Here is a 218738-nt window from a genome sequence, read left to right on the forward strand (position 1 = left end):
TTGGGTACTGATCTTCTTTGTAAGTTAAGTTCTTGTGTGGGGTTGAGACAGGCATAACCCCTGAGTATCAACAGATGTGGCCACATAACAATACAGAAAAAAAAAAACAAAAAAAAGTAATTGTGGGGGCTGCAGAGATAGCACAGCGGGTAGGGTGTTTGTCTTCCTTGTGGCTGACCCAGGTTCGATTCCCAGCATCCCATATGGTCCCCTGAGCACTGCCAGGAGTTATTCCTGAGCGCATGAGCCAGAAGTAATCCCCATGCATCACTGGGTGTGACCCAAGAAGAAAAAAATCGTGGCAGTGATAAGAGGGTTGAACTGAACTTGTATTTTGATTGGGCTTTGATTATTTTTTGGGCTTCATCCAGTGGTGTTCAAGACTTACTCCTGGCTCGGCACTCAAGGATCACTTCAGAAACCATATTGTCACTAATCTAATACCTGTCAAGCTAGCAAGCAAAGCACCTGACACTCTGCATAGTGTCTTTAGCCCCTGGAAGTGCTTCCTTGTTAATCAAAAGGTATTATAAGATACCAAAATGTATTCAAAAGGTATAACAAAAGTTTTACCAAAGTGTATTCCTAAAGTTTTTCCTGAAAAAAAGCTCAAGCATCATCAGAAAAGTCCCCCATTTTGGAGTCCCTGTGAGTTGCCTTCCCTCCTGCTCTGCCGAGATTGAGTGTTTGTCAGGTGGTGTCTCTGGGTCAGGAGAGTGCTGTGATCAACCTGCAGGCGTATTGTTCAGAGGCTCTTTCCTGTCTGGTGAAAATATCATCATGTAGTGAAAGCGGGTATTTGTGCCACCTTGTCCTAAACCATAGTGTCCACGGTGGGTTGAGGGACTTCAGGTACTCTGGTCTCTGAGGCCCAGCTGACCACCACCACCGTGATTCTCGGAGGAAGCATCCCCTCGCTTACAGAAGAACAGGACACACTTTGGGCAGGATGTGATGTATAAGGAAGGAAGGGACCAGGATAACTTTTCCCAGTGAGATGAAGGCCAAGCTGACACAGCCCCGCAGGTCTAATCTGGCACTCGCACCACCAACAAAGGACAGCGGGATGCAGTGCAGAGCTCCCAGAGCATCAGCGTAGCAGTGCCCAAGGGACTGTGGGCATGAGGGGTAGGACAGGGCGGGGGTGGGGCACAAACTTGGTCCAGCCACAAGGTCCATCTTTCCCCCTCCCTGGTTTTCTCACTGTCCCTCACACCCCTGGGAATCTTGCCCTTTCCTCTGTGTGAATTCACCCTAGGACCAGGTGACTGTCTGCTCACCTCTCCTGCTCAGCTCATCAGCTAAGCGCTCCTGTCCTGAAGTTAGGTAACACCCCTGAGGACCAACCTGGGCAAAATATCACTTGCTAAGGAGCCTTTGTCATGGATCCTGAGTCCATCAGTGTGCAGTTAAAAGGATGTTTTCCAGCACAGAAGGCAGCTTCTCTGGGTGAGGGTCCTGACTCCAAGCCAATTGGGGTCCCCTCCCCACCCAATTCAGATTCCACTAAGACCCCCAGTCAGGGTCCTTTCCCTCACCCAGGTCATGGTCCCCAACCCCCCTAATATCAAGGTCCCCTCCCCACCCAATTCAGAGTCCCACCCAACCAGGTCAGGGTCCCATGGCCTGAGGCAGCCGTTCCCCCTCCATATGGGCCCCCGTTTAGGCTTCACCCCCAGTGTCATCCTCCGATCATTGGCCTCTAAATAGAGATCAAGGAGGCCACTCTTCACAACTATTCAACTGAGAAGTATCGGAGACATTGTCTTCATGGACCTGCCCTGTACCTTGAGTAGTGAGAAAATGTCCAAGTCGGGGGGAGGGGGGCTGTTTGGATTTTTTGAGGACATGAAGTTGTCCCAAGGCTCTTCCCAGGGGAGCAGCAGGGACAGGTGGCACATAATTCTTCCTAATGCCCATGAGCTCTGGGAATGGCTTTTAAGAACTGAACTCCTTCCTTTCCCTGAGATCCGCCTCCCAGTAACTCCGACCCTAACTGCCAACACAGCAGACAGATCACTTCTTGAGAATTTAACATTATTTAATGGGGGAGAGTCAGGGATTAGGGTGGGTGTCGGCCTGTTTTTGTGCCTCTGTGGGCCAGTGGTGCCCAATAGTTCTTTACGTTGGGCATGGGACCTGTGAGGGGCAGGGGTGGGAAGAGGGACTTTTGTCCCTGGGGGGATTCACTGTACGTCCCCCTAAGGGCTGGGCCTGTTATAGATGCAGGGCAGGCAAAACCTCAGGGCTCTATTGAGAGGGCCTGCACGGGGCGTCTGTCCCCTTGTGCCTGAGCGCCGGGACCTCCTAATCCTGTGCCAGCAGCGTGCAATGATACTTGTCTGATTGGTACGGTTTTTCTGGCAAGCAGTTAGTGGCTCACAGCTGTTACTCAGGGTCCTGTGCTCTGAGAGCTGCTCCCCGCTTACATCCCTCATTTCTGAAGAGTGGGGAACAGAGGGAGGTGGAGCGGTGTACGTATTGGTCGTTAGGAATGTGGTCAGTGACACCCTATCACATTTGGAGCTAGAGGCCAGGGGTGTGGGTCCGTCTCGGTCTCTCCTTATTTCCTCCTCCCCAGAATGCTCCTGGTTTAGGGTGGTGTTGTTGTTCTGGGTCCCTCGCCTCATGTGGGGTTTGGGGGGGGGGGGCACCACTTAAAGTTCATTGGTGGTGGAGGACTGGAATTGTGTGTTCCCGGAGGACAGGGATCTGGGGAGGGGTTGGGAGGCTCGGAGGGAGGGAGGGAGGGACAGTGGTCTGGCTGGCACTGGAGGGGCCGGCTCCAGGAAGCTAGTCCTTGTGTGCACTGTTAGACTCCTGGATGCGAAAGGGTAGAACAAAGTATCACAGCCTGAGAGCATCATGTGCAAGGCTGAGGAGCCAAAAGATGTTACAACAGCCATTGGTGAGAAGGAGCCACCCGGGGGGATCTACAGACTGTACCCCACATGGGGGTGAGAGTACAGAGGAAGGAGCGACTGGCGGGGGAGGCTGAGCCAGAGGAACGGGAGCGGGATCTCCGGGGAAGGCTGAAAATCGAACAGGAATAAGGAGGGAAAAAAAGTCAAATGTTAAGGCTATAAATGATCTACTAGAAAGTCCGTGGTCTAGAGTTGCAGGGTCCCGCTGAACTGGGGCTTGATGTTGGTCTTGTAACTCAACGCAACAGTTCTCATTAAATGTGAGGTTATCCTCCTCTTGGGTACGGGTTCTGCAAAAAACAGGAAGGACAGAGATGGAGAGGGGCAAACAGGGACTGGAAGGGCTGCTAGCCTAGGGGGTGGGGAGGGCTGGGGAGGGAGGACTAGGGAGGGAGGGCCCCGGAAGCCTGCCCCCCTTCCCACTGTCTCCAGCTCTGATTTCCCAACCTGCCCCCAGCCTTGCCCCCAGGCCTGCCCTCCCATTCCTGTCCCTGTGCCTCCTCCTCAGACAGGGTAGGAAAGAGACGCAGACACAGTCACCTGTCCAGATTCAGGCTCGTCCGTAGTTTCCTCAGTTTTGCAGCGGTGAGGTCGCACCTCGCACCTAGGAATCCAAGAGAGTGGCGTCAGTTCATGAACGTCGCACCTGTTCCCTGGGAGAGCTGCAGGAGATCCAAGGGATTCTGATCCCTGCCAACTCCCCATATTCTGACCATCTCAGAGCAGGAGTCTGTCTTCTCTCATCTCCCACGGCCACCTAGTGGGGAGCACCCATCGCCTCGTGCCTCCCTGCCTCAGTGCCCAGGGTTGGGCAGAGCAGGATCTGACTAGGCTTGTGCCTGCCTTCCCTTCAGCAGTTCCTCTGAGGGTCCTGCTTTCAGGAAGGGTCTGTGGGAGCAATGGCCACCCTCAGAGACCAGGGCCCTGGGACTGCAGGAATGGGGTGAGGGTGGGAGTGGAGGGGGCTCACCCCGGGAGGGCGCAGGTGGGAAAGGCAGAAACTCACCCCTGAGGGACACATTCCTTTTCCTTTTTCTGGCTCTTTTCTGGCGCTGAGAAGACAAATATCAATGAGCGTTTTGGACCAGTTTTTCCCTCTCTCAAACTCAGACACCATGACCCCAAACCAACAGAAATTCTGCCACAAACAGCTGGGTGTGTGCCTCCTATTCATCGTTAGATGTGACCAAATGCTTTGCTTTGATTCTGCTTTTTCGGTTTCCATCTAGAAACAACTATGGCCCCTGACCACGGGCAGCCTGGCAGGGCAGGCCCTGTGTTCCTTGTAATCCCTGTCTCAGGACGCAAATTCCTGGGCCCCGATCCCTACTCTGCTCTCCTCACAGCTGACACGGAAGAAGACTTGATGCCGTCCTCCCACCCCCCGAGGTCCCTCTGGGGGATTTCTTTTCTCTGGAGAACTTAAAAGTCTTCAGAGTGGGAAGTCGGCTCTGGGTCATTGTAGGAGTTGGGGGTTCTGAGTTGGAACCTGCCACCTCTCCAAATAGTCTGTGAAATTTAGGGGATCCCTGTCTTGCCTGAATACCCTCCCCGCAGTCTGCCTTCCTAGGAGAGTGAGGTGCTACCTTCTCCTCAGACGACCCAACCAAGGTGTTCCTCTGAAGCAAGCAAGCTCATTCTGTGATGTGCGAGCAGAACCAGCCCTCTGCGCCACCACCCGAACTTGCTCAGGCTCTGGTGTTGGCTCCTACCTTTTTGTCCTCTTTCTTTTTGCAGAAGGTATAAAAGGATTTTATTGCCAGGTAGAAAAATAGACAGAAACCCAATCCAACCACTTCAAGGAAAAAGGGAATGGTGTCTATAAACACCGACTCAGAGTTCAACATTTTCTCACTCCAATAACCCAACCAAACGATCAGAGTCCATATGAGGAATCTCATCGTGCTGGCAAGCTGCCTGAGGCAACTGAGGTATGAGCAAGCGGCTCTGGCTTATATAGCATCGCCTACATCACAAAGGATGGGAGAACCCCACAGGGTTCCACAGGGCCGGGTGCCCACTGCCCCTCCCCCACCATGCCCCCCAACTGATTCTCCCCTCTCTGGGGCCCTTGCCTTAGGTTCCTCTGCTCTAACAGCCATCTTGTTTTCCAAACCCCCCCCCCCCCCCGCCCTTCCTCCTGTCATGGGCTCTATCCCCAGGTAGGGTCCTGTTGGCTCTGTCTAGAACCCGGCTCTTTCCTGGGTTCTCTTGACTCTCTGAAGCCTTGACTTGGTTCTGACCAACTCATTTTTTGTTGATACACTGCTGGAGGGTTTGGCGATAACACAGCGGTAGGGCGTTTGCCTTGCATGCAGCCAACATGGCCAACCCGAGTTCGATTCCTTTGCCCCTCTCGGAGAGCCCAGCAAGCTACCGAGAGTATCTCGCCCGCATGGCAGAGCCTGGCAAGCTCCCCGTGACGTATTCAATATGCCAAAGACAGTGACAAGACTCACGAAGGAGACGTTACTGGACCCGCTCGAGCAAATCAATGAACAATGGGAGGACTGTGAAGTAACACTGCTGGAATTTGGGCAAACTTGACACTCAGGGATGTGACTGTTTCCATACCATTATTTCCTAGAATACGCTTCCTGGCGAACATGAACCCACATCTGATTTAATGTTCTTCTATCAGACTTGATTGTGTGAGTGGGAGAGTCCATTTTAGTTTTTGTTCTGTCTGTCTTGACCATTGGTGTTAAGTCCATTGAAATAGCCAGGTTTTTTTCAGCATTCACAAATTCAAAAGAGAAGTACTGATAAGATGAAATGATAAGACAGTGTGTACCTGACCAGGGCTCAAATCCCTAGCACTCTATATGAGGTCCCAGCCCGAGAGAGGTAGGTTATATTTTTAACAATAATGTGTTTCCAATATCCTTGATCATTATAAAAACTGGACCAAATTCCAAGAGAATCAAACAACTTTAAATTTGACACTGTAAAAGACTGGTCATTCAAGATACAAAACTCCTTAGGAACACTTTCAACCATAGTCAAGAAACATAACCAAATTCATCTGAAGTAAACTCTGGCAGCATCTCAGTTACTCCAATCTGCATCTCCGATTCAGAGCAGTCATCCAGTGCTTGCCTTTACGACCAGGCCAGCCTGAGTTAGATCTCAGGCATCCCATAGGATCCCCCAAGCGCTGTCAGGAGTGATTCCTGAGAGCAGAGGCAGGAGGGAAGCTCTGAGCACAGCCAGGTGTGGCCCCCAAATAAAGAAATAAACTGCAGCTCATATAAACACTGGAGAATAAAGAAAGGTGCACTAATCAGGAGGAATAGCTCCAGGCTAATCCTCTGCTTTCCATACATGCGCTTCTGCTTCCACTTCCAGCACCACATGAAGTGTTGGAGTCCAATCTAGAGACCCAGGCTCATTCCCTGGCACTTCAAGGTCCCCAAAGCGTTGCTAGATAAGCCCATGAAAGCACAAAAGGACACACTGGATTATTTCTTAAAACCTTTCTCTTATTCTACACTCATAATTTTCAAATTCTTGTAGAGATCTGCAACATTTCAAGAACAAGACCAGCTTCTCTTGGTTACTCCACTCTTCCTGGACAGTAATAAATAGTATGCTTGAGGAAAACGAAAAATTAACTGTTCCCTTTAACCAATATTTCAAGTTGTAAACACTTAAACATGAACCTTCCATAGTCACTGCAAACGAGTCACTTTTTCATTTTATTTCTCAAATCAGATTCACTGAGCTTTAAATGACACTCTTGCTTCAGATCCGTAAGGCCTAGGGTCCATCCTCAGCACCACACACACCAACTCACCTTCAAGAATAGAGGCACTCCCCCTTGCCTCGGCCCCACCTGCCTGGCAGAAAGCACAGTCCCTCCAGTCACTTTCTGGGGCTTCATGGGACCTCCGTCCGGAGCCAGGCCCCGATGGCTCAGTCATCAAGAGCATCAAGGGGAGGCAGGCCCCCTAGGGACTGGAGAAGTCAGAGCTGTGAACTGGGTCAGAGCCTTTCTCCAAAACAGCCAGTCACTGGGCGCAGGCACACGTCAGGCCCTGGGAGACAGCCCGCTCTCTTGCCTTTACATGCTTCCCATCACTCTCCATCCCCTTCCTCAATGGATGGAAGGGGAAAGACCTTTTACAGCATGAGGGGGAAAATGAAGGGAGACAATCCAAGGGAGGTCATGTGGTTCCTCCTCTGCAAGTAGCCATCACCCTCTGTCTTGTCACTGGGGATTCGGGCCAGGCGATGTTCCTTCAGATTGCAGTCACACTCACTCTGGCTCTGAGAAGCAGTTATCAAAGACCACCACTTGGGCCAAGGCCTGGCAGGATTTGAGGGTCTTTTTCACAGGGCTTGACATGCAGTGTTGAATCTCAAGAGGGCTGGGACGGCAGATCCCTCGCGGTGTTTTCTGAGCAGGACTCGGGGAACAAAGGCACCATTTCCGGATTACTCTGAGCAACCAGCCCCTCCAAGTTTCCCATGTCTACGTCCACCCCTACTTGGTTGATTATCATGAACCTTTGAAAACAGACAGTTCAGGGCAGTTTCAGTAGTCCCTAAGTGAGGTCAAAGAACAGCAGGGGACATGCCTTTGGCAAAAAAGGACACGTTCTTGTCCTGTATCTTGTACTGGTAAGTGAGGCTCCGATCCCGCTGGGCTGTGGTCTGTGTTGGTCTCCACAGGATCCTCAGCTAGAGTAACAGAGAGAAGAATGAGGGTGGTGTACCCCAAATCCCACACCCCCGTCACACACACACCCTCAGAAACCTGCTCCACATAAACGCCACATGCCCATTTGCACCTTCCCCGAGACCTCTGTGAGTTCAGTACACGGGAAGGGGACAACGTCCCAAACACAGCTGACCGCCAAAGTGAAAGGTGCCAGGAGGGGATGGCTGAGAGGCAGAGCACAGCCAAGCGTGTGAGAGGCTCGGATCCAATCCACAGCACCGCAGGGTCCCCAGAGCAGTCAGGTGTGGTCCCCACAGGAACGAAAGGAAACAAAGGACCCCCTGCACCCTCACAGTGGCACTGACCCTGGACAGAAGATGTGCGGAAAGGAAAGGAGATCTGTAAACTCAGCATCTGTAGATGTCTTTTTAATCCTTTCCAATATCTTAGTTGCTCTGTGTACTTTGGCTATGCGTGCTTTGTTCTTGTGGACTAATTTTGAAAACATATAAGAAACTTGTTTCTGGGGCCGAAAGAGATAGTATAGTGGGCAGAGCGTTTGCCTTGCACAAGATAGACCTCCTGGGTTCAATCCTCAGCAACTCATATGGTTCCCCAAGCACTGCCAGGAGTAATTCCTGTGTGAAAAGACAGGAGTAACCCTTGAGCAGCACTGGGTGTGATCCAGAAAGCCAAAAAGAAAAAAGAAAAAAATATATACCACAACCCCAAATCAAATAAACAAAAGAAACTGTTGCTTTAGTTCCGAGAGTCAGAAAGGCTGATGTTCATCACGATGACGGATCTCTCTGATTGACTGAAATGTTTGCGGGGAAGTGGCCCCAGGCCACACAATGCCCAGCGGGACCTTCCCGGGCTATGTCCAGAGGCACCACACGCAGCACCCTTGGCTTGTGGATGTGCTTGACCAGGCACCCTCAACTCTGAACGGCTCTGGGCTAGGCACTCATCCACCACGATGGGTCTGGAGTGTGGGCTAGGAAGCTAACTGGGCGCCTCGGGGAGGCATTGAAGAGGGTTTCAGGAGACGTTTCCAAAGGCAGAGCGCCATGGCAGGCGTGGGAAGGCGAGAACTTGACCTCACTCCCAGGCAGGATCTCAGCTTCTGCCGGGGGCCTGACCTTCTCAGCAGAGGCGCTAGCAACCCTCATTCCGGGTACAGCTTCCCGAACTTTACCGGGGTCGTGGGTGGGCCACACCACAGGTGCTCAGAGCTCCCTCCTGGGCTCTGCTCAGGCCGGGCTCTGCAAAGGGCAGCCATGTGCAGGCAGGCACCTGTGTCCCTGCATTCACACTCAGGCCCCTGTGTCTCTCAGTAAATCCTGCCCTCGTATAGTGGCGTCCTCTGCTGTGGAGACAGGGTACTGCATCCTACTCCCGCCTATCTCCTCTTCAGTCACTAAAGGAAGGAGGCAAACAACCTGCTCAGAGACCTGAGTGCTTGCATCCATGCAGGCAGGCAGGAGGCCTAGGAACTCCGTGATGCCCCAATCACTAGCTGGAGTGATCTCTGAGCACTTGGTGAGAATAGGCCCTGAGCACGGGAGGGTGTGGCCCGAAAAAGACAATAAACCCAGGAGACGTGCTCCGGTATCTGGGTCAGGCTGAAGCCAACCTGGCCCGCATCATCAGAGAGCCCCAGTGTTCCCCACCAACTGAGGAACACCTCAAGCAGGCCCGGCATCATCCCAGTGACCTCTCGGCAGCCCACTGGGCCCCGATCTGGCCCCACGCACCTGCCCGTGCACATCCCTGCAGAAGCCAGTGGCCAGACCCTCAGCTCGCAGGACCAGGTGGCTCTGGTGACAGAGGCCATTCAGCAGGAGGTTGTTCTCCTCATCCTCAGCGTCACCACGGTCATGCACAAGGGCCACGACGTTTCCCTGTGGCAGCAGGAGAGAAGGACAGAAGCTCTGAATGGGAGGAGCACAGGGTGCAAGGAGCACGGAGCTCTCGGCACTTCCCCCCCTGCACAGGGTCTCCCCACAGAGACTCCCAATCTGCCACAAACATCACCCCCTGGACGGAACACTGCAGGCTCCAGAACCTTAGTTCCAAACAGCCCCAGGACAGTATCGATAGTATTTCCAACCTTGCTCTCTTGGGCTCCTCGAACTTGGAATCCTGTGAGGTTGGCAGCAAAACCATTCCTATTGCACAGGCTGAACTCTTACTGGTGAAATATTGGGAGCCTGGGAAATGGCTGAAAGGGTTGGAGTAGACTCTCTGCATGCAGGAACCCCAAGCTCAATTCCTGGCACCATAGGATCCCCCAAACACCATCAGGAGGTCACCAAGCATGAAATTGGAGTGGCCTCTGTGCCCCAGAATTTGATTTTATTCAACTTTTCCAGGTTACCATCTGTATTTGTGATGAACCTTGCAGGTTTTAAAGCCATTGATACCATTAGCTCCACTGAGCTATAAAACACACTCAGAGAGATGCTGACCTGCCCGGAAACCTGGCAATGTGCCCCACACAGCCCAGTCCCAAACAAATACATGCGGCCCCAATGCGCGAGGGCTGGAGGGCCCACCTGGGCACCCAGGTCTCATGTGGGAGCAGGGGTACCTTCAGCTGCCAGCACACGGTGGCTCTGCAGTAGTGGACAAAGTCCAGCACAGATACGGCCCCCATGCCCAGACTCAGCAGCACACTGAGGTCATCCACCAGCAGCACCGGCCACCTCCACGCAGTGTCCGCGTCGGCCTCTGGCTTCAGTGACTTCTGCACAAACTCATACAGTGGCTGCAGGCTCCCAGCGGTGCCCTCCCTGGGACACAGGTAAAAGGGATGTGAGAGTTGCCCCCTCTCTACAGTCATTTCTAGAGCAGCACTGGGAAGGGGCTGTGGGGCAAAAGACTGCAGCTGTGGGCAGTCCTGGTGCTGAGGGGTCACGATCTGGCTGGAAAGGTCAGGCAGGCTCAGGCACACGGACCTAAGTGGTTCTTCAGTCAGCTATTCCCTGAGGCTGTCCAGGTGCCAAGCACTGTGCGAGAGACTCAGGAAACCCAAACAGACCCTGAGCTCCTACGCGCTGCCAGCCAGTCTTGCGTCTAACGTGTTTAAGGCACCTGGAAGCGTCTGGACTGGGAAGGCAGGAGAAGCCTCCCCAAGGGGTCCTAGCGGTATAAAAGGCTACCCGGGGGCCAGAGAGAGAGTACAGGGGGTAGGGCGATGGCCTTGTACATAGATGACCTGGGTTTGTTCCCTGGCATCCCCTATGGTCCCCTGAGTGCTGCCAGAAGTAACAGCTAAGCACAGAGCTAGGAGTGGCCCCCGAGAATCTCTGGGTATGGTCCAAAAACAAAAAAGCTGCCCAGTCACTCTTAGGCCTCACGTGCAGAGGGCCATAACAGCGTCTCCTCCAGCTGCCCAGTGAAACCCTTGCTGTTGTGTCCTGCAAGAGGTGAGGGGCCCAGAAGATCAGAGCCACACTCCAGGGTGCAGCTCCATGAATAAGGATGACAGTGAAGACTTGAGGGGTAGAGATGTCAGGGCCCCATGCAGGATGAGCAGAGTGGGGACAGAGGGCACAGCTTGTGCCAGGCCGCCCTGGCACTGGAGGAAGGAGAGGTCTGCTCCGATGCCCAGCAGGACACCAGAGTCAGCAGCTGACAAGTGTTCTCCAAGTCAGGCACAAATATTTCAGGCTCGAAGGGATGCGGGTTTTGGCTTCTAACTTGGCTTCTGTGCTACAAAACCACTCAGGGATGAGAAGCCAAGAATGCAGGTGCCTATATTCCAGTACAACATATTGATGACAACATGTTGTTGTCAATATGTTATTACTGACAACTCTGTGTATGCTGTAATTGCAACTCTGTTTGCTAAGCCCTGGTGCCCTTGGTGAGCTGGCCTTGGAGGGAGCCAAGAACAGAACAGAGGTGGGTGCTCGTGCACTGCGCTAGGGCTGGAGAGAACAGGAAAGCATGTCATTCTCCTCGCCTTGCACAGCAAAGCAGAGCTTGGAGAAGCGAGCACTCGCACGCACACTGACCTGAGAAACTGCAGGGGCTGTGGCTCTCCCTGCGGAGCCCGGAAGATGACATCCACCGCTGCCTTGAGTCCCTCGAAGAAGACGAGCTGTCCGCGTTCCCGCGCCGTGGTCAGGCTGATACCCTAAAGATGACACAGGGTCACTGCGTGCTGCAGGGTGAGCCCAGCAAAGAAGGTGATCGTAGTGCACAGAGTATGTGGGGCTCCCCACACCTACAGACGGGAGCCTCCCCACTGGACTCACGGTTTCTCGTGGGGGGCCCCCACCCACAACCCCATTCTGTTTGCAGATCCGCTATTACATCTGTCATTTGATTTAAAAACCGACCTCCTTTTGCTTAAATATTTACTTTTATTATTATCCAGTACTGGTTTTGCATTTTAGGGGGTTGGGGGGAGTGGGTTGGTTTGGGCTATGCCCAGTTGTGCTCAGAGCTCGCTCCTGCTCTACGCTCAGGAGTGGACCCCGGGTGTTTGAAGGAACCATATATAGTACCTGAAATCAAACTGGGTCAGGCACATAGAAGTCAAGTGTCTTAATCCCTATGCTATTTTTACCATTCCCAGTACTGGTTCTTAGTATTATTTCGTACATATTTCTTTATGCATTACTTTAAAATGCATGTATTTATGGCAGCCAGCTCACGGGAACCAAGTACAAACTCTGCATGTGAGAGCCCCCGGTTCAATCCCCAGGAGGCCACGGTTCTTCACGGCCCGCAGCAAACAACCTAGAGCACCGAACTGGAGTAGACCCTAAGAAACTGAGTGCATTGCTTGGCCACCACCCCCCTGCGCCCTGCCACACACACACACACACACACAACTCTAACAAACTGGTGTTAGATTATAGCTTAACACCTGCTCTACATCACAAGAAACTATATATGGTTTTGCATGAACCACGCAACTAAGAATCTCTTGAGGGGCCGAGAGGTAGTACAATAGGTAGGGTACTGCAGCCAACTCAGATTTAATCCCTGACATCCCATATGGTCCCTGGACCGCTGCCAAGTGATCCCTGAATTCAAAACCAGGAGCAAGTCCTAATACTGCCAGGTATGGCCCCAAACCACCAAAACAAACAGATACATAAATAAATGCAGACCCACGGACCCACTCCAGAACCAGAACCAGTTGCATGGGCCATGAAAAACCATCTATAATTGCTTGTGATGCACAGCAGGGGTTAACAAACTCTCATCTAACCCAGGTTGGTTTGTTTGAGGCACTGGGCCCAGGAGCATGAATTCCCATGGGAAGAGTCTACAATCTGTGCAGAAACAGCCCCAGGGAGCTTTAGAGTCATGGATGAGACCTGATCTGACTTGCCTGTCCATGCTCCAAAGTACATGAGCTGCAGCTCCCTGACGAAGACTCCCGATCACCTTTGCTCTTGCTCGTTTCCCTTCTATTACTATTAGTACAGAGGTACAACAGGAGGAGGATTACTCTTCTACTGCAAGTATCACATTCCAGAGTGTGTTACCCAGAGTGGGTGATATCACCACTCCTCTGAGGTACTAGAACAGTTCAGGGGAGCAGTATGACTAGCTACAATGGAACTGGGCAAATAAATTTTTACTTGCTTAAAAGAACGCCAATCTGGGACTAGAACAATAATATATTGGGTAGGACACTTACCTTGCATGCAGCCAACCCAGGGTTGATCCTGCACCCCATTTGGTTCCTTCTGCTAATAGGAACGATTCCTGAGTGCACAGCCAAGAGTAACCCTGTGAGTAACCCTATCACAGGGTGTGACCCCTGATTCTCACCCCCTAAAAGAAGGCAGATTTGAGGGATATTTTTCGAATAAGAAGGAGACAGGCCAAATAAGTCTGGGAGCCTTTGCTTGAGTACTTTGCATGCCCAGTCCTCCCCACATCTTTTCTCAAAGTTCACAGAAGGAGGAGCCAATGGGGACCTGAGGGTCTACAGCTTTCGATACAGAAACAGTGACACCTGACAGAGATATCTCCCCATGGACCTGGAATGCAACTTTTTTTTGCTTTTTGGGTCACACCAGGCGATGCACAGGGGTTACTCCTGGCTCATGCACTCAGGAATTATTCCTGGCGGTGTCTTGAGGACCATAAGGGATGCTGGGAATCAAACCCAGGTCAGCTGCGTGCAAGTCAAACATCCTACCCACTGTGCTATCGTTCCAGCCCCACAACATGTGTTCTTGACATGATCGTGCTCTCTGAGCTCACGTGCTGCCTTTTTGTACAGGAACGTCCTGCATCTCTACAAAGGCAGGGAAGGAGATTCTACTCTTCTCTCACCCTTGGAATCATATTTTCCCCTCTGTGACCCCAACCAGAATGCATTTACTGCTGATGGTTTCCTCTCCCTTCCCGGCCAAGTGATAGAAAGAAAATCCCAGAAAGTCCAACTGGTCCCAGATCATGGGAAATGGCCCAGACTAGGCCAGGAGGTTGGCCAGGCTCTCAGCCATCTTATCCCCATCTGCCTGCATTTAATGAGCCATACAGACACACCACAACAAGGGGAGGATGACAAAAGCATCTCTCCTCTATCTCAGTCCTGAAACCTTACGTGAAAACTCCTACCTGATCCAGATTGAGTAGAGATGGGTTAGGGATGTGGCTCAAGTAATAAAAACTCAAGTAATAAAAAAGGCAGAGAAGCAGTCATACAGGGAAGGGGTTCGGGTGCTCCAGATTTGTGTAAAGCCTCTATTATTAAGCTATCTACAATCCAGCAGGGAAGCCCAAGTCTCAGGCCTCATGCACAAGCACTCACACCTACACATGCATGCACGCACACACACACACACACACACACACACACACACACACACGGAAACTTCCCCAAGGACATGGGAAATAGTTACCAACTTCTGTCCCACAATATTGTAGTGACTGAAGGACTGGGCGAGGGCCACAAAGCAGACTTTACAACGAGCTGGAAGACAAAATTAATATATGTGTTATTAAAGGCCCTGCTGACAATTCATAGCCCTGAGCATCAAAGAACTTCAGGAAGTCTCGCGATCCAGAGCCCTGCAGCCTCACTTGGCCAATCTGATGATTTCTTCCGCTTCCCTCTCCTCAGCCTGCAGCCCAGCTGCCATGTTCTGAGCTGCACTGCTTGCACCAGAGCTTGCCAGGGGCCGCCTGTGGCATTCCTGGGGGCTGCCTACTTTCGCTGCAGGGCCTGCCATCTCCAGAAGACAGACTCTGTTGCAGCACAGGGGTCCTAGAGAGCAAAGTTCCCAGGACCATGCTCAGCCCATGTGAGTGGTACCAGGGACCGAATTCCTGGCACCACATTTAAGACGAGTGTTTTCATTTTATTTTTTGCTTTTCTTTTGGGTTTTGGCCCACACCTGGCCATGTTCACAGGACCCCCACGGTTCCAGACATCGAACCAGGATTGGCTGCATGCAAGGCAAGTGTTTTAACCCCTAAACTATCTCTCTCTCCCCCAAACTGGGACCTTCTGTCTCATAACCATCCTCCAAAACTATGCCAAATTTGATTCTAAGATGTTCTTTAGGGTGTGGGGAGTTGGGTCAGCCCTGGCAGCGCTCAGGGCTTATTCCTGGCTCTGCACTCAGGAATCACTCCTGGCAGGGCTTGGGAACCATATGCAGTGTTGGGGATTGAACTTCGGCCCTTTAAAATATTAATAAGTGTACCTATTTCACTGACACTACAATGTATTTCTATTAGATGGGTTATCAATGCCTTATTTTGATTGATTGTAAAGAAACAGTTGAATTTCTCAAAATTAGATTTCTCTTACTTGTATTTTCTATTGCTGGCGTACAGTGAATTGCTTTATAAACTAGTCTCAGATCCAAGAGGCTATAAAGGGAACACAATGATACCTTACTGAGCATAATTAATTCTAATAATTTACTGAGAGATTCTCTTGCCCTCTCTAAGCCTAAAATGACAGCACCTGAAAATAGAAGGAAAAAACACTTTCAAAGCTGTCAAATAAGATGACAGTTAAGGATAGCGCCTGAAGTCCACCCAATCTCCTGGCCTGGATCGCCGGGCACAGAAGAAGAATCGATGAAGAGTATCTCTGTTCATTTGGCCATTTTCTCCTTGTAACCTATTTCTGTATGTAAACTGCAGTGGCCATGCTGTTTTCTTCCTTGGAGTCTTTCTGGAACATTTACTGCCAGGGCAAAGCTTCAGTATTTCAGGGACCTCAAGATACACAAGAAACGGGCCAGAGAGGTAGCTAAAGAACTGGAGCCCTTGCCTGCATGCAGGAAGCCTGGCTTCACTCCTTCCCCAGCAGCCAGGGACTGCCCCCACCCCAAGCTGGCTATGACTCAAATAACAACAACAAATACCAAAGGAGGGCGAGGAAATGGCCCAAAACCTTAGAGTAATGGCTGGCATATGCGAGGAGCCAGGTCAAGCCCAGCCTCGCATGGCCCCCAGCCCTGGCCTTAGCCTTGGTGACCCCCAGCAGTCCGAGGCCTGAGCAGCACTGCACTGCTGGGACAAGCCCTGAACTGGCCTGGCTGGCGGTATACTGCCAACATCGCGCCCTGAGCAAGTGCGTGGAAGACCTTCAAATACAAATAAACAAATTAATTAATGAATAAAACAAGAACTGAGGAGCAACTCATTACTCATTATTAGGGTAAGGAGGCCACACTGGGGTGTCAGGGATGAGGCTGCCCGCTTGGCGGGTAGGAGGGGAAGACAGGAGACACACACACACACACGCACGCACGCACGCACGCACGCACGCACGCACTCAGGGAGCACCTGCCCACAGGGCTGGCAAGGAAGGAGCCAGCCCAAAAGTCTCTCGCCGCATCCAGAACCCTGTGGCTCCCAAACACCAAAGCTCTAACAGCTTAACATCGTTCCCCTGGCTTCCTGGAACAGGGCCTTCCTGCATATTCTTCTCCCACAGCTTCAGTATTCCCTTACCTTTGAGGTAGAAGGAGAGGAAGTGGTGCACGAGGAAACTGCCATCTGTCCTGGCATCACAGAGGAGAGTCAGCCGCCCCTTCAAGTGAAGAGGAATTTTTAAAAGTGAGGCAGGTACTTTGCTAAGAGATCAGCTGAATGGAAATCTAGCAGATGAGGTCCAACCCAAACTTCTGCACTTGGTGAAGATAGAGTTTTAATTAGATGTATGCTGTCTTACCTCTCCTCCACCCAAAAAACAAAGAATCTTAGAAAAATTCACACTTGAAATGTGATTATTATTATGTCACTCAGACAGGCCAAAAAAAAAAAAAAAACCCTCAGCTGCCGTTTCAAAGCAAACAAAGAATAAGAGGCCAGAGATATAGCTTAAGTGGAAGAACATATGAGCTAAGCCCCAGGTTTGATCCATGGATCCATCGGACCAAAGAATTACCTGGAGTGTCCCCTGGCTATACGACTACCATCAGTGGTACCTTCCTCTGCCACCCACAAAAAAAAAGTGTGTGTGGCCGGGAAAGGGCAGGAAAGACTGTTCAGTAGTTGGAGTGTAGGCTTTACATGTGGGAGGTCCAGGTTCAATCCCCGGCATCACATGGTCACTCAAGCACAGCTGTAAAAAACTGAGCACTGCTCAAAAGACAATAAAAATAAAACAATCAAAAAACAACCTAGACACTAAAATCTCTTCTCTTGGGGGCCGAAGAGAGAGCACAGTGGGTAAGGTGCTTGCCTTGCATGCATCACCAGTACCACATGATCACCATGAGCACCACCACAAGGAGTGATCCCTGAGCACAGAGCCAGGAGTAAGCCCTGAGCACTGCTGGGTGTGGCCCCAACCCTCCCACCAAAAACAGAAATGAAAAAAAGATAGTCTCCATGTGCCTGGCTTCACTGACCTTTGATGAATGGTCCCTAAGAGTGGCATGACAATTCAGGATCAAGGAGGGCCAGACGTGCCACCTGTGTTGTTGCAATTTCCTTCCATTTATAAAACATCATATTGGAGGGTCATCCTCCAGGGCTGTCATTTCCCAGTGCCCACTTCCAGCTTCCTACTTTGCAGCCAAGATGAAGGCGCCAAGTTTGGAAGCACAGTAGTTGGCAAGGTAAGTGGCATCATCTGAGACCTGGGCAGAGGAGAACTGCTGGACCGCTAAACTCCACTAAGAATGTACTGAAACCTACAGTTTGCCTGGCTGGTGGGGGTACAGGGATTGGGTTGGGACATTACAGAGTATCTTCCTGGCAGCTTGGAGGAACTGCATCTCCATAAGGAACACAAAGGTTATAAAATGCGCTAGGTAAAGCACCCTGGCTTAAGAGCGAAAAGTTCGGAGATGTCCCTGTTGTGCTGGATGGAGGATGGAGCGAACAGACTGTGTCCCCAACACAGTCCTGAGAATGATAAAACACACAGAAACACACACAGACACACAACCAAAAAACTCAACTCCCTTTGCCAACCACCTCCTGGAGGGCCAGGAACCCAATCACTACCAACCCACCCCACTCCCGCCACACACAACACACTCCTGTGGGTGAGCACACATGGGGCTCGAGTCCTCTTGTCTGTGACCATAAGCCAAGCCAAGAGTGGGACCGGATTCCTGGGGATTTATTTCCTTTTGCGCCAATCCCGGCGGTGCTGGGATTCCAACCCGGGCCTCCTGCATGCAATGCAATGCGCTCTAGCCCGCTAGGCTAGGCCGGAGAGCTGGGGATTTTTCAGGGCACACAGGGCCCAGGAGACCCAGCACGCCCCCGGACTACAATTCCCAGGCGCCCGAGAGTGCCCTGTCGGCTCCACGGGGCTGCGCGTGTTCCGTCCCCACGCTCCGGAAGCCGCCCTCTGCCGGCCGTGCCACGGCTCACCTGCTCCGGCCTGTCGGGAGCGGTGTCGAGGAGGTTATTGAGTTCCGGGAACATTCTGAGCTTCGGGAACAGAAGCGGGAAGCAGCGGCGCTGGCGGAGGCTGGAAAGCCAGCAGTTACAGCCCTGGAGCGCGCAGGCGCAGCCCCGCTCACCCGCAGCCAATCAGGAGGACGCTTGAACGGGCCGCTGCGCACGCACGCGCAGAAGCCCGGGTGATGGGGAGCGACGCTCGTGGGCGGTCCCGAGATGTTGTTTCCGTTCCCAGACTCGGAACGGAAGGTTGTGCGCTACTTTTGCCTCCCTCCTTCCCTTCTCTGTGCCTCCTCGGGCCTGCCAGAACAGTCCATCCTGTGCACGTAACAGGTCAAGCGCTCGCTGTGTCTAAAGCGACTAGAAGCTCATGCTGCAGAGGTTAAGGAGACAACCTGGATGGGCCGAAAAGAAGAAACCAAGTGCAATAAACACAGGATCGCACGTTAAAACGTACGGTGGAGAAAAACCAAAGCAAGACAAGAGTGCCTAGGAGGCAGCTGGAGGGTCTGGCGTGCATAGTTGGTATTTGGAGATCTTGAGCTCCACAGGCCGGTGCTTCCAAGTTCTCGCCTGAGTAGCCCTGGTGCCTCCCAGCACAGCCGAAGAAGCCGCAGAGCATAGCCAGGCCGAAACGTCAGTGGTCTCAAGCTTCTGAGCACCGCTTGGGAGCCCCCTAGTCACTCCCACATCAAATACAATGTGTTTGTGTATTTTTGTAAAGCAAGATAAGGGAACAATGGGGCCAAAGAGATAGTACAGTGGCTAGAGCGTTTTGCTGCTCGCTTAAACCCGGATTCCATTCCTGGCATCCTATATGATCCCCCGAGCATTACCAGGCAGTAGTCCTCGAGTTCTGAGCTGTAAAAACATATCTCGCTCTCTCGTGGGTTGTGTAAACCCCTTGTGCCCGGGGATTACAAGTGAAAGGATGTTCATGGGCCCTCTGGGCAGCTCTCTCACTGCCCACTTTCTCCACCCTGGAGGGCTGTTGCCCTGGACGTACAAAGGAAGAGCGAGGGCCAAACTGAAACTGGTTGCTGATTAGTTGCCATTTATTCAATCTCATCTCTCCCAGCTCTCTCCACTCCTCTGTGCATGTGTCTCTCTCTAACTGCACAATTCTTTCTTCCCACTGTATCCATTTCTATCTCTGCTGTCTCTCCTTTTTCTTCTCTCCTTCAAACCCCTCTCCTTCAATCAATCCATTAATCAATCCATCCAAGAATCCATTTCAACTATCCAACTCTTTCTCCCGCAGCCCCTCTTTTTATCCTTCACCAGGACACCCCAACAATGCCTCCCCATGTGATAAAAAATGTTTTCCAATCTTCCCGACCAACTGCAGCCCACACAAGCAAAACAGCCCTTAAGGTGTGTTCTCATCTCCTTAGATCTGCAACTTAATTCACAGATCACGGTCCTCCCGTTGTTCATCGATTTGGTCGAGCGGGCCCAGTAACGTCTCTTTCATGAGACTTGTTGTTACTGTGTTTGGCATATTGAATACATCACGGGTAGCTTGCCAGGCTCTGCCGTCAGGGTGAGATACTCTCGGTAGCTTGCCGGGCTCTCTGAGAGGGGCAGAGGAATCGAACTCGCATCAGCCATGTTGGCTGCGTGCAAGGCAAACGTCCTACCCGCTGTGCTATTGCTCCAGCCTGCAACTTAATTAGCAACTTTAATTCTCCTTCCTAATATTTATCATTCTATATGGACATAGTAATAGTCACTTTTAGGCTTGTAGGGTGACTCTCCTGGGGACATCTTACCACAGACTCAGACTATAGTGCTCAGGCCAGATCAATCATTCCTAACCCCAGCAGGGTCCAAATCTAGTTATTGCTTTTTGGATCATGACAGAATTTGTTCATGACCAAGCACTTAACTTAGAGTTAAGCATTAGGGCACTTTGGCCAGGCCCGTTTCGATGGCCAGGGTAGCTCATAGCTCACCATTTGCCCTGGGTCCATCCAGTCCCTCATCAAGACCTTGCTTTTGGGGATCTGGGAAGTAAGGGCAACTGAGGCTTAAGTCGAGAGATCAGATGTCCAGGAGGTAATATTATCTGGAGTCAATCAACTCCCAAGCCACAGGCTTGTCTTTTTTTTTTTTCTTTTTGGGTCACACCCGGCTTTGCACAGGGGTTACTCCTGGCTCTGCACTCAGGAATCACTCCTGGCGGTGCTCAGGGAACCATATGGGATGCTGGGAATCGAACCTGGGTCGGCAACATGCAAGGCAAACCCCCTACCCACTGTTCTATCGCTCCAGCCCCCACAGGCTTGTCTTTTTAACTAACTTCCTATATCCATACAAAAAGCAATTGCTCTGAAATAACTAACCATGCAAAAAAAATTAAGGAGAAGAGAAAGACAATATTTACAAATCAGAGTCTGATCAGAAGACAAAGGTAATTGACAGGTTGGGGGGTAGTCAACCAACACAAGTTCCCAGCGGCCAGGGAGGAAGGGCAAACCAACATTATCCTACACTAAGCCAGGTGCAACCTTGAGCATCACTGGATGTGGCCACTTCAAAAAAAAACCCAAAATTAAAATGAGGGAGGAACTTCTGGGTGGTTTTCGGATGAAAAAGGTGGTCACTGTGTGCTCAGTAGGAAAAAAGCATGCTCCCTCCAGGATCTTTGCACTAACTGTACCCTACTTTGTGCAGTGTTCTTTTCCCAAGCACTCAGCCTACTGTAAAGTCTCCCAACCTTTAGGTAAGAGAGATGATAGTACCTCAGGTAATTGTTTGTCTGGCATGTGCTGAGTCCAGTTTCATCCCAGGACCTATATAGTCTCCTGTGCACCTCTAAGAGTCATTCCTGAAAAAGATCCAGGGGATAGTCCCGGAGTACTGCAGGGTCTGGCCCAAATCTATAAGCCCTACTCCCACACACACCCCCCAAAAAGAGAAAATCCCCTGCCTTCTTCTACAGGACTTTGCTCAGATGTTACTTTATCAGGGAGACCTTCCCCAGCACCGCTAGAAGCAAACTGCTGCTTCCCCAACATTTCTTACTCTTTTTCCTGCGTTTTGTTTGTTTTTAATAGCATTTATAACTCATTTACCATATGTAGTTTTGTTCTAGCTCAATAATCAGCTGCAGACTCCCTAGGGACAAAACTGTAATTCAACAAAGGTGAGTTCATTGATTGACTTCAGTAAAGGAGACAGCTCTCCAGTGGGACTCTGGGGACCGTCACCAAGGAAAGGTTTGGGCGGTGGAGGAGAAGTTCAAGTGAAAGTTAAATTAAGCAGTGCTTTGATAGGTTCAGTGTAAGAATAGAATGTGACAAAAGAATATGTGTAGCATCCACTTGGCACTGCCAAATGGATCCACGTTTCCATGGAAACTTAACCTGCCACAGTTAAGACAGAATCGGATGTGATCAGTAATCTGAAGCTCTGTACGTGGCTGGGAATCAGCCATCTTCTCTGAACAAAGTTACTTTGATCCTCCAGTTAAGAATGGGATGTTTCGGGGTCACCTATATCGATAAAAGGAAAGAAACAGGGGCCAGAGATACAATACAAGGGATAAAGTAAACCCCAGTTCAATCCTCAGCACCCCATGGGCCCTCAAGCATCATCAGGAGTAATTTCTGAGCGCAAATCCAAGAGTAAGACCTGAGTACCTCCAGGTATGCCTCCTCCTCCCCCCTCTCCCCCCAAAAAAGGAAAGAAGGGGCTGGAAATTTAGGGAAGAAGATAAGGCACTTGTTTTACATGTGGCTACTTAGACTGATGGTGGTCCAGTTCCCAGCACTGCATATAGACCCCTGAGTATTTCCAGTGGTCACTCCTGAGCAGAGCCAGAGTGGCTACTGAACCCAGTGGTCACTGGGTCAGGTGTGACCCAGCCCTGCCCCTAATTAATGAAAAAATTTAAAAAACTGCCTCTGACATCCAGGAGCACTGGATACTCACAGCTAGGCCTTCACCAAGCTGACCATTCTATTGAACATAATTTCACAAAATATCCGCATCAGTGACGCAGCAAGACAAAACCAGGCCACTCTAAGGATGCTGAACACCAAGCACACTCGGTGCTCTACAGCTCCCATCCTCAGAGTCTGCGTCTGGGTCTCCTCCTGGGAACATCAGGCGCCGCTCCCAGTCCTTAGCCCTCAGCCTTCCTGCCAATCCTTCACTCTGCTTTGCTGGTCTCCATGCTGCAGGCACCAACCCGGGCCCAGCCCCAGCCTCACTCCACACGCCGGTGTAGCTCCCCTCAGCGTCTCTCGCCTTGCAGTCTCTAAGCTGATCAGTCCTTTCCTCCCACCTCTGCCATCCGTGACCAGAGAGCTATTATAACCCAGTTTTAAAAGTGAGCCCGCAGAACTCACAACACTTGGAGCAAAAGAACTGAAGAAAAGCTGGAACCCGCTTTGGGGTGATCCCCTATACACCCAGCAGAGGGCAGCCAAGATTAACCAGCGCCGCGCGTGCCCAAATTCTCTGCCTCTGCCTGTGACTTCTGCGAGTTCTCAGCTTCTGCAGCGCCTCTACGCAGCCTCCCCTCCCCACCACGGCAGCCCCGGGCCCCCTTAGCTCCCTTTTCTGGACGCCCAGCAGTGGACTCCTCAGGAATCCGCAGGAGTAACCGCATCCCTGGCTCAGGGCTGGAATCGGAAGGGCAATTCCCCAGATTCGCCTCCAGCTCTCAGTTCCGCCAGGGGCCAGTGCTAGGCAGAGAGTCTCCTGGGGCCCGGCTCTTCCAGGAAACCCACGTCTGGGAACCGCCTGAAGCCTGGTGGTCCCGGACCGTGCCCCCTCCAGCAGGCGGCCACACTGCGCCAGGACTTCCCAGCAAGGCGGGTGAGGGCTGAGAACCCACCGCTTCAGCCTGCATTGCCCCCCTGCCCTCCCCAAGCCCTGAGCTCAAACTCCCTGTCAGCAAGTGTCTCTGCAGAAACTCACCAGGGGACCGTCCCCTGGAACCTCCCTGCCCCTCCCTCGCCTCCCCCCCCCCCCTCCCCGCCGGGGGTTTTGTGTTGTTTGTGTGCTTCTCTCACCATTCACCGCCTCACAAGTCTCCCTTCTCACCAGAATGTCCCCTGGGCAGAAGCCGGGATTTTTGTCTTTAATGTTCATTACTGTGTCTTTGGCGTCCCCAAGAGTACCTTGATATATAGTAGGTGGTGCCAGGGACATGTGAGGACTGAGTGATGGGAATGAGAATTTGTAGTGACTTTGGTACAGCTGGAGCAAGACAGGGTTTTGAGAAGGTGGAGAAACTGAGGAACCAAGGGCCAAGGGTCCCTGAAAGGCAGAGCTGAGATCACACCCTGGGAAAGGAGTGTGGGAACATGGAGTCATGGCATGGAGAAGTGGGCGTCTCTGAATCCAACATGTTTGAAGGTGCATAAGCTGAAGTCTGGGGACAAGAGACTAAAACCATTTTCTATAGATTCCTGCAATATAAGTTCACTGTGGCTGGCCTGACCCCTGAGCTCTTTGCTGAGCTGAGGGCTCCTCACAAGGCCTAGAGGCTCAGTGCACAGGGGCTAACGCTGACGTCAGGTGCTACTGGGAGGTGGCATTAGTGTGTCAGTGTGAGACCAGGCGTGGAAGCCCCTCACTGTCTGTGTTCAAAGGGTTGGCATGGGAGTCCATGAGGGGTTTTGTTTGAATTTTCTTTTGTTTGGGGGTCACACCCATTGATGCTCAAGGCTTATCCTGACTCTGTGGTCAGTGATCACTCCTGGTGGGGCTCAAGGGACCATATGTGATGCCAGGGATCAAACCCAGGTTGACTATGTGCAAGGCAAGTGCCTTACCTGCTGTTCTCTCTGCCCCCCCATTTGAATATTTATTTGGGAGGACCACACCTAGCAGTACTCAGGAGTCACACCTGGCTCCATGCTTCATGGACCATATGCTGCACTGGTATTCGAACCATTGTCATTGCCTCAGCCGCTTGCAAGGCAAATGACTTAACCTCTACAGGTCTGTACTCTTTCCCCAGCTCAGGTCATGAGGGTTTGAACCCAAGCTGGCAACAGAAAATGAGAGGGGGAAAAAATCTTTTCTTTCTTCTGTATTTTTCTCCCATTTTGAGGGGGCCACACTGTGAGTATTTGGGGGCTATTCTTGGCTCTAGGATAGGCTGGGGGATAGAACTTGGCCTCCTCATGAGAAGGGGGTGCCTCACTCATTGAACTATCTCTCCAGCCAGAGGGAGAATCTCTGAGAGGACAGAGAAGTGATGCTTCTCTGAGCCAGGGGTGCAGGGCAGAAAGTAGGAGGGAGGGCTCCCCAAGAGCATACGGAGAGGTGTGATCAGGAAGTTTGTTTTGTTTTGGAGTTTGGGGGAGGGGGACACATGCTTTGTGTTCAGGGGTTGCTCCTGGGACCATGTGGTGGAGGGAATCAAATTGGGGCACATTTAATCCTTGTCCTATCTGTGCAGCCTTTCATGTCGTTTGGTTTGGGGGCTGCCCAAAGTGCCTGGGGGCTGCTCCTAGCAGAGCCTCCAGCATGCACAGACGGGGGCACTTTGAGCCATGGCCTAGGTTCTGGATTTCTTTTTAATCATGGAGCATTCCCACTCCAACCCCATATTACATTCATTTCTAATCAGATGCTCTACCACTGAGCCACATCCCCAGTCTTGAGTTACAGTTTCTTCATTTTTTTAAAGAGTGTGTGTGTGTGTGTGTGTGTGTGTGTGTGTGTGTGTGTGTGTTAATTTGGGCCACACCCAGGGGTGTCTTAACTCTGTGCTCAGGAGTCACTCCTGGCTATGCTGGGGAACCATACAGGGTTTTGGAGGTCCAGCCCAGTTGGTACTGTGCAAGGCAAATGCCTTACCGCTAGACCATCTCTCCCAGTCCCTCAAAATAGCTTTCTTCATGATTAGACAAAGTTAGGACGAATAAAATGCCCATCGGTTGGTAAACAGATAAACTCAGGAATATGCTTAGCCATGATAAGGAACAAAACACTGTGTTTTCAACACCCCAAATCATTATGCAAAAGATGACATAGTGTATGCTCCTGGGAAGAACTTCCAGAGCAGTAAGTGAAACCGGAGGTGGGACAGCATCTCCTGGAGGAAGCGTTTCAGGCTCACAGCCCTCCCTCCCAGCGCTCTCTCTGGGCCTCATTTTCCCTGCATGTAACTCCCTCCCCCACCGCAGACCCTGCCTGGAGTCGTCCCTCTCTGAGGTAGTCAGGGTCTGGGACTCCCTTGCCAGCCTCTCTGGCCTGGGCAACCCCGCAGGCAGCAAGGGGAGGACGTGTCCTGCGCCCGCGGGCGCCCCCCTCAGGCTGACCAGGGTGGAGCTGGATGTCGCCCACCCCCAGGACACTGGGGCTCCGCACGCTCCCCCAAAACCCAGGCGTGGAGGTCAAAGGATCTGGCGGTCTCGCCTCCACTTTTGTTCCCGAAGTCTGTGGCTTTGCAAGCCAACGAGGCTGCAGCCCCGAGCATAAAAGCCCCTTGTCCCTTGTTCCGAGCCCTAATCCTCTTACGTGTCACCAGCGGAAAGCCCAGAGCTCTGATTTTCCGGCCAGCTGTCCCGGGTGCCAGGCCGGTGCCCTCACAAAGGCTGGCACGGCAGCCAGCTCGCCACAGCTGAGGGTGATGCGGTTCGGGGCGTGCCTGGGTCTTTCGGCGCTGCAGGCCGCTGCTCCCGGGGCTTCGGGGCTGCCCCTCCAGGGGGCTCGCATCCCAAGTGGTGCCCTGAGTCCCACCAGGAGCGATGCCTGAGCGCAGAGCCAGGAGGAAGCCCTGCGCACTTCTGGGGGTGGCCCTAAAGCAAAACCAGAAAAAGCAGGGAACCTTGTAATTTTTTAAGGAGCTGACAACATGGGGAACAAAAGTGGAGGCGAGACCGCCAGATCCTTTGACCTCCACGCCTGGGTTTTGGGGGAGCGTGCGGAGCCCCAGTGTCCTGGGGGTGGGCGACATGCAGCTCCACCCTGGTCAGCCTGAGGGGGGCGCCCGCGGGCGCAGGACACGTCCTCCCCTTGCTGCCTGCGGGGTTGCCCAGGCCAGAGAGGCTGGCAAGGGAGTGCCAGACCCTGACTACCTCAGAGAGGGACGACTCCAGGCAGGGTCTGCGGTGGGGGAGGGAGTTACGTGCAGGGAAAATGAGGCCCAGAGAGAGCGCTGGGAGGGAGGGCTGTGAGCCTGAAACGCTTCCTCCAGGAGATGCTGTCCCACCTCCGGTTTCACTTACTGCTCTGGAAGTTCTTCCGAGGGGCTAAATGAGGCCCAGGTCCTGGAAATGGGGGTGTGGGCACCTCGGGGTAGGATGGGAGGATCCGTTTTACTTGACTGTTTTGTGGGGAGAGATGTAAAAAACATGCAGCTGGGTCTGCAGGCCCAAGCACAAGCTTTGCATGGAGAATCCTGGGTTCAATTCCTGGCACCCCACAGGCCTTGGCATCCCATATGGTCCCCCAAGCACCGCCAGGAATATTTTCTGAGTGCGGAGCAAGGAGGAACCCCTGAGTATCACCGGATGTGAGCATTGCTGGATGTGACCCAAAAAGGAAAAAAAAGAAGAGAGAGAACGAGAGAGAGAGAGAGAGAGAGAGAGAGAGAGAGAAAGAGAGAGAGAGACTAAAATACCTGAAAGGAAAATCACATAGAGATGTGTGTGCATGCGTGCATACATGTACGTGTGTGTATGTGACACAAAGCAAGTGCTCTAACACTGGGCTACATCTCTCCATACCTTTTTATTTTTCCCCATGGTAGAATTTGTTATTGGTTAAAAAGTTGACAGCAACATGAAATCTTCTTGACAAAATTTAGACGAACAAAATTTGATCTAGGAAAACTGAGCTTTGTGAATGAGAGTCCCACACCATTTTTATTCTACAAAAATCGGTCCTTTTTATAAACCCAATCAACTCCAAAAGCAGTGGAAGAAGAAACAAAGAGAAGTTTGGCTGAAGAGGGAGGTGTAGAAGGAATCATCAGTAGGAGCCCCAGGGTGCCTCCTGGTCAGCTTCAGTGTGGGCTTCCTCCCTGCGGGCTGGTATGAGAAGGAAAGGAAAAGGCTGGCGGGAAGGTGCGGAAGGAGACAGCTGCCACCTACTCCCTTGACTGATGACGGTCCCACTGATCACAGCTCAACCCACTTGGGGAGTCAGTGTGACTGCAAAGGAACACCCTGGCCACCCAAGGGTCCAAAAGAATCATCCACGTGCCCCCACCTCTCCCACCATCAGTCCACCCTCCTGCCTGCAAATATGCCAGGAGGTCAAGATGAGATACAGGCCCTGCCCAACCGGGCAGTCTGTGGTGACAGAGAGCCTGGCTGAAATGCAGATGGCACACTCAGCAAAGGTGCGGATGGCCCTAGTCAGTGCCTCCCTAGTTCTGCGGGACAGACTTGGAGCTTGAAACAGGTCAGAAAAAAAGAAATTCGGTTTTCACAAAGGTCAAATTAGCACAGAGCCTTCAATTTCTGTTCAACAAGGGTTTCCCTCAGAAAAATTCTTCAAGGACTGTGGACTGAGATGATACAACCTCGGGGTGACTAGGGCTGGGTTTCGTGGCTGAAGATTCCGAATTATAACCCCAGCACCTCTGATAAGCATCTGTGCAAGGGATCTCCAGCAAGAAAGGAAGGACCCAGCTCAGTGGTTCAGAAAGTGCTGAAGGCAAGTTAATGCCCCTGGCTGCATATGCCTGAGGGGATCCTGACTGCCCCACAATCTATAAGGCGACCCCTCAAGGAGTAAAATAAAAACAAGCAACAAGCAGAAACTCACCAGGACACATGAGGTCAGTAATGGAAAGGTGAGGCAATGAGGTCCTCAGATGTAGGCCAGAGGAGCACTCTAGTCATCCCCATGGGCCGTGAACCCTCGCTACCAAGGGACATGACTGCTCAGAGGTACTGCTTGCCCCAGGATCCCAGGCTTCCTTTCCTGTATGGCCCCCTTGGGATGGAGTGTGTGAAGTCCATGAGCTGAAAGCTGGAGAGAGAATGCTGAGGGCTGGTCCACAGGCTTTGCATGCAGGACCCCCAATCCACATCTGTGTGAACCACATTCCCCAGCATACCTCAGAACAACACCCAAGAGTACTCCAGGAGTAGTCCCCAGCACCACTGAATGTGACTCCTCCCCCTTCAACTTACAACAATAACAATAAAATAATAAGGTACAAGAGGTGGAAACAAAATTGGGACATGAGGACTCGGGTGTATCCTGAGGTAGCACTGATGGTTAGGGCTAATGGGGTCAAAAAGAATCAGGTGAATCAGCAGGCCCTCCCAACCCCACTCTGCGAGTCAGAGGATTCTCAATTCATGATTAGCCCCCCAGAATTTGGAAAGTCAGAATTGAGGTTTGCTAGTCCAATGGTTTGTTTTGAATTATAACTTGTGAGCTTTTAGACATGGGTCTGCTTCTGTCCTTCAGCATCCTGGATGGACCTGAGGCCTATCTGGGTTCAATCCTGGAAGACACAGACCCTTCTTGTTCATAGCCTGAATGTCCTGAGTAGAGCCCCATGAACCTTATTGGGTGGGAAGAATTGTCATAGGAGGGACAATTAAGGGACTGAGGTACCACCAGTTGTAGTTACTGGTTTTGGCATATCGAATACACAGCGGATAGCTTGCCAGGCTCTTCCGTGCGGGCAGAATACTCTCGGTAGCTTGCCAGTCTTTCCGAGAGGTATAGAGACTTTTGGGGTGACCTCTAATCCCCCTTGTAGGTGTTACCATATTTGAACCCTATCAAATATGGTACGACAATTCCAGAAGACAGGTATTTAGTGTCTTATGATGTGCCGCGCGGCCGCTTGCGGCCGCGCGGGTCCGGAAAGCATCCTGGAGTGTGGCGACGGCTGGGTAGTGGAAGTAGTGTCGAGAGTGGAAGTCTGCCAGTGGGGTATTTATCTGGGTAGGGTGGGTCTCCTGTGCACAATTCGATCCCTGGGTGGTTGATGGAAGCAGACAGGGCAGGGTAGGGTGGGGCTCCTGATTAGAATCCCTTTGTCACCTGTGGTGGTGGGAGCAAGCAGAGAAGCTCTGTCCCTGGGTCCGGCGAGCCTGGAGTCCAAGGTCTCAGAGAGTTCACATGAAGGACAACCATGTGAGCAAGCAGGGTTCCGCAAAGGATTCAGCACCATCGACCATATCCACACGATAACCAAGCTCATTGAGGTTTCTCGGGAGTTCAAGATGCCGCTCTGCTTAACGTTCATTGATTTAAAGAAGGCCTTTGATTCTGTTGAGACGGAAGCGGTCATTGAAGCCCTAGCCAATCAGGGCATTCAAGCCCAATACATCAGGATCCTCCGTGAGCTGTATTGCGGATTCACTACCAGGATCTCACCATTCTACAAAGAAGTGATCGTTGATGTCAAGAGAGGGGTGCGGCAGGGTGATACCATTTCACCAAAACTCTTCAGTGCCACCCTCGAGAACATCATGCGACGACTGGAATGGGAAGGAATGGGAGTGAAGATAGATGGTCGGCAACTACACCACCTCCGCTTTGCTGATGACATTGTTTTAATAACACCAAACATCAGCCAAGCGGCACAAATGCTGGCCGACTTTGACCGTGAGTGTGGAAAGGTAGGACTACAGCTGAATCTTACGAAGACAATGTTTATGAGAAACAGCCTTGTTCCTGACGCCCCATTCGCTCTCAATGGAACGACCATCTCCGAATGCAACAGCTATGTGTACCTAGGTCGAGAGGTCAACATGACAAATGACCTGGCACCCGAGCTGCGCAGGAGGAAGAGAGCGGCTTGGAACGCCTTCAAGAACGTCGAAGAAATAGCTAAGAGGACGAAGAACCTCCGGCTCCGGGCACATCTCTTTGATTCCACTGTTCTTCCTGCATTAACATATGCCTCAGAGACCTGGGCCCTACGCAAACAAGATGAGAACGCCATTCAGGTCTCCCAAAGAAGAATAGAAAGAGCTATGCTTGGAATATCACGTTTCACTCAAATGAGAGAACGAATCCGGAGTTCTGACATCCGTCGACGATCAAGGATCAGGGACGCTGTCTCATTTGCCAAGGTGTCGAAAATCAGATGGGCTGGTCACGTAATGAGATTTAAAGACGACCGTTGGACTAGAGCTGTTACTGATTGGATTCCACGGGATGTCAAGAGACCGCGTGGCCGCCCACCTACCAGATGGTCAGACTTCTTTGTCAAGATCATGAACGATCGGTTTGAGGCCCTCCATGTTCCCGGAGCGAAGAGATGCCATTGGGCTACACTAGCACGCGACAGGGACAAATGGAGACGTTACTGGCGCCCGCTCGAGCAAATCGACGACTAACGGGAAGTTAAGTGATTAAGTGATTAAGTGAGGTACCACACGAAAGGGCAGGCACGGCGTCCTGGCTATCCTGAAAAAACCAAGGAGAAGAAAGATTCGAGGATTCATTTGAAGAGCTCAGGGAGTAGAACAGGAGTGCCTGAGGGGCTCATCTACCAATAAGGTGGGGAAGGTGATAGAGCTGGGAGGAGGAAGAGAGTACCATTTGCTGAAGGAAGCCACAGAGACATGACCAAGATCAGTCAATAAGAGATCTGAGACAGGTCTGAGAAAGGCAAACTGTAAACCTCTCTCACACACAAGGGTTCCCTGGTTCTGCCATCCAAGAACACTGTTTTCCAGGAATGATGACCTGAGACTTGGAACCGAGGAGCCAAAGCAATAGTCTGTACCCAGTTCCATGGGTCCTGGACTCATCCTTAGGCAGGGCAAAGGTGTGTGTGTGTGCGTGCGTGCGTGCGTGTGTGTGTGTGTGTGTGTGTGTGTGTAACACATTTCTTACATGGCCACATCTTCATGAAAGCTAACACAAAGTCTGTGCCAGGTGCTTGGCAGGGCCTGGGAAGCCATAGGAGGGAGCTGAACCGAGGTCATTTTTCCTGTGGGAACTCATTCTAGTTGCCAGCGCCGTGAGGGACCGAGCTGTGCCATTGGGCTTTCTGCTAGTCACTCCTGGCAACCTTGCTCGGCCTTGCTGTGGCCTTGGGCAGGGACCCAGTCTACCCTAGGGTTTCTGTTGCTCCATCTGGGGAACAAGGGTGAGCTTCTGCCCTGGCCGGCTGCAGAGCTAGCTGGACCAGGAAGCGTGCTGTCCCCCTGAGAGGGCAGAGCAGCAGCCAGAGTAAAGACAAGTGAGAAGCAGGACCTGTCGGCTCCCGGGAGAGGCCCAATTAGGGCAGCGAGCAGTTCCCACCAGAGGCCCTGGCCAGCCCTCAAAGCCGGCCGCGTGGGCAGGCAGCGGCGGGCTGGGTGATTAGCCCTGGCAGCCTGCGCTGCCCACTGGGATGGCACCAGGAACTTCAAATGAGCACCAGCGGCGCCAAGAGGAAAGCAGGCCAGCTTCCTTTCTGCCGGGCAGGGTGAGAGGGAGCCAACCCAAGAGCACCCAGCAACGAGAGGGCAAGACCTAACAAAGGGCCACACTTTGGAGGCCGCCGGGGACCTCAGCAAATCCTGCCCCTGGGGGTCCCAGAGAGAGGCTCATTCCACAGGCCCTCTTCAGAGCACCTGAAGATTGTTTTCAAGGAACTGTAGACCACCACCCATTCACCCACTCATTCATTCATCCATTCATTCATTCAACAAATACTGAAAATCAAAGGGACAGTCACAGAATGATTCTTTTTCATATGTGAGACTAAAGATACATAGCCAGGTAGCAAAAAAGATCTAAGGCACCATAACTAGACGACTAACCAAAAAATCCTTCTAAGTAGCTAGTAAAGTGGGAGATTCAAATCTAGTCTACCAGTCATTGTAAATTGACTAAATGTTTCAGTTAAAACAAGAGCAATATTTACAGATTGGTAAAATCACCAACATCTGTTTTCAAGATAGACTTCTAAATGAAAAAGGTCTGTTGAAAGCAAAAGAATGTGGGTCCAGAGAAATAGTGTAGGGATTAAAGCTCTTGCTTTGTAGCTACCAAGAGTATCTCACCTGCACGGCAAAGCCTGGCAAACTCCCTGTGACGTATTCGATATGCCAAAAACAGTAACAACAAGTCTCACAATGGAGACATTACTGGTGCCCACTCAAACAAATCGATGAACAATGGGAGGACAGTGCTACAGTGCTACAATATCCCTATCCTACTTAGTTCTATAGCCTAGGAATGAAGGTAGTCAAGAGGGGGGAGTAAGAAGAAGTGATCAGGAGGTATCAGGAGCAGGGGACAGGGACCTTGGACACATTGATGGTGTGAAAGTGTGCCTGTCTAGGAGGCAGGCTAGACAGCAGGAGAGAAACTGGGGGTGTTGATGAAGGGAAGTTGACATGGTGGTAGAATCTTTCGGAAAATTGCATGCCTGAAATTCAACTATTTAACTTTGTAAATCATAGTGCCTCAAAACAAAAAATTTTAATGTGACCATCAATCAATCAATCAATCAATCAATGAAACACTTGCTTTTCAATGCAGCTGACACCAGTGTGATTCCCAGCCCCACACCCCAAGCACTGCCAGGAGTGGCCGCTGAGTAAAGAGCCAAGAGTAAGCCCTATTCCTAGCCAGGCATGGCCCCCAAACCAAAAGCCAAATGTAAAACTGTGCATTCCATTATAGGTCTTTGCATTTTGTAAAACAAAATTAGTATAAGGAGAACTAGACAAATTCATGACTAATGGATTTTTAATTAATTGCTCTCATAATCAATGACAAAATTAGATAGAAATAATTAAGATAGAAGATTCAAATAATTTGATTAGTTAACTGACCTGATCGACAAGCATAGAATACTGATTGCCAAACTGCAGATATTCTTTGAAGCATACAGAGAATGTGGACCAAAATAAAGACCATTTATGTGATCAATAAAGCAAATGTCAGCAAGTTTTACATAATTTCCTTTTACTGAAATTATGCAAAGTATGATCTTTAATTACAATACAGTTTAGCTATAATTCAATAATAATTTCAAAGTCAGAAAATTCCTATAGGCTTGAAAAGAAGAAAACACATAATCTAATAAGCGAAAGGTTGAAGAAAGAGATTGAATAACAAAAATACTACACAACAAAAGCAGGTAGGGTGCTTGTCTTGCATGAAGTCGACCCAGGTTTGATCCCCAGCATCCCATTTGGTCTCCAGAGCTAAGCCAGTGATCCTTGAGGAGGGAACCTGGGGACATTGGTGGTGGGAAATGTACACTGGTGAAGGGATGGGTATCAGAACATTGTATGACTGAAACCCAATCGTGAACAACTTTGTAACTCTGTATCTCATTGGGATTCAAGAAAAGAAGAGAGGAAGAAAGAAAGAAGAGAGGAAGAAAGAAGAAAGAAAGAAAATAGAAAAGAAAGACAAGATTAGGAAAAGAAAAAAATCTATGTATTGGGGTCAGAGCACGACTGTAGGCATTTGTCTTGCATGCAGCTGACCTGGGTTCTAACCTCCAGCATCCCATATGGTCTTCTAGCATCACCAGGAGTTATTCCTGAGCTCAGAGCCAGGAGAACCCTTGAGTACTGCTGGATGTGGTTTAAAAAAAAAAGGAATAAAATCTGTTATATATTGCTGATGAGAATGTAAAATGGTGAAACAGCCTGGCAGTTTCTCAAAAGGTTTAACGTGCAGTTGCCATGTGATTCAATACTTCCAAAGGAATAGCAGATGGCTCCGCACTACAGTATCTGCCTTGTAAGCATGAGGCCATGAGTTGAATCTCTGGTGCTACCACAAGTGACTAGTGAAAATCTGGCAGCTCTGCTCTCTGCGAGTCCCACACCAAGGAAGTCTCCAACTACACCAGCCAGGCACAAAAGCTCCATATTAAAGGATACAGTCCTACAACGTAGCCAGGTGTGGAACCCCTAGCACACACATATATGAGCTCTGCAACTATTCCTGGTGAGTGCTCCAGTCAGATGGTGGAGAGTTTCACAGCAAAAGCCTGCTTTGGGAAGCATATGCAGAAACAAGACTGAAGGGAGTGTGAGCCAGAGAGCTGAGGCCAAGTGTGTGTGAGCCCCGCAACCAGAGTATAGTGACCCTGACACCACAATAACAACTTCAACAGAAGGAAGGGAAAGGCAGAAAATAAAAATCTATGTTGGGGAGTCAGGGAGGTGGCTCAATGGACTGAGTAATGCTTTGCATGTGAGAAGCCCCGGTTTGATGCTTGGCACTGAAAAGTCTCACAGCTGATGAGACCTTCAAGCACTGAGCCAGGAGTAGCCCCGAAGCACTGCTAGATGTGAACGTAAAAAATTTAATAATAATTATTAATAATATTTATTTGACTCCTAGAAATCTATTCAAGAGAAATAAACAATCTGTGTGCCAAATTTTAAACATGAATATTCATGGTAGTATTATTCACAATAGGCAGAAATTGGAAAATAATAAACATCTGCCAAACAATGAATGGATTAATGCACAGTAATGAAATATTGTGTACCATAAAAAGAATGAAGTACTGGGCTAGGAGACATAGCAGAGGGATTAGGACACTTGCCTGTATGTGGCCCACCTGGGTTCAATCCCCAGCACCACATATGGTGTCCTGAGCACTGTAAGGAATGACCCAGAATGAAGTGATACATGTTGCAATGTGGCCAAGCCTTGAAAACATCATGTGAACTGAATGAAGTCAGATGCAAAAAGTACAAAAAAAGAGATATGGTTTTATTTAAATGAGAGATTCAAGAATAGTTAAATGTATAGAGAGAAAACAAATAAGTGACTGCTAGGGGGAAGTGCAAAAGAGGATTGGCAGGAGTTATTTTTAGGGATCAGGGAAATGTTCTAAAATTGAAAGTGTGATGGTTGCACAATTCTGAATATAGTAAGAGTGATTACATTTTACACTTTGAAGCATGAATTATATGGCATGTGAATTTTATAATCCACTAAAGCTGTTATAAACATACCAAGAGAAGAAGAAAGTGGTACAGATAAAAATCACATTTTAAAAAGACAGAGATCAAGTGCTGTTGAAATTTATATGGAGAAATAATCACCACCATCTCCAAGTAGCCAAAGAAATTCTAGGAAAAAAGGAAAAAAGAAGTGGGAGGCTTCTCTTTTCCTAACTTAATATATAAAACTTTTGTGTTCACTTTCAGGGACCTTAACAACCTCAATGCTGTTAAGGCTCACAGCATGGCTTTGCTATTGCCAGCTATTTCTAAATTTCTGGCAACACATTCAAGTAAGCAGATTTATTTGTTGTCTTTTCCCAACTTTAAATTATACTGCAAAGCCATAGTAATCAAAACCGTGTGGCCCTAGACTAAAGACAGACTCTCAGACCAGTGGAATAGAGTGAGAGCCCAGAGACAGATTCTCGGATAGATGACCAGTTAATCTTCAACAGTGAAGAGTAAGAGGAGGAACAAAGAAAGTGTCTTCAACAAATGATAATGAGGAAACTGGTTGGTCACATGTAAAACTAAAATGAACTTAGGCCCCTGACTCATACCATCAGGTGATGCACAAAAGTAAATTCAAAATTAATTAAAGACCTTTATATTGACCCAAATCCATAAATCATTGAGGAAAACAGAATTTTTTTTCTTTTTGGGTCACACCCGGCGATGCTCAGGGGTTACTCCTGGTTCTGCACTCAGGAATTACTCCTGGTGGTGCTCAGGGGATGCTGGGAATCGAACCTGGGTTGGCCGCGTGCAAGGCAAACGCCCTACCAGCTGTGCTATCACTCCAGCCCCCAAAACAGAATTCTTTATGACATTGAATCTAAAGAATCTGCAATGATTCAATGCCATTGACCAAACCAATGAAAGCAAGGGTTAGCAAATGGAACAATGGAACAATCAAGTTAAGATGCTTGTACACTGCAAAAGGAAAAATGTGGCTGACCCCGGTTCAATCCTCAGCATTCCACATGGTTTCCCTGAGCCCCTCCAGGAGCAATTCCTAAGTGCGAAGCTAGGAATAAGCCCTGAGCATCTAAGAGTGTGACATAAAAACAAAAAAGTCCTGTTTGATTCTCCCACTTCTTATTTTCTGGGTTTCAGACATGGTTAAAGTGATATTTTTGTTAGTTTGTTTTTGGGCCACCCCAGCATAGCTCAGGGGTTACTCCTGGCTCTAGATTACAAAGCAACATAGTACACAAAGCATAAGGCTTCTAAGAAAATTCTTTATCCAACCATTACTATTAAAACTTAGCAAGCATGTGAAGTACTTCACTGTATTTCTGCAGTACAGCTACAGATACCCACACATATCAGGGTCATACCGAGTTTTTATGGTCCTCTAGCCCTTCCAGAATGAGGGACTGTTGGATAAGCAGTTGTCCATTGTCGTCATTTGAGGGATCTTGTTGTTGGATTTTGGTGTTGGTGTTTGTGGGTATCTCTCTTGTTCCATCACTGAGTGTTGCAGGTAGAAAGATGTGTCTTAAAATTTCATTCTAAGATTTCTTACAGTTAAAAAATTGGTTTGCAGCAGTAAGTCACGCTTTTCCAGTAAAGAAGAGGAAAGATCGTAAATCATAGATAGGGCCAGCTAACATTCAGTTATAGGAATTCTGGTGGAATATTTTAGCTTTATATTTTGTTGTTTCACGATCACGATCATCCTGTTGTTCGTCGATTGCCTCGAGCAGGCACCAGTAATGGCTCCTTCACCCTAGCCCTGAGATTTTAAAAAGTGCCATATTCAAGGCTCTTTCAGGGTTAGGAGAATGAGACCCATCGTTGTTACTGGTATTTGGCATATTGGGTACACCACAGGGAGTTTGCCAGACTCTGCCATGTGGGCAGGTTACATTCGGTAGCCTGCCAGGTTGTCCAAAGTAAGAATGAGATCATAAGATGTTGTGCGGGCCCCGAATGAGGCCGCACACTTCCGGGAGCTGGGTTTCATAGTCTCTGGGTCTTGGCCGTTGATGGGATTACATGGCACGGGGGGGGGGGGGGGGAGGGCAGTTGGTGGGTGTGACCCCTGCCTACTGGAAGATGGAGGATCTGAGTGGAGGATGCTCAGCCCCGATCCGAGCAGGCTTGGAGATCTCAGCCCCAGGACCCGCATGCCTTTGTTCCTCTGCCGGTACCTTCATGCGTATGGAGAGTTGTCTCAGCATAGTTGTGGCTGGTTCTGGAGGTTTGTTGTTTATTTACTGAAAATAATCTGGTTATGCTCCTGATCTGTCCATTTACTGTTGTGATTCCTTGAATACTGCCGCCCATCTTTCATTTCCAGAAAAGAAAAAAAGAAAAACAACATCGCCATTGAGAACTCTGTCTTTTTTTTTTTTTTTTTGCATTTTGGGTCACACTCGGCAATGCACAGGGGTTACTCCTGGTTCTGCACTCAGGAATTACTCCTGGCAGTGCTCAAGGGACCATATGGGATGCTGGAAATCAAACCTAGGTCGGCCGCATGCAAGGCAAACGCCCTACCCGCTGTTCTATCACTCTAGTCCAAGGACTCTGTCTTTTTGCAGCTGCCTTTTTGGAAGAACTTTTCTCAAATAAAACAATTTAAAAACAAAATAGAAGCCCACCTTTGATATATAGACATAGATGACAATTAAACGGAAGGAGAAAAAGATACCACACTGACATGAATCAAAAGAAAATGAAAATGAGGCCAAGCAATAGCTCAGTAGGTAGGGGTCTTGCCTTGCACATGGCTGACTTGGGTTAGATCCCCAACTTCACATGATCTCTTCCGAGCACCATCAGGTGTGTTCCCTGAGTGCAAAGCCAGGAGGAAGCCCTGAGAACCCCAGAGCTTGATTTAAAAACAAACAAAGGGCTGGAGCAATAGTACAGCAGGTAGGGTATTTGCCTTGCACGCGACCAACCCGGGTTCGACTCGCAGCATCCCATATGGTCCCCTGAGCACCACCAGGAGTAATTCCTGAGTGCATGAGCCAGGAGTAACTCCTGTGCAATGCCGGGTGTGACCCAAAAAGAAAAAAAGCAATCAAACAAACAAAAGGGTGAGAGAAATGAAAATGGTTAAATTAATTTCAGACAACGCAGACTTCAGAATCAGGAAAGTTATTATGTGTAAATTAGAGCATTTCTCATGATAAATGTGCCAATTCTCTAAGAAAACATAAAAATTCTTAATGTGTATCCTTCTAACAACAGATTGTTAGACCACATGAAGAGAAAACTGAGAACTGAAATGAGAAATAGATTTATCTACCAGCCTATCTGGAGACTTCCACGCTCCCCAGTCTGAAATGCAGAGACCCAAGGCCCAGGGAAAGCACAAGAACCCAAGTTCTGGATCCCAGCTGCAGGCCCCACCTAGCACCAGCAGAGTGACCCCAGGAACCCTCTAGATAGATGAGAAGAAACTGTCTCTCTGAATCGGCCTCTATCTACTAAACTAGTTGAATCAAAAGTGAATGACCTTCCAAAACAGAAAACCCCAGGGCCAGATGGAATTGCTGAATTCTACAACATGCTTAAGGAAGAAATTCTTTTTTTTGTTTTTGGGCCACACATGACCATGCTCAGAGGTGACTCATGGCTGGGCACTCAGGAATTACTCCTGGCAGTTTCAGGGAACCATATTGGATTCTGGGGATTGAACCCAGGTTCACTACGTGCAAGGCAAGTGCCCTACCTGCTCCAGCCTTCAGGAAGGAGACATTATACCAATTCCTTTTTTTTTTAATGTAGGAGTACTACTATTTATTCAGTCACTGATTAGCTGATTGAATTGAGCATGAACTCCACCTTACTTTTTTTTATTTTTCATAATTTTATTTATTGAATCACCATGACAGCAGTTACAAAGCTTTTGGGTTTAAGTCTGGGTCATACAATGAAACACCCGTACCTTCACCAGTGCCCATTCTTCACCACCAAAAACCCCAGTATACTTCCATCACACACCCTCCCCCGACCTGTGGGACAGATGATTTCCACATTATTCTCTCTATACTTTGATTACATTCATTATTTTGACACCAGACTCACCATTATTACTTGGGATTTTACCCCAACACTCAGATCTGCTGAAAAGGCAACAGTACACAATTTGTTTTCTATTGCTGCTTATGAATAACATATGATGTCACGTGGCTGCAGTAGTGGCCACGCGTTTTTGAAATTCCAAAATTTTAACACTTAAATCTGGAGTCATTTCTGCCAAAACCTGCTGGGCTCTGAGATTTGTTCCTGAGTCTCTGGGATCATGGCCATTAAGCAGCTTGATCAGGAGCCAGAAAGGCCATTTATGGGCGGCAACTCGGGGTCTTGTTGGGACGGTGAGGAAAGGGACAGCTCCACCTCCATCCCGTGAGGCCCCTTATATCTCGTCTCTGAGGGCCCAAACTTGACTGTCCAGTGGCCTCTGGAGGATGGCAGCCACCGAACCGCCTAGGGGGAGCAGGTGGAGGGACAACACCCTTTCCCACCTGGGGTGGCCCGGTGACAGTAACCTATTGTGGGGTCCGAACGAATTCCTGCCAAAAGCCACTGGGTTCCAAGATTTGTTTCTGAGTCTCTTGGATCATGGCCATTAAGCAGCTTGATCGGGAGCCAGAGAGGCCGTTCATAGGCGGCGACTCGGGGTCTTGTTGGGGTGGGGAGGAAAGGGCCAGCTCCACCCCATCCCGTGAGGCCCGCATGTCTTGTCACTGTGGGCCCAAACCTGATTGTCCAGTGACCTCTGGAGGATGGCGGTCACCTGGCCGCCAAGGGGAACAGGCCAAGGCATGAAACCTAGTCCCACCTGGGGTGGCCCAGCGCCAGTAACCTACTGCAGGAACAGGATGCATTTCTGCCAAAAGCCGTTGGGTTCTGAGATTCGTTTCTGAGACTCTGGGATCATGGCCATTAAGCAGCTTGATTGGGAGCCAGAGAGGCCGTTCATAGGCGGCGACTTGGGATCTTGTTGGGGTGGGGAGGAAAGCGCCAGCTCTACCCCCATCCCCTGAGGCCCCACATATCTCATCACTGTGGACCCAAACCTGACTGTCCAGTGGCCTCTGGAGGATGATGGCCACTGGGCCGCCAGGGGGAACAGGCCAAGGCACGAAACCTAGTCCCACCTGGGGTGGTCCAGCACCGGTAACCTACTGCAGGGACCAGACGCATTTCTGCCAAAAGCTGTTGGGTTTCGAGATTTGTTTCTGAGTCTCTGGGATCATGACCGTTAAGCAGTTCGATCAGGAACCAGAGAGGCCATTCCTCCAATTATATAGCTGAGCCGGAGGTGGTTTGTGGGTGTGTCTCCCACATACCTAACTTTTGACCGTTGACTTTCTTGGGAAACTTTGCCACAAGTTTTTGGGGTCTGGCCAAAGACACAGCAGCAATTTTGGGATATCTGGAGGTCTGAAGGCGCCATCAGGCTGCTGATGCACTTGCCTCACAGGTACAGATTGACCTGCTGGTGGCACCATACCCCCTATGCCAATTCTTTACATTCTTACAGACAGAAGAATTCCATCCCCGTATCTATCAACCCCATGTCTTAACTCATTCTGTGAGGCCAGTATTACCAAAATACCAAATAACTGATACCAAAAATGGACATAGGCATTCTAAGAAAACTACTCCTATCCTAAAACAGATGGAAGAATCCTCAACAAAAGATTAGAAAATGGAATTTTTAAGAGTATCAGAGGGGAGCTCGGGGACAGTTCTGTGGCAGCCCAGCTGCCTAGCAAGAGAGAGGTTGCCAAGATGGAGGGGTGGGCCCCAGCAATACCCCACAGGCTCAAGTGTAATCCCAGTCACTTGCTGTATGGACTCTTGTTGGTCACAACAAAATGTGGAAAAGCATGCTTTGCATGTAGGAAGCCCAAGTTCTATCCTCAGCACTGCATAGTCCCATGGGCACTACTTGGAGTAACCCCTAAGCCAGAACTGGAAGCAGATCCTAAGCACCAGGCCCCAAAACAAAATTATATACACATATATATGTATGTGTGTGTGTGTTTCTTTGCTTTGGGGCCACACCTGATAGTGTTCAGGGCTTATTCCTGAATCTTTAGTCCCCGCAAAGGCAAACATTATTTTAAAATGATAGAATGGGGGCCGGAGTGATAGTACAGTGGATAGGACATTTTCCTTGCACCCAGCTGACTGGGTTCGAACCCTGGCACCTCATATGACTCCTGAGTACCGGGGTGATCCCGTAGTGCAGACTCAGGAGTAAACCCTGAGCACTGCCCCCAAAAGTAACAATTTGGAGGGCTAAACACAGCATAGATGCTTTAAGGAACTTGCATTGCACGTATCCAACCCTCCATTGATCCCCAGCACCACATATGGTACCCCAACAACCACCGGGAATGACACTTGAGCACAGAGCTAGGAGTTGCCCTTAAACACTGCTGGATGTGGCTCCAAAACCAAAAGTCTAAAGAAAAGTTACTTCCAAGGATTTGAGATGTGACTCAGTATTAGAACACATGCTTCACATGTGTGAGGCCCTGGCACTGTCAAAAAAGGAAAAAGAAAAAGAACTAAACAGAGAGTACACGAGCTCTGAATGGAAGACTTATGTTCTCGAAGGGCCAGTTCTTCCCGTATTGGCCCACCAGTTGAATGTAATCTCAATCAAAATCACAGCAAGTTATTTTATGGATATTGACAAAGTGATTCTAACGCTCATATGATGCAGTCTATACAATATTGCACAGAAAATACAAGTTGGATCTGATCCCAACTCACTTCAAGATTAACTATAAACTAACATTACTGAGATGGGAGGGCTGGAGTGATAGCACAGCTGGTAAGGCATTTGCCTTGCATGTGGCCAACACGGCTGACCTGGGTTCAATTCCTCCACCCCTCTCGAAGAGCCCGGCAAGCTACCGAGAGTATCTCGCCTGCACAGCAAAGCCTGGCAAGCTACCCGTGATGTATTTGATATGCCAAACACAGTAACAACAAGTCTCACAATGGAGATGTTACTGGGCCCGCTCGAGCAAATCGATGAATGATGGGAAGACAGTGCTACTGAGATGGAAGAACATGGGCAACAGAACAAATAAAAAAATCAAAGGACGCACAAATGAATCTCAGAAGAGAGCAGCACATCACAAAGATGTCTCACCACCCCACAACAGGCCGATAACACTGGGACACCCCGGAGGGGAGCAGGTGTATCTCTCCATCTGCCGCAAAAGAACCCCAGCAGCCGCAAACTTCCAGAACCCAAGTGCCGCCACACTCATGGCTGACTTTCACAGGCTTGCTCTGAGCCCCAACACATGAAATTGAATATGCATTAAAAAAAAAAACACCCAGATATGCGGGACTTGTGACTGAAATATTCAGGCTTTCAGAGTCAGGAATGGGTCCCCCTTCCCATCTCCCTGCGTTTCTGCTTTTCTGGCAGTCACATCCATGAACTGCCTCTGCATGCAATTTAAGCGCAATAACGGCCATAATCCAGACACACAGATAAATCTCAGAAGAGAATAGCATGCTGCAGAGATGTCTCCGGACCCCAAAGTCACCTTCCAGTTAAAAAAATTTTAACTCCCACTGCCCCACAGGAACTGGGAGGGGTGGGGGGTGGGGTTTTATTGGGGTTCTTCATGGTAAAAAATAAGTTTTGGTAAAGGGAAATGTGCTTGATATTTGCATGACTGAGACCTAAATCTGAAAGCTTTGTAACCTTTCCCATGGTGATTCAATAAATAAATAAATAAATAAAAGGTAAAGGTAAAGGCCCTCCCGTTGATCGTCGATTTGCTCGAGCGGGCCCAGTAACGTCTCCATTGGAGACTTTGTTGTTACTGTGTCTGGCATATCGAGTACTCTCGGTAGCTTGCTGGGATCTCCGAGAGGGGCGGAGGAATCGAACTCGGGTCGACCATGTTGGCCGCTTGTAAGGCAAACGCCCTACCCGCTGTGCTATCGCTCCAGCCCGCGGGTAGGGCGTTCGCCTTACAAGCGGCCAACATGGCCGACCCGAGTTCGATTCCTCCGCCCCTCTCGGAGAGCCCGGCAAGCTACCGAGAGTATTCGATATGCCAGACACAGTAACAACAAAGTCTCCAATGGAGACGTTACTGGGCCCGCTCGAGCAAATAAAGAAATAAATTAAAAAAAAAAAGGTTATAAAAAAAAATTTTAACTCCCATTCTAATACCCTGTGAAAAAATTTTAGAATTCCAAGGCGCAACATCTTATACAATTATGCCACTGATAAACCAAGAGCAGCACACCACATTTGTTAGGGTGTAAAGTAGAAGACAACCAATCTTGATTATATGTGTATATATATATTTATATTTATATTTTGTTGTTGTTGTTGTTAATGATCTCTAATACAGGGGTTTAATGACTCTAAGATGAGATAAAACAATTTTCACACACTTTCCTCTAAGGAAAGCTTTTTTGGATCATTTCTAGTCAATTATTCATAGCAAGCAATAGAAAATAAATTATTTATCATCTGACTTTTGGACAGGCTTGGATGGTGGTGGGAAAACTCGAAATAATGGCAGTGGGAGAGTGTAATGGTAGTGGGATTGGTGTTGAAATATTGAATGTAATTAATTACTGTGAACGACTCTTTAAAAGAAAAAAGAAATCAAAGAAACAGAGACCCCAGAAATAGACCCACATAAATATAGTCAACAAATCTTTGATAAAGGAGTCATAGATACTCTTTTCAACAAATGGTGCTTAAAACAAACAAATAAACAAAAACTCCAAAATGAAAAACTAGTTCATCAGATGGGGAAAAAAGTTCATCTAGACACAGATTTTAATGTTTCACAAAAATTTACTTAAACAGTGCATCATAGGGGACCAGAGTGATAGTATAGCAGCGAGAGCACTTGCTCTGCATGTGGCTGACCAAGGTTCTATCCCCGGCATCCCATATGGTCCCCTGAGCACAACCTGGAGTAATTACTGAGCATAGAGCCAGGAGTAACACTTAAGTATCTATCCATTGCTGGGTGTGACCCAAAAAGCCAAAATAAATAAAAACATAAAAAAAGTATCATAGGCCCAAATGTAAAATGCCAAGCTACGAGACTCCTAAAAGACAATATAAGCAAAAGTCTAGCTACCCTTGATGACAGGGGTGCCTTTTTAGACACAACACTAACGAAAGTTATATGAAAGAAATAATAGCTGTTGGGGCCAGAGTGATAGTACATAGGAGAGGGTGTTTGCCTTGCATGCAGCCGACTGGGTTTGATCCTTGGCAGCCCATATGTTCCCCTGAGTACTACGAGCAGTAATTTCTGAGTGCAGAGCCAGGAGTAAACCCTGAGCATTGCCAGGTGTGACCAAGAAGAAAGAAAGAAAGAAAGAAAGAAAGAAAGAAAGAAAGGAAGGAAGGAAGGAAGGAAGGAAGGAAGGAAGGAAGGAAGGAAGGAAGGAAGAGAAGGAGAAATTAAAGAAATAATAGCAACTCTTGACTAAAATGAGCCACATCCCTGTGCCCAGGGGTGACTCCAGAGGCCGAGTATAACCATGCATGCATGAGGTTCTAGCCTCAAAACAGGCACCCAGTACTACCCAGCACACGAGGTGTAGTTCTAGTCCTCAAACAACACCAGGAAGATCCCACCCAACAACAGCAATGATAACACAAATAAAAATCCCCTAGTCATTTAAAAAGACAATTTAAAGAGATCTAGAGGGCAAGTCATAGACTGGGAACAACTATTAGCACAAAGGCAGAGCTGGTTAAGGATCACTATCTAAAACACACAAAGAACTCTTAAAACTTAACCACAGGGGCCACAGGATAGTACAGTGGGGGTAGGGTGCTTGCTTTTGATCCCCGGCATCCCCTATGATACCCTGAGCACCTTCGGGAGTGATCTCTGAGTGTAGTGCCAGGAGTAAGCCCTAAGCACAGCTGGGTGTGGCCCCAAAACAGAAACAAACAAACAAAAAAAAACCCCTTAACAACAACAGAAACACCCAATCTTTAAAATGGGCCAGAGGTCTGGAGCAATAGTACAGCTGGGAGGGCATTTACCTTGCACGAGGCTAACCTGGGTTTGATCCTCAGCATCCCATATTGTCTCCCGAGCACCACCAGGACTAATTCCTAAGTGCAGATCCAAGAGTAACTAACCCCCTTTGGGTCGCTGGCTGTGACCAAAAAACCAAATCAAATAAAATAAAAATTAATAAAATGGGCCAGAGAGATAGTGCCAAAGTTTCAAGGCACTCACCTAACATGTGGCTGTGCTGAGACGCTGGTTTTAATCCAGGCACTGCTTATGGTCCCCTGAGCACTGCCAGTTGTGACCAAATATACAAACAGCAACAAAAGCCCAAAGACTCTTAACAAACATCAAAGATACACAGATAGAGGGGGAAATAGTATAAAAAGATGCTTCATATCATGTGTCACTAGGGAAATTAAAAATAAAACAGCAGGGGCTGGAGCGATAGCACAGCGGGTAGGGTGTTTGCCTTGCAAATGGTCAACCCGGGTTCGATTCCCAGCATCCCATATGGTCCCCTGAGCACCGCCAGGAGTAATTCCCGAGTGCAGAGCCAGGAATAACCCCTGTGCACTGCTGGGTGTGACCCAAAAAGCCAAATTAATTAATTAATTAATTAAAAAAATAAAATAGGGGCTGGAGCAATAGCACAGCAGGTAGGGTGCTTGCCTTGCATGTGACCAACCCCGGTTCGATTCCCAGCATCCCATATGTTCCCCCGAGCACCGCCAGGAGTAATTCCCGAGTGCAGAGCCAGGAATAACCCCTGTGCACTGCTGGGTGTGACCCAAAAAGCAAAAATAAATAAATAAATAAATAAATAAAAATAAAACAGCAGTGAGACCCGAGCATACACCTATTAGAATAGTTCAAATCTGAGCATTGAGGGGCCAGAGAGATGGGACAGAAGGTTGCTTGCCTGCATGCAGCTGACACAGGTTCAATCACCTGCAGCCCATATGGTCTCCAAAGCGCCGCCAGGAGTAATCTCTGAGGGCAGAGCCAGGAGCAAACTCTGAGCACTGCTGGGTGTACCTGCAACCAAAAATATCTGAGCACTGACCACACCAAATACCAGTGAGAATGGAAAGCAACAGGAAGAATCATTCAAGCTGGTAGGAATGCAAACTAGTGCACTTACTTTGAAGACAGTTTGATGATTTCTTACAAAGTTAATATATTCTATGGTTGGAGAGATAGTACAAGGCACATATCTTGCATGTAGCCAGTTCTGGTTGAGTCCCTGGCACAGTATGAACCCCCAAGCAAAGTTTGGTCCAGCCTTGGAGGCCCCCAACCACCACAGCCCCAAGCTGTATCACATCTCCGGGCCTTGAACTGAATCGCCAGCTTAGATGGCCTACACTAGCTGGGAGGAGTGTCCAGTTTCCTGAGCACTGGTTGGGAAACCTGAGAAGCAAAATAAAACTAGGCTAAATCAACTATATTCTTGTAATATGATCCAGTACCACGCTCTTGAGATTTAACCAAAGGAGTTACAGCTTTCTATCCACATGAAGTTAGCATGCAGACTGTTACTGTAGCTCTACTCAACTTTGGAAGTAACCAAGACTTGCTTCCAAAGGCAACTGGATAAATTATGGTACATCGAGGCCAAGAGTGATTTATTGACTTATTTATCAATGGGTTTGGGGTCATACCTGTGCTTGGGGTTTGTCCCTGCAGTGATTGGGGACTATAAAGAGCTCGTGGATGAAAGCTCTATGTTCTAGTCCTTGGAGCTCTCTCCTGAGCCAAATAAAAGATTATTATTTAAAGCTAAAAATAAATAAGCTACTGAGCCCGAGTAGACATGGAGTTGCCTTCCTTATATGCATATTGCTGATGGAGAAAAGCCAATCAGAAAAGGTTACAGATGATATAATTTCAACTCTATGACATTCCAAAAAAGGTAAAACTAGGGAGTCAATAGAAAGTGAATGGTTTTCAGTGACTAGAACAACACAGTGAGTTTTTAGGGCAGTGAAACCAATCTTTACAATCTTATGATAGCGAGTATATGTCCAAACCCATTGAATGCAGAACACTAAAAGTGAGCCCCCCCCCAAAAAAAAGTGACCCCCAGTGTAAACTACAGGTTTTGATTATGCCGTGTCTGTGTCTTAATGTGTCCTGGTAAGAAAAAAAATACCATTATGCTTAGTGATACAGATCATGGAGGAGGCACATGGATATGGATCAAAGTGAGGGCAAGAGGTATATAGAAATTGTCGCTTCCGGGGCTGGAGCGATAGCACAGCAGGTAGGGCACTTGCCTTGCACCAGCCGACCCTGGTTTGATTCCCAGCATCCCATATGGTCCCCTGAGCACCGCCAGGAGTAATTCTTGAGTGCATGAGCCAGGAGTAACTCCTGTGCATTGCCAGGTGTGACCCCCCCCCCCCCAAAAAAAAAGAAAAGAAATTGTCGCTTCCTCCTCTTAATTTTGTTGTAAGTCAAAAACTGTTCTTACAGGGTTGAATACACTGACATCTCTCCTCAATCATATGCTCATCTAATCTTTGATAAAGGTGCAAGTAATGTGAAGTGGAGTAAGGAAAGCCTCTTTAATAAATTGTGTTGGCATCACTGGACGGCTACATGCAAAAAAATAGGCTCAGAACTCTGCCTAACACCATGTACAAAAGTAAGATCAAAATGGATTAAAGACCTCAACATCAGATCAGAAACCATAAGGTACATTGAAGATAAAGTTGGCAAAACCCTCCATGACATTGAAGCTAATGGTATCTTCAAAGATGCCACGCCACTGGCCGAGCAAGTGAAAACAGAGATAGATAAATGGGACTATCTTAAACTAAGAAGCTTCTGCACCTCCAAAGAAACAGTGACCAAAATACAAAGACAGTCTACAGAATGGGAAAGGATATTCACCGAATACACATCTGACAAGGGGTTGATATCCAGGATATACAAAATACTGGTTAAACTCCACAAGAAGAAAACATCCAACCCCATCCAAAAATGGGGCAATGAAATGAACAGAAACTTTCTCAAAGAAGAAATCCGAATGGCAAAAAAGCACATGAGAAAATGCTCTACATCATTAATCATCAGGGAGATGCAGATCAAAACCACAATGAGATACCATCTCACACCTCAGAGACTGGCCCACATTCAAAAGAACAAAAGCAGCCGATGCTGGCGTGGATGTGGCGAGAAAGGGACACTCCTTCACTGTTGGTGGGAATGTCCACTGGTTCAGCCCTTCTGGAAAACAGTATGGACGATTCTCAAAAAATTAGAAATTGAGCTCCCATTTGACCCAGCAATACCACTCCTGGGAATATATCCCAGAGAGGCAAAAATGTATAGTCGAAGTGACATCTGCACTTGTTTGTTTATTGCAGCACTCTTTACAATAGCCAGAAACTGGAAGAAACCTGAATGCCCAAGAACAGATGACTGGTTAAAGAAACTTTGGTACATCTACACAATGGAGTACTATGTAGCTGTTAGAAAAGATGAAGTCATGAAATTTACATACAAGTGGTACAATATGGAAAGTATCATGCTAAGCGAAATGAGTCAGAAAGAGAGGGATAGACATAGAAAGATTGCATTCATCTGGGGGATATAAAATAACAAAATATGAGATTAATACCCAAGAATAGCTGAGATCAACACCAGGAGGATTACTCCATAGCTTAGAGGCCAGCCGGGTATTCTAGGGGAAAGGACAGTTCAGATAGAGAAGGGAGCACCAAATGGAGGGTATTTGGAGGATCCTCCCAGGAGGGGAGATGCAGGTTGAAAGTAGACTATGGACTGAACATGTTTGCCACTCAATGCCTCTTTTGCAGACCACAACACCCAAAAGGAGAGAGAGAACACAGGGGATTGCCCTGCCACAGAGACAGGGGGGATGGGGGGATGGGGGTGGGAGGGATATTATCCATGGTGGTGGAAAATGGGCACTGGTGGAGGGATGGGTATCTGATCATTGTATAATTGAAACCAAAGCACAAAAATTGTAAATCTACAACTTTAAAAAAAATAAAATAAAATAAAGGGAAAAAAAAACTGTTCTTAAAAAGTAGTCTTAGGGGCTGGAGAGATAGCACAGTTCGGTTCCCAGCATCCCATGTGGTCCCCTGAGCACCGCCAGGAGTAACTCTTGAGTGCAGAGCCAGGAATAACCCCTGTGCATCGCCAGGTGTGACCCAGAAAGCCAAAAAAAAAAGTAGTGTTAAAAATATAAAAATATAATGTAGAGGGGCTCGAGAGATAGCACAGCGGGTAGGGTGTTTGCCTTGCACGCGGCTGACCCGGGTTCGATTCCCAGCATCCCATGGTCCCTTGAGTACCGCCAAGAGAAACTCCTGAGTGCAGAGCCAGGAGTAACCCCTGTATATTGCCGGGTGTGACCCAAAATGCAAAATAATAATAATAATAATAATAATAATAATAATAATGTAGAAGCACTGGAGGTACAGCAGGTAGGGTGCTTGTCTCGCATGTGGGTGAACTTGGGCTCCATCCCCAATACTTAATATAGTTTCTTGAGTGTCACCCATAGTGATCCCTGAGCACAGAACCATGAATGAGCCTTGAGGGGGTTGGGCTACATTAGGTGCAGCCCCTCCAAATTAAAATACTTAGTGGGGCCAGAGAGATAGTACAGGGTGTAAGGTGCTCACCTTGCACACAGCTGACCGGGCTTGATCCCTGATCCTGCACACAGTTGCCTGAGCACTGCCAGGGGTCATTCCTGAGCAAAGAGCCTGGAATAATCCCTGCTCACTGCTGTATGTGGCCCAGAAACCAAAAAAAGAAAAAGAAAAGGAAAACATCCTGCAAAGAAAACTCCAGGCCCAGATGGTTTTCCCGGTATGTTCTACCAAGCATCCAAGGAAGAAGTGGTGCCAAAATTGCATATTCTTTCAGAGAATATAAAAGGGGCTTCCTAATGCATAGTATGTTGTTAACATAACCTTGATATCAAATACTTATCACAGATAGTATGAGAAAATGAAAGCTATAGGCCAATCTAATTCATATGAATGCATATGCAAAAAAATCTAAAAATATATGTTAGCAAGTTTAGCCTAGCAATAAATTGAAAGGTTAATGCATCCAACCAAGTTATACTTATTCTAAAATTGCAAGTTTGGCTTAACAGTTGAAAATTATTGTAGCTTTATGTATTAAGAGATTAAAAGAGGAAAATCACATGAATATCTCAATAGGCGCAAAACAGTTTTTGGTAAAATTTAACATCCACTTGAAGTAAAAATCTTAGCAAGCTATGAGAAGCAAGATACAATTTGATAAATGGCAACTTCAAAACACCTACAACACTGGAATGATAGTACAGTGGGTAGACCGTTTGCCTTGCACGCAGCTGACCTGGGTTCAGTCCCCGGCATCCCATATGGTCCCTTGAGCCCTCCATGAGTGATTTCTGAGTGCAGAGCCAGGAGTAAACCCTGAGGATTACTGAGTGTGGCCCCCAAACAAAACCTACAACAAACATTGTAGTCTCGGGGGGACCTTCCCAAATGTGCTTGGGATCCTCACTCCATTCGTAGCAATACTAGGCTCTGCAAGGTGCCACCAAGGCCAGACACAAAAAAATTTCCCAGTTGAGTGAAGAGTGTGGGGTATGCAGCTTCACTTCCTGCTATCTCTTTGGCCCTGCACACATTACGGTTTTGCAAAAAATGTTTTTGGGTGATGAGAGGGCCTCTCCAGTGTGGGTCTCCCTGGCCATGTGGTGCCGGGTATAAGACTCAGGACCTCTCACATGCAAGGCATGTACTCCAGTGCACTGAGCTAGAATAATCATCTTTCTGAGATATAACTATGATAATAATTTTTAAGAATTATTGTGGAGGAGTACCACCATCTCCTTCATGCAGAATTCTACTTCACAGAGTGGGGAAAAAGGCTGCAAAGTTTATAAGAAGAGAACTCCCAAAACGACCACCACCAACTGGGAGCTCTTTGGGACTATTGGACAACATGGGAAGATGCCATCATTGACGACAATGACAAAGAATATGATCGACTGGCTCAGCACCTTCATGATTGTGCAAGGAATGCCAAAAGAGATAGCCACAAAAAGACGCCTGTCTATAGCCTACTCTCAGCACACATCTCCCATCCTGGGAGGATCCTCCCAACACCCTTTATTTGGTGCTCCCTTCTCTATCTGAGCTACCTTTCCCCTTAGCGTGTGTGGCTGGCCTCCAAGCTATGGAGTAAACCTCCTGGTACTTATCTCGGCTATTCTTGGGTGTTAGTCTCCCAATTTGTTACTTCATGTTCCCCAGATGAATGCAATCTTTCTATGTCTGTCCCTCTCTTTCTGACTCATTTTGCTTACTTTCCATATAGTACCACTTGTATGTAAATTTCATGACTTCGTCTTTTCTAAGAGCTACATAGTACTCCACTGTGTAGATGTACCAAAGTTTCTTTAACCAGTCATCTGTTCTTAGGCACTCAGGTTTTTTCCAGATTCTGGCTATTGTAAAGAGTGCTGCAATGAACAAACAAGTGCAGACGTCATTTCGACTATAGTTTTTTGCCTCTCTGGGATATATTCCTAGGAGTGGTATTGCTGGGTCAAATGGGAGCTCAATTTCTAATTTTTTGAGAATTGTCCATACTGTTTTCCAAAAGGGCTGAACCATTTGGCATTCCCACCAGCAATGAAGGAGGGTCCCTTTCTCGCCACATCCATGCCAGCACTGGTTGCTTTTGTTCTTTTGAATGTGGGCTAATGTGTTTCACTAATAAAAATTAAAAAAAAAAAAAGACGCCTGTCTACGAAAACTCTCAAGCTCATTCGCCAACACCAACATGGCTGGGCGCGAGCCTCAGACAACCACAAGCTAAAGTCTGAGCTCGCAAAGCAGTGCAGAGAAGCGATAAAGGAAGACCTTAAGGAGAGAAGATCAGCTGGCCAGTGCGGCAGAAGCTGGGAAAAGCATTTGCAATGCCCGCCTGTCCTTTGCCAATTACAAGACTAAGATGACTGCCCTCAAACGTCCTGATGGATCTATCACATCTTCCAGAAGGGCAATGGAGAAAATTATCCATGACTTCTACTCGGATCTCTTCGATAGCCACAACCACCTGTCCACATACCAAATTCTGCAGGATGAGTATGTCGTTCCCAATGTTCTCCCTTCCGAAATCCAACATGCCATTTCGTCTGTAAAGAAGTGAACAGCACCCAGCCCAGACATGGTCAGACCTGAACACCTGAAGAACCTGCCGTCAGTACTCATCAATACACTGTATAAGAAGGGAGACATCCACAACATTGGCAACTATCACCCCATATCCCTGTTGTCTCTTATCTACAAGCTGTTCGCTCGAGTCATCCTGAATAGGATTGGCAGAACACTAGATGAAGGACAACCATGCAAGCAAGTAGGGTTCCAAAAAGGATTCAGCACGATTGACCATATCCACATGGTAACCAAGCTCATTGAGGTTTCTCGGGAGTTCAAGATGCCGTTCTGTCTAATAGTCATTGATTTAAAGAAGGCTGTTGAGACTGAAGTAGTCATCAAAGTCCTAGCCAAATAGGGCGTTCAAACTCAATACATCAGGATCCTTCGTGAGCTGTATTATGGATTCACCACCAGGATCTCACCGTTCTACAAGGAAGTCATCATCAACGTAAAGAGAGAGGTTCGGCAGGGTGATACCATTTCACCAAAACTCTTCAGTGTCACCCTCAAGAACATCATGCAATGACTGGAATGGGAAGGAATGGAAGTGAAGGTAGATGGTCGGCAACTACACCACCTCCGCTTCACTGATGACATCGTTCTAATAACACCAAATATTGGCATAAATGCTGACTGACTTCGACCAGTGAGTGTGGAAAAGTCAGACTGCAGCTGAATCTCATGAAGACAATGTTCATGAGAAATGGACTCGTTCCTGACATTCCATTCACTCTCAATGGAATGAACATCTCTGAATGCAGCAGTTTTGTGTACCTAGGTCGAGAACTCAACATGACAAACAACCTGGCACCTGAGATGCACAGGAGGAAGAGAGTGGCACAGAACACCTTCAAGAGCGTCGAAGAAATAGCCTTAGCTATTTAGGATGAAGATAAGGCTAAAGCTAAGCACATCTCTTCGACTTCACTGTTCTTCCTGCATTAATATATGCCTCAGAGACCTGGGCCCTATGAAAACAGGATGAGAACGCTATTTAGGTCCCAAAGAGGAATCGAAAGAGCTATGCTTGGAGTATCACGCTTCACTCAAGTGAGAGAAGGAATCCAGAGTTCCAACCTCCATCGACGATCGAGAATCAGGGATGCTGTCTTGTTTGCCAAGGCATCGAAAATCAGATGGGCTGGACATGTAACGAGATTTGGAAATGACCGCTGGACTAGAGCCGTTACCAACTGGATTCCACGGGACATCAAAAGATTGCATGGCTGCCCACCTACAAAATGGTCAGACTTCTTCGTCAAGACTGAACCATCGCTTTGAGGCTCTTCATGTTCCTGGAGCGAGCAGATGCCATTGGGCTACACTAGCACGCGACAGGGACGAATGGAGACCTTACTGGTGCCTGCTCAAGCAAATTGATGAGTAACGGAATGTCAAGTGATCAAGTGATCAAGTGAGCAAGTGATTGTGGAGGAGCATGTCTTCAGATGGTAATCCTTGCTCTGTGCTCGGTAGGAATCCCTGGCAGTGCTCAGGGGACTGTCTGTGATGCCAGGCATGGATCAGAGCTGCTGCAATTGCAGTCACATGCAAGCCTGTGCTTGTCCTCCTGTCCTACCTTGTCTCTCCAATTATTATTTTATTTTTTGGGTTTTAGGGCTACACATGTGCTTAGGGGCGCTTCCAGTTGTGCTTGGAAGTGCAAAGAGTATTACCCAAGGCCCCATATAAGGCAAGTGCTCTACCACTGAACCACACCCCTGACCCCAAAGTTATTTTCAATGAATAAAGATGAAAGGTTTTTCCCTCTGAGACTTGCAAGCATGCAAAGATGCATGCTTTCATATCTATACATGATGGAATGAAAGGTGTGGGCTAGAAGAAAGCACCAAGAAAGAATTAAAACATAAAAGGTTTGTAAACAAGATTACAAACAGGACCTGAGAGATAGCACAGGGGCTAAGGTGCTTGCCTTGCATGTAGTTGACTTCAGTTCTGTCCCTTGCATCACATATGGTCCCCTGAGCAACTCCGGGAGTGATCTCTGAGCACAGAGTCAGGAGTAAACTCTGAGCACAGCTGAGTATGGCCCCAAAACCAAACAACAATAAAACTTCCATTATTTGCAGATTAGATGATGGTGTGTGTAGAAATTTCAAAATAATCTACATGTAAATTAATATAATTATGAGTATTTATCAAGCTTGTTGAATAGCAAATCAATGCTAAAAACAATTATGTATGAATATAAAATGCAACAGAAACTACAAAGATTGTACTGAAAATATATCACCTACAATTCTATTGGAAAAAAAAAAGGCGGGGGCAGAGCAATAGTACAGCGGGTAAGGCACTTGCCTTGCATACAGCTGATCTGGGTTCAGTCCCCAGCATTCCATATGGTCCCCTGAGCTCCATCAGAAATAATTCCTGGGTATAGAGCCATAAGGAAGCCCCTGAGCATCATTGGATGTGGCCCCAAAACAAACAAAAAATACCCAGGAGGCTAGGAGATAGGTACAACCAAACTAGGCATGTGCCCAACCTGGGTTTGGTTCCTGGTGTCACATGGACCCCTGAGAACCACCAGGTGCAGCCCTGGAGGCCCTCAGGCACTCCCAGGGGGCCCAGGGGCCTCGGGTCATTGAAGCACTGTAGGGCCCAAGCAGCACCACATCCTCCAGCCCTTACATTGAATCCCTGCCTAATGGGCTGAGAATACCGGGTATGCTGAGCATTGCTTGTCAGTATGTGGAAAACCTCCAACAGATGTGTTTTCTGCAATTGCAGTCACATGCAAGCCTGTGCTTGTCCTCCTGTCCTACCTTGTCTCTCCAACTGCACTGCACTGTCCTCTCATTGTTCATTAATTTGCTCGAGTGGGCACCAGTAACGTCTCACAACAAATTGTGAGACTTGCTGTTACTGTTTTTGGCATATAGAATACATCTTGGGGAGCTTGCCAGGCTTTGCCGTGCGGGCGAGATACTCTTGGTAACTTGCCGGGCTCTCTGAGAGGGGCAGAGGAATCGAACCTTGGTCAACCGCATGCAAGTCAAATGCCCTACCCGCTGCGCTATTGCTCCAGCAGAATAGCATGGAATAATATTTAGAGAAATTCTAGAAGACCCAAGTAAATTGAGACGAGCATGTTCATTGATCAAACAACTCAATGTTTTTAACATCAGTTCTCTCCAGATAAACACATAAATTCTATCCATTTTCAATCAGAAGTTAAAGGATTTTTAAATGTGTTCATTTCTTTGGGTGTAATGTGACAAGCTGGTGTCAAAATTTACATGGAAATGAAAATTACTCAAAATTGCCAAGATGCTTCCCCCTGCCCCCGTCCCCCACCCCTTGGGGTTTTAGGCCATACCTAGAGGAGCTAAGAGATTACTCCTGATTCTGTGCTCAAGCATTGCTCCTGGGGGCTTTTAGGGAACCATGTATGGTGCCAGGGATTGTGTCAGGTCGACTGTGCATAGGGCAAGCACCTTATTCCCTGACTCTCTCTGTCCCACCCATCCTTTGTTTTTATATAGAGGCCACTTCCAATAATGCTCAAGGGCCACCAGACCTATCTCCAAAGGGGATTAAACTCAGGACCTCACACATGCTAGGAATGTGCTCTACCACGTGTGCTATCTCTCCAGCCCAATGGTAAAACCAAATGGGAAGACGGGCCCATTAGAGAGCAAGGTTTACTGTAAATCAGAAACACAGAGGAACAATCAGCTAACCAAAACAGAGTATGATGGTCTCCTGAGAATGATGTCTCACAGAAAGACCTGTTCATGTAGCTGGATCATGCAAAGGTGACAATGAGAACATTACACCTGCTGGTCTTTTTAGTCACTGTTGCTGGGTCAACAGGACATGTATTTGGGGAAAAATGGGGCCACTATGTTATATCACTACAGAAATCAGTTGTAGGTGGATTATAGATGGCTATGTGCAGTCTAGAAATGTGTGTAAAGCAGCCCCCAAAGGACAATCTCTGCTTTTGGTTTTTACTGAGCTCCTGGAGGGAGATCAAACAGCCAGTGCAAGGCTGCTGAGTATTGAGGAGGGAAAACTGGGCAGTAGACTATGTGCGATGCCATTTTCAACTCATGGATTCACTCAACTTAAATAGTCTCAAGGTCTGGAGAGATAAGACAGAGGTTAAGGCATGTTTTACATGCAGCCGACCCATTATTACATTACAGTTCCTTGGAGCACCACCAGGGATCGCTCCTGAGCATAGAGTCAGAAATGACCACTGAGTAGCACAGGAGATGCCCCCCTACCAAAAAAAGGAAAAAAAAATTTAAAAATAATCTCAAGCTGGATGGTTGGTACACAGCTGGGGTCCAGCAATGTTGGGGACCACCAGGGCCACATTCACCAACGTGGGGGAACCAGGCAGTGTTGGGGATTGAACTTGGGACCTCACACACATGTTGCAGTTCTTTGAGCCTTTTCAGTGGCCTTCCAGGATTCCTGTGAGGGTCCAGCTGGGCTGGTGCACAGAATTTGTGAATGTCTGATATCACTCTCGTGTTTCGGGCTCCTGAGGTCTGAGCTGTAAGCCAACTGCCTTTGCCTTGATGAATTCACCAACAAGTTAGCAGCCATCTCTCCCACGCTTCCTCCTGGATTCTGGCTCCAACAAAAACCATGTGTCTCTCCTTCCTGTGCAATTCCATTTCCCTTCCACCTTGTGACCTCAGCTGTCTGATGGATTGATGAAGTGTTCGATGAAGTGGTGAAGTAGGGCAGGAGAGATAGCACAGCTTAAAGTATTTGCTTTGCACGCAACTGACCCTGGCACCCCATATGGTTCCCTAAGCCCTCCAGGAGTGATAACTGAGCACATAGTCTAGAGTAAGTCCTGAACACCACCAGGTGTTGCCCAAAAACAAAACAGAAAGGAAGGAAGGAAGAAAGGAAGCAAGCAAGCAAGCAAGCACACGCACTGGGGGCCTGAAAAGTTATGTATTGAGCATTGGGCAGTTGCTGTGAGGACAAGTGAAGTGCTAATAGTAGAGCTGGTGGCTGGTCACGGGAAGACTGGCCAGGTTTCTAGGTACAGTCCTTAGGAGATACAGACACGGGGCAGAGAAGGCTGACACAGACAGACATCAAGTTACCTTCTCTAACATCGACTCCTCAGGGTTAGAGACTGGGCGACAGACGTATCCCTGTTCATTACTCCTGCACTGTCTCCTGGTGCCTTTCCTGTCTGTCTGTGCATGTGCTGTGAAAGTTCGATAGAGTCAAATTCTTTGACCTGCATTTCATAATAGTTGTGTGTGTTTGTGTGTATATGTGCGCGCACGCGCACGCATGCGTGCATGTGTGTAGTATACTCCTGGTTTATCAGTATTGTAGAGTTTGAGATGTCACTCCAGGAAGTTCAAACTTTTTAACAGGGTGATAGAGCTGGAGTTAATTATCACTCCTGGAGGGCTTAGGGAAACATGTGGGGTGCCAGGGTCAGCTGCATGCAAAGTGGTGGCTTCAGGCCAGCGCTTCCAGAAGTACAGGAAAATGGGGAGAGGAAGCCCACCCCCAACTCCATGAAAGTATGGAGATTTCTATCACTAAAATTGCATACTTGAGTTCTTCAACAGATTAAGTTTTGGGTGAGTATCAATCATGCAGTGGAGTCTGACCTTGAGCATGGCGGCGACTGTGAAATGTGGAGGTTTCAGCTACTGGGGCTGTGTTTGGGTGGGCACTGGGCTCACTTTCCCCTTTGGGACACCCCAGATCTTGCATACTCAGTCTTGCATGGGGTATGGGAGAAATTCTTCCCCTCACATTTTTTAAAGTAAATTTCATTCCATAAAAACTATCCTGCTGAGGCTAGAGTGAAAGTATAGCAGGTAATGTGTACTATCTTGCATTTTGGCTGACCCAGGTTTGATCCCTCGAACCCCATATGGCCCCATGAGCTGCCTAGAATGATCCCTAATCACAGAGCCAGAAGTAAGTCCCAAGTACTCCTGGGTATGGGCCCCAAACCAAAACCAAACCAAACCACAACACTATCCTGTTTCACTACCAACAAAAATTAATCATACCAAACCAATAACTTGTACAGTCTGTTAGGTTTGTGATCTCAGTTTCCAGAGTCTAGAAATCTCCAAGATTGAACCTGGGTTAATGTAGTGCCCTTGGCTACCTAAACTTAAATAAAAATTCTATCTAAAGGAGTAAATCACCTGAGGTCTCAAAGTTACTGAAAATATTTCTGGGATCAGGAGATGACTCAAAGAACTCTAGTGCAGACTTTGTGCATGGGTTTAATTCCAGGAACCACATGGTCACTTGTGCAGCAGCAGGAGTGATCCCTGGATGCTGCTGAGCATGCCCTCCCCAAAATCATTTTAATAAATAAAATTTTAAAAACCTGGTGGAGAAAAAAATTTTTAGTTCAAATTTAAAATTCAATATCCAGAATGAAATAATGGGAGAACCAGCAGAAATGAGGCAACAGAAACACACAGGGAGTCCACCCATGAGAATTATCACAGCTTGACGGTGGAAAATGCCCTCATAGCTGCTAATTCTGGTTATTTGAGCCTTTAACCCTTCCATGTCTCCTTATCTGCTGTGTGGATTGCTACGACACCATGTTGTCTGCCCTCACGCCTGCCTCCAGAGATGTCCCCTGATCTATACCCTTTCTACCAGGAGATTGTTCAATGAGCTAAGCAAAGCTTTGCATTCAGGAGGTCCAGGTTCGAACCCCAGAGCTGACGGTCCCCCTGGAGCACAAACCCCAGAGTAGCCTCCAGCACCACCCGGTGAGACCAAAAGCCAAAAATAAACAATTGATCCTTTCCAGCCTCAAAACCTCGGGCTATTCTCTCTCACTGCCTTCATGCTGTTGCTCCCAGCACCCATGTTCCCTCTCTTCTAGACTCCTTTTCTACCTGATCGCGAAAATGCTCTCCGTATCTTTCCACGGCCAATTTAAACTACATATCCTTGAAGCCATTCTGTGACCTTAATAATTCCCATAGTATTGTATACACATCTATTATAATATTTACACTGTTATAATTACTTGTTTGTAACTCTTTCAAGTATGCTATAAATTCTTGATGTTAGTGTCTGTCTTATTCATATAAAGTTACTGGCATCTCACATAGCTTCTGGCTGTGTAAATGTTGAATATTTATGAAGAGAAGATGAAAGAGTTGGGCCAGAGAGTCAGTGCAAAGAGCTGGAGCACATGCTTTGCCTGCAGGAAGCCTGGATTCGCACCCCTGCCTGATGGGTCCTCTAGGCACTGCTGGGAGTGACCCTGAGGCTATGCACTGGGAATAACCTCTGAGCACCGCTGAGTGTGGTCCAAAAACAAAACACAAAAACTCTTCTAATAATAGTTGTTCGCAACTTTGGGAGCTGAATTGTCATTTGCTCCCAAGTCCCGTGTTATAACCCTAACCTCTAGGTATTTGGGGATAGGGCTTATAAGGAGGTAATTCGGGTCAAGGTCACGAGGGCGGAGGTAGTTTGGGTGAAGGTCACTAGGGCCGTGGGAGACGGCTCAAGGGACTAAGTAAATCTCTGTGTGTAGAAGGCCCCATTGGACCTCTGGCACCACCTGGAGTGACCTCTGAGTCCAGAACCAGAAACTGCTCCTCTCTGGCCCAGCACTGGTGCAGGGAGAATAAAGGAAGAAAAGATCGACAGGGCAGGGCCTGATCCCAGGGGATAGTCCTTCCAAGGAGAGGAGGATGCCGGTAGCCTCTCCCAGAATTTGCTCAGAGAAAAGGCCATGTGGGAACACAAGCATGAAGTTGGCTCCCAGCCTCACCAGACACCAGCCTCAGGGCCACCTCGGCTCAGACCCGTGTGAAGCTCCAGTCCTGGGATGGGAGCCAGCCGGGCTGGGGAGTTTGCTGTGCTGGCTCTACAATGCACAGACAGTACAGAAGGAAGCCTTACACAGGCCATTTCTGGAATTTCGAACCTTCTGGCACAGACATCTTTCAGGAAGGTAAGAGCTCATGCGAAAACACAAGAATGGGCCACGAGGGGACACAGTGACATCAGGAAAATGGCTAGCTTTTTAAAAAGTTTTTATTTCAAGAATTTTTTTTTACTGGTATTTCAAAAAAATGTGGGTCAAAGTACAAAAAAAAAAGTCAGTTGAATAACAGCATCAGTTTAGAAATCACAGCAGCAGAAGCAATGTACAGACAGCACAGACGAAACAATCCAAAATGTATGCAATTCTGCTCGGATTCTTCCTTATTTTGTGTATTTTCTTTCCCTCCTGTACAAAATACATCAAGGCATGCCATGAGATCAGGAAAGGAAAGGAGTTTAACAAATGGTTACAAGAAATAGACTCTGTACAAGAGGAGATAATGTGTCTCACCCCACCCCACCCCCACCCCACCACTTTCTCTCTTCCTGTTCCACTTCAGGTTAAGTTGTTCTGAAGGCAGTTCACGTCCGAGTCAGCCTGGTCACCTTTGCCGCCTTCCAGTTTGGGCGACATGGAGTTCTGGATGTTGAATGACTCCTCCTCTTTCAGGCAGGACTTGAGAACTTCCTGGATTTTGTGAGGAGCGCTAGGATCATCCTGGAGGAGAAGAGGTGAGGGAAGGTGGGAGGATGGCAGTGGGGGAGGGGTCCACCAAGTTCAGGCTTTTCTCTCTGGCTAAAAGAAGCGGAACTGGGGGGCTGGAGCGATAGCACAGTGGGTAGGACAGTTGCCTTGCACACGGCTGACCCGAGTTCCATCCCCAGCAGCTCATTCATTCCCCCAAACACTGCCAGGAGTGATCCCTGAGTGCAGAACCAGGAATAACTCCTGAGCATCGCTGGGTGTGGCACAAAAACAAGACAAACAAACAAATAAATGAAAAAAGCACAACTGGGGGTGGGGGTGGGGCGCGGGTATTAAAAAGGGGGGAAGGCCTGGCCGAGACTTGAAGATACCAAAGTGAGTCCACAGTCTAGCTTTCTCAGGAAGTCATCCCCTCGACAGTGGCCAGAAGAAAACTGGCCGGTGGTTAGTTACAAATGCCTGTCATTTAGGATCCTCCAAGGAGTTCTCTGGGGCCACGCCTCGGGGGATGAGTCCCTGGAAATACTAGCCTGGTCCGGTCCTCTTCAAGTCTGGCCATGCTGAGCCAGGCAGCTCTGCCCGCGCCTCCTGCCCACCCTCCATCCTGCTCCCCCCAGAAGGGCTCATTGGGGAACACGCCCGTGTATGCTGACAGCCAGACACACGTGGGCCGAGGTCAGACTCAGAGCTGCTCCTGGCTGAGCCAGGAACCGTCTGACGAGCGCGGGGAGGCGGGTGAGTGCTCCCTGGCAGCTACCCACCAAGAAGGTGCTCATGGAAGGTTTTTCCTCAGTCCCGGCCCGGCTGAGTCCAGCTGCCTCCAGGGCCCGCATGGGCCACGACGGCTCCTTTCTGCTGTGCCCCTGCTGTCCCGCGTCTGCTGCCGGCAACCCTGGGACCAGCTCTGGAACCTGATGTGAATTTGCCTTTTTATGTTTGGTGTCTGACCCCCCCCCACACCCAGCGGTATGCAGGGACTACTCTCAGCTTAGTGTTCGGGGTGGGGTGAAGTGGGGGGTGGTCTCTCCCACGGATCCTTGGGGGCCATGCAGTGCTGGGGATGGAGCCTGGGCTCCTGCATGCAAAGCCATGCTCCGGCACTTTGAGCTGTCTCCCTGGCCCTGAGAAATCAGTTTTTTGGGGGTAGTGTCAGGGTTGGCACACAGGCCTCACATCCGCAAGGCGAGTGCCCTATCGTTGAACTACATCCTGAATTTGCTTGTAAAGGTCTTCAGGAACCCCACCTCCAATCCTGCACTCTGAAGTCTTTTGTTATTTGGTTTTGAATCTCTCTCCGAGTGGTACCCAGAGCTGATCCCGACTCTGTGATGGGGAATCATCTGGTGGGGATGTGCTCTCTCCAGCCCCTGCACTCCGAATGCTTACAGCAACTCCTGCTCCCCACCCTTTTTCCTTTAAGAGATTTATACTCAGTGTGATTTCTTCCTCTGGTGCCCCCCATAGCTACTCTGAGTGTTGGGTCTGTGGGCCGAGGAGCTTGCACATCCACTCTGGCAGGTTCACGGGTGGCTGGAAGGGCAGCGACTGTCCTTATCTGCGTGGCCAGCCCAGACCTCTCTTCTTTAACCATCTCTACCCCTTGAGGCCATTGTCACACATGAGGCCCAGGGCACTCTTCACAGAACCCTCCTGAAAGCTCTCATCCCTGATGCTCTGTTGAGCCAGACTGGTGGGAAAGAAAGTCGGGAGCATCTGGGCTGAGGCACCGAGACCTGCCCCCTGCTTCCAGCCTCCTGTGGCACTGTTCCAGAAGAACCCGCCTGAATAGAGTGATTAACAAAGTTTCAAAAACCTCAGGCCTGGGGGCTAGAGCGATAGGACAGCGGGTAGGGCGTTTGCCTTGCAAGCGGCTGACCCAAGTTCGATTCCCAGCATCATCCCATATGGTCCCCTGAGCACCGCCAGGAGTAATTCCTGAGTGCAGAGCCAGGAGTAACCCCTGTGCATTGCCAGGTATGACCCAAAAAGCAAAAAGCAAAAAAACAAAAAAACAAACCCCAAAACCAAAAGCAAAAACCTCAGGCCTGATTTACAGACAACCGGGTGATAGCTGGATACCTGTTCTCCCTGCCCAGGGAGCAAGCACAGACAGACACAGGACCTAAGGACGTAAGCGTCCCATGGTGCTGAGGCGGATTCTGGGATCTCTCTCCCTTGCCAGAGCTTCGAGAGATTCAGAAGAAACTTGGGGAGGACACGAAGTCTGTGCTGAGCCACGCCCATATTCATAGCCACACACAGGGCTTTGAGGAAAGTGCAGGGCGCAGACCTGCACCCTTGATATCATGAACTTCAGTAGCACCCAGAGAGGAAGGGATTGGGCATGGAAGGCTGGCGGTTGGGCTGTTAAAGACCCTGAGCAGGAGGGAAGCTGAATCACAGCAAGACACGAGGCCCGCCTGCATGCACCACTCCTACCAAGGATGAACACACTCCCCCCTCCTAGCACAACCACGCCCACATCACATACTCTCTGGGGCAGGCACCCTGGGACATTCGCAGAATGTTAAGGGGGGGATGGGGAGGGATTGTGGAGAGTGGGTGTGTGTGGGGAAGGTGTTGGGGGGAAGGAAGGGGAAGGTGGAGGGGGGGGGCGGGGAAGAATTGTGGAGAGTGGGTATGTGGGGTAGGGTGGGGGTTGGGGAGGGATTGTGGGGAGTGGGTGTGTGTGGGGAGGGTGCAGACAGGGGTGGGGTGGGGAGGGATTGTGGGGAGTGTGTCTGTGTGGAGAGGGTGCCTGTGGGAGTGGATTTAGTGAGCCCTTCTAGACTAGGGCATCAGAACTGTGATTATATGAAGGCGGGGACACAAATTAAATGTGGATGCCCAAGGGCTCATGGGATTGAGACAGATGAGAAAATTGCCTGCAGGGCCAATGGGTGGGAGAAGCATATGCTAAAAATAAGGAACAGAGGGACTCAAATAACGCTGTGGTCCTCCAACCAAGAACAGGGGAGGAAGCGACTAAACCCAAACAGAGTGATCCTCACCAGAGTCCCACAGGGCGCCATCAAGTAAGCCCAGAAGGCCCATCTGCCTTTGATTTGGTGGAAGTCCTGAGTCACGAGGGGGCTGAATATTTGGCAAAAGTCCTGGGGACCACCAAACCTGCCCCCCTGACAACTGCTCCCAGCATTGCAGCCGGGCTGTATGGGCACCCAGGACCCAGAGGCAGACCCGGACGCCTACTCGTCCACACACAAACTATCACCAGGTGGCGAGCGGTCAGTGCTTCACTAAACACATGAAAAAACAGAGCCTGGGAAGTAAATAACATTCCAACAGGGAAGGAGAAACCTACTGAGGACACCATGACCACGGCCTCAGGATAAATCCAAATCAGGAAAAGCATTTCTGATTCTAGGAGGACCCAAGTTATATCCAGGCCCTTCCACTGAGGGCTAGGCTGTGAGGGTTTGGGCAGGTGCCGCTGTCTTCACTCATGCAGTGGACTGGGGTGCATTCGGCTGCCCCCCTCCCCCTAGAAGGCCTGCAGCCCTACCTACACAGGCTGAGGAATTGCTGGACTTTCCCTTTCCTCCCCAGGCTGACAGCTGAGCCACACACCCGGACATCGGCATACAGGCCCTAGGGCCTTAGGAGCCCAGGAGGACCCAGGGCGAGGCAGCAAAGGCCAATGAGCCTCTAACCCATCCCCCACGCCCTTTAGTTTGCCATTTTTCCTTCTCAAAGCGCCTTCAGGTAGAGATGACTGGTACTGGGAAGGCAAATGAGTCACTCAATCTACTTCTATAAAAGAAACAACCCCTCTATTCAGATCCATAGAACTCTCCAATTTTTTAGGAGACACTAATACTAACAAGAAAACTGGAGGGGTGAAGGAGAGAGATGGGAGACACCACAGATGGGAACCTCTTAATTCACTATCCTGCTTGCCTGCAATTTTTTATTTAAGGCTTTTGGTTTCGGGGCTATATCCAGCAGTGCTGGCTGCATGTGGTGTTAGACCAAGCCCGGGGTCCAGCCCTCAGAGCACACGCTCCACTGTGCTGAGCTGCCTCCGCGGCCCCTATTTACAGGTTCTCTGGCTGCATCCTGCTCACAGCACCAGGGGCACAGTAATGACTGAGGCAATGAGGAGGACATCCTGGGCAATAAAGTGGAGCTGCGCATGACTATCAATGCCCACAGGTCTGGTGCCCCAGTCTGACTTGGATTTTGTTTTGGGGCTGTACTCAGTGGTGCTCAGGGTCTACTCCTCGTTCTGTGCTCGGAGGTCACTCCTCAGGGCCTTGGGGGACCATATGGGAGGCCGGGGATTGAACCCAATCAGCAAAGCAAGGACCCCACCCACTCTTCTATCTCTCTGGGCTCTGGAAGAGACTGTTGCAAGGCTTCCCAGATTCTGAACTCAAGGTCAAGGGTAGTGCTCCCAGACTGGTGCTTCCCTTTTCACAAAGCTGGATCTCCAAGAATGACTGGCTCATGCAACTAGGCCCTTTGTTTATTTTTTGTTGTTTGTTTGTTTTTGCACTTTTTGGGTCACACCCGGCAATGCACAGGGGTTATTCTGCACACAGGAATTACTCCTGGCAGTGCTCAGGGGACCATATGGGATGCTGGGAATTGAACACAGGTCTGCCACGTGCAAGGCAAACGCCCTAGCGGCTGTGCTATAGCTCCAGCTCCGCAACTAGGCCCTTTGAGAGAGGTCATGTCCTCCACCCCCAACCCCACCCTGCTTTGGGACAGAAAAGGGAACTTTTTTATCCAGAGCTCCAGAAATGTGTGGGCGAGAAACTCTCCTAAGGACTCTGGCCCACTGTCAGGCAAAGGGAAGGAGGAATGAACTGTTATGGGGAGCAGCTGGCCTAGAAGCAGCAGCATGTGTGTCAGGCTGTGAGCCCACAGGTCTGAGAAGAAAGAGACTCTCACTCACTGCCATTCTGGAAGTGGCAACTAAATGCACATGACTGCAGGGGGCTGCAGAAGGTCGACTTTGTCCTGCACACAAAGCACCAAGATCCTCATACGCTAACTCACAGTCTCGAAACGTTTTTCTTTTGTTTTTGGGTTTTGAGGCCACACCCAACAATGTTCAGGGCTTACTCCTGGCTCTGTGCTCAGGGATCGATCACTCCTGGAGAGCTTGGGGGACCCACTGGGGAATCGAACCCAGGCTGACAGCATGCAAGGCAAGCACCTTACCCCGTACTATCTCTCTGGCCCCAAGATTCATGCGATTGTTAATCTTCAGTATGCAGGACCTCGTTTTCTAGAACTTACCAACAACATGGTGCAACCAAGTAAAATTATATCTTTTCTTCTCTATGCTTTATTATCAGTTTTTAAAATTATCCCAAATCATTTTTATTTCTTGTTTAAATGGACCCCTTTTACAACTCTGCTACCGGGCCAAATTTTTCAGTTTGGGGGTTTGGTAAACAAGGTTGCATTTGTTATTATTCTCTCTTCCCTTTCTGGAGTTCCATTTTCTGCTTCTATAAAATAGATGACAATGGTCTAGATCTGTGCTGTCCACTACAGCAACAGTAGCCACATTTCAAGAACTCTAGAGTCACAGGAAGTGTGTGTCTGCTGTAAAGGAAAGGACAGATGGAGTACATTTCTATCTGACCACGCTCCACTAAAACCACAAGCCTGCACCACAAAGGCCACTGTGAACCCTGATATTCTATGGCCTAGAATTTTAAAGCACTTCAGACTTTACTCTTAAACTCCATTGTTCCTGTCTGCAGAATCTCAGTTTAGTCTCTTGTCTGTTCAACAATTCAAGAACCTTGAGGTTCGGAGCCAGCATCGTGTACAGCGTTTTTGGAATCGAATAGGCCATCATGTAGGACCTGGATGGCTCCTGCTTTATTTCTGACATTCTCGACAGTAGCCATTATTTCACTAGCTAGTCATTGCAGGCCATAAGGAAAGGGTATTTTTATAAACTGGTGTAGTGGGGCTTTTTATTGGATTTCAACTGACATTTATGACACTACCCACCCAAGAAAAAAATTTATTGCTAGGCTTCTGGTTCCAGCACTGTTCAGTGCTCATCTCACACTAAACAACGTGTGTAAAGGCCGCTGAGAGTTTTTTAGGACTTTCAGACAATTTCAAGGAAATTATCTTTCTAGCCACCCCCAAGTTTTTTTTTTTTTTCCTCCCCATCTCACAGAACAAACACCACAGGCTTTACTGACCATTAGGGAATTCCCCAGAAATGAAAGCAGAGCCTTTTTCTCCTTGATCAGGAAAGCTAAAAGACCAAAATCAGGCATCTAAGCCTTGATGGAACATAAAATCAGGAGTCATTCTAGAAAGCGATCTTCACTGCTACCCGTCCTAGACAGGGGATACTATCAACTCCTGCTCCCACCTCTGCTCCGCTCTGCCCCCACTGGTTTCTTGATCTCCAGAGCTCTGAGGAGAGGCTCCACACTCTGACAGACCCAGGGAAAGGGCAGGGGCTGAAACATGCATAAGGTTCACATGAAGAATTGAGTTACCTGACAGATAACGTTATCATAGTGAGCCGAGGCACGGGCATGGGGGGAGGAGGTACGGGGAGTGTCGCAAAATTTCCTTACATTTGGATGAGAGCCTTCAGCAATGGTAGAGAGGGAGAAGTTATCATTGTGCAGCTCAGAAGGGGTCCGGAATTTGCTGTTCAGAGCAGAAGAGAGAAAGGAGACATCAGTGAAAGGCCAGTGGGAAAATCTCATAGAAGCTTCCTGAGTCAAAAACTGTATTACAGCAAATGTCATGGACTGTAGAAGCATGCACCATTACTTGGTGTAGCAGTAAGGAGAGAAAAGTACATTTAAATGATGATCTAATATTTTCTTGTTATTTAGAGTCATTCAATCATTCATTAATTCTTCAGCAGTGGTGGGACTCAAATTCAAGGCCTTTCATATAGGCAGCAGATGTTCTGCCAGTAAGATACACTCCTGGCCAAATCTAGAATTTTTATTCTATACTTAAAGGATCTCATTTAGACTTTAGATGAAGAACTAACAATCATATGAACAGCAAAGGCCATGTGTGGACATGCCAGGCAGTTGCCACTACATTCTGACTGCCATCTGGCCCAGAGTGATTATAAGATGCCAACAATTGTAAGACACTATCCAACTGCAGAGATGCTAATGTGTGTGTGTGTGTGTGTGTGTGTGTGTGTGTGTGTGTGTGTAGTTTACAATCAATGAACTGCTGCAGTGTCTGCAGGGGCACATGCCACATTTTCCAAGCAGTAACTAGGCTTGGGTAAGCAAAAGGAATGCAGTGAGAAACAAGGCGGAACATCATCTGAGCTGAAAGGGTGCAGCAGCCGCACACTGCAGAAGACACAAGGCAGCTAAGGTGGAAGGAACCAGGCACTGCCCCTGGCCACAGTTCATTCGCTCCACACACTGGCAGTTCTCCTTCTCTCCGCCTTCCTCATCTATACTTGCCCTGGTTTGCATGGTTGTCCCCCTTGCAAAAGCAGCCCCCCTCCCACCCCTGAGGGATCCAAGGGTCCTGGCTGGTGATCACATGCACAGTTTCAGCCCTGCCTCAATGCACAGGCACAATGGAGGGGCCCTCTCAGCCCCAGCAGTTTGCTGAAAGGCAGTAGAAAAGCTGCAGCATCTGTGCATCGCATGGGTCGACCCAGTGAAGGCGCAACAGATGGTGTTTTGTCCTTTTCCCAGGACCTAGCGAAAGTTCTTCAGTCGCATTCTCTGGAGAGAGTGTTAGGTCAGGGGGAGGGGATTAACGGGGCAATCGGTTAAAAGGAAAGTGGGAGGGCCTCTGCATAAATTGTCTGGGAGGCGGGGGCCAGGAAGCTGAACGCCAGTTCCCTCCTTTTGTGTGCCATGCCACCAGGCAGGCACTCTGCTTTGTGACAAGAGTGATTTTCTCGGAGCATGTAAGGTCACATTTGAGGGTTCAAAGGCATGTGCTTGAGGGGTAAATGCAGGTTGCTTCTCACGAGCACAGAGCAGTCACGCCTCTGCTCAGGGAGGCCCTGAAATGAGACTCTACGGGCGGTAAGACCCTTGTCCGGCAACTCCGCCAGCCAGTTACGCCAGTTCAACTAAGGAGAGGTGAAGAGGTTTCCCTTAAGCTGGTGTTTCACTAATAAAAATTTAAAAAAGAAAAAAGGTTTCCCTTAAGCTCTGTCTGTCTTGCTGCACTGAGGGTGGCACAGCTGTGAGAAGCAACGTGCTTCATACTACACCCCATCTCCTCAGCATGCAGAGGGGGTTGGGGAGCTGGTATGGGAGACAGCAGATTTGCTGGTGTGACTCTCACACTGGTCACTGGTCTCCTAAGCATCTGGAGAGCTGGGACAGTTAGGTGGGGGCGGCAGGGGAGTGCTGTCACTCACTCTGGGACCAGAGCCTGACGCTACTATTAAGCATGCCCGACTCTGGGTGGGGATGGGGAATGCCCTACTGCAGAAGCTAAGCCCCTGCTGCAATTACGGCATATTCTGTGTTAAGATGGATGATTCGGGTAGAGATGTGGCAGGGAGGAAGGGTGTTGGGCAGGCACCACCAGAGGGTCAGATGGCAGATCTGCTGGGTGGGGCCGGCTGACGACTCACTTGGTCCGCCGTAGCTTGGTATTCTCTGTCTTGAGCAGATAGAGTTTCTTGGCGAAGAACACGGTCATCATGAAGAGCAGGAGCAGCACGAGGGCCGCCGAGCCCACGGCCACGCACATCACCTGGAAGTCGGTGATGATGGACTCGCAGCGCATCCCCTTGTGCCAGATGTAGTCCTGCGTGTTGCACCTGCAGCGGTGATGGGTGAAACAGATGCCCTGAGCAGGCAGCCACGCATCGGCGAGGGCCTGACTCTGTGCCCGCATCTACCCCAGAAGTCTGTTCCTGTGAGGGTCTGGAAGTGGGATGTCCCCAACAATGCTGAACTCAAGAGCGGCTGTTTTTATTTTTTAGTCTTTGGATCTCATCCAGAGGCACTAAGGGCTTACTCCTGGCTCTGTGCTCAGGGATCACTTCTGTTGGGACTCAAGGGACCATATGGGATGCAGAGGATTGAACCCGGGTCAGCCCGTGCAAGGCAAGAGTCCTACCCACTGTACTACTGCTATGGCCCCTGAGAGCAATATTCTTGCCCTTTTACTACAATCACCCTATGAAAGGGACCTCTGAGGTCCCTGATGTACATAAGGTGGTCAGGGTGATCAGAAGCAGTGTATGCCGGCCCATCACATTACTGCTAGTGCCTGAGGAGAGAAGAGAACCCAGGCTTTCCACCTCACAACCTCAGTTAGGACAGAGCCTAACTCAAGCCCCACTCACCCCCACCCTGGGCTCTGGGTGAAACAACATCAAAAAGAAGAGGAACGGGAGCTGTGAATATGAAGTAGTAGGATCCTCCCTGCACACAGATCCCAGCTTGCTGCTGTACGGTCCCATCTAGCTCACACAGCGAGGCAGACACTGAAAAACGAGGAGGCTGCAGACAAGGACAGGCACAAGGATGGATGTAAATTCTCCTCTGACCTACTGCAGCCCCCAAAGTTGGACCCATAAAGCTTCCTGTCCAATTACCATGAGAACTGTCGCAAAAGCATAGTGAGAAGCTGCCCTCTGGGTGGATTTGAGTCCTTTTGTTGAGTGACTTTCTCCTGCCCTTGGGGACATTCCCAGGCTCCAACTCTTCCAATGACATTGCTGTTTCCATGGGAACCAGGCAACTTCAAAGAGGAAAGATGTGGAAGGATACAGAGGCAGGCAAAGGAGGGAGGATGTGAATCTTGGGGTGAATAACAGACTACAGAAAGAATCCAGAAGTGGGGCACTGAGGCATCGGACACCATCAGTTCACACTCCGGGCAGGGAGAGCAGGCACGGCCCCCCCAGGAGCTCTTTCTTTCCCCAGGGATCCTCTGCTGTCATGGGAGACTGTTTGCAGACATGGGAGGGATGCTGGTCCCTTCTACCCCGCACCCAGGATCTGGAGAAATGTGGCCACAGCCCTGATCCTCTCCCTGCAGTGGGTTGGGGTGACAGAGACAAAGGCATGCTGCAGTCTGCAACTACAGGCTCGGCAGTCTCCTGTGAGTGGAATGCAAAGCAGTTTGCAAGCTACGACCAGGGCCGGTGTGCACTGTGGGAGGAGTATGTGTGATCTTGGGATAGAAGCTGGGGGTGAGGGGGTTGTAGTATGCTGTGGGTGAGCCTGAGGTGGTGGCCCACCACATGGAGGCAGGTCCAGCGCACTACCATGCAGCTTCATGAAGAGAACAAGCTTCTCCTAGCACTCGGGGATCCCCCTATCACTCAGGGAGCCTTTTCTAGCTCTCCAGAGGCAGCAAGGACTCCAAATTTCATCCTCTGATGGGCTGCTGACTCTGAAGGCGAAAACGCAGGCCTCCAATAGGATGAAAGAGAATGATTCTGCACTGAGATCTCAGAGTCGCCAGGCTACAATCATGGTCCCCAAGTAAAGTGTCAAGAGCAAAACTGCAGGGTTTCTCCCTACTCCTGCTCGCCCCTTAACCAGCTGCAAGGTCTTGCTGCCATTTCCCCATCAGAGTGCCTCTTTCTGGTAACAGCAAAAAGACCCAAACTGTATGGATCCATCCTAGATGGGTGATCCTAAGGGCATGATTATTCGTAGAAAAGAGTCTCTAGGGAATCTGGAACTCAAACTTTGCTGCCAGAGGCACAACATATCATGTGCTCTATATACTACTCTTTGATCAAAGCACAAGACCTAGAGAATTTGATGAAGTGCCTCCAAAAAGAACAAGACAACAAAATGCTGGGTCTGACACTACAAAGGAGATACCCAGGTTCCAGAAATGCTTCTCCCAGACTAACAGAAACAAGCTCTGGAGGGATCATTCAGCTGTGCTCCACCAAGATCTTCCCAAATGGGGATTCTTCCAGCAACAAAACATGAGCTCTCCAGCAGGTCGGATACCTTGCAAGGATCTTTAAAACCATTCTAGCCTTAGTATCCCATGGATGACAAATATCAGGTAGACAGGGGAATGTAACCCAAATGGAGAAAACCCAACACAGCTGCAACTCTGGGAGGACTCTGCTTGGTCCATACCACTGAGCAACTGCTTGCTGCATTTGCTCCCTAAGGAAAGGCTTACATTTATCCACTTCCTGCTGCATGGGCATCCAGGCGCTGCTCCTAACACACGGTGGCTCAGAGTACATATTCTGTAGCTCTTTCACCCCAGCTGTTTTATGGGCTCCCTTCCCTTCCCGGTGATGTCAGAGCTTTCCAAAGAGGAAGTCCTCAACCCAGTCAAGGTCTCTTCCCAAAGTCCTTAGGGAAGATTCATTGAGAACTCTGAGAAAGGACACACTTGCCCAGGAAACAAAATCTCATTAATAAGGACCCCCTCGCCAGGTATGGGGACCACAGGGTGTACCCTTAAGAAGCCCTTTGGGGATGGGAATAGTGACCAGTGCGAGAGGCACCTTGCCTTGCCTGGGTGAGGCTCTGGGCTCCATCCTCAGCACAGCAGCCCCCATCCTCACTACCAGCCAGGCTCTGCAGGAATTACTCCTGACTGTGCTCAGGGAACCATAAGGGATGCTGGGGATTGAACCCGGGAGGGCCGCGTGCTATCACCTCCCGCCCAGACACTGAAGGAATTCTGTAGAAGTTACCAGAGTATTCCCTGCTCTGGGAACGCTGAAAGGGAGTGCCTGCCACCTTGCACTCTGGTTTAGCTGTCCTCCCTCTCCTCTTGGGTCGTTGCCCCACGCCCTTACCTGCAGAAGGCCCCTATGTTCTCCACCAGGTAGCACTGGCCGCCATTGTGGCAGTAGCTGGGGAAGAGGTCGCACACAGAGCGGCAGGAGCCGTTGTGGCGCACGAAGCCGCTGCGGCACTCGGTGCCATTCTCACTCGCGCCCAGGTCCCGGCCTGGCTCTCCCGGACGGGGCCTGAGCGCGATGCTGCTGCCCGGGACCACGCCCAGGGTGTGCTGGGGCGGGACCACGTGCCAGCGACCCGTGGGCTGGCCGGGCTTCCGGGTGGGCACCAGAAGCTCATTTTCATCTTCCAGGCCGCCACCTCCGACGGCATCCTTGTCCTCTTCCTCCTCTTCTTCCTCCTCTTCTTCCAAATCATCATAGAAGGATGTGGTGGGGTAGAAATCAGACTCATCAAAGGGGGTGAAGTCGTCGTACAAGTCAATCAAGCTCCAGGAAGGGGTCTCACTCCCGGCGTCGGGGTGGTGTTCGGAGGTTCCGGGGGACCCCGGGAAGCTCCCCAGCTCGGCCCCGCGGCCCTCCCCATCCAATCCTCCGAAGTAGTCGATGTCAATGATATCGGAGCCGGGCTGCGACTCCGGCGTGCCCTGGAAGGGGTATGTGGGCTCTGGCCCCTGGGGGTCAGGGGTGCTGCCTCCCAGGTTCAGCCAAACCTCCAAGGGGCCCTCCTTGGAGATGTCTGGGCCCGGGCTCAGCTTGCCATCGGGAGTGGGGAATGGTTGTCCTCTGCCCTTTGTAGGCTCGGGCGTCGCGGGGAGCATCGACGACTGCTCGAGGGACTCGTCGGGAGCCGCTGGGGTAGCTGGGAGGGCCTGAGTGTCGCCGCTGCCCGCTTCTGCGGTCACCCCTCCAAGGCCCGGGCTGTCAGCCTCCAGCCAGGCGGTGTCCGTGACCGCCGCCGAGGCCTCGAGCGCCTCGTCGGTCCCGACCCCAGCGCCCATCGAGGCCTGCTCCCCGCCGGGCACGCTCCACGAGGCCTCAACGTCCCCTGCACCTGGCGGGCTGGCCTTCTCCCGTGTGCTGTTGGCACGCGGCTCCCACGCCAGGGCGCTCTTCGCGGGCTCCTGGGCCTCGACGGCGCTGCCCGCCTCGCGCGCTGTGGGCCGGAGTGAGAGGGGCGGGGCCGTCAGGGGGCGCGCCGCGACCCCCGCACCCAAACCCCGCCCGCGGCTCCAGGTTTCCCAAGGCCCCGCCCCAACCCGCCCCATAGGCCCCGCCCCCTCCGGACAGGCCCCGCCCCCAAGGCAGGAATCCCCTTCGGCGGGCTCAGGCCCTGCCCTCCCCGGACAGACCCCGCCCCCAAGCCGGCTCAGGCCCCGCCCCTAATTCTGGAGCCCCCCCCCCGGCCAGCCTAGACCCCGCCCCTCCCAGGGAGGACCCGCCCCCGACAGGACCCGCAGTTGGAACAGGGCGGTCCCCAACTCCAGCAAGCCCTTGCAGTTTTTCCAACAGTGCTCCCCTCCATCTCCAGGCCCCTCCTTGAAGTCGTACCCGTGGGGGCTCCGCCCTACCCCGCGCTCACCTCCTCACGCCCCCCATCACCTACTGGTTCCACCCCACGTCTCGCCCTTCGGCCCCGCCCACCCCTGGCCCCTCCCCCCATCCCGCACCTGGGTCCGCGCCCCTGAGTCTGGGTCTCCCTCCGCCCGGCAGACCCCATCTCCAGCGCGCGCCCCTTGGTCCGCCGGGGCCGCAGGCGAGACGCTGCCCCGCCCCCTTGCCACAGCCCGCGGACCCGCCCGTGCCCGAGACTAGTCGGACCTTGACCCAGGGTGGGGCGCGAGGGTCCCTGAGGTTCCAGTCGCAGACGGTACCTACCCGGCGCGGCCCCGGCGGCGAGAACCAACGTGGCCCCCAGAAGCAGCAGCAGCGGCGGCGGCCCCCGGCCCGGGCCCCCGCCCCCGGCTCGGCCCATGGCGCGGCCTCCCGACCGCTGTCCGCGGTCTGTCCGGCTGGCTGCGCCCTCGGCTCGCCGCCGCCGCGCCCCCCGCCCGTGCTGCGGCCGTGTCAGCCCACGATGGGCAGCGCGAGGAGCCGCATGCCGCCGCCGCCGTCCGCCGCTGTCCCCGGCGCGCCGCGCCTCCCCGCCTCCCGCGCCGCCGCTGCCGCGCTCAGCGCCGCCCCCACCCCGCCCGCCGCTCCCGCCCCGCCGCACGTAGCTCTGACGCCGGCCCTGCTCAGACGCCCTGACAGGGGGGACAGACAGACCCCCGGCTCGGGACCCAGAGACAAACGGACGCGGAGTAGCGCGGAGGCTGGCGCATAGCTCCGCGCGCGCCTGAGTCGACAGGTGCGGCGCGGGAGACCCGCGGGACGGGGCCGCCCTCCGCGAGCAGGGCTGGCACGGGTACCCCCACCCGCGGGGAATCCACCCGCCACGCTGCCAGCACGGAGGCGGGGGCCCAGACACCCGCAGGCTCCGGGCGGGGTTCTAGGGACCGCAGGGGGCGGAAGCCTGAGTCTGGGGATGTGGCGCTAAACCGAGCCCTGAGCACGCACACACGGAGCTTCTCGATTTCTGCACCGACCCGGTGTTTGGATGGAGAAGGGCTTCAGAGAGGTTTCTACAAGGGCGGGGCAGGCTCTGGCGGTGCCAATTTAGAGGACGAAGCCGGTGGCCCAGGCCTTAATCGGATCAGACCTAATCTGTCTGCAGCCAGTCAGTACCTGTAACTGCCAGCCCCTCTAGAATGATCCTGTGGGTAGGACCAAGGACTGAGGTTATTCCACTTGTCTTTTCGCCGCCTCTGGGCAGCCTTGGGCTCTAATCCCTGTTCCCTCACTTTCTCCCTAGAACACCATTTGTTACCCTCTCTTAGGAAACCAAAGCTTAAGTTCCTGTCAGATCTGAGACCCCAGAGGTTAGTCCAGGGACATGGAGATCCCCGACAGGTGTTAGATGTAGTCGACCTGCCCCAGCTGCTTGTGTAGGCGACCTTCCTTGTTGGGGAGGCAGCCCTGGCTAGTCACCGAGTTGCTACCTGATCTGTTACTGATCCAAGTAACAGATGACATTCAAGATCACAGTTGATGGAGCAGCTTGGGTATTAGAGATACTCCCATTTCTGTCTCAAGGAAACCACATAGGTGACCAAGATGAAGATTTGCTTTTCCAGTGAGTATCTCTGATGGGGCTCCCTGGTTCAATCTTTCTCTGAAACTGCAGCTGCGGTCTTTGCTCGGCCCTGGGTGTCCCTCCCCACTAGGTGGACCTGACAAACCCCTAACTCCATAAAGCTTAGTTGCTGTTATGTTCTCCATAGTGAAGCCTTATTACGCCCCCAGTTCAGACACGTTGGTCCCAATCTTTCTGTCTACACTAATTCCCTGTTGGATGATAAGGCACTTGGGTGCAGAGCCAGGTTGAGGGAGGACCCCTAATTGCAATTGCAACTGAATGAATTGCAACCATCTTCTCCACCCCAGAACTTGGGTCTGGAGCTTCCCTGGGATGGCTTTGTGCTGCCTTTGTGGACATTAAACACATTTGAATTACCACTTGTTTTGGGGCCACATCCCGGCATTGTTCGGGGCTTACCCCTGACTGCACTCAGGAATCACTCCTGGCAGTGCTTGTGGGGTGGGGAGATCATATATGGTGCAAGGTTATCAAACCCAAGTTGGTCGCGCGCAAGGTAAGTGCCCTAACTGCTGTACTATCTTTTCCAGCCCCTCTCTTTTCTAGATAGACTGGGTAGGGCTCTGCACATAGCTGTTAACAGAGGAATTTACACATACGAACCCACTGCTTCCAATGTCTGGTGGCTCCTCTGCTTCTGTGGCTGACTCTTCGGTATTGCTTGTTACAGTGGAGATCTTAATAGGCTGACCTCCTTCCTGAGGCCAGTCTGTGTGGGAAGGCCTTATAGATGGAGACTATGATATACATCACATGTTGGGAATGACATCCTCTCCCCACCTTTTCCTCAAGGTGTGGACGTCATGTTAGAACTATATTACTCGTTGTTCACTCTATTTATAAAGTTGTTCACTCTATTTATAAAGTATGAAATGTCTTCTTTCCCATTGTCTGCTCAGCAATCTTCTCTTCCCTGGAGACAACTGTTATCACTTTCTCCAGTTGGGAATTTTTAATCAACTATTGCCATTCATTTTTATTCTGATCCTCCCTAGCCGATCTCACCAGCAGTTGGAGAACACCTGCTTTGGTGATACCTCCACAAGATGGGCTGAAGAGTATTTGCACAGGTGAGGGGGGTAGAAAATGAAGGATTTAATATCAACACTGTGGTTTGGTAAAGTCAGAACGCAAAGTGTTTAACCATGGATTGTCAAATGAATGTTTGAATATTTTAAATGAATTATTTTCCTGGATACAAGAACTAAGGTAAAAAGGAGCCAATGAAAGATGTAGTAACTGGAGAGTTAAAGGGAAATGGACCACTATCAAGAGTTCAAACTCTGGCCTGCACATTCAAGTAGAGTGTTTGGGCATCAGGGATGCTTTCGGAGGCAGTAGTTTCTGCATGCCTCCAAGGTTCTTATTGAGTTTGGCAACCTGCCTCTACCACCAAGGCAGGCACCGGGCCCATCACCATAGTGACAGCCTGCTTCCCTGTGCATAGAAAGCCCCTGGCTTCATCAGGGGCTGTAATCCCGGGCAGGAGCTGCTTCAGTTGCCATGGTTGGGGCATACTTCTTTCTGGACAGGAAGCAGCAGTTCCTGGCTTTAAGTCCTCATTAGTAACCACTAACATTTAAATGAAGTTCTCATCTTCTTGTAGTCTATAATTTGTCTTATTCTTCACAACCACAACACAGATATCTTACTGATCATTTTACTGATCTGCCAAGTTGACACCAACTCTGTCACTGAAATCATTGAAGTGGATAGGCCAGGACTTGAACCTAAGGTGTTTTCATATAGCTTTTTTTTTTTTATTTCGTTTAATTCTGAAGATGAATCAACACACAGTGTTAGGGTCTCATCTAGCAGAACGGAGGCACCCCATCCCACATCCATTGGGGCATTCAAGACTTCACTCATCTCTGAACAGGTTCAGCTCATCAGTAGACTTAAACTCATGTCCTTTATTGATCAGACATGATGTCCAGCACGACCCCTTTACGGCTGGAGGGCAGTCATCTCTGGGACTGTATGGATGAAGAGCTGCTTGGAGAGGTGTCCATGCACCAGCATAAGGAAGGTGTTGTGAGATGACCCACCACCTTCTCACTGCAGGGAACCATATACTCTCAATTGCAAAATGCCCTCATCCCAGGAAAGGTTACCAAAGCGTAGTCACGATCATTTTGTTTAGGAAGGATTGGCCACAAAATCAGAAAGGATCCTGAGTTGATGGCCCTAAAAACTAAGTCAGTTGGGAGAGTCACCCAAAACAAGTCAGATCAGTCAGTCTCTCACATTAGAAACCAGGTCTTTCTGCAGAACAGCCCTGCCACGTCCTCAGTGGCAACCTCTCTCATGCTTCCAGGGAACCCAGTAAGCCACTGAAAAGTAAGCCAACAGACAAGCAGTGCCCTGGTCTTGGACAGGAATCCCAGCATGGTTGGTATCACAGTCCAACCAGCTATAGAAATTAGCTTTTGGGGCTGGAGAGATAGTACAGCAGACCTGGGTCTGATTCCTGGCACCCTGTATGTTCCCCTACACACCACACACCATCAGAGTAACACTTGACCATCACTGGGTGTGGTCCAAAAACAAAAGGAGTTTGTGTGAAGGGTCCCTATCATCCAGAAGCCCTGCCACTCCCCATACTCCTCAATCTGGTAGAGAACTTAAGATGGCCACAGAGCCAGAACAGCCTTTTTTGGGGGTAGGGGTGTGTGTGTGTGTGTGAGAATCACGCCCAGGGGTGCTTCAGGACCTATTTGGTTCTGTGCTGAGGGTTCATTCCTAGTGGTACTAGGGGGAGCATATGGATGCTAGGAATCAAACCCAGGTTGGTTGCATGTAAGGCAATTTGTCCTACCCACCACCGTACTACTGCTCTGGCCGCAAAGAAGGGCATTTTTTCTCCTGCCTGATGGCTTGAAGACAGTGGTTACTGACCTCTTCTCCCTGTTTTTGGGCCACACCTGGTGGGCTCAGGGGACAGTAATGGGGTACTGGAGATTGAACCCGGGTCAGCAAGGCAAATGTCCTACCCACTGTACAACTGCTCCACACCAAGCTTGTGGTTACTGTATTGTATTAAGGCACAGCCATTCTGCTGAGGTCTACAAAGGACCATAGATTACATGGTCATGGTCATTAAGGTTAATGCTACAAACCAGCTTCTTGGCTCATCTACATGAGTTTATTAAGGCCTAGAAAGAACTTTGGGGGCAGTAGGGAATAAAAGGTTCAGTTAAGGCTATTTCTGGAGTCCCAGAAGAGTTGGACCAGGGCTAGTTGGTCTCAGGGAAAACTAGTTGTTTGGAAACTGTTTAGGTTGATTCATTTGATTTTCCTAATAAACACTTGGCGTTATCTAGTATTTAACTATGACCTGGTAACCCCTACGCACCGTATTTATTACAATGACCGTGCTGTGTACAAATTCCAGAGTCTGGCACAGAGTAAGCTCTGAGGATCAGGGGGCTGCTAGATCGAGTTATTAAGAACTAGAGAGATGTGACTCCATCATACAATCTTCTTAACAGTATAATTCTCACATGGTTGTTCCTAGAATCAGAACTCCCCTGAGAACCTGTTAAAAATGTAGAATTATACAACTTAGCCCAGAATTACTGTATCAGCCAGGCCAGCAGCTTGTATGGTAACAACTCTGCTGGGGGTATTCAGATCCACACTGAAGTTAGAAAATGCTGTTCTTAATCGCATTTGGGGGAAATTACCTTGTAGTAAGGATAAAGAACCTGTGGGAGACTGGTTGATTGTACATATTCTGTTAAGCTCTACAAAGAATTAACACCCAAGTTTATAAACCAGGTTTTTGTTTTGTTCAAGGATTAACCTTCCTCAGCACCTTCATAAAAGTATGTAATATTGAGACCCCATTAATTCTAGCACTCTTTACTAGAGGGAAGAGTTCCAACAAGTCAGGAAGCAGACCACCAGCAGCCTGGCAAATGTTATAGAGTTAAGCATTCACTTCCTGGGCTAGATACAGCTTGGTGGCAGAGTATATGCTGTACAAGGGTAAGTCTCAAGTTTGAGAGCCAGGATCCACCACTCCAAACCACCACTGCCTTAGGGTCAGGAAACTAATACAGAAGGTGTGGCATTTGCCTCGCCTGGGGCTGTACTCCTGGTTTAAATTCCTGGCACCACCCCTGCAAAAACCCAACCCCCCATGATCCACCCCACAAAACACAATGCCGCCATCATTACTTTGCTTCACCTGGATAAAGCATGTGAAGTCATGGCTGTGTTCTGTACAGGGTCTGTACTTGTGGGGTGGCTCAATAGATGCCATTAAGTATATAAATGTTCACGAATTATCTGTCTGCAAGGCTTATACTGTTAACTTGGGGCTATCTAAGCTACAACCAGTGCTGGAGAGATATTGTAAAACAAGGCAATTGCCCTGCATGCAGCAGACCTGGCTTCAATACCAGTACTCTCTATGATCCCCCGAGCACTACTGGGTATGGTTAATTCCTCAGCCCCCATTACCAAGGTAAACCGCACCCTGATAACATTCTCTGGCTTATCAAGCACAACTTTTCCCGTCTTGGAGGACCAGGACATAGGCTATCCCTTGCAGATAACCTTCCACTACCCATCTCTTCATTTGCTCATGGAAATAACTGAGGGAAGGTGCATTTATCCCTATGTTCCTATCAAGGCCTCCAGCAGAGATCTCCCCCAGGGCTTCCCAACCCTCCCAAGCCACTGATGTTTAACTGCTGACCAGATCAGGTGGGGATTAATAAGCTTTCAAACAACACAGAAAGAAACTATCAAATGAATACAGAGAATAGGCTTAGAATCCATAAACGATGTTCTATTTATTCACTGAAAAAGAGGGAGAGTAGGCCTTTTTGATCAGTTTCCTCCAAACTCCCAATATTCCCTCTCTTCATTTTTCCAAAATAACACAATGAGAAACACATTTGTACAAAAACCACATATTATCCCCCCCTCCCATCACAAAATTGGGTGGCTGTATTACAGGAATGAAGGGAAACCAGATCGAAGACATGAAAAGAAAAAGTCAGCACTTACAGTGAAATATAACAATGTTAAGAATTCAGGTGTTCTGTAGAATAATTACCAGCATAGTAAAAATATTTCCACCTGGATCTTTTTAAATTTCAAAGTGATCACAATAAAGACCTGAGGTTACCAGAGACCACAGTTTGAACCAGAATTCCACTTTTTTTCCCCTAAGACCCCAGTGGAGCAAGTATTTGGAATGCGTTTCCTTTGGGAGAGACTGATAAGAAATAGGGAAAACCCTAGCCATTGTCAAAGGCACTGGGGTCTGTCTGGAGGTGGATGCACTGGGACTAAGCTCCAGTAGGAGCGAACAGGCTCATCTCCACTTGAGTCCAGAAATACACTCACAAGGAGCAAGGTCTCCTCGGTACCAGAGCTCTCATGGTGACCAGGGTCACCTGATTAGAGGCAACACCTGAGGGTTTGAAAGGCAAATCTTAACTGTGGTTTTATTTTATTTTTTTTGCTTTCTGATATTAAGGAGGAAAAAAAAAGTTGTTAGGTGTTTGAAAAACACCTCCCTACACCCTCTTATATGTAAAGCTTTATAGTTTTTAGTATATAGAATAGATCCAAACGATGTTCCACTTTGCATTCTGAATAATTCAACTGCCACTTGAGAATGTGAAGTGAAGAGGTGCTTTGGAAATTGAGTTCTACCAAAAACTGCCCTTTACCCACCTACAGGAAGACAGAGGTGAGAGAAGGACAAGGAGAGAAAACAAACAAGTACTTCCAAGTCATTCATCAGCAGGGATAGAGATGGGCTCAAATTAAGGCATTTTTGTGGCTCTTCCTTTGGGACAGCATTCCACTCTCCCAGCCTGAGCACCCCTCCTCTGTATCCCCAACATCACTGTGACAATCCTGTGATAGATGGAATGTAAAATCTCAGGGAAAGGAGTAGGTACAAGAGGCTGTTGATCCTGGTCCTCTTCTCCAATCCCATCCCAAAGCTAAAGTACCGCTTCACTCAAATTCTGCTCACCCTGACTACTGCAAGAGGTAGTTTGGGGCTATGAAGCCCCAGCCATCCTAACCAAGTTCCATGAGCTACAATGCTTAGCACTAGCTACTTTTTTTTTCTTTTTTAAAGGTTTTTTTTTTCTTTTTTTTAAAGGAGAGAAAAAAGAATGCATATAAAGCAGTGAATAGTAGGCAAGATAACTTGGGGGTGGCTATTGCCCTAGACTCCTAGAAGTTTCCAGGCTCATCCAGGGAAATAAGGAGTACCTCCCCAAGTCCCAGCCCTCAGAACTTACACTGCCCTCAGAAAAACCAAACACCCACCCCAATCCAACAAACTATCTGCATAGAAAACCAGAACCAGTGGGCCCGGGGAACGGGTGGATCTGTCCTAATGCTTGTGCTCTCCCCTCAGATCTACAAAGGGGTCTATTCCGCCAGGCAGGGTGGAGGCCCCCAGTCCTCATGTGGGATGAAGTCAATGGGGTCTCGTCCCCACCCACCCCCGTCTCTTTTTTATTCTGGTGCATCAATATGTGGTGAAAATCTCAGGGAACTTCACCATCAGCACCATTCTTCGCTCAGATAAGCAGAAATAAGGTCACTTATAATGCCTTAAGGTTTGTTTCCTCTGGCTATCCCCTTTGCCCATCACCATTTTTTGGTTCCTATTAACATAGGATGCTTTCTGTTAAAGCAATAATGACAAAAAAAAAAAAGATATAATGATTACAGAGTATTACCCACAGAAGCATAAAGACATAGCAGAAGTTGCAGGCAAGCAAAAACTGCAAAGACACAGACTACTGTTGACAGAACCTGCAGATAAAATGTCAGTGTGACCCCGTACTAGGACAGGAGAGACCTAGGTCATGCTGAGTATGATCAGGACACACTGTCACCACAGGCTTCCCCTTGAGGGTCAGATGAAAACCTAACACAAGAGGTGTCGGAGCATGGAGAGGGGTGGCAAGAGGAATGGGGAGATTTGGTTTGGGATACTTGGGGCTACAAGAAGGAAAATCCTGAAAGAAACCCAAGGAAGCTGAGGAACACAAGTCTTGTCATTCTGTACTCCAGTTGGTGGAACTCGACGTGTATGGTCCCTGCATCTTCCAGGCTAGGGAGCGGCCGAGGCTGGTGGGCCTGGAGCAGGAGGTGGCGGGACCCCGTCTGCAGGCGGTGGTGGCAGTGGCTGCTGCTGCTGCGGTGGAGGGGGGTCTGCAAACACACGCAAGAGTAGCTGTCAGGGCTGAGGACACAAACAAGCAGTACAATTTGCGGGACATGGCTGTCCCTGGTCCCGGCCCATCTGAGGCGCCAAATCACTGCTCAGCTACTCGCCACATTCAGGTGGCTGAGGAAGGGGAGGTGCCTACATCAAGGTCAACGCCCCCTTCCCAGAATGCTACAGACCTTATAGAACTGAATTATACTGTGGTTTTATTATGTTTTGCTTATGTTTTAATGGCTCTCTGCTAATCTTGTTTCTCCAATTAAATGATAACCTCCTTCCTGGGCAAGTTTTGTGTCTTCCCTTTCTTTCTTTCTCTCACAGTGGCCAGCCTGTTGGGCACAATGGATTTTCACTAAATACTTGCTGATGAATTGTATTCATCAGGGTCAGAAAGTGTCATCTGAGGCAGCTGTTGACAAGCTAGACATTCCTGGTGTGCCTCGCAGCTCCTGAACTGCTGTCCTTGGATTTTTGGTCAAAACTAGGTCGGGTGCTAAAGGGAACAATTAGTATGAGTGCCTGGGGCTTGTTCTACTTCAACTTTGGCTGCCTTATTGTATAAAGGAACCCTAGAGATCATCTAATCCATGTATTTTTTTTAAAAAAGAGTTTAGATTTTGGCAGAAATGAAAACATACAAAACAAATAAATTACGGTGCAGTCTTGCTTACCAGTCAATTCACCCAATCTTCCTCCCTGGACATTTCCACCAAACACCCATGGTTCTTCAAAAGCTTTTTTTTGGTTTTGTTTTGTTTTGGGGCGATGCTCAGGGATTACTCCATTACTCCATTTAGGAATACTCTTGGGATTGCTCAGGAGACCCTATGGAATGCCAGGGATTGAACCTGGATTGGCCGCGTGCACGGCAAGCTGTCCTACTCCAGTGTATTATTGCTCTGGCCTCAATTTCAAAGCTTCTTGACCAGTGATCCTAGAGAAATTAACAGTTGTGACCACATCTGAACCTCTGAAATGCTTGTCTGTGACAGGGAGCCTGTGTGCGTGAATACGAACATGCAAAAGCTCGACATGTCCACTGAGGACCCATAGTATAGACGCGGCAATTGCAAATCCCGGATGAGCAGTAGGATGTGACAGTATAAAGCCCAAGGATATTAGCTCTGTAACAAGGAGGGCAAACTAGCCAACTCAGTTGATAGGTCAATACACGTGTACATTGCTTGTAAGATGACAATGCAGTATTCTCTTGTAAAAGAAAAAAGAAGAACCTGGGGCCAGAGGACAGTAAAGCAAGTAGGGCATTTGCCTAGCCGACCAGGGTTTGATCCTGGCACCCCATACACAACCCTACTCCTCCTCAATCCTTCCAGCAGTAATCACTGAGCACAGAGCTAGGAGTAGTAACCCCTGGAGCATCATTGGGTGTGACCCCAAAACAAACATAACAAAAAAGAACAATAACACCACTACTATAGTATCTTGAGAGGTTCTCCCCCCTCACATTTTTGGAGAGAGGGGGGAGAGGGGAAGGAGGGGGAGAGAGAAAGGAGAGAGGTGGAAGGGGGAGGGTGGTGGAGAGGGCTCTGGGGGGTGGAGAGGAAAGGAGAGGAGAGAGAGAGAGAGAGAGAGAGAGAGAGAGAGAGAGAGAGAGAGAGACTGATTGTGTTCTTGTCCATGAAGTCTGCCCCCTGGTGCAGGGAAGTCTCCAAGAGTAACACTCTGCACTCAAGGAACTTCCTATTTCATGTTACTTTTTGATAAAGTCTGTACTATTATTCAACTGTCCATTACTTGCTGTCTATACTGAAGCTCCTGGAAGCAGGGATTTAAGTGTCCAAGTTCTCCATTGTGAAAAGCAATAGCCAGGGCATCTTTTCTGGGCACCTGGCCATAACCGGCTGATTTGGCAACTCTTTTCACTGCCCTCAAAGTCCATAGGAGCAAGAAGTAGCCAGAGTCTCTGAAGCAAACCTCCAAGAGTCCACGGTTGGAGCAGTGCAAGGGTAGCTCTATAGGAGACAGGATCTGGCCTTACATACACTAAGAGAGCCCAGCAGTGCCTGTGCCTTCTCAACTGAGCTTGCTGGCACAGTCTGTTCCTTTTGAGCACAGCCCCAGGATCTCAGCAGCCACTATTTATATGCTCAATTGTCACCTTTTCTGTCTTTGGGTTTCACCAAGTGGTGCTCAGGAAACCATATATATATACATATATATAGTGCTACACGTAGTACTGGAGATTGAACTGGGTACAGCTCTATGCACCTTAACCCTCATACTATCTCTGTGGCCTGTTTTCAACCTCATCTTCTCACACATACCTCTTTTGAACCTTGTATACATAAAAGGTCCCTATAAGGGAAACAATGCCCAATAGCTTTATATGTTTATAAGATTCAAACTAGAGAGGTTTAATGGAAGTGGGAGAAAATGTCTTTTGGTCCTTAGGGTCCAGTTTCTGGTGGTCAAGAACATACATGTAGCTTTGGCACTTGAACTGGCTAATGGGCATCTCCTGTCAGGGATGCCAAAGAGCATTGGTCAAAAGCAGCCAGAACGGATCACCAGTACCACAGGCCATACTGTCCATGGACCAATTCCATGGACCAACCAAGCCTCACAGAGAACAAAGCCTTCCTCCTTTCTCTATAGCCCTCCAGGAAACCCTTGGGTTATTATGCAGCCTCCAAAAGCAGCCAGAACAGATCACCAGTACCACAGGCCATACTGTCCATGGACCAATTCCATGGACCAACCAAGCCACACAGAGAACAAAGCCTTCCTCCTTTCTCTATAGCCCTCCCAGGAAACCCTTGGGTTATTATGCAGCCTCCAACCATGCTACTTACACATGCCATTAGGTGCTGTGAGTGGCACCCGGGGTCCTAAGATGTTTCCTGGCATTGGAGGCATACCAGGAGGGGCAGGGCCAGTCCCAGCAGGATGAATGTTGGCTGCAACAGTGGGAATCATGCGGCCTGGCATAGGCTGCCCAGGAATCATGGAACCTGGGCCTGGTATCTGACCTGTGGTGGGAGAATAAAAGTACTAAGTTAGTGTACTAAGAAGAAAGAGATCAATTTAATGTATAAGTTGGCTAAATACAAGTTTTCAAAGAATCTGAAATATCAACAAAAGCAATGTTCTATCATAATCTCTGATTTTCAATTTGGGGCACGGTCAGACAATGGGACATGTCTGTGAAGAACCCTGTCAAAGGTTGGCACTTTCTTTTTTTTTTGCGTCACACCTGGCGATGCTCAGGGGTTACTCCTGGTTCATGCACTCAGGAACTACTCCTGGCCGTGCTCAGGGGACCATATGAGATGCTGGGGATCGAACCAGGGTTGGGCCGCGTGCAAGGCAAATGCCCTACCCACTGTGCTATCACTCCAGTCCCAAAGGTTGGCACTTTCAAGAAAAGAAATTATGGAAAAGGCAGCTCAGATAGAGAAGAGAGCACCAAATAAAGAGTGTTGGGGAGGATCCTCCCAGGATGGGAGATGCATGCTGAAAGTAGACTATAGACCGAACATGATTGCCACTCAATGCCTCTTTTGCAAACAACAGCACCCAAAAGGAGGGAGAGAACAAAAGGGAATGCCCTGCCACAGAGGCAGGGTGGGGTGGAAGGATGTGGGGTGGGAGGGATACTGGGATCAGTGGTGGTGGAAAATGGGCACTGGTGGAGGGATGGATACTCGATCATTGTATAACTGAAACCCAAGCAGAAAAATTTTAAGTCTATAACTTAACTGTACCTCGTGGTGTTTCACCAGTAAAAATTAAAATAAATAAAATGGCAAAAAAAAAGAAAAAAGAATTTATTTACATAAAGTATCCCTAAAAAAAACCCAATCATCTAGTTAGCTTAGTCAAATACCTTCCTGAAGATACGATGCAAAACACAGCTCAAAGAAGGGCTTTACCACCAGATCAGCTCACTGTCCAGGGCTGCAGCTCAGTCCAGATGGAGATCCAGAAGCTGAGAGCAAGCCCAAAGGGCTGGAGTGTGTGCTTCTAAAAAAATTGTATTTATTTTTTGGGACCACACCGCGTGGTATTTACGGGACTATAGCGGTGGTGGGCACAGAACCTGTGTGCTAGGCAAACACCCTACCCATTCACCCATTGTCCTATTGTTTCAGTCTTGGGACACAATTTTTTTTATTTTTTTGCTTTTTGGGTAACACCTGGTGATGCACAAGGGTTACTCCTGGCTCTGAAATCAGGAATTACTCCTGGCAGTGCTCAGGGAACCATATGGGATACTGGGAATCGAACCCAGGTTGGCCGCATGCAAGGCAAACGCCCTACCTGCTGTGCTCTCGCTCCAGCCCCGAATACAATTTTTTTAAAGCATAAAAAAATCAACACCAGGTCCCAGGATTAACGGGTAAGCAGGTGTAGGCCTCTGCGGCCTCTTTGTGCTTGGAAATGTCATCAAGAAAGAACCCAGAAGTCCAAGACCCCCACCTGGTGAAAACAGCCTAGTCAAATCACTTCAGAAAAAAAAGCAAGAGCAGGCGCTGTGCCTACTTCTGGGCTTGTCACTGTCACTGCACTCACACCAAATAGCCACTGGCAATAAAAGCTGCTGGGGCAGAGTGCTGAGACATAGGCAGTACTGGAGAACCCAGTGGTTTAGGAAATGATGGATGAAAAGAGCCAATGACAAGTACACTGTAAGTCACGTAAGGCTGAATGAGTACAAAGGGGTGGCAGGCACATCAAGAGAAACCCTGGAAGGAAGCACATTCAGTATTCACTGTGACAAGCTTGTGATAGACTTGTGATTTAGGATGATGTATAAATAGAGTAAAGGAGGCAGAGGGGAATAGGTAACGGACAGCATTAATAGCACACGATTCTGTGCATAACACCTGCGCTCAGCACTGAGACAATCATGTGAATGCTATTCTTCAGAGCTACTGCTTATATGCTGCTTATTCTCACCAGTCATCCCAAGGTTCTTGAACTGCTTTATGTACTACCATGTGCATTTTACCACTGAAGAGCACTGCAGCACTGTCCTTCCTTTGTTCGCTGATTTGCTCGAGCGGGCACCAGTAACGACTTTGTTATGAGACTGGTTACTGTTTTTGGCATATCGAATGTCATGGGTAGCTTGCCACGCTTTGCTGTGCGAGCGAGATACTCTCGGTAGCTTGCCGGGCTCTCCGAGGGGTGGAGGAATCGAACCTGGGTCGGCTGCATGCAAGGCAAATGCCCTACCCGCTGTGCTATTGCTCCAGCCCACTGAAGAGCAACAGAATCCAAACAGTTGACAAATAAAAACATGACCAGGTTTATAGAGCATGCTGTTGATCAGAAATGACTCAAAAACACAGGGGGCTGAATTAGCCTGGCACAATGACCAGGACTACGGGCATGGAAAGTAAGGCTATAGGGAAGATGGTGAAAGGTTCTGGAGGACAGAATATGGGTATGATTTCACGGGATGGAAAGCTTTCAGGATTGCAGAGAAGTCGCAGTCTAGACCAGACACTAAGTTCTTTTGCAGAGAAATAGGGGCTGCATGAGAGCCGAATGAATATGCAGGAACAGGAATTGAAAGGTTGGGGACATCACCCCATTGGCATCCTGGGGGTAGGTGATAGACCAAGGAGAAAGCACAAGAGTGGAGCTGAGGAGAATAATTCAGGCCTGCTGTCTGGGCATGTTAAGTTTGGGTGGAAATAAAGGTGAAAAGATAAAGGAAGACTTCTATTCTGCTCTCTGGAGACGAGGGATTAGATGCCTCAGTAGAACCCTGGAGAAAATGGTGAAGGGACAGTGTGTGCCTCTCAAAGTTTCAAAAAGGAAGCACCACACACATAACCTTACTATTTATGAAGCAGGACCAGTCCTTTGAAGTTGATAAAGAAGCACCCTTGGTGATTTGGTTTTTTTTTTTTTTTTTTTGTATTTAGGCCACACCTGGTGGCTGGTGCTCAGCAAGAGGCCTTGTTTTTCGTAAGTTATTTCTGCAATCTTCCTTTGGAAATCTTTGTGATACATTCTTCCTATTGCTAATCAACTCCAGGCCATTACTAAAAGAATACTCTTTCCTACTGTCTTGAAGGATTCTTTATGGTATTCCAGCTCATAGAATCATTCGTAATACTAATTAAAAAAATATATATACCTGTGAAAAAGGAATTACGTACAGTTCCTAAAGTTAGGGTTTTCTGTCAGCTTTCAGGCCAGACCTGACAGTATTCAGGGCTTGTTCCTGAAGGTACTTGTAGGACCATATGGGGTGCTGGGGATTAAACCTAACAAGTTAAGTCACATTCAAGGCAAGTGCTCTGCCTGCTGTGCTCTGCCTCTCTGGCCCCAAAGATGGTTTGTTTTGTTATTTTGGCCATATCCCACAATGCTCAGGGGTTACTTCTGGCTCTGCACTCAAGAATTACTCCTGGTGGTACTTGGGGAACCATATGGGATGCTGGGGATTGAAGCCGGGTCAGCTTTGTGCAAGGCAAATACTCTACTTGCTGCATTATTGCTCTGGCCCCTCTGACCAATTTTTAAATGGACAATATCTGATGGATTTTTTCACTAATTCGTAATAGGCCAGACCAACAAAGTAAAGGGTGGATTTATATGTTTTTCTATTTAAGAAAGAGAAAAAAAAAATCTGGGCCTGGAGAGACAGTACAGTGGTTAAGGCATTTGCTTTGTACATGGTTGATCCCCGGCATCCCATATGGTCCCCTGGGAGCACCACCAGGAGTTAATTCCCGAGTGCAGAGCCAGGAATAATACCTGAGCATTGTCAGGTGTGCCCCCCCAGTCACCCCCACCCCCCAAAAAAAGAAAAATCACAGATCAGGGAAACAGTTCAACAGAGCATTTGCTATTTATACAGAAGTCTCAGGTTTGATCCCTGACTCTTCATGGTCCACTGAGCACTGCTGGGAGTGAACCCTGAACACAGCCAGAGTAGCTTCCAAAAACTGCTGGAAGACTCCCCATTTAAAAAAAAAAAATAATAAAAATCTAGATCGGTAGTTTCCCCAGAAAAAGATTGAGTGAATATGGGGGGAGAGGAATGACAGGTGAAAGGGAGAGGGGGGAGAAGAAGAGAAGGAGGGAGGGAGAGAAGGGGAGACTTCAAAACAGCAACATCAAAACACAAACTGGTGGGAGTATGACCTACATACAAGCTCTTAAAAAAAAAAACAACACAGCAGGCATCTGAAGCCTGAAAAACGGAAAGGTTTGCTAAAATTAGTTTTAGTCTAGTGGAAAAATCCCTCACAAGCTCTCAGGTTCATTAGATCTTTTACTAAAGTGTTACGCCCATCATGCCTAATGGAATATCACTTAAGGATTTTATTTTTATTCTTTGCCTGGAGAGGCAGGTGGGAAAAGATCATCACCTAGAAAAGGGAACCTGTGAATTTCCAACCTTGAACACATCTCATTGCTCCATTCCTAAAATATCTAAAGTGATTCCCTTGCTGGCTCCCCCCGAGAATGGAAGCCATAGGAGCAGGGCCAAGTGAGGGGAAACCCAGACTCCTCACAGAACTCCCCTCCTCCAGTGGCTTCCGGGGGAGCCGTGACAGATGCTCTTTGCTGAAGACTGGGCCCTCACTGTTCTCTTTGTCAGGGTGACCTACTACTCCGGAAAGAGACATGGCAGTTTTGTTATCACATGGTGCAAGCAGGACCAAAGACACAACAGATAATAAAAACTTAGCTCATATAATGAGGGATCCCTTTCCTTTTGAGAACAGGGCTGAGTTCAGGGATCGGGCTGATGTCTTTGTCACACCCTTCCCCAGTACTATTTCCTATGGGATGAGTCGTATATAACTGGGGACTGAGGAGGGCAGGCAGAAGTGTTAAATCGAATGCCTAAAAGCTTCGTTGAATTCTCCTTAAGGAACCTATGTTTTACTAATTGATAAAAATTTTCTAGTTTATCATTACAATTATCTCTACCATGTCCGAGTCCTCACCTAGTTAGATCAATTATTATCCTGGAATTTAATCATTTCTAAACATTCTTATACTATCAATAATGGAAAGAAAAACCCATAGAGTTATTTAACACGTTGATGGCAGTGCTGCTTGTGTTAATTAAACCACATTCAAGTATGAGCCACCAGGGGTACACTGAAGTTAATGTGTTAAAGCAGTATGTTCCTTTGCTTTTCACACCCAGAGAAATGCACAAAGGGTTTCCTAATGCAGGCAGATCATTGTAGAGCCATGAGACAAAATGTTCAAATGTCTCAATTACTATAAACATCCAGGGGAAGGCAGAGCTTTGACTTCATCACATTCAAGCCTGTCATTTCTTTTTTTTTGGGGGGGGGGGAGGGGGTCACACCTGGTGATGCACAGGGGTTAGGAATTACCCCTGGCGGTGCTCAGGGGACCATATGAGATGCTAGGAATCAAACCCGGGTCGGGCGCGTGCAAGGCATATGCCCTACCCGCTGTGCTATTGCTCCAGCCCCTGTCATTTCCTTTTAACTCAAGTCACCGATAGCTATTTTTGTGTGCCCAGGAAGGTCTGGGAGTCCTGATTCCTATAGTTGCAAGGAGCCCCCAGGAGTAATAAGGGGTAATTGATGCTCATGGACTACTCCCAGTTTTGCACTCAGGAATCACTCTTGGCAGTGTTCAGGGGACCATATAAGACACCAGGGATTGAACACTGGTGGGCCGCATGTAAGGCAAACCCCCTACCAGCTGTACTAGTGCTTCTCCCCTAAAACTTTACTGTTAATTAGAAAACAGTAAAGGTTTTAAACCAGTGTGTCCCTTTCTCTCTGCTTTTCACACACAGGCATAAAGGCTTCCCCAACGCAGGCAGCTCACTCCAGAAGTGTGAGCAGGCTTTATTTTAGGAATCACTTTATAAAATCAGTTTTGCAACTAAATATAAGATGAAATGCAGTGCAAAGCCCAAGATCAGTAAAATCTAAAGGTAAAATAAAGATGATGTGGCTATCTCCAGCTTCCTTTTGCCAACTATACACCAGAAATGCCCTGCTGTAGATACTGCCTTTGTCTTTCTGTTTGGTATAACAAATCCACTTTAGAAGAGATAAGGTGGGCTGGATAGTATGGCAGGTAAAGCACTTGTCTTGTGTGTGGCTGAACCAGGTTTAATCCCCTGCACCTCATATGATCACCAACCTCCAATAGGAGCATACACCCCTAGAAATTAATCAGACGCTCACTAACAAAGGACTAGACGGAAAATTATGGTAGAGCTCTACAGTGTGACATTCTGAACAAATCTAAAACCACTTGCAACATGGACATATTTCATCACTGTGACAAAAGGCTGACATAAAAATCATTGTGTAATTACATCTATATGAGCAATCAACTCAACCAGTTCACAGCGCTAGTAATCATGATAGCTGCTTTCTTTGTGAAGGGACGGGGTTGTCCGGGTACCAGTTATATAATTTCTGTGGTGTTTTAAATACACCAAACTAAATGTTTATGATGATATATGTATTGTTTTTTGAGGGGTGCACACCCAGAATTGCTCAGGGATGCAACGTTGGGGTTCCAAACTGGGTCAGCCTAATGTAGGCAAGCAACTTACTTTCTACACTGAGAGACAGAGCATTGCAAGCTATCAACCACTGAGTGCTTGGCCCTAAAGACAATCTTTATGATCTTAAGGTTTTTGGCACCATATCACTCGATACTAGCTATGTACTGAGTATTTAGCAGGATACTAGAAAGCAGGGAAAATACAGGTATAGGGGTGGCATTCAAACAATTGTTCTCACCAGGACACAATGCAGGGACAATGGGAAAGAATCTCTGGCCATCTTTACAACCTAACCATAGATGCTGGAGCTCCCTTGAGGTTCTCTGTGAACATTCACTGCGGATGATGATTATATTCGGGGCCTAATTGTAACTATTATTTAAAAAATTATTTTGGGGTCTTCTCTCCTCCGAAGCCGCCCATGTTCATATTATCTTTCCCATCACATTTCTCTATGCATATTTTTTAAAATAAAACTTCATTAAAAAAAATTGCACTGTGACCATTTTGTTAAGCACGGAATTTTTTGGAAAACTATCTTTGAAGAAAATTAGGGGTCAGGGAGAAGGAAATTTAAAATTTGCTCAAGCTGACAGAACTGGGAAGTATCTTGTGTTATAAGTTTGGCAGGTAACAAAGACCACATCCACAAATATCATTTACATGAAGTAGCAGGCCTGAAAATGTAACCTAATAATTTGTGTGTTTGAACATGAATGCTTGCACATCAAAGTCAAACTAGCACCATTTTTGGGTAAAGTCAATGAAAAGCACCTCAAACATGTTGTGGGCTCTTAATACAGACCTATGCTAATCACAAAAATTGTAAAACCATATTTTTTGTCAGTTCTGGCTTCCTCAGGCTAATGCAATCAGCTATTTTCATGAGATTTAGAAGATCTGTCTTCTGAGAAAGTGAAGTCAAATGACATGAGTCAGGTGGGGACCATCTCAGGTTCCAAGTGTCTGTGTTTATTTTAGCCTAGGTCTTTTTTACCTTCCACCTTAGAAATCACAAACATTGTCCACTGAGGAGCCAGAGAGATAGTACAACAGGTAAGGTATTTGCCTTGCACATGGCCAACCAAGGTTCAATCTCAGGCATCCCATATGGTCCCCAAGCATGGCCACAAGTAATTACGAAGCACAGAGCTAGGAGTGACCCCCGAGCAGTGGCAGGTGTGGCCCAACCCCCACCCCTTCCAGAACAAATAAACCATTGTCTCTGATAGTACTTTGCACAATACTATAGAGTGGTGATAAAGCACTTACAGGTTTGAGTACCAGCAAGGATAGCTCAAAGAGCTGGAGCACATGCATTGCACTCAGGAGCCCTGGTTTGATTCCTGGAACCATATGAACACATTGCTGGGTCCATGTACAGGAAAAAAACAAACCAAAAATCCCAAGCAAAATTAGAACAAAGATTTTACAGATCTTTAAGGTGATGTTCCACATCTCACAGTGTACACTGCCCTCGGAGAAGGGAAGGGATCTGTCTGTGTTGGGGGATTGGGGTGGTGCATGTGCTGGAATTATTATGTCAGTATTTTACTGTTTGTCAGTAAAACCACACCTTACAGAGCCTTACTTCTCGGGTAGTGCTGGCAGGACAGGGAGGCTGGGATGTAGGTACATTTTAGGTTTTAATAATATTGAGAGTTCATGGGAAGGGGGGCGTTCCGGTCCGTCCTTCACGCCCTACCGAGGTCACCAGTTGCCCCCCACGAGCGGCTCTCCAGCACAGCCACGGCCCCAGAAGCACAAGGACTTAATGCAGAACCCAGCAGCTTGGAGCAGAAAAGTGAACGGACTATGCATTGATCCAGGCCATCAAGTCTGCCGGAGGGGAAAGGGTGTTGCCCCATTTGCCCTCTCCTCTCTGGAAAGAAAGATGGCGGCCACATGGGAGCCTTGTGGACAGCAGGTATGAGCCAGGAGTGTGGGGGCGACTAAAACCTCATGGGAAGGGGGGCGTTTTGCTCCGCCCTTCACGCCCTACCGAGGCCACCAGTTGCCCTCACGAGCGGCTCTCCAGCACGGCCACAGCCCCAGAAGCACAATGACCTAATGCAGAACCCAGCAGCTTAGAGCAGAAAAGTGAAAGGACTATGCGTTAATCCAGGCAATCATTTCTGCCCAGAGGGGAAAGGGTGTTGCTCCCTTCCGCCCTCCTCCCTCTGGAAAGAAAGATGGTGGCCACATGGGAGCCTTGTGGACAGCAGGTATGAGCCGGGGGAGTGGGGGCGACTAAAACCTCATGGGTCGGGGGAAGTTCCGGTCCGTCCTTCACGCCCTACCGAGGTCACCAGTCGACCCCCGCGAGCAGCTCTCCAGCACGGCCATGGCCCCAGAAGCACAAGGACTTAATGCAGAACCCAGCAGCTTGGAGCAGAAAAGTGAAAGGACTATGCGTTGATCCAGCCCATCAAGTCTGCCGGAGGGGAAAGGGTGTTGCCCCATTCGCCCTCTCCTCTCTGGAAAGAAAGATGGCGGCCACATGGGAGCCTTGTGGACAGCAGGTATGAGCCGGGAGTGTGGGGGCGACTAAAACCTCATGGGAAGGGGGGCGTTTCGCTCCGCCCTTCACGCCCTACCGAGGCCACCGGTTGCCCCCCCGCGAGCGGCTCTCCAGCATGGCCAGGACTCCAGAACACAGAAACCAATTTCTTAACTATCTGACTTTCAGTAGAAATACTTCCAGGGTCAATAGGTAAAAGAGCAGAAATCCAAAACCAACATTTAATTCTTGAACCCAGCCGTAGAAAGCAAATCACTTCACAATGCTTTTTCAGCATGTCTGATTTGGGGGGGGGGGGGGGTAAACTCTAAATAATAGTGGTGAATCTTTTATTGAAACAATGAATCTAATCAAAGCAGATAGAGTGTTAACTAGAATTCATCTGCTTCACAGGGACGGGGAGGGGTGGGGGGTGGGGTTTTATTGGGGTTCTTCATGGTAAAAAATAAGTATTGGTAAAGGGAAATGTGTTTGATATTTGCATGACTGAGACATAAACCTGAAAGCTTTGTAACCTTTCCCACAGTGATTCAATAAATAAATTAAAAAAAAAAAAAAAAAAGAAATACTTCCAGGGTCAATAGGTAAAATAGCAGAAATCCAAAACCAACATTTAATTCTTGAACCCAGCTGTAGAAAGCAAATCACTTCACAATGCTTTTTCAGCATGTCTGATTTGGGGGGGGGGGGGGGTAAACTCTAAATAATAGTGGTGAATCTTTTATTGAAACAATGAATCTAATCAAAGCAGATAGAGTGTTAACTAGAATTCATCTGCCTCACAGGGACGGGGAGGGGTGGGGGGGTGGGGTTTTATTGGGGTTCTTCATGGTAAAAAATAAGTATTGGTAAAGGGAAATGTGTTTGATATTTGCATGACTGAGACATAAACCTGAAAGCTTTGTAACCTTTCCCACAGTGATTCAATAAATAAAAAAAAAAAATATTGAGAGTTACTTTGAAAGAACTGAATTTGAAGGGAAAGATGGTTAAAAGGTAGCAAATAGCTGTCAATTGCAAAGGGCTCCCAGGAGAAAAGATGGGACAATTTGAGCATCATAAAGAATAACATTCCGGGTAGAGGGATAGCACAGCGGGTAGGGCGTTTGCCTTGCACGCGGCCAACCTGGGTTCGATTCCCAGCATCTCATATGGTCCCCCAAGCATCACCAGGAGTCATTCCTGAGTACATAAGCCAGGAGTAACCCCTGTGCAACGCTGGGTGTGACCCAAAAAGAAAAAAAAAAGAATAACATTCACAATAGCTTTAAAAGTCTATGATATACAAAAATATGTGAATATACAATACTGAAAAGAGCACACATAATGCTTATCCTCTGAAAATGGCAAGTTGGAAGGTGGTAGTAACCCATTATTCAAGTAACTGATAAAGCCTTTCCTTCTAGGACTGAGTTTCAGGAAAAAGGCTGAGGAAGAAAAAAAATTATTACTTATCATTATTTTGGTATTTTGGACCACACAGGTGACACTCAGGGGTTACTCCTTGCTCACTGCCTTGAGGCTGCTCCCAGCATGCTTAGAGAATGAGTACTGGAAATCAAACCCAGGCCTCTGCACATAAAGCATATACCACATACCTTTGTGTTAGAGCTCGCAGGCCCCTATTTTTATTATTTGGGAGGGAGACTCCCAAGCAGTGCTGGAGTCACTCCCAGCGTCACTCAAAAGTATTACTAGACCATACTCAGCAGTGCCCAGGGATCACCCCTGGGATCTTGCAATGCATTCCAGCCTCCTGAGTTAACTCATTTTCCCAGCCCAAATGAGTGCTTTTTATTATTTTCTTTCTTTTGGTTTGGGGACCATACCCAGAAGTGCTCAGGGAACTATGAGGTGTGCTGAAGATGGAGCCCAAGCTTCCAGTATGCAATGCATTTGCTCAGTCTTTTGAGTTATCACCCCAGCCCCAAAGATAACTTTTTAAAGAAAACAGTCACCAAGTACATAAATGTTATAAATGTAAAAGAAATAGTTTAGAAATCTTAGGATTTTGCAATGCCTGATCAAACAGATTTCTAGGAAGCAATTCTCAAAGGAAGGTAAAATCTTAAAAGTTTGATGGGGAATTCTGCAATGGATGGACCAGTCTAACAACACTGGAATCAATCTTAGGTTACAGAGACAAAAAACAAAACCAAAAAACAAACAAAAACAGGCATTACAGAAAAATGCCTGCTCCATCCCCACCCCAAAGTGAACTTGATTCAGAAAGTATCAGAACAAGCTTCTGCTTCACAGACTGAGAGGGGGAAGGATACGGAAGTCACATACACTGCAAGCATATAAGCAAGTCTGGCCATGTGTAACACTCCAATCCTTGCCCCATATAGTACTTGCCTTGAAAGTCTGACTGACATCAACAAAGGAAAAGGTTAACAGGAAAGGAAAAAAAAACCCCACAAAATAAAACGAAATAAAACAACAAAAACCAGAATATGGTGAACTGCTAACACATTAAAAGACTGAAGAGAAGTATCGGAAAATGCAATGGGTGGATCTCATTTGAATATTGATTCAAACAAACGAAGCATTAAAAAGACATTTAGGGCCAGAGAGATCATTCAGTGGTTAAGGTGCTCGACTTGCACACATGACTCCTGGCATTCCATGTACTCACCTGAGCCTGCCAGGAGTGATTCCTGAGTACTGAGGAGTAAGTCCTGACCCCAAAATTAATCCCCCCAACCCCAAATAAAGACATTTAATTAATGATACTAGGACTATTAGAGGAACACATAAAGTATTGGTAATCTTAAAATCATGTTATGATGGCTTCATAAAACTAGATCTCATTTGTGTAGTTTCCTGGATGAATCTGTGTATTCATTCTAAAGTCTTAGTGACATATCACCAACTGTGCTCTGCCTGATACAGGAACAACTCCCACTGAATCTCTGAGCAGTGTCCGTCTCACCTGGCTGGGGTGGATGAGGTGGTGGCATCTGGTGGTGCATCAGAGGGTAGGGAGGTGGCTGCTGATGAGGCATCATGCCTGGGTGCCCTGCTGCTCCAAGTGGCGCTAGGCCAGGCCCTCCCGAGTGCGGGTGAGCCTGCTGTGGGTTTTGCCCATGCTGCTGCTGTTCCATTTGCTGTCGGGCTCGTAATTCAGCGTATTTCAGCTGTTCCATGTGGAAGTTCTGGCGTTCAGTAAGCAACTGCTGTCTCTGTTGTTCTAACTGAAGGAAAAGAAAGAAAATGAAATGACACCAGGAACATTCTCAGAATTAAGTGATATGCACAATATACCTGAATTCCTCATACGTCAACACAGTTACATAGGCACCCCACCTCCTGCTACATCCCCAAGGAGAGAAAAAGCTTTTTTTTGTGAGCAACTGATTTCCATTCCGACATTTGTGACATCATGGCATTCTTTATGTTGAATATAAAGTTTGCATTTTCTTGTACCGAACACCTAATAGACTCTTGTTCTCTGGGCCCACTCTAGAGACATGTCTGTGTGCCATCAGGCAGGACCTTAAATAGTATAAACAGTTTTCACACTGCCTGAATCTACCCCAAATAAAACAATTGTATCTCTGTAGTTATTTCACGGGCTGGAGTGATAGCACAGCAGATCGGGCGTTTGCCTTGCACGTAGCCGACCCAGGTTCAATTGCTCTGTCCTTCTCGGAGAGCTCGGCAAGCTACCAAGAGTATCCCACCCGCATGGCAGAACCTGGCAAGCTCCCAGTGGTGTGTTCAATATGCCAAAAACAGTAACAAGTCTCACAATGGAGATGTTACTTGTGCCCACTCAAGCAAATCAATGAACAATGAAGGACAGTTGGACAGTGCAGTAATTTCTCACATGGTGAAATTTCAAGTCTATCCAACCTTCTCAGATGCTCTCTCAAAAGTGAACCCTCCAGTTAGATATTATTTTAGAGTGTGACACCAGAGTTAAAGGCTCTGGATAAATAAAAGTGGCCTTAGCTGCAAACGTACACATTCCACAGCCCCCTTTGGGGTCATACCCAGCGATGCACAGGGGTTACTCCTGGCTCATACACTCAGGAATTACTCCTGGTTGTGCTCGGGGGACCATATGGGATGCTGGGAATTGGACCTGGGTCGGCCATGTGCAAGGCAAATGCCCTACCCATTTTGCTATCATTCCAGTCCCAAAGGCACACATTTTTTTATGTGCCACTTGGCTGAGTAGTGCCACAGTAAAATTTAACATACAAATACTCACATCAGCATGATGAATATGAACATTCTGGACCATACCCCAGTGGTGCTCAGGGCTTACTCCTGGCTCTGTGCTTAAGTATGACTCTTAAGCACAGGGGACCATATGGGATGCCATGGATTGAACCTGGGTTGGCTGCATGCAAGGAAACAACCGTATCCACTGAGTTATTTCTCTGGCAAATGAATATAACATTTTAATAATCTTTCTGAGATCCAAAATAAAATAAAGAGGAACATTTATTGTTTGTGCCAGGAAACCCAGAAACCATGCCTGACAGTAGTTTAGACAACGGGATGCACCATGAAAACTATGAAAGTTAATTTAATTCAGAGCTATAAAAGAAAATCAGTTTAGGGGGCTGAAGCATTATGTTAGGGGCTAAAAATAAATTTAGGGCTGGAGACTAAAGCATGAACCCCATAGGCTGGGAGGCCTATGCAGGAGGCCTAGGTCTGACCCCTAGAATCACATTGTTTGCCTAGCACTGCCAGTAGTGGCACCAGGACAGTGAGGAGTAGCTCTGGAGCACCACCAGTGATGCCCCCCACTGCCCCTGGAATGAATCTGAACACGAGAAAAAGGAAAATCTAAATATACAGAAATAACATAAAGGTTATAGAGAACATCAATAATTTCTTTTCAATAAAACCCCACACATACTAATTTTTTCTACTAAAATTATTCATAAAATTTTGTGTTGTGTGTGCGGTAACTGGAGGACCAAGAGAGTCAGGGACCAAACCCAGCCAGCAAGCACCTTAAACCCTGTACTACCTCTCCACACCACCATTTGAAATGGAAGATCTGATGCACTAAAGTAGCACTGATTAGATTTAGGCTATTCAGCAAAACAATTACAAACCACAAACAGCTCCCGAGCACTTGAAATGTGGCTAATCTGATTTATTTTGGGGGGCTGGGATGAATTTGTGCCACCCCTAGATGTGCCCAGAGGGTTTGACTCCTGGGTCTGTGCTCAGGGATTATATGTGGGGCTAGGGTCAATAAAACTGAGTGCTAGTTAGCTGTCTGCAGAGTCTCCTGAGAGAGGAGAGCTTCTGAAATGAATCACTCAGTGAGAGTTTAAGGGGGTCTCAAGGAGTGAGATGGATTCTGCATTGCTGTTAATAAAGCCAGTCTGAATGAACCTCTCTTTGAATGTATATGAAATAGGAACTGCAGGATATAAAGAGTGGGAGAATCCTCTGGCTGTCTAGCTCAGCAAGACAAGACCAATCAGAAATAATGTACAAGAGGCAGACTGACAAGGATCTAACACAGTGGTTTCAACCACAAGTCTCTAAGGTATCAAAAGGCTGAATAGGTCCTTGGTTTTGCTTGCTTACTTTCTTCTGCTTTTCGGGGGGTCACAATGGGACCACTAGCGGCTTATTCCTGGCTCTATGTTCAGGGATTATGAGACCATATGGGATGCTGGGGACGGAATCTGGGTTAAGTCTAGAGCAAGGCAACTGCCCTACAGGCTGTACTGTATCCGGGGTTTTTCTTTCTTTAAACCCCTCTTTCTAGGAAATAGAAGACTTTGCTGAGAACAGGCTTCTGAAGGTATCACAAGAGGATTTCCAACCTATGTTCTTTTGGAGCTTTTATTGGCCTGAAGAGCTTGGCAAGTCCTGCAGTTATGGGAGAATTTTGGAATTTAGGTCAAGATCTGCTTTATAAAGAGGCTAAACCGTCAGTGTATGATCTTTTTGTTTGTTTGTTGAGAGGAGGAAATTGCATCTGGTGGTGGGAATCTGCTGTACCAGGAATTCAATCTTCTCTTCTTCCGCATGTGGTCTGCCCACTGAGCCAATTCTCTTGCCCCAAAAGCAGAATTATTACTGGAAAGAGCCGTTGTATCTCATAAGGTCAATGGAAGGTAACCCACCCTTGTTTTAGTTATTACCTACTCAAGGGTGGGTTACCAAACCAGCCATTCTTTGGAAACTGACCTTAGTATCAAAGAATTTACCTTGGAAAAGAAAAAAATAAACAAAGGGCTAGCTAAGGGGAGGGGGGAAAAAAAGCCAATTTTGCCTGTTTACTTACTCATTAATTCACCTTTAATATACTTTTTTCTGAGATCTGTCATTTCAAAACATCAAAGGGAATTAAATTAGAACTGTGGGGCCAGAGAGTAAATCAGCTAAGGTGCTTGCCTTGCACATGGTGACCTGGGTTCAACCCCCAGCACACCATATGGTCACCCAAGCCTACTAGGAATTATGTCTAAGTGCAGAGCTAGACATAACCCCTGAGCATTGCCTGGTGTGGTCCACCAACTTAAAATTTGAAAAAAACTAGAATTGACACGTGATTGTCCCCTCCCCACACCGTGAGACAGAACCCACTTAAAGCTCAAGTATAATGAGGACAAACAGGTCATCTCTGAGGTGAGAGGAGAGCCCAGTTGCCTCCAGCTGGACCATTTCTGTTATGGAGCACATGCATTACTATGGCAACATCCTGGCGTCACTGTGCAAACAAACAAACAAACAAACATGAAACCCGCCTCTCTTCTGTGTGAATATCTGATTGCTTCTGAAACTAATGAAGACTACACTCACTTGAAGGCAACCAGACATAATATGAACTAGAAATTCCCAAGTAGTATAAGTCTAATGTAGAGCTCAGTGATTCTAAACCTGAAAAGTTTGTTCTCGAACACTGTTATGTTTGAATGTAAAAAGGCAGTAAAGTTAAAAGAAAGATAACCCTCAACCTGTAATGAAATTGATCATTCTTTACTTATAATTATGGGAAGATAGTAAAACACAAAAGTATCAATGTTTATAACATAATCCTAGATTTAAAAAAAAACATTGTATTCCTATATAAACATGTACAACACTCACTAAAAATGAACTACAGGCCACAAAACTATTAATACTGTTAATTTCTAGGAATTGAGGTTAGGAGAATTTTTAAAAATATATTTATATTTGAACATTTTAACGTATTATTTTCATAATCCAAAACTAAAAATCAGAAATTGTCCAAGTTATGTGATACAGACAGCTTTTCTTTCTCTCTTTCCATTTCCTAGGATTGTGGATAAATAGCTAAACTGAACAGTGTAAATCACTCACTTAAATAGAGTGTTAATGAATCTGCTCACTTTCTTTCATTGCTTCAATCTAGCTCTAGGGAACCCAGCTTCACACAAAGCTGCCTGTAGCTGTGCTCTGAAGACCCATCCCCTTTGCTGCATTCAAACTGTGCCTTCCTCTCCCCTTTCCCTTCTACACTGTGTGTATATATAAAGCAACCCAATCTAAGCGGAACCTGAATACAACAGCACTTTTCTACACCAAGACACCAAACAGACACAGCTGCAAGTGCAGCTGAAGTTCACACAAAGCTTCTCTCCCCACTTCATCTGCATAAAGCAGGGAGGTGGAGTGGGAAAGAGTAAACGATGTAAAAGAGTAAAAGAAAACTCCATCTCCACTGCCAAAGATTCGAATATCAGCGGAGACCTGAAGCCTCTACCTGCTAGGCCTCAAAAGTGAAGCAAACCTTTGCAAAGTTTGGGGCCAGTAACCTGACATTCACTTTAGCAGGGCCAAGTCCCAAATGAACATATCCATTCCTTCTTTTATGTGTCGGAAAACCTAACCATTTCTTTCACTACAGCTACCCTAGTCCAAACCATCAGAATCTCTCACAGAGATCACCCAAAGAGCCTCTTTACCAGTTCTCCCTAGTCTGTTACTTTATAACACTCTTAATGATCTCAGATAACCTGTGAGGAGGATCACTAGTTCTTTGCTCGAAGTCCTGCATTCTCCATTTTAATCAGAGTACAATAGGGAATTCAATGATTCAGTTATCATCATATGGCTTTATCTTCTCACCTCCTCCTACTCAACCATCTGCCTAAGTTCCCAAACATGTCAATCAGGCAGCAGCCATGACTGCTGCTAGTCCCTAGAAGCACTTGTCCCATTGCTAGTTTCACACTAAAGTTCATTCACAAGAAACCTCGAAGACCTGAAAACCCCAGGGCTGGGAGGATGACTCAGAGAAATGGGGCACAAGTCTGGTATGTGTGAGGCCCCAAGCTCTTATCAGTGGTACTACATACTTGCAGTAGGCATAAGCCCTAAACACTAAATCCTGTCATGCTCAGGGCTACTCCTGGCTATCCAGCCCTACGAGGAATTTCCCAACTCACTGGAAAAGATTCCGAAACACAAATGACAATGCTTTTGCCAGGGTCAAGGCATTCCAGCTCTCTCCAAGTAGTTGTAGCCTCTCATAGACCCCATCTGAAACTTACTTTTTTTTTTTTGCTTTTTGGGTCACACCCGGCAATGCTCAGGGGTTACTTCTGGCTCATGCACTCAGGAATTGCTCCTGGCGGTGCTTGGGGGACCATATGGGATGCTGGGAATCGAACCTGTGTTGGCCATGTTGGCTGCGCGCAAGGCAAACACCCTACCCACTGTGCTATCGCTATAGCCCCCTACTGTGTTTTTTTAAAATTTTATTTAATTTTTGCTTTTTGGGTCACACCCAACGATGCACAGGGGTCACTTCTGGCTCTGCACTCAGGAATTATCCCTGGCGGTGCTCAGGGGACCATATGGGATGCTGGGAATCGAACCTGGGTCGGCCGCGTGCAAGGCAAATGCCCTACCCGCTGTGCTATCCCTCCAGCCTGCTGTGTTTTTTTTTTTTAAATTGAATCACTGTGAGATACAGTTACAAGATTCTTCATAATTAAGTTTCAATCATCCCTTGACCAATGTCTCCAGTTTCCCTGCCGCCCACCCCACCCCGGGCACTCTCAGCCTGCCTCTATGGCAGACGCTTTCTTCTCATATCATCCCCTTCTTTTTCTTTCAGGCACTATGGTTTGTAATACTGTCACTAAAGGGGAACCATACATATTACTTTATCCAGTTCTTGTTCCCAAAGCACAGCCAGAAATGATCTCTGAGTGCACAGCCAGGAATAACCGCTGAGCATCTCTGGGTGTGGCTCCCCTCCCCACAAAAAAGTATTTTCTTCTTGTCTCTGGATATCCAGGGCCTCATGTATGCAAAGCATTTACCCTAAAACTCTGTTACATCTCTGGCCTTGAAGATTCAACTTTTATAGATATAATAGTTTGACATATCTGGGAAACCAAAATGTAAGTCAATGTTTAGTTAATTAGTTTCAGACATCTCTCTCTCTCTCTCTCTCTCTCTCTCTCTCTCTCTCTCTCTCTCTCTCTCTCATTTTTTCAGGTTTTTGGGCAACACACGGTGATGATCAGGGATTACTCCTGGCTCTGCACTCAGGAATTACTCCTGGCAGTGCTCAGGTAACCATACAGGATGCTGGAAATCAAATCTAGGTCGGCCATGTGCAAGTCAAGTGCCCTATCCGCTGTCCTATCTCTCCAGCCCCTGAATATTTCTTTTCTTTTTGATGCTGGAGTTTGAGTTCTGAGCTCGATCACTGAACGAATATTTCCTTTCTTTATCAATACTAGCTGAAGATCCTCTGGAAAGTGCAAATAGGAAGGAAAAACGTGTTAAGTTTTAAAAGATAATTTAAAAAAAAAAGGTAAAAGTAGGATAGAACTTATTTTTTAATAAAACTTGCATTTTAAGATAGCTAATGTTTAACTGTTAAAAACTTCCATATGCAATAAAACAAAAAAGAAAAGGCAGGAAAAAAAAAACACCCAAAACTAACTTTCCATATACTCCCTCTACTTACAGCTTCTTTCTCTCTGTCCATGATAGTTTCCAGCTCCTCAAAATGTCGAAGTTTGATCTCCAGTTTCTTCATCTGTGTCTCAACCAGGAGAGCGACTAGAGACTTGATCTTCCGCTCTTCTACGGCAGCCAGGTGCTAAGGGCAAAACATGCAATTATTTAAACATTTGCTTAAAAAAATAAAACAGAAAAAAAAATGTGAAGTTACAAGACTTTTATAATTAAAGACTCCATCAAGAAGATGAGATAGAGGGGTATGGTGCCACCAGCAGGTCAATCTGTACCTGTGAGGCGAGTGCATCAGCAGCCTGATGGCACCGTCAGACTTTCAGATACCCCAAAATTACTGCTCTGCATTTGGCCAGACCCCAAAAACTTTGGGCAAAGTTTACCAAGAAAGTAAATGGCCAAAAGTTAGGTATGTGGGAAACACACCCACAAACCACCTCCAGCTCAGCTATATAATTGGAGGCATGGCCTCTCTGGTTCCTGATTGAACTGCTTAATGACCATGATGCCAGAGACTCAGAAACGAATCTCGGAACCCAAAGTCTTTTGGCAGAAATGTGTCCTGTTCCTGCAGTAGGTTACTCTTACCAGGCCACCCAAGGGAGAAAGGATGCTGTCCCTCCACCTGCTTCCCCTTGGCAGCTTGGTGGCTGCCATCCACCCATCCACCAGAGGCCACTGGACAGTCAGGTTTGGGCCCACAGTGAGGAGACATGCTGGGCCTCACCGGATGGGGGTGGAACCGGCCCTTCCCTTCCCATCCCAACAAGACCCCAAGTCGCCGCCTACAAACAGCCTCTCTGGCTCCTGATCAAGCAGCCATGATCCCAAAGACTCAGAAACAAATCTCGAAACCCAGCGGCTTTTGGCAGAAATGCATCTGGACTGCATACAAGATGGCCACCGCCTCAGAGTTTATAGGAAAGCCAGGTATGAGCCGTCACCTCCACGAGCGGCTCTCCGGCACGGCCATGGCTCCAGAGGCAAAAGGACTTAATCCAGAGCCTGGCAGTTTGCGGCAGAAAAGTGAATGGACCACGCGTTAAACTATGGCGTCATGCCTCCCCGGGAGGGAAAGAGTGTTGCTCCCTTCAGCAGTACCGGCTCATCCTTCACACCCTACCGAGGTCACAAGTTGCCCCCCACGAATGGCTCTCCAGCACAGCCATAACACCAGACGCACAGAAACCAATCTCGTAATTATCTGGCTCTTTGCAGAAATCCACAATCATTATATGATTCTTATAACCAGCTATAGAAAACAAAGTATTTCACAATGCCTTTTCAGCAATTCCGATTGTTGGGGGGGAAATTCTAAACAATAATGGTGCATCTTTTGTCAAAATAATGAATGCAATCAATGTAGAGAAAAGTTAAGTAAAAATCATCTGCCTCACAGAACTGGGAGGGGTGCGAGGGGGGGTACATTGGGGTTCTTGGTGGTGAAAAATGAATACTGGTGAAGGGAAAGCTGTTTGATCATTGTATGACTGAGACTTAAACCTGAAAGCTTTGTAACTTTTCCCACAGTGATTCAATAAATAAACCTAAGAAGGAAAAATAAATAAAATTATGGGAAAAAAAGGTGAGATAGGTTGAAACAGGATGAAACTCTGACGCACAAAATGGATGTAGATGCCCAGGAACACTTCTCACCTCCACACTCATGCTTATAATTGTTCCTCTCTTCACTATCCTAACCTTCCTATGAAATGTTCAGTGGTAGAGAAGTTGTGAACTCTCTCTGTAACCAAGACTTAGATACAACAATACCTCTGTCTTCCTATTGATAGGAGAACTAACTAAACTCATAGGAGGAAGCAAACAATACTTTTTTCATCCCTAATGTGAGGATGGGGTCCAGAGCAAGGAAAACAAATACAGATGGATATTTATTACTCATGCTTCTTATCAACTGAGTAGCACAAAGAAAAATCTGCTACACTATACAGAGAGAACGAAGACCACATGTTTGGTCAAGGATCTGAGTAAATTTGAGGGACCAATCCCATCTCCCCTAGACACAATGAAAAAAGTATTCATCAACAAACTTGCAAGATCATTCTGCATTCACTTTCTATATATTTGCTGAAATACATAATCTATCTGCTAAATTTATATGCTTATTTTGCTTTAATTACATTAACTTATTTTTGGGGAAAAAAACCTTATAAATTGCTGGTCTGAATGATATCTACACCAGTTTTTGAAAGCTGATGTGTAGAGTGGAGTTCATCTGCAGGTATAAAAAGTTGAAAACCACTGCTCTATATTTTGTGTTTTTTACAAAATCTAGAAGAAATATGCAAGAGAAGTTTATTTTGGGTTTCTGGAAGCAACACTCATAGACAACACTAAAAATGAAACTTGTTTTTAACCATTTCATAATTAAAAAAGAAAAATCTGATTTTATGGAGACTCACTCGTCAGTAGAATGACTCAAAAGCATAAGCAAAAGATAACAATGAGCTGCTTTTATGAATCAACAGTTATCAATGCTAAAAAGTGTCTCTCTCAGTTAAACTGAGCTACATAGAACCATTAAAAGCCGGGCTGAGGAGATGGCTTAAGAGGCTGGAGTGCATGCTTTGTATATAGGAGCCTCTAGTCTGACTCCTGGCACTGTCAAGAGCAACTCCCAAGCACTGAGCTAGGAACAGACTACAAACACCACTGGGCATGAATCAAAACCAAGCAAATAAAAGACAGAAAAGGTTAAATTAAGATTCTAAGATTCTAAGCATGCTCTCGGTGGATGGTGTTAAGTAACTTAATTTTAAAATAGCAAGCATGAGCATCATATAAAACTGAAAGCTTACAAAGTCAAAAAGCAGATCTCCCTCTCATTCTGCCTATCCTTGGAGAAAATTAACAATTTCTAATTTTACTTAATAAAAATGTTTCTGTTAAAACTCTGTCGGCCTACCACCCCAATAGAACCAGCCCCAGCAGCTGAAAACATCCAGAACTCAACAATCACCATGCTCACGGCTGCTCTCCACAAAGCTCAGACAAGCCTCACCCCTGAGTTAATCTATTCCTGGACATCTGATACTTTACACCACCATTATACCAAAAGTAGCATACCACATCTGATGGTATGATGGCAAAGTAGAAGACAATCAATCTTAGGGGGAATATACATATTTATATATGTATTAAATATATAAGCTAACAAGGCTCAACCTTTAACATGTTACTAAACTCTTACAGAAAGGCTTACTGGCTTCCTGAGTGAAATACAACAATCTTCACACATTTTCCTCTAAGAAACCTTTTTTTGTCTCATTTTTAGTGAATTACTAATAACAAGCAATACAAAATAAATTATTTCAGTTTTGCTTTGGGGGCATGGTTTGGGATTCAGGATGGAAATATGGTGGGAAGGTGTAATGGTGGTGGGATTGTGTAAGAATATGAAATGTAAGCAAATACTGTGAACAACTTTATAAAAATAAAAAAACTGTTGGACAATATTTTTGAGACATGCGAAGGAAGATTTATATGCAAGAATTTTTTCTTTTTCTTTTTTTTTTGCTATTTGGGTCACATCCGGCGATGCACAGAGGGTTACTCCTGGCTCATGCACTCAGGAATTACTCCTGGTGATGCTCGGAGGACCATATGGGATGCCGGGAATTGAACCTGGGTTGGCTGCGTGCAAGGCAAACGCCCTACCCGCTGTGCTATCGCTCCAGCCCCCTAGATGCAAGAATTTGGGGACATCCCTTAGTATCATGAACCTAAGTGTGTATATATCCTTTCTAATTAATGCTTTCTCTTGGGGGTGGGGGTGAGGGTCTGCACTAGACAATTCTCAGGAGTTAATCAGCAAATATGTCAAAATGTTTCCTCTCAAAACTGAACAGGAGTTTTCAAAAAGAAAGTGCTCACTGGGGCTGGAGCGATAGCACAGAGGGTAGGGCGTTTGCCTTGCACGCAGCCAACATGGCCGACCCAGGTTCGATTCCCAGCATCCCATATGGTCCCCGAGCACCGCCAGGAGTAATTCCTGAGTGCATGAGCCAGGAGTAACCCCTGAGCATCGCCGGGTGTGACCCAAAAAGCAAAAAAAAAAAAAAAAAAAAAAAAAAAGAAAGTGCTCACTAAGAAATGTTTAAAATAGGAGCCAAGGTATTTGCTGATTACAATAAATCCTCAGCACCATCAATGGTCCCCTGTACTCACTAGGACTGATCTTAGCACTGAGTCAGGAGTAAGACCTGAGGCACTGCTGGGTGTAACCCAAAACAATCCACAGCAAAAGGCAGTGTTGAAAATTTAAGAACACCAGTTTAAATAAATATTTTCAGAAAGGAAAATAAAAACCAAACAAGTTACAAACAAAATTTCTACCTGCATCATACTTCTCAAAAGAAAACATAGCTTTTCAGGGCCAAGGATACAGTGCAGCATAGAATTATGCCTGGAAGGTAACAAAGCCCTTGATTTGATCCCTCAAACTAATCCCAGCCAAGTAAGAAAAAAAGTAGGCTTTTAAAGATAAACATAAAATTTCTTCTAAATTCTGAAGTATATTAAATTTCAAGTACCACAATTTAAGTCCATTAAGTGAATTCAGAAAGTTTACTTCTTATACCTAGTTTAAAAGAAATGCTCCAGTGAATTAAGTGTTAAAGGAGAGAATGAAAGAAGATGAGATCCAGAAGCCACTGAAATTCTAAGCTCAAGGGTAGGAATGAGAATGTCAAGATAATAAACAAGGTTGGCAGAAAGTGATTAAACTGGGGCTGGAGCAATAGTACACTGGGTAGTGTGTTTGCCTTGCACGCGGCCAACCCGGGTTCGAATCCCAGCATCCCACATGGTCCCCTGAGCTCTGCCTGGAGTAATTCCTGAGCACAGAGCCAGGAGTAACCCTGCGCATCGCTGGGTGTGAACCAAAAAGAAAAAAAAAGGAAGTGATTAGACTATCTTATGTATTGTTATAGACAGCCCAAATAACTTTGTGAACACATTTTTAAAAATCCAAATTTGCAAGGTATGGCCCCAAATAGCACTGGGTGAGACCGCATCTTCCCCCTACGCCCCCAACAACAAAAAAGCAAGCTGTTTGGAATACAGTTGATACAGAATTTTGTTTCCATCACAAGTAATAATTCTAGCTGACAGAAGTAGTACCTATCATACATAAAGAAACAAACAGGTACCAAAGAGAGAGTACAGCAGGCAATGTGCCTGTCTTGTCTGTGACCCTACATGGTCCCCTGAGCCCCACCAGGAGTGATCCTTGAGCGTAGAGCCAGGAGAAAGCCCTGAGCACTGCTAGGTGTAGCTCAAAAAGAGTGACACAGACTAACTCTAGGCAACATGATAAAAAGGAATATAGAGGAATTTTTCCTAGTTTATCCCAAACAAGAAAAAAGATAGGTTATCAAAGATTTAATAGAAATTATTTTAGTAAGGGGGTGGAGGGAGAATACAGTGAGTAGTATGCTTGCCTTGGACACGGTTTGGTCTCCAGCATCCTAAATGGTTCCCAGAGTACTACCAGGAGTAATTTCTGAGTGCAGAGCCAAGAGTAACTCCTGAGGATCACCAAGTTTGGCCCCCAAACAAACAAAACCATTAACAACAAAACATAAAAATTTATTTTAATGAATGAAATCCAATCACTGAAATCAATGTTTGCATTAATTTTTTTTTTTTAATTTGTGTCATACCTAGCAGTGCTGCAAGAACTATGGGTTCTGTGCTTGGGAGTGTTCCTTAAGGTGTTGGAGGTGGGTGTGGAAGAGGGAAATGGATGTAATGCCAGGGATAAAACACACAAGGCCACATACAAGGTGAATGTCTTAACCACAGGAGAGGTCACCAATGAAATTTCAGTCAACATTTATCCATTAAACCTTCTAATTAAAATGTACAATGAGCATTTTCCTATTTACTAAGAGAATTTTAGAAATAAGGAATCAAGTTATGAGGTATTTCTGAAGATTAAGAATAAATCTTGTTTGTTCCCAAATGAACACCTAGTTATGGTGTTGTAGTAAAATAAGAGAATATTTGTGGTCATAAGAAAATGGGATCTCTGCTTTCTCTGGTGGAGAAAAAAAGAAAAAATCCTATTGTAGGAAATGTATTCTAATTTGGGTGTTTTCTAGTTTAATTAAGCAATAGTTCTGGACTTTTTCTTCCATATAATCTGAAATATCCATTTGGTTAGGTTCCAGTCAAGGGTTTTTCTTTTCTGATCCACTAACTCCTTCCAGTGGGTCAGTCCACAGCCTATCAGTGTCAAGCACAATGAAAAAGTGATATGATAAAGAGCCCCTCGAATGGTGAGACCGGGGGAAAGCCAGAAAGCATGCCTACACCATCTGTTCTGGAGCTAGATCTAGAACCTCTCATTACCATCCCATGTCAAAGTGTGACAAACAATTAAAATGTATCAAGGAAAACTCTTAATAACAAAGCTGTTTATAGACACAGAAAAACAAAAAGAGAATAAGAGAAAACTTAGATTGCATGGATAAGCTGTACTAATTACAGTAATCTAAGTGAATTTCTTACCCCCCCTAATTACTATGTAGTACAAAAATGATTGTGTGTGTGGTGAAATGTGTCAGATCCAGCTGTAGAGGCAATGAATAGTTCATGTGTGCCAAGTCATGGAGCAAAAGCATCTGTATCACTCTCACAAGGGAAACCTAGAAGTTTTGAAAATTTAGATTTAAAAGCTGAGAAATGAAAATGAGTAATGGTGAGAGTGAAAATTCAATGACCTGAAAAAAAAAACTGTTCTCTGGACACTTTCAAATATTGTATGGAATCTCTCTAAAGGCCAGATACATTGATGTCTAAAATTAGTTTTTCTGCCATCGATAGTTATTGGCATAGTTTACAGATACTGCTGCCAAAGGTGCACTATGAGACCAGAGGAACGCATCATGAAACAGTCATAAAACCTTGTGGTGATCCTCCATTCATGTCGCTTTTTTGGCACCCTATACGGAAACATACAGAACAGAGAGGAGCAAAAATAAGAGGAAGACTAAGAAACCCATGCTGTGTGAGGGGGCAGAGTACACAGAAAAGTCCAGCTGGAAATGAGAGTGGGCTGCCTGGTAGAAAGAACAGGCACAAACAGGTAAACAGACCAAAAAGGGTCCTGATCGTAAAAGTCAAATGAACTTCAGGGGCTCCCAGATATAGGTAACTCTTCAGATCCCTGCTTAGGATGTGTGAGGCTGTCAGTGGGCTCCCATGTATCACAAGTGTGATCTACAGCACAACACAACCAAATGTGCAAGCTTGTGAGAGCACTGTCACCAAATGAGCAAATTGGATATCACAACATAAAAGAAGGTTGGAACTGGTGATTTTAACCAAGAGCTAGAGAAGTATCTGAGTAGATACAATACTCATCAGTATTTTAAATGCATTTTACAGTATTTTAATCATATACTGTATGATTCCATTTCTATAAAGCAAGAAGATAGGAACAATTCAGGGTATTAGGAGAAAGGTTAGTAACTATATCAAGAGAGTAAACAGTCATTAGGAAGTGCTTACCGTCTCTGGTAAAGCTGTTTCAATTTTTATTTCTAGGGGGAAGAGAAGTCAGGGTTATACACAGTAGTGCTAGGGGGTTACTCCCAGCTCAGTACTTAGGGTTCATTCTTAATGGTGCTCAAGGGACCACGTGGTGCCAGGTTGCCAAGTCTTCTAAATGCAAAGCATGTGATAGCTATCTTTCCAGCCCAATGCTATGTTTCTCCCTGTAGGTGTTGTTTAAGATGGTACCAGTCATTAGAAGTGTGGTTGGCCACACATGAGGCATGCACCTTATCTCCTGTACCTCTACAACCTCAATTATGAAACCCTATTTATTTTTTAACTTATTACTATTTTTCTGTTTTGCGACTATCTGTCTGTGCTAGGGCTTAATGCCTGGCTCTGTACTTAGGTACTCATTCCTGGCAGGGTCCAGAAACCATATATGGTGCTGGGGATTGAACCCAGGTAGGTTGTGTGCAAGGCAAGCGTCAACCCTGTACTATCTCTCCAGCCCATCAATTAGGACTTTTTTTTTTTTTTGCTTTTTGGCACTGCACAGGGGTTACTCCTGGATCATGCACTCAGGAATTACCCCTGGTCTTGCTCGGAGGACCATATAGGATGCTGGGAATCAAACTCGGATTGGCCGCGTGCAAGGCAAATGCACTACCCGCTGTGCTATCACTCCAGCCCCCAATTAGGACATTTAAAGCAGGGGCTGGAAAGAGAGTACAGTGGGCAGGGCACTTGCCTCACATGCAACCAACTCGGGTTCAATCTTGTACTCCATATAGTCCCCTAAGCACTACCAGGAATAATTCCTAGTGCAGTGCCAGCAGTAAGCCCAGAGTATCACCAGGTGTGGCCCGAAAACCAAACCAGAACAAACAAACAAACAAACAACAACAACAAAAAGGGGATGGAGTGATAGTTCAGAAGGTAAGGCACTTGCCTTGTACAATGCCAACCAAAGTTCACTCCCCAGTATCCTATATGGTCTCTGAATACAGGAGTGTTCCCTAAGCACATAGTCAGGAGTAAGCCCTGAACACTGCTGGGTGTAGTCCCCAAACAAAACAAAACAAAAGATTATGCTAGCTTAAGCAAAACAAATGGGATGATGGCATCAAATAAAGGCCTTAAAAAAGCAGTCATGGTCCAGGCAATATCCTATGAACTAAACTGGATGGCTGAACAGCTTCAATAGAAAGAATATGAGCAGTCAAAGGAGTCGAAGAAACGGTACAGGGATTAAGGCACTTCCTTGCACTGAACTGAACCTGGTTCAATCTCCATCAAGGCATAAAGTCCACTGTGCACACCAGTAGTGACCCTTTAGCACAACTGTATGTGGCCCAAAATTAAGGGGAAAAAAAAAGAAAAAGAGGGGGGACGGAAGTTAAAAGACCTGAAGCTGCATTTGAAATAGTCGTGCCATTAACCTGATAGAGGGCTCACAAAGGAAGTAGGTTCTCCTGGTCTCCAACTTCTTGTTAAAGACCAAATGTTCCAAAGACGTATGTTAGGTTTCTAAGATCCCTGATGATTATGTGAATAATAAAAACCAATGATGGACCAAAGCAAATAAAAAAATTAATTTGGTGACCATATCACTATGAGTCTAAATAAGAGTAGACTTAGCAAATAAAAAAATTTGGTAACCACACCACTATGAATCTAAACAAAAGTAGACTTAAAAGTTCGCGTTCCTCACGCCCTACCGAGGTCACCAGTCGCCCCCCACGAGCAGCTCTCCTGCACGGCCACAGTCCCAGAAGCACAAGGACTTAATGCAGAAACCAGCAGCTTGGAGTTAATCCACGCCATCATGCCTGCCAGGAGGGGAAAGGGTATTACTCCCTTCCGCCCTCCCCCCTCTGGAAAGAAAGATGGCGGCCGCATGGGAGCCTTGTGGAGAGCAGGTATGAGCCGGGGGTGTGGGGGCGACTAAAACCTCATGGGATGGGGGGCGTTCCGGTCCGTTCCTCACGCCCTACCGAGGTCACCAGTTGCCCCCCACGAGCGGTTCTCTGGCACAGCCACGGCCCCAGAGCACAGAAACCAATCTCTAATTATCTGACTTTCAGTAGAAATACTTCCAGGGTTAATAAGTAGAATAGCAGAAATCGCTATCGCGGCCGCGCGACATTTAATTCTTGAACCCAGCTGTAGAAAGCAAATCACTGCACAACGCTTTTTCAGCATGCCTGATTGGGGGGGGGGGGGGGGGGGCGGTAAACTCTAAATAATAATGGTGCATCTTTTATCAAACAATGAATCTAGTCAAAGTAGATAGAGTGTTAACTAGAATTCATCTGCCTCACAGGCATTGGGAGGGGTGGGAGGTGGGGTTTTATTGGGGTTCTTCGTGGTAAAAAATAAGTATTGGTAAAGGGAAATGTGTTTGATATTTGCATGACTGAGACCTAAGCCTGAAAGCTTTGTAACTTTTCCCACAGTGATTCAATAAATAATAAATTAAAAAAAAAGGAAAGAAAAACATGGTGATGCTAACAATAAATAATGGCATTTATTTTGTGTGGATGATTATATTTGTAACTTGGGAAACACATTTTCCAAATTGTATCCAAAATCCAAAAAGGGTCCTTTTAAAAGAAATTTTAAAGAAATAAAACTGAAAGAAGGATAAAAAAAAAAAAGTTCATAGAGGAAGGAGCTAGTAGAGGAAAGGAATATCCAGGGGTTGGAGCAACAGTGCAGCAGACTGGATGTTAGCCTGGTATGCGGCCGATCCAGGTTCAATCCCCAGCATTCCCTCTGGTCCCCTAAGCACCAGCAGGAGTAATTACCGAGTGTTCATGGCAGGGGCTATACTGGGTGTGACCCAAAAATTTTAAAAAGGAAGGGAAGGTAAGGACCATGACAATCAGAAGCTATCTTTGGAAGGAACTGATGAATCTGAATATTCAGGATCTACAGGTACTCTAACAATTAACAATCAACCAGGGTATCTATGTGAACTATGGCTGTGACCTCTAAAGTTCCCAACACTACCCACCCACCACCACACACACCTATCAGATGGGTGGGCACTCAAAAAACAGCGGTTTCGGTAAACAAACAAATAAGCAAACACTGGAGGTGGTCTAGTAGTTGCAGTACCTGCCATGCAAGCAATAGGACACGAGTTCAATTCCCTGTGCTGCCAAATGGACTAAGAACGAGCCGAGCAGCTCTGCCGTCTTTGGTCTCCAACACCATAAGCTCTTTCTAGCTACACCACAACTAAAGAGTGCCACCTGCTACTAGCATTGCAACAAACTGATGTTTGAGCAGGGCTGGAGCGACAGCAGAGCGGTAGGGCATTTGTCTTGCGTGCAGCCAGCCTGGCCGAGCCGGGTTCGATTCCTCCGCCCCTCTCGGAGAGCCCGGCAAGCTACCGAGAGTATCTCGCCCGCACGGCAGAGCCTGGCAAGCTACTCGTGATGTATTCAATATGCCAAACACAGTAACAAGTCTCAAAAAAAATAGAGACGTTACTGGGCCCGCTCGAGCAAATCGATGAACACCGGGAGCACCATGGCCAGTAAACTGACTCAAGATCACATCTGAGAACTGAAGAGTGAGCTCAATGAGCTGCAGCACAAGCTTTATATTGTTTTCTGTTTTGAGACCCATACAGTGGAGCTCAGAACTCACTCCTAGCTCAGTGCTCAGGGATTACTCCTGGCAGTGATCAGGGAGCCACATGCAGAGGCTGGGGTCAGCCAAGTACCTTCACCTCTGTACTATCTTCCTGGCACAAGGAATGCATGCTCTGTATGGAGGAGCCTGGGTTCAATTGTAGGCATCACATAGTCCCCTGTACATTGCTAACACAACCCCTAAGTACTAAGCTGGGAGTAGCCCCTGACCAACACCGGGTAGGGCCAGAAATTAAACCCCAAAACAAAATCCAAGAACACTAACATATATGACTCTCAGTGCCCTGCTTTCTATGAATGTCATAACCTGATGTGCAACTGCCAGAAAGCACCATAACCAACACTAATATGAACACTAACGACCAAGCATGTGTGATCTCTGGTGACTCTGACATTATCAACAGAATGAGAAGAGGGCAGAAAAATCAGTGCTTGTGAAGTCTGAATTGAGTCATCTGTGGATGTTATGAACCATGACCCACAGATTAGATTTGTAGAGAAGTAGCTCACAGCAACTGAATGCCTGAGGAAATTCAAGACCCCTAATGAACATCATAACCAATGGATCAAAAACAGCACTGGATGTAATGATTAGGTATGTTCTAGTAACTATTATTCCAAATGTAGTAACTGATAATGGAAGGTATACTTCTAAGGGTAAGATGGAGAAAGAACTAAAAGATTTTTAAAAAATTTGACACACTGATGCCTGGAGTGCTTTAAAATGCCAAATTAACACAAAGCAAGGAAATAACATTCTCTTTTTCTCTTAAGTATGCTGTGAAGCCAATACTATGTTATAAATAGAGAAAACCACCCCCAGAAAAGCTGGCAAATTCAAGAAGAAAAAGAGCTATTTTAGGTTCCCTCTCTCTCTCTCCTTTCACTCTGTAAAAGAAGGGTGAAGTATTTATATAAGGAAACAGATTTTTTTTTTGTCTTAAAAATCAAATATTTCAACCTGGTAGAAGTTACTGGAATAATCCAAGACTCTCTCAATTCTACCTTCGGCGACCCAGGCTTCTCAGCGCTGAGTGATAGGTCAGGTCACAAGCAATCAATCCTAGGATCAGGTCTACTGGGCTTACCCTCTTCCTCTTGCCTGGGCATTCCTAAAACCTAGAAATGCCACTTAAGCAGTCCTGTCCTTTGGGTATAAGGCTCTGTATACTAAATGTTCACAACATGACCCTTTAACCCTGGCTTATGAGAGCACTGAAAAGGGATGTCAGGGGCAAACCTTGGCTTTGGTTGCAGCTGAGGCAAGAGCAGCTGCTGCGGCTGTAGCGACATTTCCCTCAGAAATTTCATGTTCTACTTTCTTCTTTCCAACATCATTTTCTCTTTCTTTACAAGTATCCGTGAGTTCCTTGTTTTCTTCAGTCTCCTTTTCTTCTGCAGGGGGGAGAGAGGGAAGAATCAGAACGCTTTATTAGTGTGGTGACCAGTTTCATTAACTTTCAATCTTGTTCTCTCCACCACAAGATGAACTAGGACGACTATGATACAGAATTCTCAATGCCTTTTCTTCTCTAAGATTTTAGCACAGAGGGCATAGTGTTTTCCTTGCACGCGACCAACCCGGGTTCAATTCCCAGCATCCCGTTGTGAGGCCCAAAAGCAGGTTCCTCAGAAGCCATGGCAGGCTGCAGCTAACATTAAATCTCAACGAGGCCTCAGTTTCTATTTCCCCAAAGCAGGATTTGCAGTTTCTGGTAAATTCTCAACTGAGTAATTCACCTAGATAAGAAACTGGGCAGTTGGATCTGAACAGTCATGTGGGGTCGTTGCACCCAACTTGGAAAGAACCCCAAACTGTTACTGGTACCTGCTGTCTAATTGCTGACCACTGTTGTAACAGGGCAATGCTAAAAATAGATCAGTATATAAATTGCTTCTTGACTAAACCCTATATAAACTGCTGTGATTTGGAGTTGAGGTTCTTGTCAAGACTTCACTGCATTGGATGAGACTTGGACCCTAGCTCAAGCTAGCGCTGGCTCGGGCTAGTGATAAAGTTCCTTTGCTTTTGCATTATCGTGTGTGGAACTGGGTCTCTCCGCAATTGGGGATCTGAAACTTGGGCACAACACCATACGTCCCCTGAGCACCACCACGGGTAATTCCTGAGCACAGAGTCAGGAGTAACCCTTGTGTATCGCTGGGTGTGACCCAAAAAGCAACAACAATAACAACAAAAGATTTTTGATAAACCATTCCATGCATTTACGTTTACTTCAATTTAATTTGAGATGGATTTTCTACATGGTACACTTTGTATTACTTTTGTATTCTTTTCATTTCTCTAAGCTGTGTGCAGTTTTCTTAAGATATAAAGGAAAATTCAGGGTGATACCCTGCCCTAAGACCAACATTTGTTCACCAGTCACTGAAGTGATCTGGGAAGTCCCAGGGTTTGGAGAAAACCAAATATTGCAAATGTGCTTCCACGGGTCCTCTGAGTCAGGAATGATTGGGTATACAACGGATGCTAAGCAGGTTTGTGCAGTGACCTATGTCAAATAGAACAACTGGCCTGTCTATATGCTACTAAAAATAAGGAACCCACTACCATCATTATTGGTACCTTCAGGAAAAACAAAATTTAAAAGCCTACCATTGTTCTTGCAAGAAATGAAACACCTTGGGCCAGAGTGATAGCATTTGCCATGTATGCAGCCAACGTGATCCCCAGCATCCCATATGGTCCCCTGAGCACTGCCAGGAGCGATTCCTTAGTGCAGAGCCAGGAGTAACCACTGAGCATCACCAAGTGTGGCCCCAAAACCAAAAACCAAAACACAAAAAAAGAAAACTAAACCTCCAAAAAATGGAGAAATATTTCTACACAAGCACACATTCCCCCAGTGCTCTGCAGTTTTACATAACAAAAATCCAAAGAGTTCCCTCAAATTACCTGATTTGGCATCTTCACTAACTTCACTATCTTGTTCCTTCTCACTATTTTTTTCATTTTCTCCATCTTGTGCTTTATCATTTTCATCTATTTCATTTTCTCCTTTGATTTCTGCCTGAAATGGGTAAAGCAAGTGAACAAAACTTGGTTGTTTTATAAGTGACAGTGATATTAGAAAAACAAAAAGATACCACTATTTTTTATAAGAAGTGAACTCTGGGTGGGAATATAACAGTGGCTAGGGCACCTGCCAACCATGTGCCCAACCCAGGCTTGAGTCCCTCTCTGTACCACATGTCCCTTAAGCAATGCTGGGTGCAGCCCTGGGGGCCCACAGCACCACTGAAGTGGCTCCAGTAAACCCTGAACATCCAGGTCCACAGCAGGAATATATTGATAGACCTTTGCACTGAGCCAATGGCATCACTGGCTGAACACTGCATTAGGGATCCAGGGCCTTTACAGCTTGGGAAACCTATGATCCTCATTCCTCAAGAAATAAACTCGGAGCTGGAGTGATAGCACAGTGGGTAGTGCGTTTGCTTCACATGCAGCCAACCCAGGTCAATTCCCAGCACCCCATATGGTCCCCTGAGCACCGCCAGGAGTAATTCCTAGAGTGTATGAGCCAGGAGCAACCCCTGTGCATCGCCGGGTGTGACCCAAAAAGCAAAATAAATAAATAAACCTTAAAAAAAAAAGTGAACTCAGTTCAGTGGGGCTTGGAGAGTAAAGATGGAAAGTAGTAAGAAATGCAGGAGCTTAAAGATAGGACAAGGGGTAAGGTGCTGCATTGAATGAGGCCAGTCATGGTTCAATCCTCAGCACTTGATTCCTTAAGCATTGCCGGGGGTAGCCTGGTAGGAGCCCAAGCACTGCTGGAGTGACCAGAACAATCCACAGAACTGCAGGATCCACAGAGTTCTGAAATCCACTGGGTAGACAGAGAATTGCTGAAATGACCCGTTCAGGCACCCTGAACACTGCTTGGGAGACCCCCTTAAATTCAGAGATGTACCTCTTAACATTTAAGTATTCATAATACGTATCTAAAGCACTAAAACACCCTTGTCCTAAGATCAGGATTAGAATGTTAAATTTTATATTACTTATTGGTTAAAAACAAAATTATTCATTAGTTTTCCAAAAGATCAACAATTAAAATGAAGTTTTTTTTAAAAAAAAAAGAGGGGTGGTGGAGAATAAGCATTATTAACTGTGAAGCAAAATAATCTGTTGCCAAAAAAATCCTAGAAAACCCTCGCAGGTACATAATGAGAGCTTATCATACACCCTCATCGAGAAGAGGCTGGTCAAGCCCTCTCTGCCCAACACATCTTTATAGCCTCTACAAATCTGGAGTCATGTATCACAGACACTGCCTCCACAAGCTGTCCCCGGTGATTCCCCTTCATCACTCTTGGAATCTTCAAATCCCAACCCTTTCTTTCAATTTTGATATTTCTGTCTATTCTTTAAAATCTATGTCGAACGTTACCTAAGATTTTTCTAGAGCTGGGGAGATGGCTCAATAGTTAAGCACATGCCTGCAAGGCCCAGATTTAATGCCAGTACTGCACAGTCCTCTGAACACCACCCATAGTAATCCCTGAACACAGAATTGGGAGTAGCATTCAAGCACTACCCAGTGTAAACCCCCCATAACCTTCCCCAAAAAGATTATTTTAAATTCTTTGCCTTTAATAGTCTATAAGTCTATTCTGGAACAAGCATAGAACCAAACCGTACTATTCAATAATCATAAGAGCCATAAATTTTATATTCATATTCCCACTGGGCTAAAAAAAAAGATGGGGGGAGTAAACAAATCTTCACTGAATGAACGAGAACTGTCCTCTCTTGCTCTTATGTATCTTGTGCCAACTCTACTTTAAACCAGCAAAACATAGAAGACAACTCAAATGATCAGAATAAATCCAAACTATTAAGCTATAAAACGTTCCCTTGTGGCTTTTCTGTTAATGGTACAATTCAAACAGAAAGGCTCTACCTTTTCAGGCTGCTGACCATCAGTATCTGGCTCCATTTTTTCTTCCTCTGCAGCTTCTATAAGCAAAATAAGAACAGATAATATATGGGCAGAAAAGGACTATACAGCTATATATTAAATACTTAAAATACTGTCACCCATAGCAATAAGGTTGGAGCTCACAAAAAACGAAGCTGGCATAAATCAATACATTGACATGATTCTATTCATTTAAAGATCAAAGACGTTGGTGGAGAATGGGCACTGGTGGAGGAATGGGCACTCAATCATTGTATGACTGAAATGCAAACACGAAAGTCTGTATGTAACTGTACCTCACGGTGATTCACCAATAAAAAAGAAATGAAATTAAAAAAATAGATAAAAAATGCACGAAAGGGATCAGGAGATAATGCAGCAGGGTAGGAAGCATGCCTGAGCGTCTCACTCAAATGGGTTTGATTCCTGCCACCACTTGTTCCCCCAGCACTGTTGGGTGGCCTGGGAATGCCTGGCACTGCAACACCCAGTAGCATCACTCCTTAGGGCCATGTGCTGAGTCAAGAGTCTGGTTGGCCAAGTATCTCTAGTGGGACCCCAAAACCTCTTGATCACCATCAGAAAGGCTCAAAAACAAAACAAAACAAAAAACACACATAAAAGCAATATTCAGGGCCTGAGTGATGGTACAGTGAGTAGGTGCTTGTCTTGCATGTGGCCCACCCAGGTTAGGTTTCTGGCTTCCCACAGGGTCCCTGAGTACCACCAGGAATAATTTTTGAATGCAGAGCCAGGAGTAACCCCTGAACATCGCTGGGTGTGGCCCAAAATAGGGGGTGGTGATGGTGGGAAACAAGTCACCAAGTAAGCAATATCCAGTGGTTAGAAATCAGGAGAGCAGTAAGGAATGGGTGATAGGAAGGAAGCAGGCAAAGTGGTCCTGGGGTATTGTGACAAATATCTTTTTTAGTCCTGGCTATTGATAAATGTTAAAAAACGTGCTGAACTTTTTCACATGTGCAAAATTAAAAGAAAAAATGTTTTATTTGTTTTTGGACCACACCTGGCTGTGCTCAGGGCGCAGTCCTGGTGAGTATGGGGAGAACAATATAGGGTGCTTGGGATCAAACCTGGATTGGCTGTGTGTAAAGTCAACACTCTACCTGCTGTGTGCTATTGTTCCAGGCCCTAACATTATTTTTTAACTTAAAAAAAAATCAAAGAGATAATTCATGGGGCTTGGAATGCATGCAGTGCATGGCATCCAACCCCAAATCATGACTGGATCCTCTCAGGACCATTACAAACAGCACCAGAGCACTGTTGGGAGTGGCCCCTAAACCCAATAAAAAATAAAGAAAAAAGACCAAAAAAAAAAAAGTTACTATTTGAAACTTAATGAACATTTATCCTGAGTCAAGCTCTGGAAATACAGTGCCGAGCTAGAGATTCACTGAACTACTGAAGAGCATCACATGCTCAATGGAAAGAACAGAAACAGTGCACCAATTCTAACCACTGATGGACATACAACATGTTATAAGAAGGGCACAGCTGCCTCAGGAAGGACACATGATCACAGAAGCATTTTCTGGGCAGACTTTGGCTGTGTTTATGACGGGAGGGGGTTCAGGGAGTGATAGTATATGCACAGGACACTTAAAAGACACAAGGTTATAAACATAAAATAAACATATTTTAATCTATTAAATTTAGGGCTGGAGATATAGTACAGCAAGTAGACTACTCATCTTGCATATAGCCAACCTAGGTTTAACCTACTACATTCCATATGGTCCCCTGAACACCACCAGGAGTGATTCCTGAGTGTAGGAGCCAGGAGTAACCCCTGAGCATTGCCAGGTGTGACCCCAAACCAAAAACAATCAAAACAATTCAAGGACTTCTATTCATTAAAATATTAAAGATTGGACCAGAGTGATAGTACAGTGGGTAGGGCTTTTGCCTTGTAAGCGGCCAACCCAGGTTCAATCCCTGACATCCCATATGGTGGTTCCCCCAAGTTCCACCAGGAGTAACTCCTGAGTGCAGAGCCAGGAGTAACCCCTGAGCATCGCCGGGTTTGATCAAAAAAGAAGAAAAAAAAAAAAAAAGATGTCCAAAAGAAAGAATACGAAATAAAATAAACAAAATGGAAGAAAATACACGCAGATCAATATATAAGATTTATAAAGGAAAGGATAATATTATAGAAAAATGAACAAAGACATGAATAGCTCAGAATAACATAATAAATGAATTTAGAAATGAAATTTAATTCATAATAAAATGTCACTCTACATCTGGCATATATAGAAGTATTTCTTTTACAAGAATAGTGTTCTGGATGAAATTAATTCATGTGAATGATAATTATATGAACATACTAAAAGCAGTCACTCATTTTAAGAAACACGTAAACATCCAACAGGCTGACTCTCTAGTAACACAAGTCCTTTCAGTGGCCTCTGACATTCTCTCAGTAACAACAATGTACGTCCTCATCCTGCTGTGAGCTCCCAAAGATCCTTCTCAATCTGCTATCATCCAGATAGGCAGAGACTTTCTCTCCCGTTTTCTGAAAAGGGCTAGGTAAATAGTTTTATTAGAAAATTGAACCAGAGAGACAGTACATAGATTTTAGGTACTTGCCTCGAAAGCAGCTGATTCCAATTCAACACCTGGAACCCTTATGTTCCCCTAAGCACTGCCAAGATTGACCTCTGATTATAAAGTAAGGAGTAATCCCTGAGCAACACTTGGCTGAGGGCCCAAAACCAAATAGAAATTAAAAAAAAAAAATCACCTGTCCCTAATTCATCCTCTAGCAGATCAACAAATAACCTGCTGTCAGATTTTATAAATAAAATTTAACCAGAACGCCATCATTTTCATTTAATAGTTCAGTCTATGGTTCTTTGCAAAACAAAGGCAAGGCAAGGTGAGATTGGAAAGACAAAGGTCAGATGTTATTTAACTTTTGTTAGATGCCAGATGTTATCCTCTAACTCAGTCTTTTCCAAAGTAGGGTAATACCAAAGTGGTTAATTCCAAAGTGTCCAGGGGAGTCCCATGTTACAAAGTGTTCAGTGGCCAAGAACAAAGAGACGGGGAACATAAATGATGGTCAATGGACTGTTTAATTCAGAAGTGAATATCATACTTATAAAACATCTGAGGGGGTTCAAGGTATAGGACTGCAGGTAGATGTGATTGATCATTTACAGAGGTAAAGCATTTTGGTGGTTTTTTTTGGGGGGGTCACACCCGGCGATGCTCAGGGGTTACTCCTGGCTCTGCACTCAGGAATTACCCCTGGCGGTGCTCAGGGAACCATATGGGATGCTGGGAATCGAACCCGGGTTGGCTGCGTGCAAGGCAAATGCCCTACCCGCTGTGCTATCACTCCAGCCCCAGGAAAAGCATTTTAATGGAGGCAATTCTTTTGGGGGGCATTACCTCAAGGAGACGTTTTTCTAGAAGCTTTGGCCCAGGGGTGACGTTCCATCTACACTTCTTTTCTTTTTCCCTTGCCACTAATACATACTAAGTAACTATTTACTTATTTGGATTTGTAGGTTTTTTTTTTTTTATAAATACAATAAGAAATATATTCTGGGGCTGGGAGAGATAGCACAGCAGGTAGGGCGTTTGCCTTGCATGCGGCCGACCTGGGTTCGATTCCCAGCATCCCATGTGATCCCCTGAGCACTGCCAGGAGTAACTCCTGAGTGCAGAGCCAGGAGTAACCCCTGTGCATCGACAGGTGTGACCCAAAAAGCAAAAAAGAAATATAGATTCCTAAACAGTTTTGGGGGGGGGGGGGGCGGGGGCGGGGGGCAGAGGTTAAAAGCTGGCTGGGCTTTTACCGTAAATCCCAGAGTAAGTCTTCAGGCTGTTTTATCTTTTCCTACCACACGAGGTCCCTTCTTTTAGGTCATTACGCCTTGTATCATGACCATGGTTTATAATTTCTAGATTGTTCCATTACTAAAAGCCAAGGTAGCTTTGCTGCTCACCCTGCCCCACCCCAAAATCCCTTGGTGGGACTCAGTTTTTTTGAGTATTAGGCAACCAGAACGACTGAAGCCTGACAGACTCCAGGAGTAAATACATTTCAGAGTCAATTAACTCCCAAATATTAGGAGCATAGCAGTAACAATCTTTTTGTGTTTAAGCAAAGAACACTGTTCTATAGTAAACTATAAAAAGGTTATAGGGGAAAGAGAAAAGCAAATAATTCTCTACAGATACAAAATCCAGAGTAACCAGAAGGTTTGACTTTCTAAGTAGCCAAGCCTGACTTGGAGAAATTGTCAGCTAAGAGGATGAGAGGCAAAGCACAAAGGAAAGGTTAAAGATTAACTTGGGGGATTTGGAGCAGCACTTCGAGCTTCTTGGGGGAGGAAAAGGTGTAATTCAGCGAAAAATCCTAAAATACTTGGGGGTTAATATCCAACAACATATCCCTCGTGGGAGGGTACTAGAAGCAAGTAAAGGGGCAGGAGATGCAACTGGGGGGCATTTTCTGTTAGCTGAAAGAACGTGGGGGGGGTTTCTTCAAAAGATTAAGTAAATTAAGTTAGTTTCACATCCTGTCATCTAACCCTTTACAGAAAGTGAGCTGACCACTATGATAGAAAATCAATGCTAATATGACAAAGACACTCAGAAGATATCTTTCTTAAGGTCCAAGCTTTAACGCACTGAAAACAAGAGATGTGACCAGGACCAGGACCCACAGCAGTGAGACTTGTAAGTTTCAGATCCCTGCATACTTTCCTTAAGCAGGAAGACCTATTTAGTGGCTCTTCTCACTGGCATGATGAAGTCACTCTGTTGGAAAAGTCTACACGGTAAAGAACACTGGGTAGCCACTAGACCTGAAGGAGAGCCAGGAGGCAGCTAAGCTGGGCAACCAGTTCTACATCCAAGTAAAGTTCCTCAACAATTAGGGGTCTGGAAGATAGTGCAGTTCAAACTCCCCATCACCTCAATGGCAACTATGTAAGATCAGAGTAGAGGATCCATTCAGCAAAGCATAGACTTCTGATCCAGAGAAACCATAATAAACAGATATTCTTGGGGGCGAAGCAATAGCACAGTGGGTAGGGCACTTGTCTGCACATAGTTAACTGGGGCTGGATGCCCAGCACCCCGTTATGGCTCCCAGAGTACCACTAGGAGTGATCCCTGAGCACAGAGCCAGGAGTAAGCTTTGAGCACAGCCAGGTGTGCCATTCTCTCCAAATAAATAAATAAATGGATGTTCTTTTGTATCTTTTTCTGTTTCTCTGGGTCATACCCAGCAGTGTTGGGAGGGGCACACTCCTGGCTTAGTCATCAGAGGTAACTTCTGTGGTACTCAGGAGATCATGTGGTGCTGGGGATCACATGGGCTCTAGCATGCAGAAAAACTTTGAGCTATTTCATGTACTTACACTCCAAAACTTTGCACTATTTCCCCAGGTCCGATATAATTTTTCCCCCAGAATTTTTTACTGAATCACTGTGAAATAGACCCTTACAAAGCTGGTCATGACTAGATTTCAGTCATAGTTTTCCAAAACTCATCCCTCCACCAGTGTTACATTTCCTAGCACCAGAGTCCCCAGGTTCCCTCTCATCACCCCCATACCACCCAAGCCTGCCATATCTCTCTGTCTCTGTCTCTGTCTCTCTCTCTCTTTCGTCCCCTCCCCTCCTCTCTTTCTCATGTTTTCTTATCTTGCAATGGATAACAAATACACCTACTAGACTTTTGAGTGTACCTCAGATGTGAGATGCAAATTAGCTGGCAATCATGACAAGAAAACCTACAGAGAGCAGGACAGGAAATGGCATTGCTGATGAAGTTATGAAATTTGCTTATAAATGGATAGACATAGAGAGTATCATGCAAAGTGAAAAGAGTCTGAAAGAGAGGGACAGACAAAGAAGGACTGCATTCATTTGTGGAGTATAAAACAGCATAACATGAGACTGACACCTAAGGATAGTAGATACAGGGGACAGTAAGAGTGCTCCATAGCTGGAAGCCTGCCTCATGGGCAAAGGGGAGAAGGAAGCTGGAATAGAGAAGAAATCACTAAGAAAATGATGGCCTGAGGAACCGGTCGGGATGAGAGATGTATGCTGAAAGTAGATAATGGAACAAACATGATAACCTCTCAGTATCTGCATTGCAAACCATAATCCCCAAAAGTAGAGAGTGAGTATGGGGAATATTGTCTGCCATGGAGGCAGGGGGAGGGTGGGAAAGGAGGGGGGATATACCGGGGATATTGGTGGTAGGGAACGTGCACTGGTGGAGGGATGGGTGTCCAATCATTGTGTGATTGTAACCCAAACATGAAAGCTTGTAATTATCTCATGGTGATTCAATAAAATTTAAAAAAAAAAAAAAGAAAAAAGAAAAAAGAAAAAAGAAAAAAAAGAAATGGCATTGCCAATTAGGTGCTTCTCTGTCCCTCCATCTCCCACAGATGCAATATTGAAAACCCTAATCAGCCACTCAAAACCATTTGCCACATGCCACAAAATATGTGAATTTGAAAGATCTCTGTATGCTTTGTTTTACTAAAAAAAAAATAAAACTGAGTTAAGCTCCTGTTTTCTTTAATTTACTAGCCCCTAACACTATCCTTAATAGTTGCTACCTCTTTTCCCATGCTCTTGGAATACTTTTCAACCTATGATAATATGGTTAGAAAAACTAAAATGTGGCCATCTTTGAAACGTTCAGAATAAGAGAAGGAACACATGGAGGGTGCGGGATCCCGGAGGAAAAGAAAAAAGAAAAAACAGGTTCCAAAAAGAGCCGAGAGCACCGGCAAGTTCCAGCTGGAGTAGGCGCCGCATCCCGCCTCCCCCAGATGGAACCCCGGTGACCAGAAGCCTCTACAAACACAGCTCGAGTATGCGGGAACGAGGACTTTTTCTCAAAACCACAAGGCCGCGTAAGACATCTCTCTATATACAAAGTGATCAATGAGAAGTAAACCACCCAATCTTTCTCCCTGAAAATCAGAGTTAAGTTTGGAGCATGGCCACAGCCCCAGAAACACAAGGACTTAATGCAGAAACCAGCAGCTTAGAGCAGAAAAGTGAACGGACGATGAGTTAACCCAGGCCATCATTTCTGCCCAGAGGGGAAAAGGGTGTTGCCCCATTCGCCCTCTCTTCTCTGGAAAGAAGGATGGCGGCCGCATGGGAGCCTTGTGGACAGCAGGTATGAGCCGGGGGTGTGGGGGTGACTAAAACCTCATGGGAAGGGGGGCGTTCTGGTCCGTCCTTCACGCCCTACCGAGGTCACCAGTTGCCCCCCACGAGCGGCTCTCCAGCACGGCCACAGCCCCAGAAGCACAAGGGCTTAATGCAGAACCCAGCAGCTTGGAGCAGAAAAGTGAAAGGACTATGCGTTAATCCAGGCAATCATTTCTGCCCAGAGGGGAAAGGGTGTTGCTCCCTTCCGCCCTCCTCCCTCTGGAAAGAAAGATGGCGGCCACATGGGAGCCTTGTGGACAGCAGGTATGAGCCGGGGGTGTGGGGGCGACAAAAAACCTCATGGGAAGAGGGGCGTTCTGGTCCGTCCTTCACGCCCTACCGAGGTCACCAGTTGCCCCCCACGAGCGGCTCCCCAGCACGGCCACAGTCCCAGAAGCACAAGGACTTAATGCAGAACCCAGCAGCTTGGAGCAGAAAAGTGAAAGGACTATGCGTTAATCCAGGCCATCAAGTCTGCCAGAGGGGAAAGGGTGTTGCCCCATTCGCCCTCTCTTCTCTGGAAAGAAGGATGGCGGCCGCATGGGAGCCTTGTGGACAGCAGGTATGAGCCGGGGGTGTGGGGGCGACTAAAACCTCATGGGAAGAGGGGCGTTCCAGTCCGTCCTTCACGCCCTACCGAGGTCACCAGTCACCCCTCACGAGCGGCTCTCCAGCACGGCCACGGCCCCAGAAGCACAAGGACTTAATGCAGAACCCAGCAGCTTGGAGCAGAAAAGTGAAAGGACTATGCGTTGATCCAGCCCATCAAGTCTGCCGGAGGGGAAAGGGTGTTGCCCCATTCGCCCTCTCCTCTCTGGAAAGAAAGATGGCGGCCACATGGGAGCCTTATGGACAGCAGGTATGAGCCGGGAGTGTGGGGGCGACTAAAACCTCATGGGAAGGGGGGCGTTCCAGTCCGTCCTTCACGCCCTACCGAGGTCACCAGTTGCCCCCCACGAACGGCTCTCCAGCACGGCCACAGCCCCAGAAGCACAAGGGCTTAATGCAGAACCCAGCAGCTTGGAGCAGAAAAGTGAAAGGACTATGCATTAATCCAGGCAATCATTTCTGCCCAGAGGGGAAAGGGTGTTGCTCCCTTCCGCCCTCCTCCCTCTGGAAAGAAAGATGGCGGCCACATGGGGGCCTTGTGGACAGCAGGTATGAGCCGGGGGTGTGGGGGCGACTAAAACCTCATGGGAAGGGGGGCGTTCTGGTCCGTCCTTCACGCCCTACCGAGGTCACCAGTTGACCCCCACGAGCGGCTCTCCAGCACGGCCACGGCCCCAGAAGCACAAGGACTTAATGCAGAACCCAGCAGCTTGGAGCAGAAAAGTGAACGGACTATGCATTGATCCAGGCCATCAAGTCTGCCGGAGGGGAAAGGGTGTTGCCCCATTCGCCCTCTCCTCTCTGGAAAGAAAGATGGCGGCCACATGGGAGCCTTGTGGACAGCAGGTATGAGCCGGGAGTGTGGGGGCGACTAAAACCTCATGGGAAGGGGGGCGTTCTGGTCCGTCCTTCACGCCCTACCGAGGTCACCAGTTGCCCCCCACGAGCGGCTCTCCAGCACGGCCACAGCCCCAGAAGCACAAGGGCTTAATGCAGAACCCAGCAGCTTGGAGCAGAAAAGTGAACGGACTATGCATTGATCCAGGCCATCAAGTCTGCCGGAGGGGAAAGGGTGTTGCCCCATTCGCCCTCTCCTCTCTGGAAAGAAAGATGGCGGCCACATGGGAGCCTTGTGGACAGCAGGTATGAGCCGGGAGTGTGGGGGCGACTAAAACCTCATGGGAAGGGGGGCGTTCTGGTCCGTCCTTCACGCCCTACCGAGGTCACCAGTTGCCCCCCACGAGCAGCTCTCCAGCACGGCCACAGCCCCAGAAGCACAAGGGCTTAATGCAGAACCCAGCAGCTTGGAGCAGAAAAGTGAAAGGACTATGCGTTAATCCAGGCAATCATTTCTGCCCAGAGGGGAAAGGGTGTTGCTCCCTTCCGCCCTCCTCCCTCTGGAAAGAAAGATGGCGGCCACATGGGAGCCTTGTGGACAGCAGGTATGAGCCGGGAGTGTGGGGGCGACTAAAACCTCAAGGGAAGGGGGGCGTTTCGGTCCGCCCTTCACGCCCTACCAAGGCCACCAGTTGCCCCCACGAGCGGCTCTCCAGCACGGCCACAGCCCCAGAAGCACAATGACCTAATGCAGAACCCAGCAGCTTGGAGCAGAAAAGTGAAAGGACTATGCGTTAATCCAGGCAATCATTTCTGCCCAGAGGGGAAAGGGTGTTGCTCCCTTCCGCCCTCCTCCCTCTGGAAAGAAAGATGGCGGCCACATGGGAGCCTTGTGGACAGCAGGTATGAGCCGGGGGTGTGGGGGCGACTAAAACCTCATGGGAAGGGGGGCGTTCTGGTCCGTCCTTCACGCCCTACCGAGGTCACCAGTTGCCCCCCACGAGCGGCTCTCCAGCACGGCCACGGCCCCAGAAGCACAAGGACTTAATGCAGAACCCAGCAGCTTGGAGCAGAAAAGTGAACGGACGCTGCATTGATCCAGGCCATCAAGTCTGCCGGAGGGGAAAGGGTGTTGCCCCATTCGCCCTCTCCTCTCTGGAAAGAAAGATGGCGGCCACATGGGAGCCTTGTGGACAGCAGGTATGAGCCGGGAGTGTGGGGGCGACTAAAACCTCATGGGAAGGGGGGCGTTCTGGTCCGCCCTTCACGCCCTACCGAGGCCACCGGTTGCCCCCCGCGAGCGGCTCTCCAGCACGGCCAGGACTCCAGAACACAGAAACCAATTTCTTAACTATCTGACTTTCAGTAGAAATACTTCCAGGGTCAATAGGTAAAAGAGCAGAAATCCAAAACCAACATTTAATTCTTGAACCCAGCCGTAGAAAGCAAATCACTTCACAATGCTTTTTCAGCATGTCTGATTCGGGGGGGGGGGGGGTAAACTCTAAATAATAGTGGTGAATCTTTTATTGAAACAATGAATCTAATCAAAGCAGATAGAGTGTTAACTAGAATTCATCTGCTTCACAGGGACGGGGAGGGGTGGGGGGTGGGGTTTTATTGGGGTTCTTCATGGTAAAAAATAAGTATTGGTAAAGGGAAATGTGTTTGATATTTGCATGACTGAGACATAAACCTGAAAGCTTTGTAACCTTTCCCACAGTGATTCAATAAATAAAAAAAAAAAAAAAAAAAGAAAAACTAAAATGTGGAAAAAACATAGAATTTCCTATATATTTTTTTGAGAACGGGACAAGTGAGCTTTAAGACAAAATTAAGAATGTGCAGTATACCTGCCTTTAATAAAATATATTACAAACCACTAATGATACTTTGTAATACAGAACTATGATTATTTTGTGGGAAATGTCACCAATTTCTGCATTTTATCTGTCAACTGCCAGTAGTTACTTTCTAAAACAGTGAATTATAATTTTGAGTATATTCTCAAAATATAATTAAAAAAACTGAATTCTACTTTTGAGAACTTCTTAATGACTGCAAGGTTAAAAGTCCACAGTGCTACAAAGAGTGCTATGGTTAAGTATTTTGAGTTCAATTGTTTTGCTTTTTAAAGCTATAAAAAGGGGACTGGGCTCAAATATAAGTAAACATTCCTGGACAACGTGGCCACAAAAGTGGCCACGCAGCACATCATAAAACACTCCCTACTCATTCTCTATAATTATCACACCACATTTGATGGGGTTCAGATAGTAGGCAACAAATCATAGAGGGAAATACACACACACACACACACAAACACACATTTAGATATATATATATACACCAAAGCTCACATCACCCAAACTTTAACAACATGTTAAAGTTAGTGATATCCTATAGAATGTCTTAATGGTTCCTGCCAAAATAGAACAATCTTCTCGTTTCCTATATGAACACTTTTTTGTAAGCAGTTCAGCAGTTATTCATAACAGACAATACGAGATATATTATTTCGGTTGTGTTTTGGGGCAGGGATTGGGGTTTGGGATGGAAACATCCTGAATTTGGTGGTGGGAAGGTGTAATGGTGGTGGGTAACTTATAAAATTAAAAAAAAAATGTAATGTGGAGTTCATGACCAATTCAACCAGCTTAATCAATGGCTGAATAAATAGCAGTACTCTTACATTATAAAAAAAATAAAGAAATAATAAAAAAGAAATAAAAAGAAATGCATGCCCTATCCCCTCCTGTCCCCTGCACTGCTAGGTCCAAGCTTAAACAGTCCAGTTGGCAAAGTATCTCTGGGAGTGACCATGGGCCCCATTAGTACTGCCTGAAGTACTGTCCTCCCTCTCTCCCTTCCTCCCTCCGACCAAAACCTTGGAGAACTGCTGATTCAGTAATTTTTTTACTTCTCTGAGAAAAAGGAATGAGACCCTTGATGGTAATTCATTCGAAATTTTTGGGAAACTAGGGCCAGAAAGATAGTACAGATGTTAAGGCACTTGCCTTGCATTTGGCAGACCCCAGTTTGAATACAGGGACCAATATGGCCCTCCAAGTTGTCAAAAGTGAACCCTGAGGGGCTGGAGAGATAGCACAGTGGGTAGGGCATTTGCCTTGCACGCGGCTGACCTGGGTTCGATTCTCAGCATCCCATATGGTCCCCTGAGCAGCGCCAGGAGTAACTCCTGAGTGCAGAGCCAGGAGTAACCCCTGTGCATCGCCGGGTGTGACCCAAAAAGCAAAAAGCAAAAAGCAAAAAAAAAAAAAAAAAAAAAAAAAAAAACCCAAAACAAAACAGAACAAAAAACCAAAAACAGTCCAAGCCATTGAGCAGCGCACCACACTTATAAACTAACACTTTGGAGGCTTACTCATACTTGTGGCCAACCAGGTTTGTTGTTTTATTTTTTCCTCCCCAACATGATTTATTTCACTCCTATCCTCTTCTGTTTTCTTTCACTTCAATTTTGTTGACATTATTCTCAAGAATCAAACACTTGCTGGCACATTCAATGCAATATATTTAAATTGAATAATGGTACCAGATAAAATTACAGATAGGAATGAAGCTTATTTATCACTCATTATCATGTATAATCAATAAATGTTTTAATATCCTCTTAAAAAATAATCAAATACTTGTTTCAATCTGGCTCAGATAGTCTAACCTTCCTTTTCAAAGTTCAGCTCAAATCCTACTTTCTCTGTGAACTCTTCAATCTAAAGTCACACATTTCCTTTGCACAAATTCTTTTTTTATTTTTTTGGTGGGGGCCACACCTGGCAATGCTCAGGTGTTATTCTGGCTCTGTACTCAAGAATAAATCCTAGTAGTGTTCAGGGGACCATATGGGATACTGGGGATCAAACCTGGGTCAGCTTTGTGTAAGACAAGCTTACACAAAGTACGGTACCTGATGTATTATCACTCCAGCTCCATTTTATGCTAATTCTATGGCATCTCCTAGATACAGTCCATCTTGAACAATACATTATATATAACAAGTCAATGTAACAATTCATTATACTCCAATCCTCTAATACATAGTTTTCCAAAATACGTGCAATTCATCACATAAAACTGCCCCATTATTAAGAGGATGCCAGCTTTATCTTACATAATTTCTCACAGAAAAAAACCCTTTGTTAAGTAACCAAAGATCTAATTCTGATTTTAAAAAAAATTCCTAAAAGTCTGTATTATATAATGGAACTGAATTTTTTTCTAAAAACAAACATCCTACCATCTAATAAATGTTACTAGGCAAGTGATCTAATATAGTCAGTACTAGAAAGTTCTTAGAAGTTCAGCTGATACATTACACATGTTTGAATTCGTATTTCAAACATGACTCTTCATGTAGATCTGAAAGGGCGCTTCAAACATAACAATGACAAAGAAATGTGGAGGCCCACTGCCCATGTGGGCTTCAAACAGCACCAAATACTGTTGCACAATCTCCTGAGCTTCACCAGCCTAGCATGTTTTTGCACATAGTATTTGAGAAACGCCTCATTTTAAAAATGATCTGGACAGGCTGGAGAAATAGCACAGCAGGTGGAGTGCTTGCCTCGCAGGTGGCCAACCTGGGTTCAATCTCCAGCACCCCAAATGGTCCACCAAGCTCCATTCAGAGTGAGCCCTGAGCACCACTGGGTATGGCAAAACTGGAGGGGAAGTTTTTTTTTTTTCATGAAGGGAAATCTTCACGGTGAGATGACTGAGGTTATTTATAATATAGTATAGAATAGTATCTAGGGCAGAATTATCAAGTCACTTCTGCCTATCATGGTCCTAGAAAGTGGCCTTTTCATTATTACTGCCATTGCTTTCTTAATTTGAAAAACCAAAAACAAGTTCTAAGCCATGAAAACTAGAAATTAAGGGGCCAGGGTGATAATACAGTGAAAGGGCACTTACCTTGCACACAACCAACCCAGGTTCGATACCTGGCACCCCATATGGACCCCTGCGCACTGCCAAGAGTAATTCCTGAACACAGACCCAGCACCACCAGGTGTGCCCCGAAAACAAAACAAAAACAAACAAAAAGCAAACACCCTATGAATGAAAAAAAAAAGAAAAAACTAAAAATGATTGTTGGGTTCTTAAAAATAGTTGTGACAGGGACCCGGAGTGATAGTACAGCAGGTAGGGTATTTGCCTTGCACACAGTTGACCCAGGTTCGATCTCCAGTATTCCAATGGCACTCCTTGCACTGTCAGGAGTAATTCCTAAGTATAGAGCCAGAAGTAACCTCTGATCATTGTCAAGTGTGGCCCAAAAAGTCAAAAACAGTTGTGACAAATGGTTCAGGACATAATCTTGGGAGTCCTATACTCCACGATGTGAAAAATGCTTTTTGACATCCATTATCTCTGAATGTTTCATTTGTGATTCAATTTCCCAAAAGATATTGTTCATTTCAAAGAGAAACATCAATTTACTCAAATGTCTCTAAATAAAAAATAAGATACAAAGCTGGAGCAATAGTACAGTGGGTAGGGTGTTTTCCTTGCATGCAGCCGACCCGAGTTCGATTCTCAGCATCCCATATAGTCCCCTAAGCACCACCAGCCAGGAGTAATTCCTGAGTGCAGAGCCAGAAGTAACCCCTGTGCACCGCCAGGTGGGACCCAAAAGCAAAAAAAAAAAAAAAAAAAAAAAAGATACACAGTAAACCCTGAGCACCACCAGAGTAATTCCTGAATGCATAGCCCAGAATAACCCCTGACCATTGCCCAGTGAGACCCAAAAAGCAAAATAAATAAATAAAAGTGTGTAACCCAGGCTTAAGCTCCTAGCCATGCTCAGGAGACCATATGGGATACTGCGGATTGAACCCAGGTCAGCTACATGCAAGACTGTATGCTGTACTATAACTCTGGCCCCTATTCTTTTAACTTTTGTTTTAGCGTCTACTTTTCCCTAGAACTCAGTGCATTTGAAATCTTATTTTTTTTTACAAAACTACCAAACATTAGCCAAGCAGTACAAATGCTGGTCGACTTCGACATGAGTGTGTAAAGTTTAGACTATAGCTGAATGACAAGAAGACAATGTTTATAAGAATTGGTCTAGTTCCTGATGTTCCATTCACTCTCAATGTAACAAACGTCTCGGAATGAAACAGTTATGTGCACCTAGGTTGAGAAGTCAACATGAAGAATGACATGGCACCTGAGTTGCGCAGGAGGAAGAGAGTGGCTTGGAACACCTTCAAGAGCATCGAAGGGATAGCTAAGAGGATGAAGAAACTCCAGCTCCGGGCACATCACTTCGATTCCACTGTTCTTCCTGCATTAACATATGCCTCAGAGACCCGGGCCCTACGATAACAGAACTCTATTCAGGTTTCCCAAAGAGGAACAGAAAGAGCTTTGCTTGGAGTATAACACTTCACTGAAGTGAGAGAAAGAATCTGAAGTTCTGACTTTCGTTGATGATCAAGAATCAGGCATGCTGTCTCGTTTGCCAAGGCGTCGAAAATCAGATGGGCTGGACACGTAATGCAATTTGGAGATGACAGCTGGACTAGAGCCTTTACCCACTGGATTCCATGGAATGTCAAAAGATTGCGTGGCCGCCCACCTACGAGATAGTCAGACTTCTTTGTCTGACTATCCTGAACATTCTGTTTGACCCTGAACATCCTGTTTGAGGCTCTTCATGTTCCTGGAGCGAGCAGACGCCATTGGGCTACACTAGCATGCAATAGGGATGAATGGAGACATTACTGGTGCCTGCTCGTGCAAATCAATGAGTAACGGAATGTCAAGTGATAAAGTGATATACTTTTTTTTGCTAGAATGGTTTCAGGCTATGCAAAAATTAAAAAATTAACATTAGAGAAAATAGTGAATGACTATTCACTAAAGAGCACAAATGAAAGAGTCTCCATCTGATAACCTAACATTTATTTACTAAACAATTCTTACAAGAGATCCCCTAATAAATGAAAATCAAGGTTTTTCAGTCCTAGAGCTTATCAATCTTGTGTGTCACCAAATGTCTCTCCCGCAATCCAAAATAAAAAATTAGGTCAGTGACAAATCCAGAGATAGCCTCGTAGCGTATTTTCATAGCTCATACATATAAGTCAATATGTATGATACAGTGAGTTCAGTGAGAATCATAAACATAACATCCAAGCACAATATTGTCTTAAGAAAACCCTATATCATTCAAACCCTACACTATTTTGAATTAGTGTGCTACATTAACAAGGCACTATTTTGCCATATAAAATGAAATGGATGATTCCTTCTTTGAGCTCCCTGCTTAGAATGAGCTTTTTCAGGAAGGAAGGAAGAACACTGCTACCTCTCATTACAACTTAACTGAAGCAATTCCACAAGGAGTACCATTTGCTGTTTCCTAATTTATTCTATTAGTCACTGCCCAATATAAAACACCAACTATAAAAGGCCACGTTTGTAATAGTATTCCATTCACAATTCATTCATACAATGCTGGTATTTTCCCTGGCCCTAACGAAATACAAAAATACCCAAATTCTGTTGTTACAACTAGTGAGTATACACTGCACTTCAGAAAGGACACCTGATCAGCTACTTCCTGATGCTATGAATGAGCTTCACTGTTCCTGCCATCCAAGAATCATGCCCTGTCTTCTCCACAGATTCCTGCAACCGTCTCATTCAAGTTTTGCACACGTTAGGGAACATCCATTCCCTAATGAATCAGGACAATTTAGTCCCACAGAGGACTGAGGTCATAGGATTTTGAACTAAACTAGATATGGATAAATTTGCAATCTTACCTTAACTCTAATGCTCTATTCTATAATCTCCCCAAAATTGCAAGGCAGATTTTACATGAAAAAATTCTGTCCCTGGGGCTGGAGCAATAATAGCACAGCGGGTAGGGCATTTGCCTTGCACGCAGCCAACCTAGGTTCGAATCCCAGCATCCTATATGGTCCCCTGAGCACCGCCAGGAGTAATTCCTGAGTGCATGAACCAGGAGTAACTCCTGTGCATAGCTGGGTGGGACCCAAAAAGCATAAAGCAAAAAAAAAAAAAATCTGTCCCTGATCTTGCAAAATACAGACACATCTTTGACTCAAATAAAAAGGCTTTGCCAAATCCTTTTCAATTCCATGACCACAGGGAACCAAAAGACCTTAAAATGAACCAAAACAAAAAAAAACAAACAAAAAACCTGTTCAGGAAAGTAAGACTGTTCCCAGGCACTAAGTAGGCTCAGGTTTATCCTGCCTAATATAGGTAATGCCTTTGTAGTGCAGAATCAACAAAGAGCAAGTGGCTCAGCTTATTAATTTCAGTTTCTAACTAAGAGAAAGGAAAATAACTTTTATTTTGTTTTGTTTTGGGGCCACATCCAGCGATACTCAGGGTTTACTCCTAGCTCTGCACTGGGGAATTATTCCTGACTTGGTACTCATCGAACCATATGGGATGCTGGGATCAAACCTGGTTCACCACATACAAAGCAAGTGCCTTATCCACATACTATCTGGCCCCCCAAAGGAAAGTAACTATTAAACACAAAATAATGAGGACACTCCAGTTACTTTTTAGTTCAAAGTTTTGGCATTCTGTATTAGTAACCAATACTAGTTAGTTCCTTTGAGTATACACTGTGCTTCAGAAAAGACATCTAATTGGCCACTTCCGATCAGATGAGAGGTTTGAATAATCTGAAAATCTGTTTCCTTATTTGTAAAATGAGTCTACTGATTGAAATTTTAAAGACATCAAAGTGGGGTCAGAGAGACAGTGCACAGGTAGGCAGCCAGCCAGCCCAGATTTGATCCCTGGACCTCATATGGTCCTTTGAGCCCCTCCAAGAGTGATCCCTGAGCATAGTCTAGGGAGAGAGGGAGGGAGTGAAAACATAATAGCAGACTCTATGCAACTCATAGAAACCTTAGATTTTAGGCTTGAGACTTGGGGGGTGGCTCAATGGTAGAACACATGTCTTGCATGTATGAGGCCCTGGATTCAATTCCTGGTACCTCAAAAAAGTAATGATGAGGGGCCGGAATGATAGTACAGCGGGTAGGGCGTTTGCCTTGCATGCAGCCGACCCGGGTTCAATCCCCGGCATCCCATATGGTCCTCCAAGCACTGCTAGGAGTAATTTTTGAGTGCAAAGCCAAGAGTAATGCCTGAGCATTGATGGGTGTGACCCAAAAAAGAAAAAAAAAAAAAGATAAGGGCTGGAACGATAGTACAGCTGGCAGGGTGTTTGCCTTGCATGTGGTCAACCAGGGGATCCCTGGCATTTCATATGGGCCCCCAACACAGAAGTAATTCCTGAGTGCAGAGCCAGAAATAGCCCCTCAGCGTTGCCGGGTGAGACCCAAAAAGCAAATAATAATTAAAAAATAATGATGAAAAAGAACTCGGGTCGGCCATGTTGGCTGCGTGCAAGGCAAACGCCCTACCCACTGTGCTACATGTACAAAAATATCCTTTACCTGGTATGAAAATAAGCTATTAAAAACATGGAGAGCCACAGAAACCGAATAGCAAGTAGGCATTTGTCTTGCACACTACTGACCGGGCACCTATATGGTTACCCAAGCCTGCCAGGATTCCTGCATACAGAGCCAGGAGAAAGTCATAAGAGTTGATACTGCCCCAAAACCCAAATAAATAAAAATTAAAATTATAAACATAAAGAAAAACTTCCTATTTAAGTGTCCAGACATTACTAAAGAACATTAAGCAACATTATTAAATTTTTACTCCTCTTTCACACAGACCTAGCAAAAAATAGGTACTTAGGCTTTTTTTTTTTCTCTTTTGCCTTTTGCGTCACACCTGGCAATGCACAGGGATTACTCCTGGCTCTGCACTCAGGAATTACTCCTAGCTGTGCTCAGGGGACCATATGGGATGATTGCTGGGAACTGAACCCAGGTTGGCCGTGTGCAAGGCAAACGCCCTACCCGCTGTTCTGTGGCTCCAACCCTGGTACTTAGGAGTTCTTAATAGCAAAAAATGTCAACTGTAAAACAAAATCCGTTGTATGCCCAATATTACAGGCTGGAATCTGTCATGTTACAGATAAGATCCAGAGCTACTTGATAAACACTTTTTGTTTTTGTTTTCTGGCCACACCTGACAGTGTTCAGGGCTTACTTCTGGTGGCTTGGGGGGCCATAAGGGATGCTGAGGATCGAAGCCAGGTCAACTGCATGAAAGGCAAGTGCCCTACATGCTGTTCTATCATTCCAGCCCATAATAAACACTTTTTAAAGTCCTACGGTTATCATGACATAACACCAAAATTAATCAATGGAAAAAGATATTCCATGCAAAAACAATAAACAAGAGAGTACATTTAGTTTTAGACAAAACTTGCCTTTCAGGCTGGAGAGAAAGTACAGACTTAAGGTGCTTGCCTTACAGCCACCCAGTTCAATCCCTGGCACAATATACGGTCTCTGGAGCACCTCAAAGAATGAGTCCTGAGTAGAGCCCTGAATACCACCACATATGCTCCAACACCTGCCACCAACAGACTTTTGAACAAAAATGTTACAGGATAAAAAGGATCATATATAGCAAGCCTTTTTGTATGACTACTATAAACATGTATATAACACACTCTCAAAAATATGGAACGCAAAACCACAATAGACTCCGGTGAGTACTACAACCAAAATGTGTGCCTCAATTAGAGCACAACCCTCGGGTTTGGGAGTAGGAACAGGGTATGTGTAACCTCTGGCAAGCGTATGTGCAAACACCATGAGAAAATTCTACACTACAGTGATTGCCACAGCAGTGTGCAAACACTGAAACTTGATGTGCAGCATCCAGACACACGGCGTGAGTACCACACACAAGCCTAATGCGACTCCATTACTGCATCAGCAGGAACAACAAATTGAGAAAAGGAGAAAAGGGAAGGAAATAAAAAAGATAGAAAATAACCACCAGGATGGTTACAGAGGAAAAAAGAGATGTCAGAATAAATATAGGAGGCATAGAGGTAATATAGAGGGTAAAGTATTTGCCTTGCATGCAGCAGACCCAGGTTTGATCCCTAGCACCTCATATGGTCATCCCATCTCTGCCAAGAGTGATCAGTGAGCCTGACAGAGCCAGGGGCAAGCCCTAAGCACTGCTAGGTATGACCCAAAACAAAACAAACAAAAACAAATTTAACCCAAGAAATTTAAGACGTGACAAAATTAAAACAATATGTGAGGTTCTGAGTTCAATCCCTGGCAATGCATAACCCACAACAGCAGCTAAATAAATAAATAAATAAATAAATGAGAAACACACACCGTTCATGTATGGAATTAAATATAAAAACAAAAATTGGGAGACAATTCTTCACACCTGCAGGATAGTTATTAAAAAGTAAAAAGAGACCAAACAGATAGTACATCTAGTGCTTGCCTTGGGCTGGAGAGATAGCACAGCGGGAAGGGCGTTTTTTTTTGCCTTGCATGTGGCCGACCCGGGCTGGATTCCCAGCATCCCATATGGTCCCCTGAGCACCGCCAGGAGTGACTCCTGAGTACAGAGCCAGGAGTAACCCCTGTGCATCGCCAGGTGTGACCCAAAAAGCAAAATAAATAAATAAATAAAAATAAAAACAGGGCTTGCCTTGCACACATCTGACGATGGTTCAACTCCAAGCACATGACATGGTTGGTCACCCAAGCGCTACCAGGAGTGATCCCTGAGCACAGAGCCAGGAATAAGCCATGGCCCAAAAAACAATAACCAAAAGAAAAAAAGAAATGAAAAGAAGGATGGCAGAAATAAGTGCTGACAAGAATGTGGAGAAATGAGAACCTTCATGTGCTACCAATGTGAAGGTAACATGTTCCTGTTACTAAGAAGAATTGGATAGCTTTTTAAATTAAACATAAAATTACCATGCAAATCAGCAAATCTAGCAGTAGGTATTCAAGAGGTAAAAAATCTATAGTCACAAAAAAACCTGTATATAAATGTTCATAGCACCACTACTGAAAAAATAATTTAATAGAAACAATAAATATCCAAGGATGAATAAATAAGTAAAATATACAGCTACTCAAAGTATTATTCAAAAAAGAAAGAAATGAAGTACTAAGTTATATTAAAATACAAATGGACTTTGAGAACTGTATGCTAAGTGAAAGATTCAGACGCAAAAGGCCACATATGGTATATTTTCAGTATTCCCCTCTACAGGAAACGTCCAGAATAGGAAAATCCAAGATTATGGTTTACCAGGGCTGAGGTGAGCAAAAAAGAGTGTTGACTGTTTAAGTGAATGTGTTTTTTTTTCTTTTTTTGGGTGGGAAGGGGTAGTGGTGATAAAACATCTGCAATTAGTAATTAATGAAGTATAACATTATCTTCTTTGTGTTTTGGGGTCACACCAGTGGTTCTCAGAGCTTACTCCATTGCCTGCAAGGCAAGTTTCCCACCCGCTGTACCATTACTAGAGCCCAGAAGTATAACACTGTATATGAACTAGAAGCAATTGGGTTAAAATTTCTTAGGTTGCTAGATTGAGAACTTTTTATGCTCTATGAATTTTACTTTAATTTGAAGAAAACCAAAACAATTAAACCTACCTAGCAACACCTACCAACCTACCTTTGTTTCTAGGTAGAAATTAACAACAAAGTCCTTTCTGTATTCTTATGTCTATATGCTCAAAGAACAGGCATTAAATATGCTGCAACTTAAAATACTAACAATTTTTAAATTCTGGTTACATAAAAGACTTCAAAATCATATTCCAATATTAAAACAAATCTGTAATTGATCCTTGTACTCTGTCAAGTGCAAGCACTCCAACTATTTTAGTGAGCTCCTCAGGGCAACACAGACAGTGATTAGTGCTGTGTTTGGGCACAGCAGTGACTCACCAAGCTTCTCTGGCTCATCAGGACCTGTGCCTGCAATGCAGCTGCTTTCCAGGCCATAAGTGGGATCCACTTTCCCAGAGGCTCGTGCTGCTTCTTGCACTTTTTTGACATGAGCTTCAACCAATTCCAGTGGTACCTCTTCCCGGACTCGAGAAAACTCCTCTATTCAAGAATTAAAAATCAAGAGTCACTTATTTTATTTGAAGCAACATAAACCACCAGGAAATCCAACACAAAACATTAATTTCTTATGTGGAAATCTGGTGACTCAGTCCTATTGAAAAAACTGAAGGTCAAAAGAGAGGATCATGTAGAATAGATGTTTCCTTACAAGAAGCAGTTTCTTGCTCTATATAAAGGCCTTCACATTTTTATCAGAAATAGTCATCCAAATTAACCAGAAAACACACACACACGAACACACGGAGGGAGGATTAGAGCTATAGGGCATTTGCATTGCATGCAGCCAACCTGGGTTTGATTCCAGCATCCCATAAGGACCCCCACAAGTACCGCCAGGAATAGTTTCTGAGCTCGAAGCCAGGAGTAACCCCTGAGCACCCCCAGGTGTAGACCAAAAAACAAACTATCAACAACAAACAAAAAAACAAGCAAAGAAAGAACTGAACGGTTTAAAAAGTTCGAGGAGGCCAGAGAGATAGTACAGAAGGTAGGGCATTTGCCTTGCACTCGGTCAACCTGGATTTGATTCCTAGCACTTCATATGATCCTCTGAGCACTGTCAGGAGTAATTCCTGCGTGTAGAGTTAGGAGTAACCCCTTTGCACTGCTAGAAATGGCCCCAAAACAAACAATATGGAAGTTTTAATCAGGGTCTGAGATATAGTATAGCAGGTAGGGCATTTGTCTTGCTCAAGGTAAACCTAGGCCCAATCCCTGGCACACCATATGATCCCTTGAACCACGCCAGGAGTAATTTCTGAGCACAGAGCCAAGAATAAGTCTTGAGCATCAACGGGTTTGTACCCCCCCACCCCGATGCACACACACACTCTGCCAAAAAAAAAAAAAAAGGAGTTCTAATCATAATTTAAATATGATGCCCTTTGCCAATTATATCACATTCCTAATGAAATACAAAATATGCCATAAAATCCTATTTCTGTGGACCAGGGAGAAAATTTAACAGATGGGATCTCAAGTTCGATCCTCTGCATTGTGCTGGTAGTAGCCCTAGTTATTAGGTGTAATCCATTTGGGGGGGAGGGGGAAGTTCTTTCTCTCTCTCTCTCTCTCTCTCTCTCTCTCTCTCTCTCTCTCTCTCTCTCTCTCTAAACATCTGGTGGTACTGAGGGCTTACTCTTGGGTCTTTTCTCAGAGATCATTCCTGGAGACACACAGGGGATTGAACCTAGGTTAGCCACGTACAAGGCAAGTGACTTACCCATTATACTATCTCAACAGTCATTCAACCTCCAATTATTAGTAAAAAGCTCTTAATTTTGAAATTACTATTATTTTTAAAATTTAAAATTTTCCAGTATTGGGGCCGGAAAGATAGTACAGAGGGTAGGGTGCTTGCCTTCTACACAGCCGAACTGGGTTAAATCCCCAGCACCCCATATGACCCCCTGAAAACCACCATGAGTGAAGTCCTGAGCACAGAGACAGGAGTAAGCCTTGAGTACCACCAGGTATGGTCCCAAAACAAAACAAAACACAAAACGCTTCCAATAAACTTAAATGTAAAACCTTTATAACAAGTCAACTTATTAAATATAGCATGCTAACTTTAACAGATTTTGTTATTTAATTGAAATAAATGTAATAGTTCATAACATTTAAATAGAAAGTTTTAAACCATTATCTGAAATTGCGCTGTAAGACAGTCTAAGAAAGTCCATACCCAAAGCTGCTTTTGCTGCAGCAGATGCCACACGAGGGTCTACTACAGACGCCAAAAAAGCAACAGTGCTCATGACTGGGTTTCCAGACTGACTGAATGGAACAGGCTGGTAGGCGAGAGGTCCAAGGGAAGCATCGGAATTCTCAAGGTATGGGTCCTCAATGGGAAGTCTCAAAAAATGGAGGATGCATTCATCCTGAGTACGACTTCCCACATGTTCTGACACTTTGTTCCAATCATCCTTGTACATCTCCAGGGCCTAAAATAGAAATAACAGAAGGCTCATTATCAGGGAACAAAGCAGTAATATGTAACCACATTAAAAGACTATGGCTGCAACTCACTAGAGAACAAGAGGACAGGAAAGTTAGTACAGTGGAATAAAGCGCTTTCCTAACAGGTTGTCAACCCCAGTTCAATACCAGGTACCACATATGGTCCCCTGGCCCTGAGCACCACCAGGAGCGATCCCTGAGCACAGACCTACCCTCAAAAAAGAAGAGCCCCCCCACCAAAACAACGAAGAAAAAAAAAGATCAAGGATGCATCTCAAGTAGTAGGCATAGTCATGACACTTGCTCAAATCTTCAGTACAATATAGAGTCCCCTGAGCACAGCCAAGGTCACTCGTGAGCACAGAGCCAGAAATAGTACTTTAGACTATCAAGAATATTCCCCAAGCCAAAAGCAATTCTAGATAGTCAGAGGCGTTGAATAGTGATAGAGATATTATTTAGAAAAGAGACTCAGGGCTAGAAATGTAGCTGAGCATAAGTGCGCTTGCCTTGTGTGTATGAAGCTCACTACTCATGCATGCAAGGACTGAACCCTACTCGCTGTACTATCTCATGGGCCAAAAATGGCAAAGAGAAAAATTATCATACAAATGGTATATTCAGAAGCCAAAAATATAGTAAAGTGTGTTTGGTGCTTGCCTTACATGTGGTCAACCCAGGTCCTATCCTTGGCACCCTTTATAATCCCCAAAGCCCACTGGGAATAATCCGAGTGCAGAGGCAGGAATAAGCTCTGACCACAATTGGGCATATCCCTATCCCCACCTAAAAAAGAAATAATAAATTCATAGAACACCTTCAAAGAGATAGTAAGGGTACAAACTTGAACCTGGTTTGACCCTAGAACCAAATGCCTACCAGAACACAGAAAGATGTAGTCCTGGAGGCCTTTGAGCACACTAAGGTGGCCCTGGTGGTCGCCATCTTCAGGGAGCCCTAGCAGCACTGCCACCTTGCACTGGTCCTGACATGCAAGCATAAGCACCATGAGCCATGTGCAGAACTGCCAGGAGGGCTGAAGCAATAGGACAGGAGGTAAAGTGCTTGCTTTCCAGGAGGCCAACCTGGGTTCAATCCCAGCACTACATAAGGTCCCCCGAGCCCTGTGATACTTGAGGAGAGAGCCAGGAATAGTCCCTGATCATTGCTAGGTCTGGCCCCCAAACAAAAATAAAACACCACCAACAAAAGAACTGCCAGAAATGGCCCCAACATCCCCTGAACATAGCTTGGGGACCCAAAATACTAACTAAAAAGAAAATAAGAAATACCTTCATTCTTCCTACTACAAACCAGGTCTTCACCATTACTAACCTGGATTCTTAGATTTGTTTTTTCTATCTTTAACTTTTTTCTTTCGTCTGAGGCCAGGGTGAAGAATGTTTTATAGCAACACACACACACACACAGACACTCTCTCCCCCCGCCCCACCAACTATTCTACTGTCCATCATTTCCTTAGGAAAGGTCAAACATGACCAATACTACACCCTCTTCTTTTACACTACTCCCTAGTAGTATTATAGAAGTAATCAAATTCAACAACAATCATCTTAGACTTATGCCTCTGTACAGTTTATTCTGCAAAAGAATTACTAGATAGTAGGACCAATATAGCCTTCCCACGCACGTGAACTGTTCACTGTAATAGCTTACCTACCCAGCCCAGGTGCACAGCTACTCCTCTGTACTTGTCATCTGCTCTGGCTGTATTTCAATAGGGAAAGGTGACAGCACTATATCATATTGCTTTAATGTTTCTGTCACTGACTAGACTGAATCCTTGTCTGCAGCCTACCCATCTCACTCTGCAGTGTCTGACAAGGCCTGAAACACAGTACTCAAATCAATTTTCCAGAGGCTGGGAGAGTTTAGAGGAATACAGTGCATGCTTTGCCCGCATGAGCCCTACGTATGATACCAGCACAGCACTGTCCCGTGAGCACCACTAGGTATGATCCATGAACCCAGAGAAAACTGTTGTGTGGCCTAAAACCCATGACAAAATATCCTACCTAACCTCAGAAAGGGTCTTAAAATCCTGCATAAACCCAGGAAGGGTCTTAAAAAAGTTATGACACTGTGTTTTATGAAGTTATTCATAACACAGTAGTGGTAGGCATTACATGTTCAACACCAATTCCACTATTAGTGTGAAGGGTAGGGTCTTAACTTTTCCTTGCTACAAATGTAATAAGCATTCTGTAAAAAGGTTTTCCTTGGGACTAGAGTGACAGTATAGTGGGTAGTGCATTTGCCTTGCAAGTGGCTGACCTGGGCTCAATGCCCATCATTCCAAATGGTCCCAAGCATTACCAGGAGTAATTTCTAGATATTGACAAAAGTAACCCCCGAGCTTGATCAGATGTGGCTCTAATACAAAAATAAAACAAACAAAAAATTTCCCTCACGTTTCCATTTCTAAACTGGAAGACATACTAATATAAAGTGTAATTCAAATTTACCCGAAAAAAAAAAAATATTTCCATGGGTCACACTTCAGGTGTTTTTTAACCTACTTTTAACCTATTTTTTTATCTTATTACCCATAAACAAGCTCTATGAATAGAAGGTATTAGTGACAAACAGTGCTGATGGGAAGTAATTTATTTCTCTTTGTATAAGCTTAGACAGCACCTGTTGAATTCAAGTGGTTGTTTTAAAGAAAAAACAACCACTACAGAGTTTCCACCTGTAAGAGAGAAAGCATACTATTGTGTAAGGATTTGTGGTTTTCTAGAGTATGTTTAAGGTAAACAGTAGCTAAATCATTCTGACATCACTTTGTATTTATTATCCATAGCAAAAGAGAAAATTTGAGTATCAAAACATAGGAAAAAAAAGGAAAAAAGGGGGGGAGGGTATCTAAGAGTCACACTAGTCTTCCATATAGAGTTGGACATAATTTAAATTTTCTTCTGAGCCCAAAGATTTTAAAACAGTGAAAAAGCATTTTCTCTCTCACACACTGAGAACTTGTAAATTAATAGCCATACCACATCCACTAGAGACATTAGACAAAATATAAACAAAACAGTGAGTCAAAGAAAGAAACTATGCTGGTACTGAGAGAAAAGTAGTCAAGAGGCCAAAAGAATACTTGCACAAGGCCATCCCAGCTTGATCCCCGGCATCAGGAATGATCCCTGAGAGCAAAGCCAGGAGTAATCCCTGAGAACTAGAAGGTGTGACACCAAAACAATAAAATGCAAAGAAAAGACAATGGTTGTAAATAAATTCAGAAAAAAGAAAAGGAGCGGTGAGGGATGGCATAAGATAGGAAAAGTGAAGGGGAGGGGAAGGAGTAGTGGAGGGGAAAAGAGAGATGACTAAGGACACCTTACAGAGCTGGTGGTTTCAATCCCCACCATTACATGATCCCTGAGCATGATCTCCTTTAAAGCACCTGAAGAAGTTCCTCACAATGCCAGGAATGGCAAAAAATCTTTTAAAATTTTTAAAAAAGGGAATATAACGTACTATTAAAACTTAAGAAACCCTGTTTAAACTCAAAAAACCAAACCCAGAGCAATACTTGAGAAATGTAAGTCCAATGAATCTCAAAGTGTCCTAGAGAGACCAATGGAGAACCAAGACTTTCTTTGCTTTGGACCATATCCAGCTTTCCTCACTGAGGCTTATTCCCAGCAGTGTTTGGGGTTTAAATGCAGTACAAAAATCAGGGCCAGAGCAGTAGCACAGTGGGTAGGGCGTTTGCCTTGCACACGGCTGACCCAGGTTTGATCCCTAGCATCCCATACGGTCCCCCAGCACAGCCAGGAGTAATTCCTGAGTGCAGAGTCAGGAGTAACCCGAGTATCGCTGGGTGTGACCCAAAAAGGGGAAAAAAAAAAAAAAGAACCAGTCATATGCCAAGATCTGAGCGTTAAAAGTAGGTAAGTGATATTCTGGATAATCTTTCAGTATCAATATTGCAAACCACAATGTCCAAAAGTGGGGGGAGGGGGAGGAGAAAAGCAGGCAAGGAGTGAGAACCTGGGGATACTGGTGCTGGGAAATGTACACTGGTGGAGGGATGGGTGATAGAATACTGTATAACTGAAATTCAATCATTAATGGCTTTGTAATGCTCTTAAAAAAAAAAATAGTGCCATACAAGGCAAGATCTTTACCCCTGTACTATATTGCTGGCTTGAGAACCAAAGGTGGCTTGTATCACCTTATTCTCATTCTTATATACTCAAAAAAACTAAGCAAATTTAACTTAAATGTTTCTTTGATGAAAAAGTAAAAAGTAGGAGACAGTATAGCCAATAAGGTGCTTGCCTAGTACATGCTGATCAGAAATCAATCCCTAGCACCCCATATTGTTCCCCTCAGTCAGATATGGTTCAAAATCACAAAAAGAAAAAAAAGTAAAAATATATTGATTTTACTAAATCTAAATATCTGAGTCCATGTTTTTAATAGTGCTATCAACATTAAAGGATTTAAATATCAAGGACTACATATCAAAGCATGATGTTTGTCTTAAGGAAAAACACTTGAACACAATTACAAATTTAACCAGCTACCTTTTTTTCTTTCTTTTTGGGTCACACCTGGCAATGCACAGGGGTTACTCCTGGCTCTGCACTCAGGAGTTACTCCTGGCGATGCTCAGGGTACAATATGGGATGCTGGGAATCGAACCTGGGTTGGCTGCGTGCAAGGCAAACGCCCTACCCGCTGTGCTATCTCTCCAGCCCCACTAGCTACCATTTCACTGAGCATTATTTTTACTAAAATCAATAACATGGCTGGAGCAATAGTACACCAGGTAGGCTACTTGATCTGCAAGCAGCAGACCCTGTTCCATCCCCAGCAGTCTCAAACACTGCCAGGAGGGATTCCTGAGTACAGAGATAGGAGTAACCCTTATCACCAGGTGGAGCCCAAAGTCACTGTCACTGTCACTGTTCTCCCGTTGTTCATGGATTTCCTCGAGCGGGCCCAGTAACGTCTCCATTGGAGACTTTGTTGTTACTGTGTCTGGCATATCGAATACATCATGGGGAGTTTGCCAGGCTCTGCCGTGCGGGCGAGATACTCTTGGTAGCTTGCCGGGCTCTCCGAGAGGGGCGGAGGAATCGAACTCGGGTCGGCCATGTTGGCTGCGTGCAAGGCAAACGCCCTACCGCTGTGCTATCGCCCCAGCACGGAGCCCAAAGTGAAAAATAAATAAATCAATAACTAACATTTATTTTTATAGACATATGTATTCTGCTGTTTTCGCAAAGATCATCTAGGGGGAGAGGAGGGAAGACATAGGGTGTTGAACAGGTGGGGCACGTGTCTTGCAGGCACCAAGCTGGGTCAATCTCACGTTCCCCAGGTCCCACTCCTGCACACAGCTGCCACATAGCCAACCTATACCAAAATCCCTATCACCTCATGTGGTTGGTTTTCTGAGCTCATCAGGTGTGATCCCAGAGGGCAGAGTCAGGAACAAGCCCTGAGTACAGTGGGGGTGTACCCCAAAAATCTAAAAATAAAATAAAAATAAAACAAAGAACTCCACAAGAATTAGGTTACCTTGCAGCAGGATTAACATTATTTTTTTAAAAAAGTTAATTATTTTTGCTTTTTGGGCCAGCCACACCCAGCAATGCTCAGGGGTTACTCCTGGTTCTGCACTAAAGAATTACTCCTGGCGGTGCTTGGGGGACCATATGGGATGCCAGAGATTGAACCCAGTTGGCCGCGTGCAAGGCAAACAGCCTCCCCACTATAGTATCACTCTGGCCGTGGATTAACATTACTTTTAGGTGAATTAAATACTTTGTTTATATTTTTAATACATTTTATTTTTAATTTCATTTTAAGCACAGATAAACTCAAATGCACATATATAACAGTAACAAAAACTCTTAAAAATTTAGAATTAAAAATATGAACTTTTCCTGGGGGGTACTATAGGTTAAAAACAAACTACATAGGGGCTGGAGCAATAGCACAGCGGGTAGGGCGTTTGCCTTGCACTTGGCTGACCTGGGTTCGATTCCCAGCATCTCATAGGGTCCCCCGAGAACCGCCAGGAGTGATTCCTGAATGCATGAGCCAGGATTAACTCCTGTGCATCGCCAGGTGTGACCCAAAAAATAAAACAAAACTCTACATAAATGAAAAAAATAAAAATAAAGTTCTCTGCTTACAAACATGCAGATAGTTCAGTATGCACCTTTAGTTGCTTATACTGGAAAAGCTTTTAACTGGAAATGTCTCTAACTCCACTTATAGAACATTCTTCAGATGTAAGTATTAAAACTTTTTAAATAGTAAATAAAATAGGAAAGGGAAAACCTGTAGTTGAAGGTGCCTCAGCTAGTTCAGTGTTAGAGCAGTTATCCTGCAGGAGTGATAACACCATCAATCACTACCACCACACACTGACAAAGCACAATGAAGAGTGCGTAATAAGGCTAGAGAAACAGTACAAGGAGTAAGGTCCTTGCTTTGCACATGGACAACCAGGGTTAGATTCCCGGCATCCCACATTGTCCCCAAATCACTGCTACGAGTGATTCCTCAGTGCACAGCCAGGAATAATCCCTGAGTATTACCAAGTGTGGCCCAAATATAAAACAAAAAAATAAATAAAAAAAAAGTGCACCTGTGTGACCAAGCAGATGGCTATGTGCTAGAGGGTAAGAAGCTCTAACTGAGGAAAATCAAGGCCTTGAAAAGCAAATAAACCCTCCTCTGCTAGTGTTAGAAAGGTCTTCAAAGAAAAAAAAAAGTGCAAGTTTGCCCCCGGTCTTCCATCCATGATATGGCAATGATGACAACAGCAATAGCAAAGGTAAGGTAGAATAAAACTATTGGAAAAAATGTCATTTCAAACAAGAATCTGTTACTTAAGGCCAGTCAATTATTGTTGTAATGGAAAAAGGTTACAGACTAGTCAGATCTTCCAATATTGGAGGAAACGTTTAAAATCTAAACATCCCGGGGCCCAGTGATAAGAAAATGGGTAAGATCCTTAACTTGCTTGGCAGCTGACCCAGGTTCAATTTTCAATATGGTCCAAATCCCTCCAAGAGTGATTCCTGAGGGGTGATGAGATAGTACAGCGGGTAGGGCACTTGTCTTGCATGTGGGTTCCATCCCTGGCATCCCATACTGTCTCCATAGCACCACCAGGAGTAATTCCTCAGCACAGAGCCAGGAGTAACATCTGAGCATTGTCAGATATGGCCCCAAAACAAAACACACATACATATAAAGTGACTCCTGAGTGTAGAATCAGGAGTTAAGCCCTGAGTACTGCTTGTGTAGCCCCAAAACAAAAATAAAAATTGAGAATATCCTGGCATAGCTCCAATATTGTTTAAACACTGGAAACAGAGTGAAAACAAAATTACAAACCCTATCTAGGGCTTATCTACCCTAATGATAGAATATCAACTCTATTGAAACTCTAGTGGTATTGAAATACTAATGGTCAAAAAAGATTTTACTAAAACATCATGAGATCCAAAAATTCTCAGGATAAACCCAAAGGCATACGTAGAAAACACCCATCCATGCTACACCTGGGTGAGAAGCTGTATGGCTGATCCACTTACCTCCAGGAGCAGAAGGGTCTCCTGTTCAGTCCATTCTCTTCCAGCACTTGCACCTTTACTCTGAAGGAATAGAACCACAAAACACTTACTACTTCCTAAAGCCTTCACATATATCTCAGCAAGATCCCTTTCTCTAAATTCAGGGACTACTTTACACAAAGGACCAAAATAATTCACAGAGAACAGGAGCTAATACTAAAGGACCAAAACTTTCACCATGAAAACAGACTTATTTTAGAGATTTCTTGCTGCCGCTCCATAATCAGCTATTTTTAAACACCCGCCTCTAACCACACCAAAAATGAGTAAGATAATTGACTTCTATAAAATGCCACTGGATTTTAGTAGGAAGCTTATCTCTTTAGAGAAGAAAGTTAAATTTCATAAGTTAAATTTCATATGGAAAATGATGCTCTGAGAAGACAGAGGACAGAGAAACAGTCTAGCAGGTAGGGTGACTGTCTTGCTCACTGTCAACCCAGGTTCAATCCACAGAATCCCATTTGATCCCCTGAGCACTGCAAGGGTTGATTCCTGGGCTCAGAGACAGGAGTTCAGTTCTGAGCACTGCCAGATGTGGCCCAATACCAATACCAAAACCAAAACCTACTAGACTACAGGTATCTAGGGAAAACATTTCTTACCTTTGCTAAGGTTTTCTTGGAATAAATATCAGTACGTAGACCAAAGTTCTGTAAATCAATTGGTTTTTCCTTGTTTTTCTCAGGAAAATTTAACATCTGCTGAGCAGCAGGTATCTGTGAATTAAGAAAGGGAAAAAATGTTTCCAATTTTCCCACAAGGAGGAAAAGGGAAAGAAATTTTAAAAAGAAATGTTTAGTGCTGGTACTTAAAACACTGACTAGTTGGGATGCTACAAAATAATAAATGTCCATACCCACATGACCCTTATTATCAATTTACAACAAAATTAAATGATCTATCTCTTTTAAATTACAAAGAAAAGTCTACTGTATTTTTTTGTATTACAATGAAGAACAATTTATAGCTATATATATAAAATATACACACACCCAATTGTTGTAATACTGTAATTTAACACAATATCAGAATGTTTTTTTCCCAAAAATGTAGAATGAGATGCTCAGATAGGAAGATAATGTTATTTTGTAAACTACTTAGTAGTGTCATTAAATAAGAGATAAAAAGACTTTTGAGTATTAAAAATAAATCTATAGTGGCCAGAGATAGTTCAACAGGTGGGGATCTTGCACTGCATACAACCAACATGAGTTAGATCCCATGTTTGATCACCACATATGATCCCCCAAAAGTGATTCCTAAGTGTAGAGCCAAGGGTAGCCCTTTTGAACACCAGAAGGTGTGGCCATAAAAATCGAAATAGTAAGTAAAATACAAAAAAGATACATAAATTTATAAAATGATAAAGGTTAAGATACAACTTAGGACTAATGAGAATTATCTTAAACAGTAAACTGAGATGACCTTTGAAGGATACATGATTGAAAATCATAGTTTGTTTTCTATCTGCTTTATGAATTTAATTACCTGTGTTTTAAGGATATGGATGGCCAACTATGGCGGTTTGAGCAGTTGCAGATTACAGTACTCCCAAGAATTTACAATACCAAAAATACCAAGAATCATAAGAACATTATACCAAGAATATAATACCAAGAATACAGTCCTTGATCTCAAGAGGCTATGAAGACAATTTTCTTCAAATTATAAACAACAGTAAAATTTTGTAGAAGTGAAAACTTAAGAGATTTTTGCTCAGAGACTCATGCCCCTAATGTCCATATTGTTCAAAGGTCAACAGTATTCTTAGACTCAAACATTATGAAGATAAAAAAAAGACAAATTCCACCCATTAGTATGTATTCTATCAATAGTTGTCTATTATCATCATCCAGATGGAAACAAAATATAGCACTGCCTTACCTGAGGGGATCGAAGATGCAGAGGCACAAGCCCAGAGGGGGTATCAGCCAATACATTGAAATGAGGAGTAGGAGGAGGTCCCATAGCCATGGGTCTACTTTCAGGATCTACTTGGTAATTAACGAGCCCCCACTGCTCCAAAAAGGCATGAACCCTGAAGAATAAAGTTCTAAAAATTAAAATCTAGAGAATGCATCTCACCTCCATAACCAGCACCATGTCACTAAAATATTGCAAGCTCTACACGCAGTCAATAATCACAAACTGACAATATTTTCTGTATGAGAAAATTTCTATAAAGCTGAAGTATTATTGATACTACACCACCAGCAACCACCCAGAACCCAGTAGTTACAATCATAAAAATGAGAAAATAAATGCTCATTTATGGACTAGTCAATGGTTGGAAGCTTGCTTGTGTAGGAAGCAAAGGACAGTGAGAATAGAGAAGGGACCAACATGACAATAATAGTAAAAAATGAGTGTTAGAAGTAGGTAAAGAATATACATAGTAACTTTTCAGTTTCTGTATTGTAAACCACAATGCCGGGAGGGGAGGGGAGGGGAGGGGAGGGGAGGGGAGGGGAGGGGAGGGGAGGGGAGGGGAGGGGAGGGGAGGGGAGGGGAGGAAGGGAGAGAGGGGGTAGGTGGGAGGGAAACTGGGGACACTGGTGGTGAGAAATGTACACTGGTAAAGGAAAGGGTGTTGGAACCATTATATGACTGAAATCCAATCATGAACAACCTTGTGATTGAATAATATAATAATATCCCACTGTGATTCCATAATTTTTTTTAATTTAAGAAACAAAAAATAAGTAAGCGCTCATTTACAATCTTGGTAAAATTATTTACACATGATAAAAACTAACATGAGATCCAATTTTGTTTTTCCTTAAGAGAGATGCAGAAAGTATGAGATACAATAGTAGAATAGGCAGGGTGCCTGCCTTGCAGGAAGTCAACCTAGATTTAATCTCTGGTACCCCATATTGTTCCCCAACTGCTAGGAGTGTCATAGTGAGCACAGCCAGGTGTGACCCCTCCGACCAAAGGAAAAAAAAAAAAGGTTAAGCACAGAACTTCTACAATTTCCAAGTCAACTCACTGCATTCCTGCTCCTGTCATGACCTGATAAATAATGTAACCGTAAAATTCTTAAAGAAAAAATTCAGTATTTGTAATAGTGTAAAATTACAAACATTCAATTCCTACATAAAAATTGGGTGAAGTATTTTATTCGCCCAAAAATTTAAAAAGAAAATCTGATTTAACCAAATATTAGACACCAATGTATCAGTAATAACCTGGAAGTAGGATCTGAGAAAAAAGGAAAACATTTCACCTCATCACCGCACAAACATCTCCAGTTAAATTCCTACGACAAGCAGTGCTGGTTAAATACTCCTGTGGGTTTAGGCGATATGTATCAATCATAAAATTTCGATATGCCAAATATCTAAAAAGGTAAAAATGGCAAAATTAATCAAGTAGAAAAATATCCCTTCAGAAACAGTAACTTACCTAGCCAAAATCTTCCTCTACTTCACAACCAAATATAAAACCAAGAAACAAAGACAAATAAAAATCATGAAAAATAGCTCAACAAACAAGAATGACATTGTATTGAACACAAGTCAGGGAAAGAACCCAAAATATACAAAACAATTATGTAAAAAAAGGTCAAACATAAAGTATAAAGATAATGTTAAGTAAAATGAATATAAACTGGGTCATAGAGGTAAGGCTAGAAAACAGTGCCAAAGAGTTAGTATAGGAGGTAGGGCACCTGCCCAGTGCACAGTCAAACCCCCAAGTTCGATTCCTGGAACTGAATATGGTCCCTTAAGCCCGACCAGATTCCTGAGCCTATATCCAGGACAAAGCTCCAAAACCCAAAAGGGCAAAAAAAGTCTGGAAACTGAGGTTAGCTACAGAGAGAAGAGAGTATAAAAAATGAAAGTGAGAAAGAAACTTTCTGTCTAAATACTGGGATTAAGATAGACAGTAAAAGGGCTGGAGATAGTATATTGCATGGGGCGCATGCCTTGCACATGGCTGAGTTGGGTTAGAACCCCAGCACCCCATATGGGCTCCCCTGAATCCTGTCAGGAATAATCCCTGAGTGCAGAGTCAGGAGTCAAGTCCTGAGCACAGCCAGGTATGGCCCCTAAACAAAACAAAAACAAAAGGATAGTAAAATGAATTTTTCCACTGTAAAAGTAAGCAATGCTTAATGTAATTAAGATTAATTAATAAGTAGCAATGTTATCTTGGTAGTCTTCAATTAGCAATTATCGGGAAAATATTGTTTAATAACCCCCTGGATTATGAAACAGGAACTATGTAATCCCTTACACATGCAAAGAGGAGATGGAAACTACTAAGGTGAAACAACCCACTTTACTGCATAATTTATCGTTGGCTCCAAGATCCATATTATCTCAAGGGTTAAAAATAAAATAATTTTAAACCATTTCCTTTGAAACAAGAAACGCTATGCAGCTGAGACATAATGTTTTAAGCAAAATATTTCACAACTTTTACAATCTATCAACAGTGAATTCAGAAGTGCACTAAGAAACCCCCTACTACGAAACATGACAGATAATTTTTTTCTAGTACATAGTAAGAATCAGCATTAAGATCTTTCCGTTTCACTCACATTTCTGGAGTCTTGGATTTGTTTTTCCCATTGAAGAACTCGGGGAGAGCACGCCGCTCAATCACGTGAATACTAAAAAGAAAATGCCAAGAGTTCTTTTTGAAAACATACTAAAATTTTGAACTAAGCTTATTCAAAATTCAAAGTAAACTCTACAAACTTAGCAATGTTTGCAAAATAATCTGTTTGCAGAGTTCTTAGCAATTAATATCAAAAAAAAGCTTTCTAAGCAGGGATGTGGCTCAGGAAGTAGAGGGGTCTTGTTCTTTCTACCACAGTGTCCCATACTCCTCACCTCTGTGATCAAAGTATCATTCCCGCTCTGGCCCCTGGTGGGTGTGACCCCTACAACTATTAAAAATAAAAGTAACTGTACCTTTGCCACCTCCACTATTTAGTAGGTTATCTCAATATTACTTTGCTGTTCCTATAAGCAAACACAAAAATTCCTGAGGGAACTGGAAAGCCAGCTCATAGGGTTGTAGAGCATGATGTAAGGCTGGCAAGTCTGATGCCTGCGTCACTTAGCACCCACGCAACACCTGGTACAGTACTGGGCCTGATACACTGAACTCTCCAGCCTACATTGTCTGAGTCCAGTGAAGAGTGGCACTCAGGCTCCTGAGCACGGCTGGCAAGTGCTCTTCCCCCACAGAGCAATCAGTTATGTACAACTTACTATGTGTCATCCATTAACCATTATTCATGGAAAATAAACTGTGCTCAGTAACAAAAGCTTATTTTAAAAGTGTCAACATAATTTTTTAGAAAGCAAAACAAAAATCTGATCTCTACAAGTCTGAATGCTGAACATGTAGAGAAGAACTAAATGTTAATTCCTTTCCAACTTGTACTTATGAAAGAAAATCAGGAATAACATTCAAAGTGGTTTCAAAGGTATATCAAAAAAATTTCATGGGGGGGGCTGGAACAATAGCACAGCAGGTAGGGCTTTTGTCTTGCACGCGGCCGACCCGGGTTCGATTCCCAGCATCCCATAGGGTCCCCTGAGCACCGCCAGGACTAATTCCTGAGTGCAGAGCCAGGAGTAACCCCTGTGCATTGCCAGGTGTGACCCAAAAAGCCAAAAAAAAAAACAAAAACAAACAAACAAAATTTCATGGTTAAGGTCACAGAAAGTACAGGAGCTAAATAACCTTACATTTCATCCACCCATTTTGTTTCTTGAGCACTGTCAGAACTGGTGGAGGGACAGGTACTCAATCATTGTATAACTGAAACCCAAGCACAAAAATTTGTGCGTCTACAACTGTACCTCATGGTGTTTCACTAATAAAAATTAAAAAAAAAAAAAAAAGAAGTGACAGAGCTGGAAGTAACCTCAAGCACCACCAGATATGGCCCCAAGCCCTCCTTTTTCTACCCCCACAAAAAAAATTTCAAAGAGACAAAACTTGCAGTTGTGAAAAAGTATATAAATCAAAATCATCTACAGCATTTATCTGTAGCCCCAGTAAGTGGATTTTTATATTTGAATATGTTCTCTGAAATAGCTTAGGATATGAATTAGATGTCGTTGTAATAAAAAAAAAAAATTGGGGGGCAAAAGGGTGAACCATGACAGTTCAGTTTTTTGCTTGTTTTTGTTTTGGGGCACACCCAGTGGTATTCAGGGCTTTCCATGACTACTCAGGGATCAGTCCTGTTGGGCCCAGAAGACCATATGGGATGCCAGTAATTGAACCGGGGTCAGCAGCATACAGGACAAGCACCCTACCTGATGTACTGTCTCTCAGCCCCATGACAACTGTTTTGTTTTATTTAAAAAAAAAATTTTTTAAACATTATGGCTTGCAATGCTGTTTAATCTAGGGTTCATGCATAACACAATCCTTACCATGACACCACCTTACCCAGAGTGTCTACCACTGACCTAATGTCCTCACATTTCAGTCCCCCCTCCCTGTGGTAAGTTTCCTGCTGAAGACAAGTTCTCAGTGGGGCAGGGGAGGGGGTGAGATTTGTTATTTCCCTGCTTTGTTTATTTATATTTCACTTAAAGATCACTTTGTCCCTCTCCTGACTAACATCACTCAACATAATACTCTCCAAATCCATCAATATAACATCAAGCTGTGATTTCATACTTTTCTAATAGGTAGTAGTCCATTATGCTGCTCATATTTTGCTAATGAGCAATAGCACAGTGGGTAGAGCATTTGTCTTGCACGTGGCCTTCCCAGGACCCAGGTTCGATTCCTCCGCCCCTCTCGGAGAGCCTGGCAAACTACCAAGAGTATCCCACCCACGTGGCAGAACCTGGCCTCCCCATGGCGTATTCAATATGCCAAAAACAGTAACAAGTCTCACAATGGAGACATTACTGGTGCCTGCTCGAGCAAATCGACGAACAACGGGAGGACAGTGCTACAGTGCTGTCCCCTACAGTGTGAGGACTACGGCAGAACTACACAAATGAATTCACCAAAAGTTCTTTATTCCTACCGATCACGTTCATAATTCTAAGGTGCCTACTCACCAGTTATAATCAAACCATGATGCATAGCTAGGAATGATAATGTGATTAGTCTGCTCTGTCACATTATCTTCACCAGTATCCACTGAACGACTCTGATCACCTTTGCCAGGATCTTCATCTTCCTACAAAATAGATGTCAAAGATCAAAGAAGGAAACAGAAGAAGATAAACAACAGCTTTCAAACTTTCTGATGCTAACTCACAGAAAATGAGGCTACTGATGAAAAACAAGTATCGACAGTCTTTGAAGGCAGGGATGTGGATTGGTGGTAGCAAAGAGAAGACTCCTCATTTTGTGAGACTTTGGGTTTATCCCTGATACTATAAAACACATTGCAAAAGGTGGCCCTTTGAAGCCCGAGCAATAGTACAATGAGCAGGGTACTTGTCTTGCATGGCCTCCTGGGGATAACTTGACACTATGTAATTTATCATAAATAACATTAAGCATGTATAATGAGAATACTAAAGGATGGGGTGATATTACAGTGAAAGGGTAGGACATTTGCCTTGTATGTAGCCGATTTTGGGTTCAATCCCCAGCACATTGTACGTACACCAGAGTCCACCAGGAGATATGCCTGAGCATAGCCAGGTGTAGCCCAAACTGCATTTCTACCCGGGCCCATACCCCCTCCCCCCCCACGCCCCGCTTACCACCACCAACAACCCAAACAAAAAACCCAAGAATACTAACCAAAGGTAAAATTTTGGTATTCACATGTTCTCTAATTTTGTAGTTTATCTACAAGTCACTTGTGATTTTTTTTTTGAGGGGCCATACCTCACTGTGCTCTTGGATTTATTCTTAAGCTTAATTATTAAAGGATAATTAGCACAATAAAAAAAAAAAGAATGACAATGACACCATGGAACTGGGTATTAAAGTAATTATCTAGCCCTCTTTTTTTTTTTGTTGTTTTTTTTTTTTTTGCTTTTTGGGTTACACCTGGCGATGCACAGGGGTTACTCCTGGCTCATGCACTCAGGAAATACTCCTGGCGGTGCTCAGGGAACCATATGGGATGCTGGGAATCGAACCAGGGTCGGCTGCGTGCAAGGCAAACACCCTACCCGCTGTGCTATCGCTCCAGCCCCTATCTAGCCCTCTTAAGAATAAATTATGTAATTCAAATTGTCCATGGTTTTACACCCTTAAGATAAGAAAAAACTTATAGCTAAGTTCTTGGCTTTCTATGTCAGTCTGTTAACTATAGAAAATATAACTTACTCTGAATAGTGACATCCACTTACAAATGTAATATTCATTAATATTCTAAGCATCTATTTGATTAAACTTCAACACCCTTAAGATAAGAAAAAACTTATAGGTAAGTTCTTGGCTTTCTATGTCAGTCTGTTAACTATAGAAAATATAACTTACTCTGAATAATGACATCCATTACAAATGTAATATTCATTAATATTCTAAGCATCTATTTGATTAAGGATTAACTTTACACAAAACTACTTTTTCTTTTTAATGACTTTTCAGGTCACACCTGGTGATACTCAGGGGTTACTCCTAATGGTGCTCAGGTCGACTGTATAGGATGCTGGGGATTGAACTTGGGGCAGCTACATGCAAGGCAAATGCCCTACCCCACTGTGTTGTCACTCCCTGCACAAAAGTTCTTAAGAAAAATCTGATGAAGATTCACGTAGACAAGTTCTTTGAAATACTTTTCATGAAAACACTACATGAATATGTTCATTATTTTATAGCTTGACTTTAAAAAGTAACTTTGAACACTTGACTTAATAGAAAAAAAAAGTTACAACCCATTTTGAACAATTCAGGGAATTTATTTCTAAACGATTATACAAGATTATTCAATTATTGATATGTCTCAAAAGCAGAGTAAATGAAACAGAAGTAACTGACTATAAGGCTTAATAGAGTTATATGCATGATTAAAAACTGTATCAGCTGGATGCTGGCACTAACCAAATAGAAATGAGAGTGAGGAAAACAGGGCCAGGCATGTCCCATGCTTATTTGCACTGCCTGATAATACTTGTAATGATGTAGCCTTCCCTGATTATGATCGAGCGGAGTAATGGAGCCAGAAATTACATCACATCACTGACAAAGACCTAACATGGTAAAAATTACCTCTTGGTACAAATTCTTGGGATCAGACAAAGTATTTTAGTGAGTCAGCACTGTAGCACTATCTTCCCTTGTTCATCGATTTGCTCGAGCAGGCACCAGTAACGTCTCCGTTGTGAGACTTGTTACTGTTTTTGGCATATCGAATATGTCACAGGGAGCTTGCCAGGCTTTGCTGTGCGGGCGGAATACTGCGGTAGCTTGCCAGGCTCCCCGAGAGGGGTGGACGAATCAAACCCAGGTCGGCCACGTACAAGGCAAATGCCCTACCCGCAATGCTATGGCTCCAGTCCTTAGTGAGTAAATAAAACAGAAATTTTAAAAAGTGGAGGGACCTTGAAATATAGTAATTCTAATGACTGCTCAATATATAGGGTTCTTAAGAGAGCTCCTCATGTACTAGGAGTAGCTCATTACCTTTCCTCCTGTTGTGACTGCTTCTTCATCTTGCTCATCTACAAAATCAAATAGATGATTTACGTAAAGAACAGGTAAGCGCCATTTGCATTACTTAAAAACATTTAAGATTTATATAATACTAAACAAAAGGAAAAATTAGCATTTTAAGCCAAATTCATGTCAAATAGCTCAGCAAATCAGAGTTGTATAAAAAAGCACAAATAGAAATTCAAAGCATGTTTAAATTTTTTTAGACTGTTTTAGTAATGATCTTGTTCAACAGAAAAGAAAAATCATCGGGGCTTGTGCCTTCTGGTGTTTGGTCAAACTAATTAATAACAACTGGATCCGAAAGATAGTGAATAAAGAGTAAGGAGTTAAGAAAGAATATACACAATCCCTAGAGACCAAATCCTATAAGGCATTAATACTTTCTGATGATGGGTAATCTAAATGATCTTTCAAAGAACAGGGGTGGGACGGGTGGGGCTGGAGAGGTAGTACATAAGGTTGGACGCTGCTCTTACATACAGCTGACCCTGATTTGATCCCCAGAACCATATAAGTTCCCAGTGCAGAGCCAGGAATAACACAATTCTCAGCAACACCCAGAATAGCACAAAGTCCCCTCGCCTGAACAAAGAAGAGAAGCAACTCCAATTATAATTTAATTTGTGTAATAAGGTGTTATTAAAATCCTGCAACTTTTTGTTTTCAAAAAGTTATTAAGACCATGGTAGTAAGAAAGAAAGTCCAGTTTAAGTGAACCAAGAAGGACGAGGGATGTAACTCAGTGGTATAGCACTTGCCTTGCATGTGTGAGGCCCTGGGTTCACTCTCTGGAACCACCAAAAAGGAGAGAGGAAGAGAAGAAAAAAGGGAGAAAAGAAGGAGAGAGGGAAAGTGGGTCAGGAGACAGAGGACAGACGGGAAGGGGAAAGGGAGAAGGGGAGAGGAAAAAAGATAGAGGGTGGAAGAAGTGGGGAGGGAAGTAGAGGAGGAGAGCCATTTTCCATTACCTTATTAATTCAGCAAATACATCTAAGAACTATTTTAAGTTTTTTGTTTGTTTTGGGGTCATATTCAGCAGTGCTCAAAGCTGCTCCTAACTAAGTTCCACAAAGCCCTCATGGAAATTGCAGTGTCCCCAAGAATTGCTATTTAAAAAGCATTGATTTGGTACTGATATTCAAACCAAGGTAAAAGCACTTTGACAATACTTCTTTTCATTGATTTTGCTAATATAACACCTTTACATGTGCTTTCATCAAGAAAACGTTCTATTTTCAACCTAATCCAAACTGGAATTACTCACTGCTGTTCAATGACAGGTTTTAAGTCAGAAAAACAAGACCTGTTTAGTGAAATGAAGTAGAAAAAACTCTCTCAATCACTCATTCAGGATCACTGTAATTTTTTCAAAAGAGAACTCACTTAAGTAGGGGAAAAGAACCCTAAAGTCGGGGCTGGAGTGATAGCACAGTGGGTGGGGCGTTTGCCTTGCACACGGCCGACCCGGGTTCGATTCCCAGCATCCATATGGTCCCCCAAGCATCACCTGGAGTAATTCCTGAGGTGCATAATAAGCCAGGAGTAACCCCTATGCATCACCAGGTGTAACCCAAAAAGCTCCACCCCCCCCAAAAAAGTCTCTATTTCCACACACAGATCTCAAAAATTTCTTTTTTGCTTGCAAAGATTATATATTTTAATCATGTTTATTTAAAACTCAGACATTCTGGGCCGAAGTAATAGTACAAGGGTAGCTCTCTTGTCTTGCATGCAGATGACCCAGGTTTGATGCCTTGTATCCCATATGGTCAGCCCTGACAGAAGTGATCCCTGAACAAAGAGCCTGCCTGAGCACTGTCCTGTGCACTGCCAAGTATGACCCCCAAATTAAAAAAGAAATAAAACTCATTCTGATTTAAGCATAACATTACCACCTTTGTTGATTTGCAGGAAAACATCCTAATTTTTAGTTTAAACAAAACCATAAGCATTAAGAGGGGCAGGCAGTTAACTACAAAAGTAAAGAATACATTGATGACAATGAGTATACATTACCAAAGCAGTGAAACAATGATATTAAGATCATCAGCAGCAATTGAAAGTGGCATTTCTCAGAAAAGGGGTATCAGTAAGCTGAAATGAATTCAAGAAAAGAACAACAAAGAATTGTACAGAACTTTTGTTTTTGGGTTTTTTTACCTAGATCTGCTACTGTTCCTCCTTTAACCGGTGTGTTTTCAGAATCTTTCTTTGGATTTACTAGAAAGAAAAATAAAATTACATCTTAGGGGGAAAGGTTCACTTGGCCAAGTAGAAAACAGGATAGGGCATGATTAAGAGGTACATTCATTCCACTCCTTAACATTAGGTATCGTACTAAATGTTCAAAGTACAAGCCTGTAAGGCTGGAGAGATAGTACAGAGGGTAGGGCTTTGGCCTTGCATGGGGTCCCAGATCATCCACATGGTCACAGGAGCACTGCCAGGTATAATTCCTGAGTGCAGAGCCAGGAGTGACCCCTGAGGATAACAGGATATGATTAAAAAAAAAAAAGCAAGCCAGGTGAAAAGTATTAACACTACACTGAAGTACACGTCTTCATTATTTAGACACCAATATTTTTCATCATAAAAATATATAGGACAAGGGCTGGCGTGATAGCACAGCGGGTAGGGTGTTTGCCTTGCACGCGGTTGACCCGGGTTTGATTCCCAGCATCCCATCTGGTCCCCCGAGCTCCGCCAGGAGTAATTCCTGAGTGCAGAGCCAGGAGAACCCCTGAGAATCACCGGGTGTGACCCAAAAAGCAAAACAACAACAACAAAAATATATATATGGACAAAAGCACTGAAAAAACTTCTATTTCTTTTCTAAATACAGTTTATTGCACATCTGTAGAATCCAATTTTTGTGCTGGGCACATTTAAGGAAAACTGATTTCTTTTAACAAATCTACATGAATTTCAAAACACTGAAATTTCTTTTTTTTTGTTTTGTGGGGGAAGGAGGGGTCCACTCCCAGCAATTCTCAAGAGTACTCCTGGCTGTGAACTCAAGAAATCACTCCTTGTAGAACTCAGGCGACCATATAGGGTCAAAACCAAGTCAGCTGCATTAAGGCAAGCACTCTACCCACTACCCACTCTCTCCAGCCTCTTCTTCAATCTTTTAACACAAAAGTTGTTCTAACTGCTATAATCTTAGTACATCATATTTTCCTGATAGTGTGGTATGTCTGGGCATGCTAGTATGTTTAATTACATCATTTTCAATAAATTTTATTTTTAGTAAATGCCCAATGTCCATAGGCAACTAGCTTCAGGGATGCAAAGAAAAGACCCTAATAACCTTCCTATTAAAAAATGGCATAATTTTGGTCGAGCAATAGTACAGCGGGAAGGGCATTTTCCTTGCACATGAACCTGGGTTCTGGTCCCCTGAGCACCACCAGGAGTAATCCCTAAGTGAAAAGTCAAGAGAAAACCCTGAACACAACTGGATGTGTCCCCAAAACAAACCAAAATAAGGCATACTTTAATGCAACTGAAGTGAAAGTGCAAAAAGACCATTGAAACAAAGAAAGAAAAGCAGACCCAAAAAAAAGAATGTGCGCAATTTATAAGACAGTAACATGAAATTCTTAAGTACAACTGAGCACTAACATAAAAATAAAACAGAGGAAGGAATGCATGCAAGGGACTGAAATGGATAGAAGGGCTGGATCGCAGGCCAGGCATATTCAAAGCCTCAAGTTCAATCCTTGGCACTGAATGGTTCCTTAAACACTACAGGGTATAGTCCTGGAGGCCTACTGCACTACTAGGCTCACGCAGAATCATATCATCCCGGCACCAGATCATCTGGTCCAGCTGGCAGAGAAATACTGGGAGCAATTAATTCCCAGGCCCCCGAGTAATGTTTAAGAGGCCTCTGTCAAAAGAGGGAAGAGTGTGGTTAGATGGTGTTAATTCATATCAGAGCTCTTATAATAGAAGAAAGCACTTTTAAAGTACATAAAGAGAAACATGACAGAGGACCAAATTCAAAAAGAAAACAAGATGATCCTCAATATATATGCCCTTAAAGGGCTGGAGCAATAGCACAGCGGGTAGGGCATTTGCCTTGCAACGCAGCCGACCCAGGTTTGATTTCCAGCATCCCATATGGGCCCTTGAGCACTGCCAGGGGTAATTCCTGAGTGCATGAGCTAGGAGTAACCCCTGTGCATCATCGGGTATGACCCAAAAAGAAAAAAAAAAAAGAAAAAAAATATGCTCTTAGAAAGCAAAGTATCAGATACATGAAGAAATTCATGTAGAAAAAAATTTAACACCGATAAAGAGTAAAACAAGATAAATTCAGAGTTTAAATGGTTAATATCCTACCAATATTGATGCAAATAGGCTAGACCGTATACAAATACACTTCATTTGCTTAACTGTATTCTGTTGGGCCTAATACTATTAATGATGAATTATTATGAAGTATGGGTAAACTCTGGTCACGGTGTGCTTTATAATAAACAGTAAAAATACATCAAAAAAGAAAGGGGGGAAAATAAAAAATTTCATGAATGTGAAGTTTGAAAGTAGAAATCTTCTATACTTTAGAAAGTCTGAGAACTGAGGACTAGAATGAGATACCAATCATTATACCTTGCTGAGATTATGATTAAGTCATGTCTAACACTTATTGTCATGGGAAGAAAACACAAACCATTTTTTGGAAGTACAACTTCCTCGATGTTGGGTACAGGTGTTGGGTCCTCCATGTCCTTGGTAAGATCTTCTTGCTCCTCCTCTTCTTTCTGATTTCTGCGCTTCCCATAAAGACTAGCTTGCCTTAAACAACAAAATTGTTCATTTTTTAAAATTATAACTACTATAACAGCAAACAATTTCAGCATCAATATCTTCATTATTTGTATCTATGATGTTTAGAATCACCAGGAGACTTTGGGCCACACCAAGTGATGTTCCGGGAGCCATGCAGTGCTTCGAAGAGAAGCTAGACCTCCAGCAGGCAAACCATGTGCTGCAGTCATTTGAACAACCCCTCCTTAGCCCCCAGAATAACAGAATAACTTTTAAAGACAAAGAAAAGGCTAGAGGAATAAACAGGATTAAGGCACTTGCCTGGGGCTGACTCCAGGCCAATCCCCAGCACTATTTACAGTCCCCTGAGTATCACCAGGAGTGATTCCTGAGCACTGAGTCGGTACCCAAGAAAGGCTAGGGCATACCTAGTGTGGCCTAACCACTGAATTATGAGTCCCCCACAAACAAAATAAAGATAGTATTCAGGCTGCTGGCATATAAGTATGAAATAAGACTACCAATGGAAGATAGGAAGAACTATGAAAGCAAAGACTTCCAACCAAGTCAAAGTAAGACTTTCTCTATCAGCACAACTTCCAACTGTGGGAAGTTGAAAATAAATATAATAAAAATTGTGGGAAGCCCCTTGGTATTTGTTTTAATGTCTCTTACCCTTTCTTCCCACTCTTCTTCCGTGATTCTGTGGGAGCTGGAGGTGGTGGGGAAGGGGAATGTTTCCTTTTACGAGCATTCGCTGATGCTTTTCTATCTCTTCTCTCTGGACTTCTGACTGGCTAGGAAAAAGTAAATGGAAATAAATATCAGCCAGATATGCCAACTTCTCCATTTCAACAAACCCTGTCCAAGAGTGAAATTTTGGAGCTGGAGTGGTAACACAGCGGATAGGGCATTTGCCTTGCATGCGGCCAACCCAGGTTCAATTCCCAGCATCCCATATGGTCCCCTGAGCACTGCCAGGAGTAATTACTGAGTGCAGAGCCAGGAGTAACCACTGTGTATTGCCAGGTGTGACCCCCCCAAAAAAAGCAAAAAAGAAATGAAATTTCATACAAACAGTAACAAATTCCCTAGCTCAGATTCCATCAAACAGTCTAAACCACTACCAGTTCACAGACTTCCCTTTACCTCTCAGATGGAACAGACCCCATAAATGATAAATGTAATCAATCTTAAAGAACTAGGCTACAAAATCCAAACATACTCAAAAAGCTGTTCTTGTACAACGAAAAGTCGTTCTTATTCACATTCCATATTTCTAGGTGGGAAAATAGATTTAGTAACTACTAGAATTAAATGAACAATCTATTAAATTATAAAATACAAAGAGGCTGAATAATCTTGTGGAAAAATGTCAGAAAACAAATTTATACTGAAAAACAGGAATAAAATTAATGACACAAAAGATTAGAATTTGTTGGATCTGAGTGATGGAACAGTGAGTGGATAGGGTATCTGCATTGCATGTGACCTACTTGGGTTTGATCCCCAGCATCCCATATGGGGACCCCTGATCACCACCAGGATTAATTTCTAAATACAGAGACAGGAGTAAACCCTGAGCATCGCTAGGTGTGACCACCTCCCCACGCCCCCCAAAATTGGAATTTGTTATAAAAATTCAAGATGCAAAACTATCTCTCTTAGCAGATATTTTTTTATACAGAAAACCCTAAGGACTCCACAAAAAACTGTAAATAAACAAGTCAATAGTTGCAAAATACATCACAACATGCAAAACCTAAAGTGTATATAACTAGCAACTTAACATAGTAAGGACAGGGATACATGTGCTATGTATGTTCAAGGCCCTAAGTTCAGTCCCTGGCACAGTACATCCTAGGAACCACCATAAAGAACACAAATGAGAAAAGGCCTATAAAATAATCTAAGAGCTGTGTCAGAATTTTGTTTTGTTCTCCATTTCCCACACCGCCCCCTTAACTTCTACGTATTTTTTTTAAAAAAAAAAAGAAGCTGAGGGGCCAGAGCAATAGGACAGCAGAAGGGCATTTTCCTTGCACACCTGTGTTTGAATCCCAGCATCTCATATGATGCCCAAAAATCCCTGCCTGAGAGCAGAGCCAGGAGTAACCCTAGTACTATTGCAGGTGATATTGGGGGGGAGTTGGGGGGGGGGGGAATTGACACTGTCATACTCCTTAATTATCTATTGTTAGTTGCTTTGTAGCACCAAATTGGGATCTAAGGCCTCCAAGAGAAGATTTAATAGAAAATCACAATTACACATATCTTTGATTATTTTGAGACTAAAATTGATTTTTCTTTTTTTTGCTTTGGGGCTACACCCAGCAGTGGTTAGGGGTTACTGCTGGCTCCACACCCAGAAATCACTCCAGACAGTGCTGGGGGACCATACAGGATGGCAGGATAGAACCTGGATCAGCTGCATGCAAGGCAAGCACCTTAAACACTGTATTATTGCTCCAGTCCCTAAAATTTGATTTTTTAAAAGTGACATTAAGTAAATTTATATGTTAACCATTCCCCAAAAAGAATAAGCCATATAAATCTTAACCAGAACAGATATAGAAGGTACAGTATAATGATGAAACAGGAAGTAGAAAATTCCTAATGATATGAAAGACTTGGTTTAAATTACATAAAGGGAAAAAGGAAGCTTATCCTCCAAATTAGTTTTCTTGGGGCAATAGCTTTAGTACAATGGGTAGGGTGGCTTGCCTTGTAAGTGGCTGACCCAGGTTCAATCCCCAACCTCCCATATAGTCCTCCCAAGCCCACCAGGAGCTTCCTGAGTGCACAACTAGGAGTAATCCCTGAGCACCACAAGTATGTACCTCCGTACTTACACCAAAAAAAAAAAAAAAATCAAAATTAATTAAAGCAAAAGTGAACACTGGAAGAAATAAAAAGACTACATTCAAACATATTTTTCTGACAAAAGAACTTTCGAGAAGAAATTTTAGTAAGAAAATCACAGGTAGGGCCAGAGCGATAGAACAGCAGGTAGGGCATTTGCCTTGCATGCAGCTGACCTTGGTTCGATCCAGCATCCCATAGGTTCCCCGAGCACCACCAGGAGTAATTCCTGAGTGCAGAGCCAGGAGCTACCCCTAGCATTACTGGCTATGACCCAAAAAGCAAAAAATAAATAAAACAGTCTTAATGTTTGCAGATGTTTATGTCCCTTTTTGCAGAGTACCAGGTTCCTGAAAAACCCATTCAGTTATTTAGCAATATATAATTTGACAGATTATACATACTGATTGGTGTGTGGCAGCAATTAAAAAAATTGTTAATATTCAGACCAAGAATCAAAGAACACCTATTGGAGAAAAATGATACCAAACCAAGTACCTCTTCATTCTTCGTTGAAATTCGCTGACGAAAACTCACAGGTTTCCTGTTTTCATCTACCTCGTAATCCTCCTCATTCATCCATTCATTGAAAACATCAGTGTCCAAAATCCATTTTGCATGAACCTAAAACCACAACACACAAATATCTGTATAAATAATGAAGTAATTTAAAAGTACTTGAAATTTCATTAAAAGAATCTTCACAAATTTTGAAAAGAAGGGACCTAAATGTTATCTGATGGTAAAGCACATGCTTTACATGAGGCCCTGGGTTCAAAAACCAAACATGCACACCAAAAACATTAGGAAGGCAAGAAATTGGGGCCAGAGCAATAGTACAGATAGTACAGATAGGGAGTTTGCCTTGCACGCAGACAATTGGATTAGATCCCTGGCAGCCCATATGGTCCCCCAAGTACTGCCACTCCTGAGAGCAGAGCCAAAAGTAACCCCTGAGGGCATATGCTGCCAGAGCTCAAGTGCTGCTTTTCTTTGTTGTTTTTTTTTTTTTTTTTGCTTTTTGGGTCACACCCAGCGATGCACTCAGGAATCACCCCTGGCGGTGCTCAGGGGACTATATGGGATGCTGGGAATTGAACCCGGGCAAATGCCCTACCCGCTGTGCTATTGCTCCAGCGTCATGTGCTGCTTTTGCCCATGTGGACTGAGCACATGTATCGCCCGCATCTCCCCTCTTGAGATGTGTACTTTCACGCTTTTGTGTCTATTATCAGCCATAAAATTTCCACCATTATTTAAATAAAATATCAAAGCAATATTCTGGAAAAAAAACAAACAAACAAAAAACCCCACAAAAGTAACCCCTGAGCACTGCCAGGCATGACCCAAAGGGGGGGAGGGGAAGGGCAAGAAATTAATTTCTTATTCTATCTCCAACTTTAGTTATCTTGTACACTCTAAAAACATTTTAAGTCTAACCATTTTGAATTTTTAATTTATTTAAAAGAATACAGTGTACAAAAAGTCACTGGGTTTGCAAAAATTGAAGCTTCTGAAAACTGACATCTTAAATTTGACAATCATGTCTTCTCTCATTTCAGCTTGAGTTTGACAGAAAGAATAATAAGATATTTAAGATGCAAGGCCAGACAGATAGTACAGTGGGTAGGGTACTTGCCTTACATATGACCAACCCAGGTTTGATCCCTGGCACCCCATATGGTCCTCTCAACACTGCCAGGCGTAATTCCAAAGGACAAACCCAGGAGTAAGCCCTGAGCATCATTTGTGTGTCCCAGAAACAAAACCAAACCAAAAAATTTGGGTTGTTTTTGGGCCACACCCTGTGGTTCTAGAACTTACTCCTGGTTCTGCACTGAGAATCACTCCAGTGAGGGCTCAAAAGAACCACATGAGGTTAAGGGGACTAAACCCAGTTTGGTCACATGCAAGTCAAACACCCTACCCACTGTACCATTGCTCTGGCCTCATAATGCAGTATTTCTAATTACAGACACTGCATTTAACATTATGTCCTCAACTTTAAAAAATAAAGATTGTTCTGAGAAGTGGAAAGATTGTGGGTAAGGCAGTTTTACAGAGCTGACCCAAGTTCAATCCCTGGCACCACATATGTTTGATCTGATGAAAACACTTAAATATAAAAATATGAGAAAATATTTATATTTGTATTCTGATAAACAAAAACAAAATATAATGTGCGAACCAAGGATCTCTGAGGACCACTAGATGTGGTCTGGTGGGCTCCAGTACACTGAGCCAAAGCATCAAACAACTGGGGAAAATATCACTGGGTTACATGGGAAGGTGCTCCTCTTCCCAAAAATTAGTTAAAATAAATTAAATCTTTACCTTCCATGGCTTTTCTGGAATTGGTGGGTCTTCAATTTCTGCATCAACATCATTACTATGGACCCATGTATCATAGCTATAAAAGATACAGAATAAAAGGAAAAAACAAGTTAGAACTAAACTCATGCACTAAAAAGATTCTAATCAGAGATTAAAATATAATACCATTACAATCCAGTGTTAGCAATTTGTCATAACCCTTTTTGTTTGTTTTGGGCCACACCCCACAATGCTCTGCACTCAGAACTCACTCGTAGTGATGTGCAGAGGACCATATGGGATGCCAGACATTGAACCTGCCTCGGCTGTATGCAGGGCAAGTACCCGCTGTACTATCACTCTAGCACCTTACAACCTTTCATTACCACTATCAAAAAAATTCTTCTGTAAAATTCACCAATAATGTTTATTAATCCCAAATATCAAGCTTAAGTCCACAGAATTTTAACAAGCTGGTAACTGTCCTCAAAGCACTTTGCTCACTTCACCTCCAACATAGTACTATCATCTGGGATTTCTTCTAGTCAAGACACTCTCCCTCTATCTCCACAACCAGTTTGTCCTCTTCTCCAGAAATGAACAATGGAAGACTCCATTCACGTTTCAGTTTTTGCATTAATCATACCTAGATCTTATCTAGTTCTTCTCTACTTAGTAAATTCAATGCCTCCATAATGTCTTATGGCATCAAACATTACTGATGATTTGAAATCATATTATCTACTTCCGAATTTGGGACTCATGAATCAAACTGCCAAATTCATCACTCTTCTAATAAGATTGTTATGATTATCAAACTGAAAAGCTGGGGATATGGTTCAGTGGTAAGAGTACTTTGCCTTGTATGTGTGAAGTCTGGGGTTCAATTCCCGGCAATATAAAAAAGTTAAAGGGCAGTAAGAGGCTGGAGGTTTCAAAAGAACCAAACTTAAAAGTCAACACATGGTGGGGCTGGAGCAATAGCACAGCGGGTAGGGCGCTTGCCTTGCACGCGGCCAACCTGGGCTCAATTCCCAGCATCCTATATGGTCCCCCAAGCACCGCCAGGAGTAATTCCTGAGTGCATGAGCCAGGAGTAACCCCTGTGCAAAGCTGGATGTGACCCAAAAAGAAAAAAGTCAACACATGGTGGCTGGAATGACAGTACAACAAGCAGATCAACTGGCCTACCCAAATATGCAGCCAACCTGGGTTGAATCCTCGCACCACACAACCTATAACCAAACCATCAAAAACTTCTAATTAATTCCATGTTCAAATTGTGTCCAAGAACACTCACAAAAATGTAGTCCAATGGTAAAACACACATTGTGTGTGTCCTTGTTTTGGGTGGTTAGGGGAGCAGAGAGTTTGGGCCAGACCAGGCTACCTCAGAGCTTACCCTGTTTCTATGCTCAGGGGTCACTCCTGGTTGTGCTGAGGTAACTATATGGGGTGCTGGGAATTGAAGCTGTGCACACAGTAAGCACCAAACTTCCTGTACTATCCTGCCAGTTCCAAGTCAACTTTTTTACAGTGGGATATTTGTCAAGGCCTCACAATGTGCTTCTATGACTGTCCTTGACTCCACCTCTTAGGATTCTCCCCTCACTAACTTTACACTGAACTACTGAACTGTAATACCTTTATTGTTTGGGGTTTGTTTTTTGGGTTTTTTTTTTGGGGGGGGGAGCTGGTGATTGGGCCACACTCAGCAGTACTCAGGGATTCTTCCTGGCTCTACACTCAGAATCAGCAATCATTCCTGGTAGGCTACGGGGACCTTATAAGGTGCTGGGGATCAAATCCTAGTCTGCCACATACAATGCACACGTCCTACCTACTGGACTATTATTACTCTGGCCCCTGACCTTTAGAGGTACTCTAAACATTCCAAACAATGATGACTTCATGCACTTTATTACAATAGTTTTTTTGTTAACAAAAAAAAAATACAGAACAAAGAATGACTTTAGATATTAGAAGTGTTTTATAGAAAGTATTTCACCCATGACATACCATACAGTTCCCCAAGCACCGTCAGGAGTGATTCCTGAATGCAGAACAAGGAGTAAACCCTGAGTATCACCATATGTGGCACTTTCCTCAAAAAACCCCCCAAATTAAATTTGACTTAAAAAAAAAAACCATAAAGCCAAAACTAAATTTGTGTTAATTCAAAAGAGGTTGATTTGGTATAAAGACAATGAATATATCCTTTAAAATTTTAAATATACTATGGCCAGGAAAAAAAAAAAAAACAAGAGTACCAGGGCACTTGCCTTACACATAGTTGACCCTAATAACTGACACCCCATGTCCAGGAGGGATTCCTGAGCAATACAAGGTGCAAAGACCAAAAATAAAAATTTTTTAAATTTAAATATATCTTCATAATAAAACAAAGTTCGGGGCTGGAGAGACAGTACAGTGGGTAAGGCACTTTCCTTACACATGGATAACCCGGGTTCGATCCCTGACAGCCCATATGGTCCCCATACCCCTGACAGAAATAATTCCTAAGTGAAGACCCAGGAGTAAGCCCTGAGCACCACCATATGCAGCCAAACGAAACAAAACAAAACAAAAAACAAAACAAAAGCAAAGATAAAACTAGTCACAAAGTACTCTTATCTTAAAGGCAACAATCTAAATGAACAATCTAATACCTTACTGAAGAACTGTTCTGACAAATACAGCCAACAGTGATTAACTAAGGTAAATAAAGTTTAACTCTATTTTAGAAATAGGACTATAAAAAAAGTGAAAGAAATGACTAAAAGAAATCAACATAACTGTAACTATTCTTGAAATGAAACTATGTATCACAACTTGAACTGAAGTGACAAAAATGCCATACCAGGGGCTAGAGCAATAGCACTGTAGGTAGAGCGTTTGCCTTGCATGCAGCCAACCCAGGTTCGATTCCCAGAATCCCATATAGTCCCCTGCGCACCGCCAGGAGTAATTACTGAGTGCAAAGCCAGGAGTAAATCCTGTGCATCGCCGGGTGTGACCCCCCCCCACCAAAAGAAAAACAAAAACAAACAAAAATGCCATAACAGACCAATCTCAGGATACATGCACATCACCTGTCTGGGTAAAACCCCCAGTGCACTAACACCTGCTTCTCTTTTCTCATCACAGGTCTCAACCACTCTTCTGAAAGGGAAAAAGAAAGAATTTAGTCAAGCTAAAATAAATTATTAGATGTAATTTTTACTTAGACTTTTTAGCTAAGTATCAAAACTAAAGGTTTTAACTGAGTATTATCAAGGGAATACTCCAATCTGTGCTGTCAGATTTAAGTTTACTATAGGACAATTTACTGATCTATCACTTTTGACAAAACCAACTGTCCACAGCATTAAAGCACATGCTCGTTCCTACTCACCCGCCAGTCCTTCTAACTTATAACCCAAATCATAATACAGTAATATTATTCACTTCTGGTTCATGAATAGCTTTTCAGATTTCTCTTCTATAAGATTTTGCACTAACTGCACATCTTTCAAGGTGTAAAGCTATGCATCATCTTCCTGATAAAAAGGTTTACCAACTTCCTGCTAACTATTCTTTCTCCAGATTCATTTTGTCTGGTTCCTACAAAACATTATAGTAATAATACTTTCAATTATTTATTTGGGGAGGGGTATGGGTTGGGCCATACCTGGTGATGTCCCAGTGCTGTACCTGGCTCTGTCCTCAGAAGTGACCATGGTGGACCCCAGAAGACTATATGCAGTGCCAGGGATCAAGTGAGGGTCACTGCAGAAGTGTTCACATTGCAAAGCAAATGTCTTACCTCTTATACTATCTGTAAGGCCCCCTGTACTATTTCTATGACCCCGACCTTTTATTTTCTTTTCATAAATGTTACAGTTTGGGCTGGAGCGATAGCACAGCGGTAGGACGTTTGCCTTGCACGCAGCCAACATGGCCGACCCGAGTTCGATTCCTCCGCTCCTCTCGGAGAGCCCGGCAAGCTACCGAGAGTATCTCGCCCACACGGAGAGCCTGGCAAGCTCCCCGTGATGTATTCGATATGCCAGACACAGTAACAACAAAGTCTCCAATGGAGACATTACTGGGCCCGCTCGAGCAAATCGATGATCAACGGGAGGGCCTTTACTTTACTTACTTTAAATGTTACAGTTCATATAGCTCTCCTAACCACACTGTAAGTAATACAATCACTGAAGGTAGACATTTTAAGATCCCTTACCAAATATAAGTAAAATTTATAATCAGTTTTATGATTGGCTTAAATTTATAGTTTAACTCAATTGTAACTGCATTTCAGTGCTGGTCACATACTACTTACATAGTTTAAAGAGGAAACTAATAAACAAGCCCTAGAAGCCCCAGAAGGGAAACAGAAAATGTCCTAGGTTGACAAGAAATGGCTTTTCTTACTATTTCAGTATTGTTGTCTATACCCTGAGCTTACTCTGCAGTGCTGTGATGCCTTATGAATTTTCTGGATGATATATCATTGTTAAGCAGATGTCTATAATGAAACAAAGTCTGATGGGGTTTCTATTTTGTAACATTTCTGATGTGACTTCCTGTTATTTCCTTTTATGGCTAATATTCTATTGTACAGATAAATCACCTTCTGTTTAGCCCATCTAAAACTGATGAACGTTTCTTTATAAAATTATGATAATCTGAGTTTAAATCAGAGTGTGGATGTAATCTTCCAATTCTCCTGTATCGCTAACTGTGCAACTGTTGAGTATGCTATGTTTAACATTTGGAGATAGAACAAAAACATTTCCCAAGACAGCTAAATTTACAACCCCATTAGCATTATATGAATTTTTTCAATGTTGTTATTACCATGGAGTTTGTCTGTTTCGTTTTGGGGTGACACTCAGTGATAGTACGGCAGGGGCTACTCCCCTCTCAATATTTACAAGCTCTTCCTGGTGATGCTCAGAAAACTATGTAGTGCCACATCCTACACCTATTCTTCTGGCCTCTACATTCTCTTTAACGCATCATACTAATGAGTGCCAGCTCTTAGGGTATTTATTTTGGTTTTAGGGGTCACATGTTGCAATGCTCAGGGATCATTTCTGGAGGGGGTCAGGGGAACCAAATGCAGTGCTGGAGATAGAATCCTGTCCACTTTATTTTTATCTTTTAATGGTGTCTGTTTGGGTCTTTTGCTTATTTTGTTTTGGGGTCACATCAGTGGTGCTCAGGAGTTACTCCCAGCTCTGTGCGAAAATTGTTCCTAGCAGTACTCAGAGGTTCATGTGGTTCTGGGACTTGGGCCTGAGTCTCCTACATGCAAAGTTTACACTCAAGCCAACTGAAGTTATCTCTCTGGCCTCTTGGCATGGGTATGTATGTATATGTTCAGATTCATGTCTCATTAAAAAACAACATTCAACAGAGGCCCGGAGCAATCATACAGCAGGTAGCATGTTTGCATTGCACATAGGAGACCTAAGTTTAATCCCTGACACCCCTCATGGTCTCCAGAATCCACCAAGAGTGATCCTTGAGTGAGGAGTCTGGAGTATGCCCTAAGCACCTCCGGGTGTGCACCAAAATGAAAAACAAAACAAAAACATTCAACACATTAAAATTATATTGAAATGCTAGCTCCTAAATTTAGATTTCTCTTAATGACAGCAACACTTAACAAGTGTCAATATTTAGTAACCTAAAGTTTTATTAAACAAAAGAAAAAATTACAACTAGCACAAAGAAGGACTCTGATGCATCGAGACTTATAGTTCAAATATTTTAGAATAGACAATTTTCTCCCCCCAAAACTCAAAACTACGGGGTCAGCAAGGGTTGAGCATGAGCCTGGTAGGCACAGGTGGTCACAGCTAGGCATGAGTGTCCCGCCTCGTCTCTTTCAGCACGACACACCAGCTTCATAGCAACTATGTGAGTAATGAAGAAAATTTGAAACTGTTTGGGAAATTCAACAATCGAAATGGCCGTGGTCACTATTATAAAGTTATGGCAACAGAGAGATTGGTCCTGTTACAGGAACGGTTATAAATTTGACTTATGATGTGGAAAAAAAAAACCTCAAAACCTAAAAGTTTTATATAAGCCTTATTAGAGAAACAAAGTCAGCAAATGAATCAGTATTCTAACACACAGTATTCCAATGTGCACATGTCCACAATCTCCATCTAGTGGATAAAGAATAAATTTTGAGAAACCACTAGAGACAAAATGAAGTTTCTCATATTATAAATGTTACTGGTTTTAGTGGCAGAGCACAAGCCTTACATGAACGGCCCCAGGTTGAATTTCTGACACTAACCCCCCAAGAAATGCATTTTAAACCAAGTTAAAAATTGTGACTGTTGAAGTAAAATAAATTTTTAACAATCAAAACTTAGGCTGATAGGGGAAAAGGAAGCTCAGATAGAGAAGAGAGCACCAAATAAAGGGTGTTGGGAGGATCCTCCCAGGATGGGAGAAGCATGCTGAAAGTAGACTATCGACCAAACATGATTGCCACTCAATGCCTCTCTTGCAAACCACAGGACCCAAAAGGAGAGAGAGAGAACAAAAGGGAATGCCCTGCCACAGAGGCATGGTGGGATGGAAGGGATGGGGGATGGGAGGGATGCTGGGACCCCTGGTGGCGGAGGATGGGCGCTGGTGGAGGGATGGGTACTTTATCATTGTATAACTGAAAACCAAGCACAAAAATTTGTAAGTCTATAACTGTACCTCATGGTGTTTCACTAATAAATAAATAAATAAAAATTTTAAAAAATAAAATAATGAAAAAAAAATCAGGCTGAAAACCACAACACCCAAGAGGAGAGAGAGAACAAAGGGAATGCCCTGCCACAAAGGCAGGGTGGGGTTGGGGGGATGGAGGATGAGAGGAATACTGGGATCCGTGGTGGTGGGAAATGGGCACTGGTGGAGGGATGGGCATTTGATCATTGTATAATTGAAACCCAAGCACAAAAATTTGTAAGTCTACAACTGTACCTCATGATATAAAAAAATTTAAAAAAATAAAAAAATTAAAATAAGGCTGAAAAGATAGTATAGCAAGTAGGACATTGGCTTTTATGCAGCTGACCTGGCTTTCACTCAGAGCACTATGTATGATTCTTTGAGCCCTGCCAGAAGTGATTCCTGAACACAGAGCCAAGAGTAAGCCCTGAGCACCACCAGGTGTGACCCCCCCCCCAAAAAAAATTGAACAAATGAAAAAACCCTACATTTTGTTAAACTATAAAACTTTTAGAGGATTATATACAAATTTTATGATCTTAGATTGAGCAATAGTTTCTTACTAGTTTCTTACAGAAGATACCAAGTGACCCTCCACAAATACAATCTAAAACAAAGGCCAGTGAGATGGCTCAAAGGGCAAAAGTACATGCTTTGCATGTAGGAGATTCTTGTTTGATCCCTGGCACCATATGGACCTCCCAAGCATCCAAAGTGTGGCCCAAAATTTTTTCTTAAAAGTTTGTTTCAATGTACAGTTACTGGATGGCTCAAAGAGCTGGAGAATAAGATTTTCACACAGAAGACCTGGAGTCACACATGCGGCTGGGTAACACTGGGAGTAACCTCATAGCACTGTGCCAAGAGAAGCCTCCAGGGCATCAAATGCTGTGAATCGAGTAACAGAAAAAGATGTCTGGAACGCTGATTTTCAGTGTTTATCCTCTGCAAGACATGCCTCTAAAAATAAATTTTCCTCCAAGGATAATTTCAGCTATATCTTATGGAAGTTAACATTCTTATACTTTGTTGTTTCATATTCTATTCCAAAGATTTTTTAAATTTCCGTTTCTTCTTCAACCCATGGAGTTTACACGGTATACCTCTTTAATTTTCAGGCATAGAGGAACTGACTGGTGATATATTTGTTCCTGACTTCTTGCACAACTGCACTAATCGGGGAAAAGAACTCAGCAAAATTATTCCACTCTGGAACTACCTGCATCCCAACACGAGGTAAGTAATTCTTTCACTTTATGTCTTGCTTTTCTGTCACATTTATTAAATAAAACTTATCCACTTCACTTAAATAAGAAGGTACTGGAAACCGGAGTGATAGTACAGCAAGTAAGGCGTTTGCCTTGCACATGGCAGACCCAGGTTCTATTCACAGCATCCCATATGGTCCCCAGAGTACTGTCAGGAGTAATTCCTGAGTGCAGAGCCAAAAATAACACTTGAGTATCACAGGGTGTGGCCCAACAAGCCTCCTCCAAAAATAAACAAATAAAAATTTCAACTTAAAAAAGGTACTCAGTTTAAGATGAGGGAAATGGCACAAAGGATGAATTATAGATTTGATCCCCAGCACTGCCTGGTTCCCCCCAAATACCAATGGGTATACCCTAACTACCCCTTCACACACACACACACACACACACACATAAACCTCAGTCTGGTATAATTAACTACTAAAATATGAACTAATGTGACTTCTAAAATCAGATGTCCGACAGGGTGATAGTCTACCAGAAGACTAATCTCCAGTATAGATACAATTCCCTTTGATTGTTTCCCAAATTTTTAGAATGTTTAGCACTAATAACTTTTCCTGGATATATAAACTCTTGTCACTGACACAATTTTCAAAACAATTTTCAAAACAATCAAGTTTTGGGGCCAGAGCAATTCATGAGTGCAGAACCAGGAGTAACCCCAGAGCATCGCTGGGTATAGCCTAAAAGCCAAAACCAAACAAACCAAATGTACCAACTGTGTTTAAAATCTTAAGCTGAACAATTTTATAAATTCATTAGTATACTGCTGAGGAGTCATGTTTAAATAATCGCTAAGCTGATCTTTCCCAGAAACATTTTTTTAATCTCACAATGTCTTAACTTTCAGATCACAAAAAGTAAGCCAAACATCAAATTAGAAAATTGGACATCAGGGGGTACAGTGTATAAGGCACTTGTCTTGCATATGGTCGACCTGGGTTTGATCCCCAGCATCTCAAATGGTTCCCTGAGCATCACGAGAAATAACTCCTCAACAAAGAGTCAGGAGTAAGCCCTAAGCACAGGTCCAAAAACAAAAAACAAACAAAACAAAAACAAATGAAAAAAAAACTGGACAACACAGATGTTAGCTTACTCAAATTCAGAAGTTCAAGAGTATGACAATATAAACTTAAATCTCTGGAATAATTGGAATAATCTCTGGAATAATTTTTTAAAAATTAAAATTGGTTGTTATTTAAGCTCCTGTTGATAAAACTTTAATGAATAATGAGCTTGTCAGTACAAAAGCAAATAATAACTTACCATCCTCTTGTGAGGAAGGATATGGATAAACATGGTGTGAAGCTTTTGACTTCTCATCAGTAAATGTACCCTGGAAAGCAAGTAAACAAATGTTAAAATAAAGCAAAGAGGGGCCGGAGCAATAGTAGAGCAGGTAGGGTGCTTGCCTTATTCTCAGCCCATTTGGATTCAATCCCCATTACTACATATTGTTTTTCAAGCCTGCCACGAGTAATTCCCAAGTACAGAGTCAGGAATAGCCCCTAAGCACCTCAGACTTGACTCCCAAACAAACATACAAAAACGAAACAAAATACAGACTAAAAGAGAAAAGAGGGGCCAGAGCGATAGTACAATAAATAGGGCATTTGCTTTACACGTGGCTGACCTAGGTCCAATCCCCTGGCATCCCATATTATCCCCCAAGCACTGCCAGGAGAAATTCCTGAGTGTAGAGCCAGGAGTCATCCTTGGGTATCACTGGGTGTAATCCCCCTCCCAAAAGCAAAGTAAGTTAAAAAATAAAAAAAGAGAAAAAGGATGCTTATTGATTTGTTCAAAGTCAAAATTTATAATTCTACGAAAAAGAGAAAAAAGGACTTCAGATAGTATAATTATACAATTTCCACTTTAGGAGAGATATTATTTATAAAAAGACTATTTTACAGGGCTATGGTGCCACACCCGTATCTGGGGGGCAAGTGCATCTGCAACCTGATGGTGCCTTCAGACTTCCAGATTCCCCAAAACTGCCACTGTTCCTTTGGCCAGACCCCAACAACTTGGGGCCAAGTTTACCAAGAAATTAAACTGCAAAAAATTAGGTATGTGGGAGTCATGCCCACAAACCACCTCTGGCTCAGCTACACAAGCTTATTTATTGGCCTTTTTTCAGAGACCAATAAATCTCGAAAGAGATCAAAAGCTACAGTTAGGGGCCAGGAGCATGGCAATGCGGGCAAGCAGGCATGGCCTGCAGGGCATATGCCAATAGTTTATTTCTCTGGAAAAGATGGAAACAAGGGCCATGATCAAGAGGCACACAATAGAATCTTCGAACCGAGCAGTTCGCTGCAGAGATACCTCCACAAACTTTAAGCCAGGCCCACTTCACCAGGATGCCTCAGACAGGGGAAGGCATCGTCCTTCCAACTGCCCCCTAAAAACCCCAGCAGCCGCCAACTTCCAGAACCCAATGAAAAGTGCAGGTGTGCAGGTCCAGTAATGACAAACTCCAGGCCTCAAGGGATAGGGCCTGGGCCAGTCCTTCTCATCCCCCGCCCCATGGGGGTCACACCCACAAACTGCCTTGGATGCTACCTAAGCTCCTTAACAGCCATGATCCAGAGACACAAAAGAATCTCCAAACGGGACATGTATATGCTGCCCAAGCCCATGTGCTGCTTGCGCCCACGTGGACCAGCACATGTGTCACCCGCACTTCCCCTCTTGAGATGTGTACTTTCATGCTTTCGTGTCTAATGCTGGTATGTGTGTAGAGGCTCTCTCCGCCCTCGGAGAAGCTCATGTTCTCTCTTGAGTATGTTACTCTCTCACTCTCCCCCTCCACACCTTAAAAATCCTCCAAATAAAATGTTTATTTCAAAAAAAAGAAAAAAAATCTCCAAACGAAGCAACTCACTGTAGAGGTTTCCCAGACCCTAATTATCTAAAATTTTAGAATGCCAGGAGCACATGGCTGCAAAAGCAATACCTTATGCTATTCATAACAAGCAATACAAAAGAAAGTATGGGGGAGACTGTCTGCCACAGAGGTAGGGGCACGGAGGTTGGGGAAAGATTACTGGGGACATTGGTGGTGGAAGATGTGCACTGGTGGAGGATTGGGTGATGATCATTGTATGACTGAAACTCAAACAGGAAAGCTTTGTAACTATATCTCATTGTGATTAAAAAGTACCTGTTGTAGAAAGCTCATGATTTTAAATAAGGTACAAGAACTATTGAAATGAAGCCAAACGTTTTATCATGTTTTATATTAATTGGTGGTTCAAGGGTGTTATGCTGTTATATCAATGTACATATTTGTATCTGCACTGGATTATAATATTTGACCTAGAAAATCTTGTGAGTTGAAATAATGTGGTACATAAAAACAGGTTCATGTTTATTTTAAAATATGAGTTTCTAGAGTTATAAAGTTGGTTGCAAAACTTATCCTACCAGTGTTTGATTTGATCTCTGAGACTCTTGGTAACTAAAATTTCTAGAACTACTAAGAGTTGGGGGCTGGAGCGATAGCACAGCGGGTAGGGCGTTTGCCTTACACGTGGCCAACATGGCCGACCCGAGTTCGATTCCTCCGCCCCTCTCGGAGAGCCCGGCAAGCTACCGAGAGTATTCGACATGCCAGACACAGTAACAACGAAGTCTCCAATGGAGACGTTACTGGGCCCGCTCGAGCTCGAGCAAAAAAAAATAATAAAAATAATTAAAAAATTAAAATGTCGGGGCTGGAGCAATAGCACAGTGGGTAGGGCATTTGCCTTGCACATGGCCAACCCAAGTTTAATTCCCAGAATCCAATATGGTCCCCTGAGCACCGCCAGGGGTAATTCCTCAGTGCAGAGCCAGGAATAACCCCTGTGCATAGCCAGGTGTGACCCAAAAAGCCAAATAAATAAATAAAAATTTCCTAGAAACAACTGTGTCACCAACTCACACCCTATGTGGACCATTGATACATATGTAGTGTATGCATCCTACATAAGAACAATTCACCACAAAATTATGCCAACTCTATACTAATCACTTTATTATAAGTTCCCCAAAGATGCATATATGTATTAAATCATCACAATGTCGACCAAAAATGTACATGATGTTATGTGTCAATTAAACCTCAATAATGCCAAAGGTAAAGAAACTTCTAAGCTAAATACTAAAGTAAGAGAATAGAAAAAACAACCTAGAGAAAAATCTTCACTCAGCTCTTATATTACTACTATGTTAAGATTTATAAGAATCTTATTACTAGTACACAATGCATCTATTACCTGATGCCGTTTGATGATATCTTTCAATTTGTTAGCCAACTTCAGCTCAATGTCTGGAATGAGGTAGATGTTGGGTCTGGTCAGACAATTACTCTGAGAAAAAAAAACAGATTGGAAAGTGTCTCGGTTTTAAAATAATGTCACACTATTTATTTTGTCACATTATTTATACACTTCCTAATGCCAGAAGTTACCACTCAAACTCATGTAAGTATTTTTTGTTTGTTTTGAGGCCATACCCTTCTGTGCACTATCACTGGGCTGGAGCAATAGCACAGCGGGTAGGGCGTTTGCCTTGCGCATGGCCAACCCGGGTTCGATTCCTCCACCCCTCTCGGAGAGCCTGGCAAGCTCCCCAAAGTATCCTGCCCTCATGGCAGAGCCTGGCAAGCTCCCTGTGGCCTATTCAATATGCCAAAAACATTAACAACAAGTCTCACAATGGAGACATTACTGGTGCCCACTCGAGCAAATCGATGAACAACAGGAGGACAGTGCTACAGTGCTACTCTTCTGTGCTCAGGGCTTACTCCTGGCTCTGCACTCAGGAATCACTCCTGGCTGTGTTTATGGAATCATATGAGATACCAAGGATCAAGCCTAGGTTGGCTGCATGCAAAGCAGCATGTACTACTCTTCAGAATCATGATCTAAAGCAATATATCTCTTTTCATTAAAGCCCCATACTGTGGGGTCAGAGAGATGATACAGCAGGCAGGTCCCTTTCTTTGCACACAGCCAACCTGGGTTCGATCCTCAGCACCCCACAAGGTATCCTAAGCAGGCCCAAGATTGATCCCTGAGCAGTCAGGAGGAAGCCCTGAGCACTACCCTGTGTTCTGGCACACCAAAAGGCCCCATATTGCCATATTAATCCTCACAGTCAAACTTCATTGACTGCACCTTAACAATATTCAATACAACGTTTTCATATATACCATTTATTGTGGACCAGGAAAACCTCCATTTTGGCTCATCTGTAAGCAAGTAAAAATGGCCCCCACGAAAGTATTTATCAATACTGGGGCCGGGGCAATAGTAAAATAGGAAATTTGCCTTGCATGCGGTCAACCTGGGTTCGATCCCAGGGATCCCATATGGGATAGCACTACCAGGAGTAATTCCTGAGTGCAGAGACAGGAGTTACCTCTGTGTATCACTGGATGTGACCAAAAAGAAAAAAAAAAAAAAGGAAAGAAAATTAAATGTTATGCCCTCACTATCTCCTTGAGGAAAATAGATCTATATTTGTTGTATGATACTAAGTAAATAAAGATAGTGAGTATATAAACAAGTAGCTAGTAGGATACGTGATTAAAATTACAAATTAGGCTAAATTAAAAAAGCTTATAAAATGTATATGTACAGCAATAAAAATATAAAAATTGGGACTAGAGAGATGGTATAGGGTTTAAGGTGCTCTCCTGGCATGCGTCTAAGTAGTCTGATGTCCAGCTCCACATATGGTCCCCCAGCACTATCAGGAAGGAGTACTGGTGAACACAGAAGCCAGGAGTAGCCCCTGAGCACCAAATACATCCTGAAAAATTATATTACTGCATCTCAAAATTATATTACCAGAATTAAGATTTTTTTTTAAGAGGAGGGAGGCAGTTTCAGGGATCTAACCAAGGCCAAACATATATAAGGCAAGTACTCTTATCACTGAGCTGCATATATATTCCAAACAAGTTCAATATTTTCTATTTTTCTCCCTTTTTAGGTCACTCCAAAAAAGGGAGAAAAACAGTATTTCAGGGCTGCCCCCAAGTGGCGTTGAGGAGACCATCATGTAGTAAGGATCAAATCCTGAGCTCCTGCAGGAAATCCATGCACTCTAGAATTCTATATCCCTAACCCCAAGATGAATCATTAAATAAGCTTTAGTCAGAATTTATAGTTTTATTTTCCCAAAACCAACAAAATAAAACAAAACATCTCAGATGATTTGATTCTTTTGGTAGTTTCAGCAACGTAATAAAAACAATCTTGGAATGTAAGAAAAAAATTTAATAATCTAACTTTCTGAGTTACCTGTACCAATGTTTTTTCAATGTTCATAAACATTTCAACATTACGATCCATTCGGGATGGATTCTGTAGATCAAACCTCCGCCTAAAAGAAAAGAAAATCAATAGTATGTCTCCCACTTTAAACAAAAATGATAACTTGGTTTTGAAATTCAACACACATAAGCTGGGAAGATTTGAGAATGAAAATGTCACCCTGCGGCTGGAGCGTTAGTACAGTGGGTTGGGCATTTGCCTTGCATGTGCCAACCCAGGTTCAATCCCCATCATCCCATGTGGTTCTCTGAGCACCACCAGAGGTAATTCCTGAGTGCAGTACCAAGAGTAACCCCCAAGCCTCACCAGGTGGTCCCAAAAAGCATTAATAAATAATTAAATGTCACACTACAAAATGTAAGAGATTTTATAAGTACAGAATCAACCTAATGAAACAAATTTTATTTTATTAAGATGAACTCCAAATTGGGCTGCAGTGATAGTACAGCAGGTCGGGTGTTTGCCTTGCATGGGGCCAACCTGGTTCAATTCCCAGCATCCCATATGGTTCCCTGAAAAGCACCACCAGAAGTAATTTCTGAGTGCAGAGTCAGGCATAACCCATGACCATTACTGGATGTAGCCCCAAGTCCCACCACCACCACCAAAAAGGGAAAAAAAAAATGAACTCCAGGGGTACAGCTGGTGGGGACTTGCACTGCACACAGTCAACACAGGTTCAATCCTCTGCATCCCACATGATCCCTGAGTGCAGAATCAGTAATAAACCCTGAAAACAGCCAGGTGCAGCCCAACTTCCAAAAAAAAACAGAAAAAAATGCACTCAAATCAAAGTAACAATTCCAGAAAGCTCTATTTTCTTTAAATATAATTTGGGCCAAAGGGATAGTTATAGAGGTCAAGGTAACTGACTTGAATGCAGCCAACCCTGGTCTGATCACAGGCACCAAATAATCCCCAAGATCACTGGAAGCAACCCCCAAGCACAGAGCCAAAAGTACAAGTGAGTATGGACCAAAATCCAGAACTAATAAATACGAAAAGTTTTTCACTTATAGAAAAGTATATACAGCTGTATATAAAGCCTATAAAGACAGGGAACTACTATCCCACTCAAGTATAAAAGGAAGCTGATCTACTTTATATATGCTTAAAAGTAATTTTAAATCAGTGTCAGGAAGCCGGAGATAGTACAGCAGGTAGGATACTTGCCTTGCAGGCATTGACTCAGGTTTTATATCCAGCATCTCATATAGTCCCCTGAGCACCACTGGGTGTGGACCAAAATTAAAATTTCCCCCAAAATTAAAAATTCAGTGTCAGTCGATCAGAAAAAGATATCTTGGGTGTTTAATTCTGAAATAATCTTAAAATAAAGGCATTTATTTAAAACAAGATTTCTTAAAAAACTTTTAAACTATCCACAGTAGTAGTGAAAGTAGAGATTATTCCTAACCTGAGATTGTATAATACCTAGCAGTATTCCAGCCCTAAACGCACTGAAAAGGGGGGGAGGGAAACTGGGAACATTGGTGGTGGGAAATATACACTAGCGAAGGAATAGGTGTTAGAACTTATATGACTGAAACCCAACTATGAACAGTTTTGTAACTGTGTTTCTTATGGTGATTCGACTTATTTATCTGTTTTTGGGCCAAAACTGGCTGTGCACTCAGGCTTTACTCCTGGGGGGTCCTCTCAGGACCATATGGGATATGAGGATTGAACAGGGTCTGCTGCATGCAAAGCAAACTACCTACCTATTGTCTGTACTATGGCTCTGGATCTCCTCATGGTGATTCAATTTTTTAAAAAAGTATTAAAAATATCAATGACGGGGCTGGAGCAATAGCACAGTGGGTAGGGCATTTGCCTTGCACGAGGCCGACTCGGGTTCGATTCCCAGCATCCCATAGGGTCCCCTGAGCACCGCCAGAAGTAATTCCTGAGTGCATGAGCCAGGAGTAACCCCTGTGCATCGCTGGGTGTGACCCAAAAAAAGAAAAAAAAAAAAAAATCAATGACTTTCATAATCAAAGTAAGGTCAGTCTCAAACTCCAGACTTTCTTCTTCAGAAAGTAAAAATCAAGGCTGGAAAGATAGTATGACCACAGCATCCCATATGGTCCCAGAGAACCGCAGGACTAATTCCTGAGTTCAGGCCAGGAATAACCCTGAGCATCACTGGGTGTGGGCCCAAAACAAAAGGAAAAAAAAACAGGGCCAGAGCACAGTATAGAGGGTAGGACTCCTGCCTTGCCCTTGGCTAACAAAGTTAATTCCATCATCCCATGGCATCCCATGTGGTCCCTGTGCATTACCAGGAGTGATTCCTGAGCACAGATCCAGGAGTTAGCCCTGAGCGCCAAACAAACAAACAAACGAAAGTCAAACGAATAAGGTCAAAGGCATAAAGCTGAAGAAATGGCTATAGCTACCTTAAATGTAAGAGTTTTATCACAGTCTTTTAACTGACAAACTGTTAATTATCCTTCTCCAGGGGACTGCATAATTTGGGAATACCCAGATCTAAAAACAAATCTCGGGGCTGGAGAGATAGCACAGCGTGTAGGGTGTTTGCCTTGCACACAGCCGACCCAGGTTCAATTTCCAGCATCCTATATGGTCCCCTGAGCACCGCCAGGAGCAACTCCTGAGTGCAGAGCCAGGAGTAACCCCTGTGCATGCCAGGCGTGACCCAAAAAGCAAAAAATAAATAAATAAAAACAAACCTACAAATATTGCCTATACGGCTACAAAGTATTATTAGTAAAATAAGAAATTAGGATTATAAAGGATCAAAAAGAACGTCACACTTTCAACCCAGAAGCAACAATGCACAGGACATGGATCATATTCTATACAGCAAACAAAGAATAAACTTGAGAAAGCTGGTGACTGCAAAATAATGGGGTAAAGGTAAAGGTAAAAGGTAAAGGCCCTCCCGTTGATCATCGATTTGCTCGAGCGGGCCCAGTAACGTCTCCATTGGAGACTATGTTGTTACTGTGTTTGGCATATCGAATACGTCACGGGGAGCTTGCCAGGCCCTGCCGTGCGGGCGAGATACTCTCGGTAGCTGGCCGGGCTCTCCGAGAGGGGCGGAGGAATCGAACTTGGGTCAGCCATGTTGGCCGCTTGCAAGGCAAACGCCCTACCCGCTGTGCTATTGCTCCAGCTCCATGGGGTATCTCTCATAACTATATGACTATTAAGTCACATGTGCAACAGTCAAGAACAACAGGTTCATTGGTTCTAGAACTCACCGAGTTTGGCACCAACATCAATTTGCTACTGTTAAAAGGCGTAAAAACGCAATTTAGTTCCCTGTTCTAAGGGTTATAGGAAAGAATTGTCAAACAGATAGGGCAGCAAGTAAGGCACTTGCTTTGCCTTGCACACAACTGTCCTGGCACCAGCCCCCCCAAAGTTACCCTGAGCACAGTAGAGTGTGGCACAAATAGGAAAAAAAGGCATAGACTGAGCATCTAACGATAACAGAATTAATCAGGGCCTCCAGCAACACTGAGTATGACTACTATTTTTTTTGTTTTTGAGTCACACATGGCTCTGTCTGTGCTCAGGAATCATTCCTGATGGTATGGGGGACCATATAGGATTGAACTATGGTTAGCTATTTGCAAGGCAAGCACCCTACCTACTATACTATCACTATGCCAGGTGTGGCCCCTCCCAAAACAAAAAAACTCAAAAAAGTAGTTTTTCAGTGCATCAGAGAACTCCTCACTCCAGTTCAATCCCTGGTACAACATATGGTTCCTTAAGCACAGAACCAGAAGTAATCCCTGAGCAATGCCAGCATGGCACCAAACCATAAGCACCAAGTATTTCACTGTGATGATAAAAACAAAGTGAGATCCACCATTTGTGACCTAGAAAAAGTTCATTTCATGTGGAGTCTATCCTCAAAAATCTAGGTCAGGAACCAGAGGTAATGTAGGGGGTTAATGAACTTGCTTGCCTTGCATTCCATGCCTGTATACCCAGGCTCAACCTATGGTCCCAGGAATACCCGAATACCACTTGGTGTGGTTCCAAAACAAAAGAATGTTAAGTGAGAGGGCTGGAGCAATAGTATAGTGGGTAGGGTGTTTGCCTTGCATGGATCTAACTTACCAGGGTTAGATCCCCAGCATCCCATATAGTACCCCAAGCCCTGCCAGGAGGGATCTCTGAGTGCAGAGCTAGAAATAAGTTCTGAACACTGCTGGAGTGTGATCCAAAAATAAAATAAAACAAAAACAAAAGAGAAAATTTTAAAGAGAGAGAACTCAAACTGTGAGAGCTAACAGTTAAGTCAAACTGTATCTGAGAATGAATATTCAGGCACAATGTCAATCCTTGCAATGAAAGTAGAAATATCAGCAAAAGTGAAAAACTCCTAAACCTAGTAAGAGTTGTGATGGGCTCCAGATGGGCTAGAGAGATAGTACAGGAGGTAGGACACTTGCTTTACATGCAGCCAATCAGGGCTTAATCCCTGGCACCCCATATGGTCCACCAAGACCTGCCAGGAGTGATCACAGAGTGCAGAGTCCTCCGCACCACCAAATGTTGTTCAACGCAAAACAAAAACACAAGATTGCTTGAACATTCTCATGGAAAATTCTCAGACTATAAACTGCACATACACAACAAAACTAAAATCACTGAGGGATGGTAGAGGTGGAGAAACAGTGCAGCATTGTGAGATGAGGCGGGGGGAAAATGGCTTGCCCTACATCCCATTTCGGGGGGACAGTACTGGGGAGGAGGAAAGGCATTTGTCTTGCATCCCATATGGTTCCCTGAGCACCGCCAGGAATAATTCCTGTGCAAAGAGCCAGGAGTTACCCAGAGCACTGTCAGATGCAGCCCCCGAAAAATAAACAAACATAAAACTAAAACCACAGAACAACTTCAAGTCAATACTCTCCAGCCTCACTCAAGCCTAGTGACTCCCTCTCTGCTCTTGAACACAGAGTATCCAACACTCAACAATCCAAGCACATAAACTTCCAACATTGAAATGAAAGCTCTGGAATCCAACAGAGAAAAGATACTTGGAGATGCAGCTCAAGTGATAGAGCACGAAACTAACACGTTCAAGGCCATAATTCAATCCCCGGCATCACAGGCCCCCAGCAGCAGCAGCACAGCCAGGGACAGCACTGGAGGACCTAAACACTAATGGCATTGTTCGTGTGACCCCTGAGCACCAGCTGGACAGAGCACCCATCATCAGGACCAGAACCTATAGGCATTGGCTCCAGCCCCACCACTGTGAGCCTTATTTGGAAAAAAAGGGGGGGCGGGGGGGGCGGAGAGCTAGCTCAATAGTCTCAGTACACGCTTTGCACAGAAGGACTAGATTCAATTCCCAACACAATCCCTGAGCAGAGCTGAAAAGGGTCCCTGAGCACTGACAGGTATGGTGCAAAACCAAAAGAAAAAAAATGAAGAAAGCATCAAGAGAAAAGCACGTTTTCAAAAAAGGACAAAAGAGTGAGGTATTAAAGCACAGCAGCAGTAACAGAGATGTGCATTGTCACTCTGTTCCTGCCCTAAGCAATCTGTACTCCTCAAGTCAGATCCCTTTGACCTGGGATCTGAGGAAGGGAAATGGGCTGACTCATTTCTGAAACCCTGGCTCACCTCAACATTTAAAAGTGCTAACTGAAGCTGGAGCAATAATACAGCAGGTAGAGCATTTGCCTTGCCTGCGGAAGAACCCAAGTTCTCTCCCTGGTATTACAAATGGTGCCTGGAGCACCAAAAGGAGTAATTCCTGGGGGCTGGAATGATAGCACAGCAAGTAGGACGTTTGCCTTGCACACAGCCGACCTGGGTTCGGTTCCCAGCATCCCATATGGTCCCCCAAGCACCGCCAGGAGTAATTCCTGAGTGCATGAGCCAAAAGTAACCCCTGTGCATGGCCAGGTGTGGACCCCCCCCAAATAAACAAACAAACAGACAAACAAACAAAAAGGAGTAATTCCTGAATTCAGAGCCAGGAGTAACCCCTGAGCAACTTTGGGTATGACCCAAAATGCCAATGAATAAATAAAACCTTTTTTTTTTTTAAAATAGTGTTACCCTATAAAATTTAAGTTCATAATATCTTTCAAGTTGGAAAGGGTCCCTGAGCACTGACAGATATGGTGCAAAAGTAAGTCTACTCTGCTATTTGTTAGTAATGCCTAACCCACTATCTATGAAAAATAATTTCCCAAAAAGTACAATCACAGTTTACTTTTGGATGTAGCCACAAAGTAAATTAGGAACAGAGAAAAAAGGAAACATAATTTACACAGTAATCATAATGTACTCATAGAATTATCACAATATAAATAGGATTTAACATCAACTCACTAATAAGCATATTAAAACATGAAAATAAGTGAACAAACTTACCATCCCTGTTCATTTTTATACTTGTAAGCAGCCCCAAGAATATGACACAAGGTGCCTCCAGATTTGAAATCCATGAAACATTTCGCCTAAAACAATGCAAGTTATACATAAGAAAAAGAAAATTTCTAACAAAATAACTTATGCCTGAATTGTTTTATATATTCAAAAACAGTTCATTTAATAACCTCCTAAATATTTTCTAAAGCAAAGAGGCAAATTTATTTTCCAATTTTTATTTGGAAAATAAAAATTTTCCAAAACTTTATTTTTTTAAATTTAAATAACAACATTCTTTACGTAAACAGTCTGTGGAAAAAACAAGATTTATAAATCAAAGTGTCCTAGTGGGAAATACAAATAGACAAAATCCTGATAAACTATAAACTCTACTGATAAATTTTAAATGTGATTTTCAAATATACTAAAATTCCATAACAATTTTCCAACAGAACCAGAGTAAAAAATTTTATTTCTTTGCTGTAAAACAAAAAAAAAAATTAGTACTGTACACATTAGATCAGTTTTACCATTTTAAGTTCCTGAGTATAAATTGCAAAAATTTATGATTTGACAGTTAAACTATAGAAATTACATATTTCACTAACAAAGTCATCAACAATTCTTTAAAGTGGAATACTATCATAAAATCAAGACAGAAAAACAAAAAGTAAAAGAGAAACAGAAAACATGGCCAGGGACAGTTAAAAGGACTAACATGCAGGCTTCCATCTCTGGCATTGGCAACTCCAGTTGTGAGCCCAAAACAAAAAAGGGAAAAATACTTAAAACCTGGACTGGAGAGACAGTATTAAGTTAAAGCTTTTGTTGTACATATAGGAGGTCCTAAGCAACCCTTATGATTCCCCGAGCACCACCAGGAGTAATCAATGAGCACAGACCCAGGAATAAGCTCTGAACAGAGATAGGTAAGCCCATACCCCAAAAACAAAATCTTCCAAGCACTGGTGAAAAAATAGATTTAGGGGCTGAAGCGACAGCACAGCGGGTAGGGCGTATGCCTCGCATGCAGCTAACCCGGGTTTGATTACCAGCATCCCATATGGTTCCCTGAGCACTGCCAGAAGTAATTCCTGAGTGCAGAGCCAGGAATAATAACCCCTGTGCATCGCCAGGTGTGACCCAAAAAGCAAAAAAAAAAAAAAAAAAAAAAAAAAAAAAACCCAACAGATCTAGATCTTAAATTGTTTGTTAGAGTACAAAAGTACAAATCCTCTGGCAGTGTTTACTGAAACTGAACATGCATATCTTAGGGACCAATAATTATAATCAGCGGGAATAAAACCAATAGAATTATTTGTTTACCAAAAGATGGAAACAAAAAGGTTACAATCATATTACCTATCACAGTCCTAAATGGTAAAACAGAAGAATGATGGGATTTTATGTATAATGTATAATATTTCCACAATAAAATATTTGAGTTTTTTCGGTTGAAAAAAAACTGGTGTGGCCCTCAAATCCCAAGAAAACAAAAAAATTTGAAGATAACCAATTTGGCATAGATTCCCCACCACCACCTTTTCACTCAGGCTTCAAGCCACAGTGGATACTCTGCAGGAAAAATTACAAAATCAACAATCAGGCCCAAACCATTTTCTCACAATTGATTCTTGAAGCTCTTTTTATTAACTTCCTTTACCCTAATACTCATTTAGCACAGCATGATCAATTAAAGGAAAACAGGTGGCCAAATGTGTCGTCCAACTACCTCTCTCCATTACACCAGACTGAATAAATTCAGCTGACTCCCAGCAGTGAGGTCAGTCATACCTACTAAGGAGAAATTCCAAAGTGTCAGAGCCTAAGAATAGTAAGTCATTTAGTATGTCCCAAAATAGTCAACTCAATCACATTACCTCACTTGTTAGAACTGCCTTTGACAGCACACTTTATCCTCAAAGTACTTATATGTATTTCACCAAAGATACACATAAGCGGCCAGAGACGTAGTCCAGAAATAGAGAACTTGAATTGCATGAGTGAGACCCTGGCACCACACACAGATATGAGAAAGAAGAAAGGAAAAAATTCGCCAAGTGTCTATAATCTTTTGAAAATGAACTACAAAAAATCTAAGTGAGTGGCCTTATTTATGTCCTCAAATACAGCTCCTCTGAAGTTAATCCACTGGTTCTGGTAGCTGCTTTAAAATACATTAGTGGGGCTGGAGCAATAGCACAGCGGGTAGGGCCTTGCACGCGGCCGACCTGGGTTTGATTCCCAGGATCCCATGTGGTCCCATGAGCACCGCCAGGAATAATTCCTGAGCGCAGAGCCAGGAGTAACCCCTGTGCATCGCCTGATGTGACCCAAAAAGCAAAAATAAAATAAAATACTTTAGTAGGGCCAGGGAAATGGCACAAATGACTAGAACACATGCTTTGCACACAGGAGCCCTAGGTTTGAGGTTTAACCCCTGGCACCCCAAAACTTTCCAGCACCACCAGGAACAGTTCCCATGCACTAAGCTTGGAGCAGTATCAGGAATGGCCCCCACAAACAAAAAATAAATGCATTAATGTTGTGCTCTATAATTTTCTGACCGTTTATTAAAAAGCTAAGTTACAGGGGGCTAAAGAGATAGCACAGCAAGTAAGATGCTTGCCTTTCATGTGGCTGATCCAGATTTGACGCTGTACGATCTCCTGAACCTACCAGGAGTAACTCCTGAATACAGAGCCAGGAATAAGCCCTGAGCACTTCCAGGTATGGCCAAAGCAAAAACGGTTAAATTTCACAAAGTAAATGTTTGGTTTTCAAGCTGCTTTCATTACATTTCCAAAACACTCTTATATCTTAAAAGATAATTATCAAAATAATGTCAATCAAATATACTACTCTATAAAAAGGTAAAAAGGTAAATACTGGGCCAAAGAGATAGCACAGGGGGTAAGGTTGTTTGCCTTGCCTGAAAGCAACTCTGATTTAAGCCCAGTAGAGAATACAGTCAGCCAAGCACTGCTAGGAGTGATCTCTGGGAACTGCCAACAGTTTGCCCTAATACCAGCAAGTGTGGCTCCAGTCCTTCTCCAAAAGAAAAAGGCAAAGCAAATCTGGTCAATGCACAACCAGTAACATTTGGTTTCATTTTTTTATTTTGTTCTGTTTTGGGGCCACACCCAGCTGTGCTCAGGAATCAGTCCTAGCCGTACTCAAGGGGAAAATATCAGGAACCAGGGATTAAATTACCAGCATCATGCAAGGTAAACGCCTTAGGAACTGTATCATATCTGTCCCTCTGCCCCCCTCCCAAATAAAAACTACTGGAGGAGGCTTTTTTCACTCTGGAGAAACTCATGTTCTCTACTAAATACATATTTCTCTCCTGTGCTCTTTACACTCTGTAGAAATTCATATTCTCTCTTGAACACATTTTCCTCTCCTTTTCTCTCATCACATTTTTCTAAGTAAATTTCTGTCATTAAAAACTGTGTTGCAGGGGCTGGAGTGATAGCACAGTGGGTAGGGCGTCTGCCTTGCACGTGGCCAACCTGGGTTCGATTCCCAGCATCCCATATGGTCCTCCGAGCATGGCTAGGAGTAATCTCTGAGTGCTTGAGCCAGGATTAACCCCTGTGCATCACAGGATGTGATCCAAAAAGCAAAACAACAACAACTGTGTTGCAGGGGGCTGGAGCAATAGCACAGCGGATAGGGCGTTTGTTTGCTTTGCACTCTGCCAACCCAGGTTCGATTCCCAGCATCCCATATGGTCCCCTAAGCACCACCAGGAGTAATTCCTGAGTGCAGAGCCAGGACCCCTGTGCATTGCCAGGTGTGACCCAAAAAGGAAAAAAAAAAAACCGTGTTGCAGGGATTGGGGGGGGGGGGGGGGACAGGACGGGATGGACACTGGAGACATTTTCTTCACCAATATGCACCAGTGAAGGAATGGTTTTGTAACATTCGATGACTGAAACTCAATCATGAACTTTGTAACTGTGTTATCTAATTGTGGTTCAATTATTTTTTTTAATTATTTTGCTGTGGTGGAGAGATACCAAATTGAGCAGTGCATGGGGCTGACCAGAATTCAATCTGTGGCACTCCATGTGGTTCCCTCAGTACCATCAGAAGTGATCCCTGATCAAGAACCTAAAAACTGCTGGGTATGGCCCCAAAGCAAAAACAATTTTCATGCCAGCAAATAAAATACCTTAATTTATAAAAAAGATAATACATTAAGGGGCCAGAGAAATGAGAGAGTGGGTAGAATTTTGCTCTGCACAGGTAGGGCACCTGTCTTGCATGCAGCTGACCCAGGTTCGATCCCCACCAATTCCTACATGGACCCCCAGCACAACCAGTAGTAACCTCAATACAGAGTCACTCTGAGCATCATGGGGTGTAGGCCAATAACTAAATACTGGTTCACATGTGAGCTCTCATCCCAGTACAAGCTCTTGTCTCAGTTTGATACAAGAAAAATGTAAAAATACCCTTTTAAACAAGTAATTTACAAGTTCAAATTTCACTAGAACAATACTGTCTGTCTCAATGTCATTTATTTTACACATTTATCAATCTCTTTCATATGGGAAAATGTTAACCACTATTTTTAAAGAAGGAGAAGGACATCTGGTCCCACTAGGCACTGAGCATCAGTTATTTTTAATTATAGCTGATGCCTAAAAATATTCTTCCCTAATGTGTAAAACCAGTGGAGAAATGCTTAACTTCCATAAACAAAGTCACCTGAAAAATACTTTTTCTGTGGTCCCACACCAAGTGGTACTTTGGGAGATCATGTGGTTCTGAGGATGGAACCTGGGGTTCTAGAAGACAAAAAAGCAAATGTGATACTAAAAATTAGGGGTTCTGGGGACCAGAACAATAATACAATGGATAGGGTATGTTTGCCTTGCATGCAGCCAATGCTACTTCATCCCCAGCACCCCATATGGTCCCCCAAGCAGGACCAGGAGTGATACTTGAGTGCAGTGACAGTAGTAAGCCCTGAGCAGAGTTGGGTGTGGTCCTAAACATAATAACTTTAAAAAATTAGGTTTTCTAGGGCAGAAAGGTGCTTGCCTTGCACACTGATGACTCCAGTTCAATCCCCAGCACCCCATACAATCCCACACCACCACCAGGAGTGATCTCTAAACACAGAACCAGGAGCAAGCCCTGAGTATGGCTGAATGTTTCCCTCTAAAACCCCCTCTCCCCCCAAAAAAAGAATTATGGAATCTCAACAAAGGGGAAATTAAGGGTTTTATTAATACAGATTTTTACTTTGAATAAAAATTTTTTTTTTGGTCTCCAAGCAATACTCAGGATCTATTCAAGCCAAACAATTCAGCACTAGCCCAGCGAGTTAGTGCTGCTCAAGCCCTGTCTTCTGGGGGCATAATGTCACCTCTGAGTACTAGGGAACTTTCAGGGCTTTCCTCCATCAGGAACATATTATGCCAGGGATCAAACTCAGGTGTGCATGTAAGGTATGCACCCCTGAACCCTGAGCTATTTTCCTGACCTCTGTAAACTAATTTTCCTCTTTGGCAATTTTGTGATCTGTGAATACTACACAATGTGCCTGAAAACTGTATTCGTTTTCCTGAGTTACTATTTGGCTCCGGAGACTTTGATCAGCTGGAATGTTCTTTTCATAACATCCTTGTGTTCTTGGAAGAGACATTCTGAGTACTTTCATAACAAAGGTTTGATGCACATCAGCAACACTTCAGCTCTGTGACGCTTCTGAATTAATTTTAAACTTAGAAAACACTACCTAATATACCTTAGTGAGTCACAACTCAACAGACAGAGAACAGGCAGTAGAGTAGCTCCCATCAGTTTTTAAATAAGCATACACTTCCAATATTTGAAAATGTATTTATAAATTTGTGTCTGGACAGAGAGTACAGTGGGTAGGCCGTAATCCTTGCATACAGGCTTGATCCCCAGCATCCCACATCGTCCCCATGTCCCATCAGGAGTGATTCCTGAGTTCAGAAGCAGGAGTAACCCCTGAGGATCGATGGGTGTAGACCAAATACACACTTTCACCAAAAGGAGGAGGCTGGAGTGGGTAGGGCATTTGTATTGCATGTGGTCAATACAGATTCAATCTCCAGCATTCCATATGGTCCCCCGAACACCATCAGGAGTAATTCCTAAGTACAGAGCTAGGAGGAAACCCTGAGTACTGCTGGGTATGGCCCCAAAACAAAGAATTAAAAGTGTCTAAGTTATATTCATGTACTTCCTACACAATGAGCCACATTGGTGGTGCTAGGGGACCGTGGCACTGGGGACAGAAATAAGCCCTCATGTATTCAAAGCATGTGTTCTAGCCCATGAGCTAACTCAGTCCTTCAAAGCCAATTTTTATAAGTCACTTAAATCACATATTAAAAAAAAAGTAGGACCAGGAGCTGGAGTGATAGTACAGCAGGTAGGGCACATGCCTTGCATACAACTGATTTGGGGTTAATCCCCGGTATTCCCTATGGTCCCCAAGCACTGTTAGGAGTAATTCTTGATTGCAGAGCCAGAAGTTACCCCTGAGAACTGCAAGATGTGACTAAAACCCAAAACCAGACAAGCAAAAAGCTGGGTCAGAGAGAGTACGTACAGGGCCTAAGATGCTTGGCTTGCAGGTGAAGGAGCCCAATTCAATCCCCAACATGCATGTGGCCCCCCATGCACCACAAGGAATGATCCTTGAGCAGCAGAACCAGGAGTAAGTCCTGAGTACAGCCAAATGTAGCCTCCAAACCAAACAAATTTAAAATTAAAAAATTAAAACCCAAGTTTTAATTTTAAAAAGGGGGCCAGATAGGTTGAAGAGATCATAGTGGACAAAGTGCTTGCCTCCAACACAGCCAACCTCTATTCAATCCCCAGAACCCCACAAGGTCTGTCAAGCATTGCCTGGAGTAATCCCCAAGTGAAGAGCCAGGAGTCAGTCCTGAGCACCACTGTGAGCGCCCCCCCACTCCCAAACAAAAGAGGAGGCCAGAAAGCACAGTGGATAAGGTACCTGCCTTGCACAAAGCTGACCCTGATTTAATCATTAATTCTATCCCTGGCTCCACTACCAGCACAGCCAGTAGTGATCCCTAAGCACAAAGTGAGAAGCCGTGACCACAGTCAGGTGTGGCCCCAAAACCAAAAAATATTAAATTTCCTTTAAAAAAGAATCCTAGGGCCAAAAAGATAGTACAGTGCGTAAAGTACCTTGCCTTGCGTGTACTTGCAGACTTTGGTTGAATCCCAGCACTCCATATCGTCCCCCAGTCTACCAGGAGTAAACCCTGAGTAGAGGTGGGTGTGGCCCAAAAACAAAACAACAAAGATCAGGGCCAGAGACAGGTACAGGGGTTAAGGCACTTGATTTGTAAGTGCTGTCCCTGGTACTACCCTGGAACCATCAGGCAAGTTCCTTGAGCATAAAGCCAGAAGGAAGCCCTGAATACTTCCAGCTGATTCAAAAGCAAAACAACAATAAAAAGAATGGGGGGGGGGGGGGGACACAGCAGAAAAGTAATGAATCGCACGGTTCAATAAATAAAACACACAATATGCACTTGAATCATGCCCATGAGCTTTAAAGGAATAAGCAGGAGTGATTCCTAAACACTGAACTAGAAGTAATCCTTGAGCACTGCCAGGTATTACCCAAACCCTCCCCCTCCCCTGAAAAAACATCTAATCTCAAATTTCTGATCTGCTCTTTCCACTTAAGCATAAAGGATTATTCTAAAACCCTCATTAGTTTTTGGGGTTTTTTTTTTGCTTTTTTTTTTGCTTTTTGGGTCACACCCAGCGATGCACAGGGACTACTCCTGGCTTTGCACTCAGGAATTACTCCTGGCGGTGCTCAGGGGACCATATGGGATGCTGGGATTCGAACAAGGGTCGGCCGCATGCAAGGCAAACGCCCTACCCACTGTTCCATCGCTCCAGCCCCAATCCTCATTAGTTTTAAGATCAAAGTTATAGTCTGGCATAGTAAACATTCTAAATTTCTAGATCACTGAGTAACAAAAAAAACTTCCTAATATTTTTTGGGGGTGCCTCACAACCAGCTGTACTCAGGGCTCATTCCTCTCTTTGTACTCAGGAATCACTCTTGGCAGGGCTCAGAGAACCATGTTATGTTGGGGATTGAACCCGGGTTGGCTGCACATAAGGCAAGCACCTTACTCACTATACTATCTCTCTGGCGCCTATCTAATAAGATTTTCTAATAGCATCAATAGGAGCCAGAGCTAGCACAGGGGTTAAGGAATCCTCCCCCCACACACAACAGAAAGGGTCCTCAGGGCACTCTAGAACTCACTTCTGAGCAGAAAGCCAGGACTAGTCCTGAGAATCACCAGGCTTAGCCCAACCAGGCAGGCTTAGCCCCCAACCAGCCCCAAGTGTGGCACAAATTAAAATAAAATACAAAAACATAAAAGGGGCTGGAGATATGGCTCAATGATAAGCATATATCACGCCCCTGCCCCCCGGGCCTGGGTTCAATCCCCAACACCAAATAAAATTTCTACTAGAGTATCCAAGCCAAAAGAATTAATCAGAAGGAAAAGACTTGGTATAGCATACTATAAGGAAACCACAACAGTAAATGTTAATATTAAGCTTACATAATTGTTTCAATACTTCATGAAAATGTTAGATGACGAGATTTTATATAGTTAATTATAAAAATAATAGTGAGCGAAACATGGCTCAGTGGTAGAGTGCATGCCTCAAATGTTTAATGTAGTGGATATGATTGCCAGAATTACAAAAAAATTAACAAAATTGGGACCTGGAGTGATAGTACAGAAGGTAGGGCACTTGCCTTGCATTAAGTTAACCCAAATTCAGTGCCCAATACTTTATGATCTCTGGGCCCTCAAGGAGTGATCCCTAAGCAGAGTCAAGAGTAAGTCTTTCTCTTCTGCCCCAAACAGAACCCCAACAGCCGAAAACCTCCAGAACCCAACCACCGCCATGTTCAAGGCCACTCTCCATACGCTCAGATAAGCCTTACCCAAGAGGGAGCCAGCAGGGAACCAGTGACTGAGATCTCCAAGCCCACTTGGACAGGGACTAGGCCTCCTCCTCCCAGCTCCCAGTTTTCCAGTAGCTTGGCAGTCACACCCACAAACTGTCCTCGCCATGCAATCTCATCAACAGCCAAGACCAAGAGACTATAAACTAAAGCTCCAGGAAGAGAGTGCCACAGAATTTCCTGGAGTGCACGGCCACATTTGCAGCTGTGCGACCTCTTATACTCTAACCCACTTACTTACCAAAAGTAGCACACATTTGTTTAGTTTTAACATACTTGCTTGTATTCTCTTATATTCGGGCTTAAATGGTTTCAGAATGAAACACAACAACCTTCATATACTTCCCTCTTATTGTGGTGGGAAGGTGCTCGGTGGTGGGACTGGTGTTTGAATGTTATCTGTAATGAATTACTGTGAACTACTTTTATGAAAATAAAATATATAAAAATTAAAATAAAAGAGTAAGCCTTATGTTCGCATTGGGTGTGGACCCAAAACCAAAAAATAAATAACAAAATGCATATTGTATAAGCTAAAATCTGTTGAGGATTCTTTTTTTTTTCTCTTTAGGATAACAAGCAACAGAAAACCCGGTATTGAGTATATCTATAAGCTATACCAAAATCTAAGGATGCCCCAGAGTTAAACTGATGTACTTACAGGGAGTTTGGTAAAAGCTGGGTTGGTGACATGCTTCCCAAAGGCATCTTCCTGGAACTGGAGAAGTTGCACTACTAGCCCAGCTAGTGTTTTATTGGTAGGAGCATCTGCATGAACATACTACAAGAGAAAAATACAGACTCAAATTGAGACAACAGTGCAGAAGAGAACTTAACTTACATGCTAGTATCTACTGAACACTGGCACCAAGGTAGATTTATAAAGTCTAAGACAAGTCCTCTGCTGGAAAGAAGCAAAACCAAATACTTGGCGGGGGGACAGGAAAGACAGTACAGTAGGTAAAGTGCTTGCCTTATACATGGCTAACCAAAGTCTGATCCTTGGCACCACACACTGTCCCTGGAGACATCCAGGAGACATCCCTGAACAAAGAGTCAGGAGTAAGTTCTGAGAATCACTGGATATGGCTCCCTCCACCCCAAAACACTGGTCTTAAATAGGTTAGCTAGATAAAAGACTTAATAACCTTTCAGCATCTGCATTACAAATCATAATGCCCAAAAGAGGGGAGGAGGAAGGGAGAGGGAGTGAGAGAGAAGTACCTGCCAATGGGAAGAGATAACTTGTCTTTTTAATGTATCCCCAGAATGAGAAAAACCATACCCAAGAAACCAAATCCAAGTCATCTCATTATCAGAAACTAAATGAAGTGGTCAGAATCTATATCCAACTTGAAGCTGATGCCATAATGAACTGGAAACTACTGGTCAGTGTGTTTCTTTTGAATGAATGACAATGAAGTATGCCAAATAGCGGACTGTGTAGCTTTTAAAATAGAGTTCAGAGTTAGAAAGTATAGGGGGTAAGATGCTAATCCCAGTTCAAATCCAAGTCCCCCAGCTCAAAAAGATAATAAATCCTTAGCACAGCCAGGTATGCTGAAAAAACAAACAAACAAACAAAAACCAGGAACAATTCCCAGATACTTTGATACTCCTTTCATCAAAAAGTGGGCTTAATGATCCAAGAGACTCAGAAACAAATCTCGGAACCCAGCGGCTTTTGGCAGGAAGGCATCCGGACCCAACAGTAGGTTACAAAGTGGGCCACTCCAGGGGGGAAAGGGTGTTATCCCTCCGTTGCTCCCCCTAGGTGATTGAGTGACCGCCATCTTCCAGAGGCCATTGGGCAGTCAGATACGGGCCCTCAGTGACGAGACACGTGGGGCCTCACGGGATGGGGGTGGAGCCAGCCCTTTCCTCCCCATTCCACCAAATCGCCACCCATGAATGGCCTTTCTGGCTCCTGATCAAGCTGCTTAACGGCCATGATCCCAGAGACTCAGGAACAAATCTCGGAACCCAGCAGGTTTTGGCAGAAATCCCTCCAGATTTAAGGGTTAAAATTTCGAAATTTCAAAATCGAGTGGCCACTACTGCAGCCACGCGATATCATATGTTATTCATAGCCTGTAACAAAAAACAAATTATCTACTGTTGCCTTTTCAGCAGATCTGAAAGTTGGGGTAAAATCCCAAATAATAATGGTGGGTCTGGTGTCAAAATATTGAATATAATCAAAGTAGAGAGAGAGTAATGTGGAAATCATCTGCCCCACAGATAGGGAGAGGGTGTGGGATAGGGATATACTGGGGTTTTTTTTTGGTGGTGGAGAATGGGCACTGGTGAAGGTATGGGTGTTTCATTGTATGACCGAGACTTAAACCCGAAAGCTTTGTAACTGCTCTCACGGTGATTCAATGAATAAAATTATAAAAAAATGAAAAAAAAAAGGTGGAGTTCATGCCCAATTCAATCAGCTAATCAGTGGCTGAATAAATAGCAGTACTCCTACATAAAAAAAAAAAATTAAATTAAAAAAAAAAGGGGCTTATCCCTTCTCTGGCTGAATGAGGCCCATCCTTCAAAATTAACTTGAAGGGTAAAAATGAAGTTGAAGTGATACTATGTAACTTGCAAGGTCACGGTACTCCCGTTGTTCATCCATTTGCTCGAGTGGGCCCAGTAGCGTCTCCATCGTGAGACTTGTTACTGGGCTGGAGCCATAGCACAGCGGTAGGGCATTTGCCTTGCATGCAGTCAGTATGGCTGACCAGAGTTCGATTCCTCCGCCCCTCTCGGAGAGCCCAGCAAGCTACTGGGAGTATCTCGCCCTCGGCAGAGCCTGCCAAGCTACCCGTGATGTATTCAATATGCCAAACACAGTAACAGTAACTTTCAAGGTAAAATTTAAAAAGGTCTTCCCTAGGTAAAGGGTCATACCTAACAACCTTTAAGTATCTGTATTGCAAACCATAATGCCCAAAAGGGGAAAAGGGGGGAGGGGAAGGGAGGGGGAAGAGAGAGAGAGAGAGAGAGAGAGAGCATGAATGAGCACCTATAATGTAGTGACAGGAGAAAAACTAGAGAGATTGGTGGTAGGAAATATACACTGGTGAAGGGACAGATGCTGGAACACATATGACTAAAACCCAATCATGAACAACTTTATAACTGTGTATCTCACTCTGATTCAATTAAAAAATATTTTTTAAATGATAGCACAGCGGTAGGGCATTTGCCTTGCATGCAGCCAACATGGTCGACCCGAGTTCGATTCCTCGCCCCTCTCAGAGAGCCCGGCAAGCTACCGAGAGTATCTTGCCCGCATGGCAGAGCCTGGCAAGCTACCCGTGATGTATTCGATATGCCAGACACAGTAACAACAAAGTCTCCAATGGAGACGTTACTGGGCCTGCTCGAGCAAATCGATGAACAACGGGAGGACTGTGGATCGTGTGAAAATATAAAAAGGTCTTAGCTTCCCAACAAGTGTTCTTTTCATTTGTTTTTGTTGGCGGGGGGAACCCCTAACCTAGTAGTGTTCAGGGATGACTTCTGGTGGTGCATGGAGAATCATAGGTAGCTAGGATTAAAACTGGAGTTGGCTGTATGCAAGGCAAGCACCTTGCCAAGCACCCTACACTCTCTCCAGCTCTTGGGACACTTTCCTAGTTCTGAACTGCAGAAAAGTTCCAATGCTGAAGCTAAGGATACAGGGACATCACAGAGATGCTGTGCCCAGACATATGAGTCAAAGTGGTTTCAGATCATTCTAGAGCCATTATCAAGTCACCCCCAATCATTAAATTTCTCCAGCTGAACCAGCAGCTATGATGGAGTTGTGAACACTGTCTCCATTTTGCCCTTCCAAACTCCTGCTATAAGGGCAAGTAAGACAAAGGCTTGGCACTTGGTCTACCCAGGTTTGATCCCCAGCAGTTTGATCCCCATACAGTTTCCTGAACATTGCCAGGAGTGACCTGAGTGCACAGCCAAGATTAATCCCTGAACACAAATAAATAATTAAATCAGAGAGATGCAAAAAGGAAAAGAAAAAAATCCCTGAACACTGCCAAATTTGTCCCCCTCCCCGAAACAAAAACAAATTCCTGACAAAGAAGCTTTAGGCATAATAAAATAGTTGCCTTTTGTATCAAAAAATAAATACATACATAAATACATGCACACACTTTAAAATAGCTAGAGTGGCCATTTTCTGGTGGATAAGTTTTGAGGTCATACAAGGTGGTGCTTGTGGATCTAGCTGAGGTATCACTCTAGTGCTGGGGCAGGTGCATGTGGTGCGGGAAATCAAACCCAGGGTGCCCACAAGATCCAGCACTTTGAACAACTTCCCCAGCCCCAGAATGGTACGTTTAATTTTTTTACCAAAATAAAAGGGCTAGAACGATGGCACAGAGGGTACGGCGTTTGCCTTGCACATGGCCGACCCGGGTTTGATTCCTCTGCCCCTCTCGGAAAGCGCAGCCAGCTACCGAGAGTATCCCGCCTGCACGGCAAAGCCTGACAAGCACCCTGTGATGTATTCGATACGCCAAGAACAGTAACAATTCTCACAATGGAGACGTTACGGGTGCCTGCTCGAGCAAATCGATGAGCAACGGGAAGACAGTGCTACAGTGCTACCAAAATAAAAACTTCTATAAACGTGTAAAGTAAACCATAGCTAAATAAACATCGAAACCAGGGGCCAGGGGCCGAAACAAGAGTACAGCAGGGAGGGTATTTGCCTTGCATGGCTGACCTGGGTTCAATCCCCAGCATCCCATATGGTCACCGAGTGCAGAGCCAGGAGTAACCCCTGAGCATCGCTGGGCATGACCCAAAAAGGAGAAAAAAAAAAAAAAAAACCAGGGGCCAGAGCCATAGTACAGCAGGCAACCAGGTTTCAACTTGCAGCATCCTATATGCTTCCCAAAGCACCCACAGGACTGATTCCTGAGCACTATCAGGTACGCCGTTCCCCCAAATAAACAGTGAAAACCAGAGGTCAGAGAGCTACTACAGAGGGTCAAGGTACTAGCCTTGCTTCCCAAAGACCCTGGTTCAAATCCCCCTGCATTACAAATGGTTCCCCAAAGCCACCCAGGTTTCACTCCTGAACAGAGTCAGGAACAGTTTCCACACCCAAAAACCAAAAGCCAAATCATGTCAACTGTATCCAGAAACAACATAAAATAGAAAATTAGGGCCAGTATGAGTTCAACAGGCTACAGCGTATGCTTTGCATGCAGGAGGCAAAAATTAAAACCCCAGCACTAAATTATCAATGCTGAGCACTGCAAGAAGTGACAACCATGAGGTCTGAGATGGGAATAGCCCTTGAGCAACCACCAGGTGTGCCCCGACCCCAAAAACAAAAACAAGCAACTTAAGAGGCTGGAGTGATAGCACAGCGGGTAGGGCGTTTGCCTTGCACGGCGGCCGACTCGTGTTCAATTCCCAGCATCCCACATGGTCTCCTGAGCACCGCCAGGAGTAATTCCTGAGTGCATGAGCCAAGAGTAATCCCTTTGCATCGCCGGGTGTGACCCCCAAAAGCAAAAAAAAAAAAAAAAAGCAACTTTTAAATATGAAAGTTGACTCAGCATTAACTATTCAATGTAACTTTGAAAAGTCAGTATTCTGAACTGGCAAGATAATACTGGGGTTAAGGCGTTGACCTGCATGTAGCCAACCCTGGTGCAATCCCCACACCAAGCACCAAGCCAAGAGTACCCCCAAGCACCACCAGATGTGGTCCAATAAAGCTTAGCAGTATCCAACACACACCGCCCAATAAAGCTTAACAAACTCTTCTATTTTTAGCGGAGATGCCCTGTGATGCTAAGGGCTTACTGCAGACTCTGTCCTTGGTGAGTGCCAGGAGTAATCCCTAAAGAGTGATCCTCAGGAAAACATAAGCAGTTCTGGGAATCAATTGGGACTGGCCTCATACAAGGCAAGCATCTTAATCCCCCACATTATCTTAATTATCTTAATTCCCAGCACTCACATATAATTTAAATTGTCTTCAGAAGCCACATCTAGGGTGCTTAGGGACAACTAGGTCCACTTCCAGCAGTGATGGGGCAAAGGGAATTCGGTTCAGGGAACAGAACTTAGTGTCTTACACATGTAAGGAATGTGTTATACCACTAAGTTACATCCTTCAAATTTGTAACTTGCTCTAATGTATAAGGATTCCATTCCAAAAGGATTGTAGCACTGGGGCAATGTCCTCCAGTTGTTCATCGATTTGCTCGAGCAGGCCCAGTAACGTCTTCATTGTGAGACTTGTTGTTACTGTGTTTGGCATATTGAATATGTCATGGGTAGCTTGCCAGGCTTTGCCATGAGGGCAAAACACTCTCGGTAGTTTACCAGGCTTCCGAGAGGGGCAGAGGAATCAAAACCCGGTTCGGTCAGGCCGGTGGCTTGCAAGGCAAACGTCCTACTGCTGTGTTATCGCTTCAGCCTCCAAAAGGACACAAAGAGGAAAAAATATATAGTTCAGGGTTTAGTCAAAGGGCTTGCTTTGCAAAATGCTGACCCTAGTTTGATTCCCATCATTACATTCTGTTCCCTAGGCATTAACAGGAGTGACTCCTGAGCACAGACCCAGATGTGGACCAAAGAATACAACTAAATAGCAATGAACTTTGCTGACGTTTTTGTGAAATGCTTCATTTTACATGAAGTCTTTTGAATCAGAGAGTTGATTTTTTAAAAATCCTATGTTACCTTTTCTATTTAGCACTAATTTAAAAATAAAAAATAAAATTTCAGGGTTTGGAGCCATAGTGCAGGGGGTATGGCATTTGCCTTGCACACGGCAGACCTGGGTTTGATTCCCAGCATCCCATATGCTCCCCCGAGCACCCCCAGGAGTAATTCCTGAGTGCAAAATCAGGAGTAACCCCTGTGCATCGCCGGGTGTGATCCAAAAAGCAAAAAAAAAAAAATTTTCAGGAAACCAGAGTGGAGAACAGTAGGCAGGGCATTTGCCTTGCACAGAGGACCCAGATTTGATCCCCAGTACCGCATATGGCCCCCAAAGCACCTCCAGGAATGATCCCCGAGCAAATAGCCAGGAATAAGCCCTGAGTACAACCCAATGTGGCCCAAAACAAGAAACAAGTTTTTAAAAAGCATCAGGGACGGGAGGGTGGGGCTGGAGAAATAGTACAGCAAGTAGAGCACTTGTCTTGCACCCCATATGGTCCCCAGAGCACAAGGCATTATCCATGAGGTCAAAGTCAGGAGTAAGCTCCTGAGCACCACCTAGTGTATGCAGCCCCCCCAAAAAAAAGGAGTTCTGAAGACAGACAGACCTTCATTGCATCATAAATCTGCCACTACTTGACTGTGGAGAGTGGGGAGTGGTTTGCTGCCAAGCCCAGCAGGGCAACTACTGGCTCTGTGCTCAGAGAAATTTATGTGGTGCCAGGGAATCACATTAACTTCTGTACTATCTGACTGGGTCCTTACTAAATTTTTAAAAGTTCATTAAATACGATCTTCAGGTCCCTTTCATGTATAAAATAAAGTCAATATTATCTATTATTGGCAGATACTTTAAGGAACTTGAATACAAACTTTTCATACAAAAAGTCCAGGTTTGAGCCTCAGGACCAAATGGAGCCCCAAGAACGAACTATATATATATATATGTATATATATATATATATATACACACACACACACACACACATATTTATATGCATATGTAAAGTAAGTTAAGGCCCTCCCGTTGATCATCGATTTGCTCGAGTGGGCCCAGTAACGTCTCCATTGGAGACTTTGTTGTTACTGTGTCTGGCATATCGAATACTCTCGGTAGCTTGCCGGGCTCTCCGAGAGGGGCGGAGGAATCGAACTCGGGTCGGCCATGTTGGCTGCGTGCAAGGCAAACGCCCTACCTGCTGTGCTATCGCTCCAGCCCATATGCATATGTATATATATATAATTTAATACTGCTAAGAGTATATGGGTAGGGGTCAAAGAAACAGTAGAGCAGGCAGAGTGTTTGTCTTGCATGCTAACAACCCAGGCTCAATCTAAGGTGCCCTATTTGGTCTCCCAAATCACCCCCAGGAGTGATCTCTGAATGCAGTGTCAGGAAATTATATCCTGAACTGAGACAACCAGACAACGAAAAAATTGGACCCAAACAGATGTATCTAGAACTTGAAGTAGATGGCCAGAGGGTTAGTACAGGGTATAAAGTGCTGCCTTACATGTTGGCTGGGTTTGATCCCAGGCACCCAACACGTTCCCAAAACCCACCATCAGTGATCAAAGCAAAATAGGAATAAGAAATGTTTTTCTTTTACCATTGTCTTCCTTGACACCCAAATGAATACCATCTGAGGGGCAGGATGGTAGTAAAGTGGGTAGGGCTTTGTCTCACAAACAGCCAATGAAAAGCCAACAAGAAAAAAAGAATACTACCTGAGTATTTTTTTCTTTTGTTTTTGGGTGATGCTCAGGTGTTATTCCTGGCTCTGGACTCAGGAATCCTTCCCAGCAGTGCCCTGGAGACCATATGGGATGCTGAGGATCTACCTAGATCAGCCACATAGGCTCTGTACTATCTCTAAGGCCCCTAGAGTATTCTTTTTTTTAAGTTTTTGGGCCACAACCAGCAACGCTCAGGGGTCACTCCTAGCTCTGTGTGCAGGAATCACTCCTGCTGGTGCTTGGGGGACCACAAGGGATGCCGGGGATCGAATCCACGTCTACTGGGTGTAAGGCAAACACCCTCCCCAATGTGCTATCACTCTGGCCCCGTATTTTTTCTTTAGTAACAAAATACACATCTCTTGGCACCAGAGAGATAGCACAAAGGTTAAGGCGCTTGCCCAGAACGCAGCTGAAACTGTGACCCTGGTTTGAATTATAACTCCACATATGGTTCACCCCCCATCCTTCCAGTACTTCCAGGCATGGCCCAAGCACTATGAAGCGTGACTCAAAACCACACACACACACATACATATGTGTAAACACACATATAAGTAAAACAGAGAGACTCAGATAGACAGGGTTAATTTGGATTCACTGAATTTAATAACAAAATACTCACTGAAAGTACCTATTCATGGGGGGGGGTGGAATCTTAGGGGCGAAAGAGACAGCAAGTAAGGTTTTTTTGCTTTGTATGTAGCTGACCCAGGTTCAATCCTCAGAACCATATCATTCCCTGAGCCCATCTGGAATGAACTCTGAATGTAGAGCCAGGAGTAGGCCCTAAATATCACCAGGCGTGGCATAAAAACAAAACACCATCAAAATAAGTGCTCTCCTCACCAAATTTACAGTAAGGGACCAGGCTTGGGAGAGAGTTCATTATGCCTTCTACGCAGCAGACCTGGGCTAATGCCCAGTATCAAATAATGGTCCCCTGAGATTGGAGAAAGCCCTAAGCACATAAGGGTGTGACCCACAAACAAAAAATGCCCAACTTACCACAAGTGAGGGAGAGCAATTTTGTCTAACACAGAGGTAAGCAAAACTGACCATCACAAATGACTCCACAACTTCAGGAAGGGAAAACGTTAAAGCATGTAATATATATATATATCATAAACAAAATATATAGCCTCTCGGTGCTACAATTTCAGATAGGAAATAGCTGTTAAGGAGCAGAGCTGTTGTATAATGGGTAGTGGGAACACATGGCTGACCTGGGTTCTATTCTGCATCCCATATGGTCCCCTGGGCATAGGGAGGAGTGCTCCCTGAGCACAGAGCCAGGAATAAATCTTGAGCACCGCTGGGTGTAACCCCAAAATCAAGGGGGGAAAAAATTAAAAATTTTATTATTGAAAGTACCATAGTAATTTGTTTTGTTTTGCTTTTTTTGGGTCACACCCAGCCATGCACAGGGGTTACTCCTGGCTCTGCACTAAGGAATTACTCTTGGCAGTGCTCAGGGGACCACATGGGATGTTCGGAACCAAACCTGGGTCAGCCGCGTGCAAGGCAAACGCCCTACCAGCTGTGCTATCGCTCCAGCCCTTCCACAGTACAATTCTGAAGGAACACAAGATCTCTACACATGTATAAGAACTTCCAAAAGCTGACAGTTTCACTGCATTGCGGACCCCCCAAAAGGTTCCTTTTCATTCAGTAATTGTTTACTGAGCAGCATATCTAATGTACTAAGGGTCAAGCAATGAGATCCAATCCAGGGTACCACGAAGTCCTTTACCGGCCTGACAAGACCCTCAGTCCCGGCAGTTTTATGAAAGGGGGGGGGGAGGGACTGGAAGGGGATACTGAACTGAACCTGTGTTAGGTAAATCTGAGGTATAGAGTATTTTTGTTTCCTGGCTCCATTACTGCTAGGACCGGTTTCTAAGAGTAACATAAAGGGCAAATTGAAAAGCTTGTTATAAACTAGAAGCAACAATTCCCAAAATCACTTACTCAGGGAATTTATAACCCGAATGTTGGAAAAATTTAAATAAGAAATACCTCGAAAGTGACGCAAAGAAAATAAAAATGACATTAAGTGGCGCGACGAACGGGTTTCTCTGGGAAGGGCCCCCACCCCCGAGAAACATCAGTTAGAAGTGAAGGGGAACTGTTAAGACTCAAACAAATCCACACACAATCAGGAGGACTATAAAAAAAAAAAAGAGGAGGCTTGAAAATCAGGAGGCTTAAAAAAAAATGGGGGGGAGAGAGGGGATTTTCCTGAAAATATTCTCATCCACACTGTTAAATTTATTGAATCGCCCTGCAATTATTAACTTCCTAGTGCAATTGTCCACAGTTCTCCTTCAGCAAATCAACAACAGAGAAGGAAACCTTAGACCCCTCACGACTCTCTGAAATCGCGTCTCTAAACAAAACTTGAAGCGGCTCTCACAGGGGCGCTGGCTCAGCAGTCGGAATCATCGCCGTTCACACGCGCACAACGCAGTTAACAAAGGGGGAGGGGGGGCGCGCACCCTCGGGGCTGCTCGGGGCGCGCAGTTCCCGGACCCTTAGGTGACCGGGGGCTTCCGCCCGGGGAGCGCAGACTCGAGGGAGCCGGGCCCAGGATCCCAAGATTCCGGGACCCCGGGATCCCGGGCAGCCGGCGGGGCCCGGCCGAGCACCCGGCGCGCGAGCGCCGAGACCGACGGCGGGGGCGTGGCGGGCCCGGCGCCTGCCTTTGTTGTCCCTCGTGGCGCGCGGGGGGGGTGGGGGGAGGGGCGGCCCGAGGCCCGCGCGGCCCACCGCCGCCCCGGGACCCCGCCGCGTGGCCTCCCGGACCCCGCGGGCGCGTGAACCCACCTTCTTGTAGTGCTTGCCCAGCCAGACGCGCACGGAATCCAGCTGGGACACCGTCTCCGGGCTCTCCCAAAACTTGCTGGCCGGGCCCCCGTCCTTCCGCCGATACGCGGCTAGGCCCGCGGCCGCCGCCGCACCTCCCGCGCCCGCGGCGCCCGTCGCCGCCCCCGGCCCGCCACTGCCAGCCGCCGCGGCCATCGTCGCGGTCGGTCCTAGCCACTTGCCCGGCCCGCCCCGGCCCTCGCGGCGTTCCCCGGCTCGCACCCGCGCGCGCGCGCGCAGCCGCCACTACCGCCTCCTGGCCCCGCCTGACCAACCCCCTTCCGGCGCCGCGCCTGGCCCCGCCCCCTGGTGGGACCTGCGCCCTAACCGCCGAGGGCGCGCGCGCGCGCGCATGCGCAGCGTCCCCTCTGGGGGCGGGCTCCAACCAGCGCCCTACGCCCCTGCCCGCCCCTTCCGCGGGCGGCCGCGGTCTAGTTTCAGTCTTGGGCTTTGCCCATCTGCTGGTGCTGTGGGTTCCTCTTTCGGATCTTTACGTGGCGAACGGCTGCCTGGAGGTTCTGTGTCATCGGAGAGAAAGGGACTCGTGTGGGAAGTTGCAACGGGACGTCCGTTCAGGGCGTCTGGTACTGGCAGCAGAGCCGACACTGGGCTGGAAATGCTCTTACTCACGCTTGCTTTCTCTTGGCCTCAGCCCTTTGTATGGCCCGAGGTGGCCAGGGCGGCCTCAGTAACCTTGCAGCAGAGTCGGCCACCTTGAACGTCTTTCACACGCCTTTCTTCCATGACTCCAGCTTTGTTCCCTTTCTGCTTCAGCGATCCAGCCAGCTTTCCCTCTCATAGCACATAGGGGAAACTTACAAATTCTTTTTTTTTATTTTTAAATTTTATTTTCATAAGGTTGTTCACATTCATCGATTACATTCAATATTTCAACACCAATCTCATCACCATTACAGCTTCCCACCGCCATTATTTCGAATTTTCCCACCACCATTCAAGCCTGCCTACTATAGGCAGATTCTAGATCATTTATTTCCTATTGCTTATGAATATCATGAGAGGTTGCCGCCGCTATGCCGCGCGCTCTTGGAATTCTAAGTATGTAAAAATATGTAAATGACTGGAGTCCAGACACCTCTGTAGGGAGCTAATCCATTTTGAGATTCATTTACGAGTCTCTAGATCAAGGCCAGTGGAATGTCCCCTGCATACCTGGGTTTTTCTTCTGAAAGTCTGTGACCACCAAGGGCTCATCTGGAGTGGTCAGAAACTTGCAAATTCACAACCTAAAATTAATTCATAAGAAAGACCACTTGACTATGTAGTCAAAACCGGACTGCAGGACTGCCACTCATATCCTCAGGGCATTCTATAACCACTATCAGGTATTTTAATTTTCTTACCTTTTTCTTGGGGCTGGAGACCCTGTGGTTGTAGAGATCGAACACGGCTCTGGCATACAAACCTTGTGCTCCAGTACCACTTGAGCCACCTCCCTCCCCTGCCCCTATTGACCACTTAAATTGAGAACCTGATTACAGGATCTATTATGATATAAATAAAATTTTTATTAATGAATAATAGAAAGATATTAATTTGTTTCTTTTGTGGTTTTATGTCCCTTTGGGGGTGGGGGGTGTGGAGGGATTGTACTCCTGGCTTTTTGTTCATACTTCCCCGCTGGAGGGGAGGGCAGCGTATAATGCCAGGGCTCAAACCCCAGCCTTCTGCATTCAAGGTACCCACTCCATCCCTTTGCGCTATTCTCTGCTGGTCAGAAAAGTGTTTTGGATACAGGAGGTTTAGTGTTTTGTTTTTTTGGTTTGGGGGGGGTTGGGTATTGGTTTTGAGGTCACACCTGGCTGTACTCAGCTCTTACTCCTGGCTCTACCTCAGAATTAACTCCTGATGGTGCTCAGGGAACCATATGAAATGTTGGGGATCAAACTTGGGTTGGCCACATGTGAGGCAAATGCCCTACCCACTGTACTATTCCTCTGGCCCCATGGCAGAAGGCTTTTAAATTTTTTGTGTGTGGGGGGAGCGGATTTTGGGCCACACCTGGAAATGCTCAGAGGTTACTCCTAGTTCTACACTCAGAAATTAACTCCTGGCAGTGCTTGCAGGCCGTATGGGATGCTGGGAATCAAACCTGGATCAGCTGTGTGCAAGGCAAGCACTTCACCCTTTGTACTATCACTCTGGTTCCTTAATTTAATAAAAAGATATGGGCCCAGAATGTGACTGAGTGACAAAGTGCATGCTTTGCATTCAGTAGGCCTGGGTTCAATTCCTGGCACTGAAAGAAAAAGCCAAAAAGAAGGGCCAGAATGATAGTAACAGGGAGTGATAGTACAAATAAAAGGGCATTTTTCTTGCATGTGGCAGATCAGAGTTCAATTCCCGCCATTCCATATGGTCCCTAGAACACTACCAGGAGTGATCCCTAACTTTTGGCCCAAAAATAAAACAAAAAAAGGTATGACTGGCCATTAGACAAAACATTATAAGATTCCAGAATAGCTGATGATTCACTGCTTGTAAGACTAATGTGTTTCAGGGGCCGGAGCAATAGTACAGCAGTAGGGCATTTAACCTTGCACTCGCGCAGCTGACCCATATTTGATCCCCAGCATCCCATATGGTCCCCTGAGCAACCACCAGGAGTAATTCCTGAGTGCAGAGCCAGGGATAACCCCTGACCATCAATGAGTGTGACATTAAATAAATAGATAGATAAATCTAGTGAGTTTCTGGAGCTGAACATTTGTCTTTGGCCACATTCAACAGTGTGCCAGACCCATCCTGAAGTAGGGCATACAATCCAGCCCTTCCAACTCTCCTGCTCCTAAACTGAACTTGTTCATTTTTTTGGAGGGGAGGGGTGTTGGGGACATACTAATACTTAGGAGCTCCTCCTGGCTCTGTGCTCAAGGGACCAACCAGTCACATTCAAGACTAGTCACATTCAAGGCAAGTGAGACTGGCAAGTTCAATGAAAGGGCCTGAGAATCTAGTGCTTCTCAGACTCCACAGTGCTGGGGACTACCCAATCCACCTCTGCAGTTCCTGGGGGCATCTAGGGCTGTACCTTCGTGGGGTAACTTGTGATTCTGGGGATCTAACACAGACTGGGCACATGCCAGGTGCATACCCTAACTCCTGTATCTTCTATCCCCTAGGCTGAATTTTTATGAATCGGGGGGAGGGGCAGTGGAGAGATAGTACAGCAGGTAGGATGCTTGCCTCGCATGTGGTCTACTCCCAGATCAATCATCAGCACTGTGTATTGTCCTCCAAGCACCACTAGGGATCACTGCTGAGCACTGAGCCACAAATAACCTCTGAACACTGCTGGGTGTGGTCCCAACCCCCAAAAGATAAAAAACAGGACGCTTGATCATCAGGCCCGTGCTCTCCCTGAACAAGTATCGCTCTTACTTGTCTCTAGGTCTCTTTGCATTTTCCACTCTGAAAAAACCGTGTTCTCTTCTTTTTTAAACTTTTTTTTTTCAATTTTTTAATTGAATCACTGTGAGAACCTTACAAAGCTGTTCACAATTGCATTTCAGTCATACAGGATTCCAACACCCATGCCTCCACCAGTGCACATTTCCAGCACAAGTGTGCCTAGGTTCCCTCCATCAGCCCCCAGCCCTGAGCTCTTCTGAGTGTGGTACCAAGGGCTAAGTAGATTAAACAATGGTTTTAAATATAAAAACAAACTAGAGGACTGGAGACATAGTTACAGTATCTTGCCTATTGTAGAGCGCTCCTGGTTCAATCCCCAGAATCCCATATAGTCCCCCGAGCACCAGAAATAATTCTTGAGATCAGACCCAGGGGCAACTCCTGAGTATCGCTGGGTGTGACCCAAAAACAAACATACAAAAAATAGAGTACAGAAAGACAGCTCGAAGGGCTGGAGTTCAATCTTTGTACACAGGAGACTCGGGTTCAGTCACTGGCACTGCCTGGTTCCCTGAACACCACTAAGTATGACTCCAAAATAAAATACAATAGACAAAAATAAATGAGCCCAAGCTCAGAAAGTTATTCATTTCCCTGGAGCCATGAAACTCAGTTGTTCAAGAGCAGTCCAACTCTCTTGCCCAAATAATTTCTAAAATAATTTAGAAAATTGTATATCTTGAGTCACTTGGCAGGGAGGAGAGTGTCCCAAACAGTGCTTGGGGGCCCAGGGGTCACTGTTTGGCCCCTGAGATTGCAAGGACCACCAGGGCCAGTTCAGGGTCCATGGGTGTCACAAATCAAATTAGGGCTGGGCACATTCTGTAATTCTGTACTATCTTCCTAGTCCCACCCCATCCACTTTTGTTTTTGCCATGCCGGGATGCTCAGGGATTATTCCTAACTCTATGCTCCAGGGTCATTCCTAGCAGTACTTGGGATACCATATAAAGTGCCGGGATCAAAGCCACAGGCGAGGCAGGAATCCTAACTGCTGTATTATCTCTCCAGCCCCACCTTTCACCCCTTATAGAAAAAGTACCTAAAGTTTTCACCAAAATTTGAATTGACCTGAAACGCTGAAATGCAATCCTAAATATCTTTTGTAACTTTGTAAGAAGAAAATGTTAAATTGGGAGGGTAGTGGAGATAGCTCAAGGGCTATATGCAGGAGGCCATGATTTGAGCCCGGAGTCTACATGGGAACGACACACTAGGACTAACACCTGAGTATTGCCCGGTATGGTCCAAAAACAAACCAAAAATTAAATGGAGGCCAGAGAGATAGTATAGTGGTTAATACTTGTATTGCTTCCTGCAAACCCTGATTCAAATCCCAAACACCAAATTTGATCTCCTGTGCACCACTATAAGTAATCCCTGAACACAGTTGAGTAAAAAAAAAACCCTGAAAATCTCCAGATGTGACCCAAAAAACAACCCCCCTCCAAAATAAAACCTAATTTGGGTACACGAAGATGGCAAAAAAGGACTGAAGCACATGCTATGTATGTAGGAATCCAGGGTTACAACCCAGGTGCTACATGCTCCACTAATCACCACCAGGTATGACTCCCCAAAAATATGACACTTAAAAGCACATTAAAAGATGATCTTTTACCCATCAAAAAATGGGGAGAAGAAATTAACAGAAATTTCCTCAAAAAAGAAATACAAATAAATGGCCAAAAGGTACATGAAAAAATACTCCACATCACTAGTCATCAGGGAGATGCAAATCAAAACAACAATGGGATATCATCTCACACCACAGAGACTGAACACATTCAAAAGAATAATAGCAACCAGTGCTGGATGTAGGGAAAAAGGAATGCTCTTTCACTGTTGGTGGGAATACCAACTGTTCCAGCCTTTCTGGAAAACAATATGGACAGTCCTTCAAAAACTAGAAATTGAGCTTCCATATGACCCTGCAATACCACTTCTGGGAATATATCCCAAGGATGCAAAAAAGTACAGTAGAAATAACATCTGTGCCTATATGTTTATTGCAACACTGTTCACAATAGCCAAAATCTGGAAACAATCCAAGTTCCCTAGAACAGATGACTGGTTAAAGAAACTTTGGTACATCTAC

At 45.2% G+C, this 218738-nt stretch overlaps 3 protein-coding genes and 1 non-coding gene across 13 annotated transcripts; all 4 read right to left on the reverse strand.

The window, feature by feature from the left end:
- Positions 1-6923: 6923 nt before the first annotated feature.
- On the reverse strand, positions 6924-18562 carry ELP6 (elongator acetyltransferase complex subunit 6). Its single transcript, XM_056129166.1, has 7 exons — positions 18418-18562; positions 16540-16618; positions 14469-14539; positions 11610-11731; positions 10181-10382; positions 9345-9491; positions 6924-7607 (listed from the first exon to the last, which is right to left on the reverse strand). Exons 1-7 carry the CDS (start codon positions 18469-18471, stop codon positions 7482-7484), a joined length of 801 nt encoding a protein of 266 aa, XP_055985141.1. The 5' UTR covers positions 18472-18562; the 3' UTR covers positions 6924-7481.
- A 16936-nt stretch (positions 18563-35498) lies between these two features.
- On the reverse strand, positions 35499-35626 carry LOC130037976 (small nucleolar RNA SNORA33). Its single transcript, XR_008794549.1, has one exon. It is a non-coding gene; the product is annotated as a small nucleolar RNA SNORA33 (small nucleolar RNA).
- A 24926-nt stretch (positions 35627-60552) lies between these two features.
- On the reverse strand, positions 60553-74907 carry CSPG5 (chondroitin sulfate proteoglycan 5). Of its 10 annotated transcripts, none has more exons than XM_056129436.1 (6): positions 74583-74907; positions 72819-73917; positions 69657-69845; positions 67651-67726; positions 61828-61977; positions 60553-61078 (listed from the first exon to the last, which is right to left on the reverse strand). In XM_056129436.1, exons 1-6 carry the CDS (start codon positions 74734-74736, stop codon positions 60917-60919), a joined length of 1830 nt encoding a protein of 609 aa, XP_055985411.1. In that variant the 5' UTR covers positions 74737-74907; the 3' UTR covers positions 60553-60916. The 10 variants fall into 10 exon arrangements, with proteins under 10 accessions (XP_055985411.1, XP_055985409.1, XP_055985410.1 ...); XM_056129434.1 differs by having other exon boundaries at positions 67570-67726; XM_056129435.1 differs by having other exon boundaries at positions 67570-67726; positions 74640-74906.
- A 5835-nt stretch (positions 74908-80742) lies between these two features.
- Positions 80743-213450, reverse strand: SMARCC1 (SWI/SNF related, matrix associated, actin dependent regulator of chromatin subfamily c member 1). The gene is made up of 28 exons (XM_056129210.1): positions 213170-213450; positions 202578-202697; positions 192889-192974; positions 186481-186562; positions 184447-184539; positions 181451-181520; positions 175268-175337; positions 172197-172272; positions 170361-170486; positions 167676-167797; positions 166903-167027; positions 164385-164444; positions 162192-162229; positions 159662-159783; positions 157162-157233; positions 155842-155955; positions 154497-154650; positions 153215-153328; positions 152571-152630; positions 144707-144965; positions 142840-143001; positions 121256-121311; positions 119245-119359; positions 117568-117722; positions 105134-105268; positions 98132-98393; positions 85990-86166; positions 80743-83160 (listed from the first exon to the last, which is right to left on the reverse strand). Exons 1-28 carry the CDS (start codon positions 213362-213364, stop codon positions 83060-83062), a joined length of 3321 nt encoding a protein of 1106 aa, XP_055985185.1. The 5' UTR covers positions 213365-213450; the 3' UTR covers positions 80743-83059.
- Positions 213451-218738: the final 5288 nt, after the last annotated feature.

This window comes from Sorex fumeus, unplaced genomic scaffold, assembly GCF_029834395.1.
Source record: "Sorex fumeus unplaced genomic scaffold, SorFum_2.1 ptg000072l, whole genome shotgun sequence".
NCBI classification, from domain to species: Eukaryota; Metazoa; Chordata; class Mammalia; order Eulipotyphla; family Soricidae; genus Sorex; species Sorex fumeus.

What these genes read in the sequence shown, in the direction of transcription:
- ELP6 (XM_056129166.1), bottom strand. Translation starts at nt 18,471, where the DNA reads ATGTTCCCGGAACTCAATAACCTCCTCGACACCGCTCCCGACAGGCCG. An exon ending in ATATTGTGGGACAGAAGTTG is followed by an intron (nt 11,732 to 14,468) that starts GTAACTATTTCC and finishes TGTCATCTTTAG; the next exon opens with GGTATCAGCCTGACCACGGC. An exon ending in CAGCCCCTGCAGTTTCTCAG is followed by an intron (nt 10,383 to 11,609) that starts GTCAGTGTGCGT and finishes CCTGTGTCCCAG; the next exon opens with GGAGGGCACCGCTGGGAGCC.
- CSPG5 (XM_056129434.1), bottom strand. Translation starts at nt 74,736, where the DNA reads ATGGGCCGAGCCGGGGGCGGGGGCCCGGGCCGGGGGCCGCCGCCGCTG. An exon ending in GCGCCCCACCCTGGGTCAAG is followed by an intron (nt 73,918 to 74,582) that starts GTCCGACTAGTC and finishes TCCGGCCCACAG; the next exon opens with CGCGCGAGGCGGGCAGCGCC. An exon ending in ACCAAGCTACGGCGGACCAA is followed by an intron (nt 67,727 to 69,656) that starts GTGAGTCGTCAG and finishes TGCTCTGAACAG; the next exon opens with CAAATTCCGGACCCCTTCTG.
- SMARCC1 (XM_056129210.1), bottom strand. Translation starts at nt 213,364, where the DNA reads ATGGCCGCGGCGGCTGGCAGTGGCGGGCCGGGGGCGGCGACGGGCGCC. An exon ending in TATAAAAATGAACAGGGATG is followed by an intron (nt 186,563 to 192,888) that starts GTAAGTTTGTTC and finishes CTTTTCTTTTAG; the next exon opens with GCGGAGGTTTGATCTACAGA. An exon ending in TGGGGGTTTTACCCAGACAG is followed by an intron (nt 172,273 to 175,267) that starts GTGATGTGCATG and finishes TATCTTTTATAG; the next exon opens with CTATGATACATGGGTCCATA.